This window comes from Zootoca vivipara, chromosome 6 (assembly GCF_963506605.1).
Source record: "Zootoca vivipara chromosome 6, rZooViv1.1, whole genome shotgun sequence".
Classification (NCBI taxonomy): domain Eukaryota; kingdom Metazoa; phylum Chordata; class Lepidosauria; order Squamata; family Lacertidae; genus Zootoca; species Zootoca vivipara.
This window is the reverse complement of record NC_083281.1, coordinates 2376177-2614765: the sequence shown is the minus strand read 5'-3', so window position 1 is coordinate 2614765 and position 238589 is coordinate 2376177. Positions and strand designations below refer to the sequence as shown.

General features: G+C 49.4%; 4 protein-coding genes and 1 long non-coding RNA gene across 10 annotated transcripts; all 5 read left to right on the top strand.

Annotated features, from left to right (window-relative positions):
- Positions 1–3766: 3766 nt before the first annotated feature.
- On the top strand, positions 3767–134337 carry NFIC (nuclear factor I C). Of its 6 annotated transcripts, XR_009557705.1 has the most exons (12): positions 11298–11551; positions 49373–49904; positions 91538–91612; positions 92951–93025; positions 94313–94436; positions 96343–96467; positions 100088–100210; positions 101053–101237; positions 108561–108717; positions 114194–114273; positions 120549–125700; positions 125741–134337. XR_009557705.1 is itself a non-coding variant. In XM_060275304.1 (11 exons), the coding sequence occupies exons 1-11, from the start codon at positions 4792–4794 to the stop codon at positions 120564–120566; spliced, it is 1497 nt and encodes a 498-aa protein (XP_060131287.1). In that variant the 5' UTR covers positions 3767–4791; the 3' UTR covers positions 120567–134337. The 6 variants fall into 6 exon arrangements, 5 of the variants coding, with proteins under 5 accessions (XP_060131287.1, XP_060131284.1, XP_060131288.1 ...); XM_060275304.1 differs by lacking the exon at positions 11298–11551 and adding an exon at positions 3767–4794 and having other exon boundaries at positions 120549–134337; XM_060275301.1 differs by having other exon boundaries at positions 120549–134337.
- LOC132592260 (uncharacterized) lies at positions 49911–56888 on the top strand. Its single transcript, XR_009557706.1, has 2 exons — positions 49911–50243; positions 50783–56888. It is a non-coding gene; the product is annotated as an uncharacterized LOC132592260 (long non-coding RNA).
- Positions 134338–139161: 4824 nt separating the features above from the next.
- ABHD17A (abhydrolase domain containing 17A, depalmitoylase) lies at positions 139162–152678 on the top strand. Its single transcript, XM_035119279.2, has 5 exons — positions 139162–139398; positions 142578–143138; positions 147182–147376; positions 150287–150466; positions 151491–152678. Exons 2-5 carry the CDS (start codon positions 142825–142827, stop codon positions 151714–151716), a joined length of 915 nt encoding a protein of 304 aa, XP_034975170.1. The 5' UTR covers positions 139162–139398; positions 142578–142824; the 3' UTR covers positions 151717–152678.
- Positions 152679–163462: 10784 nt separating this feature from the next.
- Positions 163463–179650, top strand: KLF16 (KLF transcription factor 16). The gene is made up of 2 exons (XM_035117182.2): positions 163463–163937; positions 172296–179650. Exons 1-2 carry the CDS (start codon positions 163463–163465, stop codon positions 172577–172579), a joined length of 759 nt encoding a protein of 252 aa, XP_034973073.1. The 3' UTR covers positions 172580–179650.
- A 1469-nt stretch (positions 179651–181119) lies between these two features.
- Positions 181120–213275, top strand: REXO1 (RNA exonuclease 1 homolog). The gene is made up of 16 exons (XM_035119245.2): positions 181120–181417; positions 188558–190230; positions 192138–192242; positions 194448–194679; positions 195663–195820; positions 197191–197328; positions 198457–198580; positions 200251–200370; positions 200604–200741; positions 203137–203250; positions 204437–204510; positions 206093–206203; positions 206884–206999; positions 208922–209060; positions 209976–210096; positions 211373–213275. Exons 1-16 carry the CDS (start codon positions 181222–181224, stop codon positions 211459–211461), a joined length of 3648 nt encoding a protein of 1215 aa, XP_034975136.2. The 5' UTR covers positions 181120–181221; the 3' UTR covers positions 211462–213275.
- The last annotated feature ends 25314 nt before the right edge of the window (positions 213276–238589 follow it).

Here is a 238589-nt window from a genome sequence, read left to right as displayed (position 1 = left end):
GTCGGTATGCGTGCCTAGATGTGTGTGTCTTGTGTGTGTCTGTGTGTGTACACAAGTGAGAGAACGGGAGAGAGGGATTAAAATTAGCTTGTAAAAAGTCTAACGTGATTGTGTCAAGATTTCTCCTTCCCATGCGGCAGGGCGGGTGACGCTTTGAAGGATAACCACGTAGGTTTTTTAGCTGAGGCCAGCAATTTGAAAGTTCATGCTAAGTGGTTTGTGTCACCATAAATAAAACTGAAACTCTCCCTCCCTCCCTCCCTCCAATCTTCTCTCTCTCTCTCTCTCTCTCTCTCTCTCTCTCTGCGTGGTTATTTTTTAAAACGAGGTTTCCCCCCCCCCCAGACTGATCAGTGTGCAGGCCGTTTTGTTTTAATCGAGATGCAAACTGGTTACCGAAACGATAAATATTTGCCCCTCTCAGTTTGCAAGCTTTTATTTCTGTTGCTGCTACTGCAACGTGTTACTCCTTTTGGGAGAGGAAAGGATTCATCTCCAGCGAAATATTTTATTTTATTATTATCTGTATATGATGTGGCGTAGTGGTTAGTGTGTTGGACCAAGACCTCAGAGACCAGGGTTCGAATCCCCACTTGGCCATGAAGTTTACTGGGTTGCCTTGGGAAGGCAGGAAATCATCGGCTCCTCAGTCCCCACCTCACAGGGTTGTTGCGGGGACTGAGGAGGAAAAACCACCTTGAGCTCTTTGGAAGAAAAAGGTGAAATACGATAAATATTTGCCCCCCTCGGTTTGCAAGGTTTTATTTATGTGGCTCCTTTTGGGCATTGATCTCTAGCTAATGATTTTATTTTTAGGTTGAATGATTGAGGTTGAATCCTGACAAGACAGTAGGACTGTTTGTGGGGGACAGGCAGGTGTGGAGGACTCTCTGGTCCTGAATGGGGTAACTGTGCCCCTGAAGGACCAGGTGCGCAGCCTGGGAGTCATTTTGGACTCACATCTGTCCATGGAGGAGCAGGTCAATTCTGTGTCCAGGGTGGCTGTCTACCAGCTCCATCTGGTACGCAGGATGAGACCCTACCTGCCCGCAGACTGTCCGGCCAGAGTGGTGCATGCTCTAGTTATCTCCCGCTTGGACTACTGCAATGCGCTCTACGTGGGGCTACCTTTGAAGGTGACCCGGAAACTGCAATTAATCCAGAATGCGGCAGCTAGACTGGTGACTGGGAGTGGCCGCTGGGACCACATAACACCGGTCTTGAGAGATCTGCATTGGCTCCCAGTAGGTTTCCAAGCACAATTCAAAGTGTTGGTGTTGACCTTTAAAGCCCTAAACTGCCTCGGTCCTGTATACCTGAAGGAGCGTCTCCACCCCCATCGTTCTGCCCGGACACTGAGATCCAGCTCCGAGGGCCTTCTGGCGGTTCCCTCCCTGTGAGAAGCAAAGCTACAGGGAACCAGGCAGAGGGCCTTCTCAGTTGTGGCACCCGCCCTGTGGAACACCCTCCCAGCAAACGCCAAGGCAATAAGCAACTATTACCGTATACTTTTAAAAGACAACTGAAGGCGGCCCTGTTTAGGGAAGTTTTTATTGTTTGATGCTGTATTGTTTTTAATATTCGGTTGGAAGCCGCCCAGGGTGGCTGGGGAAACCCAGCCAGATGGGCGGGGTATAAATGATAAATTATTATTATTATTATTATTATTATTATTATTATTATTTGTCGCCGTTACTGCCTCCTGTAGCAGAGACTTCTGTAGTTTAACTGTGCACATAACAAAATATGTATTTTATCAAAGTTTTGGAACACTTTGGTTTAGGAACAGATCAAGTTTGAGAACCGAGGTACCACTGTATATAGGTACAGTAAAGGTAAAAGTACCCCTGACCGTTAGGTCCAGTCACGGACGACTCCGGGGTTGTGGCGCTCATCTCGCTCTATAGGCCGAGGGAGCCGGCATTGGGTCATGTGGCCAGCAGTGCACGAAAACACCAAGTTTGGGAACCAAGGTACCATTGTATATAGAAATGAGCAAACCAGTGATATTTGAGGGAGCAGGCTCGCTGGCGGGGCCCATGCCTGAATGAGCAGGAGACAAGCAACAGCCCATGGACGCAACCCTGTGAGAGGGGCTAGGTCTGGACCGCAACAACAACCCTTTGAGGTAGGCCAGGCCTAAATGGCGGCTGGGCCAATGTCACCCAGTGATCTTCGCAGCTATTCTGGGGTGTAAGTTCTCCATTCTCCTGAGGCGAAGCCCAAAGATCAACACAGCTGCCCAACTTGGGAGGGGGGGGACAGCGATGGACTCGGGGGGCCCAGCGGTGTGACTACAGACTGCTCTCAGGTGGCGCTGTGGAAAATAGGGACACGAGGGGTCTGGAGATATGCTGGGGGGGGGGCTGGCATGCGCCACAAAGCTGCCCCTACACTACACACTGACCCGCTCTTAATAATTTATTGGGCCCAAATTAAATGCGGGCAACCTCCTTTTGGACACCAGCCAAGTGATGTTCAGAGTTTTCCCATTAGGTAGGAGGCAACATCCACCCCCCCTTCAGCACCAGAAATTGCATTCCATCCTGTCTCCCTGCATATAGGAGCCAAGGTCCTTCTGCCTCCCCCCCCCATAAAATGTTTGAGGGGGGCGGGCCCCCCAAAGTTTATTGGCAGTGCCAAAGTTGATGGCCAGGATTTATGTTGGGGGATGGAGAACCTCAGTTAAGTATTTGTATTACCCTAATTGTTTTTTGGGGGGGGCAGTTGCCCCCCTTGCCTGGACCCAGGTGTGTGCAGTGTCTTGTGATGGAGGCGAGTCTTTACCTTCCCCTCCCCAATATTTTATTCAAGTGGGCACCCCTGCTCTGGCATCCCCACTCCCTTACCCAGGGCCGGATTCAGGTTTGATGAGGCCCTCAGCTCCTGAAAGTAATGGGGCCCTTTATAGGTCCAGCTGTCCTTTGTCCACAACAAATGGTCACTGTTTTTTGTGTTATATGGTAATTTGTGGACCTCATAGGTGTCGCAAGCCATTTGCACATAACAAAATATGTATTTTATCAAAGTTTTGGAACGCTTTGGTTTAGGAACGGACTTCCGGAACGGATCAAGTTTGAGAACCGAGGTACCACTGTATATAGGTACAGTAAAGGTAAAAGTACCCCTGACCGTTAGGTCCAGTCACGGACGACTCTGGGGTTGTGGCGCTCATCTCGCTCTATAGGCCGAGGGAGCCAGCATTGGGTCATGTGGGCAGCAGCGCACGGAAACGCCAAGTTTGAGAACCAAGGTACCACTGTATATAGAAATGAGCAAACCAGTGATGTTTTAGGGAGCAGGCTTGCATCACAGGAGCCCACACAACACAAAACACTGTTGCTGGATGGAGGTTTTATTTCATTTGTTTTTTATCTTAAATTTTGGAAATGTACATTCAGGATTTTTTCCTTTAATTTTTTTGGGGGGGCCCAAGAGAATGGGACCCTAAGCTAGAGCTTGTTGGTAGCTTATACGTAAACCCGGCACTGCGCCTTATCAAACCTCCTTGGCCCACCCTTGGGGGCTAGAAGAAGAAGAAGTGGGGGTGTAGAGGGAGACTCTCTCTCTCTCTCTCTCTCTCTCTCCCTCTCCATCTCTCTCTCTCTCTCTCTCTCTCTCTCTCATCCTGGCGCTGCCAGACTCCTCCAAGACCCCCCTCCTCCCCAGCCACGCGAGAGAGGGGCGGAGCGAGGGGCGGAGCCTACAGCCCAGGCAGGGAGGAGGGAGAGCGCGCGCGCGCTAGAGAGAGGGAGGTTGGTCGTGGGTGCCGCCGCCGCCGCCGCCGCTGCTTGAGACCTGCTCACCCAGGGAGGGAGGGAGCGGGGAGATGTAAGGGTTCCCCTGCCTGCCAGCCAGCTAACCAACCAGTCCCCCCCCCCGCCCTCCTCACTCTCTCCGGATTTTCTTTGCAAAAGGGAGAGGAATCTGGCTGATGCTGCGCCTGCTGTTTTATTTCCCATTCCTGCCCCAAATCTTGTTTTGATAAAAAACACGAGGTTTTAACCAGGAAGAGAGAGATATATAAGCAATCTTCTCATAGCAACAAAAAGAGAGAGCTTCTTTCTTATTCTTTTATTATTATTAGTAGTAGTATTTTTAAAATCTCCGCGCCCCCAGTGTGGCGTCCCATAAAAAGTGACGTCTCTCTCCCCCACCCAAGACATTATTTTTTTACTGCTGCCCCGTCTCACCCACTTCCACCGAGCCCCCCCTTTATTAAGAACCCCCTCTGTGTGACTCTCTAGAGTTAACAACCACCCACCAAGTCCTCATCACTCCCCCCCCCCCGGTCTTCACAACCCAGGAAGGATTTTGGTGTGTGTGTCCCACCCTCGGCGATGTGACCTAGCAACTAAATAACCCCCGAATTTTTTTATTTTATTTTACCAAAGAGAGAGAGAGAGTGGGGGTGGGAAGAAACCACCACCTCCTCTACTTCACTGACATCTGGGGAGGGCCACGGCGCCGCAGCGGGTTCTCCTGAGCTGGGACCTTAAAAGATGCTGTCGACCCGGCCACTGAAGGCGCCTGGAGAGAACTGACCCAACGCTGAAGGAAGGGAAGATCTCGCCCCGCTTTTCGCGTTGTTGTGACTCTATTTTTTTTCCCAGGGAGGAGGAGGTGAGGTTGTTTCCTTTCCTTCGCCCTCCGCAAATTAACAACAACAACAACAACTTGGTGGGACCTTAAAAATAAATAAATAAGCCCCTTCTCTCTCCCGCCGGCCGCCACCTTGGCTTCCTGTTGGCATCCAGCCGCTCTACCGCCCTGGTCAGTTTCGTTTGGGTGATGGTAAGTTTTTCGCGTCAGTTTCCAAATCCTTTTTTAAAAATAATAATAATAGTAATAGCCCCCTACACCCTGATTTCCTTGGTGGGGTGTGGCGGAGGAGCGGGTGGGTGGGCAGGAGAAGTTGATGGAGGTGGGGTTTTAGGGGGAGAGGGGGGAAAAGTCCAAGGCAGGTGGGCTTCGGAGGGGGAGAGGGTGCTGGGGGTGGGGGGGAGGGGAGAGTCTTGTTAGAATCAAAACAGAAAGGATCTTGGCACGATCAGGGACAGGGTGGTTGGAAAGAGACCCGGGGGCGGGGGCATTTCTCTGAGTGTTTGGGGATGCCCCGTTCCAGAAAGAGCGCGCCCCCTATTCGGACAGCCCCCATCGCGTTTTGCCGTAGTGCATTGCCTAGATGAAGACCCCCACCACCATGCCCGTCCTTGGTGCAAAGTGTCAGAGTATAATGCGTGTGGGGGGGGGGAGTGCGGAGAAGTGGAGAATGCAAAGCGCTATAAAGTCTGCGGAGTCTCCTACCTCTCCAAACCCGGTGCGCTTTTACGCATGGAATTGGGGAGGGGGGGAGAATGCGTAAGAATCTGCGATGGAGGAGGGGGGGGAGAGAGACGGGGGAGTGTGTGGCAATCATCTCTCCCCCCCTCCCCTCTCTTTCTCTTGGCAGCTAGCTCAGCAAACGCTAGATGTAGCGGAAAATGGCCGCTCTGGTGAAGGGGGCGGAGGAGGAAGGGAGCCGTGCTGAACTTGAACATGACGCCTAGCGGAGAGGAGGAGAGACCCGCCGGAGAGAGAGAGAGGGAGGGAGGGAGACGCCGGGGCTTCTCTGGGCGCCGCTAACTGCTGCCTTTGGCCCCGATCCAGCCTCTCGCTCTCGAGCTGAAAAGTGCCTCCCTTCCCCTCCACCCCGCCAACCTTGGAAAGATCTCCCTCTCTCTCTCCAACCCGCTCCCCTTTCTCTCTCCATCCTGCGCGTAAAAATTAACTGTCTCTCTCTCTCTGGCTAACCAAGCTGGGCCCTGCGGCAGACTCGGCGAAGGCCGCTTCGTCAGCAGTTAAGATCTTGAGCTCTGCGGAGCACAAGGTGGACGGGAGAGGAAGAAAGGCGCGCGCACCACACACACACACACACCGGCTGGGCTGCAGCCTTTGCAGCACCAGACCCGCTCCGCGGGGGAAAAAAAATCCTCCTCGCTCCAACCTTTACCCTCCTCCGTCCATTTTCCTTCGCACACCCAACCCCGAGCCGGGTTCAGTTCTAAAAATAGATCTTTCTTTCTTTCTTTTAAGTGAGGCGATCTATCCTTGGGAAGCGAAGTCGCAGCGAGTTCAAAGGGGATTTCTCTCGCCTTTCCCCCACCCCACCCCACCTCGCGCCTGGGTGTTCCGCAGGGAGCCTTGATCGAAGAGAACGGTCGCTCGATTAATCGATGGCGAGCGGTTTCTGTTCCCCGCGCCTTCCTCGGATGAGCTCCGGGCTCCCCCCGACCCCCTCGCGCGTTTACTCTAAAGTAAAGCTCTGTGGAACTCAACGGGACTCACAGCCCAATAGGTAAAAGCGTGCCACCACCGGAGGGCACTTCACACGAGTCTCGAGCAGTTTTGCTCAGGAGCAAAAACTCCATTGCTTTCCGTGGGAGCTTACTCCCGAGTAAACACGTGCTAGTCGGATTTGCCCTGCAGGGCTGCTGCCAACTTGTAAGATGGCGTTCCTCAATATTAAGCCGGCGGGCTCCTCAGAAGGCGGCGGTCTTGCACCCATTTACCCATGAGTAGGCACTTTAGGGCCGACTTCCAGGCTAAAGTTCCAGCGCGTCTTTTGAAAATCAGCGGGGCTTCCTCGCGAGTAAATCTGCCTTTTGTCCACGGGATGAGCCACGGTCTTTAGAAGCTCGGAGGATTTTTATTTTTAAGAGCAAGATCCTCATTCGCTTACCTGGAAAACTCGTGGAACTGAATGGGGCTTCTGAGCAGACACGCTTAGGATCGGGACGGTTGGGGGGGGGAGCGCCGCGAAGTTTGCGAAGGGGGAAAGTGCCGCAGTTGTTGGTCCGAATGATTCCCTCCCGTCGCCGCCTCTTCCAATCGCACCTCATTCCCCCCCCAAAAAAACTCATCCCAAATTCTTTGACTTTGAAGGATATCGGGAATTTTACGTGGCTGTTCCAGACAGCCGCATAATAATAATAATAATAATAATAATAATAATAATAATAATAATAATAATAATAATCCACGCGCGCAGTGACTTGGCTAAGCAGTGAAACTCGCGTGTCAACTCCCAAACTTTTAAAAATCTGGATTGCGTGTAACACCCTCCCCCCACCCCACCCCAAAAAAATCGGAGTAGGAGAGAAGTGAAACGGGAGGGGGAGCAGAAGGATTGAGGCTCCTATTAGTGATATAGAATTGGCTTTTGGAGTCGGGGCTAAATGCCAGCCGACGCCAAATAATAATAATAATAATTTACTTCATCGTTTGCAATGTGGAGCAATAGTAATTGTAGGGGCTTATAGCAGGAGGATGTAGAAAAATGTTGGAATGAAAGTATGAATTACCCCCAACTCTTCCAAAGCACACACACCACTCGAAGAAACATTCCAGACAAACCGCCCACATCAATTAATAGATATATCGAATTATCTGCATGTTTGATAGTTCACGTGAACAGTGGTTGTCCGAATGCAAGTCTGCATCTCAGTAAATAGCCCATGACGTTATAGGTCTCTGCTTGGGGGCCCTACCTCTTCAAGACTGTAAAGCGAGGCTCCTCATACACCAGCCATGCCCCCAAATAAAATAATAAATAAAATAAACCCCTGCAGATAGAAATCTAGCTCCAGTGACAGCCCTGTCTGTCAGTTGCAGCAAAGAGGGGGGGCACCTCAAAGACTGACAGTTTGACCGAGCCAGAGGCCTTGCAGCGGCCTGCTTTAGAGACCTAGGTGACGGAGAGAAAGGTTGTATTGCTTGCTACATTTCTGCATGCGAGGATTCTGCTTTGCCTAAAGGAGCACTCAGCCTGGCCTTGCTTGTGACGTCTAGGCCGGAGGCAAGATTTTGTCCCGCAGTGATTTCCTGGTTTCCCTCTTCTCCTTACCTTCCCCCAACCGCAGAATTATGGATAAATTCTTAATGAAAGGGTACTGTACAAATCATTCTCTCATATATAGCACTCCTGTAAACAGAGTTGAAAGTCCAGCCCTGTGGATAAAAAACAACAACAACTTGATATTTCAGTGCTATATGTCCCCCCACCTCATAATAAGAGAACTGTTTAAATTAACCAGGAGGTTTTGTTTTTGTACACGCACACGCTTCTTCCGCACAGCTATTCAATTGCGGCATTAGAAAGTTCCCCCCTCCTCCAGCAAGCCGCTAGTCCTCATTGTGACCTCATTTAACGCTTCCTATTTATCATCCTTCTTATTTTGCGCCGGTTTCAGAAGTATCCAAGCCGGGCCGGTATTATTACCTCCAGTCCAGGCGAATCCTTAAGTTTCCAGGAGAGGCAGCGAACTCTCCACGCTTTGGGGAGTTTCCAAAACTCAGCCTGCCGTTTCCTTAAGAAGCCGAGCCGACCTCAAGTCAGAAATCATGCGCCTTTTTCATGCGTAACGGAGAGCCGGGTTATGGTTCAATTTCTATAGAAACACACACTATTTTTTTTTTAAAAAAAGGAAACCCTTACCCGCTTTCCCTTCTTTTTATTTTCTTCTGCTTCCAACTGCCGGCCATGTCCGGAACGAGAGTTTTGTGGTTCGGGAAAGTCTGGGAGCCAAGTTAATTTTCCTTCTCTAAACGCCTGGCAGAAAGGCAGTTAGGAGTTGGGCCGCGTTTTCTCTATTCGGAGGATGGGGGCAGGAAATATCAACCTCTATCCAGCCCTCCCTCCTCCATGGTTTTGGGAGGTGGTTTGTTTTTTTGGACACCGCTCACCTTTGCAATAAGGAGGTGAAGTTGGCGATGGAAACATATAGGAGGTGTGGGGGTTAAGTCAGTCTCGCCTTTTTCTGGGATTGCGCCCCGGTGTGTGTGTGTGTGTTGGTTTGGGAGACAGAGAGAGAGAGAGAGAAAGAGAGAGGGTGCCATGCAGCGTGCATGGCCCTGGCACCGAACTTTGTGGATGCCCGGCCCCTTAATGAGGAATTTTGTGGGTGCTTGGGCACTCAGAGAGTTAGATCTTGTGCTGTGGTGAGGATTCATTTCCTAGTCGGAAAATGGCTGTGATGTTCTCGACCCTTTGCAGAGCCGTGAAAGAATTCCCGTTCCAAAAGAATAGGGGTCTTGTTTGTTTGTTTGTTTGTTTGTTTTTGTAGGGGGTGTCTCTCCTTGTCTTTTGGCTTGCTTGCTTGCTTGTTCGGCCGCTTTCCAGCATCTGCTAAAAGTGGTGCCCAGGGGGCGAATCATTTCACTTTCTGATGGGGGTGGGGTCTGGACAGCTCTCCAAAACCCATCGACGCCGCCTCCCATCCCACAGTTCTTAATTACACGGCCCCCCTCCTCCCCAAATCCATCAACAAGGCAATTCTGTGGGTGCCTGCCTACTCGGAAGTAAAGTCCCATTGAATTCAATGGGGACTTACTCTCAAGCAATCCCGTGGGGATATATGCAGCTTAAGCCCCATTGAACTTTTACATTTCTGAGCAGTTGGCCTGGAAGGCCGCGATCCTGCGCACCCTTCCTTACCTGGAAAGTAAGGCCGGCGAGACTTCGGAGCAAACATGCCCAGGGTTATGTTGAGAAACATCCTGGTTTATTCTTACTATTATCATAATCAACAGCCTGCTATTACATTAGCTCACCAAATACGCTTTTTGTTGACACTGGGGCGGGGGGGGGACCCAAAAGGGAAAAGAAGTTAGGAGAGAGTTGCGACTTCTTTGCCGAGAGTTAAAAACTGGGCTGGGGGCGTAGGAGGAGAGAAAAGCTATTTTAAGTTTGGAAATCCCTCCCCTTCAGATGATAGGTGTCTATATACAAGCTCCTTTTCAGGGGGGGGGGGAGAGACAATTGTGCGTCGCTCAGTCCTGACTTAGGAAACATTGGGTACGCGTGCGGCGTGTGTGTTTCGCTTCGCAAGGTGGGTGCGGAAGGTCGATGGCAATAATGTGATTTTTAAAAAGGCGAGAGGGAGGGCGAGAGTGCTCCAGTACAGAAGGAGGCTTCATTTAATTCCTCTCTAATCACATTTCCTCGTGAAAGGTGCGCGCGAGTGAGTAGTTCCTGAGCTGAAAGCCTGGGAGACAAGACTTCCTTGCAGCGCATCGTTCCCCTGCTCCGGCGATTCTCACCTAGATCTAGGGGGCCGCTGAGCCCAGCCAAGTTCTACTCAGAAACAGAACCTCTCGAAGGAATGGGCCCAAGTTAGGCATGCCTGTTATTTTCAGAGGGGTCCTCTTCTCTAGGGTAACGCGCCGGGCACGCCACGCACGCACCCCTTTCTTGGAGGACTGGATCCTGATTTCTAAACTCTCCACACACAAAAAACACTCGGAGAAACAGCTGAGTTTCTTTCTGGGGAGTTTAGCGGTAAGGACCTATGCAATTCCAGGTGATTATTAAAAAAAAACACTCATTCCAAAGTTTGTTTTTTATTTCAAATTCCCTTCCAGAGGGATAATATGGGAGTTCTCTCCACCGCCCCGAAATTGACATTTGGCTGATTTAGGGTATTGTTATTATTATTATTAGTAGTATTATTATTTTATTATTGATTAGCACCTCAGGCCTGTTTGCTTCACACCTTATAAAAATTCCCAAGTCTGACTGCATCTCAGCGTTTTCTTTTTGTAAAGTGTTTTTTTTGGGGGGGGTGGGGGGGGAAGCTCCCTCTCTTCCCCTCCGTTCTTTCCTTCCCTAGGATGTTAGTACATCATTTATTTGTTTATTTATTTATTTAAAAAATCATATTTTTAGCCCCCTCCCGGGGTGTGAAGCAGCTTACCCCCGTTTAAAGCCCATAAATTAAAATATATTTTTTTAAAAAAAAAAATTTGTACCCACCCTTTCCTCTTTTCCCGGAGACGTTGCCGGAGTAGCACACGGTCGATCTCATTTCATTTTTTAAAATAATCGCCTGCGTAAAGGCGCGATCTTTGGGCACGTCTCCTCAGGAGGAGGAAACCTCCGCCCCCCCCCCCGGAGTTCGACACGACCTTTGCATCGTGCCGGCAGCTCTGATTAAATACCTACCTACCTACCTACCTACCTACCTATTATTGTCGCTATCAGCTTTTCACCTTTTCTCGAAAAGCGGGAGCAATGTGCTAACTTTTCCCAAAGCGCATTGCATGCATGCATGCGCCCTGTGCGCGCTACGCGTAGGGTTGGATATGTGACTGCCCGCTTCTAATTTATTTATTTTGAAAAGTTGGATTTACATGTACTGTATAATGCTTCTCTTTCGGAGGGTTAGGCGTGCTTCCTCTCTCCCGTCCGCCCCCCCCCGCCGCTCTCCCTGGTCCCACCCCCTCCCCTTGGACACCCTCCCCCTCGCCGTCTCCTCCCCTCCCCCCGCACCGATCCATCGCCGGGAAAGAGAGAGTGTGTGAGCGTGTATGTTTGAGAGAGGGAGAGGGAGAGAGTGTGAGAGGAGAAAAATGTTCCAGCCTCCGAAATGACTCAGTAACTTTTACGCTTGGATCTGCTTTTTCAAACCTCCTCTCTCTCTTCTCCCCCCCCACCCCCCCTCAAAAAACCCTCCTCAACGGTTTACTCCGCGACAGCTTGGAGATGTATTCTTCACCTCTTTGCCTCGCCCAGGTAATTAAGGCCTCTTCCCCCCCTCCCCCCGTCAGAGATCTCCTTTCCACCCCTCTCCTTCCTTCCTTTCTTTTTGCATTGCTAATTTGTATCATTTGTAATGGGGGGGGGGGGGAGTGAGCTGAAATCTGTTTCCTCTTTGCAGCCTGGTTCCTTTCTTTCTTTCCCTCACCCACCCCCTCTCAAAATCCTTTCTCTCCACCCCCCCTCCCCCGGAGAAAAGAGTTTTGCCCATTGCAGAAAATGCGTGGCGGGGCTGCGGGCTTGTGGCGCGCGGTGGCGGGGGGGGGGGTTTGGAGAGAGCGGGCTTTGCATTCGGAGTCAGCTGAGCTTTCCAAAAGGCGCCCGATCTCTTGTCACACACACACACACACACACACCCTTTCCCACTTTGCAGGTCGGCTGCAATAAGTTTCTATTTCCATCCTACCCACCTGAACCCTCCCTCCTCCCCCCCCCAAAAAAACCACCCTCCTTCCCTCCGGTGTCGTGTTTTGAGCAGAACTGCTGGCTTTTAGCAATGCATGGGTCTGGATCGGTATGATATGTGTGGGGCAGGACCCCCACCCCATCTGTACCCCTTAGGCAGCTTGATGGCAGTTTGGTGTTCACATGGTCTGGTGGTCTGGTGACCGCAAGAACACCCTCTCCTTCCACATTGGGGTGGGGGGATGGAGTTGGGTGGCTAGGGTTTTTCGGTTGGGGGGGGAAGAGAAGAGGCTTAATATCAACTGTTTTCCCAACTGCGCACCAAGTTCTGATAAGTTGGCAAAGAGAGAGGGCTGTGTGTCTGAGAGAGAGAGAGCATTTTTGCAAGAATGCTGAGCGCATAAGTCCCAGTGTGTCAGAGTTTGCACGGCTATTCCTTGCCAGCTTGCATAGGGGTTACTTCAGTGTATGCGTCCTGGGTTTGTAAGTATCAGTGAGCCATTGAGTGCCCCAGAGGTCTCGAAATCCACCCCCGTGAGCCATGGACACGGGCGAGTGTGCAAATGTGCCGTGTGGTGCCATAGGCCCCATGCTCCCCCCTGCATGGAAGGATGGGCACATGGAAGTGAGAACGTTCGTGTGTGCCAGACGAGAGAGGGACGGCGTGCAAGAGCTTGGCGGTCTGGCGCACATGTCGCCCAGGACGAGTGTCCACGCAGGGCCCTCGTGCAAAGGCGTGCAAGGCAGCTGATTGTGAGTGAGGTGTGTGTGTGTGTGTGTGTGTGCTTTCTTCCTGTGCCTACCCTCCATATGCGTGTGGCATCGGTGTGTGTCGGGCCACCAGTCTGCAACGCCAGTGTTGCAGCACGAGGCATGAAATATTCACACGCCATGCTGTATATTTCATGGGAAAGGGGTTCTCCGGGCGTCATCAGAGCAAACACAGTTTCTTACATTCCTGTTAATTTTCGGGGGGGGGGTGTCATTTTGCTTAGTTGTGAACACATCTCAGTGCCCCCCCAAGCCTGTCTTCCTGCGGTGCCCTCGAAGTCAGCATGTTGCGTTGCCAGTCACGGGACGGTTGGGCTGTTTGTTTTCTCTGTGTGTGTCAAAATCCACTGTGTGTTGCAGGGCTCCCTTTGAAAAGGACAAAATGTTCGCCCTTCCCTTGATGTGCCCAGCTATAAAGTCTCTTTCCTATATGCAAGGTTGTTTTGCTTAGCGGTGAAGCGTTTGCCTTATGGTGCCGATATTATTGCGGGCTCCTTCTGACTTTTGCAGCGTAATTTCTCTGCTCTCGTGTCCCCTCCAGCGGGGCAGCCTCTCCCCCCTCCCTCTCTGATCGATTCTTGATATTTTATTTTAATTATTGAACAGCCGGCCTCTCGTGTAACGACTTCCTCGCTGCAAACTAAGGGTGATTCTTCTGATAAGTAACTCCTAAACAAAGCGGCGTCTTGCAAGAACCTTGACATGCTTTTCTATCGAGGGCATGGATTTTATTTTATGTTTAAATGCATTTGTTGTGTGTGTGTGGGGGGGAGACTGATAGCAAACTTAAGGATTTTTCTCGCAGCGGGGAGCATTTGAAATAGGCCGCCCCCAAAAACATAGAGAGGCATTTAGAACAGACGAGGCCCGTGTTGATACAAGCTGGCCTAAGCTTTTGACAGTAGATGTGCAAAGATCTGGCCCAGCCAAGTCAAAATTTGGCCCAGTTTCAATATTCCCTTATCAGAATTCTGGACTCCCTCTTTTTTTTTAAAAAAACTGTTTTCGAAAGCTTTGAGACTTAAATCTTGCCCATTGCTTGTAAATCCTTTTTGCTATTTTTTTTTTAAACAGCCTGGTGTTCAAAGTCCTGTCCCTGAGATGGAATAAAATGCCTGGCTTTCTGGGTTTCAGAATTTAAAAAGTGAAAAATCTTGACTTAAATCTTCACCTTGGGTCAAACACATATGAGCCTGTGTAAAATATCAGCCAGCAGTTTCAAAAACCCTGCTCTGTGAAACAATTGCGGTCATGCTGCAAGAAAGGGAGGTTTGTTCAGCGTTTGTTTTTTTAAGAAGGGTTTTGTTAGTTCAGAACTCCTAGGAAGTGTAGGAAGCTGCTTGCTGCAACCCTGTATGATGTACTGCTCTCACTGGGGGAATGGGACGGGTAATTTTGCACCAGATAATAGGGTTTGGTACAGTCCATCATGACTGAGAACAGGGGCAGAGTAGACTGTCCTGTGCAGAAGAGGGTACCCGTTGCGTGTCTGCACGAGTCTCTGCTCTAGATTTGCGCCTCTTATTTTTAATCCAGGCAAAAAAATCAACTCATTTTTATCACATGGTTAGGAAACTACGGACCAAGTGGAACACTTTTTAAATGTGTCGTACCGCCTTAAAGTCCCATATATATATATGGAATGATGTGTGAATGGGGGGGGCATATTTGCAATGGAGGAATATTTCTGTTTTGCAAAATGCGGAGACGCGCTGTGGATTGCTCTCAGTTTCAGCCGGGGGGGGGGGGCAAGGTCTGCAATTTGGAGCAGAGGAGTCCGTTCCAAAACCAAAGCGTTCCAAAACCAAGGCACGCTTTCCCATAGAAAGTAATGCAAAACGGATTAATCCGTTCCAGACTTTTAAAAACAACCCCTCAAACAGCAATTTAGCATGGATTTCGCTATCTAACGAGACCATTGATCCATAAAATGAAAGCAATAATCAATGCACTGTACTATAAAATAAATAAGACAGTGTTGTAGGTGATAAAAATTAAAATTATTATTTTTTCCTTCCCCGCACTGATGATAGTCATTGTTTGGATGGGGGGCTTTTATCCATTTCCACAGTCACACAACCAACCAACCAGTAGCTGAACTGGGTTCCACACACAGTGGCAAAAGCAAGTGAACCGAAAAAGCCTCAAAAACAGAAACGCACAATAAAGAGTAAAAACAAAAATGCCAAACTTAATCCGTTCTGGAAGTTCATTTGACTTCTGAAATGTTCGAAAACCAAGGCATGGCTTCTGATTGGCGTAGGCGCCCTGGAAACAATAGCCGACAGCCGCATCGGACATTCGGCTTCTGAAAAACTTCGAAAACCGGAACACACACTCCCGAGTTTTTGGTGTCTGGGAACCAAGCCGTTTGAGAACCAAGGTACCACTGTAGACAGATTTTTTTTTGAGAATTGCAGGTGGAGAGGGATGCTGTGGCACACAGGTTCTGCTTGGGGGGGGGCATATCGTGTGTGTGGGGGGGTACCTCGTTGGCTACTGAGCAGAGAAGATGCTGGGCTCCCCCTGGGTCCGATGGACTTGCACACGGTGGACCATGTCGGTTGCATACTGAAGCTCTGAGCCCCGGCGACGGTGCCTGCCCGCTTGAAGAAGGTAGAGGCAGCAACGGGCCGGCTGGGTTTTGCAGCAGCTTCAAGCGCAGTTCCAATTTTGCTCCCATTTCTCAGGCCGGGGCACCGAGGCTGAGGAAATGGAAGAGGTGGCTTGTGGTGCGAGGAGTCGGTGACGCAGTTGCGGCTGACACGCAACAAACCTGCAAATTGGGGCTTGCAGCGTGGTGCGCCCCCCTATCCCAGCAAAAGGGAGAGAGCCATAACTTTAAGAAATCGGTGGGTTAGAGCGTGGTGTTGATAACGCCAAGGTTGCGGGTTCGATTCCTGTAAGGGACGGATGCATTGCAGCGGGTTGGGCTTAATAATAATAATAATAATAATAATAATAATAATAATAATAGTAATAGTAAATAATATATATTTTTATTTATACTCTGCCCTCCCCGGTCCAGAGACCGGGCTCAGGGCGGCCAACAACAAATATAAAACATTGATTAAAACGACTTAAAAGCAGCTTAAAGGCAACATAAAGTACAACATAAATATCACATCACCAGGGCTAACTAGCCGTTAGTCCTGCTAAGGCCAGCAAGGAGACCAGGGAAGTATTTAAGTGTGGGGACCCAGAAAAGTTGACACTCGGGGTCCTTTCTGACTTACAGTTCTATGATCTAAAGCAGGCATCCCCCAAACTTGGCCCTCTAGATATTTTGGAACTACAACTCCTATCATCCCTAGCTAACAGGACCAGTGGTCAGGGATGATGGGAATTGTAGTCCCAAAAACATCTGGAGGGCCGAGTTTGAGGCCGTTGACTAGTACTGGTTATAGGGAGCATGTGACTCCCTTTCTGCAACAGCTCCATTGCCTACGGGTCTGTTGCCGGACATAATAATAATAATAATAATAATAATAATAATAATAATAATAATAATAATAATATAATAATAATAAATAAGCCACCCATCTGACTGTGTTGTCTCAGCCACTCTGGGCGGCTTCCAACAAAAATATAAAAGCATAATAAAACATTTAAAAGTTCCCTGTGCTTCAGATGTCTTCTAAAAGTCAGACAGTTGCTGCCATTTGGTGCAGGCAATACTGAGCTAGAAGGATCAGCAGTCTGGCTTGGGATAAGGTAGCCCTTAAACTTCCCCGTTACCTGAACCACGAGGACTAGCATCTCTATTTAAACTGTTTGGTAGTAGGCTGTCTGCCTCGCATGCAGAAGGTCCCAGCTTCAACCCTCAGCATTTCGAAGCAGGTTTCTGGGAGAGGCTCCTGTCTGAAACCCGAAACTGCTGATAATACTGAAGGAAGAGGGGCCAGGGGTCGTGGGTTCGAGCCCCACGCTGGGCGAACGTTTCCTGCATTGCAGGGGGTTAGACTAGATGACCCACAGGGTCCCTTCCTGCTCTGCCATTTTCACGACTCCCTGATATAAGAAGTACCGTACCTTTTCCCTACTGCACTGTGAGAGACGGAGGAATGCCTCTACAGTATTTAGAAGCGGTATTCTTCTAAATGAGAAGGGGGAAGCTCCTCTTCTTACATCTGGGATGGGGAATGCCTCTTCTCCCACCTGGGATATCTCCCTGCAGATATCGTTGGAGGAATGCCTCTGTTTGGAATAATAATAATAATAGTTAATAATATAATAATGTATTATTTATACCTGCCCATCTGGCTGAGTTTCCCCAGCCACTCTGGGCGGCTCCCTACAGAATATTAAAAACACGATACAACATCAGACATTAAAAACTTCCCTAAACAGATTGTTGTTTATTTACTTGACATCTGACGGGAGGGCGTTCCACAGGGAGGGCGCCACCACTGAGAAGGCCCTCTGCCTGGTTCCCTGTAACCTGGCTTCTCCCAGGGAGGGAACCGCCAGAAGGCCCTCGGAGCTGGACCCCAGTGTCCGGGCTGATCGATGGGGGTGGAGACGCTTCTTCAGGTCTGCTGGGCTGTTTAGGGCTTTCAAGGTTAGCACCAACCCTTTGAATTGTTCTTGGAAATGTCCTGGGAGCCAATGTAGGTCTTTCAGCACCGGTGTTATATGGTCTGGGCGGCCGCTTCTAGCTGCCATATTCTAGTTTGGTTGAAGTTTCCAGGTAACCTTCGAAGGTAGCCCCATGTGGAGCGCATGGCAGTAGTTATGACCTTTAAAGACCTACACGGTTTAAGCCCAGGCTATGTGAAGAACGGTATTCTCCCGTATGAACCTGCCCTGGCTCTGAGATGTTTGGAGGTTCCCTTCTCTTAGTCCTGCCAACCCCACAGACGTGCTTGGTGGGGATGCAAGACGGGGCCTTCTCTGTGGTGGCTCCTCCCAGGCAACTTTGGAACTCCCTGCCGAGAGGAGCCAGGCCGGCTTTCCTCCCTCCGGCAAGTGAAGTCCTTTCTTTTCCAACAGGTGCTTTGGGAGCTGCTGTATTGGAAGGAAAGGGCTTTCAATAGTGCTGCGATGCTTCTATTGCGTGCATTTTAATAGATACTATTTTAATTTTATTAGGGTTTAATGAATGACAACTTTTTATAGGTTTGTAGCATTTCTGCATTTTTATCTGTGGCTGTTTTAGTCTCCCTAAGTCCCAATCTGATGGGGGCAGGGGGGAGGCAGGATGTAAATGAAATGATGATGATGATGGTATTCAGGTAATTAAAATGCAGTACTGTAGTAAAAATAAAAATATTCCATGATGGCCAGTGAATGAGGGCAGCTATTCTGAAGCCCATTGGAAGTTCAGTCGAGGTTCAGGTGATCTTCCAAGCCGATTTCTCTGGGTTTTGTGCAGGAAGAGGGAGAGAGGGCCTCTGAGATGGTACAGAGTGCATTGGCTGTCTCTCAAAGGAAAATGAAAGCTGCTTTTAAAATGAGTCCCCCTTTCCATTTTTCCTAGGGAAACTCTATTCTAAGACAGTATTTATCTTAGCAGCTGAATTTTTTAGAAGTACTGGCATTTTTGGATGTGTACACACACACACACACACACACACACACACAGAGAGAGAGAGAGAGAGAGAGAGAGAGACTCAATATGGAGGCAACTTAAAGAATCCCCCCCTACCAGAATGCCTTTTAATCTAGCCATTTTGCTAGATAAAATAGCAAATAAAAGAGGTTCGAGAGCATGTGCAGAGTATTTCTCCTCACCTCAGCCTTTGCAAATTCTGATATTCTCTGGGGAAAGAAAGAAAAAAAGTTCAGATTTTTATCCAGGCTGGAAAATTCCGCTCTCATTTAAAAACAAAAACACCTCAGCTTTTCATTACTTATTTCAAGTTCCTAGTCCCTAAGACTGTAAGGGGGGGGGAACACCTGGAAGTGTGGAAGACCGAGCCCAGAGGGTTTACTGCCTGTCACATGCTCAGAGAGGGTTTTAATAACGGTAGTTTTGCATATTGCTAAGTTGTTCCGAGCTTGCTGCTGTTTGGAATTTCATTTCTTGACGGGAAAACGAAAAAGAGGGATTTTTAAAAGGTGGTTTGGAGAGTTGCTGTTTTGTTATTGCCGTGCTTTTGAGCATGTAAGCTGGTTACAGAGTAATGTTGGCTGCGGAAGCCTTGGAATATGAAATTTTAGAAGGAAGAGAAAGAAGCAAGTTTCTAGTCCCTCAGACAACAGCCAGAGGCTTGGGATAATGCCCACATCTCAGAGTGAGAACCTTTGCGCATCGTATATCCCTTGTGCTAATTTTGCTTCTACTCTCCCTGTCGCCGCTTTGATATGAAAACGAAAAAAGAGAGAATCCACCCCCCCAACGTGTTTCAAGTTGCTGCGTTGTTTTTTATTGTTGCATTGGATATCATACGCCACATTTGGAAAGCGTGGAGTATGAAACATTAGAATAATAATAAAAAACCAACGGCTTCAAAATACAAGAAAAGCGATTCCGACTAAACAGACCGGGGGGGGGGGGGACTTTCCGAAAGTAAAAGCTGTTCGACAGTGGAATGGTCTCCCTCGGGAGGTTGTGGTCTTTCCCTGGAAGTTTTTAAGCAGGGGTTGTATGGCCACCTGTCATGCACTCTTGATCTGAGATTCCTGCATTGCAGGGGGTTGGACTAGATGAGCCCTGGGGCTCCCTTCCAACTGTATGATTCTAGGATTCTAGTCCCTAAGAAAGCGGTACGAGGCTCGAAGGTGTGGAATATAAAATATTAGAAATAAATAGATGCCCATAATTCTGTCAGAAGATACTTTTATTTAGAGTGCCCCCCCCAAAAAGTTTGCCTCCCCTCTGAGCATACCCAGAGTGCCACCCCCCTCCCCGCAGCCGCCCAATAATTCCCAACTCTGTGAATTCAGGGTAGCCAGGTCACAAGTATCCCTGAAGGAGCGTCTCCACCCTGGACACTGGGGTCCAGCTCAGAGGGCCTTCTGGCGGTTCCCTCCCTGCGAGAAACAAGGTTGCAGGGAACCAGGCAGAGGGCCTTCTCGGTGGTGGCACCCTCCCTGTGGAACGCCCTCCCATCAGATGTCAAGGAAATATACAACTATCTGACTTTTAGAAGACGTCTGAAGGCAGCCCTGTATTGGGAAGTTTTTAATGTTTGATGTTTTATTCTGTTTTTAATCTGTTGGGAGCCGGCCAGAGTGGCTGGGGAAACCCAGCTGGATGGGCCGGTTATTAATAATAATAATAATAATAATAATAATAATAATAATAATAATAAACATTATCATTATTATCATTATTATTTTGCCCCTTTCTCTCTCTCCATCCCCCCCCCTCCCTAAGACACAACTTCCAATTTAGCGATTTCAAATGCTTGGCAAGCAGTTTGCGCAGAGACATTCCTTCGGACGGGGACGTCTGCCTTGCTGGCAAAGCCACAGCACCCGGGCCCAAAAATAGCCCTGGCACACTTGGGGCCACTCCTAGCCAGGACGCCGCAGTGACCTGCTTGATTTGAGTCCAGGCCCTTGATGGCAAATTCTCTCTCTCTCTCTCTCTCTCTCTCTCTCTCTCTCTCTCTCTCTCTCTCTCTCTCCAGCTGTCTCTCCGCACCTTGGGACTTTCCCTCGCTCTCGTCTGGGCTCAGCCACCTCCTCGCTTGAGGCCGCTTTTAGAAACCTAGGTCATGATTTTGCATTTCTTCTTCTTCCTGGGTTCCCCGACCTTCTGCTCTCCGGGTTTTGTTCATTTGCTTGTTTACTCTCGGGAGAAAAACAACAACCCAGAGATGGGTCCTTTTTTTTCAGGACGGAGACATGGCCAGCCTGACCTGGAAAGGTTGGGGGTTGAGCTCTGGGTGAAGCAGGCATACCCAGCCTCTTCCAACGTTTCTCCCATGAAAATAGGGACGTCCTATTCCATCCCCTCCAACGTTTCTCCCGTGAAAATAGGGACGTCCTATTCCATCCCCTCCAACGTTTCTCCCATGAAAATAGGGACGTCCTATTCCATCCCCTCCAACGTTTCTCCCATGAAAAGAGGGACATCCTATTCCATCCCCTCCAACGTTTCTCCCATGAAAAGAGGGACATCCTATTCCATCCCCTCCAACATTTCTCCCATGGAAATAGGGAAGTCCTATTCCATCCCCTCCAACATTTCTCCCGTGAAAATAGAGACGTCGTATTCCATCCCCTCCAACGTTTCTCCCATGAAAATAGGGACGTCCTATTCCATCCCCTCCAACATTTCTCCCATGAAAATAGGGACGTCCTATTCCATCCTCTCCAACATTTCTGCCATGAAAAGAGGGACGTCCTATTCCATCCTCTCCAACATTTCTGCCATGAAAAGAGGGACGTCCTATTCCATCCCCTCCAACATTTCTCCCATGAAAATAGGGACGTCCTATTCCATCCCCTCCAACATTTCTCCCATGAAAATAGGGACGTCCTATTCCATCCTCTCCAACATTTCTGCCATGAAAAGAGGGACGTCCTATTCCATCCTCTCCAACATTTCTGCCATGAAAAGAGGGACGTCCTATTCCATCCCCTCCAACATTTCTCCCATGAAAATAGGGATGTCCTATTCCATCCCCTCCAACATTTCTCCCATGAAAATAGGGACGTCCTATTCCATCCTCTCCAACATTTCTGCCATGAAAAGAGGGACGTCCTATTCCATCCTCTCCAACATTTCTGCCATGAAAAGAGGGACGTCCTATTCCATCCCCTCCAACATTTCTCCCATGAAAATAGGGACGTCCTATTCCATCCCCTCCAACATTTCTCCCATGAAAATAGGGACGTCCTATTCCATCCTCTCCAACATTTCTGCCATGAAAAGAGGGACGTCCTATTCCATCCTCTCCAACATTTCTGCCATGAAAAGAGGGACGTCCTATTCCATCCTCTCCAACATTTCTCCCATGAAAATAGGGATGTCGTATTCCTATACAAGCAAGCAAGCAAGCAAGCAACCAACCAACCAACCAATAAATCAATAGAACCAGTAATAACAATAAACAGTTTACAGTTATATCTAAATTAAAATAGGCAGCCACAAGTAAACAGTTTAACCAGCACCAACTCGACAGAAAACAAAACAGAGGCACCAAAATTAGAACTGTTTAAAGCAGTGGTTCCCAACAGGTGGTCCGGGTCTGCGAGCTATGCCAGAGGGGTCCGCAAGATGCTATTAGAATAAAAAATATATTAAATATATTTCGTATGATAACAGATTTTTTGTTTTGGCCGCTTCCTGCATGAGCAGAGTCTAGCGCAAAACTAGAATTAGATAGAGGCAGTAGTTCTGCTGTATGCCGTTAGGTGGCGCTTTACAAACACTACTGTTTTGCAAAGAGGCAGCGCGCGCATTCTACTAATGCTCACCTCCCCAAGATGCTTTGCGTGCGTCGGCTTCATTTGTGCGCTACTGCGCAGGTACCCTGTCTTCTCCATTCCCCTCCCTCCTCCCTGGCGCGCGCTGCCTCTTTGCAAAACAGTAGTGTTTGTAAACAAAGCGTTGTTTTTCGCGGAAGCTACAGTTCGCGTAGTTAAAAATAGACCGTTGGTTAAAAAGTGGTTTGTTAAAACGACAAAGGCCTACAGATGAAGAGGAAGAACTGTAAAAAACGTATAAATATAAAATATAAAAAGACTCTTAATTTGGCTCTCACTTTTTAATTTTAGGATTAGGAATTAATGGGGGTCCTTGTCACAATAGCGGCTCGATGAGGGGTCCTCGAGAAAATTTTGTTGGGAACCCCTGGTTTAAAGCACTTTGAAATGTTTTAACCGGTTGCCCCAGCCCAAGATTCTATACCTCATAGAATCGTAGAGTTGGAAGGGGCCCCCAGCGGTAATCTAGTCGAACCCCCTGCGATGCTGGAATCTCAACTAAAGCATCCACGGCAGATGGCTGAATATGCAAGCTCGATTGCATTACATTAGTGCGTGCGCGCACACACTCAGAGTTGCAATCAAAATTATTCAAAACCCTCCCCCCCCCATTGCAAACCAGGGTCATTATCCAAATTTGCAAACTTTCAGCAGTTTTGCAAGGAAGCCAGTCAAAGTTGGTTTGGTTTGCTCCTTGCAAAACTGCTTAAAGTCTGTAAATTTTGACAATGAACCTGATTTGCAATTGGGGTGGGGGTGGGGGCGAGGTTGAATCATTTCGATTGCAACTGCATATTTGTTTAGTTGTTTAGTTGTTTAGTTGTGTCCGACTCTTCGTGACCCCATGGACCATAGCACGCCAGGCCCTCCTGTCTTCCACTGCCTCCCACAGTTTGGTCAAACTCATGTTCGTAGCTTCGAGAACACTGTCCAACCACCTCGTCCTCTGTCGTCCCCTTCTCCTTGTGCCCTCCATCTTTCCCAACATCAGGGTCTTTCCTAGGGAATCTTCTCTTCACATGAGGTGGCCAAAGTCTTGGAGCCTCAGCTTCAGGATCTGTCCTTCCAGTTGAGCACTCAGGGCTGATTTCCTTCAGAATGGAGAGGTTATACATAATGTATTGTTGTTGTTGTTTAGTCGTTTAGTCGTGTCCGACTCTTCGTGACCCCATGGACCATAGCACGCCAGGCACTCCTGTCTTGCAGTAGGTTTTTCCTACTTTCTTCAGTTTAAGCTGGAATTTTGCTATAAGAAGCTGATGATCTGAGTTACAGTCAGCTCCAGGTCTTGTTTTTGCTGACTGTATAGAGCTTCTCCATCTTTGGCTGCAGAGAATATAGTCAATCTGATTTCAATGCTGCCCATTTGGTGATATCCATGTGTAGAGTCGTCTCTTGTGTTGTTGGAAAAGAGTGTTTGTGATGACCAGCTTGTTCTCTTGACAGAACTCTATACATAACATATAATTTTACCCAAATCTTCCAGTTCACCTTTTAAGCTCAAATGCCATCCCCTTTGCTTTAAACCAGGGTTCTCCAACTTCCAAGAGACTGCGATCTACTCCCACTATAGATAAACTGGCAGTGATCTACTCACTGGATCAACCAGAGTTGCTGAGCTTTTTGGGGGGACCGGTTGGACAGGCCTGATTTAAACAAACGAACAAAAAAAAATCGAATCTCCTTGGTAGAGTTTAACCGTTTATCATGGAACATTCCTAAACCCGAGCTTATCTCCTGGACCACATAAGACAAAAAAAACAAAAAACAAAAAACCAGCTAACTGTGGGGACATAAAGTAAAATAATATAAGGGTGGGGGCAGGGGGTGGGGGCTGCAGCTGGTCTGGTGCCCACTTTAACCAGAGTTCATTGAACAACAGGAAACGGATGCGAATATTCGTTTCCTCCTTCCCCCCCTCGCTTTGCCCAGTTTTGCTCAGTTTCCCCACTGGATCCTCCCTAGTAAGGGGTATTTAAGGTCAAGAGCAGGGCAGGCTGCTTTGAAGATCCCTCCCCCCCTTTCATTTTCTAGTGAAAGTTGTGTCCAGGGCATCTGCTCAGCAGACAGGGAAGTCAGAAGGAACGCAGTCCAAGCGGGAAGGAGGGAGGGAGAAAAGGAGGAAGGTTATTTTCAAAGAAAGGGCCCAGTGTTTTCTTTCAACAATGCTCAGCAACCAGACTGGGGAGGCTGGAAAAAAAAGTTGTGCAATCTTATCTCTGCCCTTCTCCGTTCTGTGCTCCCTCCCTCCCTCCCTCACCATGCCTCCCCCCCCCCAATGCTTTTCAGTCCCGCCCCACAACTCACTCCCGGGCCAAGTCAAGGATGCAGTTATTTTTTATTTTCCTTTTAGCATGTGACGCTCTCCGAACAAATTGGGACGGCGAGAGGGAAGGGCCGAGGCAGCTCTGCTTCGGCCAAGAGGGGGGAAACGCGCCTTGAAATCCAGAGGGAGTCTCCCAAGGTCATCCAGCCTGACCCTCTGCAGGGGGGGGCAGAGAATTGGGAAATGACAGAGGGCTGTTCCAGGGAGGGAGATCTGATGCCCCCCCGATATCTAGCCCCCCCAGTAACTTAAGACCTGGTTTTCTCCTGTGGTTTTGCCAGCGGGAATCCCGGAAGCTCCCTTTTGTACCATATCAGATTGTCCGTTCGATCAAGTCCAGTCCTGTCAAGTCCAGTCCTGATTGACAGCAGCTGTCCTGGGTTTCAGGCAAGCAATCCCTCCCAGGATGCCATTGGAGGTTGAAGCCAGAACGTTCTGCATGCAGAGCACGTGATATTCCTTTACAGATAAAGTAAACTTAATAATAACAATAATTAATAATACTTATAGTTTATTATTTATACCCCGTCCATCTGGCCGCGGTTCCCCAGCCACTCTGGGCAGCTCCCAACAGAATATTAAAAACACAAACAAAACATCAAACATTAAAAACTTCCCTAAACAGGGCTGCCTTCAGGTGTCTTCTAAAAGTCAGATCGTTATTTATTTCCTTATTTCCTTGACATCTGATGGGAGGGCGCCACCACCGAGAAGGCCCTCTGCCTGGTTCCCGATAGCCTCGCTTCTCGCAGGGAGGGAACCGCCAGAAGGCCCTCGGAGGTGGACCCCGGTGTCTGGGGTAGAGACTCTCCTTCAGGGATAAAGGGCCATTTAGGGCTTTCAAGGTCAGCACCGACACTTTGAATTGTGCTCGGAAATGAACTGGGAGCCAATGTAGGTCTTTCAGGACCTGTGTTATGTGGTCTCGGCGGCCATTCCCAGTCACCAATCTAGTTGCCGCATTCTGGATTAGTTGCAGTTTCCGGGTCACCTTCAAAGGGAGCCCCACGGAGAGCGCATGGCAGTAGTCCAAGCGGGAGATAACGACATACTAAAGGGTCACTTCCCCCACATGTGAAGGCACGTTCTTGTGGACAGAGCGGACGAGACCAAAAGTGGGTCCAAGCAGTCAAGAAGGCAGTTTCCCCATGTGGTAGAGGGAAGTGAGAATCATAGAATCCTAGAGTTGGAAGAGACCACAAAGGCCATCCAGTCCAACCCCCTGCCAAGCAGGAAACACCATCAAAGCATTCTTGACATATGCCTGTCAAGCCTCTGCTTAAAGACCTCCAAAGAAGGAGACTCCGCCACACTCCTTGGCAGCAAATTCTACTGCCGAACAGCTCTTACTGTCAGGAAGTTCCTCCTAATGTTTAGGTGGAATCTTCTTTCTTGAAGTTTGAATCCATTGCTCTGTGTCCGCTTCTCTGGAGCAGCAGAAAACAATCTTTCACCCTCCTCCATATGAGGGGCAGGTGGGGGTTGTCCACCTGGGAAGGGAGCCATCTAGAAGAAGGAAAACTATTGATGGTAGACCTCCGCTGCCTTGAGGGATATTTTTTGGGAGAAGAAAAGGCTCAGGAGTAAACCCTACAGATATCCCGAGTGGAGTCCCTAAGGCGCTTGGATGGCGCCTCGTACGCCTCCTGCCGCCAAGCAGGTGCCAAACAGCTTTCCTTCAGACCCCTCACCTAGGCTGAGAGGGAGGTCTCGTTGCCTGGGCAGCCCAGGGCCCCCAGACACACTGCCCAGACTTGTGCCCCAGGGTGCTGCCAGCCCAGCAGTTTGACTTCACCCCCTGGAGGCAAACTCCATTGTCTCCCGAGAAAGGTGGATGGCAACGACGACAAAAATCAGGTGGGGGACCGCATCTCCTCCCAGCCATGACCCCTGACTTTTGGCCACAATGGCTGCTGGGAAGGATGGGAGTCCAACAAGACCTGTCAGGACATGAGTTTCCTGACCCCTAAGAGGAGGCAGCCCTTGCTCCCAGGAGGGAATTCCCTTTCCAAATACAGTCATACCTTGGTTTAAGTACACCTCGGTTTGAGTATTTTCAGGTTAAGTACTCCGTGGACCCGTCTGGAGTGAATTAATCCACTTTCCATTACTTTCAATGGGAAAGTTCGCTTCAGGTTAAGTACGCTTCAGTTTAAGTACTCTGCGGACCATCTGGAACGGATTAATCCACTTTCCATTACTTTCAATGGGAAAGTTCGCTTCAGGTTAAGTACGCTTCAGTTTAAGTACTCTGCGGAACATCTGGAACGGATTAATCCACTTTCCATTACTTTCAATGGGAAAGTTCATTTCAGGTTAAGTACGCTTCAGGTTAAGTACGGACTTCCAGAACCAATTACACTCATACTTTGGGTTAAGTACGCTTCAGGTTGAGTACTCCGCGGACCCGTCTGGAACGGATTAATCCACTTTCCATTTCTTCCGATGGGAAAGTACAGACTTCCGGAACCAATTGTGTTTGTAAACCAAGGTACCACTGTAGAGGCAGTTTTCCAATTATACATGCAGGGATACAGGCTTCCCTTTCCCTAATCCAGAGAAGATGCGCTGTGGCTTCAGCAGGCCGGGCCTATCGTAGCGTTGTTGCTTGCAGCGTAGGGAGGGGCAGCGCGGCACAGTGGTTAGCGTGTCGGTCAAAGGCCTCTGGGAGGCTTGAGTTCGAATCCCCACCACTTCCACTGCTAGGGTGTTTGCTGGGTGGCCTCCAGCTGGTCACTGTATCTCATAAGACGAGCCTTCTGGATCAGGCCAGCCAACATCCACTGGCCAACCAGGTGCCCTAATGGGAAGCATGGGTCCGAGTTCAAGGGGAACCCCTGCTCCAGAGGTTTCCAGCGACTGGTTTTCGGCAGTGCAGGTGGAACGCAGCTGTCCTGGATAGCACTGTATAGCCTTATCTTCCTCTTTGTCTAATCCGCTTTTAAAGCTTTCAGAATCGGTGGCCATTCCTGCCTCCTGTGGGAGGGTGTTCCACAGTTTAAGCGTGAAGAAGTCTGTCGTGACTCTTCTGAAATACTGACAATTCAGAGCATGTCCTTCAAAGGAATGTGTTGAGTAGCTTTTAGGAACCGGGGAAAGGCTGTAGCTCAGTGGTTGGGCAACTGCCTCTTGTGTCGAAGGTCCCAGGTTCAAATCCCGGCGTCTCCATTTGCAGTAACCGAGACAATTGCCTTTAGTGTACAGAATAAGTGCCGCCCAACTTCGGAATTTTGGTTAGAGAGTAGACTTCTTGCCATCAAACACGGAGAGAGCTTCTTGTAGGTAAGAAAACAATGAAGTTGCCTGTGTGATAGAAAAGGTTTCTCGTTGTAGCCTTAACTTTCTCACCTAGTGGGAGGCAGTTCCGTAGACCAACAGCAGTTGTTTCCCTCATCCAACAATCAGAGGGGGGGGGGAAGCTTTTTCTTTATCCAGGTTTTCCTGTGCCACGCAGGATTATATAAACCTCTATCCTGTCGCCACTTGCTCGCCTCTTTCTCAAAAGTCCCAAATGCCTCTACCTTTCCTTGCAGGGGCGTCGCTCTCGCCGCAGCCCGCCTTGCAGGGTTGTTGTGAGGTGGGCAATAAATACCACAACAACCTCAGTGCCAGCACCTACGGACCACCAGCAGCGCCGGTGTCAAGGATCCATAGTTTCTGGGATGTTTCTGTGCCACGAATAGATTTATTGGCGAAGTGTCCGATGTGCTAGAAGCACATTGCTATTGAATCGCCCTCCTTCACCTTCTTGCGATTCCTGCCCTTTAGTCAGCATTAAAGAGGGAAACTGCTTGCGTCTAGGGTTTCTTTCTTGGTGCGTGCGGGGGTTGAGTGTGGGTAGAGAATCGCAGAACCGTAGAGCTGGAAGGGACCCCTGAGGATCATCTAGTCCTACCCCCTCGAAAATGATTTCCAAAAATGCACGAATAATAATAATAATAATTTATTATTTATACCCCGCCCATCTGGCCGGGTTCCCCCAGCCACTCTGGGTGGCTTCCAACAAAACATTAAAATACAGAAATCCATCAAACATTAAAAGCTTCCCTAAACAGGGCTGCCTTAAGATGCCTTCTAAAGGTCTGGTAATTGTTATTCTCTTTGATCTCTGGTGGGAGGGCATTCCACAGGGTGGGCGCCACTACCGAGAAGGCCCTTTGCCTGGTTCCCTGTAACTTGGCTTCTCGTAGCGAGGGAACCGCCAGAAGGCCCTCGGCGCTAGATCTCAGTGTCCGGGCAGAACGATGGGAGAGGAGACGCTCCTTCAGGTATACTGGACCGAGGCCGTTTAGGGCTTTAAAGGTCAGCACCAACACTTTGAATTGTGCTCGGAAACGAGCTGTTCTATACGGCGATCGAACCTGGAAACTTGACATTACCAGGACCATGCTCTAATTGACTGAGCTATTTTCCCTCCCTCCAAGCATATCAATAATAAAATTATTATTCAGGTAGGTAGCCGTGTTGGTTTGAAGCAGTCAAAATATATATAAATTTTTTTTATTATTTCCAGTAGCACCGTAAAGACCAACAAAGTTTGTTCTGGGTATAAGCTTTATGTGTATCTGAAGAAGTGTGCGTGCACACAAAAGCTTATACCCAGAACAAACTTAGTTGGTCTCTAAGATGCTACTGGACAATTTTATATATAATTATTATTAATAATTTTAAGGGAGAGAAGGGGCTTCAGAGCATGGTTTTCTGAAATGCCTCCCTCTTTCTGTTAAACTTTTTGTGGCCAGATTTCACAGGGAGTAGAGCAGGGGTCAGCAGACTTTTTCAGTAGGGGGCCGGTCCACTGTCCCTCATACCTTGTGGGGGGCCAGACTATATTTTGAAAAAAATTATGAATGAATTCCTATGCCCCACAAATAACCAAGAGATGCATTTTAAATAAAAGGAAACATTCTACTCATGTAAAAACACCAGGCAGGCCCCACAAATAACCCAGAGGTGCATTTTAAATAAAAGAACACATTCTACTCATGTAAAAACATGCTGATTCCCAGACCATCCGCGGGCCGGATTTAGAAGGCAATTGGGCCGCATCCAGCCCACGGGCCTTAGTTTGGGAACCATAGCTGCCAAGTTTTCCCTTTTCTCGTGAGGAAGCCTATTCAGCATAATGGAAAATCCCTTAAAAAAAGGGATAACTTGGCAGCTATGTTGGGAACCCCTGGAGTAGAGATGCTCCACAGAGCAGTTTGCTAAACTGCTCTGTGAGGCTCCTCTCTGCTATCTCTTAAGCGGAATCCTTCCCTCCCATTCTGCTCGCTCGCTCACCTGCCTCCCTGTTTGCTGTTGGCCACGCAGGAGTTGACGTGGCCCCCTACTGGCCGAAAAACTGAACTTCAGTGTGACGACAGACTTACATTTCAATGGATATAGGAAGAAAGGATGGAGACACTAAAGTCCTAAGAATATTTGGTTAAAATGAATGGGGAAAGCTAGATAGTTATTCTTGTGTGTGTGTGTGTGTGTGTGTGTGTGTTTAAGTCAGTGGTGGCTAGTCCAATAGGGCAAATGGGACACTGCCCCACCAACCTCCGTTGTGTTTTGTAGGTCAAAACCAGCACTTTTGATTGGGTCCAGAAACTAAGTGGTACCCAGCTCAGTGGGGCCAGGATTCGCGTTATGTGCTCAGACTATTTTAGAGTCATAGAATTGTAGAGTTGCAAGAGGATCGTCTAGTTCTTTTTTTCTTTTTTGTACGGGGATCGAACCTGCAACCGTGGCGTTAGCAGCACCAAGCTTTAGCCGACTGACTGGCAAGCTCCCTGGCTGCTGAATTCTGCACCAAACGCAGCTGATAACATTACAACCAGGGTCTTTTTTTTCAGCAAGACTCGCCGGAACTCAATGGTGGGCACCTCTGCCGTTCTAAGAGAACGAGGGAGGCGTTCATGGGGATTCCCTCTTTTTCTGGAAAAATAGCACTGACGATAACATTGCTGGGGGTGGGGGTATTTGCCACTAGAGAAATTCGTGGTCGAGGAAAAGGCTGTCGAAAGCCACTTGCCACAGGGGCTGTGCCCGCTCTCAGTGCTTTTGTGTTGCGTTTGCTGCAAGTCGCAGGAGACGGATTGCTTCAGCTGAGGTGTCCCCAAAAGAAGTCGAAAGCGTGCAGGCCGAAAGAAACCGAAAGATCCATCTTCTGCTGTCTTGAGGTGGTCTAATCTCTTTAGCAGGTCTGGGTCCTTGTTTCTGAAAGGGAGAGAAAAAAGAGAGACAAAGAGATCTGACCTCATGGCTATAGATAGCCAATGTGTAGAAAGAGATTTGCAGAAGTCCAGCTCTCCCCCCCCCCCGCCCCCTCTCCCCTGGATGCTTGTAGGATGGAGTCACTGGACTGTGAGTGACGGCGCAAGGGTGGGTGGTGTCAGAAACCCGGAATGGGAGGCGATAGACAAATAGGAGAGGAACGGCTCCGAGGGAAGCTTGCTTTCCCCGCACGGCCGCTCGGACAGAAGGGTTTGGTGGCAGCCGTGCAAAACGATGGCCACAAGAGTTGTCTGCTTGGGGGGTGGGGTGGAGGAATGGAGCCAGGCTTTTGCTGAAAGCCCCCTGACTCGTCACCTAGGGCCGAGCCTCGTGTCCCCCAGGCGAGCAGCGGGTTGCAAGGAGGTTTTAGTAGCCGAGTTGTGTGTCGGCTCTCTCGGATAACTTGAGAAGACACTGTTGGATCAGGGCAATGGGATCGTCTTGCTCGGCATCCTGATCTCAGGGGGGCCAGCCACGTGCCCCCAAAGGGAAGCCCCGGAGCAGGACTCGAGTGCGAGAGCATCCAGCCGTTCTGGTGTTGCTGCCTGCGACGTATACTGCTCTCTGCAAGCGAAGGCCTCCTGCAGAAATCTTATTTAATAGGTCCATTCCATACAATACAGGAATCCAGCTTTTAGTGTCTGCCTTTTGCAAGCTTCTGGAGGACTTTCCTGGGTTTATTCATCATTTTAGGGACGCGGGTGGCACTGTGGGCTAGACCACCGAGCCTCTTGGGCTTGCCGATCGGAAGGTCGGCGGTTTGAATCCCCGAAACGGCGTGAGCTCCTGTTGCTCAGTCCCAGCTCCTGCCAACCTAGCAGTTCGAAAGCACGCCAGTGCGAGTAGATAAATAGGTACTGCTGCAGCGGGAAGGGAATCGCCGTTTCTGTGCGCTCTGGTTTCTGTCACGATGTTCTGTTGAGCCAGAAGCGGTTTAGTCCTGCTGGCCACATGACCCGGAAAGCTGTCTGTGGGCAAACACCAGCTCCCTCGGCCTGAAAGCAAGATGAGCGCCGCAACCCCATAGTCGTCTTTGACTGGACCCAGGTGGCGCTGTGGGTTAAACCACAGAGTCTAGGGCTTGCTGATCAGAAGGTTGGCGGTTCGAATCCCTGCAACGGGGTGAGCTCCCGTTGCTCGGTCCCAGCTCTTGCCAACCTAGCAGTTCGAAAGCACGTCAAAGTGCAAGTAGATAAATAGGGACCGCTCCGGCGGGAAGGTAAACGGTGTTTCCGTGCGCTGCTCTGGTTTGCCAGAAGCGGCTTTGTCATGCTGGCCACATGACCCGGAAGAACTGTTTGCGGACAAATGACGGCTCCCTCGGCCTATAGAGTGAGATGAGCGCCGCAACCCCAGAGTCGGACACGACTGGACCTGATGGTCAGGGGCCCCCTTTACCTTTACCTTTAACCATCCGGGGGTCTTTTACCCTTTTTTTTACCTATTGTGGCAGCCCCAACCCTCTGGAATAACTTACCAGGGACCGTGTCTGTTGCCTGTTTCGTTCCCTGCTAAGGACATTCCTTTTCTAACAAGCCTTTTTAGCAGAGATTTTACTTAGGCTGCACCTGTATTGGAATAGATTTTAAGACGTTTCCGAGATGTCTTCATTAATTGATGTTTGCTACCCTGGGATGACCTTGGGATATAAAATTAGCCGACCAGCCATATACCTTCGTCTTACTACCCGAACAGAATGTGCTCTCAGGAAATCGCTCGTTGGGCGAGTGTTTGCATAGCGAGTTGACCATTTCCATTGATTCCTATGAGGAAATTTATAAGCTGTTCCCGACCCTGGAACGTTGGCCCGGAAGTGATGAACAAACCCAGGAAAGTCCTCTGAAAGCTTGCAAAAGGCAAACAATATCTCCACCTCCCTCCCGCCGTGAAAGAGCTGCCACAGACCAGAAAAACAAAAAAGGGGGTAAAGCTTGTTTAGATTAAGGTTGCTTATTTCATTACAACACGCAGGTCTGGTTGTTTGGGTATCTGAATCTTCCGAGTGTACAGCAAGGTTTGCTTACTAATTCCTTGCATTTGGATGAGTGAATTTTCATATGGCAACAGTTTGGAAGGAGGGACGTCCCTTGACCAATTGCGTTCTTTCTGTGGCAGCCCTGTGGGGCTCAGGAGCCCTTCCCCACAGAGCTGGCAGCCCCTCACCCTTTTTCAAACACCTTCCCTTGGCCTCCTCTCTCCTCTCCTTGGGAGACCTCCGGGCAGCCGCTGGTCTCTGAGTTGCCCCAAAGAGAGGTTCCTCCTCACGCTGCCCCACAGGGGCCTGGGAAGAGGATGCCCCCAGCCTCAGTGGCCCAACGGAGACCGGCCAAAGGTGGACATGAGGCCAGCACCTTACCTGGGGGGGGGGAGGCAGCAACGGGCGCTGCCAGGCCTGCACGGCACAAAGGCTCCCCTTCAGCACCGGGCACTCAGCTCCCAGGCTGGCATTGCAGACAGCAAGGACAGGAAAGGCTGCCTGCCTGCCCAGCCTCCCACTAGTCTGTCCATTCCCAACGACAAGGGCTGGTGGACTGGCCAGCTGGGCTCCCTCACCAGCTTGCTTGCTTACTCCGAGGCTGCCCCAGCTCCTGGCCAGCCCCAGAGGCACCATTCGCCCGTGGAGGTTGTAGCCAGGGCTGCTGCAACAGACAGCCATGCAAACCTTTGGGAGGCAGAGACCATAGCTGCCAAGTTTTCCCTTTTCTCACGGGGAAGCCTATTCAGCATAAGGAAATTTCCCTTAAAAAAAGGGAGAACTTGGCAGCTACGGCAGAGACGCAAGAGGGCATTGGAGGAGGGAGGAAAGGAAAGAGGGATGGAGGCCAGGGTTGCCTGCGGCATTTCTGAGCATCATGCAAGGCTGGTGTTTGAAACACCCCTTGTTCTCGGTGCATTTTGCGACAGGGAATTTCATTAGCACGAGCAGTTTTTTGGGTTCTGGGCCCAGTACGGCTCCTAAGTTTACAGATTAAAGATTGCAGAGTGGAAGGAAAGGAGGACCCTTTTTCTGCCTCCCCATTTCCAGCTACTCCCTGAAGACTGGAGAAGAGACCCTCTTAATGATATTAGAATCATAGAATCATAGAGTTGGAAGAGACCACAAGGGCCATCCAGTCCAACCCCCTGCCAAGCAGGAAACACAATCAAAGCATTCTTGACAGATGCCTGTCAAGCCTCTGCTTAAAGACCTCCAAAGAAGGAGACTCCACCACACTCCTTGGCAGCAAATCCCACTGCCGAACAGCTCTTACTGTCAGGAAGTTCTTCCTAATGTCTAGGTGGAATCTTCTTTCTTGAAGTTTGAATCCATTGCTCCGTGTCCGCTTATTAGGGGTGTGGGCAGGGAAAAGACTAGACCATGTGAAAAATGAACGTAATATTTCAGTTGCAGTTCATTCATTTTCAGCTTTGCATTCTTGTTATAACAAAAGCATGCCCATACATTTCATTGTTACGCCCGTAACATAGCTTCAAGGTGCCATTTAGCTCCTCGCTTTCATATCTCGGTTTCTAAGATGTTCTTGGCCTCAGCCCAGTATCCCTGAAGTGGCCTCTCCACCCCCATCATCCAGCCCGGACACTGAGGTCTGAGGGCCTCCTGGCGGTTCCCTCCCTGCGAGAAGTGAAGTTACAGGGAACCAGGCAGAGGGCCTTCTCGGTGGTGGCGCCCGCCCTGTGGAACACCCTCCCGTCAGATGTCAAGGAGATAAACAACTACCTGACTTTTAGAAGACATCTGAAGGCAGCCTTGTTTAGGGAAGTTTTTAATGTCTGAAGTTTTGTTGTGTTTTTAATATTTTGTTGGGAGCCACTCAGGGTGGCTGGGGAAACCCAGCCAGATGGGCAGGGTATAAATAATAAATTATTATAATTTTTATAAGAATATTTAGAAAGCACAATGAGGTGATTCGGAAGTCAAAAATATTATTATTATTATTATTATTATTACTACTACTACTACTACAGTTCAAGGCATCCCAGGGTGCCACACTGGTTGAAAACCACTGTTTTAGGGCACCTCGGTGAGGACAAGACGCTAGAGCACATGACTCTTAATCTCAGGGTCATGGGTTCAAGTCCAACGTCGGGGAAAAGACCCCTGCATTGCAGGGGGTTGGGCTAGATGACCCTCGGGGTCCCTTCCACCTTTACGATTCTATGGTTCTATAACTAGCGGAGCCATTGGCTCTTCCTAGGGTCTTTCCCCCAATTGCAACAGCCCCAAACTGCATCTTACCCTGAGTTTCTCCTCCTCTATCCTTCCTCCTTTTTCCGCCCACCCCTTACCCCCCCGCCCCAAATTTCCTTAGCTTCTTCTCATGTCGTGGGGGCAGGCGGACGTGCACTTTTCAACTCCCGGAGACCTTTGTGGGGGGGCCGTGCTATGCCAGCCAACCTCCTGTGTACATCGTTGCTTCCTTGGCAGAAAAGGATGGCAGGCTATTTTTAAATCCAGGAGAGAGAGGGTGTGTGTGTGTGTGTGTGTGTGTTAATCTCCTCCCAGCCGGAGGTGTTTTCTCTTTTTTGGAAACCGCCTCGTTGGGGGTCCCAGCTGGAGGGGGGCGGCGATTGGGTGACAGATGGACCCTCCACGGGTGAGTAGGACCGCGGAGGGTGGGGAGATTTCAGCCAGGAAACAAGAGACCCATTATTATTCCCCCCCTGCCCAGAACAAGGAAGTTGTGCTTCCTGGTAGAATCCGCCCCCTCTGCGATTTGCTGGCCTCCCTGTGACTCTGATCTTGTGCCTTTCATGAAAAGCCGACAATTTTTTCCTCTGCAATCTCAAGACTTCTGAGAGGTTTTCCTTCCCCTCTTTGACTGCCCCACCCCTCCTTAACCCTAGGAAAAGTTTGCAAACCGCATCTTTAGGGAATAAATTCCCAAGCACATCGTGCTCCTCAAAGGCTTAACTTTGGCACCTGTCTCTAGCGCTGTGACTTCTGCTGAGAAAGTTCTCCTTTTTGAGCATGTGCAGAGTGATTATTCCATTCTGCCGGGTCACGCACTGCTTCAACGCTTGTAGGCAGTGATATCTGATCCTGGCTCTCTGTGCGTGTCATCTATCATGTGTCTGTGTATGACTGGGTCTGGGAGATACTTGATTTTGCATTTTAAACACGAAGACAGTGGCACCTTGGTTCTCAAACTTAATCTGTCCCGGAAGACTGTTCCAAAACCAAAGCGTTCCAAAACCAAGGCGTGCTTTTCCATGGAAAGTAATGCCGAGCGGATTAATCCATTCCAGACTTTTAAAAACAACCCCTAGAACAGCAGTGGAACATGAATTTTACTATGAACGAGACCATTGATCCATAAAATGAAAGCAATAAACAATGTACTGCAGTCACACAAGCAGTCCTTCCTTAGCTGAACTGGGTTCTACAAAGCGTCAAAAACACAAAATAAATAGCAAAAACAGACCGACCTCAGCATAATACTCAAATTGGAAGCGTAACACTCGAAACGAAGCACGTTCGGCTTCAAAAAAAAGTTTGCAAACCGGAACACGTTCTTCCGGGTTTGCAGTGTTTGGGTTCCAAGTTGTTTGAGTACCAAGGCGTTTGAGAACCAAGGTACCACTGTAATCCAATTTGCCACTACCCCATCCCGAAGTGAGTTGCAGCCGCCTGTGGAAATTCACACTTCCCTGAATCCGCGCCAACAATGTGTCCTTCCTCTCGTTGGGAAGGGAAGGCCTCTTTTAAATGGAAGCACCGGCCCATTTGCTGCTTCTAAGAGCAGCGATAGAAGAAGCTGCAGGCTTCTAGGTGGCCACCTAGTTCTGTATCTGGGAATCATAGAATCGTAGAGTTGGAAACTTAGGGAGCTGGGTATGTTTAGCCTGGAGAAGAGAAGGTTAAGGGGTGATATGATAGCCATGTTCAAATATATGAAAGGATGTCATATGGAGGATGGAGAAATATTGTTTTCTGCTGCTCCAAAGAAGCGGACACGGAGCAATGGATTCAAACTTCAAGAAAGAAGATTCCACCTAAACATTAGGAAGAACTTCCTGACAGTAAGAGCTGTTGGGCAGTGGAATTTGCTGCCAATGAGTGCGGTGGAGTCTCCTTCTTTGGAGGTCTTTAAGCAGAGGCTTGACAGGCATATGTCAGGAATGCTTTGATGGTGTTTCCTGCTTGGCAGGGGGTTGGACTGGATGGCCCTTGTGGTCTCTTCCAACTCTATGATTCTATGGAAGGGGCCCCCCAGGGGTCATCCAGTCTTCTACGGAAAAATCTAGGTGCGAGGCTGCTCAGCCACCCAGCTCGTTGGGCAGAGCCGGCGGGTCCCTGCGGAGCAAAGGAAGGAATCCATCCACCAACCACAACAAATAGCTGTAGACCTAAGTTTATTGTGCAACAGGTTCAAAGAGGAATTTTGAACCCCGAGGATGGAGTGATGAGGACTTTCAAAAGTTTCTATCTTATCCCAGCCTACAGTTCATTAAGCATCATCACTACATCAGAAAAGGGGAGGGTTATACATGATTAACATAGCAGGAATGTGTTGGGGCAACAGGCGGATACAGGATATGTATTGGGAAGTACGTTCTAAATACCTACTGCAAAAGAACAATAGGACTTTGGTTTGCATAGTCTGCCACCTGGGCAAGTCGGGTAGTCCCTTTCTCAAGGGCAAAATAGCCTTGGAATGGAGGAAACTGCCAAAGGAGTTGATTTTATATGATTTTTAAAGCTAGGCAACTTCCCTGAGCTGTCAAGTTGAAAGGATTCATGTATGCAGAACTAGCTAGCCTGGCCACACCTTGCTGTGGGTTTTTGTGTTAAAGGGACCTTTTTCTGTTAAAATGACCTTCAGAGTCTCCCTTTAGAGTCCCCTCACTTGCCCTGCCCAACCCCGACTCCCCTACTGTAAGTTTCAAAAATAAGACTCCCCCCTCACCACACCCCATTGCTTTGGCTGACTCAGAGTCCTACCTCCCCCCCATGGCTATGTGTTTGCCCCCCTCCCTTTGTTGTGCCTCATCCCAGTGCCCCCCCCATTGTGAAAGGCCCTATTCTGTTTGTTTTTGCCTGTGGTCTACTTAATTTTCCCTGCTTGGCAATGCTGCGGCCTATTGAAAAAGCCGGGCCTTGTTGCTGCCAAAGGACTGTTTTCAGTTGGTTGCTGTGGAATATTGTGATGTCATCTGGCGGCGCAGCTTTGGAGGCGGCAGGGTGCAATCTGCCTTTCTATTGGATGCTGCTGGAGTCTTCAGAGCTTCTGGTGGTGACGTTTAATTTGGGAGCCACTTTTTGTGTTTAATCATTACTTTAGGTGTGAAAGGTGTGGCTTTTTGGGGAAAAAATATGCCAGATCCCTCCCTGTTGGGCACGGAACATTGTGGTCAAATTTGTTACATTACGGTTCAGCAGTTACGGAGAAAGGCTGTGATCTCCGTGTGCGCAATGTCTACATTTTTATATATATAGATATTTGTAACATTTAACAACTTCAAAGATGTGCCCCCCCGTAATTTCCATAACAAGTCCAACCCCTGCAATGCAGTAGTAGTAGTAATAATAATAATAATAATAATAATAATAATAATAATAATAATACCGGTAATATATTTATACCCTGCCCCTCTGGAAAATCAGCCATAGCATCCACGACAGATGGCCATCCAACCTCTGCTTAAAAACCTCCCGGTGAAGGAGATTCTCGTAGTGGCCAACCACAACCCACAAGCAGGATTCGGGCGCCACGGCACTCACCCCTTTGTAGGGTTGCCATGTGTTGAAACGCAAAAAAGAGGACGCTAGGACGATTCTCCATTTAAATAGGTAAAGGTAAAGGACCCCTGGACGGTTATGTCCAGTCAAAGGCAGCTTTGGGGTTGCGGCGCTCATCTCGCTTTCAGGCTGAGGGAGCCGGTGTTTGTCCACAGATGGCTTTCTGGGACATGTGGCCAGCAGGACCGAACCGCTCCTGGCGCAACGGGACACTGTGACGGAATCCAGAGCGCATGGAAATGCCGGTTACCTTCCCGCCTATTTATCTACTTGCGCTGGCGTGCTTTCAAACCGCTAGGTTGGCAGGAGCAGGGACAGAGCAACGGGAGCTCACACCGTCATAGGAATCAAACCTCTGATCTTCCGATCGGCAAGCCCAAGAGGCTCGGTGGTTTAGACCACAGCGCCACCCACATCCCTCCTAGCAGTTCAAAAGCACACCTGTGCGAGTAGATAAATAGGTACCGCTGCGGTGGGAAGGTAAACGGCGTTGCCGTGCGCTCTGGTTTCCATCACAGTGTCCCGTTGCGCCAGAAGCGGTTTAGTCCTGCTGGCCACATGGGCCAGAAAGCTGTCGACAGACAAACGCCGCCTCCCTTGGCCTGAAAGCAAGATGAGCGCCGCAACCCCATAGTTGCCTTTGACTGGACTTAACCGTCCAGGGGTCCTTTACCTTTTAAATACCAGCCTATAGAAGCTGTGAGATATTGCTAAGGCAGGGGGCGGGGGCAGCAGAAGAGAAGAGGAAAGCAAGTCTTCTCAACCACCAGTGATTTCTGCGTCTCACCCCAAAAGTAGACAGTGGTACCTTGCAAGACGAATGCCCTGCAAGACGAATTTTTTGCAAGACGAATGCGTCTTGCGATCTGATGGTGACTCGCGAGACGAATTCATTTTGCGAAAAATACATCTTGCGAATCGCGGTTTCCCATAGGAATGCATCGAAATTTAATGAATGCGTTCCTATGGGCAAAAAAAGAGAAATTTCAATGCATTCCTATGGGAAACCGCGATTCGCAAGACGAATTTTTCGCAAGACGAATTGTCTCGCGGAACGAATTAAATTCCTCTTGCAAGGCACCACTGTAGTTTTAAAAATCCACCTGGATGGAAATTTTACCCCTGGAAAAAGAGGACACTGCAAACCTAGGCTGGGATTTAAAGGCGTTTAGAGGCCTCCCAACTGTGCAGAAAGGTGGGGGGGGCAACTCCAGCCGCCATCATGGTATGCTGGTTTCTGGGAGTTGGACGGGTGTTTTGTTTTTTGGGGGGTGGGGGTATCCCAGCTTGGGGAAGGCTGCAGCCCACCCCCACCCCATCCGTCACAGGGGTCGCTCGACGTTCCCAATTGCCTCCAGGCATCCGGCCCAGGTCTCTCGAAAGCGGATTAGCTCGACGCGGCATCCTTCTGGCGGGGCTAATCTGGCGGGAGGGAAAGTTGTCGGAGTAGCTGATCGGATTTCAAGCCCTGTCCTGGTTCATTGCTGATTCCCCCCCCCCCCAACTCCCGTCGCCTAATCCCTGGGCTGAACCCAGATTGGCACAGAGAGCTTTTAAAAGCTTTCCACCGTCCTGGGAGGTGGGAGGTGGTGCTAAAAGCTAGGCTGCGGAGGTTTATGGCAAGGCATTTCCGCCCCCCCTTCTCTTTGAGGAAAACAAAAGCCCAGAACGGGTAACACAAGTGGCACCCCCACCCCACCCCAAGACAGTGGGCTCCCATGTCCCAGTCTGGCCAACACTCAGGTATGGTTGGACTAGTCGTATCTTGGCTCTCGAACACCTTGGCTCCCGAGCATAGCAGCTCCCGAGCCATCAAAACCCGAAAGTGAGTGTTACGATTTTCGAACGATTTCCGGAAGCCGAACGTCTGGCGGCGGCTTCTGCAGCCAACCGGAAGCCGTGCTTCCGAATGTTTTGGAAGTCGAACGGACTTCCAGAACAGATTCTGTTCAACTTCCAAGGTACGGCTGTAGTTCCACAATGTGGTTGGTACTCCAGTTCCCAACACTGACTAATAATAATAATAATAATAATAATAATTTAAATATTATTATTTATATGACATCTGTGTGACTAGCATGCTTCAGCCAACCTGGGCAGGTTTCCAGCGAAATAGAAAAACACCGTAAAACACCAAACTTTTTTTTTAAAAAAAACTTCCCTAGAAAGGGCTACTGTTAGATGTCTTCTAAAAGTCCGTTTAACAATTGCAAACCCTCCGAGTGTCCCTATTTTCCAGGGATAGTTCTGGATTTACAGAAGCCGTCCCAGTTTCTGATTTCATCCTGGAATGTCTCGCTTTTTCTTAAAGTCCTATTTTCACTGGGGAAATATTGGAGGTGATGGAGTTATGTGACCCTCCGAGCCACAGAGATAAATAACTTTACATCCTTTAGAAGACATCTAAAGGCAGCCCTGGATAGGGAGGTTTTTAAATGTTTTATTATGTTTTCACATATTTTGGAAGCTGGGCAAATGTAATGTTCTTGTAATGTTCATGCTTTAAGAATATTTGTCTAAGCAATGGACCCAATCTTTTTTGACCCAGTCTCCCTGCCCCTCCCCCACCATCTGTGATATGGAAAATAAGAATAATACTGACCTTCCTTGCAGGGTTGTGAGTTAGGTAATTGCATACAAAGCGCTTGAAACTCCTGTAACAGCTGTACAAATGCTAAGCACTGTTGTTATTAAGAATAGCGTAAATATTTTTTGCTATCATCATGGCGACTTGTATTCCGAGGAGGTCATAACTTGAAATGGACCCATTGAAATATTAACCTGGTTGGATGCATCCCAGTATAATTATTGATGCAATAATAGCATCAATAAATAGCAACTAGGGTGTGATTCAGCTAGATTTTACTCAGAGTAGACCCACTGAATTGAATGGCATCCGCTCTGTTTACTTCAAATGGTCTACTTAGTTGAATATCCCCCCCCCCCGAGTGTGTGTGTGTGCGTTTTATTTTTATTTCATAATATTTTTATTTCATTGAATTTTCAAAGGTTTCACATACTGTATATACTTCAATACATAATAAATTTGTTTTTTCCTGACTTCCCGCCCCATTTTCCAGGGTGTTTTAATTCCAACCACACCCCCCACCCCGCTGCACAATTTATTGTGCCAACATATCAAGACTGTATTCTCTAGTTCCTTGTCTTGCAGATATTTCAAATCCTGCTTCCGAGTTCATCAAGTGTACAGTGGTACCTCTGTTTATGAACACAATTGGTTCCGGAAGTCTGTTCATAAACTGAAGCGTTCATAAACTGAAGCGAACTTTCCCATTGAAAGTAATGGAAAGTGGATTGATCCGTTCCAGACGGGTCCGCGGAGTACTCAACCTGAAGCGTACTTGACCCGAAGCATGGGTGTAATTGGTTACGGAAGTCTGTTCATAAACTGAAGCGTTCATAAACTGAAGCGAACTTTCCCATTGAAAGTAATGGAAAGTGAATTAATCCGTTCCAGATGGGTCTGCGGCGTTCCTAAACCGATAATTCGTAAACCGAGGTATTCATAAACCGAGGTTCCACTGTACTGCGTTTGGGGTTTTTTAAATGGAAGCTGAAATACCTAAGGATGATGCTGATGCTGAAATAAATACATTCTCAGTTCTCAGACTTAATCCGTTCCAGAGGTCTGTTCCAAAACCAAAGCGTTCCAAAACCAAGGCGCGCTTTCCCTTAGAAAGTCATGCAAAACGGATTAATCCATTCCAGGCTTTTAAAAACAACCCCTCAAACAGCAATTGAACATAAATTTTACTAATCTAACGAGACCATTTGGTCCATAAAATGAAAGCAAAAAAACAATGTACTGCAGTCACACATTCAATCCATCAGTTCCACGCAGTCACGAAAACAAAACGAAAAAGAGCCGCAAAAACAGAAACGCAAAATAAATAGCAAAAACAGGCAGACCTCAGCGTAATGCTCAAACCGGAAGCGTAACACTCAAAACGGAGCACGTTCGGCTTCCGAAAAAACGTTCGCAAACCGGAACACTTCCTTCCGGGTTTGCAGTGTTTGGGTTCCAAGTTGTTTGAGTACCAAGGCGTTTGAGAACCAAGGGACCACTGTAACGTCCCCTCCGGCAGGTGAAATCCTGTGTCTCTTGCCACGGTTTGTGCTTTTGCAGCGTTCTTGTTTAGGTTACTTATTATTATTATTCCCCTTATCTCGGCGCCTTTCTTGGGCTAGGAATGCAAGGCCACTGGGTTTGCCGAAGCAGGAAGGGTCCTGCCGAAGCCCAGGGTCCTTTGATCGTGCATGGCGGTTTGGTGGCGGTGTGTGTGTGTGTGTGTGTGTGTGTGGACCTTACAGTGGCGGATGCCTGAAACCTCCGTCGGGGGGGGGGGGATTATCCAAGACTGAGCACAGATGTACATGTCGGCTAATGAATTACTCCCAGCAGAGACCTCACCTGGCTTGACCTCCGCTTAGACTGCGCCCTGGCGAGGGAGAGCTGTCCTCTCGTGACCTTGCCGCCGGGAGCTGTGGCTTTTGTTGCATGACATCGCAGCCTCTTATCTCCCCAAACCTCCCCCCTCCAAACCTTGAGCAAAGGGGGGGGGCAAGCAGGAAACACGCAAATCCAAAACCGGGTACGTCGGTGGAAAGACAGTCAATGTCTTGTGCAAATTAGTATTCTTATCGTCGTTGTTGTTTTAGTTTACTGCCCTAAAGCCCCAGGGCCCATCTTCGTTTTGAAAACTCGCCATTACCGAGAAACACAATGGCATCTAATAAAATGTAACAGAAGTTCACGCAGCTGGTCAAATAAGCACTGGAATCATAGAATCGTAGAGTTGGAAGAGACCACAAGGGCAATCCAGTCCAACCCCCTGCCAAGCAGGAAACACCATCAAAGCATTCTTGACATATGCCTGTCAAGCCTCTGCTTAAAGACCTCCAAAGAAGGAGACTCCACCACACTCCTTGGCAGCAAATTCCACTGCCGAACAGCTCTTACTGTCAGGAAGTTCTTCCTTTTTTTTTTTTTTTAAAAAATATTTTTATTAATTTTCCAATTAAAACCAATTATATCACATTCAATATTTCAAATTATACACATATATATATCAATCAAACCGAATGTTATGCCAAATCATCTGAATAATTTATTTTTGGGTTCCCATGCTTCAAGAAATTGGGAATTCCTCGCAACTGTCCACTGCCGTCTTATTTCTAAAGTTCAAATCGTCCTCCAAGCTCATAATATTCCAAATCTTCCCCTTACAGTCACATAGGTGTTTTCCACTTTCATCCGATTGTTCCAGCTGCTGAGATAAATATCAAACGAAGTTTCACAGATGTTCTTTCTCCTGTGTGAGTTAATCAGTCCAGCCTCCCCATAAATCTTCTTAGTGGAGCTCCCTGTTGCGACGAAGTAGCAGCGCCATCTTGAAAGGCTCAAATCACTTTCATTTTCTCTCATTACGATTTATTTATCTTTATAGAATTTACAGCTTTTTCAGGCAGGAGACCCAAACATCCAACCATGAACTCTTGGTAAATTAATGGATCTCCTTGCCCTATAGCTGAACTTAGCTTCAGGTCGCTGCTCCAATTTAAAGTGCGTCACAGCTCATAAATCCTCCGAACGCGTCCAGAGCTCCTTCCGTCTGACTAGGGGGGGGCTTTTCTCATCGGCAACTTCACATCTTTAAGAAATATGCTCAGTAACAACAGCTATGAAGTTCAACTCACACAGTCTTTTGCTTCTCTTTCACTCCAAACAAGCCAGGACATCGCGTCCGGGAAGGTACGAGGCAACAATATGAAGAAAAAATAAAAACTTGCTTCCCTTATCGCTCCGTCCCCATCAATCCTTCTTCCAGATGTCGTACATTCTTTAACTCCTCTCACTCAGCAGCTTAAAATTCTCAGCAGTAAACAGCGCTTCTTCCCCTCCTTCTGAAGTATGTCCATAGATTTAAGCCTAATTATCTTCTTTAACCATGGAAATCCCCGCCATGCAGATTAGCGTCCGGGAGTCCTGGCCGTCGTAAGTGCTCAGCCCAAGCTCCCCCCACTCCAAAAACAGTCGGAGTGGGTCTGGGGGCATCGCGGGCCAGCGGCCCCTCTCCGTAACCCCCGGAGAGGGTAGGGGGTTGCCATTTACTCCCCTAGCAACCGCCAAATTCCTCACGAAGGTCAGAGAGATGGAAAACAGGTCCGCCATTCCTGCAGGCGGAAACCGGAACTCAGGAAGTTCTTCCTAATGTTTAGGTGGAATCTTCTTTCTTGAGGTTTGAATCCATTGCTCCGTGTCCGCTTCTCTGGAGGAGCAGAAAAAAATCTTTCACTCTCCTCTATATGACATCCTTTGATATATTTGAACATGGCTATCATATCACCCCTTAACCTTCTCTTCTCCAGGCTAAACATACCCAGCTCCCTAAGCTGTTCCTCATAAGGCATCGTTTCCAGGCCTTTGACCATTTTGGTTGCCCTCCTCTGGACACGTTCCAGCTTGTCAGTATCAAATATTGGATGGGCTTTAAAAGAAGATTTGGGCAAATTCACGGAGGGAAAGAGCTCTTGAGGGCTGCTAGCCGCAATGGCTGTGCTCTCCCCCGCAGTCGGAGGCAGCTATGCTTCTGAATCTCAGTTGTTGGGAACCGCAGGAGGGGAGAGGGTGAGGCCACACCTGGAAAACCGTGCCCAGTTCTGGGTTCAAATCCTGATTTGTTGGGTTTTGGGGGGGGCTTCTTGGTTGGCCACTGCGAGAACAGGAGGCTGGACTAGGTGGGGCCACAGGACTGTCCCTGAGGACATGGGTGGCGCTGTGGTCTAAACCACTGAGAAGGTCGGGGGTTCGAATCCCCATGACGGGTGAGCTCCCATTGCTTCGCCCCAGCTCCTGCCAACCTAGCAGTTCGAAAGCATGCGAGCGCAAGTAGATAAATCGGCACCATTGCGGTGGGAAGGTAAAGGGTGTTTCCGTGCACTCTGGTTTCCGTCACAGTGTCCCACTGTTCTGCTGAGCCAGAAGCGGTTTAGTTCTGCTGGCCACATGACCCGGAAAGCTGTCTGCGGACAAGGGCTGGCTCCCTCGGCCTGAAAGTGAGATGAGCGCCGCAACCCCAAAGTCGCCTTTGACTGGACTTAACTGTCCCAGGGGTCCTTTACCTTTTTCTTTACCTTACCCAGGTTCAATGGACTTTTCTTCTTTAAGTTCTCAAAGCTCTTAACCGAGCTCAAGGTTGTCCTCTGAACTAGCCAGAGAATCAATCACAGCCTGTCCATCAAGGTTTGGAAAACAAGGCTTTAGTGCTGTCTTGCTCCCAAATGGCAACTAGATATTCTATTTTGACATCCGCAATCTTGGTTTAAGGAGCCATGTGGCGCCCGGCTTATATATCTGAGTTTCTAACCCCGGTTCCTCCATTCTCCATCTATTAAGAGGTATTTGTTCTCAGTGGAGAATGCCTCGTTGACAAAGAGGTATATCTCCATCTCTTGCATGTTGCTTCTTAGCATAGCTGCCAAGTTATCCCTTTTTTAAAGGGATTTTCCCTTATGCTGAATAGGCTTCCTCGTGAGAAAAGGGAAAACTTGGCAGCTATGCTTCTTAGATTGGGGATCGGGAACATCTGTAGCCTTCCAGATGTTGCTGGACTCTCCTCCTCCTCCTCAGTCATTGGCTGAGTGGGCTGGCTGGGAGTTGGAAAACATCTGGAGCAGCCCAGATGTTCCCCATACAGTATTTACTTTAAAGGTTTTGTCTACCAAGGGTGCTTCCGAATCTTGCCACGTCCTCCGTCCTCACGGCCCTCCCATAATAAGATCACAAGGTACTGTGGTTAAGCATGCCTAAAACGGCATATATTAAAGGAGACTTTGTACCAAAATGCAGGGCAGGACATTGTGTGTGTGTGTTGGGGGGGGGGATTGCTTTGCAAAAATGTGGCTGCCGGGCAAAATTGCACAAGCAACGAACAGGTGTCGATAAACCTTCACTAAGACGCTGATGTATTTTTCCCGGGAACCTTATTAAAAAATATGAAAACTAATAAATAAATTTGCAAACTGAAATGGGGGAGGCAGAATTTAAGATGGGGAAAACAAAACAAGCCACTGAAATTGACAGGTTTTTTCGCTCCGTAACTGCTAGGGGGCTGGGAGACCAGGAAACTGCGTAGGGCAAGGCGAAGACATCGAGAAAGGGTTGAAGGATAGACATGCCCAATTAGCAGGGCAGCTGCTTGGCTTCATATTACCTGCCCTGGGAAAAGACAGCCTGGCAGCCTCTTTAGATGAGGAAAAGCCGTTTCCGTGGCGGGGGCCACGATTAACCCTTTCCCAGAATTCCTTGCTCCATTTCTTCCAAATCCCTCCCCTCCCCCCCCGGCCCGACCTGTGCGGTTTTCCTGATTGGAAATTAATTCAGCATTGAGAAACATGAAGCCTTGGCGGTGTGTGGGTGTGTGTGTTTGTGTGAGAATGTGGCCCTCCGCGCCTTTCTAACTGGCCCTCGTGAGTCTCCTACGGCCACCACACTCCTTGCCAGCTCTGCTCCACATTTCTGGCTGGGATGCCTCCTCTGATCATGGAATTCTAAAGCTGGAAGGTACCCCGTGGGGTCATCCGGTCCAACCCCCCGCAATGCAGGACCAAGCTGCTCTCGAACCCGCAGCCTTGGCATTTATCAGCACCACACTCCAACCAACAGAGCTACCCGGGCCCACGAACTCTTGCCGCCTGGGTGTGGGGATAGAAAAAAGCGTGTTCATGTACATTTGTGTAGAAAGTAGCTTACTGCGCATGGGCAAAATTTGCATCTTTTCCTCCGCCCACTTTTGCCTTCTGGACCCGCCCACTAAGGCCATGTGCCCCCCCCCCGGAAGGTTTTGCAGGAGGGACTTCGCCCCCTGGGCTGATTAAACTTCCCCAGCTGAGAGAGAGAGAGAGAGAGAGAAAAAGGGAAATTTTTTGGGTGGGTGGGTGTGAGATGGAATCTGTAGTTACAGCGGTACCTTGGTTCTCGAACGGCTTGGCTTCCAAGCAAATCAGCGGCCAAATGCCGCAAACCTGGAAGTGAGTGTTCTGGATTGCCAACGTTTTCCGGAAGCCGAACGTCCAACGCGGCTTCCGAATGGCTGCAGGAGCTTCCTGCAGCCAGTCGGAAGCTGCGCCTTGGTTTCCGAACAGTTTCAGGAGTTGAGCGGGCTCCCGGAACGTATTAAGTTCGAGAACCAAGGCACCACTGTACAGTGGAACCTCGGTTTATGAACACCTCGGTTTACAAATTTTCGGTTTACGGACGCCGCAGACCCATCTGGAACGGATTAATTCACTTTCCATTACTTTCAGTGGGAAAGTTTGTTTCAGTTTATGAACGCTTCAGTTTATGAACAGACTTCCAGAACCAATTACACCCATGCTTCGGGTTAAGTACGCTTCAGGTTGAGTACTCCGCAGACCCGTCTGGAACGGATTAATCCACTTTCCATTACTTTCAATGAGAAAATTCGCTTCAGTTTATGAACGCTTCAGTTTATGAACAGACTTCCGGAACCAATTGTGTTCATAAACCGAGGCACCACTCTATGTGGAATTCTGCAAATCCTGGGAGGTCCGGCAATTTGGGCTGCTTCCTCTCTCTCTCTCTCTCTCTATCTCTATCTCTCTCGCCGGTGCCTCGGAGCGGATCGCTTCATTTCCACCAGCCCTGCCAAAACCTCCTCCGCCGCGGCAGGTTGGGAGAGCCGCAGGCTGTGGCATACGAGTGGAAACTGGGGCTCCGTCGGCTGCCCAAATCTGCCGCCTGAAGCCGCAGGCTCAGGGTGGGGCACAGAGGATAGGCGGGGGGGGGGGGGGAGAGAGAGAAACGACATTTCCAGTCAACCCGCGCGGAGCCAAATTTTCTTGGCACGGCAGCAGGGCGGGGCGTTTGGCTGCTTGGTTTCTGACCAAATGCTCAATTACTCGTAAAGGGAAGCAGATTTCAAATTGTAGCTGGAAGTTCTTCTGAAGCGGCTGCTTGTTTTGTCCCGTCCTGTCCTGTCTGTATCCTGCCTCCTCCTCCCCCCCACGAGCTCAAGGTGCCTCCCGCTCCCCGTTTTCTTCCCACAACGGCCCTGCGGAGTAGGCCCAGCGGAGAGCAGGCAGCTGATGAACAGGAAAACTGTTTTATAGGGTCGCTGTGACTTGTCTAACTTGTAGAGCCGGTCTCTTGCAAATACTGTAGTGTTTCCCCAGCTGAGAAGACGAGAATAAAAGTTCCTTAGCTATAAGCTATGAGTGTGGGAGGGGTATTCTGGATCCTGTCCGCCGCCCCCCCCATTGTTCTACTCACCCCTCTTTCAACACGGCAAGGGCAGATCTGCAATGAAACACACAAATCTGCTGCAAGTTTGGTTCAGATTCTGTGTCCAGACTAAACCAGGGGTACGCAGTTAGACTCTCAGCTCCCATTAGTTCCAACAGCCCAGTTCATGGTCAGGGAGGTTGGGAGTTCGAGTCCAGATACATCTGGAGGACCATGGGTTTGCTATTCACTGGTACCATTTCCATGCTGCATGTGAGAGGGAGGGGGATGGCTCTATGCAGAAGAGGCAATCCTTCCCAAGAGAGGGGAATGCCTCTTCTCAGAGCAGGCATGCACCTACCGAGATGTGCTTGGAGGAATGCCTCTACGCAGAAGAGGCAATCTTTCTCGAGAGAGGAGAATGCCTCTTCTCAGAGCGGGCATGCATCTACCCAGATATGTTTGGAGGAATGCCTCTATGCAGAAGAGGCAATCCTTCCCGCGAGAGGCAAACGCCTCTTCTCAGATCAGGCATGAATCCACCGGGATGTGCTTGGAAGAATGCCTCTAGTCATAAGAGGCATTCCCTCATGAGAGAACGAATGGGGAAATCCCTCTTGACTGCCTCTTTCTCTCTCTCTTTTCCAGGATGAGTTCCACCCCTTTATTGAGGCACTACTCCCCCACGTCCGGGCCTTCGCCTACACCTGGTTCAACCTCCAGGCCCGCAAGCGCAAGTACTTCAAGAAGCACGAGAAGCGCATGACGAAGGACGAGGAGCGGGCCGTGAAAGACGAGCTCCTCAACGAGAAGCCGGAGGTCAAGCAGAAGTGGGCGTCCCGCTTGCTGGCCAAGCTGCGGAAGGACATCCGACCGGAGTACCGGGAGGACTTCGTCCTCTCCATCACGGGCAAGAAGCCCTCCTGCTGCGTGCTCTCCAACCCCGACCAGAAGGGCAAGATGCGGAGGATCGACTGCCTCCGGCAGGCCGACAAAGTCTGGCGGCTGGACCTAGTGATGGTCATCCTCTTCAAGGGGATCCCCCTGGAGAGCACTGACGGGGAGCGGCTGGTCAAGGCCGCGCAGTGCACGCACCCCATCCTCTGCGTCCAGCCTCACCACATCAGCGTCTCCGTCAAGGAACTCGACCTCTACCTGGCGTATTTCATCCGAGAGAGAGGTAGGCGGCCCTTGCCGGTGGGAAAGGCGGCTCGTTTTGTTCCTTGGCATCCGCGGGCCCTTCTCAGCCTTCTTTTGGCGCAAACGGAGGGGCGGCGCTCCTTAGCCAGGAGTTAAGGGAGGGTGCTTTGTGGTAGCGAATTAAGGGAGGGGCATTTCATGGTTGTGAAAGGGCACTTTGGAGTTGTGAATTAAGAGAGGGCATTTCATTGTTGTGAATTAAGGGAGGGCGTTTCTTGGTCACAGATCAAGGGATGTCCTCTTGCAGTCATGAATTTTGTAGTCATTTTGTTGTCATGAATCACAGGACGGCATTCCTTAGTTGCGAATCAAAGGATAGGTTTCATGGGCGTAGGCAGGGGGGGCAGGAGGGGGCAATTGCCCCCCCTAGAAGCAGGGCCGCTGGCCAGCCTGCCCCGCTGCCTGCCCGGTGCCGTCTCCCTTCTCCCTGGCTGGCTGTGGAGCGGGCGGAGGGGAAGCCAGGCAACCGCTTTGCGCGGCTCTGGGGCTTTCCCTCCACCTGCCCCGGCGATTTCAGAGGGGGAGGAGGGGATCGGAGCAGCCCGATTTCGGGCTGATCCTGGCTCCCCCTCGCCCCTGCCGATTGCGGAGGGGGAGGAGGGGGTCGGAGCAGCCCGATTTCGGGCTGATCCTGGCGCCCCCTCGCCCCGGCCGATCGCGGAGGGGGAGGAGGGAGTCGGAGCAGCCCGAAATCGGGCTGCTCCGATCCCCTTCTCCCCCTCCGCGATCGCCGGGGCAGGAGGAGAGAAAGCTGGTAAGGGAGAAGGGAGCTTTCCTTGCCCCGCTCTGGCCCCTCCCCCCGCCCCTTGCCCCGCCCCTTGCCCCCCCTGATTTTCATCCTGGCTACGCCCCTGATAGGTTTTAGTCATAAACTAAGGAACAGCATTCCTTGGTCACAAATGAAGGGACAGACCGATCTGTCTTCTATTGGTTTTTCTTGGATCTTGTCCCCCCCCCCCCCCGCCTCAGCATTGAGTTTGCCCCATTTCTGCATCAGCTTGCAATACCAATTTATAAATTCTGCACGGAATTTTGCACTGATATTTGTAGCCGTTTTCTCCTGGTACAACAGGATCGTACCTTACAGACATTTTACTTGCGCCAGTTCAGCTCTATGACTGTAAAACTGGAATCTAGGGTTGCGTTGTGTTTTAAATGTGGGCCAAATAATGGTGTACCCTAAGGTTGCCATATTTCAAAAAGTAAAATTCCTGACAGCCTCCAAATTATCAAGTTTTTCAACCACCAAAATTGTTGAGCTTTTGGGGGGGGAACCTCCCCCCAAAACAGTAGTTTTAAGCTTACATCCGGGTTCCCCCTGACATTTTGCAGAATTCCCCCCCCGACGCCATTTTTACACCCGGAAACCAGGACACGTCAGGATTTTTCCTGACGCATGGCAAGCCTAGTGCACCCCCGATCCATGCTTAATAAATTCCCCCTCCCTGTATAAAAGCAGTATATCTCTGAACAGAACAGGGGGACTTCAAGTGGCAAGGAAGGGGTTTCCAACTCAAGATCTTTCTGAAAAGAAAGAGCTGTTCAACCGTGGGATGGAAGGATTGCAGGGGGGTTGGACTTGATGTCCCTTGGGGGTCCCTTACAACTCTACAATTCTGTAATGTTTAACCAAAAAAAGGTGGGGTGATAAAGTGAAGGGCGTTCACTGCACAGCATGCAAGAAATGTGTGGATCTCTCCCCCCCTCCTCTTCCTGCTACCTGACCCCGACCCCAGCCTGTCTGGGTCTCTCTCTTGGGCAGCCTTGAAATCACCTGATCTAATTGCTACCAAACCCCAGGCAGTAAAATCACAGCTGATAAGGCCTCCTGTCACTTTCACTCTCTGGAGAAAGCAGCCCCCCCTTCCTTTTCCCTTTTAAGGTAGCTTCTTCCCCGTTTAAGGCAGACCGGGGATTCATTCTCGGGCTGCGGCTGCCGGGGCGATTGCAACGAATGTGTGTTGTCCCCCTGCAGCCTCGAATTTCTTTGATTCTGTTGCTTACAGGGGGTGTGGAGTTAATTTGGAAAGGGGGGGGCGCGTTTCTGCTGGGGACTGGACGCCAGTGGCGGGTGGGTCACGCTGTAAAAGCCCGTGGAGCCAGAAATGCAAAATTTCTAGCTTTGTACCGTAGCTCAGTCAGTAGAGTGTTGGATTCAGAAGGCGATTGGGTCGGATTCGGCCCCCGGGCCCTAGGTTGCCTACCCATGGCCTACACAGTGAGCTTCTTGGCCGAGGCGGGATTTGAACCCACATCTCCCAGGCCCTAGCTTGGCACTTGTGGCTGGGGCAAGCCAGCCAGATGGGTAGGGTACAAATAATAAAATTATTATTATTATTATTATTATTATTATTATTATTATTATTATTATTATTACTGTGAGCATTCGTCATAGTAACCTTTATTAATAGGTTTTAACCACATATCCCAACACTATGGCATCCTTTTGCTAATAATCCATGCCTTTGAGCCAATTCGCTCGACTAGTAGATTGCTTTACTTGCGTGAAAATCTTTTCCCCCTCTTTCTTTTCCTTTTTAAAAAGAAGGTCTTCAGAAACACTTCCTGCTTCTTATAGCTATAACTCAGGCTAATCTGTGCTGTGTGTTGTGAAGCACACTTTCCTCCCCTCGAGAATACTGGGAGATGTAGTTTGCCAAGGGCGCTGGGAATTGTAGCGTGGTTGGGAGCGAACTACAGACCCCGGGATTCTTTGGAGGCGACGGCGACGCATTTGCTTTAAATCCGTCATGCGTGTGCAACCTTCGTTTTTATTCGAAACCTATTTACCTTAATGAATTCAGCAAGGCTGATGAACTTTGCCCAGGGGATGGCAACTTTTCAAAGCCTAATTAATAGTCATTGATACCTCCAGCCACCCACTAGGTAATTCCACCACCCTCCTGCCCCCCAGCCAGGTGGGCTTGGGATCGACTGCCGCAGTCCAAGAATTTGATCTGGATTTCGTGCTGGCTCCCCGGTTCTCCTGCCCAGTCAGCAGAGACTCACAATCTCCGGAGGTCGTGGGTTCGAATCCCACCTTGGGCAAAATAAAAAATAAAAAAATCCCTGCATTGCAGATTCTAGGATTCTAATATAGACTGGGAACGGTGGTTATGGGAAGGGCTCCCCTTTTGCCAGCATTGCATTTCACGGGCCCGACTTTGCAGCCAGGGTGTGTTTGTGGTTTTTTACGCGGGATGTGTGTGTGTGTGTGTGTGTGTGTGTGTTCGGTTGGCGGCCGACACATAGTTTTAAGATGCAGCTCCCGTTGTCTCTGACATTATCAGTCTGGAGCAGTCGCAGGCGGTCTCTCTCGCCAGCCCTCCTTACAATATACGATAATGCTCTCTCTCCTCCCCCCACCCCTTCTTTCTCCTGCGTCAGCAAAATAAGAATTTTTTTTTAAAAAAAGATTCTCAGCCGATTTCTCTGCAATGGGCAACCCCAGAGCTGGTTGGAAAGATCTTTTGCATCTCAAGTCTTTCCTGGGCTGGATTTTATTTTAAAAGTGTGGGGGGGGGGGGAACAGAGGGTCTCTCTCTCTCTCCCCCCCCCACTTTCCTCCACAATGGCAGTCTGGTCAACCCCCTTTGCTAGTTTACTTGTTTATATTTTAGGGAGATATTTGCAGGCTGCTCGCGCTCATAGTAATAAGGATAAAGGCAGTAAGTACTGGTCAGGAAAAGGGGGAAAAAAACCCACTTTTTAAAAGGGGGTGTCTAAAAGAAGGCAGGACTGAACTTCCACTGGCAGGGACTTCCACAGGGCAGACTTTTAGCGGGTTGGAGAGCTTGGCCCAAACTAACAAAATGAATAGGGACAAATGTCAGGTTCTGAACTTGGGAAGGAAGAACCAGCTGCACAAATATAGGATGGGGGACACCTGGCTTGCTAGCAGTACATGTGAAAAGGATCTGGGGGTCTTGGTGGTCCACAAGCTGAACAGGAGTCAACTCTGTGATGCAGCAGCAAAAAAAAAGCAAATGCAATTCTAGGCTGCATCCACAGAAGTCGAGTGCCCAGATCAAGTCATAGTCCCTCTCTATTCTGCCTTGGTCAGATCACAGCTGTGATACTGTGTCCAGTTCTGGGCGCCACAATTTAAGAAGGATGTTGACAAGCTGGAAGGTGTGCAGAGGAGGGCGACCGAGATGATCCAGGGTCTGGAAACAAAGCCTGATGAGGAACAGTCGAAGGAGCTGGGTATGTTTAGCCTGGAAAAGAGGAGATTGAGAGGAGAGAGGAGAGCCACCTGCCGATATCTGAAGGGCTGTCCCATGGAAGAGGGCACGAGCTTGTTTCCTCCTGCTCTGGAGGGTAGGACTCGAACCCATGGTTTCGAGTGACAAGAAAGGAGATTCCGACTCGACGTCGGGAAGAGCTCTTCGACAGTGTAGAAGACTCCCTGGGGAGGTGGTGGACTCTCAACAGAGGCTGAAGGGCCATCGGTCTGGGATTCTGCCTTAGAATCATAGAATCGTAGAGTTGGGAGGGACCCCCAGAGGTCATCTAGCCCAACCCCCTGCAATGCAGGAGTCTCAGCTAAAGCACCCATGACAGATGGCCATCCAACCTCTGCCTAGAAACCTCCAAGGAAGGAGAGTCCACGGTCTCCTGAGGGGGGCCGTTCCCCTTGCAAGGAGTTGGACTAAACGGCCCTCGGGAGTCTCTTCCCAACTCTACAACCCTGCGAGGTTTGAGCATAAGCAAGGGGTCAGCAAACTTTTTCAGCAGGGGGTCAGCCCACCGTCCCTCAGACCATGTGGGGGGCCGGACTATATTTTTTGGGGGGAAATATGAATGAATTCCTATGCCCCACAAATAAACCAGATATCCATTTTAAATAAAAGCACACATTCTACTCATGTAAAAACACCAGGCACGCCCTACAAATAACCCAGAGATGCATTCTAAATAAAAGGACACATTCTACTCATGTGAAAACACACTGATTCCCGGATCGTCCGCGGGCCAGATTGAGAAAGCAATTGGGCCAGATCCGGCCTCCCGGGCCTTAGTTTGCCAACCCATGGTATAAGCCAGAGACACCCCCAAACTCGGCCCTCCAGATGTTTTGGGACTACGATTCCCATCAGCCCTGCCCACTGCTCCTGTTAGCTAGAGATGATGGGAGTTGTAGTCCCAAAACATCTGGAGGGCCGAGTTTGGGGATGCCTGGTATAAGCGATCGGTCGACCCTTAAAATATAACCTTGGGCACAAGTTGTCGGGGGCTTTCTGAATTAACACAGGAACCCCGAGCTCATGGGGCAGGAGCACCCTAAGTTCCAGACGGCAACAGAGGAAAAAACAACAACACACTCCTCCTTCTGGCAGGGCACAGTTAAACTACAGAACTCTGTGCTACAGGAGGCAGTGGCGAAGTTCACGCAGTTGCTTATGTTATAGTTGAATCGCCGGTCTTTTGCGTTGGAAATCTTTGGCTGGCTTTAAAAGAGATTCTTACTCTTAATTATTGAATGTATATGCTGCCCTATACCCCAGGGGGGGGGGTGTCTCAGGGCGGTTCACATAATAAAATCAAGATATGGAAACACAAAACACCTAATAAAAATTAAAACAACAACCCAATAGCTGCCCCCCCCAAAAAAAACACATTGCAAAAGGGCATAGGATGTAAATCAGATCACCCAAAGACCTGGTGAAAAAGGAATAATAGAATTGGAAGAGACCACAAGGGCCATCCAGTCCAACCCCCTGCCAAGCAGGAAACACCATCAAAGCATTCCTGACATATGCCTGTCAAGCCTCTGCTTAAAGACCTCCAAAGAAGGAGACTCCACCACACTCCTTGGTAGCAAATTCCACTGCCGAACAGCTCTTACTGTCAGGAAGTTCTTCCTAATGTTTAGGTGGAATTTTCTTTAGGAACGTTCTTCTTTAGAATCTTCTTTAGGAACGTTTTTGCCTGGCGCCCAAAAGTGTACAATGAAGGCGTCAGGCGAACAGATGGGGGAGCCATTGCAGAGAAGGCCCCGCTCTCGTTTTGCCACCCAGGGCCGTCTTAAGCATATCTGGCGCCCTGGCGCCCCGGCGCGAAGATCCCTCCGACGCCCCCCCCCCCGCCCCGTTTCCCAGCGCGGCTGTCTGGCGGGCGCAGCACGGCGCCTTGCGCCACCCAGCCTTGCCTTAGAGCCGGCCCTGTTGCCACCCTCCAGACCTCTCGAGTAGGAGGCACACGAAGGAGGGCCTCAGAAGGTCATCTTAGGGTCTGGGTCGGTTCATATGGAAAGAGGCAGTCCTTGAGGTCTTGCGGTCCTGAGCCGTTTATGGCTCTATAGGTCAAAACCAGCACTTTGAATTGGGCGCGGAAACTAAGTGCAGTCGGGCCAGGATCGGTGCAAGATCCTCAAACCGTCTTGCCGTCCGGTGAGCAACCTGGCCGCTGAATTCTGCACGGGCTGAAGTTTCCGAACTGTTTCCAGAGGCAAGGGTCCTCCTTGCGGGTCCTCTCCCCCTCCCTCTGCCGTTCAATATTTTCCCTTTTGGATTTTGGATCTGCAACCGCAGTGGGGGGGGGGGGGAGAGAGTAGAGGTCCGCGGCGTGCGTGTGCATACGTGTGCCCGGAGTTCCTTCTGCACGCCTTCGCCGCCTCCAGGACGGGGAGGTCGCGGCTGAAAGTCAAAAGCGTTGCAGCGTAATGGTAATCAATCTCCTGCCATCGATCAAATCATATTGCGCCTTTTGCTTAGTGCTCTGGCAAACAAGGAGAGGTTTTTCCGTAGTGGGAGGTGGTTTATTTTTCGCACAGGCTTGGAGTGGAGGGCGCTGGGGGGGGAGGTGTTTGGTGGGGGGAGGTTTTTTGGAGAGAGAGAGAAAATGCTATTTGTGGAGATGCTGGCTTGGCCACAAGGAGCCGGACAAGAAGCCTTTGACCCCCTTGCAGGCAATTTTGAAAGGATCGTCCAGCAAAAAAAAAAAAAAAAGACTCCTGATTTCTGGGAGGTGCTGCAGATCACTGTCTGAAGCTATGAGCCAAGCAAGCCAGCCTTCTGGCTTTCTGGGTCAAACCATAAACAGAAGCCATCCTTCAGTAGGAAACCTCCATGTCTGTGGATGGAATGTGGCCCTCTAGCCCTCCCCACCTGGCCCCCAGAACTCTCCCCAGGCCACACCCCTTCTCCCCAGGCCACACCTCCTTACTGGTCTTGCTTCTTTGGAGAGGGGTGTGTGTAGGAGACAGCCCTGCTGCACAAAGTTAAAATCCACACCCACTGCTCCGCCCCTTTTGGCAAACCGCTCCGTGAAGAGCCTCTTCCCAATCTACCTGCCTCCCTGTTGTTCATTATGCTGCGGTTGGCACGGCCACCTACTGGCGGTCGCACAAACTGCAGCGTGACGACAGCCTTAGGTTTATATTTATAGAGGAAGAAAGTGCAGGTGCTTCTTATGTAAAAAACCCCTGTGGATATTTGGTGAAAGATAGGAGGCAGACCTACGCTCAATTTTCTAGGAGGTGGCTGGGCCATTAGCGGAAATGGGGCACAGCTGCCCCAAACTTAACCAGCCTTTTTCCCCCTCCCTACAACCAGTCCAGAGGGTGCCCCTGGCTGTCAGCTCCACCCTCCTCCTCCTTAGCCTCGGTGTTGCCCTTGCAGAACTCAGGAGGGAGCGGGATGCTGTCAAACTGATTGCATGGTTCTGCTGATCATTGTTTCTGGCGCCCCCTGCTGCCCGGCTCCCTGCCTTCTAACCTACGAGCCCCAGTGGGCACCAGCCAACTTTGGGAAGTAGATGTATTCAGGGCTGAGCCTCTCGCATGGGAACAGAGGAAGCTGCCTTCTATCTATCCCAGCAGTGTCAACACTCTGCCACTCAGCTCTTCCCCTAAAGTTGAAGCAAGAGTCTAGTCCTCATGCTTTTGAATGAAGAGCTACTTTTACAGAGGTAGCTAGGAATCGGTTTTACACCAAGCCCAGGGTATTGGTGCAGCGAGTCCTCAGGTTCTTTGTAAAAAAGTGGGTTTCTATTTCTTCCCCCTCCGGATAAAAATGACCCACAGCTCTGCCCAAGATAAATCACAGGGACTTGAAAAATACTAGGGGTACGTCCCCCCTCTTCTCTTCCTCCAGCTTAGGGAAGGGTTTGCTTCCTGGGCCTAGCGATTTGCGGAAGACGAGAAGGTGGAACACAATAGCGACGAGCAATTTAGGGGCCTTCCCAGCCCCATCAGAGACCCTCCCTGCCTGCAGACTGTCTCGCCAGAGTGGAGCATGCTCTGGTTATCTCCCGCTTGGACTACTGCCATGCGCTCTACATGGTGCTGCCTTGGAAGGCGATTCGGAAATGGCAAGTAATCCAAAACGCGGCTGCTGGACTGGTGACCGGGAGCGGCCGCCGGGACCATATAGCACCGGTCCTAAAGGATCTTCACTGGCTCCCGGGACGTTTCTGAGCGCATTTCAAAGTGTTACTGCTGACCTTGGAAGCCCTAACGGCCCTGTATACCTGAAGGAGCATCTCCACCCCGGACACTGAGGCTCAGCTCCGAGGGCCTTCTGGCGGTTCCCTCCCTGCAAGAAGCGAGGTTACAGGGAACCAGGCAGAGGGCCTTCTCGGTGGTGGCACCCTCCTTGTGGAACGCCCTCCCATCAGATGTTAGGGAAATAAACAACTACACAGCATTTAGAAGACATCTGAAGGCAGCCCCGTATAGGGAAGTTTGATGTTTTATTGTGTTTTTAATATTCTCTTGGGAGCCGCCCAGAGTGGCTGGGGAAACCCAGCCAGATGGGCAGGGTATAAATAATAAATTATTATGATTATTGCTGTTCTCCACCTGGGGCAGCTAGGATGGTTTGCTCCAGTGTGTGGCACAGGAAAAGCCTGGCACCGTCGCAGTGCCAACTTGTAGCCATCTGCCTGCTTCTCTTCCTTCCAAGGAGGTCCAGCTGGTAAGTGAAGGTGACTCATTGCCAGCTTTGGGGGGACAAGCTGCAATATATCTCCCCCAAACTCTCCCTTATTCTGGGAGTTCACAGCCTTGCATGTTTTGCCACCGGATAGTCTTCCCCTCCATGAATTTTATTCCTGATTTAAAGCCACCGCAATGGAGAGCCTCCATGACTGCCTCCAACAGCAGCGAGTTCCGATGTTTATGCCCTGTGCGAATAAGTCCTTTTCCACAGCTGCCGCGAGCTGGGCTTCATCGTGCCATCTCTGGTTACCCTGAGTTCTTGCTCTTCGTCTGCTAAAAAAGGTAAAGGGGCCCCTGACCATCAGGTCCAGTCGTGTCTGACTCAGGGGTTGCGGCGCTCATCTCGCTCTATAGGCCGAGGGAGCCGGCGTTTGTCCGCAGACAGCTTCCGGGTCATGTGGCCAGCATGACAAAGCTGCTTCTGGCGAACCAGAGCAGCGTACGGAAACGCCGTTTACCTTCCCGCCGGAGCGGTACCTATTTATCTACTTGCACTTTGATGTGCTTTCGAACTGCTACGGTAGGTGGGCAGGAGCTGGGACCAAGCAACAGGAGCTCACCCCGTAGCAGGGATTCGAACCGCCGACCTTCTGATCGGCAAGCCCTAGACTCTGTGGTTTAACCCACAGTGACATGAAATTAAGATTTCTACCCCGAACTTTACACTTCTTCATGCCAAATTGCAGTTTGGAGAGATTCCTTTTGGCGCTCTTCGCGATTTCGCCCACGAGCGGTTGAGTGCCGTCGGCAAACTTGCCCATCTCACGGCTCACCCCTAGCTCTCTTTTCTCACCCCCTCGTAGCTCTCAGCACCCGTAACAAACTACACTGCCCAGGAACCCTCTTTGGGGGGGGGGCGGAAGCATTGAAGGGGGTTGGGCTAGATGACCCTAATGGTCCCTTCTGACTCTGCAATTCTGTGATTCACTTTCAGGGTACATTATAAAGGGGGAAGGGGGGGGAGAGAGAGAGAGAATAAGGGTCACCTCTCCCTTAGCCCCGAGGAAACTTGAATTTCTCTGAGGTTTTTTGTTTTTTCTTTAAGCCGAAACCGCAGTCTGCAATGTTGAGCTTATTACTAATGCATGGGGAAGGGGAGGGCGGCGTGACCACAAGCTTGCAAAACATGAATGCGTGCGAGAGAGTTTAAGTGCATAGTACATAGCGCAAGGTTGAGGTGGGAAGGGGAGATCTACTGCATAGCCCTTCCTGCCGTGATCCGCTGAGACCTCTCCCAGCAGATGGGAATTCTCGAGATCAAATTAGCTAGCAGATGGAGTGGGTTCCTGTGCTCAGGGCCAGCGCAAGACATTGGGGCACCTGAGGAGAACCACAAAAAGATGTTCCCTCTTCGCCAGAACGATGCATACTCCAGACCCTCCAAGTGTCCCTATTTTCCAGGGGCATCCCTGATTTGCAGACGCCGTCCCGGAAAGGAATGCTGCCTTCAGATGTCTTCTAAAAGTCAGATAGTTGTTTATTTCCACAGGGCGGGTGCCACCACCGAGAAGGCCCTCTGCCTGGTTCCCTGTAACCTCACTTCTCGCAGGGAGGGAACCGCCAGAAGGCCCTTGGAGCTGGACCTCAGTGTCCGGGATGAACGATGGGGGTGGAGACGCTCCTTCAGGGATACTGGGCCGAGATCGTTTAGGGCTGGCATCCCCAACCTGCGGCCCTCCAGATGTTTTGGCCTACAACTCCCATGATCCCTAGCTAACAGGACCAGTGGTCAGGGATGATGGGAATTGTAGACCAAAACATCTGGTTTAGAGCTTTTTCAGCACCATCACTTTGAATTGTGCTCGGAAACGGACTGGGAGCCAATGTAGGTCTTTCAAGACCGGTGTTATGTGGTCTCAGCGGCCGCTCCCAGTCCCCAGTCTAGCTGCCGCATTCTGGATTAGTTGTAGTTTCTGGGTCACCTTCCAAGGTAGCCCCACATAGAGCGCATTGCAGTAGTCCAAGCAGGAGATAAGCAGAGCGTGCACCACTCTGGCCAGACAAAATAAAAAAATTCCTTCAGTAGCACCTTAAAGACCAACTAAGTTTATATTTTGGTATGAGCTTTCGTGTGCATGCACACTTCTTCAGATAGCTCATACCAAAATATAAACTTAGTTGGTCTTTAAGGTGCTACTGAAGGAATTTTTTTATTTTGCTTCGACTCAGACCAACACGGCTACCTACCTGTAACTAGAACTCTGGCCAGACAGTTTGTGGTCAGATAGGGTCTCATCCTGTGTACCAGATGGAGCTGGCAGACAGCTGTCCTAGACACAGAATTGACCTGCGCCCCCATGGACAACTGTGGGTCCAAAATGACTCCCAGGCTGCGCACCTGGTCCTTCAGGGGCACAGTTACCCCATTCAGGACCAGGGAGTCCCCCGCCCCCACCCGCCCCTTGTCCCCCCAAAACAGTACTTGTCAGGATTCAGGCTCAATCTGTTAGCCGCCATCCATCCTCCAACCGCCTCCAGACACTTGCAGACTCACATTATTGCGCTCACTTTCAGCCCGTGTGACAGGTCACGATTATGGATGACATATGCCCATTCGTGGAATGAATCTGTGGCACGATGACAGAACATTCCTGCTGGACAGAGGGAGACTATCTAGCCTCCAGTTCTCCCAGTGGCCAACCAGTTGCCCTAAAGAGGCATCTTCTTTTGTTGAGATCGCAGGGACTAGGGATGCCAGACGTCTGGAAATTCCTGGACATAGCTGGTCTTTGGCTGCCCCCCCCCCAAAAAAAAGCTCAACAACTTGTGTGTCCAGATTTTCACTTTCTTTCATATACTATAACTTTTTATTGGGTTTTCTAAACGAGAAACAAGGGACGCGGGTGACGCTGTGGTGTAAACCACTGAGCCTTGGGCTTGCCGATCAGAAGGTTGGCGGTTCGAATCCCCGTGACGGGGTGAGCTCCCATTGCTTGGTCCCTGCTCCTGCCAACCTAGCAGTTCGAAAGCACAAAGTGCAAGTAGATAAATAGGTACCACTCCAACGGGAAGGTAAATGGCGTTTCCGTGTGCTGCTCTGGTTTGCCAGAAGCAGCTTAGTCCTGCTGGCCACATGACTCGGAAAAACTGTCTGTGGACAAACACCGGCTCCCTCGGCCAGTAAAGCGAGATGAGCGCCGCAACCCCAGAGTCGTTCGCGAGTGGACTTAACTGCCAGGGGTCCTTTACCTTTTTCTTTTTTAAAACAGGAATAATGTTATACAAATAAACATACCAAGTTATCTCATGTCACTTGTAGGTCACAAAAATAGCATAGTAATATCTACAACATATGGTTCGTTATTAGTGGTCAGTGTATATAAGTTCTTGGTTCAAGAGTTGGTTTAAACCAGGGATGTCCAAAGTCCATTTTGGGGGCCCAATCCAGCCCACCGGTCGGTTTAATCCGCCCCCTGTGGCAGTTTATTTCCTGGGGTATAAAAAGCTCAACAACTTCAGTCCTGAAAAAAAGGTCTGCCCTCATAGAATCATAGAGTTGGAAGAGACCACAAGGGCCATCCAGTCCAACCCCCTGCCAAGCACGAAACACCAACAAAGCATTCTTGACATATGCCTGTCAAGCCTCCGCTTAAAGACCTCCAAAGAAGGAGACTCCACTACACTTCTTGGCAGCAAATTCCACTGTCGAACAGCTCTTACTGTCAGGAAGTTCTTCCTAATGTTTAGGTGGAATCTTCTTTCTTGTAGCTTGAATCCATTGCTCCGTGTCCGCTTCTCTGGAGCAGCAGAAAACAACCTTTCTCCCTCCTCTATATGACATCCTTTCATATATTTGAACATGGCTATCATATCACCCCTTAACCAGGCTAAACATACCCAGCTCCCTAAGCCGTTCCTCATAAGGCATCGTTTCCAGGCCTTTGACCATTTTGGTTGCCCTCTTCTGGACACGTTCCAGCTTATCAGTATCCTTCTTGAACTGCGGTGCCCAGAACTGGACACAATACTCCAGGTGAGGTCTGACCAGAGCAGAATACAGTGGTACTATTACTTCCCTTGATCTAGATGCTATACTCCTATTGCGAGTAACATGCCCTCACGCATGTTCACTTCATCAAATCTGGCCCTCTTTGAAGAAAGTTTGGGCACCCCTGGTTTAGACAATTAGGGAGGTAAGGGGTGGGAATTTTATGCGAGGTGGGGTGGCTATGCTTCTGTTTTTCTACCTGGTGTGTGTGGGGGGGTTTGCATCACTGGTTTTCACTTTCTGAAATGTCACCATCATCGTTTTATTTTTACGCTGCCTTGTCACAGTGAGAACAATGCTGAAGGCGGCTTGCTGGCCACCCTAGACCGGATGATCCTTCGGGGAGTTCTAGACCCCAAGGCCGCTCTGCCGCAGGGAACATACAGACATTGGGGGGGCACCAAAGAGGGGGGCACCCACCTAGGCAGGCACTCTGTCCTCACAGCGGCCAAAGCGATACCCGCAAGGAGCAGGATTCGAACACGAGAGCCCTCTCCCCTGTTGCGGTTTCCCAGCCGCCGTGGGTAACCCGGCGCCCCCCCCCCAGATTGTGCAGGTGCCCCCCTCCCCATATCACTTGAATTAAAGATGAGATGGGGGGGGAGTCTGGGCTGCACCTGTCTCTTCCGCCGGCCAGATCTCTCCTGCACTCCCCGAGCTTTGGCAACCTCCTTGTCCTCTAATGGGCTTGCAGTTCCCCACTTGGCACCGTGCCCCACCCTCCATTCGATGCCACGCTGGCTGCAGCTGCCAGGACGCTCTCCCTCCCTCCAGTATTCCCCCCTCCCTCTCCCCCAGCCGCCGCCAAGCCAGTCTCCTCCTCCCCACCCCAACATGCTGGCGTTTCCCTGCCAAGAACTCCATTAGGGAAGCTCATCTCGCCTTGGCAGAGACGAGGGATGCCAGCTCCCGGGGCAGCCAGGAGGGCGCGTAAAAATGATTTCTCTCAGGGCTCCGCTATCTGACACTGACAGCTGTGGGGGTTTCCCCCCTCCTTTTTCTGTTTGGTGGGGGGCTGGAAGGGGGTGTCTGCATGGCCAAGACCTAGGAGGGGAGCCAGTTCTATTGAAAGGGCTTTTCCCAGGCAGCTAAGGCGGACAGCAACACAATATTTGACTTGCTTTGGGGTCGGGGCTCTGCCCGGTTTCCGTGCAGACGGTGACATTTCCAGGAAGGCAAAGACGCCCTAGGAATGGCTGCCAGTTGGTGTCTGCAATACTGAGCTTGATGGACCCGGCGGTCTGACTCTGCACCACTCCTCTATCCCAAGATCACAGCCCATTAAATCATCTGGCACCGAGTTTTCTTGCACCAATTGGCCCATGTGGGGTTCACATATATATATGTTAAATTTTCTGTTTTACAATTTAAAGTACTCACTTTACATACTTAAGATGTCGATGACTTCCCTTCTTCTCTTTCCATGGTTCATTTTGCATATCATAAATTCCTGCCTATTTTACAAAAACTACACCAAGCAGTTTTCCATTATTGCATCCATCAAAAGTTATTTACACTGTTGAATTTACCCTAATGCTGCCAACATTTTCAGCTGTACACAGTTATTTCCCATATATTCGATGAACGTTTTCCCGTCTTCTTTAAATATATGTCCTTCTTGTTCTCTTATTCTATGTTAAGTCCGCAAGCTCCGTATACAGTGGTGCCTCGCAAGACAAATTTAACTCGTTCCGCGGGTCAATTCCTTTTGCGGAAAATTCGTCTTGTGAATCGCAGTTTCCCATAGGAATGCATTCAAATTCCTTTTTTTGCCCATAGGAACGCATTAATTAAATTTCAATGCATTCCTATGGGAAACCGTGATTCGCAAGACGAATTTTTCACAAAACGAATTCATCTTGTGAGTCACCATCAGATCGCAAGACGCATTCGTCTTGCGAAAAATTCGTCTTGCCGGGCATTCGTCTTGTGAGGTCCCACTGTATTCCATCAGCTTACATTACTGTTCATCTTTGGTTGGGACCTTGGTCGTTTTCCTTTTTTGGGTTAACAAAACATGGGCCGCAATAGTAGCATACATAAATAGCCTTTTTTGACACCTGGAAATTTTCGTCTGAATTATCCCCAACAGGAAGGACTCTGGATCCCCCCCCCCCCAGAACAAGAAAGAAGATTCCACCTAAACATTAGGAAGAACTTCCTGACAGTAAGAGCTGTTCGACAGTGGAATTTGCTGCCAAGGAATGTGGTGGAGTCTCCTTCTTTGGAGGTCTTTAAGCAGAGGCTTGACAGGCACATGTCAAGAATGCTTTGATGGTGTTTCCTGCTTGGCAGGGGGTTGGACTGGATGGCCCTTGTGGTCTCTTCCAACTCTATGATTCTATGATTTCCCAATACTATTCTTAAATCCTTTCTGATCCGTGGACTGAATCGCTCCTGATTTTTTTTCTCTCCCTTGTTCTTTTTCATATATATGTACCGGTATATATTCTCTTTAATTCTCACCTTACCTCTTAAAGCAGCATTTCCCAAACTTGGTTCTCCAGCTGTTTCTGCACTATGACTCCCATCATGCCTAGCTAGCGGGACAAGGGATCATGGGAACTGTAGTCCAAAAAAGTTTCCCTCTTCGTGTATCTTTCTCCCGGGGGGGGGGGGGGGGAGAACTTCAGCGCCACGACCGATGAGGCAATCGTCCTTAGAATTTTTATGGTGTTTTTCTTTCTTCTGTAGCATCGTAGAATCTTAGAGTTGGAAGGGACCCCCAGAGGCATCTAGTCCAACCCCCTGCAAAGCACAAATCTCAGCTAAAGCATGGGGCGTCCGATTCCACCCCCTCCAACATTTCTCCCGTTAAAATAGAAACTGATTCTCTGCTACCAAAGACACAGAAGAGCACCCGCCATTTGGATCGAGGCCCAAAAACCCATCCGGCACTTAGTGCGTTTAAAAGCCTTCCATAAAATATTTAAGTCCGCAGAAGCACCGCTTCCATCTTTGCCCCGGCGGCAAGCCGGTCTCGTTACAGAATTTCGGGAGCGGCAATCTGTAGATTTCTTTACTATCCAGTAAAAGAACAACTACTCTAGTGACTATTCAGCTGCAATTTCTGCATTGCAGCCGTACAATTCTATGATTCTTAGGTTTAGGGTTGCCATATTTCAAAACGTGAAAATCCTGACTGTCGAGCCATGAAGATTCGAGCTATTTTTAAGGAAACACGCCAAAATCTACACTTCCAACGTGGCTTGCCATACGTCTGGATTTCCCCCGGACATTTGGGCGATTTTCGCCTGAGCGCTGTTTACAAGGCCCAAATCCCGGCTTCGTCCAGGAGATTCCGGACACGGGGCAGCCCTACTTAGGTGTTACAGCCGGGCTGTGGGAAATTCTGACCCAGAAACCTTCTTCTCTGGGGTGTGTCAGACCACAGGCAGACCTTCCAAGTGTCCCTATTTTCCTGGGATAGTCCCAGATTTACAGAAGTCGTCCCGGTTTCAGATTTGATCCCGGAGTGTCCCGCTTTTCTTTGTTGTTGTTTAGTTGTTTAGTCGTGTCAGAGTCTTTCCCAGGGAGTCTTCTCTTCTCATGAGGTGGCCAAAGTATTGGAGCCTCAGCTTCAGGATCTGTCCTTGCAGTGAGCACTCAGGGCTGATTTCCTTCAGAACGGAGAGGTTTGATCTTCTTGCAGTCCATGGGACTCTCAAGAGTCTCCTCCAGCACCATAATTCAAAAGCATCCGTTCTTCGGCGATCAGCCTTCTTTGTGGTCCAGCTCTCACTTCCATACATCACTACTGGGGAAACCACAGCTTTAACTATACCCCGCTTTTCCTTAGGACATCTCTATTTTGAAGGGACAAACATTGGAGGGGATGGAATAGGACGTCACTATTTTCATTGGAGAAATATTGGAGGGGATGGAATATGGAATAGTTCAAATATATAAAAGTATGTCATATAGAGGAGGGAGAAAGGTTGTTTCCTGCTGCTCCAGAGAAGCGGACACGGAGCAATGGATTCAAACTACAAGAAAGAAGATTCCACCTCAACATTAGGAAGAACTTCCTGACAGTAAGAGCTGTTCAGCAGTGGAATTTGCTGCCAAGGAGTGTGGTGGAGTCTCCTTCTTTGGAGGTCTTTAAGCAGAGGCTTGACAGGCATATGTCAGGAATGCTTTGATGGTGTTTCCTGCTCGGCAGTGGGTTGGACTGGATGGCCCTTGTGGTCTCTTCTAACTGATTATATGATTCTAGGACGTCCCTATTTTCAATGGAGAAATGGAGTAATGCGAACCCCGAGCCAAGGAGATAAGCAATGATACAACCTTTAGAAGACATCTGAAGGCAGCCCTGGATAGGGAAGTTTTCTTTGATGTTTAATGTTTTTATATATTCTGTTGGAAGCCCCCCCAGAGCGGCTGGGGCAACCCAGTCAGATGGGCGGGGTATAAATATTAAAATGATGATGATGATGGAATAGGACACCCCTGTTTTCACGGGAGAAAAGTTGGAGGGTGTGCACTGCAGCCCAGCATCCTGTTTTCACCACGGCCGACCAGTTGCCCGTAAGCAGGTTTTGAGAAACAGAGCAACTCTCCTCTTCTGCATTTTTCAGAAACTTGGTCTCCAGAGGCGTTTAATTCCTCTGGCCATGTAGGGCAGAGCATCGCTCTTGTGGCCCGAAAATCCTTTCCTCCTCCAGGAATTTGCCCCCATCCTCTTTCGAAGCCATCTAGGTTGGTCACCGTTGCTTAAAGCAGGACATTTTCTTTTATCTGTCCTGAAAACAATACGCTAGGCAGACGGAGAGATAGCAGCTGGCGAACCACCCCAATATCTGTCTATCTCCTAATTCCCCTCCCTGGGAAGATGAGGTGCTTTTGATAAATAATGAAACCAAGAAGCGGCCGTTTTCGCCTCCCTAATTGCACAATTAACGGCGCACGGGCCCCAACACAAAGACCTCTCCTCTCTCTGTGTGTGCTTTAATTCCTTCCCCCTCTTGGCATTATAGAAGCCCCCCGCCCTGCCCCACCCCCCGCAAGGGAACCTGATGCCCACGGTTGGCACCATTCGACACCATTCTCTCTTCAATGCAGGCTGCCATTGGGAGAGGCCCAGCGCCTTGGCACCGGTGCCCGTCGGGGAAAACCCGACAGCAGCTGTCGGCCTTGGCACCCCGGAGATGAGGCCAAGCAGATGGCAGTGCCAGCTTTGGGCAGATGGGCGGCAGGTGGCGAGGCGGCACCCTCCTCTCCCCCCCCCACCAAAGCCAGCCCCAGAGAGGCTGAGAAGAGAGCCCCGCTCTTGTCTCTGTTCTGGGGGGGGGGAGCAAGTTATCTCCAGATGGCGGCTGGGCAATGCTGGCATCGGCCAACTGGCAAGGCAGAAAACAATGGCTGTCGCGGCTGCTTTTTTTTTCCATTTTGGAGGGTGGGTTTTGTTTGTTTGTGATGGGAGAGAGGGACCCCCCTTTTGAATGGGCCCAGATTGCAAGTCCCAGACTCCTCTTAGTTTAGTGAGGCTGCAGCGAGAATGCAAGGGGAATACGCCATAAGGATAAAAGCTGTAGCTGGTAGATTTGGGGCAAGCCCCCAAGAAATCCCTCTTCGACTCAGTGTGCTGTTGGTGACCCCGGTTTAACCTATGGAACTCTCTGCCACAAGGCACTAAAATGGATAGAAAAAGAAGAAGAGGAGTTCAGATTTGATATCCTGCTTTACCACTACCCGAAGGAGTACATGTGAAAAGGATCTAGGAGTCCTGGTAGACCACAAACTTGACATGAGTCAACAGTGTGATGCAGCAGCTAAAAAAGCCAATGCAATTCTGGAGCTGCATCAATAGGAGTATAGCATCTAGATCTAGGGAAGTAATAGTATCACTGTATTCTGCTCTGGTCAGACCTCACCTGTTCTGGGCACCACAGTTCAAGAAGGATACTGACAAACTGGAACGAGTCCAGAAGAGGGCAACCAAAATGGTCAAAGGCCTGGAAACGATGCCTTATGAGGAACGGCTTAGGGAGGTGGGTATGTTTAGCCTGGAGAAGAGAAGGTTAAGGGGTGATATGATAGCCATGTTCAAATATATAAAAGGATGTCATATAGAGGAGGGAGGGAGGTTATTTTCTGCTGCTCCAGAGAAGCGGACACGGAGCAATGGATTCAAACCACAAGAAAGAAGATTCCACCTCAACATTAGGAAGAACTTCCTGACAGTAAGAGCTGTTCGGCAGTGGAATTTGCTGCCAAGGAGTGTGGTGGAGTCTCCTTCTTTGGAGGTCTTTAAGCGGAGGCTCGACAGGCATCTGTCAAGAATGCTTTGATGGTGTTTCCTGCTTGGCAGGGGGTTGGACTGGATGGCCCTTGTGGTCTCTTCCAACTCTATGATTCTATGAGTCTCAAAGCGGCTAACATTCTCCTTTCCCTTCCTCTCCCACAACAAACACTCTGTGAGATGGGTGGGGCTGAGAGACTTCAAAGAAGTGTGACTAGCCCAAGGTCACCCAGCAGCTGCATGTGGAGGAGCGGAGACGCGAACCCAGTTCACCAGATTACGAGTCTACCACTCTTAACCACTACACCACGCTGGCTCTCCATTTGCCTCCATGGAGAGGCAAATCGCCGCTGGGCTTGCTAAAATCTCTTGGCTGGCTGGAGCTGGAGAATAGGATGGCGGAATTGGAATCACAGAATGGCAGAGTTGGGAGGGGCCATCTAGTCCAACCCCCTACAATGAAGGAATCCCTGATTGATTGATTGATTGATCCCAGGGCTTTCCGCACTGAGCTGCTGTTTCTCCTTAAAAAACAACAATGCATGGTTCTGAATAAAGGGCTGATTTAACTTGAACAGAAGAATAGGACCACAGAATTGTAGAGGTGGAAGGGACCTCAGGGTCATCCAGTCAAACCCCCTGCAATGAAGGAATCTTTTGCCCAACGTTGGGACTCAAACCCATGGCCCTGAGATTAAGAATCTCATAGCTAGGGTTTCAGGCAGGGGGCAACCTCAGCCGTACCCAGAGATGCCATTGGGGATGACGATGATGCTTGTTGTTGTTTATTAAACTATTCACTCAAAGATCTTGAAGCCACTTGCAGCAAAGAATATATATATATATTCCTGCCTTGCAGCGGGTTGGACTAGATGACCCTTGGGTCCCTTCCAACTCTAAGATGCTATGAAATCTATGGGAAATATATACAATACCATAGGGGGGGGAAAGGGCGGGTCACAAAATTCAAAAAAATCCATTTGGCGCAGAGGATGCAATTCTAAACAAGCTCTGGGGGGAAAGGGAAAAGGGAAAAAATTATTTGCGCCCTTCGCTGCAGATCCTCTTCTCTCAGCTTTTCCATTCCCCCCCTCACTCTCCTCTCCTCTCCTCCTCGCCCTGGCCAGGAATGTGGGTCAGGCCCGCCCAGGGAAAGGGCTGGTGTTTGCCTGCGCCAGGGGTCAGGCGAGGACGAGGCGGGGCCGAGACACAAGCACATGCGGGGTTTAAAGGCGCAGGGGCTTCGCTTGGCCACCTTTCTCTCCCAGGAGCTTAGCCTCAAAAATCCTGAAAAGCATTAAACATACCGAATTAAGTGAGGTTCTGCACCTCCCCTTAACAGAAGCCTGCCCCCCCTTTTAAATTTTATTTTCAAAGTTTCAAAAAGAAAACAACAATTTTTTGCGCACACACACACACACACACACACACACACACTAAACCATAGTCCATATCAGTACGTTTATGGGATTTCCTGAACCCCCGGACTTCCCCCCACCCCTCTCACGGCTTCCAAAATCTTATCTTCCTTTTTATACTGCATCTAATTGCATTTATCCAAATTATCATACTTCCATTTTTATCCTTTGTTGTCAAAACCCTGCACCTATTCATGTCCTCTTTGGGGGTTTTTTTAACCCATGATCTTTCCCAAAAATATCAGCAGCTTTTGGGGGTGATTTCCCCCCAAAATCTCAGAAACTTTTTGGGGCTGATCTCCCTAAAATAGCTCAATAACTTTTGGGGGAAATCTTCCCAAAAGTTCAAATTTGGGGGGTGTTCTCCTGCTAAAAACCTCAAGAACTTTTTGGGGTAGTGTCGTCTCAAAAGCTAATGGGAGGTGATTTTAAAACCCCTAAAATGGGAGGTGATTTTAAAAGCTCAAGAACTTTTTTGCGTGATCTCCCCCCCCCAAAAAAAAACCCTCAAGAACTTTTTGGGCTTCCCCTACCAAAAAATCCTAGCTATCCCCGCGCTGTCTCCCCCCTTCTTTTGTTTCATCCCTCTCAAGATTCCCTCCCCCCCCCGCAAAGTTTTTAGGGGACCAGCCAAACTTGTTGAGCCGTTTTTTGGAAAACAGCGCCAAAACTTCCTTAGCTGGCGTTTTGAGTGACAGCACTGCAGGGCCCAAGACGCTGAGCAACCCCCCCCCCATACCACCTTGCGTCGTCCCTGCAGCCCACAGCAATGCCCCCCCAAGCCGCCTTACAGTCCCTCCATGGTGGTGCCCAGCACCCCCCCCTTGCCTTCCTTCGCTACCATCTTAGAGCAATCAAATAATAATAATAATAATAATAATAATAATAATAATAATAATAATAGTAATTTATTATTTATACCCCGCCCATCTAGCTGGGTTTCCCCAGCCACTCTGGGCGGCCTCCAACAAAACATTAAAATACAATAATTTATTAAACATGAAAAGCTTCCCTAAAGAGGGCTGCCTTCAGATGTCTCCTAAAAGCAAGGCTGGCTCTAGGGGTAGGCTGGGTGGTGCGGGGCCGGCGGGGGGGGGCACGCGGCATGTGGCGCCCGCCCACCAGGGGGGGGGCGCCGGAGCGATCTCCGCACCACGGCGCCAGGGCGCCCAATATGCTTTAGACGGCCCTGCCTAAAAGTCTGGTAGTTATTTATTTCTTTGACATTTGATGGGAGGGCATTCCACAGGGCGGGTGCCACCACCGAGAAGGCCCTCTGCCTGGTTCCCTGTAACCTTGCTTCTCGCAATAAGGGAACCACCAGAAGGCCCTTGGCACTGGATCTCAGTGTCCGGGCTGAATGATGGGGGTGGAGACGCTCCTTCAGGGATACTGGGCAGAGACCATTTAGGGCTTTAAAGGTCAGCACCAACAGTTTGAATTGTGCTCGGAAACATACTGGGAGCCAATGCAAATGAAACTATGGCACGATAAAAGCCTGCTTTTATGTTTTTCAATTATTTGTTGTCTTCTTTTGTGGCCATGGTTTCCTCAATAGTCACCGTATTTTTCTGTGTAAAAAACTAGGTTTCACCCCTAAAACATAATGTCCAAAATTGGGGGTGTTTTATACACGGATAGGTCCCCCCTTTTCTTAAATCGGAGTCTCCAAAAAAATAGGGGGCGTCTTATACATGGAGGTGCCTTATAGACTGAAAAATACGGTATCTTCTGTACAATCAATCCTTGGTTTTCGAACTTTTTGGAAGCCCAAATGGTCTTCCGGAACGGATTAAGTTCGAAAACCGAGGTTCCACTGTCCCATGGGGGTGTGTGGGTGTGGCTGTGGAATAAAAGGAAGAGGAGCCCACCCCTTCTTATGGGTGTCTGTTCCCCTGTCGAGCAGCTCTTACTGTCAGAAAGTTCTCCCTCCTGGGCACATCGATAAGCTCCAGAACTCATTGCCACAAGAAGGTGTGGCGAGAGAGGGACTAGTTTCCTTGCTGGTTCAGCCGGACCTCTCCGTGCTTCCCGAACCTGGGGTGGAAGAAAGAAATGTATTTCTCCCTCTCTTGCGGACATTCAGTGAAGCTGAATATTGGAAGTTTCTGGGCAGATGAGAGAGAGTCCTTTTTCTCCTCCTTCAAGCAGCGCTTGGTTAAACGGTGGAACTCCCTGCTGCAGGAAGCAGTGATGGCCACCAATTCGGATGGCTTCAAAAGAGGATCAGGCCAATTCCTGGAGGAGAGGCGTGCCAGTTGCCCGCTTCCTTGAGCTCGCCTTTGCATTATCTTCTCAACAACCTTTCGAGATAGGCTAAGTAGGCACTGGACAGTATCCAGTTAAGTTCTTTTCAGGCTGCATCCTTGGCAATTAAATAACCTACGCTCACAGAAGCTCACTGTCTTTGACGCTTTGTCACCCTTCTGGATTTACCTCTTCATCAGAAGTACGCCCAGGCCAGGCACTCCTGCAGAGATGCAACAGGAACCTCCGCTGAGATGGAGTTAATTCTGTTTCACCTTTGCATTGGAGAAGCGGCCCACATGTAGGAACCTCATGCAATAGCACCTCCCCTCCCCTCCCCTCCCCCAACACGGAAGAAGTGGCAAGAGCGACATATCATACAGAGATGCGCCGGGCACCCTCCTCTGTGGGCTTCTTCTTTTTTACTGCTCCCAAAAAACGTATTTAGTCAAATGCAAGGGGGCACACATTGGAAACCACAAAATCAGCTCCTCCCCCACACTCTGAAGAGGAGGCAAGCACCACCTTCTACAGAGTTGCGCCGGGCACCCTCCTTTGCAAACATGCCTTTTTGGGGGCTCACGAGTATTTCATAAAACGCTGACACACACACACACCCCGGCAAGGGGGGTAGTTGGCAACCGCCTTGACGCTGCCCTTCTTCTCCCTCTTTCCCCCTCCACCCCACCCCGAAAGCTTCGGGCTCCATCGCCCAGACCAACTCTGGCAGATTCAGCCAGGATTTGCAGCGGGAACAAATTGTTTCACCCTGGTGATTATATAAGCGGCGGAGGCGATTATACAATCAGTGATCTTCCGGGTTTTATATAAAGGGCTGTTGTGTTCTCTGAAACTCATACTCTGTGGTCCTGAGAAATGTGTTTGGTGGGGGGTTATTTTTTGCAGAGGGAGAGAGTTGTTGTCCTTCTGCAAAAAAAGGGGGTTGTTCCAGTTTCGACCCTGCCTGTAGGAGGGGAGCGTTCATATATGCATTTAAACACATGCGCACATACATACATATTTTATTTCCACACACCCACCCCTGTGCCGTCTGAATTGCTGCAGCCCACAATTCTCCTTCCTAACCTCGCACCCTCGTATTTTAAAGCCTGAACTTCCGCTCAAAGGGGGGGGGGGACCTTATTTCCAGCTCAGCCGGGGACGGACAGGACAGTTGTGACGCCTCCCCTGCTGGGCGTGTGGGACGCATTGTTAAAAAGTTTGCAGATTTCAGACTCGCTTTCTGGTTTTCCACGAAGTAAAGGGAACACTCATGCATGCTTCTTCAGAAACGGGGATGGGCTGCTCTTGTGGGTTCTGTGTCTTCGCTTTTTCAATCTTAAAAAAAAATATTAAAGATTTTCTTGAGTTACAAGTCCGACAAACAGCGGAGAAAAGTACAATTGGCAGAAACACTTTTTTCCAGTCTTAAACCCCGTCCCCCAGATTACTGCAGCCGAGCTTTCCATTTCCTCTTTCTCTCTCTCTTTTTCGTAGGAGAGTTCGAAGAGACCACGTCGTAGGTGGTCAATGTACGAATCCTTAGCCCAACGTGGGCTTCGAACCCACGACTCTGAGATTAAAGAGTCTTACGCTCTTATCTCTGCCGAATTTTTATTTTTATTATTATTTTAAAGCGCAATTCGGTCTGCGAAACATTTTTTAAAAATTTGATTTTAAAAATCCTCATGAAAATTTGTCAAGCATTTCAGTTACAGCAAACATATTCTGCATCCTAATGAAGTTTGGGAGCTCCAAGCCCACCGCTGAGGGTGAGAAGGGGCTTCTGATTCCTGGCATTAAGTTTGGGAGGGTCACAATTACACCCGAGCCTCAGTGGTGCTCACCTGTAAAATGGGCAACCTGGACAACAGAGGCAGGCGAAGGCATTCGGTCTGGTTTCGGAGATACATTGGTACCTTGGTTCTCAAACTTAATCCGTTCCAGAAGCCCGTTCCAAAACCAAAGCGTTCCAAAACCAAGTCATGCTTTCGCATAGAAAGTAATGCAAAATGGATTAATTCGTCCCGGACTTTTAAAAACAACCCCTAAAACAGCAATTTACAGTGGAACCTCGGTTTATGAACACCTCGGTTTACAAATTTTCGGTTTACGAACGCCGCAGACCCATCTGGAACAGATTAATTCACTTTCCATTACTTTCAATGGGAAAGTTCGCTTCAGTTTATGAACGCTTCAGTTTATGTACTCCATGGACCGTCTGGAACAGATTAATCCACTTTCCATTACTTTCAATGGGAAAGTTCTCTTCAGTTTATGAACGCTTCAGTTTATGAACAGACTTCCGGAACCAATTGTGTTCATAAACCGAGGTACCACTGTAACATGAATTTTACTATCTAACGAGAACACTATCCATAAAATGAAAGCAATAAACAATGTACTGCAGTCACACAATCAGTCCGTCAGTAGCTGAACTGGGTTCCACACAGTCAAGAAAACAAAACAAAAAAAGAGCTGCAAAACCGCAAAATAAATAGCAAAAACAGACAGACCTCAGTGTAACACTCAAAACGGAAGTGTGGCACTCAAAACGGAGCACGTTCAGCTTCCGAAAAAAAGTTCGCAAACCGGAACACTTCCGGGTTTGCAAAATAAAAAAATTCCTTCAGTAGCACCTTAAAGACCAACTAAGTTTTTATTTTGGTATGAGCTTTCGTGTGCATGCACACAGCGTTTGGGTTCCAAGTTGTTTGAGTACCAAGATGACACAGTATTGAGGATACAGGAGGAAAGGGTGAGGTCTCCGGCTGCTAACTAGGGATGATGGGAGTTGTAGTCGGAGACCCCAGTTTGAGAAACACTGGGTCAGGACTTGGAGAGGTTAGCCTGGGAACCTGTCCCTCTCTAAATGTCGCCGGACTACAACTCCCAGCACCTTCCGCCCTTGGCCATGCCAGCTGTTCAGGCAGATGGGAGTTGTAGTCTGGAAACACCTGGCAGGATCCAGCTTTCCTCCATCTCTGATATGGGAAGAGGCATTCTCCTGTCTCGGGGTGGGAATGCCTCTTCCGAACAGAGACATTCTTCCATCTCTTGTGGGCTGCAGTTGAAAATAAAACAAAATATCCACACTTCCTAAGGGGCACAGACGGGCGAAATTTTTGTGTGTGATCTCACTGTATACAAGTTGTACAAGTGACAATAAAGTACCGTATATTCCGGCGTATAAGACGACTGGAGAATAAGACAACTTTTGAGAAGATTTTCCTGGTTAAAAAGTAGTCTTATACGCAGGAATATACAGTATTACAATTGTGTCCCTCCTGGGCTACACTTATAAACACCATCTCCAACTCCTCAAGAGATTCCATCAACGGTGTCTCTGAAATATTTTACACATCACTTGGGGAGACAGGTGAACTAATATCAGTGTACTGGAAGAAGCAAATATCACCAGTGTTGAAGCAATGATTCTTCAACATCAACTTTGTTGGACTAGTCATGTTGTGCGGATGCCTGATGATCGTCTTCCAAAGCAACTCCTCTATTCTGAACTTAAAAATGGAAAGCGTAATGCTGGTGGTCAACAAAAGAGGTTTAAAGACTCTCTCAAGGCAAATCTTAAAAAATGTAGTATAAACACCGACAACTGGGAAACATTGGCCTGCGAGCGCTCCAGTTGGAGAACAGCCTTTGCCAAAGGTGTCATGGGCTTTGAAGAATCTCGAACTCAGGACGCAAGGGAGAAACGTGCTAAGAGGAAGGGACGCTTGACAAACCCTCACCGGGATCAACTCCTGCCCGGAAACCTATGTCCCCACTGTGGAAGGACGTGTGGATCCAGAATTGGCCTCCACAGTCCCTTATGGACTCATTGTTAAAACCGTGTTTATGGAAGACAATCTTACTCAGCTACGAGAGATCGCCAAAGAAGAAGAAGAAGAACTCCCAGCAAACCTAACCTTGGGCTGGAGCCTAGCAACATCTGGAGGGGCACAAAGGTCTCCCCACTTTTGGTTTGGCAGCTGTCAAGAGCCACGTGGCTGGCAGCCTCAAAACGGTGGCTGCAGACTAGGTGGACGTCAGCTTTTCGAGTCGGGGGGGGGGGGGAATTCCCGGCTTGAGTAACTCCTGTCTTCTCCAACCATACCATTCTTGTTTTCTTTCCTCCTCTTCCTCCTCTTCTCCCTTTGCTTTCCCTTTCCCCCTCTCTGCGGGGGAGGGGCTCCCCCAGCCGCCTCTGATGGGAACTGCGGCCTGTCGTAACCATAATTCATCGGGAAAACATCCAAGCCCAATAGGCCTTTGAAGGAGGAGGAGGCAAGTACGAAGAGCATACGGCTACCGGCGGGTAGCCACAATGACCGTGTCCGTCCCCCCTCCCTCTGCCGCCGCCTTCACTGCCAGAGGCAGAATGCCGGTGAAAGCCTATTTCAGAAAAAACCGCAAGAGGGGAGAGTTGCTCTCGGGTCATAAGACAGAGCAAGCTTGTTTCCTCCTCTGGAGGAGGGTAGGACTCGAACCCGTGGCTTCAAGTGACAAGAGAGAAGGTTCTTTTTGACAGTGAGAGCTGATGGAAGGTGGTGGATTCTCCTTCCTTGGAGGTTTTGAAGCAGAGGTTGGATGGCCATCGGTCAGGGATGCTTTAGCTGAGATCTCTGCTTTGCAGGGGGTGGGACTAGATGACTCTGGGGGTCCCTTCCAACTCTACGATGCTACGAAAGAAAGAAAAATGCCATGTAAATTGTAAGGATGATTGCCCCATCGGTTGTAACGCTGTAATTCTCCCCCCTGAGAAAGATAAACGGATAGGGAAACTATTTTTTGGACTACAGTTCCCATGATCCCTGGTCCCACTAGCTAGGCATGATGGGAGTCGTAGTGCAGAAACAGCTGGAGAACCAAGTTTGGGAAACGCTGCTTTAAGAGGCAAGGTGGGAATTAAAGAGAAAAGAGCAACAACAACAACAACAACAACAACAACAACAACAACAACAACAATTCATTTATTAATTTATACCCCGCCCATCTGGCTGGGTTTCCCCAGCCACTCTAGGCAACCCCCAACAGAATATTAAAAATAGAATCAAACATTAAAAACGTCCCTAAACAGGGCTGCCTTCAGATGTGTTCTTAAAGTCAGATAGTTGTTTATTTCCTTGACATCTGGTGGGAGGGCATTCCACAGGGCGGGCACCACCACCGAGAAGGCCCTCTGCCTGGTTCCCTGAAACTTGGCTTCTCGTAGCGAGGGAACCGCCAGAAGGCCCTCAGCGCTGAACCTCAGTGTCCAGGCTGAACGATGGGGGTCGGGACGCTACTTAACGTACTGTATATGAAAAAGAACGAGGGAGATAGAGAATCAGGGATCCCTGGAGGGATCAAAGGATTGCAAGTCCTTGGGGAGGTTTCTAGTCCTCAGGTTTGATTTTCAACCAAACCGCAGGTCCTTTCTCCGTCCTGCCAATGGGGAAGGAAGAAAGCCCTTTCCTCCCTCGCTTTCCAAAGGGCGAGGATTTGAAACAACAGCAGTCCAGGCCAGCGCTTGAGGTTTCCTTGCTTTTTAAAAATGCAGCTAGGTGTCAGATGTTGCAAATGAGATGTTCAATCGATGGCTTCGATCCAGGTCACGAGAGTCAGGGCTGGGCCAGGCTCCTCTCCTCCCTCCTTCCCTCTCTCTGAAGAAGAAGAAAACAAGCTATCGATTTGCTTGGCTCAGCTGTTTCCTCCTTTCTTCCACCACCCCCCCAAAAAAAACTTTTTGAGGGCTCCCCCGCCCTGCTTTAAGCTGCTCCCTGCCAGCGGCCGGGGGCACCATCCAGCAGCAAAAAAATAATGCTATTGATTGTCAAAAGGAGCTAAGGAGAGGCCTCCTGGATTGGGCCGATGGCCTCTCCAGCCCAGCGCCTCACAGTGGGGCAACCGGGGGCCTGTGGGAAACCCGAGAGCAGGATTCGAACTCGAGAGCAGCAGCTCTCCCCTCCTGTGGTTTCCAGCAACTGGGATTCGGGACTGGATCAAAGGGATCTTTGAAATTGTAAAGGGGGCAGGGGGAGAACTAGAAAATAGCAAGGAAACGATGGGTGCTGGAAGGAAGGAGGAGGAAGGGAGGGGAAGGACGAATAAACAGGGTGATGGTGGAAGATAACGAATGGATGTTCTACAACACAGTAGAGTCTTAAACTTGAAACCAATGAGATCGTACTCAGAGTTGAGATACCTGACTGTCTCAAGAGACAGTGTGCCTCTGGGCAGGTGTGGGGGACTCCCCGGTCCTGAATTGGGTCACTGTGCCCCTGAAGGACCAGGTGCGCAGCCTGGGGGTCATTTTGGACTCACAGCTGTCCATGGAGGCTCAGGTCAATTCTGTGTCCAGGACAGCTGTCTACCAGCTCCATCTGAGACCCTACCTGCCCGCAGACTGTCTCGCCAGAGTGGTCCATGCTCTGGTTATCTCCCGCTTGGGCTACTGCCATACGCTCTACGTGGGGCTCCCTTTGAAGGTGACCCGGAAACTGCAACTAATTCAGAATGTGGCAGCTAGACTGGTGACTGGGAGCAGCCGCCGAGACCACATAACACTGGTCTTGAAAGATCTACATTGGCTCCCAGTACATTTCCGAGCACAGTTCAAAGTGTTGGTGCTGATCTTTAAAGCCCTAAACAGCCCAATAGACCTGAAGGAGCCTCTCCACCCCCATCGTCCAGCCCGGACACTGAACTCCAGCTCCGAGGGCCTTCTGGCAGTTCCCTCCTTGCAAGAAGTGAGGTTACAGGGAACCAAACAGAGGGCCTTCTTGGTGGTGGCGCCTGCCCTGTGGAACACCCTCCCATCAGATGTCAAGGAAATAAACAACTATCTGACTTTTAGAAGACATCTGAAGGCAGTCCTGTACAAGGAAATATTTAATGTCTAAATTCAGGGGAAAGTCTCTGTTGCATTGAGTGATGATTTCAACGGCTTCCGTTTGATGTTAAATTTGGAAACTCTTGAAACTTATATAAATATGGTAAAATAAGGTCCGTATAGTTCAAGCTATGGTTTTCCCAGTAGTGATGTATGGAAGTGAGAGCTGGACCATAAAGAAGGCTGATCGCCGAAGAATGGATGCTTTTGAATTATGGTGCTGGAGGAGACTCTTGAGAGTCCCATGGACTGCAAGAAGATCAAACCTATCCATTCTGAAGGAAATCAGCCCTGGGTGCTCACTGGAAGGACAGATCCTGAAGCTGAGGCTCCAATACTTTGGCCACCTCATGAGAAGAGAAGACTCCCTGGAAAAGACCCTGATGTTGGGAAAGATGGAGGGCACAAGGAGAAGGGGACGACAGAGGACGAGATGGTTGGACAGTGTCCTCGAAGCTACCAACATGAGTCTGACCAAACTGCGGGAGGCAGTGGAAGACGACAAGACCCACCCCACCCAGCCTCGCTATTGGGGTCCAAAGGAAAGCAGAGCATGACGTTTGGCACCTGCTGGGCTGCAGGAGTTGCTGAAAGGAGGCGGACAAGGTGCCATCCAACCAGATTTGTGGAGAGTTTACTCCTGAGCCTTTTCTTTTCCTGAAGATATCCTGCAAGGCAGTGGAGGTTTAGGACCAGAGTTTTCTTTCTCCTAGATAGGCTCCCTTCCCAGGGGGACGAGCCCCACCTGCCCCTCGCTTCCCTTTATAGCACAGGCAGAAACCGCCTTCTTGACTGTTGGACCCCCTCTTGGTCTCGCCTGCTCCACCTTGGTCTCACCTGCCCCTAACTCACCTGGTTTAGCCTGCTGCTCGAAGCCATTCCCGGGACCAGGGCCGCTGTCGCATAGTGGCAGCTTCCAGGATCCGCAGGCGAGACCCGTGTTCAGGATGGGGACCGAAAGTCACCAAACTGCCCCAGAAGTAGCACGACGTGCCCCTTGCCAGAGGTACCACCCCTCCCCAACACACCTCAAGAGTAGACCCCATGAAAACCAACGACTCTTTAAGTTAGTCCTTTCATTTTCTCGGATCTGCTCTGTGTACAACTAGCCCTGGGGACAAAACCCTCCCTCCAAACAATAATTCGCGCCGAGAAAAGCCATTTGGCCTACCGAGGTAGATAGCAACAGATTCGCTCTTCCGGCCAGCGAAGAATCCAAACATTTAACCGGGGAGGAGGGAGCCTGCCGGAGGCATGGCGATGCTGCAGACGGCAGAAGATTAAAGGGCCTTTAATGAATAAATTGAACATTTGTGTCGGCCTGGTGCAGACAGGGTGGCGAGCTCAGAACGGCAGCGAAGGAGATCTTTGCAAGAAGCACCTCTGGAAGAAGAAGAAGAGAGGAGGAGATTCTGTCCACCACCCACCAGTTTGGAAACTGGTTAAGCGGCTTGCGTATTGGTCTGGAGGCTGGATTTGGTTTCACGCACGGTCCAAAACAAAACTGCTAAGGAGAGCCTTGCTGCGTCAATCCATTTTTTTTAAAAAAAGAAATTATTTATTTGGTTTTTCAGATTAAAATTTTACAGTCCCATATCCAACATACAAACTACTAACATGAGTTTGACCAAACTGCGGGAGGCAGTGGAAGACAGGAGTGCCTGGCGTGCTCTGGTCCATGGGGTCACGAAGAGGCGGACACGACTCAACGACTAAACAACAACATACAACATAAAAACAAGATTCCAAAGAATCTCCTGGACTTCCCTCCTCCCCCCCCCTTTGTAGATCCCTATTGTTAATAATTCCCTCCTGCATCTTTTATGGTAATCCAAAATCTTTTACCTCTCCCCTGTGTCCAAAATGCACCACTAAACTGCAAATGATGTTCCAACCCTACTAACGATTTTAACCATTTTACAATGGTCTTTTAAGATAAGTTGCAAATTTTCCCCGTTCCTCATTAAAAATTTGGTCTTCCTGATTTCTGATTCTTGCAGTCATTTTAACCATTTCAGCGTAAACCACTGGAGTTGGCGATTGGCGGTTCAAATCCCTGCGAAAGAGCGAGCTCCCGTTGCTTCGCCCCAGCTCCTGCCAACCTAGCAGTTTGAAAGCACACCAGCGCAAGTAGATAAATAGGTACCACTGCGGCAGGAAGGTAAATGCCATTTCCATGCACTCTGGTTTCCGTCACGGTGTCCCGTTGTGCCAGAAGCAGTTTAGTCCTGCTGGACACATGACCCAGAAAGCTGTCTGTGGACAAATGCCGGCTCCCTCGGCCTGTAAGCAAGATGAGCGCCGCAACCCCAGAGTCGCCTTTGACTGGACTTAACCGTCCAGGAGTCCTTTACTTTTTACCTTTACCTATCAACTTGCTCTGCCATTCTTCTCTAGTTAGGACTTTTTCTTCTTTCCATTTCTGGGTTTGCGGCGTTCGGGAGCCAAATTGTTCGACAACCAAGCCATTCGAGAACCAAAACACGACTGTATGTTGGAAGTTGCCCAGAGTGGCAACTGAGTCAGTTGGGTGGGGCATAAATAGTAAAATCATTATTATTATTATGCTTGAACAGGACGCCCCTATTTTCATCAGAGAAATGTTGAAGGGTATTCTCTCTCAGGCACTTTCCCAGTTCCTGTCCCGCGGTTCTTGGCAACCCTCCATGGCTTAACAGCTTCCGAAAAATCGGGGGGGGGGGTCTTTAAAAAACCGCCCAAAACGTTTGCAAATGGGAGGAGGAAGGGAACGACTCCTTTCCTTTCCCTCTCTCTGCCTTTTCTCTCTAGACTCTAACTTAGTTTCCTGCGAGACGCTTTGCGCCTCTTTGCCAACGAATACCGGCCGATGGCTCGTTTCCAGAACTGAAATGAAAAATATACCAAGAGAGGGGATGTGTGTGTGTGTGTGCGCGCGCGCTCGCGCTTGTTTGTGTGCCGGTGCGGAGACAACCCTCCCCTGCTCCTGAGCCCAACGGCCTGGCACCCTTCCCTCTTGCTTGGCAGACAATTTGCCTCTTTGCAAGGAGAGGTGGCTGGAGGAATTCTCAACACTTTTTTTAAAAATTTTTTTTTAAAGATGGCTGCCAAGTGGGGAAGGAACTTTTCGGAACGGCGGGTTGCAGGGTGTTCTTTTCCTGCTTGCAAAATGGCTGCTTGCAAACAGATGCCTTGCGCATGCATGCGCCGTTGCGCACGAGGAGGAGGAGGAGCTGCGGGGAGATAGCAGTTGGCATTTAGGACCGTCCGGGAAAAGGCTGGAGGCCTGGAACGAGACTTCTTCTCTCTCTTTTTGGAATATATATATATATATATATATATATATATATATATATATATATGCTACGATAGCAAGAGCCAAAATTCCATGTCCAAAGTAAACAGCTGGCAAACTGTGTGTTCTTTTCGGTTGGAAGCCTCATCTCTCTCTCTCTCTCTCTCTCATTTCCACCCCCCCCCTTCTCTTTCTCCCTTTTCCTCCGTCTTCTCCCTGCCTTGATTTAAAATAAAAAAAATTAAAACCGATCCCTCTCCTTTTGAGAGAATATGGAGCTAAGGGGAAAGAGGGAGGGAAGGAAGGGGGAGAAAACAATTTTTTTAAAAAAAAAAATCGGTATGCTGGTTTGCCCACATTGGCACATTATATATATATTTATATATAAAAACAACACTTTGGGTTATTTCATCAGATTCTTTGGGGCCTTTGAGTCAATAGGGAATCGAGTTTCTCCACTGCAGCAATTGAGGGGTGTTTGGTAAGTTTTCCTCCCATGGTGGTGTAGCAACCTTGACATTTTAACTTTATTTTTTGTGGCAGGGGAGGCAGGAAGCCTGAGCAAAAGCAAAAAAAAAATGGGGGGGGTCCTCCCCTGCTCTCCACGTGGTCCGTTCTCCCCCCCCCTCCTGCTCCTTCCCATCTCTGAGGTTTTGAACTCGGCACAAAATGGCCGTTGGGGGTGGGTGGGTGGGTGGGGCGTCGGCGAAGGGGGAGGCTACAAAATGGCCTCCCCCTGCCTGCTGACACTCGCCATGTGTTGGGAAGTTGTCGTCCCCCCCCTCCCCATTTTGCTTTCAAATTCCCTCCCCCCTGGCACAAATTGTGCAAACACCAAAATAAAAATAAAAATTGCACACAAACAAAATGGTGGCGGGGGACGGCTGACCACCCAAGGATTTCTAGCCAAGAAAAAGCATGCCACACATTTCCAGAACAATTTTTTTTCCGGGGGGGGGGATGTGTGGCATTTTGTGGCAGGGACAAACAAAAGGTGCAGATGCAAAATTGCACTCTGAATGGGACACTCTCGGGTGCCCCGTCCCCCCCCCCCGGTAACCCTTTCCATACAACCGTGCAACGGATCCAGACGTCGGGCAGAAGCTGCAAAAGGGGATGCCAAGGGAGGCCTGTGGATTTTGGGGGAGAGAGAGAGAGAGATGAAAAGCGATACAGGGGGAGGAGGAGAAATATTTTTGGCAGGGCGACCTGGCGCCGGCCCAGTTCCCGAAGCCGAGAAAAGGCTGAGCAGATGAAAACAGGGGGCCAGAGTTTTCAAGGGAGAGTTCGGACAGCCGGCATCGTTGGCAAACCCTCCTGGACCGGGTACTCTTCCCCTCTTCGTCTTCTTCTTTTTTGGCTCACGGACCCGACTGGGCACGGCCTCCGCATTCCCCCTCGGCGTTTTATTAACCACAGCTGCGCTCGAGTCTGCCTGGCAGTTGTGCCGCTATGTGCAGGTGAACGCCGTTTTAGAAAGAGAAAAGAAAATGGGAATCAGGCCCTCCGAGTTTCCCTATTTCCCAGGGACAGTCCAGGATTCGCAGAAGCTGCCCCAGTTTCCGATCTGACCCTGGAATGTCCCGCCAGTAGCTAGTCGATTTCGATACACACTCACACTCTCCAACATTTGCAGTCGCATTTCAAGAAAGGCTCTGCTGTTGAAAGACTCCGAGATTTGAATTGGGTACGCCCGCCGTGTCTCTGCACGAGTCCCCGATCTTGCAATCGGGACGCCCGCTCAGAACAGAAACTCATGCAGAAGCATAGGCAGGCCCTCCAAGCGTCCCTGTTTTCCAGGGAGAAGTCCTGGATTCACTGGATGCGTCCCAGTTTCCAATCTGGCCCCAGAGTGTCCCGCTTTTCCTTAGGCCGTCACTATTTTAATCGGAGTAATGTTGGAGGGTCTGGAGTTATTTCCCCAGCCAAGGAAATAAGTAACTATAGAAGCCTGAGAAGACATCTGAAGGCAGCCCTGTAGAGGGAAGAGTTTTTTGATGTTTGATGTTTTATTATGTTTTTTTACATGTGTTGGAAGCTGCCCAGAGTGGCTGGGGCAACGCAGTCAGAGAAGTGGGGTATAAATAATAAAAGTTGTTGTTGTTGTTGTTGTTGTTGTTGTTGTTGTTGTTGTTGTTGTTGTTGAATAGGACACCCTTATTTTCATTGGAGAAATGTGGGAGGGGGTAGAATGTTGTTTAGTCGTGTCCGACTCTTCGTAACCCCATGGACCAGAGCACGCCAGGCACTCCTGTCTTCCACTGCCTCCCACAGTTTGGTCAGACTCATGTTCGTAGCTTCGAGAACACTGTCCAACCATCTCGTCCTCTGTCGTCCCCTCATAGCTGTCAACTTCTGGATTGGAAAATAAGGGATCAGCAGCGGCGCGGCACCGGAAGCCGCTTCTGGTGCATGTCCAGACATGCGCAGAAGCGACTTCCGGTGCCGGGCTGCCCATGTTCGCATGTCTGGGCACCAGAAATCGCTTCTGTGCATGCCTGGGCATGCGCAGAGGCGATTTCCGGCAGCATTTGGCAAGTGAGTGAGCAGCCAGCCGGGAGCCGGGACATTTATGGGGTATTTTACAATCCAGGGTTGCAGCTTGAAACAGATTTAAATTCAGGGGTTTCCTGGCAAAAAAGGGAGGGTTGACAGCTATGTGTCCCCTTCTCCTTGTGCCCTCCATCTTTCCCAACATCAGGGTCTTTTCCAGGGAGTCTTCTCTTCTCATGAGGTGGCCAAAGTCTTGGAGCCTCAGCTTCAGGATCTGTCCTTCCAGTTGAGCACTCAGAGGGGATGGAATAGGACGTCCCTATTTTCATTGGAGAAATGTGGGAGGGTGTTTTGGCCTCAATAGCGCAGTCATAACAGGGAAGAATGGCTCTTAAAGCAGAACAGAAGTGGATTAACTTGTGGGGACGTGTGAGAAAGCCGAGTGATGGCTGATTTGAGACAGATAAAAACAAAGTACTATGGAACTCACTGCTGCAGGAGGGCACCGACGGCCACCAAATTGGGTGGCTTAAAAAGAGGGTTGGACAGATCCATGGAGGAGGAGAGGCGTACCAAGGCCTACTCGCCTTCACGGCCAGAGGTTGTTGTGCCTCCGAATACCAGTTGCTGGAAACCACAAGGCGGGGGAGTAGGCTCCTGTGTTCGAATCCTGATGGCTGGTTTCCACAGGCATCTAGCTGTGCCCTGTGAGAAGAGGATGGTGGGCTGGACGAAGCGCTGGCCTGATCCAGCATAGCTCAGCTGGTTAGAGCACGGGGCTGATAACACCAAGGTTGTGGGTTCCAATTCCCCATAAGCAGCAGCTGCGTATTCCTGCATTGCAGTGGGGTTGAGCTAGATGACTCCCGAGGTCCCTTCCCAGTTCTTATTGCTGCATCCATAACACATCACGACACCCATGGAAATAAAGACCCCGGTTCAAAAACAGCTCTTGCGTCAAGGATCCCTATTTCTGCCTGGCTCCTCTGCAGAAGAAAGAGAAAGAGGGGTTTGTGGGGGGGCATTTCGTCTGTGGGTGGGGGGGCGAGAAAGTGCGGAGCCTGGGCTGGCAGAGTGTGCGGGGGGGGGCACGGTTGTCTAATCCAGGATGCTACTAGGAACCATTAGTGCTGAGCTCAGCGTCTGCTCCTGCTGACGGCCCGGAGAGCCTGATTATTTTTAGATAAGATGGAAAGCCTGGAACGGAGAGTTCTGGGCTGCAGCCTGGCCGAGGCGTGAGCTGTGTTTCTGATGAGGGGGGGGGAGGCCGGCGAGTCGGGTGTGGGGAGGCGAAAGGAGACGCAAGTTGCTGCAGTGGGTGAGCCTGAGCTTTTTCTCCCTCCCTCTCTCTACATGTCGAGTCCCCGTAGCTCTTCCTTCAAGGAAGGCCCGGTACGGCGCGCACACACACACACACACAAAAGCTGCAGCAGAAAGCTCACCCGAGCATCTAAACCCAGAGGTTTTCATCCTTTTTGCGTCCGCAGCTCCCTTGACCAATTGTATTATTTCTGCGGCAGCCCTGTGGGTCTCAGGAGCTCAGTTCTGTCCCCCCTTCCCCACAGAGCTAGCAGCCCCTCACCCTTTTTCGAACACCTTCCCTTGGCCTCCTCTCCCCTCTCCTTGGGAGACCTCTGGGCAGTTGCTGGTCTCTGAGTTGCCCCAAAGAGAGGTGCCTCCTCACGCTGCCCCACAGGGGCCTGGGAAGAGGAGGCCCCCAGTCTCAGTGGCCCAACAGAGACCGGACAAAGGTGGACGTGAGGCCAGCAGCTTGCCTAGGGGGGGAGGCAGCAACGGGCGCTGCCAGGCCTGCATGGCACAAAGGCTCCCCTTCAGCACCGGGCACTCAGCTCCCAGGCTGGCATTACAGACAACAAGCACAGGAAAGGCCGCCTGCCTGCCCGGCCTCCCACTAGTCTGCCCATTCCCAACAGCAAGGGCTTGTGGACTGGCTGGCTGGGCTCCCTCACCTGCTTGCTTACTCCGAGGCTGCCCCAGCTCCTGGCCTGCCCCAGAGGCACCATTCGCCCGCGGAGGTTGTAGCCAGGGCTGCTGCAACAAACAGCCATGCAAACCTTTGGGAGGCAGAGACACAAGAGGGCATTGGAGGAGGGAGGGAAGGAAAGAGGGACGGAGGCCAGGGTTGCCTGCGGCATTTCTGAGCATCATTCAAGGCACCCCAGGGTTTGAAAACCACTGATCTAGCCTATCGCAAACACACAGTGGTCCTTAAAATATTTGTCTCCTTCGTGTTTCGAAAGAAACAGCAAGACGTTCCTTGTGCTGCTTTGCAGCTGCACAGATGTTTTTATTCTGTAGCTATTCCAGATCAAGGGAAGTAATAGTCCCACTCTATTCTGCCTCGGTCAGATCCTTCCACACTCTAACCAACTGAGCTGTGATGGTGTGATGCAGCAGCAAAAAAGCAAATGCAATTCTAGGCTGCATCCTCAGAGGTCTAGTGTCCAGATTAAGGAAAGTCATAGTCCCAATTTATTCTGCCTGGGTCAGACCACACCTGGAGTCCTGTGTCCAGTTCTGAGTGCCTCAATTTGAGAAGGATGTGGACAAGCTGAAAGGTGTGCAGAGGAGGGCGACCGAGATGATCCAGGGTCTGGAAACCGAGCCTGATGAGGAACGGTTGAAGGAGCTGGGGATGTTTAGCCTGGAATAGAGGAGACTGAGAGAATATAGGAGAGCCATCTTCCAATATCTGAAGGGCCGTCCCATGCAAGTTTGTTTCTTCCTGCTCTGGAAGGTCAGACTCGAACCCATGTCATCAAGTTGCAGGAAAGGAGATTCCGAGTCAACATCAGGAATAACTTTCTGACGGTAGGAGCTGTTCGGCTGTGGGATAGAAGGTGGTGGACTCTCCTTCCTTTGGAGCAGGCACCCCCAAACTGCGGCCCTCCAGATGTTTTGGCCTACAACTCCCATGATCCCTAGCTAACAGGACCAGTGGTCAGGGATGATGGGAATTGTAGTCCAAAACATCTGGCGGGCCAAAGTTTGGGGAATACCTGCTTTGGAGGTTGGGTGGCCACCTCTATCACGGATGAGATTCCTGCATTGCAGGGGGCTGGACTAGATAGCTTTGGGGGTCCCTTCCCACTCTGCACTCCTATGGTCGGGAGAAAGAAAAACACTGTATAAATTCTAAGGATGGTTGTCTCACTGGTCTTAACACTATAATTGCCCCCACCCCCCAGAAAGATAAACGAAGAGGGAAACCCCGTGTAAACACACACACATACACACACACCGTGCAGGTTTTTTTTTTTTTTTTTGACGGTGCGGTTGCAGTACCGCAGAAGCGCTGGCTTTGGGATTTACAGTGGCGTAAAGACCGTGTTGCGCCAAGGCAGAGTGTTCAGGTCAGCCTGGCAGAAGGGGGGGGGGAGAGAGGGAAGGCTCCATCTGCGTCAAGTGTCATCAATCACCCTGCGGGCGGCAGAAGGGACGTCTGGCCGGAGGGGAGAATGGCAGCTTGGATGGGAAGTAGCCATGGCTGCAAAAATCATATGACGCAGAGCGACCACAGAGCGTTCTCCTGCTCTCAGCGCAAGACCGCGAGGTCAGGCTCTGTAAACTTGTTACCCAGGGTCACGGGCGTAGCCGGGGGTTATTGTTCCCCCCCCCAATCATTTTTATTTGGCTTTACAACATAGCTGCCAAGTTCTCCCTTTTTTTAAGGGAAATTCCCTTATGCTGAATAGGCTTCCTCGCGAGAAAAGGGAAAACTTGGCAGCTATGCTTTACAAATATAAACTGATAATGAAACCACCTGCATATCCATATGAAGACATTTCTCTGATTCGGGAGACTCCCCCCCCCATCCGCTCCATAGGTCCTATTGTCAAACTTTTCATATTATTTCATAATCTGTGCTTTATACCTATCCATATTGTCCATAGTATTTGTTACTTTACAAGTGAGATTATAACCCTGCTCAGGTTTTCATCTGCTTACAGCAGGTCTCCTAAATTACACACACACACACACACACACACACACACACACACACACACACACATATATATATATATATATATATATATATATATATATATATCCCATTGTTTCTTGAAGTTTTTGTCTGAGCTTTCCAATCAGTTTGGCCATGTTGGCCCCTAATCCCAACAGCTTGCTTTGCCATTCCTCTCCAGTAGGGACGCTTTCTTCTTCCCATCTCTGGGAAGATCCGCAAATATTATTGAACAGCATTGAAAGTACAGTGGTCCCTTGGTTCTCAAACGCCTTGGTACTCAAACAACATGGAACCCAAACACTGCAAACCCGGAAGTAAGTGTTCCGGTTTGCGAACTATTTTCGGAAGGCGAAAGTGCTCCGTTTTGAGTGTTATGCTGAGGTCTGTCTTGTTTTTACTATTTATTTTCCATTTTTGTTCTTGTGGCTCTTTTGGTTTTGTGACTGTGTGGAACCCAGTTCAGCTCCTGGTCGATGGATTGTGTGACTGCAGTACATTGTTTATCGCTTTCATTTTTATGGACCAATGGTCTCGTTAGATTGGCAAAATTCATGTTGAATTGCTGTTTTAGGGGTTGTTTTTAAAAGTCTGGGATAGATCAATCCGTTTTGCATTCCTTTCTATGGGAAAGAAGCGTGCCCTGGTTTTGGAACGCTTTGGTTTTGGAACGGACTTCCGGAACGGATTAAGTTTGAGAACCAAGGTACCCTGTACTCAAATTATCTGAGGTTCTGCCCCACCCTTAGCAGATACCTATCCCCCACAATGTCCTATTTATGGGGTATTTTTGCCCGTGATTTCCCAAGAAAGGCTCAAAAACTTTGGCTGCCCCAACAAAAACCCTGCCTATGAAGGGGGGGAAGGTCTTTGGTGGGTATTGCCACACTCTGCTTGTTGTGAAAAGGCTGCCGTGATGGCAGGCAGAAGTTCAAATGGTGCATCCTTCTGGATGTGTTAAATTACTCCCCTGTGAAAAAGTATTGGGCTCGATCCAGATACACAGAGTGAGGGACAGGAGACAAAACTCATCCAATTTCGTTTGCTCGTTCGCACCCCACCTTTACCTCCGAGGACCTCGGGGTGGCCATATATGGTTTCCGCCACCCCTTCTCGTTTCGCCTCTACAACAACCCGGTGAGGTAGGCTCGCTTGAGAGAGGCAGTGGTCGGTCCCCCACACCCTGTGAGCTTCACAGCCAAGCGTGGGGGATTTGAACCCCGATCTCCCAAGTGCAAGTCCGGCACTCTAGCCACTGTACCACACTGCCTCGTCCATGCCTTTGCATTCAAAAGCGGACCTAGCTACTTCGCCCTTTGCAAAACACCGCCATGCTCCGAGATTCGCGCTTCTCTGAATTTTGCAGCGCAGCCAAGAGACGGGTGCAGAAATTGTGTGCATATAAACACGTCTATTTGAGAAAGTAAAATGCAGGAATGCATCACGTTGGGGAAATATAAACATTAAGAGGAATTTGCTTTGAGAAAATGTGCATGTTAGAGAAGATTCGAGTTGATTTTCCCACTTTTCGCAGGCCATGAATTTTTATAAACAACAATTATTACACTGTGCCCATCTGGCTGGGTTTCCCCAGCTGCTCATATCGCCTCTTCCTCTCTTTGTTTTCTTTAAGCTAAGGTAAAAAGGTAAAGGACCCCTGACAGTTAAGTCCAGTCGCAAACGACTCTGGGGTTGTGGCGCTCATCTCGCTTTACTGGCCGAGGGAGCTGGCGTTTGTCCGCAGACAGTTTTTCTGGGTCATGTGGCCAGCAGGACTAAGCCACTTCTGGCGAACCAGAGCAGCGCACGGAAACACTGTTTTATCTTCCCGCCAGATTCCCACCTATTTAGCTACTTGCACTTTGACGTGCTTTCGAACTGCTGGGTTGGCAGGAGCAGGGACCGAGCAATGGGAGCTCACCCCGTCGCGGGGATTCGAACCGCCGACCTTCCGATTGGCAAGCCCAAGAGGCTCAGTGGCTTAGACCACAGCTCCACCCGCATCCCCGTTTCTTTAAGCTAAAAAGTCCCAAATGCTGTTTATATTTCTTCCTTTTTGGATCTCTGAAGGGATTTCGATGCGAGGTAATCAGAGGTATCGTTAGCCCGAGTCGTTTGCAGCCGCAAAGCTCACACCTCCATTTTTCCTTTTCAGATTCAGATCAAAGCAGCAGTCCAAGGACGGGAATCGGCTCTGACCAGGAGGACAGCAAGCCCATCATCACATTGGGTGAGTCAAGGAAGGCTCAGCTCACAAAACAGGGAAGAGGAGAACGTCTTATGTCCCTATAGCAGGGATGGGAGGAGAACGCCATGCCGTTGGACTACAACTCGGCTGGGGCTGATGGGAGTTGGAGTCCCGCAAGCTCTGGAGAGCCACATGCTCACCGTTTTTCCTCTAAGAGGGCTTCTCCTTTCCTCAAGAAGGAATTCCTCTTCTAAACAGAGGCATTCCTCCATCTCTCGCATGTAGTAAGGAAATGGTACCTCTTAGGTCAGGCATGCGGGTATCTGAGGGCCTCTAGATGCTACAACTCCCATCATCCTTGCCCCCTGGCCATCCTGGCTACTGAGGCATTCCCGATTCTCAGGAGGGAATGCCTCTACTAAACAGAGGTTACCTCCTCTGAACAGGGAATGCTTTTTCTAAACAGGGAATGCTTCTTCTAAATAGAGAATACCTCCCCTAAACAGAGGACACCTCCTCTAAACAGGGAATCCTTCTTCTAAATAGAGAATACTTCCCCTAAACAGAGAATACCTCTTCTAAACAGGGAGTGCTTTTTCTAAATCAGGCATCCCCAAACCTGGCCCTCCAGATGTTTCAAGACTACAACTCCCATCCCATCATCCCTAGCTAACAGGATCAGTGGTCAGGGATGATGGGAATTGTAGTCCCAAAACATCAGGAGGGCCGAGTTTGGGGATGCCTGTTCTAAATAGAGAATACCTCCTCTAAGCAGGGAATGCCTCTTCTAAACAGGGAGTGCTTCTTCTAAACAGAAAATACCTCTTTTAAACAGAGGATACCACTTCTAAACAGGGAATGCTTCTTCTAATTAGAGAATTTGTTGTTGTTTAGTCATTTAATCGTGCCCGACTCTTCGTGACCCCATGGACCTTAGCACGCCAGGCACTCCTGTCTTGAAAAGATCCTTCATGGATCAATGCCTTGTCGTGGTGAAGGGGCTTGAATAACTCAGAGAAGCTATGAGCTATGCCATGCAGGGCCACCCAAGATGGACAGGTCATAGTGGAGAGTTTTGACTAAACGTGATCCACCTGGAGAAGGAACTGGCAAGCCACTCCAGTATCCCTGCCAAGAAAACTCCATGGACAAAGACAACAGGCATATAAAATAGAGAATACCTCCCCTAAACAGAGAATACCTCTTCTAAACAGGAAATGCCTCCTGTTTCATCCTGGCTACTTTTAAAAAAATAAAATAAAATATAAAATAAAATGAAATGAAACATCTAGTTTGTGCATCTACTTTCCCATTTCAGTTCCTCCCAGGTCATTATGCTTCCCGTCCTCAATTAATCTCTCTTTTTCCCCTTTTCCGCAGACGCGACAGATTTCCAAGAGAACTTCGTCACGTCCGGGGTGTTCAGCGTCACAGAGTTGATCCAAGTTTCCCGGAGTGAGTAGGCCTCTCTTTGCCGCTTCTTGTATAGCTGGCCTTTGTAAAAACCTGGCCTGAGGCTGCTGTTGTTGTTGTTGTTTTGTGTTGTGCAGGCAGGGTAACTTTTGCACAAGCAATCTTGCACTCTGCAGCTGCACAATCATAATTGTGCAAGGAGGGAAGGCTTCTCCCAGTACGTATCAACAAAACTGATTTGATTCCTAGCCGTGATTCAAGATGGCGTCCTATTCGGGCAGAGTATTCATTTTGTTTTCATTCTTTTCTTTTCTTTTGTTTTTAAGGGAAACAGAAAGTATACAAACAGGAATTGTCAACTAGACAGCTGAGGGAGAAGGGGAATGAGAGGGGGGGAAATATAAATCGAAAATAACTAGGGGCTTAAGAAATGGGGTGTGAACAGGAAATGAATAACGTAATTTAAAGCAGTAAGCAGGGGAAAGAAGGAACACGTTGACGATGAAGGGCGGGAAGCCGACTTAATGGGGAAATTGTCTTTCATTTTGTGACATTTGGCGTTGCTTTGCTGAAAAACTGGAAAACTAATGTAAATAATTTGGAAAGGAAGAAAAGGTTTGTACCCAGTTCTACCCAAACCATAGCTGCCAAGTACCCCGTTTTCCCCGGGAAACCCCCGTTTTTACTTACCTTTTCCCGGTGGTCCCCCGTATCACTTCGTCTCCCATTTTTCTCCGTTATTTTCTCCTGCCGGTGGCCATTTTTTTTCCTTTCTAATTTGCCCTTCTATGGGCACCAAAAATGGCCGCCGCCGGCTTCAAAAGTTGCATCTACGCATGTCCGGAAGTGCATAGACGCTACTTCCGGTGTCGACGGCGGCCATTTTTGGTGCCCATAGATGGGCAGAGCGACACCGGAAGTTGCGTCGATGCACTTCCTGACATGCGTACAAGCGACTTTCGAAGCCGGCGGTGGCCATTTTTGGTGCCCATAGAAGGGCAAAGCGACACCGGAAGTTACGTCGACGCAACTTCCGGTGTCACATGGCTGCCGTTCCTGGATTCTGCAGTCCGGGACTTGGAAGGTAAGACCCAAACACTGATGCAAACCTGCCTACTCGAGCGCAGGAGGCGTCCTGCCAGATTTGGCCGAAATCGCTGTGGTTGTGTGGCAGGTACGGCCTGCCATCTTGATCCCAGTGGGATCCCGGAGGAAATGCACTCCTTGATCTCAGGGCCCACCTGGCCGGGGACGAAAGGCTTCCTTCTCAGCAAACCGCCCCCCCCCCACGCACGGCTCGTTGACCCCCTTTCTCTGCCTTCTCTGCAGCGCCGGTGGTGACGGGCACAGGGCCAAATTTCTCTCTGGGGGAGCTGCAGGGGCACCTCGCCTACGACTTGAACCCCTCGAGTACGGGGATGAGGAGGACGCTCCCCAGCACGTCCTCCAGCGGGTGAGTCCGGACTTGGAGGTGTGGCTCTGTGTCCCTTTAATCGCCTTCCCTTGCTACCCTGTTATTCCCGGAGCCTTCTCCTAAATCTCCCATGGATTCCCTGCTCCTAATAATAATAATAATAATAATAATAATAATAATAATAATAATTTATTTGTACCCCGCCCATCTGGCTGGGTTTCCCCAGCCACTCTGGGCGGCTTCCAACAAAGATTTAAAATACAAACATTAAAAACTTCCCTGAACAGGGCTGCCTAAAGGTGTCTTCTAAATGTCATGTACAGTGGTGCCTCGCTTAACGAATGCCCTGCTTAACAAAATTTACGCTTAACGAAAGGTTTTTTCTAGCGGAGGTTGCCTCGCTAGACGAATGCGTTTTACGAAAAATTCGTCTAGCGAATCGCGCTTTCCCATAGGAATGCATTGAAATTCAATTAATGCGTTCCTATGGGATTTGCTAGACGAATTTTTCGTTATAAGAAAAGACCTGTGGAACGAATTAAATTCGTCTAGCAAGGCACCACTGTAGTTATTTATCTCTTTGACATCTGATGGGAGGCGTTCCACAGGGCGGGTGCCACCACCAAGAAGGCCCTCTGCCTGGTTCCCTGTAACCTCACTTCTTGCACGGAGGGAACTGCCAGAAGGCCCTCGGAGCTGGAGCTCAGTGTCCGGGGTGGACGATGTGGGTGGAGACGCTCCTTCGGGTATACTGGGCTGTTTAGGGCTTTAAAGGTCAACAGCAACACTTTGAATTGTGCTTGGAAACATCCAGGGAGCCAATGTAGGTCTTTCAGGACTGGTGTTATGTGGTCTCGGCAGCTGCCCCCAGTCCCCAGTCTAGCTGCTGCATTCTGGATTAATTGTAGTTTTTGGGTCACCTTCAAAGGGAGCCCCACGTAGAGCGCATTGCAGTAGTCCAAGCGGGAGTATAGGAAGTTTAGGAGAGTCTTTATGTATGCTACAGTTGCTGCCAGAATCTTAATTGCAAAAAGAAAAAAGGAAATTGGAAGGGAGAAAATATCCTGTCCAAATCAGACTGGCAAAATAAATTAAGAGGCTATGCTGAATTAGCGAGACTGTCGGCGAGGTTACAGGGACATCGCAGACGAAAAATTCAACAAGGAGTGGGGTATGTACAGAGTCTGTGTGAAAGAACACTTGTCAAAGTGTAAATCCGTTGGCAGGGATCGTTTGAACTCCTGTGGGGGAGTAGGAGAATGTTATAATATTTAAAGTAAGCTAAACAATACGGAAAAAAATAATGTCAAATGTGCTTTTAATAAATATAATTCGGAAGCACGAAGGAAAGATCGGAGGTCAAGGTGAAATTAATCAGGAATAATATAAAAGGTAAATAATTGAGGAACAAATGACTGTAGATTATTTATTGCCATTTTTCAATGTTTTTTACGTGTCCAAACTTTTTATCAAAGAGGGCCAGATTTGATGAAGTGAAGGGCCATGAGGGCCAACCAAAAACTTGTTGAACTTTTTTTAGGATTGAAGTTGTTGAGCCTTTTTTACGGTTTTACCCCAGGAAATAAACTGCCACAGGGGGCCGGATTAAACTGACCGGCGGGCCAGATTAGGCCCCCAAAATGGACTTTGGACATGCCTGGTTGAACATTTATGTTATGCAGTTTTCAATTAATAAAGCGTTTTTTTTTAAAAAAAAGATTCCCTGCTTCCTTTACGATTCCACCTTTTCTCCCTCGCTGCCCCCTATTCCCGTACCCCTGCTTCCTTTTACAACTCTTCCTCCCCTTATTCCTGGGACCTCTCCCTCGATCCCTGTCGACCCGCTGCTTCCTAACGCTGGCCAGATTTTTGACACACACACCCTCCGCTCCTTCCAGGTTGAACCCGAATGCTAACTGCTCTTCCCCTTTCTGCCTCACCTAAGGAGTAAACGTCATAAGTCCGGCTCGATGGAGGACGACCTGGACGGCAGCCCGGGGGGCGAATACTACACGTCGCCCAGCTCTCCCACGAGTAGCAGCCGCAATTGGACGGAAGATATGGAAGGGGGTAAGTTGGAGGGGAGCTGGGCCGCCCCGAAACCTTCAGAAAGCCAAGCACTTGTCAGGGGCTGGACTGACGAGGAATGGTGGGAGCCCCCTCCCCTCTCCGCATCTTCCCGAGAAGAGGAGGGCAGTATAGATTTAGACCAGGGGTTTGCAGAAGGGCACAGTCCAGAGGCTGCAGAGGGGAGAAGCTGGGAAATATTGGGGGAGCAGCAGGAATGATTGATTGATTGAATGAATGAATGAATGAATCTTTATTTGCATCAGTCGTCAGCCACAGCAATAAAACAACAATACGATATACAAAGAATAGAAATAAAAAGTCAATATAAAATACATTTTGGGGTTTTGAATCAATGGTCAAATAGTGGATCTTATTCTGATTGCCCCAGCTAAAAACCTTGCCACCTTTGCTGTCTTGATCTGCCCAGAGAAAGGACACTGGGGCAGTGGCTGGGCGACCCGGAATGGACAATAAAAGAGGGGGGATGATCTCATTCCTCAAGTCTTTAGAAAGAGGGCAAGCCAGAAGGGCATGTGCCACCGATTCGGGACTGCCATCTCCACAGGGACATAAGGGACATTTCGTGTGGAATCTGTTGGAATTGTCTCTCAAGTCCAGCTGAGGACAAGACATTCAATCTTGTGAGAGTCAAAGTGAGTCTGTATTTTAGAATTGCTCGGTTATGCAGATGGGGCGCCAGAGCAGCAGGAAGGAGAAGCATTTGGGGGGGGAGCTAACAGACTCAGTGTCTCTTCAAAGCATTCCTGACCCACCCACCCCTCCCAGAACCAGGTGTGCCGTGAAAGTAGGGGAACGGCGATCTCGGAGGCAGAAAGCACAGATCAGCCGGCGCACGGATGACGTAAATTAGGAGGGACAGAAGGGGTGGGACTCTATCTAAGAGAGACTGCATTCCTTCGTGTCTCTCTGTGAATATTGAATAAACTACTTGGTTTTTATTTATTTATTTATTTATTTATACATACCCCGCCCATCTGGCTGGGTTTCCCCAGCCACTCTGGGCGGCTCCCAACAGAACATTAAAAGCACAATAAAACACCAAACATTAAAAACTTCCCTAAACGGGGCTGTCTTTAGATGTCTTCTAAAAGTCAGATAGTTGTTTATTCCCTTGAAACCTGATGGGAGGGCGTTCCACAGGGCAGGCGCCACCACCGAGAAGGCCCTCCGCCTGGCCTTCTCTTCTCCAGGCTAAACATACCCAGTTCCCTAAGCTGTTCCTCATACGGCATAAATATTCCCCTATTGTTTGCTTGCAAATCTATCCCCTACAGTATTTTTTCAGCATGGGCTTCCCCAACCAGCTGGCCACCCTTTCCCCTCGGCGAGAGACGTGTTCGGATCCTTTGCGCGAAGAGCTTTATTTCAATCCCCGGACTGGATGTTCTGGTTGTGAAATCCTTCTCAATGAGCGTCTGGGAGAGAGAGCTAAACCCTTTAGTGGCACCGCGTAAAACGACTGCCCCAGATAAGTCGCTGCCGGGATTAACCCCTCCCTCTGCCCTGTCTTCCACCCCATTGCCAGAAGGACGTCGAGAGGGGAGGGTGGCAGGAGTGGCCAGCCTTCTTAAGCTCAGGGCCACGCGGTCCCTCTGGTCAGTTGCTCCCCCCTCTGCTTGGTGTCACACAAACCCCCTAAGAGGTCACAAAATGTGTCCATACGCCCTTCTTTTCTTTTGCTTACCTGTTTTTATTAAAGTTTTCGCGGTAAGATAATATCTAGAAACAGATAGGAAGAGGGGGAAGAGAGAAAGGGGGGAAGGAAGGAAGGAAGGAAGGAAGGAAGGAAGGAAGGAAGGAAGGAAGGAAGGAAGGAGGGGGAGGACAAATTTAATTTATTTCTTTTTTAAAAAAGGAGAATCATGTTAAACAAGGCCTGGAAACGATGCCTTATGAGGAACGGCTTAGGGAGCTGGGTATGTTTAGCCTGGAGAAGAGAAGGTTAAGGGGTGATATGATAGCCATGTTCAAATATATAAAAGGATGTCATATGGAGGAGGGAGAAAGATTGTTTTCTGCTGCTCCAGAGAAGCGGACACGGAGCAATGGATTCAAACTCCAAGAAAGAAGATCCCACCTAAACATTAGGAAGAACTTCCTGACAGTAAGAGCTGTTCAGCAGTGGAATTTGCTACCAAGGAGTGTGGTGGAGTCTCCTTCTTTGGAGGTCTTTAAGCAGAGGCTTGACAACCATATGTCAAGAATGCTTTGATGGTGTTTCCTGCTTGGCAGGGGGTTGGACTGGATGGCCCTTGTGGTCTCTTCCAACTCTATGATTCTATGAAATGTTAGCAGAGTTAGTGTAAATCGGGTCTTTTACAAGTATTGAAGACCTTTAAAGCCTTATGCGGCTTAGGACCCTCGTACCTGCGGGACCGCCTCTCCCGGTATTCCCCGCAGAGGACATTAAGGTCCACAAATAATAACATACTGGAGATCCCGAGTCACAAGGTGGTTAGACTGGCCTCGACCAGGACCAGGGCCTTCTCAGTACTGGCCCCGACCTGGTGGAACGCTCTCTCTCAGGAGACTAGGGCCCAGCGGGAGTTGTCATCTTTTCATAGGGCCTGCAAGACAGAGCTGTTCCACTTGGCCTTTGGACTGACTCAGTCTGACCCCGGTGTTACCCTCCTCTAAGGTTTTATCCTACAGATATTTAAATGAGGTTCCACTTGTAGATTCCAAATTTTAAAATTGAATTTTAACATTGTATTTAATCTGCATTTGTTTCTTTTATGCTTGCTTTGATATTCTTGCTGTTAGCCGCCCTGAGCCCGGTCTTGACTGGGAAAGGCGGGGTAGAAATATTATTATTATTATTATTATTATTATTATTATTATTATTATTATATAGTAAGAAATGAAATGTGAGCATAGGCGGGTGGTTAGAATATGCAGTTGATAAATGAACGAAACTGTAGTGGGGGAGGGGGGAGTCAATGATTGTGAATGTTATGGCTATGTTCATTGAAATGTGGAAAATTGTTATGGAAAAGTATAAATCAGGCATAGGCAAAACTCCGCCCCTCCAGGTGTTTGGGACTACAATTCCCACCATTGCTGACCACTGGTCCTGTGAGGTAGGCGTAGCTGCCAAGTCTCCCGTATTCCCTGGGAAATCCCCGTTTTTCCAGCTGTTCCTAGCTGAAAAAACAGATTTTTTTGTTTTCCCCCGGTTTATTCTGGCGCGGCGGCCGTTTTGGAACTGGGCAGAGCATGCTCAGAAGCGACTTTTGATGCTGCTCTGCCCAAGTCCAAAATGGCTGCAGTGCGACTTCTGGCGCGGCGACCATTTTGGAACTGGGCAAAGCAGCATCAAAAGTCACTTCTGAGCATGCTCCGCCCAGTTCCAAAATGGCGGCAGCGCTACTTCCGGTCTGCTACTTCCGGCCCGGTCCCTTATTTCTCCGAAAGCAACTTGGCAGGTATGGAGCTAGGGATGATGGGAATTGTAGTCCCAAACACCTGGAGGGCCAGAGTTTTGCCTACCCCTGGTATACATCATTAAAAATAAAAAATTAATAGGAGCCTTGGAAAGCACACCTAGAGGGCACTATTGCTTGCGGATAAACACGACTCTCCCTCAAATTCCTCCCTAGGCATTTCCCCGAAAAAGCAAGACATGGACAAGTCTCCCTTCAACAGTCCGTCTCCGCAAGATACTTCGCCCCGGCTGAGCAGTTTTACACAACACCACCGTCCTGTCATCGCCGTACACAGCGGTAGGTCGGGTGTGTGGATGTCTTAGAGCCAGGCCAGTCCCTCTTGGCAAAATAAGGCAGGAGAGTCCTCCCTACAGCTGGAACGTGCCGCTTCGGCTTCGTGTATCTGTAGTTGCAGGGAAGCCGTCTCATTTTGAAACCCCTCGCAAGTAGAAAAGTAGCAGAGACTCCTTGCACTGCTAGCTTTCTGCTTGCAGAGACTCAGTATATATATCTATATATATATATATAGATATTTTAAAGTGATTCCTCAATCCCAGCCCTCCAAATTGGCACAGCCCACCTCTTTTTTTTTAACTAAAGTTGCTTCAGGCACAAACTTTTGAAAGCCATTCCTTTCTCCTGAGGATGTTCTCTCCACCGCCTCCGGTCAGGGGACCCTGAGCATCCTCTCCAAACTACAGTTCCCAGAATTCTTTTGTGCAGGAAACGGCCCTGTGATCCTCAGGTGACGGCCGGCATATAAATTTAATAAACGTAATTTAATAAAAGTAGCATTTCCTACTGCAAAAGAGGTGGGGGGGGGAAGAGGTGGTCCATCTCTGAGCAGGAATGAGGAAACACCTGTGCCCCCCATATCCTCTTTTTCCAGGACATGTCCTCCTTTCCAGGATTAAAATCTCTGCCCGGGCGGATTTTTAAAAATTTGACTTCCCCAAGGAAAAATTTGACTTTCCCAAATTTTAAAAATTTGACATTCCCAAGGAGACCGGGGAGGCGAGGTTGTAGCGGGAAAGAAGGCCATGGCCGTGGTCTCCGCAGTGGCGCCCCGGGCGCGGGAGGGTCCGGGGGTGTCCCGGAGAGGCAGCCCACCCAGTCTCCCCTCTTGTCACCCCCTGCAGGTATCGCCCGCAGCCCTCACCCTTCCTCTGCGCTGCATTTCCCCACCACCTCCATCCTGCCCCAGACGGCCTCCACTTACTTCCAACACACAGCCATACGGTACCCGCCACACCTGAACCCTCAGGACCCTCTGAAAGACCTCGTCTCGCTGGCCTGCGACCCGTCCAATCAGCAGCCGGGACCGGTAAGGAGCCGCGTAACTCGCCCCCGTGTGTTTTGGGGTCCAGGGGAGTCCTAGGACTTGGCAACTCGGTGGCCTCGCTCAACTCGCTCTTCTCCTTGCCCTTCGTCTGGAAGGGGTCGGCTTTGGATTTTCCCATCATGCCCCGGGACACTTACCGTGTTTTGGGTGCATGGCGCTTTGTCCCAGGGTGTAATGCAGTGATTCAGTGTGTCGTGGCACCCAGGGGTGCCTTGAAGGATGCTCAGGGGTCCTGCGGGCAACCCTGGCCTCCGTCCCTCTTTCCTTCCCTCCCTCCTCTTCCCAAAGGTTTGCATGGCTGTTTGTTGCAACAGCCCTGGCTACAACCTCCGCAGGCGAACGGTGCCTCTGGGGCTGGCCAGGGGGTGCTGGGTGCCAGGAGCTGGGGTGGTCTCGGAGTAAGCGAGCAAGCCGGCGAGGGAGGCCAGCCAGCCAGTCCACAAGCCCTTGCTGTTGGGAATGGACAGACTAGTGGGAGGCCGGGCAGGCAGGCAGCCTTTCCTGTGCTTGCTGTCTGCAATTTCCAGTGTTGAAGGGGAGCCTTTGTGCCATGCAGGCCTGGCAGCGCCCGCTGCTGCCACCCAAGGTAAGGTGCTGACCCTCACGTCCACCTTTGTCCAGTCTCCGTTGGGCCACTGAGGCTGGGGCATCCTCTTCCCAGGCCCCTGTGGGGCAGTGTGAGGAGGCACCTCTCTTTGGGAAGGGGGGCAGCTCAGAGACAGGGGGCGGCTGCCTGGAAGACCCCCAAGGAGAGGAGGAGGAGGAGGAGGAGGAGGAGAAGAAGAAGAAGAAGAAGAAGAAGAAGAAGAAGAAGAAGAAGAAGAAGAAGAAGAAGAAGAAGAAGAAGAAGAAGAAGAAGAGTAGTAGTAGTTTGGATTTGATATCCCCCTTTATCACTACCCGAAGGAGTCTCAAAGCCATTAACATTCTCCGTTCCCTTCCTCCCCCACAACAAACACTCTGTGAGATAGAATCATAGAGTTGGAAGAGACCACAAGGGCCATCCAGTCCAACCCCCTGCCAAGCAGGAAACACCATCAAAGCATTCTTGACATATGCCTGTCAAGCCTCTGCTTGAAGACCTCCAAAGAAGGAGACTCCACCACATTCCTTGACAGCAAATTCCACTGCCGAACAGCTCTTACTGTCAGGAAGTTCTTCCTAATGTTGAGGTGGAATCTTCTTTCTTGAAGTTTGAATCCATTGCTCCGTGTCCGCTTCTCTGGAGCAGCAGAAAACAACCTTTCTCCCTCCTCCATATGACATCCTTTCATATATTTGAACATGGCTATCATATCACCCCTTAACCTTCTGAGTGGGGCTGAGAGACTTCAGAGAAGTGTGAGTAGCCCAAGGTCACCCAGCAGCTGCATGTGGAGGAGCGGAGACAGGAACCCAGTTCCCCAGATTACGGCTCTTCCGCTCTTAACCACTACACCACACTGGCTGGCCAAGGGATGAGAGAGGAGGCCGAGGGAACGCTCCACAAGGGAGGGTGTTTGAGAAAGGGCGATAGGCTTGCCAGCTCTGCAGGGAAGGGGGGGCTCCTGATCCCCACAGGGGTGCCGCAGAATGCAATTGGTCAAGGGAGCCGCGGATTCCAAAAAGGGTTGAAAACCTCTGCCTTAACCTCTCAGCAGCCACTGAGAGGTTTCACGCTACAAGGCCTCCATTCATCTCAGGTTCCCGCAGTCTCGAAACGGCAGGTTTCTGGGTACCAGGGACCCAGGGAAAGTAACGTTTCCCAGGGCACCCAGTTTGAGTGCCCTGGAAGTGACATGTTCCCAAACTCCTCCTACCTGATGGTCAGTAGTATCTCTGCCTCCCATGGGGCGACTCTAAGGTTCTGGCCGCACATGGATGTTGCATCTATGCGTAACCCTCGGAACCGAACCCCCACGAAGATTTACTATATTTAGGAAAAAAGGGAGGGAAATCACAGCAGTCGGGACGGGTGAGGGTGAGGTTGAAATTTGCCCTCTCCGTAAAGGAGCCACTAGGTATATAGCTGGTGAATGGGGCCTCAAAAGAGGGGAGATTTCTATTCATCCACAGCGGGGTGAGGTGGGGTTTAATGTCCACCTGCGGTTCATGCATATCGTCAGTTTATTTGTTTGGAGCGTTTGTACCCAGAAAGACTCCCAGGGTGGCATATGCCCAGTCAGGACAGTCCCTGCCCGCAGGATTAGAATCTACAACAGCGAAAGCACGACACACAAGGAAAGGGGAACTAGGAGGGCAGAGGAAAAAGTCAAGCTCAGGAACCAGTTCTTAAACAGGTTTGTTATAAGGACCAGCTGGCATAGTTCAGCGGATGTGAGAAAGGGAGGCGTTGCTTAGACATAAGATGGGATAGATCAGGGGTCGGCAAGGCTTAGTCCATCAGCTGAGTGCCATTCTTCTCTGGTAGAGACTTTATCTTCTTTCCATGTCTGGGCTAATAGCATCCGTGCGGCAGTCATTGCATAGCCAGATTATCGTCTTCCAAAGCAACTCCTCTGTTCCAAACTTAAAAACGGAAAGCATAATGTTCATGTTCAACAAAAGAGGTTTAAAGGCTTTCTCAAGGCAAATCTTTAAAAATGTAGTATAAACGCTGACAACTGGGAAACACTGGCCTGCGAGTGCTTCAATTGGAGAACATCCTTTACCAAAGGTGTCCTGGGCTTTGAAGACACTCGAACTCGGGACGCAAGGGAGAAACGTGCTAAGAGGAAGGCACGCTTGGCAAACCCTCACCGGGATCAACTCCCACCTGGAGACTTATGTCCCCACTGTGGAAGGACGTGAGGATCCAGAATTGGCCTCCACAGTCACTTACGGACTCACTGTTAGACCATGTTTATGGAAGACAATCGGCTACGAGGGATCGCCAAAAGGAGAAGGAGAAAGATTGGGTTTGATTGCAGCAAGATGAGGCAGCGGCGCTGTGTGTTATCGGAGGGGCAAAACCAGAGGGAGATTTAGAACTTGCTTTGAAGCCGGGAATCTCCAGCAGTCTCCAAATCAAACTCTCCCTGCCTTCTGCAACCATCACACAAACACACACACACAGAGAGATGGGTCCGGCCGTCAGATATGCATAACATATACAGGCCTGCCCTTTGATGTGCATCTTGCTTTGCTGCAAGGCTCCTCTCCACCCCGGTGGGCTCCCCCCTCCATCATCAGCAGGTGGTCTTATCAAAGGGGTACCTACCTACTGCTCAGGCTGCCTGCAGGGCAGCTGGGGGGGTGGAATGGAGGAGGCTGACCCCCCATCTCTCAAAACACACGCTGCATTTACAAGCTAACGTTGCCTGCGAAAAGCTTTGCTCCTGTTTTATTTCCTTGGATATCGTCTCTCTGCATAGGGTTGAAGTACGCCTGGGTTTTCCTGGACATATCCAGAATATGGCACATCTGGGAAAATCCAGGCCTACGGCAATCCGTGTTTTTGCCCCCCCCCCCAATTAAAATACAGTCGTGCCGAACGGAATCCGTTCCGGAAGTCCGTTCGACTTCTGAAAACTTTCGGCAACAGAGGCGCGGCTTCCGATTGGCTGCACGCAATCGGAAGTCACGCTGGACGTTCGGCTTCCGGAAAACGTTCGTGAACCGGGACGCTCACTTCCGGGTTTACGGCGTTCGGGAGCCGAAACGTCCGACTCGCAGGGCATTCGGCTTCCAAGGTACGATTGCATAGCTCAAAAACAGCAAGGAAAGAGAGTCCACTACCTCTTGAGGGAGACCTTTCCACTGTCTCTTACTGATGTTACCTGATGTTTAGTCGGAATCTCCTTTCTCGTCACTCAAAGCCATGGGTTCGAGTCCTACCCTCCGGAGCAAGAGAAAACATGCTTGCTCCATCTCCCATGTGACAGTCATTCGGATATCGGCAGGTGGCTCTCCTCTCTCCTCTCAGTCTCCCCTTACCCAGGCTAAACATACCCAGCCCCTTCGACTGTTCCTCATCAGGCTCGCTTTCCAGACCCTGGATCGTCTCAGTCACCTTCCTCTGTACCTCTTCCAGCTTGTCAACATCCTTCCTAAATTGTGGCACCCAGAATTGCACGCGGCATTCCAGGTGTGGTCTGACCAAGGCAGAATAGAGCAGGACTATTGCTTCCCTTGATCTTGTCAGCATGGAACAGAAATAGGATGGTGTCAGATCATCGGTCCACCTAGCTTAGTACTGTCTGCACGGGCTGGCAGCTGCTCTCCAAGGTTCTAGGCAGGGAGTCTTTACCTGGAGATGCCGGGGGTGGAACCGGCGACCTTCTGCATGCAAAGTAGATGCTCGAAGCACCAGGATGTGGCTCTTTCTCGCCACTTGGTCAATGGTGAGGGATGGTGGCGGTTTGTCCTTGAGCTTTGATCTGTATGTGAATGAATGAATGAATGAATCTTTGCACCAGCCATCAGCCACATCGATAAAAACAAAATGCAGTACAGTGGTACCTTGGTTCTCAAACTGAATCCGTTCCGGAAATTGCGTTCCAAAACCGAAGCGTTCCAAAACCGAAGCACGCTTTCCCATAGAAAGGAATGCAAAATGGGTTAATTCCTCCCAGACTTTTAAAAACAACCCCTAAAACAGCAATTCAACATGAATTATTTTATTATCTAACGAGACCGTTGATCCATAAAATGAAAGCAATTGTCAATGTACTATACTATAAAATAAATAAGACACTGTTGTAGACTGTGGGTTAAACCACAGAGCCTAGGGCTTGCCAATCAGAAGGTCGGCAGTTCGAATCCCCGCGATGGGGTGAGCTCCCGTTGCTCGGTCCCTGCTCCTGCCAACCTAGCAGTTCGAAAGCATGTCAAAGTGAAAGTAGATAAATAGGTACCCCTCTGGCGGGAAGGTAAACGGTGTTTCCGTGCGCTGCTCTGGTTCGCCAGAAGTGGCTTTGTCATTCTGGCCACATGACCTGGAAGCTGTATGCCAGCTCCCTCGGCCAATAAAGTGAGATGAGCGCCGCAACCCCAGAGTCGGTCACGACTGGACCTAATGGTCAGGGGTCCCTTTACCTTTTTATTGTAGATGATAAAAAATAAAATTAATTTTTTTTCTTTACCTGCACTGATGATGGTCATTGTTTTGATTTTATCCATTCCTGCAGTCCCACAATCGGTCAGTCAGTAGCCGAACTGGGTTCCACACAGTCACAAAAACAAATTAACCGAAAAAGCCTCAAAAACACAAAATAAATGGCAAAAACAAAAGCGCCAAACTTAATCTGTTCCATTTGACTTCTTTTGAAGTCCATTTGACTTCTGAAATCTTCGAAAACCAAGGCGCAGCTTTTGATTGGTGCAGGTTCCCTGGAAACAGTAGCCGACAGCCGCATTGGATGTTCGGCTTCCAAAAAACATTCAGAAACCGGAACACTTACTTCTGGGTTTTCGGCGTTTGGGAACAAAGGTGTTTGAGTCCCAAGGCGTTTGAGAACCAAGGTAACGCTGTATACAGAGGATAAAGGTAAAAAGTTAATTACATTTTGGGCTTTTGGATCAATAGTCAAATGATGAATCTTATTCTAATTGCCAAGGGAATGGAGACTGTAACAGTGGTTGGGCGACCCGGAATGGACAATATTTAAGAGAGGATAACCTCGCTCCTCAAATCTTGCGCCACCGATTCGGGACTGCCATCTCCGCAGGGACATAAGCATTTTCTGTGTGGGATATGTTGGAATCGCCTTCAAGTCCAACCGAGGGCAAGACATTCAATCTCGCGAGGGTGAAAGCACGCCTGCATTTTGGAATTATTAAGTTATGCAGATAGGGGGGCAACGAGTCAAAATGACTAGATGGGAAATAGTCGCGCCATGGGCAAAATTTCCTTATTGTGGCCAAGTTGTTCTGTCGCTCGATATCGTTTGGGCGCTGACAAAGGAAATGGTTTGCTTTACTAAAAACCCAGCGTGAGTAATGAGTGTGAAGTTTTTGGTAAGCAATTTTAGTCCAGGCGCTCTTGTGGCAATCTTGCGACTCTAGGGGTAGTCGATCAGGCGGATCTGTATGTGAGAAAATGCATACCGGTATAAGAAACTAGCCTACTGCATAAAGGCAGAATTTGCATTTGTCGCCCCGCCCATTTTGCCCCTGGTCCCACCCACTAGCAGCACACAGTTCCCCCCTGCCCTTCTCATAAATATGGGGGCGGGGTTTTCCCACGGATGGTTCCCCCTTCGATCTGTATTCCAGCTTTTGCAACTGCACCCTGCTGATCCTAAAATAAAATAAAATAAAATAAAGGAATGCATTTTCAAATGCCGCAAAGCAAAGCTCAACAGTCCAGCAATAGCCCTATGCCTAAATTCTACCAAATAATAATAATAATAATAATAATAATAATAATAATAATAATAATTTTATTATTTATACCTCGCCCATCTGGCTGGGTTTCCCCAGCCACTCTGGGCGGCTCCCAACAAAAATATAAAAGGACACTAAAACCTCAAGCATTAAAAACTTCCTTAAACAGCACTGCCTTCAGATGTCTCCTTAAAGGTTGCATAGTTCTTGGCATCTGACAGGAGGGCGTTCCACAGGGCGGGCGCCACCACCGAGTAGGCCCTCTGCCTGGTTCCCTGTAACTTTGCTTTGCGCAGGGAGGGAACCGCCAGAAGGCCGTCGGATCTGGACCCCCATGTCCAGGCTGAACGTTGGGGGATGGAGCTAAAAGTTACCCTTCTAAAACTTTGCTCAGGAGTAAGCCCCGTTGACTGAAACAGGACTCGGTTCTGGATAAATATACATAAGGTTATAATGCTGTTTCGTTTACATCTAAACCCCGAATATATATATCGCCTTTTCTCTGTTCCCAGGTTGGGGCTGGTTTGCCAGGAGAGACCCCCTTGCTTAGACGCCAGCCCGAAAAAGGGCTGACTCTTTCCCAGTCCCACAGGGGAGGGGCAACCCTTGCCCCGGGCACCGGCAACCCCCGCTAGGCCTGACCCAGCTGCAGCCCCGTTCCGATGTCCTTAGGGGACGGCTTTCCAAATGCTGCAGGCCCAGTTTGTGGAGGGTGATTCTGGCAGAGGGATCCCGGGGACGAGACGGCCGTGGAGAACCTCCAGGCTCAGAGGCAGTCTACCTCGGAATACCGGGTGCTGTGGGGGAGGATCACAAATGGGGATGCTGAGTTGAGCTGGCAGTTGAGCTGGCCGAGGTGCCCCAGTTCCCTGCTCCCGCCCGGCCACTGCCCCCGTTTTTTTTCCTAAGGGGGGGAGGCTCCTCCGGGCGGCTCTTTTGAGGGCTCTGCTAACAAGCTTGTGTCTCTTCTTTTGTTTCCCATGTTGTGTCCCCCCCTAGTTAAATGGAGGTGGCCAAGTGAAGGTACCCGGGCATTACCTTTCCACCCAGATGTTGGCGCCGCCTCCCCCGGGTATGCCCCGCCTGGCAATATCACCCGACACCAAACCCATCGCGACAACTTCCGAGGGAGGGACCACTTCGCCGACGTCTCCCAGTAAGCAAGCCTGCCCGCCCCCCACCCACCCGATCCCGACTCCTGCCCGCCTGCCCCCTCCCAAATGGCCCAGCAGCCATGCCCACCCATGACCAATTCCACCCCACCCCACCCCCCAAATCCAGACACATTCACAGACCGCTCTGCGGTCCTGCCTTTTCATTTTTCGGAGTGGGGTGGGATTCGGAGCATGGCAGCATTTTTCACAGGAGGGGGTTATTTTCTTCAGGCGGCGGCAGCAGCGGGGGGAGACCTGGGTTTGGAACAGCGGGAGCCCCCACCTGCCAGTGGGAAAGGGCCGGGGCAAAGGGCCAGTTTAAAACACACCGGTTTAAATCGAAGCAGGGTCCCTCCTGGTTGTTTGCAACTGAGTAATGTGCAACTACAGGTGAAACTCGGAAAATTAGAATCTCGTCGAAAAGTGCATTTATTTCAGTAACGCACCTTAAAAGGTGAAACCAATATATGAGATAGATGCATGACATGCAAAGCAAGATATGTCAAGCCTTTATTTGTTGTCATTGTAATTATTTGTCGTTAGGAGGGTCAATTATAAATGGAATGTAATGAATGAAATGTAATAGCGATGTTTATTATTGTAACTATTTGTTTTATCACTGTGGAATTTCCAAAAGAAAGCATTTGTAAAAATTAAAAGAAAAATAAAAGATAATAAGTTGCATTACTGAAATAAATGCACTTTTCAACGATATTCTAATTTTCTGAGTTTCACCTGTAAATAGAAGCTTTGCAGCTCATACATACGAAACGGCCTCTTGCAGACTCAGATCTAGCCAAAGGAGCAGCTGTGTTACGAAATACTTCCATTGATAATAATATTTATTTATACATACATACATACATACATACCCTGCTCATTTGGCTGGGTTTCCCCAGCCACTCTGGGCAGCTTCCAACAAAATATTTAAAATGCAATAAAGCACCATACATTACAAGCTTCCCTAAACAGGTCTGCCTTCAGATGCCTTCTAAAAGTCAGGTGGTTGTTTATTTCCTTGACATCTGAAGGGAGGGTGTTCCACGGGGCGGGCGCCACCACCGAGAAGGCCCTCTGCCTGGTTCCCTGTAACCTCGCTTTTCGCAGGGAGGGAGCCACCAGAAGGCCCTTGGATCTGGACCTCAAGTGTCCGGGCTGGACGATGGGGGTGGAGATGCTCCTTCAGAGATACTGGGCCACACTCTCTTCAAGTGTGATTCCTGCTTTGCGGGGCGTTGGATTGGATGAGCCTTAGGTTCCCCTTCCAACTCCACAATCCTGCCATCCTGTGGTTCTCTTTCTCTGTTCAGATGCAACGACACTGAGCGACACCATTTGCTGGAAGGGCTATCGCCTAGGACAGGCCTGGGCAAACTCGGCCCTCCAGATGTTTTGGGACTACAACTCCCATCATCCCTAGCTAACAGACCAGTGGTCAGGGATGATGGGAATTGTAGTCTCAAAGCATCTGGAGGGCCGAGTTTGCCTATGCCTGGCCTAGGACTTTCCAGCCGATGGAGCTACTGAGCTTGTTGCGGTGGTGGCTAGTCCATCAGGGCAAACGAGGTGCTGCCCTGCACCCCAAACATCACCCTCAGCCAGCCCTCCCATTCTCTTTCCATCTCCTACAGGCAAGCCAGTCAGGGATGCGTAGCCAGATAGTCACAGACTCCGGCTCCCATCACCCCTGGCTGTTTTCTATGCTGTCGGTAGAGCACGATACTCTTAATCTCAGAGTCGCGGGTTCAAGACCTACATTGGGTGAAAGATCCCTGCGTTGCAGGGGGTTGGGCTAGATGACCCCACGGGGTCCCTTCCAACTCTACAGGTCTTTGAATTTGTACAAGTTTTCCCATCCCCTGTGCTAGTAAGAGGCATGCAGCAGGGGAATTCTTCTTCTTCTTATTATTATTATTTTATATAATTTTTTAAAACTTGGTTTTTAAAAATATAAACATACTGTACAACAAAAAACGATTCAAGATCCAACTATCGAGATTACCATACTTTTCTGTGTATAAGACTAGGTTCTTCTACTTAAAAATTATGTGAAAAACTGTGGGTCGTCTTTTACAGGGGGCAATCTCCCCCCCCTATTTTCTTAAATCGGAGACATTTTATACATTGGGGGCGTCTTATAGACAGAAAAATGCGGTACTCTGAATCTCCTGGCTTCCCCCCCCCAAAAAAAAATCCCTTCCATGGATCCTAATGATAATATTTACAACTGCATATCAATACTTATCCAAATTTTTGTCCTTCCAAATTATCCACACTTTCCATCACTTTACAAGCGTGCTTAAAACCCTGCTAATGTTGTAACCTGCTTACAATGGTCTCACATATAAATTATAAACTTTCCCCATTCTTTTTCAAAGTCCTTGTCTTCTTGATTTCTGAGCTTCCCAGTTCATTTTGCCATTTCGGCAGAGTCCATCAACTTGGTTTGCCATTCTTCTCTGGTCACGGTTATTCCTTCCTTCCATCTCTGGGCTAATGGCATCCTTGCGGCCGGGAATTCTTCTTAAATACCTGAGCGGGAACCTGTGACCCTTCAGATATTGCCAAATTCTAACAATACCATCCTTGTGCTGTCTGAGGCAGATGAGAATTGGTGCACAATGACCCTGTTTAATGAATGTTTCTTATAGCTTATAAACACACACAAACAAACGGGTTTGCATCCTTTAACCCAAAAGCCCACACTGGAATTCAAAACAAAACTCACTCAGTTTACACAACCAGGCACTGTGATAAAGTTCCTTTTCATTTCCTTAAACAGCTGGAAATGATGAGAAACCGCATAATAATAATTATAAGAATGATGATTTGTACCCTGCCCAAGCGCTGGGCGGCTTCCGACCTATATAAAAACAGAATAAAACTCAAGCGTTGGAAACTTCCCCATACACGTCTTCTAGAAGTCAAATAGTTCTTTATCTCCTTGACATCTGGTGGGAGGGCGTTCCACAGGGCGGGCGCCACCACCAAGAAGGCCCTCTGCCTGGTTCCCTGGAACCTCACTTCTCACAGGAAGGGAACTGCCAGAAGGCCCTCGGAGATGGACCCCGGTGTCTGGGATGGACGATGGGGGTGGAGACGCTCCTTCAGGGATACTGGGCCGTTTAGGGCTTTCAAGGTCAGCACCAACACTTTGAATTGTGCTCGGAAACGTCCTGGGACACAATGCTGGCAATGCTGTGTTTTGAGGCTGAGACACTGACCTAGATCTGTTTGCTTTGGACTTTGTGGATTCTGACCAAGAGCAGGCTCCCCTTGGTCCAAAGGCGGTTGCCTTTTTCTCCCCGAAAAACCCCATGGAGCTGAAGGTGGAACTTGAGAAGAGCACCCTTCTTTCCCACTGCCTTTGGCAGCTCTATGCCTCTTACCAAGGCTCAAGTTAATTTAGCTAGTTCCGACTTTTGTAGGCTGTTCATGCGTCATTCTCCTCTGTTCCGTCTTTGGGGTGTGGCGATGATACGGGGTCGAGGGGGGGTATCCGAAACACTCAGAAGCAGTTGGTTAGGGCCGCCCTAGCCGGAATATGGCAGTCGGAAATAGTGTCCATGTTGAAATGTCTGGGGAAATCCGGCCATGTGAGATATTTTCTCCTTTAAAAGACAGCGGAACCTTGGATCTCGAATGGCTTAGTTTTCAAACAAATCGGCTCCTGAACGCCGAAAACCTGGAAATGAGTGTTCTGGCTTGCGAACGTTTTTCGGAAGCCAAACATACGACACGGCTTCCGGTTGACTTCAGGAAGCTCCCGCAGCCAATCGGAAGCCGTGCCTTGGTTTCCGAATGGTTTCGAGAGTCGAACGGACTCCCAGAACGGATTGAATTTGAAAACCAAGGTTCCAGTGTAACTCAAAAACTTCATGTTTTTGAAAAAGAGATTTTGCACAAAACTAAAAGCTCAAGAACTTCATTTTGGGGGGAGATTTTTTAAAGGGATTTTCCCTTATGCTGAATAGGCTTCCTCGCGAGAAAAGGGAAAACTTGGCAGCTATGGGTTAGAAGCTTGTAGTTTTCAATACAACTTTTTGGTTCCTGAAATTCATTCCGGTTGTACAGATAAAATAATCGCGGGTAGAATTCTGCAGGGTTCGTTGCTAGCGTGGGAAAACAGGCAAGATCCAAGGATTCCCCAGGGGGCAGAGACGTAGGGTGAACATCCCGGCACACAGGCATCTCCACTTGGTTGCAAAATGAGCCTGGCGAATTTCGAACGCTGCCTTGGGCCAGTCATGATCTTTCAGCCTGTCCTGCCTCGCAGGGTCGTTGTGAGGATGGAGCGCAAACACCACCTTGAGCTCTCTGAAAGATAGGTGGGCTATGGATGCGATAAAAAGGGGGGGGGGATAAAGTAAAATCGCAGATTGGCGCGCCTGAGAGCCCGGCAGCTGTGCTCTCAGGGCAACCACAAGGACAAGGAAGGAAGGATGGAAGGATGGATGGAAGGAAGGAAGGAAGGAAGGAAGGAGTTTGTGGAATGCTCTCCTCAGGGAGGCTCCCCATACGCCTTCATTACGCAAAGTTTCTCTGTCATTTTGTCATTTTTCTCCCGCTGCTTTTATCTCTACTCCCGCCCACAATTTCGTTTGACTGTAATATATATATAATTATATTATAAATAGGCTTCCTTTCTTCTATAACGAGTTCGTCATTTTGCGCTCTTAATTTCGCCACCAGCTTTGCCGTTTCTGCACAGTCCGTCCCTTTCGACCTTCTGCAGCCTCTTAAATGTGTTTGTGAGAAGGAGATGGGTTGTTGTTTTTGTTTTAACTATTTGCTTGTGGTTTTTACCTCGTATTTTGTCCTGTGAGCCGCACTGAGATTTTGTGATGGGGAGGGGGCATATAAATCGAAGGAAGGAAGGAAGGAAGGAAGGAAGGAAGGAAGGAAGGAAGGAAGGAAAAGAAAGATCAGAAGGAAGGAAGGTGGATGGGAGGGAGGGAAATATAGGAAGGAAGGAAGGAAGGAAGGAAGGAAGGAAGGAAGGAAGGAAGGAAGGAAGGAAGGAAGGAAGGTGGATGGGAGGGAAATAGAGGAAGGAAGGAAAAGAAAGATGGGAGGGAAGGAAGGAATAGAAAGATGAGAAAGAAGGTAGGAAGGAAGGAAGGTGGATGGGAGGGGAATAGAGGAAGGAAGGCAGGAAAAGAAAGTGGGAAGGAAGGAAGGAATAGAAAGATGAGAAAGAAGGTAGGAAGGAATGGATGGGAGGGAGGGAAATATAGGAAGGAAGGAAAAGAAAGTGGGAAGGAAGGAAGGAAGGAAGGGAAGGAAGAGAAAGAAAGATGGATGGATGGATGGATGGAAGGAAGGATGGAAGGAAGGAGGGAAGGAAGATTATTCCAGGAGGTTTCCCCACGAATGGGTAGGAATTGGTGGTCAGGGGTTTGTTTTGAGTTTCTTTTCTAAACCGTGCTGTGTTCCCCCCTCCTTTTTTCCTCCCCTCTCCCTCCTTCCCTTCCTCAGCCTACTCCGCCCCAGGCACACCCCCTGCGAACCGCTTCGTGGGACTAGGACGCGACCCCGGCAGCATCTATCAGGCACAGGTGAGTCCGCCTAACTCTTCCTCAGGGTCCTGGCGATGGTGCTGGAGAGGGAAGCTAATGGCTGGCCTTTGCCACGGGTGCGTGAGAGATGGAGGAATGCCTCTTCTTAGGGCAGGGTTGGAGGGGACCTGCGAACTTTGCTTTCACCAATCTCCCACAGGCAGCTTGACCAGTGAGTGATCAAAGATTGTGGGTATTGTAATTAAAAAATAGATCCTTTAAGCTTCAAAGGAGTCACCAATAGGTCTCTGCAAAGACAAGAAGACAGTCCGAAATTATATGGTATATTTCAGGCATGTCCAAGCAGTTGCTCGAGTGATCCTGAGCGATCTTCTCTCCCCCTAATTAGATTGCCCAATATATGCATTCCCCACCACCACCCCCTAATATAACCCAGGTAGCAAATATAACGGGAGTTGAAAGAAAGGGATGACATTGAGTTATTTAACAAAATTTGTATAAGGCGTGAAAAATCCAAAAAAACCTCGAAAAGAACGTAATTATCAGCAGAGTTGAAAACAACTATTTAGAACGTTGAAAATAATAATAATTAAAATTGGCAATAAGCTAAAAACCCAACTAAACGTCTGCTCCCATTAACGAAAGGAATAGTCCGCCGGTCCTTCTTTAAACCTAGATATTAAATTATGTGATCAAGGGTCTGGAAGCTAAGCCTGATGAGGAACGGTTGAAGGAGCTGGGTAGGTTTAGCCTGGAGAGGAGATAGAGGAGGCATCTTCCGATATCTGAAGGTCTGTCATGTGGAAGAGGGAGCAAGCTTGTTTTCTCCCACTCTGTAGGGTAGGACTCGAACCCGTGGCTTGGAGATACAAGAAAGGAAATTCCAACTAAATTATCAGGGAGAACTTTCTGGCAGTCAGAGCCATTCGGCAGTGGGATGGAAGGTGGCCTTTAAGCAGAGGTCTTTAAGCAGAGTTTGAATGGCCATCTGTCAGGGATGCTTTAGCTGAGATTCCTGCATTGCAAAACGGGTTGGACTGGATGCCCCCAGGGGTCCCTTTGCAGCTCTGCAGTCCTTTGATTCTGTGAGGCAGGCCAGATAGCTAACCTGCGATTCTGAGACGTCCAAGGCAGCGAGATGAATGCCTTTTCGCAAACCCGTTTTGCAAACAGACACATTTGGGGGGGGGTGCTTTCCCCTTAATTGACACCCGTTTGGTCGGGTGACCGAAGAAGCGATCTGTGTGACCTTTTCCCTCTCTCTGCAAAATCTTCTGCCTTTGTCAGGCATGGAGATGTGGGTCAAATCCACTCTGTCCGCCCGCAAATCTCTTTTTTCACGCACGATTCTCCGTGCCGCAGTTGGAATGTCCCGGAGGGCATATATGTGTCTGTGTGTGTGGGTTTTGTGGGTTTTTTGGGGGTGGGGGGGAATTGACTGCAGAGGAGACTGCGGGTGCTTGGTTAGGAGAGGAGCGCGGAGAGGAAATCGCTCTCTCCAGCCGAGATCTGCTGAATCTGCAAAAAAAGGGGAAGGAGAAAAAGCTTGTCGGGCGCAGTAGGAATTATTGCGCAGTGTCTCTCTCTCTCTCTCTCTCTCTCTCACGCACAAACACCTCCAGCCGAGATGGCTTGCAGGTCGTAGAATTGTAGAGTGGGGAAGGGAACCCCAGGGGTCATCCAGACCAACCCACTGAAATGCCGGAATCTCAGCTAAAGCCAGGGCCTGATTTAGGTCTGATGAGGCCCTAAGCCAGGGGTCAGCAAGCTTTTGCAGCCGGGGGCCGGTTACGGAGAAAAGTGGAACACGCACTTTCACGATTTTTTACATATAATGGAATAACATTCAAGTCCACATGTCCAAGCTATTGTCTTGGTATATACCTGTCCAGGTGTGAGATTTGAGGGATTTTCTTTTCCAACAACGCTCGGGGAGTGGCCTGGATCGTTGTGTCAAAATTTCAGGACGATCGGTCAAGCGGTTACGGAGAAAAGTGGAACACACACTTTCACGATTTTTTACATTTTTATATATATAGATGGTTCTCAGGGTTATTTGTGGGGCATAGGAATTCGTTCAATTTTTTAAAAAAATTCAAAATATAGTCTGCCCCCCCCCCACAAGGTCTGAGGGACAGTGGACCAGCCCCCTGCTGAAAAAGTCTGCTGGCCCCTGGTATAAATAATAAAATTATTATTATTTATAAGGAAGTCCTTCTCCACACTGAGCAGATTCGAGGCAATGGCTTTTGCTCTCAGGAGACTGGCCTGATCCTGCAGGACTCCCTATATATATTTGCATGTATGCATGCATGTGCTGCAGAGGTCCTCGGATGGAGCGTGGGATAAAAATAAAACAAGATTCTTACTTTGCGTACAGCCGCCATCCGAATTATTCAACCGCCCCTTGCTAACCAGGTTATCAAAATTTGCAGACTCTCAGCGATTTGCAAGGAGCAACGTAAAGTTGCTTTTTAAGATGAACTCGAAGCCTCCGTTGTGTTGAGCTTGTTTCCACGACTTTTGTTCAGTTGGCTGACTGCAAACAGCCGAAAGTCTGTCCCTTTTGATAATAAACCTGGCTTGCAATGGGGGTGAGATCATTTCGATGGCAACTGTAATTTTATGTTTGCAATGACCAGAGTGTTTCCTACCTTTCGGGACAGGATTCTGGCTTTGCTAATCCGGTAGCTTCCTAGGGCACGACTGCTAACGGTTTTATTTAACCCCTGCCCTGCCACGCATGCAACTGGGCTTCGGAAATTCCCTGCGGTGCAGGCCACACCCTTGCCAGTTCAAAAGGGCCAGGAAGTTGGTTATTTAAGCTGAAATTCTCAGGAAAGCGAATGCGGAGACCTGTGGAGATGTAATTTGGTGGTGGTGATGGTGGGAAATATATTGAGGACTAGCGACTTGATTTAAAAATAAAATTTAAGAAATGCTGAGTTTCCGGGGAAAGCAGATGCTGTGACCAGTGCTAAATTTCTGCACCTGCTTCTTTTCATCAGAAACACACACAGAGTGCCTGGTTGTTGAGCTTTTTCGGGGAAGTGAAATTGTGGAGGCTTTTGGGGGGAATTCGCCAACAAAAATAGTGATCGTCTAAGACGCTTCCTGGTTCTTTTGGCAAAAACCCAGCCGCTTATTCCTGCATTGCAGGGGGTTGAATTAAATTGATCCTAGATATCCCTTACAACTTTATAATTCCATGTCTGGATAGCTCTAGCTAGAAAGAGAGTCTGCAGCCGAGGGTCAAGAAGGCTGTGCTGCCCCCTGCTGGGTATTTGCAAAAACAACAACTCAGCGTTGCCGGTGTCTCTTCAATCTACCATGAGTTTGGTTACTGCATGGGTAGGCAAACTAAGGGCCGGATCCGGCCGGATCGCCTTCTCAATCCGGCCCGCAGACGGTCCAGGAATCAGCATTTTTTTACAGGATTAGAATGTGTCCTTTTATTTAAAATGCATCTCTGGGTTATTTGTCGGGCATAGGAATTCATTCATTTTTATTCCCCCCCCCAAAAAAAAATAGTCCGGTCCCCCACAAGGTCTGAGTGGACCAGTGGACCAGCCCCCTGCTGAAAAAGTTTGCTGACCCCTGGGTTACTGTATTCGATTTGTTCCCATCTGGCTTGGAAAGGCTTTCGAAGAGGGTTAGAAAAATTCACGGAGCAGGAAAAGGCTATTGATGGTTCCTGGTGTCCATGTACAGAGGAGGCAGAAATGCTTCTGAATTCCAGTTGCCGGAAGCCACGGGAGAGGAGAGTGTTGCTCTTGGGTTCGAATCCCGCTTGCAGGTTTCCAGCCAGCCACTGTGTTGGCCACTGTGAGAACAGGATGCTGAACTAGGTGGGCCACTGGCCTGATCCAACAGATTATTATTATTATTATTATTATTATTATTATTATTATTATTACTTTATTATTATTTTATGTATATGCTGCCCATCTGTTTGGGTTGCCCCAGCCACTCTGGGCGGCTGGCAACAAACAATAGTAAAAACACAACATCGCACACTAAAAACTTCCCCGTGCAGGGCTGCCTTCAGATGCCTTTTAAAAATCACATCGCGGTTTGACATCTGCTGGGAGGGCGCCACCACCGAGAAGGCCCTCTTCCTGGTTCCCTGTAACCTCACTTCTCGCAGGGAGGGAATCCTATGATGATTCCGTGTGAGCATGCACTATGATACTTACAGTTGTTGTTGTGGTGATGGTGATGATTAAGAGAACCTCCATGTTCAGGAGCAGTCCATCTTTGAACGCCAGCTGCAGAGGGAGAGGAGAAGATTGCAAAGGAAGGCTGTGTCGCTTTCATTCTTAGTTTGCCGACGACCCCAAAAGTATCTGGCTAGCACCTTTGTTAGAATAGATGATGGGGGCTTCAGGGTAAAGATGTCGGCCCTGCACTTTTCATTTTGCTTTTAATTTGTATACTGCCTTTCTATATTGCTGTACACAAGGCCGTTTGCAGTAACAAAATATACAACAAAGAACACGAACCTTATAATACAGCGGTACCTTGGTACTCAAACAACTTGGAACCCAAACACTGCAAACCCGGAAGTAAGTGTTCCGGTTTGCAAACTTTTTCCGGAAGCCGAACATGCTCCGTTTTGAGTGTTACACTTCAATTTTGAGTGTTACGCGGAGGTCTGTCTGTTTTTGCTATTTATTTTGTGTTTTTGCGGCTCTTTTTTGTTTTGTTTTTGTGACTGTGTGGAACCCAGTCCAGCTACTGATGGAGTGATTGTGTGACTGCAGTACATTGTTTATCGCTTTCATTTTAGGGATCAATGGTCTGATTAGATGGCAAAATCCATGTTCAATTGCTGTTTTAGGGGTTGTTTTTAAAAGTCTGGAACGGCTCGATCCGTTTTGCATTATTTCCTGTGGGAAAGCGTGCCTTGGTTTTGGAACGCTTTGGTTCCATCATTCTGCCCGGACACTGAAGTCCAGCACCGAGGGCCTTCTGGCGGTTCCCTCATTGTGAGAAGCCAAGTTGCAGGGAACTAGGCAGAGGGCCTTCTCGGTGGTGGCACCTACCCTGTGGAACGCCCTCCCAACAGATGTCAAAAAGGAAAACAACTACCAGACTTTTAGAAGACATCTGAAGGCAGCCCAGTTCAGGGAGGCTTTTAATGTTTAATAGATTGTTGTGTTTTATTCTTCTGTTGGAAGCCGCCCAGAGTGGCTGGGGAGACCCGGCCAGATGGGCGGGGTATAAATAATATATTATTATTATTATTATTATTATTATTATTATTATTATTATTATTATTACGGTCTTCCGGAACAGATTAAGTTTGAGAACCAAGGTGCCGCTGTATAGTCTGATCCAATAGTGAAAGTCATAACAAAACATAACTTTAAAATGGAACGACTTCCAGTGGTACCTCGGGTTACAAACGCTTCTGGTTACAAACTCCGCTAACCAGGAAGTGGTTGCTCCAGGTTAAGAACTTTGCCCCAGGATTCTGGGCTGCATCAATAGGAGTATAGCATCTAGATCTAGGGAAGTAATAGTACCACTGTATTCTGCTCTGGTCAGACCTCACCTGGAGTACTGTGTCCAGTTCTGGGCACCACAGTTCAAGAAGGATCCTGACAAGCTGGAACGTGTCCAGAAGAAGGCAACCAAAATGGTCAAAGGCCTGGAAACGATGCCTTATGAGGAACGGCTTAGGGAGCTGGGTATGTTTAGCTTGGAGAAGAGAAGGTTAAGGGGTGATATGATAGCCATGTTCAAATATATAAAAGGATGTCATATAGAGGAGGGAGAAAGGTTGTTTTCTGCTGCTCCAGAGAAGCGGACACGGAGCAATGGATTCAAACTACAAGAAAGATGCTTCCACCTAAACATTAGGAAGAACTTCCTGACAGTAAGAGCTGTTCGGCAGTGGAATTTGCTGCCAAGGAGTGTGGTGGAGTCTCCTTCTTTGGAGGTCTTTAAGCAGAGGCTTGACAGGCATCTGTCAAGAATGCTTTGGTGGTGTCTCCTGCTTGGCAGGGGGTTGGACTGGATGGCCCTTGTGGTCTCTTCCAACTCTATGATTCTATTATTCTATCAGAACGGAAATTGCGGGTCAGCAGAAGACTCCCATTAGCGAAAGCACACCTCAGGTTAAGAACCATTTCAGGTTAAGAACGGACCTCTGGAATTAATTAAGTTCTTAACCTGAAGTACCACTGTATATCAAATAAAGTAATATTGAATAATAGTGGGTGTGTAGCTAACAGTACAATCTCGATTGCTTGCCACCAAATAATGTTCTCATCTTTCCCCTTTCTCTTTCTCTCACCCCTGTCCTCCAGTCCTGGTATTTAGGTTAACCGCAGCTTTCATTTGGACCTTCATCTTCCTCACCCCTCACCCCCCCTCCCGGGCTTTGGGCTTCCTCCGAGGAGAACGATGCACCCCCACTCCCAACCCCGGCTCAAACCTTGGTGGCAGCGCGGAGAGAGGGACAACGAGGGAATTGGCTTCAGGAGCCCTTGGCACCGCGGGAGGAAGGTCTAAACTTTTGCAAAATGTTTTTAAAAACGAACGAAGAGAAGACTCTCCCTCCCCACCACCTGCCCGGCCCCCAACCCCGTCAGACGAGTCATGGGGGCCAGAAAGAAACACTACTTGGATAGAGGACGTATCACCCCTTCGCGCCTCGTGGCCAACCCACCTGCTGCGTTCTCAAAAGGGATGTTATATGCAAAATGTTCCTGATCTTTCCCACCCCTTCTCTTGGGAGTAAGGGGTGGAAAAGAGAGAGACTAGATGGGGGGGGGGTAATTCCTGGCCTGCTGCCGACCCCTCGAGCACCTTCCCACCCCCCTCCCCTTTCTTCTCTGGAGAAGACGGAGCGGCACGCACGAGGCGGACTGCGCAACGGATCCCCGCGACGCGTTGAGATGGTGGAGGTAGCAAACCCCCTCTCCTGCGAGAGAGAAAAGCTGGGCGCCTTTTATGCTGTGCCCGTCCCCCCCCATCCCTCCCCCCACAAAATAACCTACGCTTTGCTTCCCCGTGAGCGTTTTCTGCCCGCGGCACCCAGCGCATGACAGGGTGCTTGGCGAGGTTTCTTCAGCGGAGGAATGGAGCGCGTTTTCGCGGCTGCGCTCTTTCCCCCAGCAGGATGCGTAAAAGCGCGTTTGGAAGATGCCATCTTTTGGGAAAGGGTTGGGAGGGGAGGGAAGGGGAGGAGGCCGGAGGCAGGGTTGGTCTGGCAAAAGGGGCTGTCTGTTGTGGGATAGACCCGAGCCACGTCCACACAGGCAGAGCGCAACCCTGGAGCAGGTGGAGTCCAAACGCTGCGCGTGCAAAAAAAAAAAACCCAACCCTGCAGAGATAGAAGGCGCCTTGGGTTGGGTTGGCGTGACGCGTCTTCTTCCAACACAGGGCAGAGTTGAACCCGAGGCCGAGAGAATGGGTTCTTTGCCCGCTCTGCTCGGCCTGCGCGGAGTCTTGCCGGCCTGCGGGGAGTGGGGTTGCGGCTGGGGCGGCCGCCCGCATCTCCCCTCAAGTCGCCACCTTTGACCACCCGCTCGGCAAAACCCCTTGGGAGGGGTGGGGGTTGCGAAAGGGTTTGCGTTGCGCCTTGAGGACCCCGTCCCTGGTTGGGAGGGCAAAGGGGGCTGCGGAGGGATTTGCTCGAGCTGGTGGCCTCCTCCCCCCTCCCGCCCACCCTCCCTGCAAACCCCCCCCCAGCCCTTGTGTACAAAGAGCTATGCATGTTATAGTTAAACCAGCTATGTGAGGGGGTGGCGTGGATGGCGACGGGGGGGTGGCTGTTAATAAGGATCGCACATTATTGTTATTTTTGTAGGAAATGCACTTTGAAGAGGAGAAAGGAAGATGGGGACGGGAGGGAGTTCATGTGCGGGGGGGGGGGAGGAGGTAAGGAAGGCCGTCTCCCTGTAGTGCTTTTTTGTTATTCTTTGAGGGGGGGGGTCAAGAGGAAACCACCAGGGAGGCACAGAGTGGTGGTAAGGTGGGGCCTTATCAGAGCGAGTCTTTCAGGACAAAAGAGCTAAATCCAGCAGAGGAGCGGGAGGCGATACCTTATTTCATAGCTGCCCCCTCCCTAAAGGACTCTGGTCAATTTCTCCTTTCCCTCCACCCCTCCCCCCACCCCTGCCCGCAAGCCCCAGGCAGTGGAGCCCAGAAGCCATCTTTGACTGGTTCAAGTGCCTACCTTTTAACGCGCCAGTCCTCCTCGCTGGGTTACAGAGAGAGCAGCGGCCGCGGGCGCGCAGGCCCCGATCCGGGCCGAGCGGAACTGTAGTGCTCCGAGAGCATCGCCCCCCACCACCACCACCCTCGACTCCCTCTTTTCCTAGCGAACACCAAAGCTTTAAAACACCACAGACCTGTTCTCCTCCCCTCCTTCGCAGAATTCGTAGAATTCCAGGGAGTCTGTGTGGCACCGCCGATGCCGGGCCGCTCCAGAGTTTTCTGCCAAGTCGGAGGGGGGAGGGCACCACCGTCGCTTCAGAAGGGTCCCTCCTCTTCAGCAAAGCGGAGATCCTTCAAAACGACCCCGGGGAGTTTCCCTTCCGCGTGTTCGAAAGCCGCCATCGAGGGGTGTGCGAGGAGCAAGAGGGCATTGCGGCCGTCATCCTGCAACGGCCGCCCAAGCGGACCAGCTGGAAAGGACACATGGAACACTCAAGAAAGGAGAAGGAAGTTTTGGAAGCCGCAAACCACACTCCCTAGTTTGGAATCCAGCGCCACCTGCAAGGCCGCAGGCTCCCTGCCTGCCCTCTCCAAACTATAGTTCCCAGCGTTCGTTGGGGGAGAAGCCATGGCGGTTCTCCAACTGGTACAAAAGAGATGGATGTTTTTGCACCCTAGATGTATCCGAGGAAGAACCCAGATGGCATTTTGATCCTCTCCAGGACAACAGAATCTCTACTCTCCCAGAAGTCTCGAATCTGTTCCCGTCTCCTAGCTTAAAGATCTGAGATGTGAGGGGGGTGTTTCTGGTTTTTATATTTTATCGTATTTTACTGCTGGGCCCAAACCGGTTTGTGGCGCACCCGATCTCCTTTGCCCAGGAGTCTCTGAGCCTTCAGATGTACAAAAAGGAAAAGAAGGAGAAGACGAAGAGTTGCGAGCTTTTGAGAAAAGGTGCTGACCTTTCCAGTGGGAGCTCCTTCGGTCGAAACAGCAGAGGTTTTTGGGACCTTTGACCTTCCGCGGCGGATTCCCAGGAGGACTTCCCCCTGTTCCCGGGATCTTCTGTCTTCAGTCCAGCTTCGCGGCCGGAGAGCTTGGGGCCGCAGTGCCTGTCGCCCCTCTGAATGATGCTTCCGACGTCGTCGCTCGCGACTTCTCCTCAGGGGCTGTGGCTTCTCCGCCCACCTGGGGCTTGCGTTTGCATATGCAAAAACCCACCTCCTCCCCGACCCTTCCCCTTCCTCCTCCGAGGCCAAGGGGGGAGGGGGAGACACTTTGCTAGATAACCCCACGCCCCACCCCCACCTCCAGGGGGCAGCGTTTGGTGGAAAGGGAGGGCGGTTTCCAGCGGCTCTTGTTTACATCTCTGCACCTTTATATAATGAGAAATGTCGACGCCAGGTTTAGCCAGTAGTGGGTGGGAGCAAGGTAGCCCACCCCACAACCCCGTGTCCCCCCCCCAAAAAAAAACCCCACCATGGGCTTTCTCCAAGCTGACATTAAACCACATAGTTGGTTATGAGGGTCTTCCCATGGGGGGTTGTTATTATTTTTTAAATGGGAATCCTAAAGTGTATATTTGCAATTTCCAGAAGGAATCGAGAGAGAGAGATTTTTTAACCCTTTACCACTATAGACTGCATGGTGCTTTTGGGACAGGAACTCATGTGACCTAGCTCAACCAATCAGCTGGCTGAGAATGCGTGCATGGCAAGAATACATAAGCCCCGCCCCCTCGCCTTTCCCCCAAACTTGGCTCCGCATCTGAGGAACGAAATGGGGGGGGGAGAGAAACCCACCGCTCCCTTCCCGCCTCGCCCCCCCTCCCCACCCTAATTTGCACGAGAGAAAAAAAACAAAACAAAAAAAGAGAGAGAAAGATAATGTTTTATACCACATAATGTGCCTTGCCTTCTACAGAAAAAAAAATGTATTAACTTTAATGAGATTTAATGCACAGATCTGTTTGCATGCTTTTAATGCGTGTATGGGGTGGGGTGGGGAGAAAAGGGGGAGGTATACAGGGTGGGGGGGACTTATTGCCTTTTAAAAAATAAAATTAAAAAAAATCAGCATTACGGACGGGGTCGCGGGAGGGCAAATTGCAATGGAGGAAGGGAAACGAGGGTTTTCGATTGTTTTTAATTCTTTTCTTTCTGTGTTGATCCGGAAGTTTCTTAAAGAGGCCGTGGGGGGGGGAGCAGAGATGGCTTTGAGGGGGTTCGGTGTCCTGGGCTTGTGCAAAAAGGTGGGGCACATTTCGTGCGAGGGACGCAGCACACGGGTTCAAGGGGGTGCGGGTTCATTCTTCTCCTGCGCACAAATGCACACGAGGCGCAGGGGCAGTTGTACCCCCCTTTGTCCCTAGAGAGGGTTGCCCCCCCCCCGCACAAATTCCCCTCCACGGAGGGAGAGGGCCGGAGAGGGTCACACGCGCCCAACCCCACCTCTTAGGACTCAACAGGTTTGGCGGTTTTGTGCCTTTGCCACAACCTGCCTCACCTGTTGAAGCAGAGGCAACCGCGGGGGCGACAAGGGCGGGTGAATTGGGACCGCTCTCAAACGGCTTTCGGCCCTCGGGGGCCACACAGGATCATAGAGTTGGAGGGAACACCACAGGGTCATCCAGCCCCACCCCCTGTAGCGCGGGACTTGAACCCACAACCCTGAGATTCAACGTCTCGCGGTCTGCCGACGGAGCTCGCTTTGGATGTTTGTAGCATGTACAGAGTTCTGCTGGGACTCCTTTGATGGCCAGCAAGTCTGGGGTTTTTTTTTGGGGGGGGTCGCCACACATTTCAAAGCGATTGATTTCTCTGAGGTAGCTTTGTGCTGGGAGTCACCAAGGCAGAGCTCAGCGTGCCTGCCGGGAACTCGCCGGGCGCCCGAAAAAGGTCTCGGTAAATATCCCCTTTTAAAAGAAAAAAAAACCCCAAAATGAGAGGCTGTTTGCTGTTCCCGCTTAAGTCCTGTTTGCACTGGCTCAGCTTCTCCCTCAGCGAATCATAGTATTGTAGAGTTGGAAGGGCACCCCAAGGGTCCTCTAGTCCAGCCCCCTGCAAGGCAGGGATCACAGCTAATAATAATAGTAATAGTAATAATTTTATTATTTGCACGCCGCCCCATCTGACTGGGTTTCCCCAGCCCATGCGGCCAGCTCGAAACAGAATATTAAAAACACCCTAAAATGTCAAAAAAAATTCCCTAAACAGAATCCCTGGCAGAAGGCCACGCAACTTCAATTTTGAAACCCTCCAAGGAAGGAGAGTCCTTTCCGAGGGAGGCCATTCCCCTGTCTAACAGCTCTTGCCATTTCTCCGAAAGAAAGTTGGAGGTCTCTGAGCCCGGATGAGACGCAGGGTCTGTCTAGACCAGCAGTTCCCAAACTTTTCCCAGGATTCCACCCCTTTCATCCCATAATAAGCTCATCTCCAGCGCCCGCCCTATATAAAAAAAAGCATTCGAATATGCGGTTTGCAGGAGCATAATAACAGGATGAAATTCAAAGCAGTCACAATTCATCTCACACTTATACCAAACCCAATCAAAACTATTGAGTTGAATTAACTCAACAAAGCGAATGAACAGTATTGGTCTTTCAGTGCCCCTTGGCTGCCCCCTTGCCCCCTTCCAGAATCTCGCTGACCCCCCCAGCGGGGAGATACGAGCTTCGGGAATCGCTGGCCTGCAGCAACCCCCCCCCCCAAAAAAACACTTGTCAACAGCATTTGCAACATGATCGTCCCAGATTGTCCCCCCGGGCACCCCAAAAGTGGGACCAGCCCGTCCCTTGCTATTCGCCCCCAGTGTCTTTTAAGATAGATTGCTCTTGCCGCTTGAGGTTCCGCTTCACCAAAACTTTTAAAAATACCCGTGGGTGGGGGTTGTTTGGGGGGGGGAGAAGCTGGTGTACTAAGACTGAGTGTAGACACACACACACCCGGAGAGACAGACAATGAGAATTTGAATCCTGCGCAGCCACCCCCGGTCATTGCCAACATGGGGCGGCAGAAACGATTTCCTCCCTGCCCACCCATCAGCGGCAACAAAATTAAATCGCCCTGCCCATTGGAAGAGTTGGGCTAGGCTTGAATTCTGCAAATCTTGACTTCTGCTTTCTGATAGATCAAAGTTGGCAAGCGTGGCAGAGAAGGACTGGTTGGGGCTTTTGGGGGGGGGGGTTTGCAAGGAATCCCTGGAGAGCTTATTCCAGCCCCAACTTCCTTTTTCCCCTTGCATTCGACATTCGGTCTCTGGAGTAGATAGAGGGAGGGTCAAGCATAGGTGTGTGCATGTTTCAAAGCGGGGCGAGTTCCAGGCAAATACCGTGAGGTTCTAGGTTTTTTTGGGGGGGGTGTTGTTTGTTTCAACAGAAAGGTCTTTACATGCTCTAGGTTGCAAGCAGGCCAGCTAACTCCTCCTGCAGGCAGGCAGCGCAGGGAGGGCGTTTGAGAGCAGAAGAGGGTGCTCGCCGCCTCTCTGAGCGAGTCGCTGCTGGCTTGGCTGTCTTCCAGTCCCTGTTTGGTTGGCTTGGTCTGTGCCTGCAATACTGCTTGGGGAGGGGGGGTGGCTGGTGAGAATGGAAGAGGGATGTGCCGGATCGGGGCCCGAGCCCTGCTCTCAACTGGCCTGTCCTTGGTGGGAGTGAGGCGATGTCATCCTTTCAGAGCCCAGGCCCGGCAGAATAAAATTATCTCCTAGGAGAAGCCGTGCCCGGTTCAGTGACTCATGCAGAGAGAGAACAGTAGACTCCTCTGAAGACTGCTTTGCACACCCTAAAACTAAACAGCCAAGGGCATGATTTTTAAGGTGGGTTTTGCTTTAATTTATCTCTTTTGAAAAGTTTATCAAAGGTAGGGAAGCAGAAATTTGTGCGCTAGCCGTATCCGTTGCCATCTTTCGCTTGCTTCCGTTCGTTTTGAGCAGGTAGGAGGGTGGCTGTAGTTTGAATGTTTTATAAAAAGGGGAAACTAGAGGGGAAAGAGGATATTTCCATGGCACCCGGCTTCCGGGAAAGCTCTGAGCGGGGACGTCTTTCCCAACATCCCAGAATACTACCTACTCAGGCTGCCAAAGCGAACAGCGGTCTTCCTTGTTTGGAGACCCCAAGAGATTTTTAAAAACACAATCCAGGATCTGCAACACATGGGTCAAATTAGTCCTGCCTGGACTCATCATGAGATCAGGTGACTGACATGTCGACAGCCTCGCCCACTTAACCATATTTAGCTCTCTGCAGTAGATACCTATTCACACCAATGAAAACTGGCACACTGTTGAATCCAAGATGCCCCGGCCCTGCTGCTTGTCTCCAGCCCTTCCCAGGGATGGGTAAGAAATTTGGCTCAGCTCGCATTGAAATGCAGAGCTATTAGATTCGCCCTTCCCGAAGGAAAACCGAAACACACCTGCCTTCCGAAATTTGCATTGACCTGAATTTTGCAAGCACGGTTCTCCAGCCATAGAACATATTGCCAAAAAAAAAAAAATTAAAAAATGCATTAAACGAGGAGGGGGACGGCTCACGAAAATGTGCGCGGCAGTCAAAAACCGCGTGTAGTAGAAATGTGTTCGGATAAATTTGCATGAAAAAATGCTGGCGAATTTTCGTGAGGGCTTTTTATTTTGGGTGAATTGCTGCAAAAAGCGGAGAACTGAATCTAAGACCGGGGGGGGGGGGGGGAGAGAGAGAGTGTGTAAGTGATCCTTCCTTGCCAGGGAGCAATAGATGTAGGGTGGAAACGCTGTTTTAAAAACCCTAACGTTGTCAAGGTAAGACAATTAACCAGGGTGCACTAGCCACATTGATGGACGTCAATGCACTTTCAGGTTAAGAATATTCTGTAGGCAAGAAAGGCAGCCAGCACGTTTGCAAAGCTAAGCAGGGTCCGGTGTGGTTTCAAACTGGATGGGGAACCATGTGTGGAGAGTCTGGCATTGCAGAGGACTCTTGGGGTCCCTTCTAACTATAGGAGCCAACTCCTAGGGGCCGAGGTCCCTTTGGGGGGGGCAATAAACTGTTTGAGGGGACCGCCTCTCCCCAAAAGTTGACGGGCCTCGCCGTTCAAATGGTGCGTCTTGCGATCAGTTATGCAATCGGTTATACTTACTTCCCCTTCCCCAATATTTTATTCATGTTGACACCCCAGCTTCCAACTCTATGATTCTATAATTCTACTGGATCCATCTACACCCACCCCCCAAATGCTTAAAAAAAAGTCCACCTACTTATTATTATTAAAAAGCACTTAATTTTTGGTCTGCTGGTTTATTGACCAGCAACTAATGGAAGAGGGATCTAAAATAAAATAAAATAAAATAAAACAAAGCACCTTATTTACTAACCACAGCCCAGGCAGCCGTCACAGATTTCGACTTCTTCTCCCAAGGTGGTGCCGCTGGAGAGAGAACGTCCTGCCCCCCCCCAACTTCCCACTGACCTACACAATTCGTACTTGCAGCCCCAGAAAGGACAGCTTTGTGTCGTTTGCAGGGACTTGTGACCGCCCAGATGTCTCTGAACTGCAATTACCATCTGCCCTGACCATTAGGCCATACTGCCCGGGGGGGACTGTTGGGAAGTTGGGGCCAATGGAGTCCTCCCATCCTTTGCCGCAAATCTACAGGCTGCAAATGGGAGTTTCTCCGCAGAGCAGAGGCTTGGGCGTAAACGCAGAAGCTTCGCAGGTGTGAAGATTTTACCTTTTCCTGGCAGGTGGTGGCTTTTAACCCTTCCCTCCGTGTTTCCTGCTTGGCCGCTGCCCCCAAAAGAAATCATAGGCAGATTGTAAATACAGCTGGAGATTGCCGGGGATTGAGCCTGCAACCCTTTGCATGCAAAGCTAGAGGCTTCCCCTAAAAACCACGCATTATTCTAGTCCTCATTGTCCTGGGTGAAGGGTTGGTTTAAGTAGAAAGCTGCTTTATACTGAGTTGGGCCCCAGGGCCATTGAGCTCGGGACCGCCTACACTGGCTTGCAGCAGCTCTCCAGTGTTTCAGAGAGCCTTTCCCAGCCCTGCTGGGAACTGCCGTCAGGGATCAAACCTGGAATCCTCTCCAGGCACTCTGGCCCTGAGCTGAGACCCAGAAAACAGGGCCTCTAATCCTAAACCACCACCAGCCCAGCCTCCTGCATTGGCTGAAGAGGGAAAAAGTGAGGCGGTTTGCGCCGAGATTCTCCCCACCTTTTAAAAATAACATTAAGGCGTTTGGCCGCATTTCCGCGAACACAAAAAAAAAAAACCTTAGACACAACACACAGATAAAGAGACTTGCAGCAATCACATCTATGCAACCCCATTGCAGCTGCTGCACTTATTGATTCATTTCTGGCACCCCCGGGTGGGAACAGGCAGTCTTAAGAGAGGAGGACGAGTGTGCAATTGTTCCAAGGCAGAAAACTTTTTTTAAAAAAAGGAGGAGGAGGAAGGGGGCGGAACCACGGGAACCGTAAACGGAATTGGGAACTAAGTTAGAGGGTGGGGAGAGAGGCAGCTCTTTATAGGGGAGCAGGATGAGCGGTGACCCCCGTCGCCTGGAGGCGATTTCCGACTCTCCCCAGGCGAGCTGCCGTCGGCGAAGCAGCTCTCTGGACAATCAGGGAGGCGAGGAAGGGGGGAGGCTACAGGATGAAGGGCGGGTGGCAAGAAGGAAACCCTGGGGTGTTTTGGGGGGCATCCCATCCCGCTTCCCCATATAATGTGTGTGGGGTGCTGTGGCCTTCCGACAGCTCCTGAATTGAATTGCATCCTCGATGCTGTGAGAGTCCGGACACATAGGGAAGGCTGCCTGTTCTGAAGAAGCATTCCCCTTTCGTGGGAGAGAATGCTTCTTCGGAATAGAGGCATTCCTCCATCTATCGTGTGCAGCGGGGGAATGTTCCTTCGAGCAAGGACAGGAGGTCCCCTTGCCCTGGTCCTCCAGGGACACGCCAAGCTCCCATTGCCCCTGACCGTCGGCGACGAGAGCTTCCCCGCAGCGCCATTCATACTGTGGACTCTACCCGAGGAAGTCTACTCCCACTTCTATGCAAGGCACACGCTCGGTGGCGCCCTCTTGCCTTCCTCATGCACTACAATTTTTTTATACTTTTGGGGTGGTTGTTCGAAAGGGCCCCGCGGGAGCAGAGGGGAGAGAAATCGTGTACAAAATATTGTATTTACCTTTATGGTGCTATGTCGGGGGGGGGAGTTCTGGCCGCCCGGGTGATGCGGTGACTCGCATCTGATGTGTCACTATGTGGGTGCCTCCACCCTCCCGCCCAAAATTGCTTCTCGGCCCCCGACAAGGCGATTTCGTTAAAACAATAGGTCCTTCCCCCCCTTTCTTTCTTTCTTTTAAATGGGTTTGGCCGGAGTCTAAACTGACAATCCTTCCTTGGAAGCCAGGATAATCTCGCAACGTGGCCGGGGTGGGGAGCACTGTGTATATATATCTATATCTTTTTTAAAAAGAAAAAAAACCTTCTTTTGCAATATAATTTTATTAAATTGCTGCTGCTTTTTTTGTTTTTGAAAGGAAAACACACACACACACCAGCTTCTTTTAACTTGCACATTTGTGGATTCGAGGTGGGGGGTCCTTTCCCCCCCCTCCACAAGATGCTGGGGGAGTGGGGTTGTCCGAGTGAAAATTAAGAAGCGGTGGGTTTTGAGTCGATTTAGGGTTTTCCGTTGTCCTCAAAAGGTCTGAGATGGTGTTGTTGGGGGGGGGGGAGACACCGCAAGCGTTCCCCACAAAAATATTGGCAAGCTGATGGAAGCTGCCGTTTGACAACGGCCGGACACGAGGCTTGTAGGGTGAGACTATGTCCCAGTAACAACCCCCAGCTTCTGCCCCCCATGTTTATGTCAGGAGAGCCTCATCCCCAGATTTCTCCCAGCTTCCTTCCAAAACAAGCCGCTTCTGAACTGATTCGGCCTGTGAAATGCTGACGGAACCGCTCCGAATCCGGTTTAGCCGAGGACGCCGAAAAAAGACAATGCGGTGTGGGAGTGGGAGGGAGGCACCACCATCGCAGTCAGAATCCGGATTGAAACCGGATTAAGAGTGGACGTGACATTCGCCCTCCAACGCCAGTCGGAGGAGCGGCTGCTTGACTGCTCTGTCGATCGCTGCATCCGTTTCCCCAGACCCTGAGAGTTTGGGGGAAGTTGTTATTTGTGGGGGGGGGGGCTGCCTTTCGAAATAAGGTTTTTATCGGGATCAGTCGTGGTTTGTTTGTTTTTCCAGCCATCTTTCCTTCTGGTAACACACCCAAGCTTCCCTGTCCTGTCTCGAACCTACAAGGTTGTGGCGTGTGCTGTGATTTTCCGGGCGACTTCTGATCCCCACTGGTCCCATAACCTGTCGCCGGACAATAATACAACAAGGACAATAACTGTATACTCGCGCCAAGGAAACGTAAGCCAGCAGCATTCTGGAATACCAAAAATATAATTTATGCTGTGCCTATGAAATTTACTGCTGGACTGTGTTTCCTTGAGCCCTAATCACCTATCTACCCCGGGTAATTTTTGCTCTTGTAAATCTGTTGTGTTGCTATTATATTATCCCCGCCCCGCCCCCCAATTCAATACTGGGAAGAGAGATCTGGCACCCCTCATTCTACTTCCCTCCTGGCTGATGCAGTGCTGTCAAGATTGGCCGAGGGGTAGATCGAGTGGGCGGGGCTTGCTTGAGGGGGAGGGGCCAGGTGGGCGGGGCTAAATTGGTTGGCACGCCCCCCTCGCCCCTATTACGAGTTCGGTCTGATTCAGGAAAACTTGCAGAACTTTCCCTAAGCAAAGGAATCCAATGCAATCGGATCCAAATCTAGCTAGAAGGCTGACTACACAAAACGCATTCCAAGAAATTAAAAAGAAATTGCAGCTATACAAATGAAAGAGTTGGTAACTGTCCTTGACTACAAATGAAACAATGATTTGACGCAGATGTGATTAGCAACCATCAAAGAGTCAGGGAAGGGAATTAATTTGGTTCGCTTTTCAATACGATCAACCCGACATCCTGCGGTCCTTCGAAATCCAAGCATCCTCAAACTTTGAAAGTGTCCTCAAACTTTGCAGTGCAGTCCTGCAAATGTTGCCGTATTTCAAGTTGTTTAGCTTTTGGGGGGGAAGTTGTTGAGTTTCAAGAAACCTGGACGTTTTGCCGATTTCCCAAAAAATTCCCACTGGACGCTAATTTCGTCATTGGAATCCCGGGAAAATCCTATAGATATAATGCACTATATTCCAGTCAGTTGTCTGTTAGGGGGAAAATGCATGGTTGAGACAAAATTGCCTACAAAGCAACTACATTGTTATCTTGGTTTAAGAACAGTCCAGTTGAAGAACGATTTGGTTTACAAACTCCGCAAAACCGGAAGTAGTGTCTTGGTTTGAGAACTCGGTCTACGAACGGAATCCGAACAGTGGAAGCGCAGGAGGCCTCATTAGGGAAAGCACACCTTGGTTTAAGAATGGCTTTGGTTTAAGAACTGGCTTCTGGAATGGATTAAGTTCGTAAACCCAGGTACCACTGTATATTAATAGGGGCAGAAATGTGAGCGGGTTTTTAAAAGCAAACAGATGCCGAAATTGAATTGAGCAGACCGGATTTACGATAGAGGGGATATAAGTAAGAGGAAACCAAGACTTGACAGATTTATCGGCCCGTACCTCATTCTTCGACAGCACTGCCCAGCCGGGATGTTGCCATCCCCCAAGACCTTGAGCCACACTTTTCCGTTTGTGAAGTTTTATCCTTTTGTGTTCATGTTCCCTGTTGTCATTGCGTAGTCTGGAAGAGGAGGAGGAGGAGGAGGAGGAGGAGAAGAAGAAGAAGAGGAAGGGAGCGTGGGGGGGCGGGTAACCGAGGCAAGAATGTTTCTCAGAGTCGGGCCAAAAATTCAGCTGGTGACGATTCTCATTTCCTTCAATCTTTTATTTCCCCCAATCCCCTCTTTTTCCGTATATCTGACCCAAGGTTCGTTTTCTTCCCATCGGTGAAGCGCAAACACACTTCTGTCGTTTATATTTTACAGATGTCGCAATAATAGTTTACTGCCTCTCGCTTGCTGCTTGCTAAGTTAACGCACGTATACGCAGTGTTGCCCCCCGCCGGGAGGAGTGAGCTGGGACCGTTTCCTGGCTAAAGAGGAAATGGATCTGGCCTCAGGGGCGTCTCGTCTACACCGCAGCCTTAAACTGGTTTAGCGGCTGGCCCTTCTCTGCTGGGAACAGTGGGTTGCACAGAACCCGACTCAGAGTATAGGTGTATTGGAAAGTTGCATCTGGAACTGATGGGCCCTTTGCGTCAACCCCATCCTTTCGTTCCTCAAGGAGTCTACTCTGAGCACAACGAACTTTTGAACCCGGCCCTGTCATGCTGCAAGCAGGGATCGTCAACCCACAGTTCCCAGGCGTCCGGCTAAACTATGGTTCCCAAGGTTCATTGAGCGACTGGGGTTTGTGTGGAGGTGTCGATATACAGCGTAGACGTACCCAAGGGAACGAAATAATCTCGGTCCGCCAACACAGCAAACTGCAGTTCATCCCTCCTCATTTCAGCCGGGCTCACCATGGCCTCCCATTCACTCACATGCACACACAGGCTTGCTTTTCTCCAGTGCTTTTCACAATATTTGATTCTAGCATTCGTCATACGCCTACTGTTTTTTGTTTGTTTGTTTGTTTAGCCAATGCACTTTCCTTCCTTCCTTCCTTCCTTTTTTTTTTTAAATGTACCATTATCCGAAAGCCGGCTCTGGTTTTCGTTCCTTTTCTCTTCAACCCCCACCCCCTATGCAAAAGGAAGAAAAAAAATTCCAAAAGGACAATTAAAAAAATAAGAAAAAAATAAGAAAAAGGGTGAAAAAAAATAAGAAAAAAGTTGCAAAAAATGAGAAAAAATGTATAAAAATTAAATAAGCTATGCTTTCAACTCTCTTGCAGCCTCTTGTGTCTTTTTTATATCCAAGTCTCTGGTTTTGCATTATTATATGCAGTTATTATATGCAAATAACAGAGTTTTTCGGCCTTCTAAAAAGAAAAGGGAGAATATGACATTGCAAAGCAGGGAAAGGGTGCAGAAAGGAGTGACCCAAATTATCAAGTCAATGTGGTGCCCTCTCCGTATCGTTTGTTTCCTGGATTTATATATCCTGCCTTCCTCTCAAACATGCATATAAACTTCTCAAGAAGCTCACTTTCCTTTTTAAACCAACTGGCCCCAAGTTTCTAGTCCATGTGGTTGGTTCTTTCATTTAAAAACCTGCTCACGGGTTAGATGAAAGGTGGGTTGGAAATCTAACCGATGAATAAAAGGTAAAGGTAAAGGGACCCCTGACCATTAGGTCCAGTCGGGACCGACTCTGGGGTTGCGCGCTCATCTCGCATTATTGGCCGAGGGAGCCGGCGTATAGCTTCCAGGTCATGTGGCCAGCATGACAAAGCCGCTTCTGGCAAACCAGAGCAGCACATGGAAACGCCGTTTACCTTCCCGCTGTAGCGGTACCTATTTATCTACTTGCATTTTGACGTGCTTTCGAACTGCTAGGTTGGCAGGATGAATAACAACCCCTAAAACTCAAAAAGGGAGTGCTGCTCTGTCGACGGCCAAAAATGGAACCTCCATCTGCAATAGCAGTCCAAACAACCAGAGCAAAAATGATGGAGTTGAACCGAGCGGCGAATCTCCTGCAGGAGGAGCACGCTTGACCTTGCATACGAGACCCATGAGTTTGGAAAATAAAGCTCTAAAGTATTTACTACAGGAAATATGCAGAGACTTGGGACTTGGCTGGAAATAAAATGCTTTAAGTGTGTCGCAAAGTGCATTAGAGTAAAAGGTAAAGGACCCCTGGACAGTTAAGTTCAGTCAAAGGCGACTGTGGGGTTGTGGCGCTCATCTCACTTTCAGGCCAAGGGAGCCGGCGTTTGTCCGCAGACAGCTTTCCGGGTCATGTGGCCAGCAGGACTAAACCGCTTCTGGCGCATTACGGAAACCAGAACGCATGGAAACGCCATCTGCCTTCCCGCCGTGGGGTAGCTATTTATCTACTCCGTCGTGGGGATTCGAACCGCCGACCTTCCGATCCCCATGCCCAAGTGGCTCAGTGGTTTAGACCAATGGAACTATGGGAAAGCTGCTGCTCGGAGACTGGGGTTGCCCACAGCAAGGCAAAACTCGGCTAAACTATAAAACCAGGCTTCAATTAAACTATATTTTTATTATTAATATTGCTATGTTTCATTATTTTTAATTTTTACAATTAAATCTCACTTTCCTCCAAGGAGTTGAAGGGGCTGTACGTGGTTCTTCTCCGGCTGCCCGTTTTTATCCTCGCACCGATCCCTGCGAGGTAAAGGTAAAGGGACCCCTGGCCATTAGGTCCAGTCGTGACCGACTCTGGGGTTGCGGCGCTCATCTCGCATTATTGGCCGAGGGAGCCGGCGTGTAGCTTCCAGGTCATGTGGCCAGCATGACAAAGCCGCTTCTGGCAAACCAGAGCAGCACATGGAAACGCCGTTTACCTTCCCGCTGTAGCGGTTCCTAAACCTGGCTTAAAGGAAGAGTTCCGAGGTCACCCGATAGGCTTCGTACCCATATTGGAATTTGAACCCAGCTCACCCTCCAGCCGACCTGCAGATCAAGCGTTCGTTCCACTCTTATCAAATGCATCCCCTTTCCTCCTAAAGGAGCCCAGGGCAGCGGTTATTAAACGATCTCTAGAGAAATGCATTTCTTTGTTTTGTTGTGTTCCCATCCCACGGGGTTTTTTCTCTCTCCCAGGGAGCTCAAGATAGCATTCGTCGTCCTCATTTCACCCCGACGACCCTGCAATGTAGGACAAGACCAAGAGACACCAACTGACTGACACGAGCTTCGTGGCTGAGCAAGGATTTGAACTCGGGTCTCCCGAGGGGCAAACACTAACCTCTCAACCGCAACGGGAGTGGGATACCTTTTAACCCCCGGTGGGGATGGGTGTGTGGTCAGAGGTCACATGACAGTGCTGACTCATAGCCTGCCACTCCCCCTTATTTTTTGGAGGGGGGGGGAGTATATACCGTATTTTTCCGTGTATAAGACTAGGGTGTTTTTTAAACCAAAAAATTAGGTTTAAAATTGGGACTTGTCTTATACACGGGTAGTGCTGAAGGATGTTTTCTTAATTTGGAGTCCCCTGAAATAGCACGCAGTGCAAGTAGATAAATAGGTACCACTCCGGCGGGAAGGTAGTTTCCGTGCACTGCTCTGGTTTGCCAGAAGCAGCTTTGTCATGCTGGCCACATGACCTAGAAGCTGTACACCAGCTCCCTCGGCCAGTAAAGTGAGATGAGCACCGCAACCCCAGAGTCGTCCGCGACTGGACCTAACAGTCAGGAGTCCCTTTACCTTTACCTATACATGGGGGCACCTTATAGACGGAAAAATACGGTGTGTGTGTGTGTCTATTATACAGTGGTACCTCTGGTTGTGAACGGGATCCGTTCTGGGGGCCTGTTCGCAACATAAAAAGGCCGCATCTTGAAGCGCCAAATCTGCGCACACGTGTGACGCAATTTGACACTTCTGCGCATGCGCAAAGCGCGATTTAGTGATCATGCGCATGCGCCGAACCCGGAAGTAACCCGATCTGGGAATTCCGGGTTTGGCACGGGACGCAACCTGAAAAGACGTAACCCGCAGCAGATGTAACATAAGGTATGACTGTATATATCTCTTATCTATCTCTATCTCTATCTATTTTACAAGAGTTAAACCCAGGCAGGTGCAATTGTGGTCCACTATCGCCATCTGCTGCCCAAACAGGGTTAGTGTTTTGCCCTCGTTTTCAAAAGCAAAGAAGGGCCAAAAGCTTCACCGGCTGGATTGCCGCCTGTCAGGCAGGCACAAAGGGGGAAAAAGAAATAGGATAGCTGTCTCAAGCATCTGAAGGACTGTCACCTGGAAGGTGGAACGAGCTCGTTTTCTCCTGCTCTGGAGGGTAGGACTCGAACCCATGGCTTCCAGTTACAGAAAAAGGAGATCCCGGCTAAACCTCAGCCGCTCTAGGAGGCAGCTTCCTACAAATATATAAAAAACATAATAATACACATTAAAAGGCTTCCCTATACAGCGGTTGCCTTCAGATGTCTTCTAAAGGTTGTACTGTACAGTGGAACCTCGTGTTATGTACCGTCCTCCTTGCGAACGCTGAGGGTTACGAGCTCCGCTAACCCGGAAGTAGATGCCCCTTGTTGCGAACTTTGCCCCAGGGATGTGAGCGGAAGTCATAGAATCATAGAGTTGGAAGAGACCACAAGGGCCATCCAGTCCAACCCCCTGCCGAGCAGGAAACACCATCAAAGCATTCTGGATATATGCCTGTCAAGCCTCTGCTTAAAGACCTCCAAAGAAGGAGACCCCACCACACTCCTTGGTAGCAAATTCCACTGCCCAACAGCTCTTAGTGTCAGGAAGTTCTTCCTAATGTTTAGGTGGAATCTTCTTTCTTGTAGTTTGAATCCATTGCTCCGTGTCCGCTTCTCTGGAGCAGCACAAAACAACCTTTCTCCCTCCTCTATATGACATCCTTTTATATATTTGTACATGGCTATCATATCACCCCTTAACCTTCTCTTCTCCAGGCTAAACATACCCAGCTCCCTAAGCCGTTCCTCATAAGGCATAGTTTCCAGGCCTCATAAGGCATCGTTTCCAGTCGTGTGCCGGCAGCAGTGGGAGGCACCATGAGTGAAAGCGCGCCTCATGCCACGAGCGTTTTCGGGTTACAAATGGACCTCTGGGACGGATTAAGTTCGTAACCGGAGGTACCACTGTATAGCCCTCAAAATAGCCCTAAATGTATGCGCACACACTCAGATGCAGGTACAACGTGCAGTGACTCATGCAGAGTTGCAACAGGTACATCTGATGTACCGGTAGCAACATGGCAGAATCTAACATACCCTCCGACATTTCTCCGATGAAAATAGGGGTGCCCTATCCCATAATAATATGGATAAGGATAATAATTTTTATTATTTATACCCTGCCCATCCAATTGGGTTGCTGCAGCTACTCTGGGCAGCTTCCAACATACATAAAATCATCACGGAACATTAAACTTTAAAAAAAAAAATCCCAAACAGGGCTGTCTTCAGATGTCTTCTAAAGGTTAGTTTTTTCGTAGGAAAACCAGGACATTCTGGGATCAAATCAGAAACCGGGTTGACTTCAGTAAATCTGGGACTGCTCCTGGAAAACAGGGACACTCGGAGGGTCTGGGATTAACCGTCGCCCCCCTGTCCAGGATAATGGGGAAAGAAAAGAGAAGAAAAGAGATGTGACTCATACAGAGACGCACAGGAAATCTGCCTTATACGGAGTCAGACCAACTGCCCACACGCAGCGGCTCTCCAGAGAGTCATGCAAAGAATCGTTCCTGGGGATGCTCCTCTCTTGGGCCTTTCCCCGCGAGAAAATGACTCACGAAGAGGCGCATCGGGCCCCCTCATGCGCGGCAAGGCGCTTCGGGCAGCCTTTTCCCAGCGTGGCAACAGTTTGCTCCCGTGCCGGGCGGAGGAGGCCTTGCTCCACCTCCGGCTCCTCCTGCCGCTCCGTCGTCATTTCCAGTGCGGCTGTCGCTGCTGTCACATCCGCCTCCTCGGGAGGAGGAGCAGGAGGCGCCGAAGGGGAGGCGCAGACGAGCAGCGAGCCAGCGCCAGCCGCGTCTCCAAGTTCCAGGCCCCGGGCGCGTAATGCGGAGCGCGGCGGCGGCGGCGGCGGCGGCGGGGGCCGGTTGCAGCGGCCGGGCGGGGGGCCGGAGGCGGCGGATCGGGGCCTGGCTGGTGCTGGGAGGCTAGATCCGAGCAGCTGCTGCCGGGAGAGGAGGGAGGAAGCCAGACGGAGGGAGAGAGAGAGAGAGAGAGAGACGCACAACAGACGCCAGCTGCCGTGCGCCAAAGCGCGCTTTGGAGAGACCCCCGTCAGGACTTGGAGAGGGACGCCCGGCGGCGAGGGTGATTATCCGGGCGAGGAGGGGGCGTCACTTGTCCTTAGGATTCCGCGGCGGATAGAGACGGGAGGGTGCAGGGAGGGGAGTCCGTGGCGGCGAGCCCGATCCGGGTTGAGTTTCCTTTCGCTTTGCGCGCGCGCCTCCCTCCCCTAGGAGTGAAGATTATCGGTGCGCCTTCGGCCTCCCTTCTCCCCCGAGATGCGCTGCCTTTAGGGACCTCCTCGCGAGTCCCTAACAGAGCGCGCTGTTGCCGACGCGAACCGGCAGGGTTTCGGGCAAGGAACGGGCTCTCTCTTTTCCCCCCACCAGCCTTTCCTGGAGGTGCCGTCCTCCAGTCCAGAACATGATGCTAGTCCTCAAGGCTAGCGTGGATTTTAATCAGAAGGCTGCCAAGCTGACTTGCGGAGTGGGCCCATCTCCCTCAGTATTGCCGAACTGGCTGGCAGCGGCTCTCCAGGGGCTTCGAGACTGAACCTGGGAGGTCGCCTTCTTAAATCTTCTCAACGTCCCCCCCCCCCATTTTTTTTGCAGAGCACCAAGATGTGGGGCGGTTTGTCTACCAGGTGCCACAGCACTGGTAAACCCGCCGAGGGGCCCATTGATTTCAGTAGGTCTCCTCTGAGGAGGAGGACCTAGTTGGGAACTTGTTTGCGTTCTCTCCATTTGCGTGTGTATTGGGGGGGGGGAGTTGTTCTGCAAACTTCGACCCTTTCCAGAGCGCGCACACAGTAGAGCAGTCCGGGTGTGAGTGTCTGCAGCCTTACCTGTTTACTCTGAAGTCAGCCCCCCCCCTCCCTCCTGAGTTACGTGCCCCACCTCCTTCCCCCCCCCCAGAGATACATCTGGCCAAGTTGAATACTTACCGGTAGCTGTGTGTGTTTAAAAGGCAGGCAGCAGCCGGTGACGTCATTATTGTTTTTCCATGGCACACCGTTTGACAGGGCTGTGCATCCTGTTAAAAAAAAAACCAACCTTGTCCAATCCACAGACGGCTCTGCAGTGATGATTTATTAATGTTTATATATATATTTTTGGGAATTTGTAGTTAGGGGAGTATGCTTGGCTGACTCTGCCCTGGACTGCGGAAAATGTCTGTGTATATATCTATATACTGTGGTACCTTGGTTCTCAAACCTAATCTGTTCCGGAAGTCCGTTCCAAAACCAAGGCGTGCTTTCCCGTAGAAAGTCTTGCAAAACGGATTAATCCATTCCGGACTTTTTAAACAGCAATTTTACATGGATTTTACTATCTAACGAGACCATTGATCCATAAAATGAAAGCACTAAACAGTGTGCTGCAGTCACGCAGTCAATCCATCGGTAGCTGAACTGGGTTCCACACAGTCACAAAAACAGAAACGCAAAATAAATAGCAAAAACAGACAGACGTCAGTGTAACACTCAGAACACGGAAGCTTAACACTCGAAACGGAGCACGTTTGGCTTCCGAAAAAAGTTTGCAAACCAGAACACTTGCTTCCAGGTTTTCAGTGTTTGGGTTCCAAGTTGTTTTGAGCACCAAGGCGTTTGACGACCAAGGCACCACTGTGGGCGCAAGTTCATAGACTCCATTAATTCCAGTTGGGTCTACTCGCGAGTAGGACGGGCGTTGGCTGTAATTGCCACCCAATCTCCACCCAGTTTTAGACTGAGCCATCCCAGAGCTATTTGGGGCTGGTCCTTTGTGCGTGCCAGACAGTGTTTGGCGCTCTGTATAGCTGTGGAAGCTGACTTCATCGCTTCTGCAAGAAGCCTTTCGTGTGGCTGTGGGGTGTGACTCTTGTGGGTCTTTCTGCTTTGCTCCGCAGTGAATCATGTGGGACACTTGGCTCCGACATCTCCCTTACTCACCGAGCTCCAGAGCATGTCTGCAGCTTCCGGGGGCAGTTTTGTTTTAAAAAACAAACACATGCCGTTAGAGCTCCGCAAGGTTGCAGAATGGGGCTTGGGAACGTAAACTCTTAGAGAGCAATGCAGGCCGCAAGTGCGAGACACAGTAGCAATAGGGAGGGCTGGGCGATACCTGGTTTTCACCACCCCGATATATCGCAATGTCTGAAATAAGGATAGAGCTGCTTTTCCATGGATTCAAACTACAAGAAAGAAGATTCTACCTAAACATTACAAAGCACTTCCTGACAGTAAGAGCTTTTCAGCAGTGGAATTTGCTGCCAAGAAGTGTGGTGGAGTCTCCTTCTTTGGAGGTCTTTAAGCAGAGGCTTGACAGGCATATGTCAAGAATGCTTTGATGGTGTTTCCTGATGGTGTTTCCTGAGTGCAGGAATCTCCCGCAGCCAGTCGGAAGCTGCACCGTGGTTTTCGAACGGTTCCGGGAGTCGAACGGACTTCCGGAACGGATTACATTCGAGAACCAAGGTACCACTGTGTATATCATCCAGCCCTAGCAATAGGAAGGGTTTGCCAGAAGCATTTGCAGTGTGAGGCCGAAGGTTTTTTCCCGTACTGGTGCCCAAACGGATGTCGTGAAGTGAAGTTGGCGAGCGAAGCGGAGGAACGCAATGAGATGCCCCACGTCTACGACTCTCCAATTCTGCAGTTATTATTTTAATTCGTACGCCACCCGTAGATCTTAAGACGGTTCACAGCACAAAAATGGCAAGATAAAAATGTCTACAACATACATAAAACAGTCCATCTGGCTGTTAGCCAGAAGGCTGGTCATTTTTTACCCCGGCCAGGGACAGCTGCGCACAGACTCCCTGCATTGCACGGGGTTGCGCTAGATGACCCACGGGAGCCCTGCTAACCGTAGCATCCTGTGATTCTATGATAATAAAAAGAAGAAGCACCCAATAACACCCCTCTCACCTGAATGCCCGCCCAGAAATAGGGACGGTTTGGGAGCAAACGTTTACAGTCTCCGCAATGGAAGCAGCTGTGCAACTCGTAGAATCACAGAATCGTAGAGTAGGAATCGCCTAGTGCAGGCATAGGCAAACTCGGCCCTCCAGCTGTTTTGGGACTACAACTCCCATCATCCCAGACCACTGGTCCTGTTAGCTAAGGATGATGGGAGTTGTAGTCCCAAAACATCTGGAGGGCCAAGTTTGCCTATGCCTGGCCTAGTGCAATGCAAGAAAAAAATCCGTACCCCATTAAAACTGTGGTTGTTCCCCCCCCCGCTCCCCATTTTTTCCTCTCTCTCTCTTTTTATTTTTAGGACTCTGCAGAGAGAAGCAGAGGCTCAGCCAGGAGACTTTGGAACGCGGCCCCCCTCCGCCGGAATGCGGGAGAACCCTCTCATAGTTCTTCGGAGTGGGCATGTCATAAAGGCTCCGTCCGTCCGGTGGGAGGCTAAAACGTTTCCCTAAGCGCTCTCGGCTACCCTGTTTTCCTCCGGCCCGGGACTCCTGCAGGTGTCCCCCCCCCCCCCCAAAAAAAACCATATTCCTGCCCCGCCGGCCACCATGAACGGCCTAACAGTCAGCGAACTCTGCTGCCTTTTCTGCTGCCCGCCCTGCCCCGGGCGCATCGCCGCCAAGCTGGCCTTCTTGCCCCCTGAGCCCACATACACCATCGTCCCCGAGCCGGACCCCGTGGGGGGCTCCGGCACCGCCTCCCCCCGAGGGGGAGCCATGAACCGCTGGAAGCTCCACCTGGCGGACCGAGCCGATTTCCAGTATGCCCAGCGGGAACTGGACACCATCGAGGTGTTCCTGACCAAGAGCAGCCGGGGGAATCGTGTGGGCTGCATGTACGTCCGGTGTGTACCTGGCGCCAGGTGAGCCAACTTCGGGGTGCCGTTTATTCCATTCCGTTTCGCTTGTAATTTGTTCGCCGCCAAATTACGTATTACAGTATTATCTTTACTGCAAAACAGACAACACAGACAAAAACAATACCACAATGACAACTAAACATTAATGGACTACACATTGTCTTACACAGAGGCCTCAAACTTTTTCAGCAGGGGGCCAGTCCACTGTCCCTCAGACCTTGTGGGGGGCCGGACTATATTTTATCCTATGCCCCACAAATAACCCAGAGATGCATTTTAAATAAAAGCACACATTCGACTCATGTAAAAACACGCTGATTCCCGGTCTGTGTGCTGGATTTAGAAGGCGATTGGGCCGGATCCGGCCCCCAGGCCTTAGTTTGCCTACCCATGATCTAACATCAAACATATTTTTGACTTCCGAATCGCCTCATTGCGCTTTCTAAATATTCTAATAATAATTAACAATAATTTTATTTCTTACACCCCACCCATCTGGCCGGGCCTCCCCAGCCACTCTGGGTGGCTCCCAACCGAATATTAAAAACACAATACAGCGTCCAGCATTCCCTGTACAGGGCTGCCTTCAGATGTCTTCTAAAAGTAAGAAAGTTGCTTATTGCCTTGACATCTGACAGGAGGGCGTTCCACAGGGCAGGCGCCACCACCGAGAAGGCCCTCTATATCCCGCTCTCTCTTTTTTCCCGCCCTGTGGAACTCCCTCCCATCAGATGTCAAGGAAATAAACAACTATCTGACTTTTAGAAGACATCTGAAGGCAGTCCTGTTTAGGGAAGTGTTTAATGTTTGAAGTTTTATTCTGTTTAATATTCTGTTGGGAGACACCCAGAGTGGCTGGGGAAACCCAGCCAGATGGGCAAGGTATAAATAATAAATTCTTATTATTATTAATTGGCAGAAGGGAGGCAGCATTGCCGTATTGGGGTGTGTGTGTTGAAATCTGGGTCTTGGAGGAGATTTTGCCGGCTCCTGCTGTGGAGAAGGAAGAGTGGGCAGTGGCCAGGAAAGAGCAACAAGACAGATGTTAGCGCCACAGCTGTTTCCGCTGCGGATGAGGGCGTTACCCCGGTTTGGAATTTCCTGTCCGCTTTGCAACTGATACCAGGATACCAGGGATTGCTGCAAACTGTTAAAAACAAGACCTCCTTGTTGGCAAAGGACCTGAATATTGCCAGGCCTGCTGTGAAATAACTCTGCTTTATGGCGACGAGGACAAGACAGGCTGTGGTGACAGCGATGGTTGATGGAGAGCCGCTGGTTTTAAACTCCGGGACTTAGATTTTTAGTGGAAGGAAGTGCTATTTTTACAACGCAATCAATTTATAGGGAGTTTTCCGTTTCGTCTACAGCAGCCATACCAGGAATTTTGTTAGAGCGCCCCCCCCCCAAAAAAGTTGTTGAGCTTGCCCCAAAAGTTGGGGGAGCGCCCTCCAAAATGTTGTTGAGCTTTTTGTGGGAGATTACAGGTAAAAAAATGCCCCCCCAAAAAGAGGGTCCTTCTGCTGGGGAGGCAGAACCTCAGTTAATTGAGTATTTTTTTTAATGCTTTTCATTAATTTTTGAGGATCTGGGGGGCTGATGTAGTATATGTTGCTGCTGTTAATTCTGCTGTCTGGTCTTTGATCCCAATAATGATTGATTGATTGAAACTGTTAAGCCATTTTTTGCGAGGTGGGGGGGGTAGAGGAGAGAAAGAGGAATCTTTTTCGCGATTGAAATGACTGCGCACCTCTTCCAGAATATTCAGAGTGTTTGGAGCACAACGCTCTCAACAGCCCTGTAAGGTAGGCCGGCGTTTTACGCAGGCTATCGGTTAGCAAGGGGGCGGGGAACATCTGTGGGGGGGGGCCCTCCTTCGACATTCGGTGTGGGGAAGTTGGTGAAGCAAGTCTCGGGCAGCATTTGGAGTATACTGGTTTAGAGAAAATGCCATTTTATCGAAAGGTTTTCATTCACAAAGGAAGGATGCGATGAAAGAAAGGACTAGACAAAAATTAACGGATGTGGGAAACCGAGTAAAAGAGAAAGATAGAAAGGGGGAAAGAACGTGCAAAAATTGCAGGGTTTTTTTTTTCCTGCGGTTTTGTAACAATATTGTTTCGCATGGGTAGGCAAACTAAGGCCCAGGGGCCGGATCCGGCCCAATTGCCTTTTCAATCTGGCCCACGGATGGTCCGGGAATCTGCGTGTTGTTACATGAGTAGAATGTGTGCTTTTATGGAAAATGCATCTCTGTGTTATTTCTGGGACATGGGAATTCGTTCATTCCCCCCCCCCCCCAAAAAATATAGTCTGGCGCCCCACAAGGTCTGAGGGACAGCGGACCGACCCCCTGCTGAAAAAGTTTGCTGACCCCTGTTCTGTTGAAAGGTTTTTTTCATTTGTAAAAGAAGAATGTGGTGAAAGAAAGGAATTGCAAAAAGGAGAAGAGTGTGCGAAAAGAGAGAGAGAAAGGGGGTGGGAACGTGCAAAAAGTACGATATAATATAAGCGAAAGCAAGCATTGCAGGGTGTTGGCTGGGATGACCCTTTGGGTTAATAATAATAATAATAATAATAAAAATAATAATAATAATATACCGCCCCTATACCTGGGGGTTTCTGGGTGGGTTTCTGGGTGGTTCACAGAATAAAATCAATTTATAAAACCAGAAAATACATAATAATAAAAATAGAAACAACAACCCCCCCCCCAAAAAAAGAGAAAACCACACATTTTAAGAGGGCATAGAATGTCAATAAGGTCAACCAAAGGCCTGGTTAAAAAGGAATAAATTTCCCTGGCACCTAAGGTGTCTTATGAAGGTGCTAGGCGAACTTCCCCAGGGAGAGCATTCCACAGACCGGGAGCCGCTGCAGAAAAGGCCCTGCTCTCGTGTTGCCTCCCTCCGGACCTCTCAAGGAAGGGGACGCACGAACAGTGCCGGATTTACATATGAGCTAAACAAGCTGTAGCTTAGGGCCCCAACACTGGCTGTACATTTCCAAAATATAAGATAAAAAACCAATAAAATAAAACCTACATACAGCAAGAGTGTTTTGTGTGGTGTCGTCTCCTAAGATGTAAGTCATGGGCCCCGCCTGCTAGCCTGCTCCCTATAATATCCCTGGTTTGCTCCTTTCTATATATAGGGTGCCTACATTCTGCATGTGCAAATGGCTTTAGATACCTATTAGGTCTATAAATGACCATACAGCATATATTCAACACAAAAAAACAGCGACCGTTTGTTGCTGGGCCTATAAAGGGCCCCATTACCTGAGCTTAGGGCCTCATCAGACCTAAATCCGGCCTTGGCTTTAGCTGAGATTCCTGCATTTCAGTGGGTTGGTCTGGATGACCCCTGGGGTTCCCTTCCCCACTCTACAATTCTACGACCTGCAAGCCACCTTGGCCTCATCAGACCTCAATCCGGCCCTGCACATGAAGGACATCAAGGGAAGTAATAGTACCACTGGATTCTGCTCTGGTCAGACCTCACCTGGAGTACTGTACTGTGTCCAGTTCTGGGCACCACAGTTCAAGAAGGATACTGACAAGCTGGAACGTGTCCAGAAGAGGGCAACCAAAATAGTCAAAGGCCTGGAAACAATGCCTTATGAGGAACGGCTTAGGGAGCCGGGTATGTTTAGCCTGGAGAAGAGAAGGTTAAGGGGTGATATGATAGCCATGTTCAAATATATGAAAGCATGTCATATGGAGGAGGGAGAAAGGTTGTTTTCTGCTGCTCCAGAGAAGCGGACACGGAGCAATGGATTCAAACTACAAGAAAGAAGATTCCACCTCAACATTAGGAAGAACTTCCTGACAGTAAGAGCTGTTGGGCAGTGGAACTTGCTGCCAAGGAGTGTGGTGGAGTCTCCTTCTTTGGAGGTCTTTAAGCAGAGGCTTGACAGGCATATGTCAGGAATGCTTTGATGGTGTTTCCTGCTTGGCAAGGGGTTGGACTGGATGGCCCTCGTGGTCTCTTCCAACTCTAGGATTCTATGACATTCCCTTCTGACTCTCCTTCCTCCCCTCGCAGGTTCACTGTCTTGTTCTCACACGGCAACGCTGTGGACCTGGGCCAGATGTGCAGCTTCTACATCAGCCTGGGCACCCGCATCAGCTGCAACATCTTCTCCTACGACTACTCGGGGTACGGCGTCAGCACGGGGAAGCCCTCCGAGAAGAATCTGTACGCCGACGTCGACGCAGCCTGGCAGGCGCTGCGCACCCGGTGAGCTTGGAGGGGAGGGTGCCCCGTTTAAGTCAGTTGGTAGCTCGCCATTCTGCAGTGGTCTAAAGCACCAAACCTCTTGGGCCTGCCGATCGGAAGGTCGGCGGTTCAAATCCCCACGACGGGGTGAGCTCCCGTTGCTCGGTCCCAGCTCCTGCCAACCTAGCAGTTCGAAAGCACGCCAGCACAAGTAGATAAATAGGTACCGCTGCCGCGGAAAGGTAAACAGCGTTTCCAGGCACTCTGAACAAAATAATAATAATAATAATAATTCCTTCCAGAAGCACCTTAGAGACCAACTAAGTTTGTCATAGGTATGAGCTTTCGTGTGCATGCACACTTCTTCAGCACTCTGGTTTCTATCATGTGTCAGAAGCTGCTTAGTCCTGCTGGCCACATGACCCGGAAAGCTGTATGCGGACAAACGCCGGCTCCCTCGGCCTGATAGTGAGATGCGCGCCACAACCCCAGAGTCGCCTTTGACTGGACCTGACCGTCCAGGGGTCTTTTACCTTTATTATTATGGTACAACATACTGTATCATCATCCCATTATTCCCTCCAGCTCAGTATTGTCTACACGAATGGGCAGGAACTCATGCAGCAAGCCCGACTTCTTTTATAAACAGGCAAAGCCGGTGAAATCTACCTTGAAATGGGCTTGCAGCATCTTGGAATGGAAATGCGCTCGCAGCATGCCCTGGTTATCTCCTGCTTGCACTACTGCAATGCACTCTCCGTGGGGCTCCCTTTGAAGGTGATTCAGAAACGGCAACTAATCCAGAATGCGGCAGCTAGACTGGGGACTGGGAGCGGCCACCAAGACCACATAACACTGGTCCTGAAAGACCGACATTGGCTCCCAGTTCCGAGCACAATTCAAAGTGTTGGTGCTGACCTTGAAAGAAGAAGAAGAGTTTGGATTTGATATCCCGCTTTATCACTACCCAAAGGAGTTTCAAAGCCGCTAACATTCTCCTTTCCCTTCCTCACCCACAACAAACACTCTGTGAGGTGGGTGGGGCTGAGAGACTACAGAGAAATGTGACTAGCCCAAGGTCACCCAGCAGCTGCATGTGGAGGAGCGGGGACGCGAACTCGGTTCCCCAGATTATGAGTCTACCGCTCTTAACCACTGCAACACGCTGGCTCTCAACAGCCCTAAAAACTAAACCCTAAACCAGGCACCCCCAAACTGCGGCCCTCCAGATGTTTTGGCCTACAACTCCCATGATCCCTATCTAACAGGACGAGTGGTAAGGGGTGATGGGAATTGTAGTCCAAAACATCTGGAGGGCCGAAGTTTGGGGGTGCCTGCCCTAAACAGTAGCCCTAAACAGCCCAGTATCCCTGAAGGAGCGTCTCCGCCCCCATCGTTCTGCCCGGACACAGAGGTCCTCCTCTGAGGGCCTTCTGGCGGTTCCCTCCCTGTGAGAAGCGAGGTTACAGGGAACCAGGCACAGGGCCTTCTCAGTGGTGGTGCCCGCCTGTGGAACACCCTCCTGTCAGATGTCAAGGAGATAAACAACTACCTGACTTTTAGAAGACGTCTGAAGGCAGCCCTGTTTAGGGAAATTTTTGATGTTTTGATGTTTTATTATGTTTCTGTATATTATTATTGTACCCTGTCTGTCTGCCACTCTGTGTGGCTGACAGCATATGTAAAAACTTAATAAAACATCAAACATTGAAAACTTCCCAATGCAGGGATGGCTTAAGATGTCTTCTTAAAGTTGTGCAGTTCTTTATCTCCTTGGCATCTGAAGAGAGGGCTTTCCACTGGGAGAGCGCCATTACCGAGAAGGCCCTCTGCCTGGTTCCCTGCAACCTCGCTTCTTGCAGAGAGGGAACAGCCAGAAGGCCCTCAGATCTGGACCTCCGTGTCCGGGCTGGACGATGGGGGTGGAGACGCTCCTTCAGGTATACTGGGTCGAGGCCGTTTAGGGCTTTCAAGGTCAGCACCAACACTTTGAATTGTGCTCGGAAACGTCCTGGGAGCCAATGTCGGTCTTTCAGGACCGGTGTTATATGGTCTCCACTCCCAGTCCCCAGTCTAGCTGCCGCATTCTGGATTAGTTGCAGTTTCCGGGTCACCTTCAAAGGCAGCCCTACGTAGAGCGCATGGCAGTAGTCCAAGCGGGAGATAACCAGAGCATGCACCACTCTGGCGAGACAGTCCGCAGGCAGGGATGGTCTCATCCTGCGTACCAGATGGAGCTGGTAGACAGCTGCCCCGGACACAGAATGGACCTGCACCTCCATGGACAGCTGTGAGTCCAAAATGACTCCCAGGCTGCGCACCTGGTCCTTCAGGGGCACAGTGACGCCATTCAGGACCAGGGAGTCCCCCCCACAGGCCCGCCCCCTGTCCCCCAAAAACAGTACTTCTGTCTTGTCAGGATTCAACCTCATTCTGTTAGCCGCCATCCATCCTCCAACCTCCAAAAGATACTCAAAATGTTTGGAACGGGTGTGGCCCCTCCAGCTTTTTTAAGAAGAGCACATTTATTGTGTTCATCTCCTGTCTTTTTCTCCCGAGTCCATGGTTCACCCCCCCTCCTCAGTTAATCCCTACAACGACCCTGCGAGGTAGGCTGCGAATGACTCCCAAGGGCACCCCGCCAGCTGCATCACGGAGTAGAGATTTGAGCCCCAATTGGAGCTTGAATCTGATTACAGCGGTACCTTGGCTCCTGAATAAATCTGCTCCATCTGTGTACCTCCATGGCCAGCGACGAGTCCAAAATGACTCCCAGGCTGTGCACCTGGTCCTTCAGAGGCGCAGTTGCCCCGTTCAGGAGTGTGTTCAGTAATTATTATTATTATTATTATTATTATTATTATTATTATTGAAACTGAAGTTGGCTTTGCTCTCTCTCTCTCTCTCTCCCCTTCTTTGCCTACCTCCCAGATACGGGATCAGTCCTGAGAACATCATCTTGTACGGGCAGAGCATTGGGACGGTGCCCACAGTCGACCTGGCCTCTCGCTATGAGTGCGCGGCGGTCATCTTGCACTCGCCGCTCACTTCGGGGATGCGCGTCGCCTTCCCGGAAACCAAGAAGACCTACTGTTTCGACGCTTTCCCCAAGTAAGGCAGCTGAGAGGGTCTCCACCTGGGATTTGGGGCTGGGTGATTCTCTACTGCCAGAGGCAGGGCCTGTTTCCCACCGGACATCACACTCGCAGTCCAGTCCAAAATGAAGCAAATTAGAACAACAGGGCTAGGTTGAAAAGTCATTAAACTTTAATGGAATTTTAAAAATGTTAAAAAAGCAAAAACCGGATGTGTTAAAATAGGAATAGTAAAAAGAGCACTCTTTAAATGGATTTAAAAGGAGCCATTCCCCGAAAGCCTTCTGGGTGGAAGGACAAGGAGGGAGCCAGTTGGCTTCTCTAGGGAAGGAGTTGCAAAGTCTGGGAGGAGCCAGCACTGAGAAGGCCCTGTTCCGTAATCTCACCAAGGGTGCCTGTGAAGCCGGCAGGAGCTTCAATGGCTTCCTCTGAAGATCACAAAACCTGGGCAGGTTCGTAGGTGGGAAGATTAAAAAAAATTGTAATAATCAGGGCCTTGTTTCATCTGGAACTCAGTTTTAAAAAACCGTGGTTTAAAAAACACCAAGGTATGGTTTTAAAACCATGCTTTTAAAAAATGCTATGGTTTAAAAACCTGTGGTTTAGAAAACCATAGTTAATGTTACAGGGACCCAGGTGGCGCTGTGGTTAAACCACTGAGCCTAGGGCTTGCTGATCAGAAGGTCGGCAGTTCGAATCCCTGTGACGGGGTGAGCTCCCGTTGCTCGGTCCCAGCTCCTGCCAACCTAGCAGTTCAAAAGCACGTCAAAATGCAAGTAGATAAATAGGAACCGCTACAGCGGGAAGGTAAACGGCGTTTCCATGTGCTGCTCTGGTTCTCCAGAAGCAGCTTTGTCATGCTGGCCACATGACCTGGAAGCTATACGCCGGCTCCCTCGGCCAATAATGCGAGATGAGCGCGCAACCCCAGAGTCGGTCACGACTGGACCTAATGGTCAGGGGTCCCTTTACCTTTACCTTTTAGTTAATGTTACGGGGTGCATCAAGGCAATAACTCATGTTGTTTTCCTCTTCCACAGCATCGACAAAGTCTCCCGGATCACCTCCCCAGTCCTCTTCATCCACGGCACGGAGGATGAGGTCATTGACTTCTCCCACGGCTTGGCCCTGTACGAGCGCTGCCCGAAGGCCGTCGAGCCGCTCTGGGTCGAGGGGGCCGGCCACAACGACATCGAACTGTACAGCCAGTACCTGGAGCGCCTGCGCAAGTTCATTTCGCACGACCTGGCCAGCCAGAACAACTGACAACCGCCCGTCTCGTTTCTCGCTCTTTCCTCCAGCGCCACGCGCGCCTCAGTTCGGGGGCCGGCAAGGAGGATGGCGAGGGACTCGCGGCTTTAGGACAGTGTTACGAGCACCAGTCCCCTTGCCCACCAAAGCGGGAGAGGAGTCCTCGGTTACAGAGGGGCGCCAGTCTTGGGTCTCTCTTGGGGGCATTTACTCCGACACCGGGAGCCGCTCGTTCGCCCCTCGCTGCCATCTCTGACCGTGACGCCTCCCACCCCGGCAATGCGCTGAGCCGCCCCTCTCTGCGCGGTGCCTGCAGACTAGTCGTTTCCGCACATCGCTGTCCTTTTTTTAAACAAAATACGTCGACGACACCTCCATCGAGACTGCGCTGCCACCATGACATCCCATTTTCTCGGATCCTCCTTTTCGTAACTCTCAGCGGGTCCCAGAGATAGCAATAAGCCTTGGGGGGAGGGGGAGGGTGGGGCGGCATATCCCCGGCTCTGCCCCGAGGACACAGGGTTGGGTAGGGCGCCAAAATGCATGACTGCCAAAACGGTCCGGTCCGCCTCCGCTGCCTGTTGCACAGCGCCACCTAGAGGCTGGAGGACCTCCATTACAGATTCTCCTGAGCTGCGGCGGGTGGCGCCCTGGAGTTTTCGCCAGGACACTCTGGGGAGGACCCTGGTTGTGGAGTAAAACCCGTCTGATCCACACAGGCCAGGATTAAGCAGGTTGGCGGGAGTCAGAGAGACAGCTTGCCTGTTCCGTCCGCAAACTCCCGAATCCTATTGTTTGAATATCCCTGCCGTATCCGAATACCCCCATGTGTTTGAGCCAGATTTCACTTAATTCCAAGTAACGCAGGGAATTTTTTTTCGTGTGTATTTGCCGGGGGGGGGGAGGAGAATGAGTTTGGGGGAAGCCTCCCACCCGTTCGTTTTTTGAAACAAAGAGGAATAAAAGTTTGGAAGACCCAGATTTGTTTCCCGAGAAATGTTATTGGGTGTATCTTGCGGGGTTCGAGGGCACGGCTGGAACTGGGTGTGTTGGGGTACCCGGGGAAAATTCCACATTCCTCTCTCCTGTAAGATCTGCACCATCTCATAACGCTCTTTGCTACATCTCCTGCGATGGATCAGGGCCAGCGGAGTCCCTTGCCTGTTCCTTGCAAGGAGATGTTGCTAGGAAACTCATCTTAACATTCATGGCAGTTAATAATGATAAATTTATTCTTCATATTCCATCCATCTGACTAGGTTTCCCCAGGCAAATCTGTGCAACTTCCTGCATATACAAAAACATACAAAAACATCAACCATTGAAAACTTCCCTAAACAGGGCTGCCTTCAGGTGTCTTCAAAAAGTCAGTTGTTTATTGCCTTGACATCTTCTGGGAGGGCATTCCACAGGGCAGGCGCCACCACCGAGAAGGCCCTCTGCCTGGTTCTCTGTAACCTCGCTTCTTGCAGGGAGGGGACCGCCAGAAGGCCCTTGGCGGAGGATTCTGGTGTCCGGGGTGGAGACACTCCTTCAGGGATACTGGGCTGTTTAGGGCTTTAAAAGTCAGCACCAACCCTTTGAATTGTGCTCGGAAACGTCCTGGGAGCCAATGGAGGTCTTTCGGGACTGGTGTTACATGGTCTCGGTGGCCGCTCCCAGTCACCAGCCTGGCAGCTGCGTTCTGGATTAGTTGCAGTTTCCGAGTCACCTTCAAAGGCAGCCCCACGTAGAGCGCATGGCAGTAGTCCAAGCGGGAGATAACCAGAGCATGCACCACTCTGGCCAGACAGTCTACGGGCAGGGAGGGTCTCATCCTGCGTACCAGATGGAGCTGGTAGACAGCTGCCCTGGACACAGAACTGACCTGCGTCTCCATGGACAGCGATGAGTCCAAAATGACCCCCAGGCTGCACACCTGGTCCTTCGGGGGCACAGTTACCCCATTCAGGACCAGAGAGTCCGTCACACCTGTCTTCCCCCTGTCCCCCCAAAACAGCACTTCTTTCTTGAAGGTGGGTGGGTTGAAAGTGCAAGTTTAAACCCAAGTGAGGTAGAGAGCTTAGAGCAGGCTTCCTCAACTGTGGCCCTCCAGATGTTTTGAGACTACAATTCCCATCATCCCTGACCACTGGTCCTGCTAGCTAGGGATCATGGGAGTTGTAGGCCAAAAACATCTGGAGGGCCGAGGTTGAGGAAGCCTGGCTTAGAAGCTCTTTTTGCGGCTGGTCTGCTTGGGGTTTAACCAGCAGGGGGAAAGCATTTTAGGCTTATCAGCCTTGCTTGGGGGGTGGGGGTGAGGGGGGAGACTCATTGGCACATGGACATTGGGAATACAGGGATTCTGCCAACAACTAACCTACTAGCCATAATAATAATTTATTATTTATACCCCGCCCATCTGGCTGGGTCTCCTGAGCCACTCTGGGCGGCTCCCAACCGAATATTAAAAACACAATACAGCATTAAGCATTTTAAAAAACCCCTAAACAGGGCTGCCTTCAGATGTCTTCTAAAAGTCAGTTAGTTGTATATCTCCTTGACATCTGGCGGGAGGGCGTTCCATAGGGCGGGCGCCACCACCAAGAAGGCCCTCTGCCTGGTTCCCTGCAGAGAGGGAATCGCCAGAAGGCCCTCAGAGCTGGACCTCATGGGGCGGTTTCAAAGGTTTGGGCATACGCGATTTTCGTTACTACGCAGAACCCCTGGAGCCGAGCCCTTACGTTTGATGCAGTCATACTGTGTTCATTTTTTAATTTCTGAATTTAATTTACCCCCCCAACCCCAAGGAGCTCGAGGCAGTACACGTGGTTTTCTGCCTCCCCAACAACCCTGCGAGGTAGATTCGGCCGAGAGAACTGCGGTGTTTGCCTCGAACTCTGATGAATGTTTCTTTTTCGGATGGAGGACAAAGAGGGATTTGCATATTGAACCCCCGTATAATTTACAGGCGCCGCTCCGCCCACTTTTCAATGCGGCCCCAAAAAGTCACCCAGAAGGGGAATGTGGCCCCCGGGGCTGAAGCGGCTTCCCTGTCCATGGGACTTTGCAGGCCTGGATTAAAGGCGCCTGCAAAGTTCGCTGGGGGACCTTGGGCAAGGCAGGTACCCCCCCACCCCACCTTGCAGGGTCGTCGTGACGGCAGCGCTAGGTTTCCAGCATGCAGCTCAGGAGGTTAGAGAGTGGGCTGTGTGTGCAAATGGAAGGCATGATAGATGAGGAGAAGGAAGAGGGGGATCGGGGGGGGGCACACAGTGGCCATTTTCCAGTCCCTCCAAATAAGCCTCGTGTTTTTTTTCTTTCAAAACCACCCCTGCAAAATCTGACCCAAGCAGGAGGCCAATTTCGTGGGTTCTCCCCCCCCCCCGCCTCCTTCTGTGGCACGCAGTTGTCCCCAACAGCCTCCGATTAACAAAGCGGCTGGAACAGGCTGGGGCAGAATTAATCCTATGAGAGAAAACTGTTTCTTTCCCCTCTTAAGAGCTGTCCACTTCCTGCTGGAGAGAGAGGCAGGAGGGCATCTGGGGTGTGTCTGAAGTTTGTAGGTAATTGGGGAGGGCAGAGTAATAGTGGGGGGTGTTGGCTTTCCTAATAATAATAAATGAATAAATAAATAAATTTGTTTGTACGCTGCCCATATGATTGGTTTGCCCCAGTCATTCTGGGCGACTTCCAGCATAGAGTGGTACCTCTGGATGCGAACGGGGATCCGTTCTGGAGCCCCGTTCGCATCCAGAGCAGTACGCAACCTGAAGTGCCGAATCTGCGCATGCTCGCCCCGCAATCCGGCGCTTCTGCCCATGCGCGTGATGTCATTCGGTGCATCTGCGCATGCGCGAATTGCCGAACCCGGAAGTAACCCGTTACGGCACTTCTGGGTTCGGCAGGTTCGTAACCCGTGATGTTCGCAACCCGCAGTGAACATAACCAGACTGTATATATGACTTTATATTAAAAAAAACTTCCAACGTATAAATATAAAAATAGCTTTCGCATAGCAGGAAACCCCAGGGGTGCATCGTCCTGTCCCTTTGGAGGGGCTTCTTTAAAACAAACAAACAAACACCAGGGCTGTACTGTAGATGATTCACCATAATTGACTATGCCTCACCCATCAGCCCCCTTTTTCATCGCAGAAATGTTGGAGGTTAGCGAGCCAAGGAGATAAGTAACTATACAATCTTTAGGAGACATCTGAAGGCAGCCCTTTATGGGGAAGGTTTGTTTGTTTGTTTAATAATAATAATAATAATTTATTATTTATACCCCGCCCATCTGGCTGGGTTTCCCCAGCCACTCTGGGCGGCTTCCAACAGAAAAATGAAATAAAGCAATCTATTAAACATTAAAAGCCTACCTAAACAGGGCTGCCTTCAGATGCCTTCTAAAAATCTGGTAGCTGTTTTCCTCTTTGACATCTGATGGGAGGGCATTCCACAGGGTGGGCGTCACCACCGAGAAGGCCCTCTGCCTGGTTCCCTGTAATCTCACTTCTCACAGTGAGGGAAATGCCAGAAGGCCCTCGGAGCTGGACCTCAGTGTCCGGGCAGAACGATGGGGGTGGAGACGATCCTTCAGGGATACTGGACCCAGGCCGTTTAGGGCTTTAAAGGTCAGCACCCACCAACACTTTGAACTGTGCTCGGAAATGTACTGGGACATAATGTTTTTACATATGTTGGAAGCTGCCCAGAGTGGTTGGGGCAACCCAGTCGGGTGGGCAGGGTATAAATATCAAAATGTTGTTGATGATGATGGAATAAGACATCCCTATTTTCACTGGAGAAATGTTGGGAGGGTATGGATTCGAGGGTTGGCAAAGCCCATAACACTTTTGGTAAAGGCTGTTCTCCATTTGGAGTGCTCGCAGGCCAGTGTTCCCCAGTTGTCAGTGTTTATACTACATTTTTAAAGACTTGCCTTGAAAGTGTCTTTGAACCCCTTTTGTTGACCGCCAGCATTACGCTTTCCATTTTTAAGTTTGGAATAGAGTAGTTGCTTTGGAAGACGATCATCAGGCATCCACACAACATGACCAGTCCAACGAAGTTGATGTTGAAGAATCATTGCTTCAACACTGGAGATCTTTGCTTCTTCCAGTACACTGATATTAGTTCGCCTGTCTTCCCAAGTGATGTGTAAAAATTTTCGGAGACCCTGTTGATTGAATCTTTTGAGGAGTTGGAGGTGGCGTTTATAAGTGGTCCACGTTTCACAAGCATACAGTAAGGTTGGTAGTACAATAGCTTTGCAAACAAGCATTTTATTATTATATTAAGAATGTGGAGCTGATAATGCCAAGTTTGCAAGTTCAATCCCCGTATTCCTGCATTGCAGGAGGTTGGACTAGATCAGTACAATAGCTTTGTAAATGAGCTTTTAGGTTTCCCTGCGAATGTCCTGGTATATATAGCAACGACGTGGAGAACCTGCACCCCTCCACAAGTTGTGGGCCTCAACACACACACACACACACGGGTCATCTGTGACCACTGGGCATGCTGACCAGCGCTTTGGGGAGCTGGGAGTCCAAAAGCATCCAGGGCGGGGGGGATTCAGGTCCCCCTGTTCCTGTTCTAAGAGGATCAACGCCCCTCGCTTGATGGATAAGTTGCCCAGCTGAGCGGAAGGTCAGGGAGAAGAAGAATAGGCCCTTTGAGAAGTTAGGTCTGGTAGAAGGGAGTCATGAGACCCCTTTTATCCTGGTCATGGGATCAAACATCACCAAGGAGCCCCCCCCTCGCCCCCCACAATTAAGTCCTCTTAAGTGGATTTTCGGTTCCCACTTCCAAGCCTTGTCCGACTCGGGCTTTTCACGTGCTCGTCATATGAATGGCGACAGTATAAAAAGGATGCCGTGCGGACCCCCAATGCCATCATCTGGGAAGAAGAGGACGAGGCAAGGGTCACCGAGCTTCCTCAGGCTTCGGGACGGGGAGCCCAGCTGCTGCCGTGAAGGAGTCACCCCAAAAAATGTGTTGGTAAGGCAGCTGAGAATGGAGAGACCCCTTGGTATCAAGGAAGCGGGACAGATCTTGTTCACAAGAGCGAGGGAAACCTCCTCGGAAGCTTTTAAAGCAGAGGTTAGGTGGTCGTCTGTCTCGGCTGCTTCAGCTGAGATTCCCGCATTGAGGGGGGTTGGACTAGAGGACCTTTGGGGGGGAGACTCAACTCGACGTTTCTACAATTCTACGGCGAGCGTTTTGCCACGGACTGTGCCACTGGGTCAATCCCGAGCTGGTCACATCTGCGCTGCACGATCAAATGCATGGCACCACGATCCTCAGCAAGAATCCTGGGAACTGTAGTTTGTTAAGAGCATTGGGAACCAATAATAATAATAATAATAATAATAATAATGAATTTGTTTATACCCCACCCATCTGGCTGGGTTCCCCCAGCCACCCTGGGCGGCTCCCAACAGGATACCAACAACAACAATAAAAAAGCAATAAAATATCAAACAGCGAAAACTTCCCTAAACAGGGCTGCCTTCAGATTTCTTCTAAAAGTCAGATGGTTGTTTATTTCCTTCTTTCTTTGGGGGAAGTTATGTATCAGGTGGAGGTGACCGTCGAGTGAGTGCGGCAGTAAGCTTCCCGAGAATCTCAGAGCCTGCTTTTTATTTCACGTTTCTAGTCCTCATGAGCGTAACAATTTAACGAGTGTGGCTTTAATCTCGAAAGCGGAGCGCTCTTACAGCAGGTTATGTTCAGAGGCATGCCATACTTCTCCTCCTCCATGAATTTGCCCAATCCTCTTTGAAAGCCATCCAAATCGGTGGCCAGCCCTGCCTCCCGTGGCAGGGAGTTCCACAGTCTGGCTACGCTTTTATCCGCTCCCTTTGTGAGGCCAGGCGAACAAAGAAACTGGACATGGCATTTCAAGTGCCGTCCTGCCATAAATTCGCGCAGTGGCTTTGATAAAACTGACACTTTTATTTGCAACTCAGGTGCGTGTTTCTTGGTCATGACCAACAAGGAGAATTTAGAGTCTCCGATAAAGGTTAAAAAAAAAACAGAAGGAAATGTTTGCTGTATTCCGTGCCATAATTTTTATTTTTGAAAAAAAATCTATATGCTTAGCCAATGCAATTTCTGTGCTAGGAAAAGCTAGATTTGGGAACCACCAGAAGAATGTGAAACCGTCTCTTATTTTGCATGGTTTATTTTATTCTGCAGTGTTATTGCATGTATAATAGCTATATAATATCTCACGGAGGGGTTATGGGAGACTCTGAAGCTTTCTGGATGTTGTCTTCTGGAACTGACCACACCCTGTCAAGATTTGAAATCCATAACTCAACAAAGAGAAAGGAAAGGTTCTCAGGATGTGTACTCCACTGGTATAGCAACAATAATAATAATAATAATGATAATAATAATAATAATAATAATACCCTGTGCCCATCTGGGTTTCCCCAGCCACTCTGGGCAGCTTCCAGCAGAATATAAAAATGTAATAAAACGCCAGATGTTAAAAACTTCCCGATACAGGGCTGCCTTCAGATGCATACTGGATCAAACCTGATTTATCTCCCCATTCCGGAGGTTGTGGGGTTTTCACGAGCTCTGGGAGAGTGCTGTCTGCCACGGAATGTGTACAAGCAGTGCTACTTCTGTCATTTACAACGCACCAAAAATGTTTTAAAAGTGGTTTTTTAAAAATAAAAAAAAATTAAATTGACACAGTGGTGACAGTTTTGAGGTCTTAACGCCCCCCCTGTGCTCCTTGGGGAGGAGTCAGGGCTGGGACGGGAAAAAAATTAATGAACAAACTAAAGAAAAATAAATTAGATGTGCTGGCAAACTTTAGCATGCGCTGAAAGTCTCTGTCTCGATGAGCTGATGGTTTAGTTATATTCAAGTTTCTAGTCCTCATGGGGGACTAATCATGGGGTCACGAAGAGTCGGACACGACTAAATGACTAAACAACAACAGTCCTCATTTTTTTTCTTTCCAATTTCCCCTCCCGCTTTCACAGGATGCTGAACCATCTTCCCTTCTTCCTTCCTTCTTTTACACCTCTTTGTCCCCTTCTTTCTCTCTCCCCCCCCCCCCCCGTTCCACTCAATTGTGTCGAAGGCCTTTAGAAGGATGGGACTTCCCCCAAAGGATGCCTGCCCCCCACCGCTAGGCTTTGTGGTTTTCCCTTTGTCATCCTATGCCTGAGAGATTCTTGGGAGGCTGGGATAGTAAAGGGAAGCCCACGTGGCTGTGGGCCCAGCTCGGGGAGGAAGATTGGGGAGACACCCTGGAAAAGCAGCAACGCCACCCGAATATCGCCTCTTCCTACTCAATGCAACTGAAGGCTGCCACCGGATCCGCACCCAAAAGCTGCTGGACTTCCCTCGTACAATCTCAGCCACGACCCTTTTATATACAGAGCTTGAGGACTAGAAGCAAGCTTGATGTCTTTAAAAGAATCTAAGCTGAAATTCTCGGGCCAATTGCAATATTAACCCAACACTTCTAAGGTCCTCAGCAGAGGGAAATCGGAGAGCTTCATTGGTTACAGCGTGGCGCTGTTGATGCCAAGGTTGCGGCTTCGATCGTCATACGGGATGGCTGCATATTCCTGAATTGCAGGGGGGTTGGACTAGATGACCCTCAGGGTCCCTTCCAGCTCGACAATTCTACGATTCTATTCTTCGCAAGCAAAAAAGTAGCGGTCCTCTGGAACTCCTCGGAGAAAGGATGTGGTTTTAAAAATTGTAAGAACTGTACCTTTAGCATTTTCGTTTGTATATACTTATCTCTATCCTGTGCATTTATTTATTTATTTTGAAATGGTGAACTATTTTCATTGCTTGTTTTATTAGCCGCTGGGCAACTGCGGAGAAATGGGACATTCCTTTTGGGGAGAGGGGGTTGGGGGGCATGAGAATGTAAGCAGAGAAACTAACCCCAAAATGTTGCCTTCAGAAACATACTCCACTGAATTCAATGAGACTGGCTGCCTAGCAGAATAGCTCTAAACTTTCATAATGATAATGATAATGATAATAATAATAATATATTGGCATAAACACATACAGCAGAGCTTCCAAACTTTCCATGTGGGCGACACACTTTTTAGATATGCATCATTTTGCGACGCAGAAATTCAGTTTTACCAGCAAACCAGTTTTACTAACAAGCCCCTTTCCAACATTCGGGCGACACACCTACAAACTGCAGCCGGCAAACAAACGTGTCGCGATGCACGGTTTGGAAAGCTCTGACCTACAGAATGCAATAAAAACAATGGACACAGCGAATAAAAATAAACATGAAAGTAGAAAAATAAAACACAGATACAGAGGGTTTTTTTTTAAAGCAACAACTAGGACACTATTGAAAATAAAATACCGAATTCAATTGTCGCATATGAGAAGAAAATTACAACTAATCCAGATCGCGGCTGCCGGACCGGGGACTGGGACTGGCCACTGGGACCATATAACACTGGTCCTCAAAGTTATTCACTGGCTTCCGGTATGCTTCCGAGCACAATTCAAAGGGTTGGTGCTGACCTTGAAAGCCCTAAACGGCCTCGGCCCAGTAGACCTGAAGGAGCGTCTCCACCCCCATCATCCAGCTCCGATGGTCTTCAGGCGGTTCCCTCCCTGCGAAAAATGAGGTTACAGGGAACCAGGCAGAGGGCCTTCTCGGTGGTGGTGCCCATTCTGTGAGGTTTGCTGTGAGGACGAAATGTCTGATTGGTGGGGAGGACCTGAAAAGCCCACCTGGAGCTCCTTGGAGGAGAGGGGGCCTATGACTATATTATTAAATAAATTACATAATAAGCAGTATTCCCTGGTGCATGCAAGAAAAGGCAAGAAGCAAACCTCTACTTAAAAGAGGCATTCCCTCCTGGGAGTGCCTATTATTATTATTATTATTATTATTATTATTATTATTATTATTATTCATACTCCGCCCTTCTGACTAGGTTGCCCCAGCCACTCTGGGCGGCTCCCCCAAAAATATTAAAAGCACAATAAAGCACAGCAACCATTAAAAACTTGCCTGAACAGGGCTGCCTTCTGATGTCTTCTAAAAATCAAATAGTTGTTTATCTTGTTTGTGAGTAACTATATAGCCTTTAGAAAACACCAGAAGGGAGTCCTGCATAGGGAAGCTTTTTAAAGCTTTTATTATGTTTCTGTGTATGTTGGAAGCTGCCCAGAGTGGCTGGGGCAACGCAGTCAGATGGGCAGGTTTCAATAATAATAATAATTTTAATTATTATATCTGTTCGACATCTGAGGGAAGGGCGTTCCACAGGGGGGGGGGTGGCACTACCCTACCGAGAAGGCCTTCTTGCCTGGTTCCCTGTAGCTTCACGTCTCATAGGAAAATAGCTTCACTTCTCTGATGTAAATAGGCTTGTCCCATTCCATCCCCTCCAACATTTCTCTGATGAAAGTTGTTGTTGTTGTTGTTGAGTTGTTTAGTCGTGTCCGACTCTTCGTGACCCCATGGACCAGAGCACGCCAGGCACTCCTGTCTTCCACTGCCTCCCGCAGTTTGGTCAGACTCATGTTGGTGACTTTGAGAACACTGTCCCACCATCTCATCCTCTGTCGTCCCCTTCTCCTTGTGGCCGCAAACTTACCCATCTTTTCCAGGGAGTCTTCTCTTCTCATGAGGAGGCCAAAGTATTGGAGCCTCAGCTTCAGGATCCGTCCTTCCAGTGAGCACTCAGGGCTGATTTCCTTCAGAATGGAGAGGTTTGATCTTCTTGCAGTCCATGGGACTCTCAAGAGTCTCCTCCAGCACCAGAATTCAAAAGCATCAATTCTTCGGCGATCAGCCTTCTTTATGGTCCAGCTCTCATCCCAGCCAGCATGGGATGGTCAAAATGTGAACCCACCGAGGCTCTGGGAGATATGGAGGTCCAAGGGTGTGCAAGCAGTTCGCGGTCCAGCTCTCACTTCCATCCATCACTACTGGGAAAACCATAACTTTAATTCTACGGACCTTTGTTGGCAAGGTGAAAGTAGGGATGCCCTAAGGAAAAGCAGGACCTTCCTGGATCAGATCAGAAACCAGGACAGCTTCTGTAAATCTGAGACTGTCCCAGGAAAATATAGACACTTGGGAGGGTCTGATCTCAGGGTTGTGAGTTCGAGTCCTATGTTGGGCATAGGGGGTTGGACTAGATGAGGGGGTTGGACTAGATGCAGGGGGTTGGACTAGATGAGGGGATAGGTCCTTACAATTCTACAATCCCTGGTCAAGGAGGCAACTATCTTTGATAGATTGAAGAACGTCCTATTTAACGGAGGCATCCACTCCTCCCTAAGTGCCCTGGGTGCCTGAGCACCCACACAATTCCCCATGAAGACGCCGGGCACCCAAAAATTTCGGCGCCAGAGCATGGCACCCACGGCCCTGGGCAGCCACAGGGCCAAGCTGGCTCTCCTGAGAGCGAAGATTGCCTCTTTGACTAGGGATGGGCGTAGCTAGGATTTTTGATTGGGGGGGCGGGTCAAAGAGTTGTTGAGTTTTTTGGGGGAGATCTCACACATCGTTGTTGAGCTTTTTGGGGAGATCACATGGGGGGGGGAGGAAACTCCCACGGGGGCAAACTCGGGAGAAACTCCCCAGCCGCAGCCTGTAGGTTTGCGCCCCCGCCTGCGCCAAGAGAGACATCGCGTCCCAGCCTCGCTTCTTTCTGCTCCACCCTCGGCGCGCTCCTCCCTCCGACGGGACCCAGGGGTGGAGACTCGCCGGGTAGGAGGGTCAACCGTCGCAGCCTCAATTGCCCTCCACCATGGCGCGTGCACGAGCGCGCGCGCCGCCCAACCTGGGCGGGGACCGTCGCCGGCGTCCCTCCCCTCCTGCCGTCTCTCCACGTTGCGCCAGGGGCGAGGCGAGGCGAGGCGGAGCGGCGGCGGCGGCGCGCACCCCGTCCATCCGAGGAGGAGGCGAGGAGCCGCCTGGACGGCTTTTGGGGAGCGAGGAAGGCGGTGCCATCATGTCGGGCTTGGATTACCTGGCCGCCGAGTGCCTCGTCTCCATCTCCAGCGGAGCCCTGGTACACCCGGCCGCCGGAGCCAAGGAGGACCGCGGGGCGCGCCCCATCGTTGCGGCCCCGCCGGAGGCGGCGGGGGAATCCCTGGGAGGAACCCCCGACGGTGCAGGCAGCCTCTCCGGCGCGGCCAAGAGGCACCGGTGCCCGTTCCAGGGCTGCGCAAAAATCTACGGCAAATCTTCCCATCTCAAGGCGCATCTCCGGACGCACACGGGTAAGGGCCGCCCCCCACCCCCAGCTTGGGGCTAGTGCCTCTCTCTCTCCCCCCTCCCTCACCTCCATCTTACACCCCAGGGGGCCGAGGGGGTCTTTTGCCCCCCCTCCAAAACATATCCCCCAAAGTGGATAGGCATTCAAACGCGCGCCATGTGATGGATTATGCGGGGCGGGGTTCACTGGGGACCCCCAATATTTCATTCAAAGTGGCACCCCCGGAACCCCGAGGCCACCCTCCCTCCGGCCGGTTCCCGCCTCGCTTTCCCTCCCCCCGCCCCCCGCCCCCCGCCCCCGTGGCCTCCACCCACGTGGGGAGACCGCGCCTCGCTCGCTTGCTCTGGGCGGCGTCGACGCACGCATTTCCTGGATTTCGGCTCGGGTGATCACGCAGCCCACCCACGTCGCGATAGAGACCTCCGCGCCGGTCTCTCTGCCCAACCTTACGAGGTGCCGCCCGGGGGCGCCTCCGCCGCCGCCCCCCCCCCCGCGCGTGGGCTGAGCGATCCCCGCCCCACGTGCTCCGAAAGCGAAAGTGCGCCCGAAGAGCGGAGAGGGTGGGATGCGGAGACTCTCAGAGTGGGGGGCTTTGGTTTATATCTGTATCGTATGCTATCGATACGTCTGTGAGGACAAAAGTTCCAGGTTCGGTCGAGCCTCCGCGGCCAGGCGCAGTCTACCTCTGCCGCCGGAGAACAAACAAGCAAGCATGTTTGTTTAACTGATCCGGTAGGGCTTTCGCGTGCCAAGGAAGGGAGGCGGCGCCGGGTTCTGCTTTATGCCCCTGCCCAGGGGCGTAGGTGGGTGAGGTGGGGGGGGGCTAATCGATACAAATCTGAGGTTCTGCTTCCCCCACCCCAACAAAGGCCTGCCTCGCCCTAACAGAAATCCTGGCTACGCCCATGTCCCTACTCCCTAATTTGAAGAAAAACCTTATGGAAATCTTTTCGCCCACTTCTTGTTTGGCAAATGCCTGGATTCTTGCCTTGCCATGTGGGGCAGTGGGTGTGGCTGGCCTAGGGTGGCCTGATTTGGGAGGGGGGTGGGTGGGAGGGACCTGCTGTGTGGAAACTTCAATTTGGGGAGGGGTTTGGCTGTCACTTGGTTTCTTGGCTCTAGGCCCAGACCCACTGGGCAAACACAACCATTTACACACACACACACCCAAAAAAACCTCAGAATCTAAACACCTTAAGAGAGTGGGTGGGAAGGTTGTGGCGAGGTGGCAACAGAAGTGGGATGGGCACAAAGCGGGCAAAGATCGCTTTTGCTAGCCCTGGAATACATACGGCTCTCCGGGAGACCGGTTACCAACCAAAAACCTGCCTTTTTCCTGGAATTTGCAGGAGGGCAAGAGGGAAAATGGCACACAGTCCAATTCCGATTTTGTATTCACTGCTAGAAAAGAACGGTATGTGGCTTCCCTGGTTTGGATTGTGGACATTTTCACCATGCCAGCAGTGTGCTGGGCTGCCGGTTCCCAGCTGAGCGTTAAAAAACTCAGATATAGCAGCTCATCGCCAAATTAGCACCTTAAACCAAGGTTACTGTCACCACAACAGAATGTAGGCGTCTTTGTTTTGTTTTGGCCACGTGATTTATTACTATAATAATTGTTATTCATTTCTATACCATTTTATATTAACAAATAACAAATCTCAGAGCGGTTTACAACACGTTAAAATGCCAAACAAAATCCAGAATAATAATAATAAAAAAACATGCAAGCTTCGAGGAAACTTATTTCGGATCCTTCTCTGTAAGTGAAATTTTACTTTCCCCGTATTTATGGACCTGCTTAACTTATAGAGCCGCCCCACAGCAGAAGGGCTCTAGGAAGGCAGTGTGGTGTATTGGTTAGAGTGTCAGGCCAGGACCTGGGAGGTGAGGGTTCGAATCCACACTGCGTCCAGAAACTTACTGGGTGACCTCTGACCCTGGGCCAAGAACAAGGGCCAGGAAACCCATTTTTTTCTGCCTGGGGGCCACATTCCCCAGTTGACAACATTCTGAGGGCCGTATGGCTGTGGGGAAGCAGGGTGGAGATGCGGCAACAAATATAAGTTTGCCTGTGGAGCCAGGGTTTTCATTACATGGGCAAACACAAACACACTTTTCCATCTGATCAAGAAAGAGGCTTTATTACAGACTGCCCCACCACCACCAAAATGATATTCAGAACTCAAAAGGCAACCCTCTCTTCACCAGCAGCAAAATGAAAAGCAGCAAGGACTTTTGCAAACAAACCCACAACCCCACCCCCGCCCCTGAAGTTCTCGCTTTCCAGATAGACTGCTCCTGCTCAAGAAGCCCAATAAGATGAAGATGAACCGCCATAACAGAATCTCAGATTTCCCCTCTCTCACACACCTATCACCTTGGCGGAATGTAAACTGGTGTTCGTTTATTTTTCCGAAGAGCTTGCTGCTCCTCTCATAGCTGCCAAGTTTTCTCACGAGGAAGCCTAGTCAGCATAAGGGAAAATCCCTTAAAAAAAGGGATAACTTGGCAGCTATGGCTCCTCTGCGACCATTTCAATGGCACCGGAGGACCCTCCTTGCCAAGACGCGTATTTTTTGTGCTGCTTTAGAGAGGTCCTCCAGAGCCCCTCTTCGGAACGCCGAATCGGGTTAGTGTCCTGATCCACAAATCCAATTCCTGGCACATATACAGAGAGAGAGAGAGAGAGCTCTCAACAAGCTTGGAACAGATAGTTCCGGCGAAGGAGAGCTGGTAGCGGTGTTTTCACGGTGTGTTTAAAAGTCCCCATCTTGCACAGACGCACGCCAGCCTCAAAAAGCTTTGTTGAGAAACACAAAGCGTCGAAGGGGCAGGGCTGCATCTGGGTAAACAGACGCTCCAAAAGGAGGGGGGGTGGGACACGGTTTGAAGTCTTTGCTTGTGCAATCCTGACATCTGCCTGCCTTGCTTAGCTTTCCTCCCACGAGGAGATTAAGGGCAGCAAACTCTCGGGGCATGAGCTCGGTTGCAAAGATGTTTGCTGTGGCACGCTCAGGGCCCAGTTTATCTCCATTGCCTCCTTGGCCGCATTTGTTCGCAGGCAAATCCTGCCCTCCTCCGCCAAGGTTCTAGTCCTCGTGCGGCCCAGTCCTGTTTACATAGAATCATAGAATCATAGAGTTGGAAGAGACCACAAGGGCCATCCAGTCCAACCCCCTGCCAAGCAGGAAACACCATCAAAGCATTCTTGACATATGCCTGTCAAGCCTCTGCTTAAAGACCTCCAAAGAAGGAGACTCCACCACACTCCTTGGTAGCAAATTCCACTGCCCAACAGCTCTTACTGTCAGGAAGTTCTTCCTAATGTTTAGGTGGAATCTTCTTTCTTGTAGTTTGAATCCATTGCTCCGTGTCCTCTTCTCTGGAGCAGTAGAAAACAATCTTTCTCCCTCCTCCATATGACATCCTTTCATATATTTGAACATGGCTATCATATCACCCCTTAACCTTCTCTTCTCCAGGCTAAACATACCCAGCTCCCTAAGCCGTTCCTCATAAGGCATCGTTTCCAGGCCTTTGACCATTTTGGTTGCCCTCTTCTGGACACGTTCCAGCTTGTCAGTATCCTTCTTGAACTGTGGTGCCCAGAACTGGACACAGTACTCCAGGTGAGGTCTGACCAGAGCAGAATACAGTGGTACTATGACTTCCCTTGATCTAGATGCTATACTCCTATTGATGCAGCCCAGAATTGCATTGGCTTTTTTAGCTGCTGCATCACACTGCTAACTCATGTCAAGTTTGTGGTCTACCAAGACTCCTAGATCCTTTTCACATGTACTGCACTCAAGCCAGGTGTCTCCCATCCTGTATTTGTGCCTTTCATTTTTTTTGCCCAAGTGTAGTACCTTACATTTCTCCTTGTTAAAATTCATCTTGTTTTGCTTTGGCAGTTTACAGTGCTACCTTGGTTCTCAAACTTAATCCGTTCCGGAAGTCTGTTCCAAAACCAAAGCGTTCCAAAACCAAGGCGCGGTTTCCCATAGAAAGGAATGCAAAACGGATTAATCCGTTCCAGACTTTTAAAAACACCCCCTAAAACAGCAACTTAACATGAATTTTACTATCTAACGAGACCATTGATAGATAAAATGAAAGCAGTAATCAATGTACTGTACTATAAAATAAATAAGACAGTATTGTAGATGATAAAAATTAAAATGATTTTTTTCCTTACCTGCACTGATGATGGTCATTGTTTGGATTTTATCCATTTCCGCAGTCACACAATCAATCCATCAGTAGCTGAACTGGGTTCCACGCAGTCACGAAAACAAATGAACCGAAAAAGCCTCAAAAACAAAAAAGCAAAATAAAGAACAAAAACAAAAGCGCCAAACTTAATCCGTTCTGGAAGTCTACTGGGCTGAGGCCGTTTAGGGCTTTAAAGGTCAGCCCCAACACTTTTGAATTGTGCTCGGAAATGTCCTTGGAGCCAATGTGGGTCTCTCAGGATCGGTGTTATATGGTCCTGGCGGCCATTCCCAGTCCCCAGTCTAGCTGCCGCATTCTGGATTAGTTGCAGTTTCCGGGTCACCTTCCAAGGTAGCCCCACGTAGAGCGCATGGCAGTAGTCCAAGCGGGAGATAACCAGAGCATGCACCACTCTGGCCAGACAGTCTGCGGGCAGGGAGGGTCTCATCCTGCATACCAGATGGAGCTGATAAACAGCTGCCCTGGACGCAGAATGGACCTGTGCCTCCATGGAGAGCTGTGAGTCCAAAATGACTCCCAGGCTGCGCACCTGGTCCTTCAGGGGCACAGTGACGCCATTCAGGACCAGGGAGTCTCCCACACAGGCCTGCCCCCTGTCCCCCCAAAACAGTACTTCTGTCTTGTCAGGATTCAACCTCAATCTGTTAGCCGCCATCCAACCTCCAAAAGATACTAAAAATGTTTGGAACGGGTGTGGCCACTCCAGCTTTATTAAGAAGAGCTCATTTATTGTGTTTATCTCCTGTCTTCTTCTCCCAACAAGTCCATGGTTCGCCCCCCCCCCCAGTTAATCCCTACAACGACCCTGCGAGGTAGGCTGCGAATGACTCCCAAGGTCACCCCGTCAGCTGCATTATAGAGTAGAGATTTGAACCCCAATTGGAGCTTGAATCTGATTACAGCGGTACCTTGCCTCCTGAACGAATCGGCTCCCGAACGCTGCAAACCCGGAAGCGAGTGTTACGGTTTGTGAACGTTTTTCAGAAGCCGAACGTCTGGCGCGGCTTCCGATTGAGCACAGGAAGCTCCTGCAGCCGATCGGAAGCTGCGCCTCTTTTTCCAAATGGTTTCGGGAGTCGAACAGATTCCCAGAACAGATTAAGTTCGGGAACCAAGGTTCTACTGTATTTGATATTTTGATGTATTGTAAACTGCTTTGAGACCACCCCCCCCTTTAAAATACAAACCAGGGGTCGGCAAACTTTTTCAGCAGGGGGCCGGTCCACTGTCCCTCTGTCCACTGCCCCTTGTGGGGAGCTGGACTATATTTTGGAAAAAAATAATGAAAGAATTCCTATGCCCCACAAATAACCCAGAGATGCATCTATATATCAAAAAAATGTAAAAAGGACAAGTGGGTGGGTCTCCACTTTTCTCCGAAACTGCTTGCGTTCAAATTCGGACACAACGTCCCATACGAATGTCCGACGGATCTTAGAGAGTTTGCAAAGACAAATGTCACACCCGGGCCACGTAAGACCCCCAAAAAACCCTGTTCCAGAACGCACCACTCAGCCGAAAGTGCATGCTGGGAAAAGAACCAGGTTGCAAACCATCGCCCTCTAGCGGTGGCTACACTGGTACTACATCTATAGAACCTTCCCTCTCAACAGCACCCCGGCTCCCGTTTATATACTGTACTATGCCAAAGCCTTTACAGACTAGGCCGAATGGAGGTACTGACTTGTCTGGAGGAGGGGACAGGATAGGTCAGGACATGGTGGGGCCAGTCACAGGGATGACCCAGAGGGTGGGGGGGGAAAGGGGGCGTGATACGTCATGGGATGGGACAGGTTGGGGGAATCACAGAGAAAACCCAGGGGTGGGGGGAGGAGGGGGCAGGATATGTCATGGATCAACACGGGGGGGTGGCAGTCACAGGGATTAGCCACAGCAACGCGTGGCAGGGCCAGCTAGTTTTAAATAAAAGCACACATTCTACTCATGTAAAAACGCACTAATTCCTGGATCCTCCGCGGGCCGGATTGAGAATTCAAGAAGGATACTGACAAGCTGGAACGTGTCCAGAAGAGGGCAACCAAAATGGTCAAAGGCCTGGAAACGATGCCTTATGAGGAACGGCTTAGGGAGCTGGGCATGTTTAGCCTGGAGAAGAGAAGGTTAAGGGGTGATATGATAGCCATGTTCAAATATACGAAAGGATGTCATATGGAGGAGGGAGAAAGGTTGTTTTCTGCTGCTCCAGAGAAGCGGACACGGAGCAATGGATTCAAACTACAAGAAAGAAGATTCCACCTAAACATTAGGAAGAACTTCCTGACAGTAAGAGCTGTTCGGCAGTGGAATTTGCTGCCAAGGAGTGTGGTGGAGTCTCCTTCTTTGGAGGTCTTTAAGCAGAGGCTTGACAGCCATATGTCAAGAATGCTTTGATGGTGTTTCCTGCTTGGCAGGGGGTTGGACTGGATGGCCTTTGGGGTCTCTTCCAACTCTATGATTCTATGAGAAGGTGATTTGGCCGGATCCAGCCCCTGGGCCTTAGTTCGCCTACCCATCATGTAAACGAAACAAATAATAGAAATGAAATGAATAATTGAACTATTTATAATGGTCATTGCGCAAAGAAAAGGTGCTTAGACTTAACTGTCCAGGGGTTCTTTTACCTTTACTAATGTTTCCTCCGTAATATTTTATCAAAAAATCGAAAGAAGCTTCATTGAGGTGACAAAACCATACCAGCACTGTCAGGAAAAGAAACAACTGCCTAGAAAAAGGAGAGCCCATCGTAAAACGCACATAACACTTGTAGATTGGGGACTCCGAGTCCACAAAGCATACAATATTTTCTCTCTTTTTTAGGTCTGTCACTTTGGCCCAGGGTGGATTTGATTTAAATCAAATCGATTCAGATCTTGATTTAAATCACTAGTCAGTAAGACTTGATTCAAATCATTATTATCATTTTTTACAGAAAGACTCATTTTTGCTGGTATCATCTTAATATTTGCAACCAGATGAAGTTTCCGTTTTTGGAATAATAAATTTTCAGAGTAGTTTTTACAGTTCTATTGCAAATTACCGATTTGATTATATTATTAGAAATACACAAGACAGATAATTATGAAATTGTGGTGAGGTTTAATAAGTTAACTGTTTATATTTGAACAACTTTTCTGGTGTGCTTTATTGCAAGGAGAAAAATGGATCACTTAATAACAATTTGAACAATTCATTTAACCAAGACAGTAACATCTTAGCATATGTATCCATGTTTGTTAACTGATGTGGTTAAACAATTAGATGGAGTTTTATCACACATGAAAAAATTTGAAACAAATCCTTATTTCCTTATTGGACTACAAAGTAACTTAAATAGAAAAACTTTAGAAAGATTTTTTTCCTCCAGAAGCATTTTATTTTAAAAATCCGATTTAAATTTTTTAAAAATCCAGTTTTTAAAATATATATTTTTAATCCACCCTGATTTGGCCAAAAACTGAACTATAGCTTAACATTCACGCCATGAATCAGGGTGGATAAAAATCAAATGATTAAAAAAAACCAGATTTTTTTTTTAAAACAGATTTTTAAAATAAAATGCTCTTGGAGGAAAAATCTTTCTAAAGATAGTTTTCAATAAGGATTTGTTTTAAGTTTTTCATGTGCGCTAAAACTCAGTCGAAGTTTTTTTTAAAAAAAAATTTAACCACATAAGTTAAACATGGATACATACGCTATAATGTTACTGTTTAAAGTTAAATAAATTGTTTTAATTGTTATTAAGGAAATGATTGTTTTTCTCCTTCCAATAAAGTACAACAGAAAAGTTGTCCAAATAGAAACAGCTAACTTGTTAAATCTCACCATAATTTCATAATTATTGGTCTATGTATTTCTAATAGTATAACCAAATCCATAATTTTCGATATAACTGTAAAAACTACCCTGGAAATTTAAATATTCCAAAAACGATACCTTCATCTGGTTGTAAATATTAAGATGATACCAGCAAGGACGGGTGTTTCTGTAAAAAGAAAATGATTTGAATCAAGTCTTACTGACTAGTGATTTAAATCGTGTCCACCATCCCTCACTCCCGCTTAATATTCCCACCATGAATGATAAAACGATTCATGCTTTGCTTCTCTCTCTCTCTGTTTTGCAGGTGAGCGCCCGTTCCCTTGCAGTTGGCCCTCTTGCCAGAAGAGATTCGCCCGTTCCGACGAGCTCGCCCGCCACCTGCGCACCCACACCGGCGAGAAGCGCTTTGCCTGCCCGCTCTGCGAGAAGCGCTTCATGCGCAGCGACCACCTGACCAAGCACGCCCGGCGCCACCCGGCCTTCCGCCCGGACATGGTCCGGAGACCCGAGTGCCACAGCGCCTCTCCGAGTGACTCTGCCGCTAGCAGCCTGGCTGGGAGCCCCGCCCACGACAGCCCCGCCCCCTGAAAAGGCCCCGCCTTGGGTCGCCGGTACCCACGATGCTTTGCTGGCCCCAGCCCGCGAGGGACCCTCCGGCGGCGGCGGTGCTGGGGGAAGGGGGCCCGTTCCCGGCTCCCAATTTGGCGCCTCCGGGAAGCAAGGGGCGCCGCTGGCAATCGGAGGAACCATCCCAGGCGTCCAGCCAGTTGCAACGTTCCTCCTTCCCGTACTCCAGGCCTGCCGGGTTGGTTTTTTGGCCGGTGTCTAGGGTCCTCTCGCAGCCCCTTTGCCTTGGTTTCCCAAAGCAAAGGGACATTCTCCTTCCCCGGCTCCCCGATACTCAGGAAAGAGTGGGGCACTTTGTCTAGAACCCGCCAAACCTTTCTTTAGCCAGGTGGCAGGTTCTAGGAAGCTCGTTTATATGGTACAATGGGACAGAGATGTCCAGTATTGCTCATCACCAGGATCTGGTAACCAAAGGTAGACTGCCTCTGGCTTGGGAGGAACGATTATGGTGAACAGATGACTCCCGAGAGGCTCGTAAACAGGGTACGGTACAGTCAGAGCTGATCCGGCGTCATTTGTTCGTGGAACCTGGTAACCAGAGGTATATTTCCCCCTAAATTATTCCTTGCTGTCACGGCTACCCGCAATTAATCAGATGGGGTTCGGCTTCCATCTCCCATCAGCCCACCCAAAAGCCAGCATGAGTAGTGGTTAGGGGTGATGGGGAGACGAATGCCTATGTTTGGAAGAGGCGCTCCCTTCCTGAGAGTGAGGAACGCCTCTTCCTAGCACAGGGATGGGGAAGCCTGTATCCCTACTGGTGCTGGACACCAGCTGGCAGCAGCCAGCATGCCCAATGGTCATGACCACTGGAGTCCAATAGCATCCAGAAGACCCCCTTTTGGGAAACTGCCCCCCCCGTCTGCTTCGGAGGCCTGTTTGATTTGCATATCTGTCCACACTATTCCCTGGGACTCAGCTGAGCATCACTAGTGGGTAAACAATCCCTAACATTTGTAAATAATCCTCCCCCCCCCCGAACCGGGTCCAAATTTTAATATCTGTACATAGAAAATTGAGGACCTGTTTTTATGGGTGTGGCTGTTGTTATTTTTATATCTATGTATAAACAGTGTAATTTATTTTATTTTTAAATGTAGAATCTGCATCGGTCTGGGGGGGGGGATGTTGACCTGGGAGGGTGGTGGGGAGAAGGCTTAAGGATTTTATCCTCTCCCTCCCTTTGCAAACCTGCCTTATAGCCGAGCCACAGCTGAGCGGCAGAGCTGGGAATCACTTTGCCCGCAATCCTGAGGACTAGGAACTCGCTTCGATTTTCGGGGAAGCGCCGCCGCTCGGTGGGCAGCCCTGCGCTCGGTAGACCACGGAGCCGACAAGACGCAGAAGTCGTGTTGCCCAGACTTGGGTCTCTGGCTGTTTTTTGACTACAACTCCCATCATGCTGTTTGGTTAGCAGGACCAGGCGTTGGGGATGATGGGTGTTGTAGTCCCCCCAAAAAAACACCCCACACCAGAACCTGAAAGTGCAATTGAGCACATTTCAAAGCACTTCTTCGCCCCTTCCCCAGCAGAGCTGTATTTCAGGGTGTGGATAAAGAGACATAGATACATGTGCGTGTTTGTAACGTGGGTTTTTGGTGCCTTTGTTCTTCCAGAGGGTTGGAACGTCTCCCTGAAGCCACATCTTCCTTCTTCCCTTGTTAAATCTAATTGTGAGACTTGATGCTCCCATGATGCAGACACCCCCTCGCCGCAAGAGGGTGGAGTTTTTCTGTTTTTGTTTTATTTGCCAAGGTGGTGGTAGCCATATCTGCAATTGCATGATTGATGCCGGACTTGGCGGCCGGACCCCGGCGCCTGCATGGCATCGCTGCCCGCCTTGGTTGCGAAGTTGCCTTGTGCCCCCCTTGTTTCTCGGTGGGGAGAAAAGGGACCTCTCCGTGCAGGCGTCGGACGATGGGGGGCAGAGCGGCGTTTAAACGCAGGGCTTTGTGCAAAACCCCAAGCGTCATCGGCCGGCGTTCGATCCGAGCAGAATCAGTGTCGCCATAAAGCTAGGCCAAGTTCAGGGAGTCTTTGAGCCTGCAAAATACTGCTGAACTACAGTTCCCGTCATCCCTGGCGGCAGAGGCTGATGGGAGTTGTAGTTCGGCAACGCCTGGGGCGCCAAAGGTTCCTCGTCCCTGAGCTAGATAAACTTTGGTGCTTCGGGTCTAGTGATTTAGGCCCTTCTGGGATGCACTTTCCGGCCTCCATGAGGCTCTGGATTCGAACTCGAGACCTGAAGATGCCCGTATATCCAGGCTGGGAAGCGCAAGGCATTTTGGCCAACAGCTGGATGTTTTGCCTGCTCAGCTGGGATAGTCTTCGCCCCTGCTCCAGGAGTCCTGACCCCCATATCTAAAATTTCCTGAGTTCTCAGGGACTAATAAGGGAACAGTAATTCCTGCCCCCCTCAAATTCCTGTTATCTGGGGGAAATTATATATTTATGATCTCCCGTCCCTCCTCCCTTTGTAATTAAGCAAGAGATATTTTTTAAACGAAAGCAAGTAGATTTATTTATTTTTGGTTAAAAAGAATAATGTGCGAATTAATGGGAAGCTAAGCATCTTGCAAAGGTTGGTTGAGTGTTCTGGGTTTCTTTGGTCTGTGTGCAATGCGGAATAGAATCGCAGTGCAGACTTTAGGAGGGGAAACGTTGGTTTTGGTTGGAGGTGTGATGTATTTTTTTTCATTACGGCCGAGAAATCTGCACCCACCTGGCGATTTCCACATGGCGACAGGAGGCTGACTGCGTACAAAGTCCTAATCCATCCATCCATCTATCCATCCATCCATGTTTATTATGGGAAACAGTGAGCACAAATGCCTTCATTGCCTTTTCTTTCTAAGGATCTGCTTTGCGTTCTTGTCGGTCAGCACTGCAGATCTTAAAGAGTTTTGTGGACAGCTCCAGGGGCTTGGAAAGCAAGAGCTAGCTAAAACTATTTAATTAAATATCTTAGTTCAGGGGTGGCCACCTCTCAAGAGACTGCGATCTACTCACAGAGTTAAAAACTGGCAGTGATCTACCCTCCTTTTTGGGGTTAAGGTCAAAGTTGTTGAGTTTTTTCAAGGAGGAGGTAAAATGTTGAGCTTTTTTTAGGGGAGCCACAGTTGTTCAGCTTCTTTTGGGGGGAGCCAATGATCTACCAGTGATCTACTGCAGACATCCAGTGATCTACCGGTAGATCACGATCTACCTGTTGGACATGCCTGTTTTAGTTTATTAAAGCTAAAACAAACAAAAACCAGAGGCTGCATTCCTAAAGCCTCTTATTGTTGTTCTTTATTCATGTCCGACTCTTCGTGACCCCATGGACCATAGCATGCCAGGCACTCCTGTCTTGCACTGCCTCCCGCAGTTTGGTCAAACTCACGTTGGTGGCTTCGAGAACACTGTCCAACCATCTCGTCCTCTGTCGTCCCCTTCTCCTAGTGCCCTCAATCTTTCCCAGCATCAGGGTCTTTTCCAGGGAGTCTTCTCTTCTCATGAGGTGGCCAAAGTATTGGAGCCTCAGCTTCAGGATCTGCCCTTCCAGTGAGCACCCAGGGCTGATTTCCTTCAGAATGGATAGGTTTGATCTTCTTGCAGTCCATGGGACTCTCAAGAGTCTCCTCCAGCACCATAATTCAAAAGCATCAATTCTTCGGCGATCAGCCTTCTTTATGGTCCAGCTCTCACTTCCATCCATCACTACTGGGAAAACCATAGCTTTAACTGGGCTTTTAGCTTTTTTAAACCATAGCATCAATTCTTCGGTGATCAGCCTCTTATTACCCAGGAGCAAACCCCATTGAATTAAATAGGAACCCCCCCCCCCTGTGGCTATGTTTGCACTAGTAACATTGAACTGGCTGGCATTATTAAAAGTAGGGTTATATGACCCCAGGCTGCTTCTGAGAAAACTCGGGAAGTTGTTCGACTGCCCTAAACCTTGAGATATCTTCGCCCCATGAGACCCACACAAAAGCCTCATGGCTGTCGTTTTCCTCCCTTGAAAAGCACATGGAGCAGGAGGAGGAATTTGGGGAGGATGCCAATCTTTCCAAGTTCCGCTAATCCAACCAGGTCTTTTCTCAAGATTCGTTGGAAATGGAAGTTGGGTGTGCATGCACTTGTTATTTCTGTCTTGTCTCTTGGCAGGCAGGGGGGGAGACATGGCCAGAGGGTCACTCTGGCCACCCGCTCAGCAGTCGAAAATTTGCCAAAACAGCTGGCAAACCCTGCCGTACGACTTGTGCAACTGGTGGATTATACAATGTATTTATTTGACAACGTATTCCCCTTCTGGTCTAAAAACCCATGCATTGTGGTGGAGATGGGGTAAATGATTTGAGAAATTGTCAATATTCCACACACCCTTTCCCCGTTATTTTCAAGAAGCACTGAAGCTTGTGTGTGTGTGTGTGTGTGTGTGTGTTTTGGGTGTGCTGCTTGAAAAATAAAAACGACAAACTGCTTTACCCATATGTCTTGCGTGCTGTTTGTGAAATAAGATTTCCCGCGTGCTGCCGTAAATGCCTTGCCGTGTCTCAAGAAGGGCTTCCTCCCTAGTCCGTGTGTTTGGGACAGCAGCTTTGTTTTTAAGAACATCAGAATTTTCTTGGAGAATTGGGAGAGCTGGAGGTCTCCCCAAAGGACATCCAAACCAACCCCCCTGGTGCAGGAATTGCAGCGGTTCTCCGGAAGACTGATCTGGGATGGGAAAGGGGACTCTCTTTGTTTTATTGGGATTCTTATTGTTTTTATAAGCTATTTGGGAAGAGGATTGAAGATGATATGTTGTGCATAAAACCCCACCCAAGTGTGGAAAATGCCGAAGGATGTCTCTGCCTTGTTGATACTTGACCTCTTTTTCCTCTTCTTTGGCGATCACTCGTAGCCGAGGAAGATTGTCTTCCATAAACATGGTTTTAACAGTGAGTCCGTAAGTCCGTAAGTGACTGGAGGCCAATTCTGGATCCCCACGTCCTTCCACAGTGGGGACATAGGTTTCTGGGCGGGAGTTGATCCTGGTGAGGGATTGTCAAGCATGCCTTCCTCTTAGCACGTTTCTCCCTTGCGTCCCGAGTTCAAGTGTCTTCAAAGCCCACGACACCTTTGGTAAAGGCTGTTCTCCAATTGGAGCGCTCGCAGGCTGGTGTTTCCCAATTGTCGGTGTTTATACTACATTTTTTTAGATTTGATTTGAGACAGTCTTTAAACCACCAGCATTACGCTTTCCATTCTTAAGTTTGGAATAGAGGAGTTGCTTTGGAAGACGATAGCAAGCAACCATCACAGTTAACCGACTTGTGTGGATTCATTTAATAATGGAAGAAACATCCACCTGCGAATAGGGTTGAAGATCTATAAAAATGATACAGCATGGAATTAAATTTAAATAATTAAAACCTTCGTGGAAGGAGAGACCAGCACTTTTCTCTGTAATAATGAGCCACTTTTAACGGGCTCAGAGGCTCCCAGAGCATGGGAACAGGCCCGGCCTTTGATCGTATCCAACTTCCAACCCAACACTGCCAAGTTTTGACCGTATTTGCTTTGGTTTTGCTGCCAACGCTTAGAATCATAGAGTTGGAAGAGACCACAAGGGCCATCCAGTCCAACCCCCTGCCAAGCAGGAAACACCATCAAAGCATTCTTGACATATGCCTGTCAAGCCTCTGCTTAAAGACCTCCAAACAAGGAGACTCCACCACACTCCTTGGCAGCAAATTCCACTGTCGAACAGCTCTTACTGTCAGGTTCTTCCTGTTCCCAGCAGCAGGGCTCCTGTGCCTACTGTTCCAGCGAGAAAAATGCAATAGATGTTCTCCTATTGTGCATCTTTTTCAAAACAGGTCGTACTTTTGTAAAAAAATTAAACAAAAAACGTAAAAGAAAACTTGCAGTTTTAAGGGCAGAGGAGCCTTTTCTGAAAAAAAAAGGCAGCTGAGAGACCTTTGCCCAGTTCCCTTTTTTTTTACTTTCTCTCAGACTTCCTCCTTTAAATCCCCCTTTCCTCTTTCATACCCATTCCCCTCAGGCCATGATTTTACCCCCCTTTTTTACTCCACTTTTCCTTCCCTATTCCAACTTTCCAACAGGCACCTCCTCAGGCACCTCATGTCCTGGAAAGACACTGCAAAGTGGGCATACCCAATGTGCCTTCCTCATGGCACACTTCCCCCTTTCGTCATGAGTTTGAGCGCCTTCAAAGTCCACGACACCCTTGCTAAGGGCTGTTCTCCAATTGGAGCACTCGCAGGTCAGAGTTTCCCATTGTCGGTGCTTCTAGTACTGCACATATTTTCTAAGGTTCATGTCCAGGGGAGGGAGTAACACTTCAAAAGAAAAATGCAACAAAGGGATAGAAAAGCTCAACGTCTGGAAGGGACCCAGTTTATTTTGAGATAAGCTACAGTATTGGTAAGGGACTCCAAATCAGTTGATTTTTAAAATAGCTTTGAAGGAAATGTACAGGCATTAGCTCATAGAAGTTATACATGAGAGGCAAGGTCACAGGTCAGGGAGCTAAAACACATTTTCTGTCCGTTATCTTGGGTGTCCAGGTGTCTTGGAATCTTACGATTCAAGTTTCACTCACTTTTTTGTCTGTCTACCAGTTCCTTAGCGGGCCATTCCCATAGCTTCCTACGCCTGGAAAAATCAAGGTGAGAACAGTCGGTCACATAAAGGTGCTATTTCTAAAATGATTTAAACAGTTGTTAGAATGATAAGGGGATGGGAGTCAGGAGTTCAGAAGTCCACATAGCATAGAATTCTTACATTACATAGATTCCATCGCAGAGAGTATATGCAGAAAATCCTGGTCCCTCTTTTGGGAATGGGTCACTTTTGCCGAGGCGTTTTTCTTGCAATCTGGACACTAATAGGTCAGCTGCCATATTGGAGAGGCCCATATCACGGACTAAGTCCTCAGTGCCGGTTGGCCAAACTGCTGTGGGGCTGATTGCTGCTCAGATGAGGAGTCTTTGGATTCTACAGCCATTTCTCCATGAGAATCCTTGTCATCTTCCTCACCATGTTCACTTCCTTCATCTTCAGAAGAGACAAACCCCTTAAAAACTGGAATTGGGAGTTCCTTGGAGTGCAGGATAGGTCCCTCCCTCCCTGTCCTTCGTCCCCTATCCACCTTTCCTCTTGCCAGGGGGTTTCCCCCCTTTCAGCCCTCCATCCATCCCTCCAGGTCCTCACCCCCATTCCCTGCCACTCACCAGATCTCTCTGAGGGTCCTGGGAGAGAAGGGTCAGAGGTTGTGGGGAGGGATGCAGGAGACAGCCTGACCAGGTCAACTGTCCATCTTCCTCCTTCCATCCTCGGCTTGGATTGCAGGATCAGCCTCTTGGATCCTTCCCAAGAAGCTCAGAAGGGTAAAGAAAAAAGCAGAATGTTCCTGGGAGGGAGAAAGAAGGCAGAGTCAGAGCCCTTGCAGGAATTTTCCTGCCAGAGATTTTCCGGCTGAAGGCGAAGCCTCCCTATCCATGGGGTCCCCGTCTCCCCAATCACAGTTTCTATGGGAAAAGAGAGGCACCTTCCTCCTGAACCCCAACAGACAGGGAAGGTGGAGTCATGGCTCAAAAGGGATATTACCACCAATAGAAACATCCCTTTCCTTTGCTGGCTACCTTTTCTGTCTTCCAGCCTGGAGACCTGACATTGCAGCCACCGCCAACCCACCTTTATTTCTCTTCCTCCCCACCCCCTACACCCCACTTTCTATCTCAGAGGCAGGGAATCTCCCTTGCATGCAGAAGGTCCCAAATGCAACCCCAAGCAGTAACTTCACTGTAGGGCTGAAAGAGATGCCCAGAGCAGGCACCCCCAAACTTCGGCCCTCCAGATGTTTTGGACTACAATTCCCATCATCCCTGACCACTGGTCCTCTTAGCTAGGGATCATGGGAGCTGTAGGCCAAAACATCTGGAGGGCCGCAGTTTGGGGATCATAGAATCATAGAGTTGGAAGAGACCACAAGGGCCATCCAGTCCAACCCCCTGCCAAGCAGGAAACACCGTCAAAGCATTCTTGACATATGGCTGTCAAGCCTCTGCTTAAAGACCTCCAAAGAAGGAGACTCCACCACACTTCTTGGCAGCAAATTCCACTGTCGAGCAGCTCTTACTGTCAGGAAGTATCGGGGATGCCTGATAGAGACCCAGACAAAGGATCCACCTCCACCTCACCCCACCCCCCCAAATGAAATATTTGCAGGGCGGTGCTTACCCAGCAACCCCCGTCCTCTCGGCCTTTTGCCCTTAGTAGCGAAACTCCACCCTTTACGGTTCTCCATACAGGAGCATGCGCAGTGGTTGCCCTCCCTCCTTTCCCTGCAACCCGACGGCGTCTTCAATCAAGATGGCCGCCCCCTCCCCGGGGCGCACGCGCGTTGTTGCCTCTCGAGCTCCTCCTCCTCCTCTCTTGTCTGAGGGGAGGGCGTGGTTTCCGGCCCGCGCGGCGCAGGCGCGGTGTCGCGCGGGGAAGCCCCACACACCGGCCTTGCCCATAGCCAAGATGGCGGCGGCCTGACAGAACAAGAAAGAGCCGAGGCGGAGCGGCGGTTGGCCTCTTCCCTTCTCCCCTCATGACCCGCCGGGATGCTCCGCTCGAGCGGCTTCCTCCGAGGCGTCGACTGCCCCTTCGGCTCCGCCTGCGGGAGGCCCTACTGCCACTTCCGGCACCCGCCGGGGCCTCCGCACGGCCAGCCGACCCAGGCCAGGCTCTCCCAAGCCAGGCCAGGCCAAGGAGGAGGCGGCAGCAGGAGCAGCAGGAGGCCCTCCGCCTCGGCAGCAGGTGACTGGGGAGAGAGCGGGGCGGGGGCGGCGCTCTGCCTATGCTCAGGGGCGAGTCGAGAGGGAGGGGGGAGGGCGCCACGCCCGCCCTCGGGAGGGGGAGGCATTCTGCCTATGCTCAGGGGCTCCCGCGCTCCCATATATCTATAGGTAGAGCGCTCTGTGTATGCTCAGGGGCTCCCGCGCTCCCATATATCTATAGGTAGAGCGCTCTGTGTATGCTCAGGGGCTCCCGCGCTCCCATATATCTATAGGTAGAGCGCTCTGTGTATGCTCAGGGGCTCCTGCACTCCCATATATCTATGTTGTTGTTGTTTAGTTGTTTAGTCGTGTCCGACTCTTCGTGACCCCTATCTATAGGTATATATAGGTATATAGATAGGTATACCTATCTATAGGTATATAGATATAATAGATATAGTGCTCTGCATATGCTCAGGGGCGAGTCGAGGGGGAGGCACTCTGCCTATGCTCAGGGGCTCCCGCGCTCCCATATATCTATAGGTAGAGCGCTCTGTTTCTGCTCAGGGGCTCCTGCACTCCCATATATCTATGTTGTTGTTGTTTAGTTGTTTAGTCGTGTCCGACTCTTCGTGACCCCTATCTATAGGTATATAGATAGGTATACCTATCTATAGGTATATTGATATAATAGATATAGAGTGCTCTGCGTATGCTCAGGGGCGAGTCGAGGGGGAGGCACTCTGCCTATGCTCAGGGGCTCTTGCGCTCCCATATAGATATAGAGCGCTCTGCGTATGCTCAGGGGCGAGTTGAGGACATAGCTGCCAAGTTCTCCCTTTTTAAAAGGAAAATTCCCTTATGCTGAATAGGCTTCCTCGCGAGAAAAGGGAAAACTTGGCAGCTATGGTTGAGGAGGGGGAGGGAGGGGGAGGCACTCTGCCTATGCTCAAGGGCTCCTGCACTCCCATCCATTTGTCTGTCTACCTATCTATTGTGCTCTGCGTATGCTCAGGGGCTCTTTCGCTCCCATCTATTTGTCAGTCTGTCTATCACTAGGTATATCTAGATATCTATCCTTATCTTCCCATCCATCTGTCTGTTGTGCTCTGCATATGCTCAGGGGCTCTGACACTCCTATCTATCAATCCCTAGGTACTGTATATATATCATTATCTTTCCATCTATTGTGCTCTGCATATGCTCAGGGGTTCTTTCGCTCCCATCCATTTGTCTGTCTATCTATCTATCTATCTATCTATCATTAGGTGTATCTATATATCATTATCTTTCTATCCATCTGCTTATTGTGCTCTGTGTATCCTCAGGGGCTCCTGCGCTCCCATCTATCCCTAGGTACTGTATATCTATATATCATTATCTTTCCATCTATTGTGCTCTGCATATGCTCAGGGGTTCTTTCGCTACTATCTTATCTATGTACCCAGTGCTTTTTTTCTGGGAGTACGCAGGGGTACGCATACCCCTAAACATTTTGTGAATCTAAGTTTTGCCTCATTGAGGGGCAATATTTCAATAGGAGTAGGAAAATGAGAGTACGCCTAAACATTTTTTTTAAAGAAAAAAAGCACTGGCCTTGGCAAATGAAAAAGCTTAATGCTTTCAGTTAGCGAATCTCCAAATCTGAAAAAGCTGTGTATTGGGGGGGGGGCTTCGTGTTTTACCTGCACTGGGGTCTCTGGTGGCTCGTGGGAAAGTTAACCATCAGGGAACCTAACGCCTTTGAAAACTAAAAGCGGGCAGTGTCTCTTTAAAAGCCATGCGACTCTGCGAAACAGGGACCTGTGACCAGTTTCCTCCAGCTGCCTTCCTCCAGCCTCTGCTATATCTCTGCTGCCACAGGAGTTAGGGCAGTCATGACTGCCGACATCCTCGTCTGCAAAGGAGACATTAAAATAAGAGTTGAAAAGCATGAACAAATACCTTCGTTCCTTGCTAACGCATGAGAGCCCAGGTAAAATATATATTTTTAAATTATTAAAACCTGCCATCCTTGGTGTTCTTCCTTTCGGGAGCCAGGTAAAAAGTATTGCTATTATTGGCCGCTCTCTGGAGGTGAGGCATGCTATCTTCCAGGCGAATAGCCTACAATGGGGCTGGTGAATTTTGTATTTAGGCTGTGTAACCCCCCCCCCTACTTACCTGTAAAGCATTCCTTGAAATCCTTTGTTTTCATCTAAACTTTCCTGTGCAATATGTAGATAGATAGATAGATAGATAGATAGATAGATAGATAGATAGATAGATAGATAGATTTGTTTTCATCTAAACTTTCCTGTGCAATATGTAGATAGATAGATAGATAGATAGATAGATAGATAGATAGATAGATAGATAGATAGATAGACACACACACAACCATGGATGCTAATTGAGTATTGGGTCAAATAGATGCCCACAGAGAGGGTTTTAAACTGGTGGGGGTAGGCTGCATTTGATAATTAATCCAGTGCTGACTTAAATCTCCTGGAGGTGTGTTTTTATTTAAAGTACTGAATGTTTAATGTTCCCTACTCTTAACGGCTGGATTAAGTAGCAATTGCATTGTGAAGTGCAATTTTTCACTCTGTTGGGGTCAACTTGGACCCTTGATACCTTGAAAAGAGTATTCTTACCCCCCCCCCCCCGGTCCATTTTACCTGGGTCTTAAGTGATCTTTGATCCTTACATAGTGGAATAATCAAAGTTAAAATTTTGGGGGTGGAGGAGAGGTGTGTGTGCTCGAAACACCATTGAAAAATCAACCCCTTTGCCTGGAAGGGGAACCAAAGAGAAAGAAAAGCATAGGAATTGTCTTAAAACTGTTGGTTTCTTCTTCCATGGCTCCCTCCCTCAATTAGGTTTTGGACGGGTTACTTTTAAGAGCGCGAGAACCTGCCTTAAACCAGATCGAAACATCAGAGCAGGGAAGCTCGTTCTGACGGGAGCCGTGTCTCTGCAGGGTCCTTGAGTCATGTGGAAGAAAACTTAGTGTGCAGAGCATTGCTTGCAAAGTATGTGCTGGTATTATCCTGCTGTTTCCTCGAAGGCTTATGTAGGAAGCTTCCTGGTCAGACCGTTCATCTGTTGTTGTCTGTGTGCTAACTGACAGATCCTCCAGGGTTATTAATACAGTGGTACCTCTGGTTAAGAACTTAATTCGTTCCGGAGGTCCGTTCTTAACCTGAAACTGTTCTTAACCTGAAGCACCACTTTAGCTAATGGGGCCTCCTGCTGCTGGTGCCGCCGGAGCACGATTTCTGTTCTCATCCTGAAGCAAAGTTCTTAATCTGAGGTACTATTTCTGGGTTAGCGGAGTTTGTAACCTGAAGCGTTTGTAACCTGAAGTGTTTGTAACCCGAGGTACCACTGTATTAAATTTATATACTGCCCTATACCAGCCGGCCTCACACAAAGGAGCTTTCCCCCCCTACCCAGAGATGCCAGGAATTGAACCCAGAACCTTCTGCATGCTGTCCCACTGAGCTACAGTCTTTCGCCTAAAGAAATGGCTTGTTTAAATATGAATACCGGAAGGTGCCTTACGCCATTGAGCCATCCAGCTTAGTGTTGTCTACACTGACTGGCAGCCGCTGTCCAGGATTTCAGGCCGGGAGTTGTTTTCTCCAGCCCTCCCTGGAGAACCCAGGGTTTGAACCTGGCACTTTTAAAATTTATTTTGCATGGAGAGTGTGTGCTCTTCCCACCTTGCTATCTTTCCTGAATTATCTGTATATGGTTGCACGTTTAACTTCTGCTGAGGAGGCAGCCTTGAATTACCCAAGTCAGGAAGAAAGGTGGGAGAGGAAATTAGCAAACGGCCTGTGCAATTATCTGTTTCACCGTCTCGCTGGGACGAAGCCGTTGTTCTCCATGTCCTTCATTAGAAAGAAGAGCTTCATTTTTGTTTTGCTTTTATCCGCCCTTAAATAGGGTGCTGAAATGACTCGGAGCGTTCTGTGGGGGATTGGTGAATTTTCAAATACCCGTGGCCCGCGATGGTCTCTCCCTGCTAATTATAAGTTGGGTTAAGCTTTGAACTGCAGGTGTCCAGAAACTCGTTGCCTCATTTCTGTCTTTCTTTCGAGACAGATTTCACAGGGGTGAAACTCTGTTTGTGTGTAAAGCGGGGCGGGGGTCAAAATAGCCTTTCAGTTCCATTTTTCAGTAATGTTTCCTGAACTGCTGCAACTTATGATGGTACTGGTCCCCGCCCCCCAGTTTGCAAGATTCAGCGCTGGCCAACACTGCCCCCCCCAAATGTTGCTAGACTACAAGTCCCACAATTCCTGACCATTGGCCATGTGGGATGATGGGAGTTGGGAGTCCAAGTCTTCTTAGCTTGTTTCCTGACGCTCTGGTGGTCAAGAAAGGAGATTCCGACGAAACTTTAGGACGATCTTTTTGGCGGCAAGAGCCACTTAAGTGTGGAACGGACTGCGTCGGAAGGTTGGAGGTTTTTAAGCTGTCCGTCATGAATGCTTCAGCTGTGATCCTGCCATTGCAGGGGGTTGGGCTAGATGGCCCCTGGGGGACCCCTTCCGCACTGCAGTTCCAGGAGATCAGAGATGGGGAACCTGCGGCTGTGGGCTGGAGCCCGGAAACCTCTAAAAGGCAGCATGGCGGCGGCGTGGGGAGATCATCGGCACTACCCTGCCAAAGACACTCTTTTTCAAAACGTCAAACGCATTTGACGTTTCTCTTAGTTCTTGACGAAGAGCCGTTTCCAGGAATAGGTTGACTCCACAAGTTTGGCCGGAGTGGCTTGTGGTGGCGGGAGATTTATATCTCTTCATTTTTGGGGTGGCTTCTGTAAGCAAGTTTCACCAAAAGTGGGCTTATCTCTGCTCTTCAGGCGACCGGCTTAAGAAACTGATTAAAAACAGAGCCTTCTTAGGCAATAGTTCTTTTCCTAGAAGTCTTTGTATTGGGCAATTGGGGCCTGTTCTGAAAAGCCTTTCCCCACCACTTCCAGTTCGGTTAAGGTAAGGTGGTACTTCAGTTTCTTCCTTTTGGTCCCTTTTTCTCCGAGATTATGCCTGCCTAGCTAAGGCACGCCGGTTATTTCCAACTAGCAACAGTCCCCACAAAATGGGGGGGAGTAGCTGGGCTCTGGTCTGCCCCTAAAACCTTTGAAGCAATCTTCGCCCTTTTCTCTAGCGCGGGAGTGTGAGGGTTGCCCAGCAGAGAGATAGGCCTGACTGGCGTCTCGGCTGCTGATTACTTCATTGCCTTCCACGCAACGTGTCTTAGAGAATCCTGGAGCAGTTTGCATACCATCAGTTAAAACACAGCACCCCCTCCCCACAGGCTTGCCATCTTTTATTTTTCATTTTACTTTTGACATCGGTAATATCCTGCCAGAACTCTTGCCCTCTGGTCCAATGCCATCTGTACTATATGCTCTGAAAAACCAATAAAAAATGTGTTCACGCTCTGCTTTTTAAAATTAAAAGATACATAATCTGTACTGGCTTGGCAGCAGTCACTCTCCGGCAGTGTTTGAAATTCGCCAGGCTCCAGGCTAATTTTGAACCCTGCTATTGGCCACTTGCGACCAAGTGAAGATGCCTTGGCCCCAGGATGACGCCTGATATCTCCACCTTTTGGAGGTGCATGCCTGGGGATCATTGGATCTTGACTTTTTTCACACACTAATGCCCCATCCTGTAGAATTCTGTCAGTTATATTTTATCTGCACCATCGGAATGAAATTCAGGAAGCAAAATGCTTCTTCTGTGCAGCCTGATCAGGAGCAGGGAACGACGCTATACTGAATTGTTGTCGCTTGTCTTCGCTTCCTCCCTCCTCACAGTTGTGTGGAATATTCCTACATTATGAATGGTCCGTGTCACCATTAAGAAGGGAAGCGGGTGCTTCTGTGGTCTAAACCACAGAGCCTAGGGCTTGCCGGTCGGAAGGTCAGCGGTTCGAATCCCCGTGACGGGGTGAGCTCCCGTTGCTCGGGCCCTGCTCCTGCCAACCTAGCAGTTTGAAAGCACGTCAAGTGCAAGTAGATAATTAGGTACTGCTCCGGTGGGAAGGAAAACGGTGTTTCCGTGCGCTGCTCTGGTTTTGCCAGCTTAGTCATGCTTGCCACATGACCCGGAAAAACTGTCTGCGGACAATCGCTGGCTCCCTTGGCCTATAAAGCGGGATGAGCACCGCAACCCCAGAGTCGTTCGTGACTGGACTTAACTGTCAGGGGTCCCTTTACCTTTTACCATTAAGAAAAAGGCAGGAATAGGCCAATATATATGTGGACTGTCCCTGGGTCAAGGGACTTTCCTTCTTAAAGTTCTCAGAGCTCTTAAACTAGCTCAGGGTTGGCCTCTGAACTAGCAAGATGAGAATCTATCATAGTCTGTCTGACTTTTGAGCCGTCTAGTCCCAAAATGACACTATAAACTTTGTTTAAGGAGCCATTTGGCACGTAGCTGATATATATCTTGAGTTTCTATCACTGGGTCCTTGCCAGGCCAACTGTTGATGCATCGCTGATGCAGCCTGGTGGATTTTATGTTTTACAGTGGTGCCTCGCTGTTGTTGTTGTTGTTGTTTAGTCGTGTCCGACTCTTCGTGACCCCATGGACCAGACCACGCCAGGCACTCCTGTCTTCCACTGCCTCCCACAGTTTGGTCAAACTCATGTTCGTAGCTTCGAGAACACTGTCCAACCATCTCGTCCTCTGTCGTCCCCTTCTCCTAGTGCCCTCAATCTTTTCCCATCGTGGTTTCCCATAGGAATGCATTGAAATTCAATTAATGCGTTCCTATGGGGGGGGAAATTCAAAAAAATATTCAATGCATCCCTATGGGATTCGCTAGACGAATTTAATTCGTTCCACAGGTCTTTTCTTATAACGAAAAAATCGTCTAGCGAATCCCATAGGAATGCATTGAATATTTTTGGAATTTTTTTTGCCCATAAGAACGCATTAATTTAATTTCAATGCATTCCTATGGGAAACCGCAATTCGCTAGACGAATTTTTCATAAAACAAATTCGTCTAGCGAGGCAACCTCCACTAGAAAAAACCTTTCGTTGAGCGGAAATTTCGTTAAGCAGGGCATTCGTTAAGCGAGGCACCACTGTATTTTTAAAATTAGATGGGAATTCTCAAAGAGAAGCTAAGTCGTAACTTTTCCCTTTCTCTCTCTCTCTCCCCCCCCCCTGCAGGGTGCGGCTATGACCCTTACAACCCCGAGCTTCCCAAGCCCGTGTCGCAGAGCCGGAATGGCTCCTTGGAAGAGATCGCCGAGGCAGCTCCTGGCATCCTGGAGCTTGAGCTGGTCAACAAGGCCATCGAGGCCGTCAAGAATGAAGTCGAGCGCGAGCAGAAGAAGTACGAGGAGCTCTTGGGGACGGCGAAGGAGTATGGCTCTTCTGAGCCCCCTTCGCTCGTCTCCAAGCCCTCTGGGTCAGCAGCACCCAAGTCCTTCACTCCCTTGGAATATAACCCCGGGGGCTACAGCCCGGGTGGCAGTGCCGACTACAATCCCACCCCCCTTGCAGTGGCCACTCCGAGCCGCTCCACCAAGTACACCTTGGATTCCTTCGACAAAGCGAAAGGCAAGGGCAGCTCACTGGAGTACGTGCCCACAGTGGTCACCCAGCCCAAGAAGTACAGTTGCACAGTTGCCAAGAGCAAATACACCCTCGACAACTCCAAGCCGTCCACGGACTTGGAGTACGACCCTCTTTCGAACTACTCCGCCCGGCTCCTGAGCAAAGCCAAGGAGCAGAGAGGGGCCAAGAGGAAAAGGGAGGCCGACCCCGAGGAGGGGTATTCGCCTTTTCCCAAGAAGCACTGCGACGCAGGGAGCGGCCCTGAGCCGGACGCCAGGTTCTCCGACTCGGAAGAGGAGCGCGAAGTGGCTCCTGTCTTCCCTTTGAAACTGAAAGGGGGTCTGGGAAGCAAGCCGGCAGACGGGGGAAAGGGGTCCCCGCGGGCCGATTCCCGTTCTCGGCACATGAAGGAGACGGCGGTGCAGTACGATATGGAGGACATCGAGAGCAGCGTCAAGGACTCGCCGGAGGAGGGTGAAAAGTTCACCAAGGCGTCCCCCAAAAGGGACATGAGCGTGGGGAAGCGAGGCCCGAAGGATAAGCTGAAAGATAAGGCCGTCGGCGGCAACGCAGCGGACGGCAAGAGGGAGCGTGGCAAGGTTGCAGACAAGGAGAAGGCGGAAGCGAAGGCTCAGCGCAGAAATGGAGAGAGGAGCAAGGAGAAGCACGGCAAGCCCCACGCCGACGGGCGCTCGAGGAAGCAGGACGAGCACCCCAAGGCTGCGAAAGCAGGGAGCTCTGGCACGTGCAAGAAGGTCACGCAAGGACCCAGAGCAAAGACAGTGGGCAGCGTGAAGAAAGACGGCAAGCTGAATCCCCCTGGGGGCTTGAGACCCAAGACCACCGAGGCTTCGCAGGCCGAACGCAAAGACAAGCAGGGGAAGCGGCCCATCTCGAAGGATCCCAAGGAGAGCCCCGGAGCCAAGTGCAAGGCGAAACGGCGGGCTCTGAGCCACGCCGACCTCTTCGGGGATGAGAGCGGGGATGAAGGGCAAGCAGGGCAGCCTCACCCCGTGGCCTTCCGGGATGTGAGCTCGGATTCGGACCAAGACGACAGCTGCTGCTTCCCTCCACCCCGGGACAATGGGGTGATGAAGCGCCCTAAGGTGCCCAAAGCTCCTCCTCCTCCTCCTTCCTCCTCGTCCTCTTCTTCCGATGAGCTTGACTATTCGGTGCTGGAGAGGGACGTGGACTTCGAGTCCGACCCCATGGAGGAGTGTCTTCGGATTTTTAACGAATCGACCGACGTCAAGACGGAAGACAAAGGCAGGCTGGGGAAGCAGGTAAGAGGTTTGGGGGTAGGTAGGTTGGGAAGTAAAGCCCCTCTGGCTCCATTCCAACTTATCCCAGGTGAGGGCGCTGGGGGGGGGGTCACAGCCCCTTAGCAGTTCTTTTGAGTTTAGCTATTCCGAGCAAAACGTAAAAACGGGAGGTGTTCCTGTGGCCAACATCTATTTGCTCGGACCCTTTCGTAGAGTCGGAATCATATAATTTTTAGAGTTGGAAGGGGTCACCAGGGTCACCTAGCCGAACCCCGCTGCAATGCAGGAATCCTTCGGCCAAGGTGGGACTCGAACCCATGACCCTGGGATTAAGAGTCTCGTGCTCTACTGCCTGAACCACCCACAGCCTTTTCGAGACTAAGGGCGATCTATCACACAAATAAAAGTAACTCAGTAGCACTGAGCATCAGGGTGGATTTGATTTAAATCACAATTTAAATCACTAGTCAGTAAAACTTGGTTTAAATCTCTCTTTTTTAACAGAAAGACACATTCTTGCTGGTATAATCTTAATATTTGCAACCAGATGAAGGTTTCATTTTTGGAATAATAAATTTTCAGTCGTTTTCACAGTTACATCAAAAATTACCGTTTTGGTTATACTATTAGAAATACAGACTGATAATTACGAAATTATGGCGAGGTTTAATAAGTTAACTGTTTATATTTGGACAACTTTTCTGCTGTACTTTTTTGGAAGGAGAAGAACAATCATTTCCTTAATAACAATTTATTTAACTAAAACAATAACATTATAGCATATGCATCCAATTTATTTATCCAAAACAATTTATTTAACTAAAACAATAACATTATAGCATATGTATCCATGTTTGTTATCCATGTGGTTAATCAAGAATAATAATAAAAACTTAGACTGAGTTTTAGCACGCATGAAAAACTTAAAACAAATCCATATTTCCTGATGAATAGCCTGTGGACTTAACTTAAATGGATAATCTTTAGAAATATCCCCCCCCCAAAGCATTTTATTTAAAAAAATAAAAAAAATCTTGATTTTAAAAAAAATCCGGTTTAAATTTTCAAAAATCCGATTTTTTAAAAATATCATTGCTTTTTATCCACCCTACTGAGCATGCTAGAAAACGAGGACAGGGAACTTGTGAGGCCTTCCAGATTTTTGCTGGACTCCCACTGTCCCTCACTCTTGGTTGGTGGGGCTGCTGGGAGTTGTAGTCCAGCAGGAACCGGAAGGCTCCCGGAGGTCCGCCATCCTTAATCCAAGAAGTAGCATTCCCTACTGCTTACAAGAAGAGGGAGGATGCCTCTGTTTAGAACAGGGTTTCCCAAACTTTGTTCTCCGGCTGTTTTGGGACTACAACTCCCATCACCCCTAGCTAGCAGGACCCCTTGCTCAGGGATGATGGGAACTGTAGTCCAAAAACAGCCGGAGACCCCGGTTTGGGAAACCCCGGTTCAAGAAGGCACATTCTCTCCTCAGAGCGGCGAATGCCTCTTCTTCGGCACGTTAGATTCCGAACACTGTGTGTGATCAGGTGTTTCTGGATCACAGCTCCCATCGCCTCTGACCGCGATGGGAGCCAGAATCTAAGAGGGCCTCGGATATCTCACCTTCCGTCGCTGACGAACGACTGCAGCTGCAGCCAGAAGACTGCAAGGCAAGCACCGTTCTGCCCCGCAGGGCTTTCTGAGAAAGCAGCTTCCAGTTTGTCACGCGAGGGCTTCTGCGAAGTGACTTCCCTCCCCACAAATCTGCTTTGTTTTGCTTTCGCTTCTGTTTTGCGGTTCCCGTTACTGTAGGGCGAGGCTCTCCCCCCCCCCTTCCCACCAAAGTATGCAAACGGTGGTCTGTCGTCGCTCCCTTTGGTTAACCCTCTCTCTTTTTATCCCCTGCCTCTCTCCCCCCCCCCCCCCGCCCCCGCCAGCCGTCAAAAGAGGAAGGGGCCGAGGAAAAGCCGGCAGAAGACTGTCTAACCACGCTCTTTCCTGGACAGAAGCGGAGGATCTCCCACGCGATGAAGCCAGGGAACGTAAGTGGATAGCAGGGGAGAGAGAGAGTGTCAGAAAACCCCAGCAGCAGCTGGATCATGCCCAAAGATTGCTGCCAGGGTTACCGTATTAGCCTAAATATAAGCCTCACTTCCTCCCCACCCCCCACCCCCCAAAAATCCCAACCACGAAAAGTTAAAGCGTAGCATAAATTTGCCACAATAACAAAAACAGGCTTTTACGATTCCACTGCTGAAACACACAAACATTGCCGATTTGCGAGCTTGAGCTCCTGTGGAATTGTAGCAATGGAGTAGCGATTTGCGATGTTAGTGATTGTACAGTAGCTTTTGCAAGGCTTTGCAAGACCAAAGGCTTAAATTGGCTCGGAGTTACAATCTGATTGTTTTCAGTTTTGTGTTGTTGTGTGTTTTTTTTAAATAAAAAAACCCATTGATTTTTATCCACCCTGGTCTGAATATTCAGATTTGCTGGGGTTCTGAATGTCTGGTGTCATTGGGGCTCAGACTCCTGTCTGCCTCAAGAGCATAGCCCAATGGCCATGGACAACGAGAGAGTCCAGCAATGTGGAGAAGGCCGTAGGTTCCCTTCCTGAGAGAGGGGGACACCACTTCTTAGATCAGGGGTGGGCAGCAAACCTTTGGCCCTCCAGATGTCTTTGGACGCCAACGCTCACCAGCCCCCAGTGGCCGGGGATGCTGGGATTTTTGGTCCAACAACATCTCGGCCACCCTCTGCCCTGTGGAAGCTCTTGTCTGTTTTCTCCTCCCTCCCCTGGTTTCTTTTTATTGGAATTTTCTGCTCCGGAGGGCAAAGGCAGTATGGGGTTTGTTTTTCACCCCGTGAAATGAAAGCGGAGAGCTCTTAATGGCTCGATATTTGCAATATTTTTGCCCTGCCGCAAAAGCTTTGTTTTAACAAGTAAGGTCTGTGGTCAGCACAAATAACGTATTGTGCTTTTTGGCCCCCCCCATCCATTAGCGCTCCCCCCCCAATCTAACAGAGAGATAAGGGATATGGGTGAAATGGGTTGGAAATGGCGAAGCTCAAACATTTTGCTGTTCCTTAGCACCGCTGTCCCCAAACTGCCTCGCAATGGCTTTGAGGCAGGCCGTGGGGAGAGAACAAAGGCGACCTTGCTACGTACTGGGTGTAGCCCATGTGGCGCTTTCCGGATCGCGTCCCACTACAAAGCCCATCCTCCGTCCCCAGTGGCTGATGGGAGGTGGAGTCCCCGGACATCTAGAGCACTGTGCGAATTTAGTCAGGCGCATTTTGCACCTGGCTCCCGCCCCACTTGTGACCAGGTGAAGATGCCCGAGTGCCAGGATGACACCTGACAATTCCATCACCTGGAGGTGCATGCCTGCAGATCCTTGGGTCTGGACCGTTTATACACACTAATACCCCACCCTGTAGAATTCCATGTGTTATATTTTATCTGCACCATCAGAATGAATTTCAGGAACCAGAATGCTTTTTCTGGGCAACCTGAGCAAGAGGGGCGAATGGCATTATAGCGAATTGTTGTCGCTTTTTTCGCTTCCCCCCCTGCTCACCATTGTGAATGATATTCCTACGTTTTGAATGGTCCGTGTCACCCTTAGGAAAAGAGGTTGGAATAGGCCAATATATATGTAGACTGTCCCTGGATCAAGGGAGTTTTCTTCCTGTAAGTTCTCAAAGCTTTTATCCCAGCTCAAGGTTGTCCTCTGAACTAGCCAGATCTTTAACTGAGAATCAATCACAGTCCACCATTTGAAAAATAAAACTTCAGAGCCGTCTTGCCCCCAAATGGCAACTAGACAAGTGCAACCTTGGTTTAAGGAGCTGTTTGGCACCTAGCTTATATATTGTGAGATTCTAACACTGATCTAGAGGACCACGGAAATTCCCTGTCTTCTCCAAGGCATTCTGACCAATGTGGCCTATGTTCTGGGAGGGTCACCAAGGGTCATCTAGCCCAGCCCGCTGGAATGCAGGAACCACAGCTGACAGATGGTCATCTAATCTTCCAATGACTCTGAGGATTTTAATTGGATCCAGCCCTGTGCCTTTGATAAGTCATTTGCTTTCATGTGATCACCCGTAGGGGTGATTAAATGGGTGGGGCTGACCTTCCTGCCTCTTCCTTTATAATCGGCTCAAACTCTGGCCTCGGTTTGCCAGCCCCTGTCTTGTTGGTGCCAACCAAGCGCCTCACTTCCCCCTTCCTCTCCGCGCAGGCTGAGGCCCCGACCAAGCCGGTCTGCCGCCCGTACCGGCCCCCGACGGCCCAAGAGGTGTGCTACCAGCGAATCCAGCTGGCCCAGAAGCAGGCGGCCCAGCTGGCCCGGCAGCTGCCCCCCTCGCGGCCGTCTCCGGCACCTGCGAGAGCCTCCGTGGCGATGCACAAAGGGGAGAAGAAGCGGATTGCTCACGTGCCCAACCCAGCTCTTCCTGCAGCGTCCAAGGGCGGTAAGCGAGGACTTCTGCTTCTCTGCTGCAAGGGGCGGTGATCTTTCTTTCTGGGTGACAGGCCTGTTTCAACATCTGGTAGAGCATGGGGAGTTTTTTTGTGTGTCATGTTTTGGGAGGACACCCCCATCTTAAGATTCAAAGTGATTGCGACTGTTCTGTGTTTCCTTAAGAAAATGCAGATTAATCCGTTATGCGTTACTTTCTGTGGGAACTTCCATAGTTCTAGTTACAGGTAGGTAGCCGTGTTGGTCTGAGTCGAAGCAAAATAAAAAAAATTCCTTCAGTAGCACCTTAAAGACCAACTAAGTTTTTATTTTGGTATGAGCTTTCGTGTGCATGCACACTTCGTCAGATACACTGAAACAGAATCAACCAGACCCTTATGTATATTCAGAGGGTGGGGGGTGGGGGGGGGAATGGGTGATGGGCTGATAGGAGTGGTGAACCTGTTGATGGCTGTTAACGACTGCTGATGACTGCAATTGGTCCTGCGGGGGGGGGGGGAAGCAAGGCACAAAAGAAAGCTAGATCATGCATAATGAGGCACAAAAGAAAGCTAGACCATGCATAATGAGATAAGAATCCGATATCTCTGTTCATCCCAGGTGGCTCCGTGGTTTTGAGCTTGGTAATGAGTCCCAATTCAGCAATTTCTCTTTCTTGTCTGTTTCTGAAATTTTCCTCTGAATATACACAAGGGTCTGGTTGATTCTGTTTCAGTGTATCTGACGAAGTGTGCATGCACACGAAAGCTCATACCAAAATAAAAACTTAGTTGGTCTTTAAGGTGCTACTGAAGGAATTTTTTTATTTTTCTGTGGGAAAGCGCACCTTGGTTTTGGAACGCTTTGGTTTATTTCCGGAACAGATTAAGTTTGAGAACCAAGGTACCACTTGCACTGGGTTTAGCTCTAGATGTTGCCCTGTTAGGTTTATCGTGTTTTCTGCTTGCTTGTCCCCACATCCCTGTGTGCTCCCAGCCCTAGGAGGCCTCAAGAAAACCCCTTCGCCCGGGAGCACGGCATCTTCCAACGGGGCCGAAGCCCTGTCCCTGAAAGCACGCACCCTCGCCGGGATGGCCTCCAAGACAACCAACACGAACGTCCCCAAAAGGATAGCCCATGCTCCCACGCTGCAGGTACAGATCCTCTCCACCACCCCCTCCCTGGAATTGCTTCACAAGGGAGCACGCGGAACGCGGGGGGCAGGCTGTTTGCTGCGTCTTGCCGGGGCCTCTGTCAGAGATGGGTTGTGAAATGCGCTGGGCTGCACAGAATCGTAGATAGGCAGTGTTGGAAGTAGTGAGGTGAGGTGAGAATATTCTCCGGGGAGAATGAGAATACAGTGGAACCTCGGTTTATGAACACCTCGGTTTATGAATTTTTGGTTTACAAACAGACTTCCAGAACCAATTGCACCCATGCTTCGGGTTAAGTACGCTTCACGCTGAGTACTCCGCGGACCTGTCTGGAACGGATTAATCCACTTTCCATTACTTTCAATGGGAAAGTTCGCTTCAGTTTATGAACGCTTCAGTTTAAGTACTCCACGGACCGTCTGGAACAGATTAATCCACTTTCCATTACTTTCAATGGGAAAGTTCGCTTCAGTTTATGAACGCTTCAGTTTATGAACAGACTTCCGGAACCAATCGTGTTCATAAACCGAGGTACCACTGTATTCCTGCAACCACACTTCTCGCAGGGAGGGAACTGCCAGAAGGCCCTCGGAGCTGGGCCCCGGTGTCTTGGCTGACCGATGAGGGTGGAGATGCTCCTTAGCTCAGGAGTAGGGACCATCTGGGGGGGGCCTTTCTGAGGTTGCCGAACCAAAGTCCCCACCCTCACCCCTGACTGTTGGCCAGGCTGGCCGGTGGGGCTGGAATCCCAACCCTGCTGGAAATCACTTTAGCCCTTGTGTGGAGACGGCAAGGCCCAGTTTCTCGAATGGGCCTATGTGCCCTAAAGCTCCCCTTCGTTCTGCATGCATTTGTTCAGTACATTCATAGGCCAGTTTCCCCCGCCTCCCTTCTTTCATCTTCACGACAGCCCTGCGAGGTAGGCTGTGTGATGTAGTGGTTAAGAGTGGTAGACTCGTAATCTGGGGAACCAGGTTCGCGTCTCCGCTCCTCCACATGTAGCTGCTGGGTGACCTTGGGCTAGTCACACTTCTTTGAAGTCTCTCCGCCCCACTCACCTCACAGAGTGTTTGTTGTGGGGGAGGAAGGGAAAGTAGATTGTTAGCCGCTTTGAGACTCCTTCGGGTAGTGATAAAGCGGGATATCAAATCCAAACTCTAGGATGGGCCCAAGATGGCAGCTAGCCCCCCCAAGGTCCCCCAACATGACCGAGCGGGAGGATCTGAACCCTGTCTCCCAGTTCTGCGGGCCAGTCGCACATGCCATAGCCCCACAGATCCCAGTAGCCTGTCGGGAAAAGGGGCGGGCGATGCGTCAACCGAATTCCTCAGGCGAATCTCTCCCCTCCCCTCTCCTCGTCCCTCCCCCAGAGTGCTACTTTGAAAAGGCCGGTGATCCCCACCGAGTTCGGGGCAAAGGTCCCCACCAACATCCGGCAGAGATACCTCAACCTCTTCATCGACGAGTGCCTGAAGTCGTGTACCTCCCAGCAAGAAGCGTTCGACAAGGTTTGTACCTTTGAGGAAGGAGCAGGGGGGTGTTATTTGGGGTGGGGTACGGAAAGAATTCTGGATGCTTAATAGTTTGCCGCTCATTTACGGCAGGCCCAACAGCCTCGGCCCGACCTGGCCCCTCTTGGGTGATTTTCTTCCGCATCACAGCTCCGCCTTGGCTGTGTTGGCTCAGGCTCATGGGAATTATAGTCCAAATTATCTGTTAAGACCCCTGGGTAGCTGGGTGAGAACCTAGGATTGGTGGGAAGGAAGAGTTGGAAACTCGGTGAGTGAGCAAAATCGATCATCTTTCTTGGGGTTTGCATGATGGTGTATATTTTTTTCCTGCCACTTTTTACACTAAAGTGTCTCAAAGAGACTTGGGAGTAGAAGCACAGAATGGTAGAGTTGGAAAGGGACCCCCAAGGGTCACTCAGTCCAACCCCCTTGCAATGCAGGAATCTCGGCTAAAACATGCGTGACAGATGGCCATCCAACCTCTGCTTAAAGACCTCCAAGGAAGGCGAGTCCACCACCTCCGTTCCACAGTCGGAACAGCTCTTACTGACAGAGAGTTTGCCCTGATATTTAGTTGGAATTTCCTTTCTTGTATATCTTGAAGCCACGGGTTTGAGTCCTACTCTCCGGAGCAGGAAAAAACAAGCTTGCTCCCTCTTCCATGCGTCAGCCCTTCAGATATTGGAAGATGGCTCTCCTATCTCCTCTCAGTCTCCTCCAGGCTAAACGTACCCAGCTCCTTCAATTGTTCCTCATCAGGCTTAGTTTCCAGACCCTTGATCACATATTTTAATATCTAGGAAATAATAACAGGAAACAAAACCAGAAGTAAGCAGGAAAACGAACATAAAAATCCTCACCCGTAGAGATACGTAAAAAAGGTGAAGTCCTTACACTTCACCAGTAACTAGATGAGCTTTCCGGCCCTCGAGGCTCCCCGGGGCCAAGCCCCTTTGCCTTGCACCTTTCCTTGAGTGCTTTTTGCCTGGCTGGAAATGTTCCCTGGATGGAGGAGAGAGAACAGAGAGTTTGTGTGCGTGTTTGAGCAAGCCGTCTGCAGAAACGAAGCCCGTTTTGCAGAGGGCGGCATTCATTCGTTTCTCCGGCCCACAATGTCGCCCGCAGGCCCTGGCAGAGGAGAAGGTGGTCTACGACCGCAGCACCAGCCGCAACATCTACCTGAACGTGGCAGTGAATACCCTGAAGAAGCTGCGCAGCGCCCTTCCCAGCCCCGCACACAATGATCGCAGTGCGTATTTTCCCTTTCCTTTTCTTGCTTGCTTATTTTGTAAGGTTTCTTGCCTGCCTGACGTAACTCTGATCCTCAATCTGTTCTCTCTCATTCACATTCGGATCAGCAGTTCAAAAGAAGGAGAAAGAAAAATATGGAAAGATACATGTATCTTTTTTAAAAAAACAACAACCTCAAAACATTTTTGAAATCAACTTTTCAGATTTTACGAATTCTTTACAATAGCCATCAGAACAAATCTCTCCTGTCCCTTGACTCCCCCCCACACCCTTCCATGGTGTTTTTTTTCAGGCGTTATAAAGCTGCTATATTACTTACATTTTACCCATTATATACGTTAAGTATAAATCATTGAACTACTGTTCTCACCTGCTGCTATTACTACTAGTACTACTACTACTACTACTAGTACTACTACTACTATTACTACTACAATACCTAGGGGTCTCAGGGCGGTTCACAGAAAAAAACAAGATATGACTGGGATGTGACTGGGAGCGGCCACCGAGACCCTATAACATCAGTCTTGAAAGACCTGCATTGGCTCCCAGTACGTTTCCGAGCACAATTCAAAGTGTTGGTGCTGACCTTGAAAGCCCTCAATGGCCTCGGGCCAGTATACCTGAAGGAGCGTCTCCACCCCCATCGTTCTGGCGGTTCGCTCGCTACGAGAAGCCAAGTTACAGGGAACCAGGCAGAGGGCCTTCTCGGTGGTGGCGCCCGCCCTGTGGAACGCCCTCCCACCAGATGTCAAAGAGAACAACATCTGCCAGACTTTTAGAAGAGGCAGCCCTGTTTAGGGAGGCTTTTAATGTTTAACCGACCAATGTATTTTAATATTTTGTTGGAAGCCGCCCAGAGTGGCTGCGGAAACCCAGCCAGATGGGCGGGGTGTACTGTATTTTTCGCTCCATAGGACGCACCTGACCACAGGACACACCTAGTTTTTAGAGGAGGAAAACAAGGGGGGGGGGAATATTTCGCTCTCTTTAATTGTCCTATGTGCAGCTCTGGCTTTTGGCAGGGCTCTGGCTCTCGCATTTGCTCCATAGGACGCACTGACTTTCCCCCTTTTTGGGAGGGAAATAGTGCGTCTTATGGAGCGAAAAATATGGTGAATAATTAATAATAAAATCACAGAATACATAATAAATATAAAACAACAACCGAATAGCCCCCACCCCAGCTATGTAAAGACAAACGTAGGTTCCCCCCCCCTCACATTTTGGCACTTTCTTTGAGCCTAGTACCGCGACGTGGCAATTCTGATGACGTCAAAAGCTGTCCTGGGATTGCATGGGGCTGAGGCCTACTCGGAGAAGACCCATTGAAAAACAACAGGTCTAACTTAGCTCTGCTCATTCATTTCAGTGGGCCTGCTCTGAGCTATGGCCCGCTAACTGCATCTGATCCACAGGTGGCTGCACAGGAATTTGCGGACTCGAGCGCCCCTGGCTGAAGCCAGCTTTCTGAAATAATAATAATAATAATAATAATAATAATAATAATAATAATAATAATAATATATTATTCATACCCCGCTCATCTGGCTGGGTTTCCCCAGCCACTCTGGGCAGCTTCCAGCAAAACATTAAAATTCAAAAATTCAAAATATAAAAATACAATAATGTGCCCATTTCGTACCCGGCTCCTTTTTCCCTTCCCAGGACTCGGCAACCGGAAGTTGGTGTCTCACGAGGCCATGCTGGGAGGCAAGCTGGCAGCCAAGACCAGCTTCACCTTGAACCGCTCTGCGGCCGCTCAGTTGCGGGCGGAGGACCTGAAAGGTAGGCTCCTCTTTCTGTCGAGTAGAAACGGCGGCTCTGTGTGTGCGCGCGTCTGTGTGTCCGCGCCCCCTTCCTTTCTGCCTTACGAGGTCCCCGGGGCCGTTCAATCCCTTAAATCCAGTGCGAAGAACACCATAAAACCTTTGCGATCCCTTTGAAACCAGGAGAGCAGGGGCTAATGTCTCTGCTCAGCAGATTTTATTTGAGTGAGCCGATCTCTTTGCCACCCTTAGGGGCCTCCCTCTACCGCCGGCTCAAGGAGTACGTTTTGACAGAGGACGACCTGAAGGAGCATGGGTACCCTCTGCCATGCCCCGAGACGTCGGGCCGCGCCGTTGTCTTCAACGCGGAGGAGAAGAAAACGACTGACGGTAAGCTCTGCGGGAAGAGGGGCGAGACCCGCGAGGGCTTCTGGCTTGGCGATCCTCATATAGTATCGATCCATTGTATTTATAATCCCTCCTGTGTCGTTTTCCCCCTCCCCACTTTATCACCAGCGACAACCTTGGGAGGTAGGTTGGGCTGAGAGGCAGTGACCGGCCTCCAGGTTCACCCACTGAATGGGGATTTGAACCTCAGTCTCGCAGTTCCTAGTCTGACAACTCTAAGCCAGAGGCCTTTTGGGGTCCACGGATCCCTTGACCAACTGCATTCTTTCTGTGGCACCCCTGGGGGGCTCAGGAGCCCAGTTAGGTCCCCTCCTTCCCTGCAGAGCTGGCAGCCCCTCACCCTTTTTTGAACACCCTCCCTTGTGGAGGGTTCCCTCGGCCTCCTCTCCCCTCTCCTTGGGAGTCCTCCGGGCAGCCGCTGGTCTCTGAGCTGCCCCAAAGAGAGCTGCTTCCTCACGCTGCCCCACAGGGGTCTGGGAAGAGGAGGCCCCCAGCCTCAGTGGCCCAACGGAGACCGGACAAAGGTGGACATGAGGCCAGTAGCTTACTTTTGGGGGGGGGCAGCAACGGGCCCTGCCAGGCTTGCATGGCACAAAGCAAACAAGATGATGGGCCAAAGCAAACAAGATGAATTTTAACAAGGAGAAATGTAAGGTACTACACTTGGGCAAAAAAAATGAAAGGCACAAATACAGGATGGGTGACACCAGGCTTGAGAGCAGTACATGTGAAAAGCACCTAGGAGTCTTGGTAGACCACAAACTTGACATGAGTCAGCAGTGTGATGCAGCAGCTAAAAAAGCCAATGCAATTCTGGGCTGCATCAAGAAGAGTATAGCATCTAGATCAAGGGAAGTAATAGTACCACTGTATTCTGCTCTGGTCAGACCTCACCTGGAGTACTGTGTCCAGTTCTGGGCACCCTTCAGCACTGGGCACTCAGCTCCCAGGCTGGCATTGCAGACAGCAAGCACAGGAAATCTTAGATCGAACTGAGAAACAAGGACACACAAAGTACAAAATTGCTCTCTCCCTCCCTCCCTCCCTCCCTCCCTCCCTCCCTCCCTCCCTCCCTCCCTCCCTCTCCCTGAGCTCCTCTTCTCTCTCTTCCCAGCTGCTCCTGCAGTTCTCAAAGACATGCTCTGGGAAAGGCTGCTGGGGCGGGGGGGGGGGCAGGGGTGAGGTGACGGCAAGGCCGGTGGAAAAGCCATGGACTAAGTACAACAGAAAGTCTCTCTCCCCTCACAGTTCGTACTGCAGGTGTCCCTTGTCCGCTTGAGAGTTGTTTCTAGTCCCGCTGCAGTTTGCTTATTTCTTTATGGAGCAGGCCTTCGTTGTGCCACGAGGGGGCGCACCCACAGTTTTGCTCAACGGGACGAAACTTTTGGTTTTTTATATAAAACACCATTCTGTTGCTCTCTCTCTCTTTCTCTCTCTCTCTCTTTGTAAATATTTCTTGCCGTGTTTCGTGACATAGGTAAAGCAAGAGAGAACAGCTCTAACGACAGATGAGAATCAACAGAATGAAAAAACAGAGTACAGGGGCACATGACTTGAAATAACAAGATCCGAGTGAAGCATGATATTTTATTTATTGAATAAATTAATCAAAAATAATTTAATTAAATAGCAGCCTTACTTGATGAACAAGCGTCGTTCCAGGTGCGCCAAGCATGTGGTGAGGGTTGCCTTGAAAACGTTGGTTCTGCTGTATACAGAATCATCATCATCATCATCATTATTACAGTTGCACCTTGGAAGTCGAACGGAATCAGTTTGAATTCCAAAACGTTTGGAAACCAAAGCGCGGCTTCTGATTGGCTGCAGGAAGCCCCATCGGACGTTCGGGTTCCAAAAATCACTCGCAAACTGGAACAACCACTGCTGTATTGTTTTAACGCTCGATTGGGAGCCGCCCAGAGTGGCTGGGGAAACTCAGCCAGGTGGGCGGGGTATAAATAATAAATTATTAGTATTAGCATTATTCTGGGTTTGTGGCATTTAGGAGCTAGAACGTTCGACTCGCAAGGTGTTTAGGATCCAAAGTTTGACTATTATTATTATTATTATTATTATTATTAGAATTTATATACCACCCTATACCTGGTGGGGTCTCAGGGCAGTTCACAGAATAAAATCAAGATATAAAACCACAAAATACATACCGTAATAAATATAAAAACAACTCCAATTCTCATGGAATTGGGGAACTGGAAGGGACCCCTAAGGGCCGATCTGGTTCAACCCCTCTGCAATGCAGGAATCTCAGCCAAGCCAACAAGGAGGTAGGGGAACAAACAGTGGAACTTCAGAAAAGCACCTGGAATTAATTCATTGAATCTCTCTCTCTCCCTCCCCCCCCCAAAAAAAATTCAAGGCTCCTGCAGAGTTTGCTGCCGCTGCGGCACCGAGTACATGGTGACGCCGTCTGGGAACTGTGTCCGCAAGGAGGAATGCGTCCACCACTGGGGGAAGTTGCGCAAGCAGAGAGGTAAAACGTAGCCTTTGTGTTCCTTTTCTCCCACATCTCATCCTTCCGCAGCAGCAGCAGCTCAAAGAGTGGGTGTTTGCGGCGGTTTGCATCTTCACCCGTGCTCGGCCTCCCTGCGTTCTGTCTTCGCAACAACCTATGAGAATCGCGCAGGGCTGCTGCTTCTCGTGGCTTGCTCGGCGGAGTTGGAAGGGGGGACCCCGAGGGTCATCCAGCTGAACCCCCCACGATGCAGGAATTTCAAAAGCATCCATGACGGATCCAACCTCCGCTTAAAAACCTCCAAGGAAGGAGAATCCACCACCTCCCATTTGCATATTTCACAGTAAAAGCCGTTCCACTCCCTCTCCCCACAGAAAGCCCCCTCAAAGGGGTTTCCGAAGAGAATCGAACAGGCATAGGCAAACTCAGCCCTCTGGATGTTTTGGGACTACAACTCCCATCATCCCTAGCTAACAGGACCAGTGGTCAGGGATGATGGGAATTGTAGTCTCAAAACATCTGGAGGGGCGAGTTTGCCTATGCCTGGAATAGAATAACCAAGTTATTGGTTAAAAAAAAAAGGCTCGAAGTAGCTGCTTTGAACATTCAGTGAAATGAAATCGGCAATAAACAGGTTAAAGCAGACATCAACATTCTGTGTGTCTGGGCAGGCTCATCTGAACAAAAATGTTTTTAGCAGGCACCGAAAAGAATTCAGCGAACAGTTTCCGCCTTGATCAGCAGGCAGGCAGGCAGAGGTCCTGGATGCTGGGTTTGGATCCCTGAAAGCTTACGAGTCACATTCTCTGAGGGTGGCCTACCGGGTAGGGTTGTTGTGCAAGGCTGAAAACGGTTTGGCGTGGGGAAGGAATACATGGGTTCTGAGTGTTTTGAGACACTGAGGGGGATAGAACAAATATGTAGCGGACCAGTTCAATTCCCTGACCTAGTCATTATGCAGCTTCGGCAAAGAACCACTCTTTGAACTTTGCTGTTTCCTCTTCCCTCCCCTTATTTATCTCATCCCTTTGGTTGTAAACAATCATCATCATTATTATTAATTTAAAACCTTGAGTGCTTGAGAGAAAGGCAGGATGTAAATATTGCAAGTGAGGACAGCCTCTGCGTAACATTCAGCTGGTAGTGTCTGGGAAATGCCCTTCCGCTGGTGTCCTCCTTGGTCAGCCTCTCTTCTCCCTTTCAGTTCCCGGTGGTTGGGAAACCCATTACAACTGCTGTTCCGGAGCGGTGGGTTCCCCTGGGTGCCAAGTCGCAAAAGTAAGTAGTTTTAAATTTCCTTGGTTTCCTTTTATCTCGCCCGTCCTCCATCACAGAGCCCCAGGTGGCATAAGCGTGGTTGGTAGATCTAGGCGCAGGTCGTAGTTCACTGGTAGAGCCCCTGCCTTGCAGGTAGAAGGTCCCAGGCTCAGTCCTGTTTCCCTCCCAATCCCCAGATAGGACTGGGAATGCCCCCCCTGCTTGAAACCTTGAGAGCCCTGTGAACATCAGTTAGGCCCGGTTGCTCACCGGATGGCAAGACGCTTTGAGCATATGGCACCGATCCTAGTCGGACTGCACTGGCTACCAATTAGTTTCCAGACCCAATTCAGAGTGCTGGTTTCAACCTATAAAGCCTTAAACGGCTTAGGACCGCAGTACCTCAAGGACCGCCTCATCCCATAGGATGAGAACGGGGCCTTCTCTGCAGTGGCTCCCATTTCTGGAATGCTCTCCCCAGGGAAGTTGCCTGGCGCCTTCATTATACACCCTTAGGCGCAAGGCAAAAACGTCCCTTTTCAACCAGGCCTTTGGTTGATCTGTTTTACATCCTATGCCCTTTTAATATGCGGGGTTTTTGGGGGGGGAGGGGGCTCGTGGGTTGTTGTTTTTATTTTTATTAGGTATTGTAGTTGTGTTGTTGCAGCTACTCTCGAGTAAAGACGCCCAAGTCCGTGCTTGTCTTTAAGGGTTTATTGTGCATATTATTTACAGTGCAGAGATAACAGAAATTATTTACAGTGCAGAGATAACAGAAAACAAGACCTCCTAGTCCCTCGCAGAATCCGGGAGTGGACGTTTCCTGTTGCGTGACCAGCATAAGAGCTTGGGCACCCTGAAACGCCTCCTCCCGACCTTACGTTTAGTGGCGCGCCTTAATTCGGGCGCCAGAAGGGACTGCCTGTTCCCCTCCACCTCTGGGTCAAGGCGGAGCAAGGGCTCTCCCACATCGCTGAGCCTTGCCTCCTCCATCCTGCTAACTTCCTCCTTCCCCCCATCTCGCTAACTTCCTCCTTCGCCCCCAGCTGCTGCTGCTCTCACTGGGCGAAGTGCTGGTCAGCAGGATGGGGGGGAGTTCCCAGTAGGAAGGTCCCCTGACAGGTATTTTGTGTTTTTATATCTTGATTTAATTCTGTGAACCGTCCTGAGACTCCCGGGGATAGGGCGGTATGTAAATTCAATTAATAATAATAATAATAATAATAATAATAATAGCCTGTAAACCTGGAAGCTCCTCCACAAATTTGCCTTTGTCCTAAAGCAGGGGTCAGCAAACCTTTCCAGCAGAGAGCCGGTCCACTGTTCCTCAGACCTTGGGGGAGGGGGGGCTGGACTATATTTTGAAGGGGGGGAAATGAACAAATTCCTATGCCCCACAAATAACCCAGAGATGCATTTTAAATAAAAGGACACATTCTACTCATGTAAAAACACACTGATTCCCGACCGTCCGCGGGCTGGATTTAGAAGGCAATTGGGCCGGATCCAAGGCCTTCGTTTGCCTACCCATGTCCTAAAGCCAGGCAAGGTGAAATAAGCCGGCTTCCTTCTCTCTAATTCCCTCCCCCCTCCTTTCTTTCAGCAACACGTTCACGACGGCAGGAAGGAGAACTTGGAGGGCTTTGTGAAGACCTTTGAGAAGATGCCCAGCGCGGACGGCAACCCGGGCATATACGCCTTAGACTGCGAAATGGTTGGTAGAGCATTCGATTGGGGCTGGCTGGGGTGGTTTCGCAAAACGATAGCCATTAAAATCATAGGGCTTAGGCAGCTCGAAAGAGGCTGCTTCTTTCAACTTCGAACGTGTCTCTGTCTATCTGTCTATCAGTCTACCTATTGTGTCTGTTTCCAAAACAGATAACTAAAACCGTAGCTCTGTTCCTTAACTGCTGGGTAATACAGTGGAACCTCGGAAGCCAAACACCTTTGAACTCGAACGTTTCGGCTCCCGAATGGTCGAAACCCAGAAGTGAGGAGTGTTCCGGTTTTCAAACGATTTTCGGAAGCCGGACGTCCAGCGCAGCTTCCAATTGGCTGTAAGACGGTTCCTGAAGTCGAACGCTATCTATCTATCATTATTCATCTATCGTGTCTGTTCTGAAAAAAGATAACTAAAATCGTAGCGCTCTTCCTTTACCGGTGGGAAACAGTCGGCCAAAAGAAAGCAGCCTTGAAAGTTGTCAGAAATGTCTCTCCCCCCCCCTCTTTGATTCCTGCCTCTCTGGACCCCAAATCGGTTTAGTCTCTGGGTCATTGAATCAGGCGAGGATTTGGCGAATAGGCGATCAGGGTTGCCTGCGAAACAGGAGCCTTCCTGAGTCACAAACACCCCCCCCCCAAATCTCTCTCTCTCTCATTCTCCGGCTCCCACAGTGTTACACCAAGCAAGGCCTGGAGCTGACCCGGGTCACGGTGATCAACTCGGAGCTGAAAGTCGTCTATGACACGTTCGTCAAGCCTGACCACAAAGTCGTGGACTACAACACTCGGTGAGGATAATCGGAGGTCTGGTCCGCCACGCCTTCATGCTAAGCCGCGGTTCAGAGCATTAGGTGCAAACCGTGCCCAGCTTCTTAACCTTCAGATTGCTGGCCTGTCTGAACCCTAGTTCTGTCTGCTCTGACTGGCAGCAAGTCCTCCAGAGACTCCATCTCCCCTACACAGCAGCCTTTCTGGCAGGCCAGCCAAATTAGCTTAGTTTTTATTTTTTTAAAAATCTTGTTTATTGATGTAATTTTTCGCAAAAAAAGACCGTAAGTTGACTTCTCGTCCTCCCAAGTTTAGTTTTTCCCTTAAGTTCCAAACTGTTTGGTTCCTCTGCTCCAAAATGAAATGGCAAATTCTCTTTCTTTCTTTCTTTCTCATATTTGTTTATTTCCTGCCTTTTTCTCAGCCTGAGACTCAAGGGCAGCTGATGCAGATAAAATGGAAAAAAAGCTAGAAACAGCAAATATGAGAGTTTCGTATGAGGGAATACGGTCTTTCAAATAGCCTGTACGTTCTGGGGGCCGTGCCAAAATTACATATAGCCAAAACACACTGGGTTCAATGTCAGGCAGGATTGCCAAAGTCTCTCCCCACCCCAAAACTCTCTTTTTAATGATTATCTATTTATTTTGCCAAATGCTTAAAGCTGAATGCTCACAAGTCAAATGCAAGTAAGTTGCGGGCTTACAAAAAGGGAGAACTGGAAACTGGCTGATAACTCTCAAAAGTGGATGTTTTGTTTGTTTTCATACATAAATTGTATTGTCATTTTAAAATTTGACAATCATCATCATCAGTTGACATTTACGTCACGTACTAGTTTTGACTTCCCTCCTCCCCTTTCTTGGTTTCTTGTAAAAATACATTTTCAAAACTTGTGTCTCCCCCTTAAATCATTTTGTTTGTCACTCTTTCTTCCAAAGCCACCTTTTAACTGCTTGCTTTTAGATTAATCCTGCTAATCTGTTTAATTGCTCACAATAATTTTTAGATAATCTACACATCTTCCTCTTTCTTTCTTTCTTTCTTTCTTTCTTTCTTTCTTTCTTTCTTTCTTTCCTTTAAAATCCTTTTTATTGAGTTTTACATTGCAAATTTAAATTCGAACATTAAACATCAACATCATCATTTAGGATTCCCTGAACCCTTCGACTCCCCTCTGCCCTTTCATGGTTACCATTTTTATCAATCTTTTTTTCAGCTGCTTCACTAATTTTCTCTATTTTTCTTAAATAGAGAAAATTAGCGAAGCATTATTTTTCTTAAATAATCTTTTTTTTTTACCTTAATTCTTAATACATTATGAGCATTGATCAAACCCTGCCAAAGTTTTTAGTTGTTTACATTGTTCTCTTAAATACATTGTAAAAATTTCCCATTCCTGGGGGTGTGTGTGTGTGTGTGTGTGCAGCATCCTCTTTCCATCTCTGCGTGAAGAGTAGGGGGGAGGCACCTTGATAATAAATAATAATAATAATAATAAATTTTATTTATACCCCGCCCCGCCCCCCAGCCAAAACCGGGCTCAGGGCGGCTAAAACTAGATATAAAACACTTGATTAAGATAGAACTTAAAAACAAGATTAAATACAACATTAAAATTATAATGCAAATTAAAATGCAGCCTCGTACGGAAAGGAAATGGGAAAGTGGGGGGGGGGAATCAAGTTGGGTCCAGGCCAAAGGCCAGGCGGAACAACTCTGTCTTACAGGCCCTGTGGAAAGAAATCAGGTCCCGCAGGGCCCTGGTCTCATGAGACAGAGAGTTCCACCAGGTCGGAGCCAGTGTTGAAAAGGCCCTGGTTCTAGTTGAGGCTAATCTTGACTTCCTTCGGGCCCGGGATCAAGCAGGAATTTTGTGAGAGTGCCTTTGAAAGGGCGAGTATTCCCACCCGCTTGACGACACGGATCTTTGCCTTCGCAGGTTTTCGGGCGTGACGGAGGAGGACCTGGAGAACGCCTCCATCACCCTGCGGGACGTCCAGGCTGTCCTCTTGAGCATGTTCAGCTCGGACACGATCCTGATAGGGCACAGCTTGGAAAGCGACCTGTTTGCGCTGAAGGTAATGGGAGGGAGGGGCTCTGCTTGCTCTGGGGGAAGCCAAGCTGCAGGGTGGGGTGGGCAGTTCACAAGAGCAGGCGACGGCAAAAATCATGGCGCGGGGGAAACCGCTAAGCCAGCCGATGCATCTGCATAGCCCGGTCCTTATTTAGGGCATCACGATCTACCAGTATATCGTGATGTTTAGCCGGTGATGATATTGCAAACTTGGCAGCCAGATAATCTCCTGGCCCAAGTGGGGGTCCGAGGACACGTTCCTGATGGCGTGAGGATTCCCACTGGTGCAGAAGAACTTAGCAGAAGTACAGTGGTACCTCGGGTTACAAACGCTTCAGGTTACGAACTCCGCTAACCCAGAAATAGTACCTCGGGTTAAGAACTTTGCTTCAGGAATAGCCATGTTCAAATATATAAAAGGATGTCATATAGAGGAGGAAGGTTGTTTTCTGCTGCTCCAGAGAAGCGGACACGGAGCAATGGATTCAAACTACAAGAAAGAAGATTCCACCTAAACATTAGGAAGAACTTCCTGACAGTAAGAGCTGTTCGGCAGTGGAATTTGCTACCAAGGAGTGTGGTGGAGTCTCCTCCTTTGGAGGTCTTTAAGCAGAGGCTTGACAGGCATATGTCAGGAATGCTTTGATGGTGTTTCCTGCTTGGCAGGGGGTTGGACTGGATGGCCCTTGTGGTCTCTTCCAACTCTACGATTCTATGATTCTAGGATGAGAACAGAAATTGTGCTCCAGCGGTATGGCAGCAGCAGGAGGCCCCATTAGCTAAAGCGGTGCTTTAGGTTAAGAACAGTTTCAGGTTAAGAACGGACCTCCGGAATGAATTAAGTTCTTAACCAGCGGTACCACTGTACTTGGGGAAAGGGAAACCCTTTGACCCCGTGTGCACCCGTCTCTCCCGGCAGCTCATCCACGGGACTGTGGTGGACACGGCTGTCGTTTTCCCTCACCGCCTGGGCTTGCCTTACAAGCGGGCTCTGCGCACCTTGATGGCCGACTACCTCAAGCGCATCATCCAGGACAGCGGTGAGATTTCGGCGCCTGGAGGGGGGCGGGATGGGGAGCAAGGGAGAGAATCCGTAGGGTGGCTCCTCGGCTTCTTCAGGCCGCCTTCCGCCTCCACCCCCCTCATTCAGCCCAGACACCGGGGTCCAGCTCTGAGGGCCCTCTGGCAGTTCCCTCCCTGCGAGAAGCAGAGGGCACACAGCCTGGGGGTCATTTTGGACTTACCGCTGTCCATGGAGGCTCAGGTCAATTCTGTGTCCGGGGCAGCTGTCGCCCAGCTCCATCTGGAAAGCAGAATGAGACCCTCCCTGCCCACAGACTGTCTCACCAGAGTGGTGCATGCTCTGGTTATCTCCCTCTTGGACTACTGCCATGTGCTCTCCATGGGGCTACCTTTGAAGGTGACCCAGAAACTACAACTAATGCAGAATGCGGCAGCTAGACTGGGGACTGGGAGCGGCCGCCGAGACCACATAACATCGGTCTTGAAAGACCTACATTGGCTCCCAGTACGTTTCTGAGCACAATTCAAAGTGTTGGTGCTGACCTTGAAAGCCCTCAACGGCCTCGGTCCAGTATACCTGAAGACATCTCCACCCCCATCGTTCAGCCCCGGACACTGAGGTCCCACGGCCAAAGGTCAAGATTGATTGATTGAATTTATATACTGCCCTATACCGAGAGGTCTCAGGGCGGTTCACAGAAAAGATCACAATATGTAAAATCAAAGTAAGAACAATAACCCAGTAACACCCCACTCCCCAAAAGAGCCACATTTTAAAAGGTTATTGGATGTTGATCAGGTCAACCAAAGGCCTGGTTAAAAAGGAACGTTTTTGCCTGGTGCCTAAAGGTGTATAATGAAGGCGCCAGGCGAACTTCCCTAGGGAGAGCATTCCAGAGATGGGGAGCCACCGCAAAGAAGGCCCCGTTCTCGTGTTGCCACCCTCCGGACCTCTCAAGGAGGTGGCACATGAAGGAGGGCCTTGGAAGATGATCTCAGGGTCCAGGTAGGTTAATATGGAAAGAGGCGGTCCTTGAGGTATTGCAGTCCCTCACTGCCCCACCCCAATTCCTTCCCATCTTCCTGAGTCTCAAGGCAGTGGTGGCCAAACTTGGCCCTCCAGCTGTTTTGGGACTACAACTCCCATCACCCTAGGCTAACAGGACCAGTGGCCGGGGATGATGGGAAATGTAGTCCCCAAACAGCTAGAGGGCCGAGTTTGGCCACCACTGCCCCAAGGGAACTGAGGAGTCGCAACTTCCTGCATTCTCTCTTTGTTTTTCTTCCCGGCAGTGGAAGGCCACGACTCGAGCGAGGACGCCCGGGCATGCATGGAACTGATGATCTGGAAGATCAAGGAAGACGCGAAAGTGAAGCGATGATAAAGGAGAGGCCGCCGCCGTTCTTTCTCCTTTGCCTCTTCCGCTTTTACCGGTGCAGTGCAATAATAATAATGATGATAATAATAATAATAACAACAACAATAACAGCCTCTGGGGAGCCTGGGCCCTCCAGCAGGCACGTTTCCCCCATCCTCCTGTGTTCGCCACCCTCCTCTGCAGGCACACTGAGAAAGCGTGTGACCTCGTGAGGCTGGCCGTGACGTCCTGTCCATCCGCCCCCCCCCCCTGGACCTGTGGCACGGTAGGCCCGCCAGAGAACTCCAGGATGAAATCTGGGCGGTGCCTAACTCCGCAGCTCCCCGAAACCCCGTCCCGTTCTCAAACCTCGAAAAAGCAGAAATGTGGCTTCTCCTTTTGGGGACTTAACATGGGGCTCCCTGTGCGCTGCCACACGTCGGGAAGTTGGCTGCGACAACTTCAGCAAGCTGCGGAGGCGCTGGCAAGCCACGTGGGGGCTGCGATCCGGCAGCAGGCCGTCTCCAAACCCGCAACACCAGGGGAGAAGGCAGAGGTGCCGTGCGGTTGGCAGGGCAGCAGAACTGAGTCTGAGTCCCGGCCGTGGGTACGGCAGGGCATTGCGCTCGCGCCAGGAGCACAGGGGGCCCTCGGTGCAGCCGGCTGGTGCCGAACCGCAGGACATGGGTCCCCCTGCAAAGAGGGGGGTTCCCCTCGCCCCGTCTCTCAGCTCAACGGACCTCCCCGCTCTCCGCTGCCTGCATTGTTGGACTCCTTCCTGAGGTAGAGGATGGCCCCGGATAGCCGCCTGACCCGGAATCATTGCTTGCGCAAGTCCTCTAGGGTGGAAAATGGGGCAGGGGGCATGAGCACGGCAGGGTCGCTGCAGGGAGCCTTACGATTCACCCTCCTTCACAACGGCAAACCAGGGAACTTCCTCCACTATTCAGAGCATATCACACTGAACTTTCAAGCTCAGCCGCGACTTTTTTAAAAAAACACTAGGAAATGCTTCTTCCTAATAAAATTGCTAGCTTTTCTGAAACGCTGTTCCATGAACGCCCCGTGGGGAAGCTTAACCCAGCTCGCTTGGGGGGGCGACGGGCGACACACGATGCAGGTGGAAATCTTTGCCTTGGCGTATAATGAGAAAAGAAAAAGGGGTGGTGGTGGTTGAATCCACCTTCTCCTCCTCAAATTCACGCACGCTCAGTTATCCACGAGTGTAAATAACAATGTTCTAGGAACGGAGCAAGTTAGAAGACAGGGTGGGTGGTGGGTGGGTTTCCTATTTAAAGCAAGGGGACAATTCTGCACTACAAGCTGTTTCAGCTGACAAAACACTCTTCCTTCCTCTGCACACACCCCCCCCTCCCGAATTGTCATTTAAGGAGGCCTAAGGAGAGAGCTCTCTTAGAGAGTTCAAATGTTTCCCGACGCCATTCATTCCCTTTAAATACCAGTTCCCTGTTTCCATATTTCTTTGCAGCTCCCAGTCTGCCCTCTTCCTTCCTTCCTTCCTTCCTTCGAGGGTAATAAGAGGAGAAAGCAAGTCTCCTTGGCCCCTGGGGGGGGAAAAGAAACTTTATTATTATTATTAATAATAATAACCTTAGTACGACCTCTTCTGCAGTTGACCTCAGCCGTTCCCTGGTTGACGATTCCCGAATCTCTTGTTTTGTTAACACTGTACAGTTAATTAAAAATGGGCGCTGTAGACTTTGTATATGCAGAACTGGTAAAACCTGTTAACACTATTTTGTAAATGGTTTTTTTTGTTTTGTTTTTTTAAATAAATAAAAATCCTGGCTATTTGTGGTAAGCATGATTGGTTGTTTTACAGATTCTCTCTCTCTCTCTCTCTCTCTCTCTCTCTCTCTCTCTCTCTCTCTCTCTCTCTCTCTCTCTCTCTCTCTCTCTCTCTCTTATTCTGCTTACTGGAGAGTGTGTCAGGGATAAAAGGTGGCGGGGGGTAATCCAGAGATTTTATTTTTGAAAGGCCACAACTTTGCCAAACGTTTCATCTACAGAGAGCCAGAAACCTGTCCTCATTAAGTTTAAATCAGAGAGGGCCTTGGGTTTCCTCCATACTTGGTCTAAGTACCAGCTCTGCATGCAAGAACTTGGAAGAACGCCTCTGCTCAGAAGAGGCAGTGCCTCTTGAGAACCTGAATGCTTCTTAGATAGGGGATTTGTATCCCAGATAACCACAGGAGGGGGGTTTCTCTTATTTGGAGGAGCCATTCCCCTCCCGAGAATCTACAAGGCAGCTTCCTGTCTTCATTCTCCTTCACCCTTGGATGAACATTCTGTGATGTCACGACAGGCTAACTATTCGGTGGCACAGGATTCAACGCCACCCTGAAAATGCATTCACTATTTCCATTCTCTCCCTCTGGTATAACTCCCTCCTGCAGGTGGGAATTCCATAGTTTGCACCGCGCGAAGCAGCCCTTTTGTTTCCCCTGCATCTCCCAACTTTCAGCTCCATCGAATCTTCACGAGTTCCGGCGTTCGGAGAAGAGAGAGGGAGGAAAGCTGCTCTCTTACTGGCTATCTCCATGCCGGGCACAGTTTCAGAAACCCGATGTGTCGCCTCCCAACTTGCTTGAGGAGTCCGGATCGCTGGATCAGAGCGAAGGAAAAATTGGAATGAAGTCCACTGGGCCATTGACTCTGGGAGCTGGGGGGTCAGAGGTCAGAAAGAGCTGGCGGGGCTTTTTGTGATGGCAGACGTTGTTGCGTTAAACATGCCTCTTTTGTGCACGAGGGAAAGCTGTTTGCATCCCTGGCTGTGTTCCTCGTGGGGATCAGCCCCTGATCGCCACCCCTACGCCAGAGCCTCCCATTGTCCACGTTATTGATCAGGGTGCTGAGCCTCATTAAAACCCCTTCTCCAGTTAATTTCCCTCTTGTAAGCTCCTTTTGGCCGGCAAATGTGGGACGGAGGGTCCCAGGAGCAGGGAGAGTGGGTGGCTGGCCGAGAGTCTCCCGCTGAGATATCGACGGACCTGTCACAACCCGTTTGCGCCCCGTGGCATCTGAAGGGTGCGTTTCAAAGAAATGTCCCCAAGTTAAAAGCTCCCCACTGAATAGACCACCAGTTCTGTGTTCTGGGGGATTTCGCTGTCCCATTTCATCTCCCCCCTTCCCCTCTTCCAGTGACAGGTTTGGAATCGCCATCAAAGCGTCCTTACTTTGCCGGTTCCATGGCTGCATTTGAAGATTGCTTCTTGTTTGCAGCCCAGAACTTCGGTCACTCATCTCCAATCAGGTGATATTTGGCTAATGATAATATGAAGAAGAATATTCTTTGGCGATCACTCGTAGCCGAGTAAGATTGTCTTCCATAACATGGTTTTAGCAGTGAGTCCGTAAGTGACTGTGGTGGCCAATTCTGGATCCACACATCCTTCCACAGTGGGGACATAGGTTTCCAGGCGGGAGTTGATCCCGGTGAGGGTTTGCTAAGCATGCCTTCCTCTTAGCACGTTTCTCCCTTGCGTCCTGAGTTCAAGTGTCTTCAAAGACCACAACACCTTTGGTAAAGGCTGTTCTCCAACTGGAGCGCTCGCAGGCCAGTGTTTCCCAATTGTCGGTGTTTATACTACATTTTTTAAAATTTGCCTTGAGAGAGCCTTTAAACCTCTTTTGTTGACCACCAGCATTACGCTTTCCATTTTTAAGTTCGGAATAGAGTAGTAGCTTTGGAAGATGATCATCAGGCTTCCGCACAACATGACCAGTCCAACGAAGTTGACGTTGAAGAATCATTGCTTCAACACTGGAGGCATTAGTTCGCCTGTCTTCCCAAGTGATGTGTATGAATTTTCGGTGACACCGTTGATCGAATTTTTTGAGGAGTTGAAGATGGCATTTATAAGTGGTCCAGGTTTCACAAGAATACAGTAAGGTTGATAGGACAATAGCTTTGTAAACAAGCATTTTATTATATACAGAACGTGGAGCTGATAACGCCCAGTTTGCAGGTTCGATCCCCATATTCCTGCATTGAAGGTTGTTGTTGTTGTTTAGTCGTTTAGTCGTGTCCGACTCTTCGTGACCTCATGGACCAGAGCACGCCAGGCACTCCTGTCTTGCACTTCCTCCCACAGTTTGGTCAAACTCATGTTCGTCGCTTTGAGAACACTGTCCAACCATCTCGTCCTCTGTCGTCCCCTTCTCCTTGTGCCCTCCATCTTCCCCAACATCAGGGTCTTTTCCAGGGAGTCTTCTCATGAGGTGGCCAAAGTCTTGGAGCCTCAGCTTCAGGATCCGTCCTTCCAGTGAGCAAGGATTCCAAGGATTCTTCTCTTCTCATGAGGTGGCCAAAGTATTTGAGCCTGCATTGAAGGAGGTTGGACTAAATCAGTGTTTTCCCTGGGGGGCGCTGGGATGATCCGGGGGGGGGGCAGTAGGAGCCTCTAGTGCAATGGGGGGGGGCTCCCAAGTTGGGCGCTGTTGTGGGATGGCGACAACGCCTTCCCCTGGAGGCGAGGAGTTTTACTGGGCGGGGGGGGGGGATGTTTTTTGGCTTCCCCCAGGCCCAGGAAATGGGTCTCAGGTTTCCTGCCTATTCATATAATTTCAAGCTGCAAGTTTTCTTATTCCCAAACACCTAAAACCCGAAAGTAAGTGTTCCCGTTTTTTAACGTTTTTCAGAAGCCGAACGTCCAACGCAGCTGTCGGCTATTGCTTCTGGGGCGCCTGCGCCAATCAGAAGCTGTGCCTTGGTTTCCGAACATTTTGGAAGTCGAAAGGACTTCCGGAACAGATTAAATTTGGCACATTTTGTTTTTGCTCTTTATTTTGCGTTTTTGTTTTTGAGGCTTTTTCGGTTCATTTGTTTCTGCGACTGTGTGGAACCCAGTATCCGAAGAAGTGTGCATGCACACGAAAGCTCATACCTATGACAAACTTAGTTGGTCTCTAAGGTGCTACTGGAAGCAATTTTTTTTATTTTTTGTTTTGACTACGTCAGACCAACACGGCTACTTACCTGTAACTAGTGTATGGAACCCAGTTCAGCTACTGATTGATTGTGTGACTGTGGAAATGGATAAAAGCCCCCCCCCCTCAATCCAAACAATGTCTATCATCAGTGCAGGGAAGAAAAAATAATCATTTTAATTTTTATCATCTACAATACTGTATTATTTATTTTATAGTACAGTACATTGATTATTGCTTTCATTTTATGGATCCGTGGTCTCGTTAGAGAGTAAAATTCATGTTAAGCTGCTATTTTAGGGGTTGTTTTTAAAAGCCTGGGAGGGATTAATCCATTTTGCATTGCTTTCTATGGGAAAGCATGCCTTGGTTTTGGAACGATTTGGTTTTGGAACGGGCTTCTGGAACGGATTAAGTTTGAGAACCAGGATGCATGCCAATGTCCAACAATAACTTTCATTAGGTTGTAGGACGTAGGTAGAGATAGGGATACACGAAAGAACGCAAATTTGTCACGGCATCTTTCTGTTCGTTTGGTAAAAGGAGAACGATTTCTAGGGGGGGCGCTGGGTAATTTGTGTGTGTTTTGAAATTGTTGTTGTTGTTTAGTCATTTAGTCGTGTCTGACTCTTCGTGACCCCATGGACCAGAGCATGCCAGGCACTCCTGTCTTGCACTGCCTCCCGCAGTTTGGTCAAACTCATGTTCGTAGCTTCGAGAACACTGTCCAACCATCTAGTCCTCTGTCGTCCCCTTCTCCTAGTGCCCTCAATCTTTCCCAACATCAGGGTCTTTTCCAAGGATTCTTCTCTTCTCATGAGGTGGCCAAAGAATTGGAGCCTCAGCTTCACGATCTGTCCTTCCAGTGAGCACTCAGGGCTGATTTCCTTCAGAATGGATAGGTTTGATCTTCTTGCAGTCCATGGGACTCTCAAGAGTCTCCTCCAGCACCATAATTCAAAAGCATCAATTCTTCGGCGATCAGCCTTCTTGATGGTCCAGCTCTCACTTCCATACATCACTACTGGGGAAACCATAGCTTTAACTATACGGACCTTTGTAGGCAAGGTGATGTCTCTGCTTTTTAAGATGCTGTCTAGGTTTGTCATTAAAAGCAGGCGTCTTTTAATTTCGTGACTGCTGTTTTGAAATAAGTAGGCCAAATAAGTTTGGGAACCTCTCGACTCGATGATCCTCCATTGCAGGAGGTTGCACTTGATGGACCCTCTGTGATTCTGCGCTCCCTATGATTCTGTGATTCTTTCGTCTGCCCTGGACCATCCAGCAATTCAGCCTCCTTGCAGGCCTGCGAGTTTTAGTGTTAGGAGAGGGGGGAGGAAAGCTCTTTTCTGTAGCTACTTGGTGGTGCATCCTTTGATAAAAACCACGCCGCTTCTTCCTTGCCTTTCCCCCACCCAAACTAAAAAGCCCCAATCCCCACAGCTGTTCCACATAAGGGAATCGCTACGCCCGTCCAGGACTGTAGAAAGCCGTGTTGATTCACAGAAGGCAAGCAGTTGGGAAGGGGGAGCTGAGAGAGAAGGGGACAATCTCCCAACTCGGCCCTCCCAGTAGCATGGGTTTTTTTTTTTAGGGGAACCCCTGCTGTGAAGCATTCAGGGCCCTTTCGTTCAGCTTAACCCCCTCCGCGCAGCCACGAGGCCGTTGGGGTCAGGGGTGATCGGGAGTGATCGATCCCACCTTTTGAAAGGCAATTTCATTCCTATAAAACTACGTTTTGTTCCCAGACAGCCGAAGCAAATTGTAGGGGAAGGTGTTAAAACATGGGGCATGCGAAGAAGGGTGTTTTTTGGGGGGTGAGGGAGCTTAGCGAGCAAATGGATCGATCAGGAATCGGGAAGCTGATTAGGGGATGGAGGTAAGCTCTTTAGCGAGCGACGTCCGAAGGGTGCAAGGCCATTGATCGACAGCTTCTCCTGAGCACATCTGTGCTCTTGTTAACTATTTTTTTTGTAGTTTTTACTATTTGAACCCAGGGCGGATGTTTGCTCGTTTCAATGCGCACGTCTTGAATCCACTGTTCCCGGACCAGATCAGTGAGCCCAAAGCTCAGTTCTCCCTCGAAGGTAGTTCTCCAGCCAAAGAACATGTTCAAAGGTCCTTTGCTGGGCCAAACCACGTATATATATATATATATATATAAAGGATACTTGGGCATGAAAAATGAATGCAGGGCTGTTACGATGGCACCATCCGGACATGGAAGTTAGCGTGGCAAATATCAGCCACTGATGTTCGCATTTCTGGCTTGCCGATTGCCTAAATTCATTTTTTTTAAAACATCTGTGCATCTTGCAGCTTCTTTTGGAGAGGTCTACAAAAAGAAATAAAAATCAGTTCTGAGATGCTGCCGGGCCTCAGGTTCACAATCTAAAGAAAACGATGCAACACACAAGAAACTTGGGATTGGGGGGGGGGAGCAAGCTCATAGGCACATGTAATTTTATAATAATAATAATAATGATGATAATGATAATTTTTATTATTTATACTCCGCCCATCTGGCTGGGTTTCCCCAGCCACTCTGGGTGGCTCCCAACAGAATATTAAAAACACCAAACATTGAAAACTTCCCTAAACGGGGCTGCCTTCAGATGTCTTCTATAAGTCAGGTAGTTGTTTATTTCCTTGACATCTGACAGGAGGGTGTTTCACAGGGCGGGTGCCACCACCGAGAAGGCCCTCTGCCTGGTTCCCTGTAACTCGGCTTCTCGCAGGGAGGGAACCGCCAGAAGGCCCTTGGAGCTGGACCTCAGTGGGGGTGGAGAGGCTCCTTGAGGGATACTGGGCCGTTTAGGGCTTTCAAGCTCAGCACCAACACTTTGAATTGTACATCCTGGCAGCCAATGTAGGTCTTTCAGGACCAGTGTTATATGGTCTCCACTCCCAGTCCCCAGTCTAGCTGTCGCGTTCTGGATTAGTTGCAGTTTCCGAGTCACCTTCAAAGGCAGCACCACGGAGAGCGCATGGCAGTAGTCCAAGTAGGAGATAACCAGAGCATGCACCACTCAGGCGAGACAGTCTGTGGGCAGGAAGTTATTCCTAATGTTTAGGTGGAGTCTTCTTTCTTGTAGCTTGAATCCATTGCTCCGTGTCCGCTTCTCTGGAGCAGCAAAAAACAACCTTTCTCCCTCCTCTCTATGACATCCTTTTATATATTTGAGCATGGCTATCATATCACCCCTTAACCTTCTCTTCTCCAGGCTAAACATACCCAGCTCCCTGAGCCGTTCCTCATAAGGCATCGTTTCCAGGCCTTTGACTATTTTGGGTTGCCCTCCTCTTTCCCTTCCTTCCTTCCTCTGTCTTCCTCTTCCTCTGTCTTCCTCTTCCTCTTCCTCTGTCTTCCTCTTCCTCTTCCTCTGTCTTCCTCTTCCTCTTCCTCTTCCTCTCTCTCTCTCTCTCTCTCTCTCTCTCTCTCTCTCTCTCTTCCTTTCCTTTCCTTTCCTTCCTCTCTTTCTCTTTTTCTTTCTTGCTCTGTTTCCTTTCCTTTCCTTTGCTCATTCCCTCCTTCATTCCCCTGCCCTCCCGATCCTTACACCACCTCCCCACCCCTCACAAACCCTTCCATGCCCTCTCCATCCTAAGAATCACCACACAGAACCGGGGGGGGGGGTGTTGCTCTTTGCTCACCCTCCACCAAAACTGGGTGGTTCCCCCAATTGCTTGCACACCCTTGGACCTCCATATCTCCCAGAGCCTCGGTGGGTTCACATTTTGACCATCCCATGCTGGCTGGGGAGGAAGTCGCCTCTCCTAGCCCTCTCCACGCTTGTCAGACCTTGTTAGCATCCCCAGCAAAGACATCATCTCTCTTTCTGCCCATGTCCCCCCACCCCACCACCCGCCAAATGCAAAATCACCTCGGCAAAGAGGGTGAGCTAGGATTAGGGGCCCTGAGGTTCTGCTGTCCAGGCTTCGCCTAAACTCAAATCCCCCTCGGTTTAATATCCCCAGTGCTACAAGATTGTCACAAGAGCGCCTGGACTAAAACTGTCTATCAAAAACTGCGCTCTTGTGATTCATCCCCACAACAGCTACTCACTTTGGGGTTTAGTAAAGCAAACAGCCTAATTTGTCAGCGCCTAAAGGATCTCGAGTGTCAGAACAACTTGGCCACAATAAGGAAATTTTGCCCATGGCATGACTATTTTCCACCTTCCCATTTTGACTCTCCAGTACCCTATCCGCACAACCTAGCAATTCTAAAATATAGACGCGCTTTTACCCCCGCAAGATTGAATGTCTTGCCCTCGGCTGGACTTGAGGGACGATTCCAACAGATGCAACACAAAAAACATCCCTGTGGAGATGGCAGTCCCGAAACTGTGGCGCATGCCCTTCTGGCTTGCCCTCTTTCTAAAGACTTGAGGAATGAGGTTATCCCCCCTCTTTTATTGTCCATTCTGGGTTGCCCAGCCACTGCCCCAGTGTCCTTTCTCTGGGCAGATCAAGAGGAGCAGGGGACAGCAAAGGTGGCAAGGTTTTGAGCTGGGGCAATCAGAATAAGGTCCACTATTTGACTACTGATTCAAAACCCTAAACTGTGATTTACATAATCGATTTTTAAATTTCTATTCTTTGTATATCGTATTGTTGTTTTATTGCTATGACCGATGGCTGATGTGAATAAAGATTCATTCATTCATACCTGTCCGGGCAAGAGGGACACTGCTTTTTAAAATGGAGAGAAGAGAGGTGGCGGTGATGGTGATCTTTTTACATGCTCAGAGAACTTGACTCCTTGGAAAGCGTGGTCAGGTTGCAGCCTAAAGACTGCTCCGAGCCAGCAGTAATGTCAAAGGCTTCTCTGAGCACAAAGTACGGTAACTTCGGCGGAGACTCCCTGTTGTATCTCTGCCGGCTACCCTGCTCTGACGTCGCCCCATTCCAGGCATCCTTCCTCTGTTGTGGGGGGAGGGGCAGTTCAGACATGTTCCCGCACTGGAGCCAGTTCCCCCCTGCGCAAATGGCATGAGGGAACGACCCCACCTGCTCCGGAGGGTATCCGTTGCATCTCTGCACGAGTCCCGCCTCCATCCGAGAATCCGGCTGAAAGAAACTTTATTAAAAAACTCACTCTGAAAGAAAAACATACTGTATTTTCCTGTGTATAAGACTACTTTTTAACCCAGGAAAATCTTCCCAATAGTCGGGGGTCGTCTTATACGCCGAGTCGCCTTATTTATACAGCGAGTATATCCCAAACTCTATATTTTAACTGGAAAAGTCTTATACGCCCAGTTGTCTTATACGCCGGAAAATATGGTACTTAAAACTACCAAAAGGGGGAAAGGGTCAGGATAATTATCATGCCGTTGCTGCGGGTGAGCGGGGGACAGTTTCCAGAATGGCAACAAGGTAAGTCTTTGCCCTGCCCAAGTTTACACTCTCTAATCTTCTGCACTCTCTAATCTTCAAAGGGAACAGTGCACTCTGCACGTTCTCTGGTGCCCCCCTGCTTTGTCCTCGAAGTGTCAAGTCAGGCTAGGTAAAACTTTGCAGGGCGCAAATATCTTCTTTCCTTGACAGGGTACTGAGGACGCCAAGGTTGCAGGTTCGATCCCCGTATTCCTGTGTTGTGGGGGGTTGGGCTAGATGTCCCTTAGGGGTCCCTTCCAACCCTATTGATTCTACCAAAGAATTAGCTGTCCCTTGGTAGAGATCTCCCCGTTTCGTTCGGCCCCGAATCCAGTGCCAGCTTGGCGGTGGGGGTGGGATAAAAGTGGGAGACCTTTCCAACCTATAACATTCTTTTACCCCCGCTGAAAGTTAATCCGTGCTCTGAATTATGGACACACACACACACACACACACACACACACACACACAACAATGAGATCAGCTTACCCCTCCTCAATTCCCTTCGGAGGGAAGAAAAGACACTTTATAATTTGGCTGAGCTCTGGTTAAGTTCCTACTAGATTTGGGGAGGGTTGCGAGAGGAAAGTTGGCGCTTACAACCCCCCCCATCCCCACCCCCCAAATCTCCCAAGCTGTTAAATAGCAGAGGATGAGCAGAAGCTGGGAGTTAGAGCCATGAAGGCAGGAGAGTGAAGAAGGAAGAGAGAAAAACAGAGATCTTGGGAGTTGGTGAGTGGTTTTCGTGGGGTGTTAAAAATGCTCTTTCTGCTTTTTCAAAGGGGGGGCAGGAATCTTGGAACAGGGGCTTAAGCATCGTGCAAAAGCGGGCTTTCGCAAGTTCTCCTTTTAATAATTTTCAAATTTGATTTAAAAAAAAACAAACATACAACAACAAAAAATTCAAAATCCAAATACAGTGGTGCCTCGCTAGACGAAATTAATTCGTTCCACGGGTCTTTTCTTATAGCGAAAAAATTTGTCTAGCGAATCCCATAGGAATGCATTAGATCTTTTTTGAATTTTTTTTTTTTTTGCCCATAGGAACGCATTAATTGAATTTCCATGCATTCCTATGGGAAACCGCGATTTGCTAGACGAATTTTTCGTAAAACGCATTCGTCTAGCGAGGCAAGCTCCGCTCGAAAAATCCTTTCGTTAAGCGGAAATTTCGTTAAGCAGGGCATTCGTTAAGAGACGCACCACTGTAGTGAGGTAGCTCTGAATCTCCCGACTCAAACCCCCCCCCCCAAATTCCTTCCATGGGTCCTAATGAAAATATTTGCAACTGCGTATCAATATTTATCCAAATATTTGAAGTTCTATAGTTTCCATTGTTTTACAAGTGTTGTTAAAATCCTGCCCATGCTTTAACCTGCTTACAATGATCTCATAAATAGATAATAATAATAATAATAATAATAATAATAATAATAATAATAATAATTTATTCCTTATACCCCGCCCATATGGCCGGGTTTCCCCAGCCACTCTGGGCAGCTTCCAATAGAGCATTAAAATACAATAATCTATTAAACATTAAAAACTTCCCTAAAGAGGGCTGCCTTCAGATGTCTCCTAAAAGTCTGGTAGTTGTTTTTCTCGTTGACATCTGATGGGAGGGCATTCCACAGGGCGGGAGCCACTACCGAGAAGGCCCTCTGCCTGGTTCCCTGTAACCTCGCTTCTCGCAGGGAGGGAACCGCCAGAAGGCCCTCGGAGGTGGACCTCAGTGTCCGGGCAGAACGATGGGGGTGGAGACACTCCTTCAGGTCAACTGGGCCAAGGCCGTTGAGGACTTTAAAGGTCAGCACCAACACTTTGAATTGTGCTCGGAAACGTCCTGGGAGCCAGTGTAGGTCTTTTCCCATTTTTTTTTAAATTTAGTCCTTGTCTTCTTGATTTCTGAGCTTCCCAGTTAATTTTGCCATTTACAGCATAGTCCCTCAGCTTGATCTGACATTCTTCTCTGGTAGCGACTTTATCTTCTTCCCATCTCTGGGCTAATAGCACCTGTGCAGTTGTTTGAGCATACATAAACAATCTTTTCTAATCCTTTGGAACCTTGGTCCCTGTAATTCCTAATAAGAAAGCTTCTTGGTTTTTCTGAAACAAACGTTATTTTAAGCATTCTTTTCGTTTCATTATATATCGTCTCCCAAACGTTTTTACTTTACACGTCCATCACATAGGATGAAATGTACCTTCTTTCTCTTTACATTTCCAGCAAGTAATTGCACTCGTTCTGAACATTTTTGCCAATTTAACAGGAGTCAAATACCACCGGCACATCGTTTTCATATAGTTTACTTTCAGTGAACAACATGCCGTGAATTTCAAATCTCCTTTTCAAGTTCTCATTTTCATTGCAAAACTGAAAATAATAATACAGTAATCATCATCATCATCATCATCACTTCCTTCTCCACTGTGAAAAATGCTTTACATCGTGGGTAGGCAAACTAAGGCCCGGGGGCCAGATGCGGCCCAATCACCTTCCAAATCCGGCCCGCGGATGGTCTGGGAATCAGCGTGTTTTTACATGAGTAGAATGTGTCCTTTATTTAAAATGCATCTCTGGGTTCTTTGTGGGGCATAGGAATTCATTCATATTTCCCCCAAAAAATATAGTCTGGCCCCCCACAAGGTCTGAGGGACAATGGACCAGCCCCCTGCTGAAAAACTTTGCTGATCCCTGCTTTACATTAAACACCAGGAATAATACTTCACAGCGGTGTGAGCTGTTTGGCAGTGGGGGAGGCCACCTTGAAAGCTGGCGGACTCTTAACTTTGGGTCAAATAGGAAGGTAATAATACTAATACTTATAATATTAATAACAATATTTTATTTGCACCCCGCCCATCTGGCTGGGTTTCCCCAGCCACTCTGGGCGGTTCCCAACAAAAGATTAAAATTACATTAAAACATCAGTCATTAAAAACTTTCCTAAACAGAGCTGCCTTCAAATGTCTTCTAAAAGTCAGACAGATAGTTTATTTCTTTGACATCTGGTGGGAGGGTGTTCCACAGGGCGGTTGTTTAGCGCTGAAAGGACAGTCAAGACCTGCACCCTGGTGAAGAAGTCCCAACAATCGAAGAATGGATTTTAAAGGCAGTGGGCCACGCAAAGGTGGCAAAGTTGACATCAGAAATAAGATATCCAAAAGATGAGAGCTTTGTCGAGAAGCAGAGGTTCTTTTTGGCCTATTTGAGGGGGGACGGGACGATGACAGGCAAATCACAAATAGTAGGTTGTGGCGAGATACACCGGGAAGGGGTCCCCGGACGTTTGACGGTCTATTGACCCAATACCTCCCTCGCCTATTTCTTCCCCTTGCTGCCACCAACCAGTAAATCTGTGTACTGGTACACAATTGATTTGAACCCAGTCAGATGAACAGTGAACAAAACAATTAAGTTTATTTAATGTGAAGATCTTACAAGCATATCAGTTCTTATTGGTTTCTCAAATATGTTTGCTTTAAACTTATCCTTTAGTCTTAGTTCCCCCCTTGTCCTCCCTGACTGAAGTTCTCTTCTTAACTCTTACAGATTCTGCCCCACCGCTCACCTCACTAGCTTCTCTAACCCTCTATTTCAAAATCCTCTCCACCTCTCTCATCAACTCAACTCCTTTATCTCCCCCTCCTGTCTGCCTGCTTCTCCTTATATACCTCTGCTTCTGCCTGGAGAAGCTCCCATTGGCCGTTTACCTCCCTTGCAACTTAACTCTTGCTAGACCCCTAGAGGTGAAACGCCACATAGGTGTCAGAGGGTCGTCGTGTCTACTCTAGAGTAACTCCGCTTGAGTCCAGTTTGTCTTTTATTGTGCATAGTATTTACAGTGCAGAGATAACTTAAAACATGACCTCTCGGTCCGAACCAGAATCCGGCAATGGCGTAGGTCTGTTCCTAAAAAGTTGTCAGGGCACCCCAAAACGCCGCCCCCTTGACCTGCGTCACAGTGCTCTCCTTAACTCTTGCGCCCGAAGGAGCGATGCCCTCTCAGCCTCCTCCCTGTCAAGGCGGTGGAAAGGCTCTCCAGCATCCTGGAGCCCTTGCCTACATCTCTCCCTTCCCCCCTGGCTGCTTCAGACCCACTGCTGTTCCCTGTGCTTGGCGAGGTGGACGTTAGGATGGTGTGGGCCGGCTCCCTGTAGGGAGTCACCCTTACAAAAGGCAAGGGAAGAAGAAAAAATAAAGGATGGTAAAACAAGATATTTTATTGTACGCCACATAACTGCAGCAGTTATGGCTGCAGATGAAGGAATATAGCGGGAACGCCTTGGGCGTAAGGATGGGAAGTCAGAATGTAATAATAAATTATTACAGTGGAACCTCAGTTTTTGAACGTAATCCATTCTGGGAGAGCGTTCGGCTCCCGAAAAGTTGGAAAACCGAGGATCAAGAGAGTTGGCTGTGAAGTCAATGGGGGGGGGATGAAAAATGCGCCTTGGAAACTGAACGGCTTCTGAAAACCGTTTGAAAACGGAAGCATTCGGGTTCCGAATTGTTTGGCTTCCGAAGTGTTCGACAACCAAGGTTCCACGGTATATGGAAAGTGCACGGAATAATGTCAGATTTGGTGTACAGTGGTCCCTTAGTTCTCAAACAACTTGGAACCCAAACACTGCAAACCTGGAAGTGTTCCAGTTTGTGAACTTTTTCCAGAAACTGAACGTGCTTCGTTTTGAGTGCCGCACTTCCGTTCTGAGTGTTACGCTGAGGGCTGCCTGTTTTTGCTATTTATTTTGCGTTTCTGTTTTTGCGGCTCTTTTTGTTTTGGTTTTTGTGACTGCGTGGAACCCAGTTCAGCTACTGGTGGATCGATTGTGTGACTGCAGGACATTGTTTAGCGCTTTCATTTTATGGATCGGTGGTCCCGTTAGATAGCAAAATCTAGGTGTTAAATTGCTGTTTTAGGGGTTGTTTTTAAAAGTCTGGAACGGATTAATCCGTTTTGCATGACTTTCTATGGGAAAGAAGCGCGCCTTGGTTTTGGAACGCTTTGGTTTTGGAATGGAATTTCCAGAACGGATTAAGTTTGGGAACCGAGGTACCACTGTGTGTGTGTATCCTAAAAGAATATTATTATTATTATTATTATTATTATTATTATTATTATTATTATTACTTTAAGAAGACCTGCACCTTCTGAAGCTGCCTCTAGACAAAGGAGGACAAGGGGCCATGTACCATCCAAGTGGCAGCGTGGCTTTTCCACTGATGACGTCTCCGTCGCTCCTGTACGCGGTGACACCCCCTCTTCCGCAGGATCCGCAAGGCTGCTGCTCCTCCTTGCCGCTGGCACCCTTGGCTCGGCTCACACATTTCTGCGCCGTCCCCGCGATGGATCACCTGGCAGGTAAAAGGGGGTTGGGTACTGGGGGGGGGCCTTCCCTCAAAGGTGGGCTGTTAGTTCTACAAAACGGGGGCTGTTGCACAGTTGAGATCGGTCACAGAATCGTATAGTTGGAAAGGTACCCTCCAGGGTCATCCAGCCCAACCCCCAGGGATGCCGATCAAAGCATCCAAGACAGATGGCCCCTTAGGATTATAATAATAATAATAATAATAATAATAATAATAATTTATTATTTATACCCCGCCCATCTGGCCGGGTTCCCCCAGCCACTCTGGGCGGCTTCCAACAAAACACTAAAATACAGAAATCCATCAAACATTAAAAGCTTCCCTAAACAGGGCTGCCTTGAGATGCCTTCTAAAGGTCTGGTAATTGTTGTTCTCTTTGACCTCTGGTGGGAAGGCAATCCACAGGGCGGGTGCCACCACCGAGAAGGCCCTCTGCCTGGTTCCCTGTAACCCTGTCACTTCTCGCAGGGAGGGAACCGCCAGAAGGCCCTCGGAGCTGGACTTCAGTGTCCGGGCAGAACGATGGGGGTGGAGACCCCCCTTCAGGTAAACTGGGCCGTTTAGGGCTTTAAAGGTCAACACCAACACTTTGAATTGTGCTCGGAAGTGTACTGGGAGCCAATGTAGGTCTTTCAGGACTGGTGTTATATGGTCTCGGTGGCCACCCCCAGTCCCCAGTCTAGCTGCCACATTCTGGATTACTTGTAATTTCCGGGTCACCTTCAAAGGCAGCCCCACGTAGAGAGCATGGCAGTAGTCCAAGCAGGAAATAACCAGAGCATGCACCACTCTGGAGAGACCGTGCATCGACAGGGAGGGTCTCAGACAAAACTACAGTATGTAGCTCTGGTGCCCCCTGCTGTCTGGCTCCTGGAGTGTTGAGATAAACGTTCAGTCCTTTCCATGCACAACCACAGTTTGTGAGAGGCAGTTGAACAAGTGGGAGCAGTACATGTGAAAAGGACCTAGGAGTCCTGGTAGACCACAAACTTGACATGAGTCAGCAGTGTGATGCAGCAGCTAAAAAAGCCAATGCAATTCTGGGCTGCATCAATAGGAGTATAGCATCTAGATCAAGGGAAGTAATAGTACCACTGTATTCCACTCTGGTCAAACCTCACCTGGAGTACTGTGTCCAGTTCTGGGCACCACAGTTCAAGAAGGATACTGACAAGCTGGAACGTGTCCAGAAGAGGGCAACGAAAATGGTCAAAGGCCTGGAAACGATACCTTATGAGGAACGGCTTAGGGAGCTGGGTGTGTTTAGCCTGGAGAAGAGAAGGTTAAGGGGTGATATGATAGCCCATTCAATATATAAAAGGATGTCATATAGAGGAGGGAGAAAGGTTGTTTTCTGCTGCTCCAGAGAAGCTGACACGGAGCAATGGATTCAAACTTCAAGAAAGAAGATTCCACCTAAACATTAGGAAGAACTTCCTGACAGTAAGAGCTGTTCGGCAGTGGAATTTGCTGCCAAGGAGTGTGGTGGAGTCTCCTTCTTTGGAGGTCTTTAAGCAGAGGCTTGACAGGCATATGTCAGGAATGCTTTGATGGTGTTTCCTGCTTGGCAGGGGGTTGGACTGGATGGCCCTTGTGGTCTCTTCCAACTCTACGATTCTATGATTCTAGGTGGGATCTTACAGCACTCTGTGGGGGGGGATTTAAAATCAGCATCCTCAGGATGGGGGCAGGCCGTAGCCCAGTGGCAAAGCATATGCCCTCCAAGGAGTAGATTACGGGTTCAATACCCAGCAGGGCTGGGAATTTCTGCTCTCTGAAACTCTGGAAAGCAGCTGGGGGTATTCCAGAGCCCGTCTAGAGTCCTTAAGTGGGTTCCCTATTGGTAGGAGAAAATAACAGAGGCCAAGCAGAGAGAATTGAGAAGCAAAGCGGCTAGTAAGCCTGGTCTTTATTGAACTGTTGCAACGGGGGTCCCCCGCTCACCCCACGCAGGAGGGAGGGGGAACCCAGAACAATGGCTCACAAGCCCTTATATAGACTCTTGAAATTCCCCACCCTGTAGCCCAAGACCACCCCCCAAAAAACATCATACATGCATCACAGAAGGAGGCAGGTCTGCAGCAGAAATCCTGCCTGCTGGGATACCTGATAATGGTCACTGATTACTTTTGCCTGGACAGCCTGGCCATTCTTTAGTTCCTGAATCCAGGTCACAGGCTCACCCTATTCATACACAAATACGCCCTTAATATGAGATTTGCAAGGGAAAAGACAATGGGGAGGGGGGGCCTTTTCCCATTTCCTTCCTCCTTGAGGAGAAATATTTGAGATCAATTTGGGAGAGTCAAAATGGCTTCAGGATTGCTTCCTTGTGCCATTTCAGGTGCACGGTTCATATATTTAGATATGTGTGCATTTAAGAATATTTGTTCTACATTTGAGGCCTTGATATTCTTATAACACTGGGCTAGACGAGAAGAGAATATTTATTTGTGTCAGCCCCTGGCCATAGCAAGAAAATAAAATGCAACGTGCTTGAGGGTGGAGCTAAATGCTTAACTTAATACTAGACGGACCAGGTTTTCCTATGGCAGTCCAGGCCTCCCTCTCTTTCCCTCTCGTTCCACTCCCTCCTCCAATAATAATAATAATAATAATAATAATAATAATAATAGTGCATGCACATGAAATCTCATACCAATGACAAACTTACTTGGTCTTTAAGGTGTTACTGGAAGGAATCGTTTTATTTGTTTCGACTACGGCAGACCAACACGGCTATCTACCTGTAACCAATAATAATAATAATAGTAAAAGCCTTTTTTAAAAAAATATTTATTGGTTTTTTATAACAGACAACATATACAACAAAAACAAGAAAAACATTCAGAATACAAAAATACAAGAATACAAAAACACCTAAAAACAAAAAAAAATCTTACTTCATAATCTCACTTCTTATCTCATCTAGTGACTTCCTCATTCCTCCTCCTTTTGCTTTACAATGTAAATCCCTTTTAGTAATTTCAAAATCTTATTAAACATCTAACCTTACTTAAAAATTAACTTAATTCTATATCTTATAAACCTTGAAATTTAACTTCCTCTACAATTCCGTTTCTTTCTACATATAAATAACTACTTCTAACAATACTTATTTCTTAACTTGTTATCTACAACCTCCTTGTATCTCCTTCACTTCCATTGATTCTACTCTATTATATGCTTATTCTTTAAACAAACTTTGAAATAGCAAAAGCCTTTTGCACGTGCACAGAAATCTTCCTGGACCTGCACTATGGGCTACCGCAGAGGCGCCGCCGGAACCGGACGGTCTTCACGGCACAGCAGAGAGAGGCTCTGGAGAGGGCCTTCGAACGGACCCATTACCCAGATGTGGGCACCCGGGAGAGGCTGTCCGTCTTCGCCAACCTGCCTGAGGCTCGTGTGCAGGTAATCTCAGGAGCGCACCCTCGGCAGGAAGGGAGGTGGGGAAATTTGGCTCGCTTTCCCCGAGGGAGAGAGGCCTCCCTGGCACCCATCAACGTGCCACAGCGGAGGCAGGCGTTTCTCAAACCTGCCTCTGGGGCAGACCCGCGTTCTCTCAGTGGCAGGCGGTGAAATATTTCATATGGGAACAGTTAGGGCCAGAGGCATCAACTTGTGAGGGTGATGGGGGCCGGGGCGATGTTGCACACATGACGTTGTAATGTCCCGTTTTCTTCTTCTTCTTTTTTCTTCTTCGTATAATTATTTTTATTAGTTTTACATATAACCACAGTGTGCAACATCATATTCCCTTATTATATATCATGGGTAGGCAAACTAAGGCCCGGGGGGGGGGCTGGATCCAGCCCAATCGCCTTCTAATCTGGCCCGTGGACGGTCCGGGAATCAGTGTGTTTTTACATGAGTAGAATGTGTCCTTTTATTTAAAATGCATCTCTGGGTTATTTGTGGGGCATAGGAATTTGTTCATTTCCCTCCCCCTTCAAAATATAGACCGGCCCCCCCACAAGGTCTGAGAGGCATGGACCGGCCTCCTGCTGAAAACGTTTGCTGACCCCGGGGATTCGAACCACCGACCTTCTGATCGGCAAGCCCTAGGCTCTGTGGTTTAGACCACAGCGCCACCCGCGTCCCTTCTTGAAAGGTACTGACCTTGAAAATCCTCAACGGCCTCAGCCCTGTAGACCTGAAGGAGCATCTCTACCCTCATCTTTTAGCCCGGACACCGGGGTCCACCTCCGAGGGCCTTCTTGCAGTCCCCTCCCTGTGAGAAGTGAGGTTGCAATGAACCAGGCAGAGGGCAGACCCTCTGAGTGTTTGGGATCAGTACCGGATTTACGTATAAACTAAACAAGCTATAGCTTAGGGCCCCACTCTCCCCCCCCCCAATATACTTCTTCTTAATTGTATTTCAGTTCAACAATGACATATTTTGTTATGTGCAAATGGCTTTCGATACCTATTAGGTCCATCAATGACCATATAGCATATATTCAACACAAGAAACGGTGACAATTTATTGTGGACAAAGGACAGCTGGACATATGAAGGGCCCCATTACCTTCAGGAGCTGAGGGCCGCATCAAACCTAAATCTGGCCCTGTCTGAGAATTTTGTTGTTTAGTCGTTTAGTCGTGTCCGACTCTTCGTGACCCCATGGACCAGAGCACGCCAGGCACTCCTGTCTTCCACTGCCTCCCACAGTTTGGTCAAACTCATGTTGGTAGCTTCGAGAACACTGTCCAACCATCTCGTCCTCTGTCGTCCCCTTCTCCTTGTGCCCTCCATCTTTCCCAACATCAGGGTCTTTTCCAGGGAGTCTTCTCTTCTCATGAGGTGGCCAAAGTCTTGGAGCTTCAGCTTCAGGATCTGTCCTTCCAGTGAGCACTCAGGGCTGATTTCCTTCAGAATGGATAGGTTTGATCTTCTTGCAGTCCATGGGACTCTCAAGAGTCTCCTCCAGCACCAAAATTCAAAAGCATCAATTCTTCGGCGATCAGCCTTCTTCATGGTCCAGCTCTCACTTCCATACATTACTACTGGGAAAACCATAGCTTTAACTATACGGACCTTTGTCGGCAAGGTGATGTCTCTGCTTTTTAAGATGCCGTCTAGGTTTGTCATTGCTTTTCTCCCAAGAAGCAGGCGTCTTTTAATTTCGTGACTGCTGTCACCATCTGCAGTGATCAAGGAGCCAAAGAATGTCTGAGATTATGATTGAAATTAAAAAGGGGTAAAGGGAACCCTGACCATTAGGTCCAGTTGTGGACGACTCTGGGATTGCGGCACTCATCTTGCTTTACTGGCCGAGGGAGCCGGCGTATAGCTTCCAGGTCATGTGGCCAGCATGACTAAGCAGCTTCTGGCGAACCAGAGCAGCGCACGGAAACGCCGTTTACCTTCCCGCCGGAGCGGTCCCTATTTATCTACTTGCATTTTGACGTGCTTTCGAACTGCTAGGTGGGCAGGAGCAGGGACCGAGCAACGGGAGCTCACCCCGTTGCAGGGATTCGACCCGCCGACCTTCTGATCGGCAAGCCTTAGGCTCTGTGGTTTAACCCACAGCGCCACCCACGAGCCTTCATGATTGAAATTAGGATGTCCCTATGTTCATTGCAGAAATGTTGGAGGATACATGCAACCGGTTTGCTTGGGAGCAGGCTGTCTTGCAAAAGAGCCCTGATATTTCGGCAGGGGTCAAACCTTGACCTTTTCCCATCCCTGTAATTTGCCAGAATGAAAGGTTTGGGGACCTTATCATTGTTTGCTTCAAAGGTAAGCCTGCATCATTCCTCCCAGTTTATGATAGGGGCATTCCTGTGGATAATTGTACGGTCTGGATGGCCATGATGCACATTCACACAGCATAGCACCATTTTCCATTTGCCTCCCAACCCCAAAAAACTCGCCCCCGGTCAGCAAGGGAGGATTATTCCACTGGCCATACTGGTTTATACTTTGGTATTCTCCTGGGACAGAGCTAGGATGGACACGGACTTCTCCTCTGTTTAAAAAGTTGGCGCTTACGTCGCCCATCGGGGAGGTGGGCGCAGCCTGTGCCATTTTCCCCTGAGCTGCTAGCTTTCTGTAAGACGGGGAGGGTGGCTGGTTTGTGCATTCAAGCACACTGCCCCCACCCCCAGCTGTGTTTGAAGATGAAACACTCCCCGAGAGGACTGGGCCGTCTCTCCTCTTTCCTCTTCCTCTGTCAATAATAACAATAATAATAATTTATTTTTATACCCCACCCATCTGGCTGGGTTTCCCCAGCCACTCTGGGCGGCTCCCAACAGAATATTAAAAACATGATAAAACATTAGACATTAAAAACTCCCCCAAACAGGGCTGCCTTCAAATGTCAGGTTTATTTCCTTGACATCTGACGGGAGGGCGTTCCGCAGGGTGGGCGCCACCACCGAGAAGGCCCTCCCCTGGTTCCCTGTAACCTCACTTCTCGCAGCAAAGGAACCACCAGAATGCCCTTGGGAGATGGACCCCAATGTCCTAGGTGGAGACGCTCCTTCAGGTCTACTGGGCCGAGGCCATTTAGGACTTTAAAGGTCAGCACCAACAGGACTGGGAGCCAATGTAGGTCTTTCAGGACCGGGGTTATATGGTCTTGGGGCCGCTCCCAGTCCCCAGTCTAGCTGCCGCATTCTGGATTAGTTGCAGTTTCCGGGTCACCTTCCAAGGTAGCCCCATGGACAGCGCATGGCAGTAGTCCAAGCGGGAAATAACCAGAACATGCACCACTCTGGCGAGACAGTCTGTGGGCAGGTGGGGTCTCATCCTGCGTACCAGATGGAGCTGGCAGACAGCCGCCCTGGATGCAGAATGGACCTGCGCCTCCATGGACGGCTGTGAGTCCAAATTGACCCCCCCCAGGCTGCACACCTGCTCCTTCGGGGGCATAGCTACCCCATTCAGCACCAAGGAGTCCCCCATACCTGCTCACCGCCTGTCCCCCGTAGGCCAATGTAACACTCATTCTTCCACCCAGGTGTGGTTCAAAAACCGCCGGGCCAAATTCCGCAAGAGCCAGCACGAACCGCTGAAGAAGCCCCCCAGGACCGACGACCCCCCTGGCCTTCCTGCTGGAGGAAGAGGAGAGACCGCGATCGACCAGCGCCAATTGCAAGCGCCTTGGATGTGGCCCACGTCCAAGAGCGCTGCACCGGGGAAGAAACGTCTTGTCGTCACCGTAGCCGAGGACCGCACGGACGCCGCTCCGAGGCCACTCCCGGGGGGTGCCCAAGCAGCCTCTGGTGCTGCCCCCCTGGACCCCAAACCCTGCAGAGGGAGACCAGGAGAAGGCAGGATTTGGGACTACGGTGCAGGTCTGCATTGTCTTTGCAGGCTTATTGGCTGAGCACATAGACGCCAAGAGTCTGGGATTTCCCCGTTCACAGCCTGCAAAAGCACATTTTGCTCTCCAGAGTTTCAAAGCCATAGCCCTGTGGGTACAGCAGCTGCCTTGCAAGCAGAAGGTCCCAGTTTAATTTATGTATACAGTGGTACCTTGGTTCTCAAACGCCTTGGTACTCAAACAACTTGGAACCCAAACACTGCAAACCCGGAAGTAAGTGTTCCGGTTTGCGAACGCTTTTCGGAAGCCGAACGTGCTCCGTTTTGAGCGTTACGCCGAGGTGGTTTTTTTGCTATTTATTTTGTGCTTTTGTGTCTCTTTTTGTTTTGTTTTTGTGACTGTGTGGAATCCAGTTCAGCTACTGGTTAATTTTGTGACTGCAGTACATTGTTTATTGCTTTCGTTTTATCGATCAGTGGTCTCGTTAGGTAGTAAAATTCATGTTAAATAATTGTTTTAGGGGTTGTTTTTAAAAGCCTGGAACGGATTAATCCATTTTGCATTGCTTTCTGTGGGAAAGCGCGCCTTAGTTTTGGAACGCTTTGGTTTTGGAACGGAATTTCTGGAACAGATTAAGTTTGACAACCAAGGTAGCACACACACACACACACACACACACATTATTTGGTTTTCAAAAGTTTAAACATACAGCAACCAAAACAGTTCCAAATTGAAATACCAAAATTACTCTGAATCTCCTGACTTGCCCCAATCCCTTCCATGGGTCCTAGTGATAATATTTACAACTGCCTATCAATACTTATCCATGATTTCAATCCTTACAAATTATCCATACTTTCAGTTACTTTACAAGTGTGGCCAAAATCCTGCCCATGTTTTAACCTGCTTGCAGTGGTCTCGTAGATAAATCATAAACTTTCCCCATTCTTTTTTAAAGCCCTCGTCTTCATGATTTCCGAGCTTCCCAGTTAATTTTGCCATTTCAGCACAGTCCATCAACAGTTCTTCTCTGGCTGGGGTTATCTCTTCCTTCCATCTCTGGGCTAATAGCATCCTTGAGGCTATTGTCGCATAGTAAACAGTCTTTTCTGGTCCTCTGGTATCTCGGTACCTATAATTCCTAGTAAAAAAAAGCTGCTGGTTGTTGTTTTAAACAAAAGTTATTTCAAACATTATTCTTCCATTTCGTTATATATCATCTCCCATAAATTCCCTGGAAACGATGTCTTATGAGGAACGGCTTAGGGAGCTGGGTATGTTTAGCCTGGAGAAGAGAAGGTTAAGGGGTGATATGATAGCCATGTTCAAATATATGAAAGGATGTCATATGGAGGAGGGAGAAAGGTTGTTTTCTGCTGCTCCAGAGAAGCGGACACGGAGCAATGGATTCAAACTTCAAGAAAGAAGATTCCACCTAAACATTAGGAAGAACTTCCTGACAGTAAGAGCTGTTCGGCAGTGGAATTTGCTACCCAGGAGTGTGGTGGAGTCTCCTTCTTTGGAGGCCTTTAAGCAGAGGCTTGACAGCCATATGTCAAGAATGCTTTGATGGTGTTTCCTGCTCGGCAGGGGGTTGGAGTGGATGGCCCTTGTGGTCTCTTCCAACTCTACGGTTCTATGATTCTATGAAATTTTTAGTTACTTTACACGCCCACCACAGATGAGTAAAGGTACCCGAAAGTCCAAGGTTCTACTAATAATAATAAATAATAATAATAATAATAATAATAATAATAATAATAATAATAATATATTTGTACCCCGCCCATCTGGCTGGGTTTCCCCAGCCACTCTGGGCGGCTTCCAACAAAGATTAAAAATACATTAAAATGTCACACATTAAAAATTTCCCTGAACAGGGCTGCCTTCAGATGTCTTCTAAATGTCAGGTAGTTATTTATCTCTTTGACATCTGATGGGACGGCATTCCACAGGGCAGGTGCCACTCCGAGAAGGCCCTCTGCCTGCTCCCCTGTAACCTCACTTCTTGCCATGAGGGAACCGCCAGAAGGCCCTCGGAGCTGGACCTCAGTGTCCGGGCAGAACGATGTGGGTGGAGACACTCCTTCAGGTCTACTGGGCTGAGGGCGTTTAGGGCTTGAAAGGTCAACACCAACAGTTTGAATTGTGCTCGGAAACGTACTGGAAGCCAATGTAGATCTCTCAGGACTGGTGTTATATGGTCTCGGCGGCCGCCCCTAGTCCCCAGTCTAGCTGCCGCATTCTGGATTAGTTGCAGTTTCCGGGTCACCTTCAAAGAAAGCCCCACGTAGAGCGCATTGCAGTAGTCCAAGCGGGAGATAACTGTGTTGCCGCCCCTGCCCCGCTCTGGGAAGGAGGCAGGATGGCAATGGGAGGAGCGAGCGGGGAGCCCGGCTCTGGCAACTGGGTCGATCTGGAGGAAGCAGTAGGCGAAGCGCGGGGCTTGTGGCGCGCTGCTCTGGGCTGAGAGAGCGAAGCGGGGTGAACGAGTGAGCGTGGGCCCAGCGTGCGTTGTGGGGGGAAAGCGCTGGGTCCCAAAATGGTAGTGCACACCTGGACAGAGTACGTACACAACCTCCCCCAACCCCCACCCCCCCCGCAAACCAGAACACTCATTTCTGGTTTTGAAGTTTCAGGTAGGTAGCAGTGTTGGTCTGATGTAGTCGAAACAAACAAAATCCTTCCAGTAGCACCTTAGAGACCAACTAAGTTTGTCATTGGTATGAGCTGAATCTGAAATCTGAAGAAGTGCGCATGCACACGAAAGCTCATACCAATGACAAACTTAGTTGGTCTCTAAGGTGCTACTGGAAGGAGTTTTTTTATTTCGTTTTGAAGTGTTCGTAATCCAAAAAGTTCGTTGGCTAGGCTGTTCGTAACCCGAGGTACCATTCTACTCCATGGGGGTCTCTGTCAATTTCAGTTTCTCCCCGTTGCCTGCTTCCCCAGCCTCAATTCAGTTCTCTGTCACTCCCACATCTGTGTGCAGATTTTTAAGAGGAGCAAGCCCTCGTGAACATTCGGCAGCGTTTCGATTCAGATTTCACCCAATAACTCACAGGTGTTTGCCTGGGATTTTGTCCAATATTCACAATTTCTACTCGTCCCAATACATTTTTGTAGCTGTCTTACTACAAAAGAATTTCAGAAATAGACTGGAAAGAGAAGTTGCTGAATTACAACTTATCACCAAGCTCAAAACCATGGAGGGACCTGGTTTGAACAGAGATATAGGATTCTTATCTCATTATACATGAGATTAAGCGATCTTCGGCCATCTCACCCCTTGCTTTTTCATGCAAAACCATTTGCAGTCGTTTTCAGTCATCAACAGCTATCAGTCAGTCAATCACCCACTTCCACCACCCTTCTGAGTGATACCCCCTCCCCACCCCTTCTCCACATAAGTGCCTGGGGACTCCTATTTCAGTGTATCTGAAGAAGTGTGCATGCACACGAAAGCTCATACCAAAATAAAAACCTAGTTGGTCTTTAAGGTGCTACTGAAGGAATTTTTTTATTTTACTTCGACCCAGACCAACACGGCTACCTACTTGTAACCATTTTTGTAGCCTGTTTTTATTTGCAAAGGTGTGATTTTTATTTTATTTTATGCATGCTCAACCTTTGTACGTGCAATTTGGGGACGGGGAGAGCTGCATGGCAGATTTTCCAAGAAGGGCAAGCTTTGAAGTGTTCTGGAAAGGGCAAATGTCATTGTGTGAACTTAGTTGAATTACTCCCTCTTCGCTGCACCGTTTACCTGGGAGTAAGCCCCACTGAACTCGATGGGGCTTACTTCCTGAGTCGACAAGCTGTAGGCCATGCTTAGACCCGTTGACATCAGTGGTCTGGCATTGTCAGTTGAGCCAACCGCAACCTCTCCACCTCACCTACCTCGCAAGATGGTTGTCAATAAAAAATGTGCGGGGGAAGGGATCGTGTGCAAAACCTTCCACCTATATATGGAATGAAATAAAATTTTAGCAGTAAGCTGCCTTGAGTCCCTTTCAGGGGAAGAAGAAGAAGAATGGAAACTCTGAAAATGATCAGGAACATATGAGAGAGCAAATCCTACCGAACTCAAATCCTACTGGACTGAGTAGAAATGCTCAGGATTACAGTGTAAGGCTGCCCGGTCTTGACCCAGTTACCTGGGAGTCAGCT

Bases quoted from the DNA above. Each gene is read 5' to 3' on its own strand.
- NFIC (XM_060275301.1), top strand. From the start codon at position 11,522: ATGTATTCTTCACCTCTTTGCCTCGCCCAG. The intron at 93,026-94,312 runs GTGAGTAGGCCT...CCTTCTCTGCAG, and splicing joins GTTGATCCAAGTTTCCCGGA to CGCCGGTGGTGACGGGCACA. The intron at 94,437-96,342 runs GTGAGTCCGGAC...GCCTCACCTAAG, and splicing joins CCCAGCACGTCCTCCAGCGG to GAGTAAACGTCATAAGTCCG.
- ABHD17A (XM_035119279.2), top strand. From the start codon at position 142,825: ATGAACGGCCTAACAGTCAGCGAACTCTGCTGCCTTTTCTGCTGCCCG. The intron at 147,377-150,286 runs GTGAGCTTGGAG...CCTACCTCCCAG, and splicing joins TGGCAGGCGCTGCGCACCCG to ATACGGGATCAGTCCTGAGA. The intron at 150,467-151,490 runs GTAAGGCAGCTG...CCTCTTCCACAG, and splicing joins TGTTTCGACGCTTTCCCCAA to CATCGACAAAGTCTCCCGGA.
- KLF16 (XM_035117182.2), top strand. From the start codon at position 163,463: ATGGCGCGTGCACGAGCGCGCGCGCCGCCCAACCTGGGCGGGGACCGT. The intron at 163,938-172,295 runs GTAAGGGCCGCC...TCTGTTTTGCAG, and splicing joins GCATCTCCGGACGCACACGG to GTGAGCGCCCGTTCCCTTGC.
- REXO1 (XM_035119245.2), top strand. From the start codon at position 181,222: ATGCTCCGCTCGAGCGGCTTCCTCCGAGGCGTCGACTGCCCCTTCGGC. The intron at 197,329-198,456 runs GTTTGTACCTTT...TGTCGCCCGCAG, and splicing joins AGCAAGAAGCGTTCGACAAG to GCCCTGGCAGAGGAGAAGGT. The intron at 206,204-206,883 runs GTTGGTAGAGCA...CGGCTCCCACAG, and splicing joins ACGCCTTAGACTGCGAAATG to TGTTACACCAAGCAAGGCCT.